General features: G+C 48.1%; 15 protein-coding genes and 1 non-coding gene across 40 annotated transcripts; 5 read left to right on the top strand and 11 right to left on the bottom strand.

Annotated features, from left to right (window-relative positions):
* Positions 1–66,458: 66,458 nt before the first annotated feature.
* Positions 66,459–68,077, bottom strand: csf3b (colony stimulating factor 3 (granulocyte) b). Its single transcript, XM_078952018.1, has 5 exons — positions 67,924–68,077; positions 67,653–67,810; positions 67,448–67,558; positions 67,171–67,302; positions 66,459–67,104 (listed from the first exon to the last, which is right to left on the bottom strand). Exons 1-5 carry the CDS (start codon positions 67,937–67,939, stop codon positions 66,922–66,924), a joined length of 600 nt encoding a protein of 199 aa, XP_078808144.1. The 5' UTR covers positions 67,940–68,077; the 3' UTR covers positions 66,459–66,921.
* A 2,037-nt stretch (positions 68,078–70,114) lies between these two features.
* On the bottom strand, positions 70,115–77,158 carry psmd3 (proteasome 26S subunit, non-ATPase 3). The gene is made up of 12 exons (XM_023957159.2): positions 76,811–77,158; positions 73,066–73,256; positions 72,852–72,992; positions 72,433–72,569; positions 72,161–72,351; positions 71,990–72,093; positions 71,806–71,920; positions 71,175–71,294; positions 70,989–71,092; positions 70,757–70,912; positions 70,597–70,647; positions 70,115–70,339 (listed from the first exon to the last, which is right to left on the bottom strand). Exons 1-12 carry the CDS (start codon positions 76,971–76,973, stop codon positions 70,262–70,264), a joined length of 1,551 nt encoding a protein of 516 aa, XP_023812927.1. The 5' UTR covers positions 76,974–77,158; the 3' UTR covers positions 70,115–70,261.
* Positions 77,159–77,969: 811 nt separating this feature from the next.
* On the bottom strand, positions 77,970–81,210 carry LOC101166034 (leucine-rich repeat-containing protein 3-like). Its single transcript, XM_020701111.3, has 6 exons — positions 81,072–81,210; positions 80,338–80,600; positions 79,335–79,460; positions 79,096–79,260; positions 78,947–79,025; positions 77,970–78,838 (listed from the first exon to the last, which is right to left on the bottom strand). The coding sequence occupies exons 2-6, from the start codon at positions 80,533–80,535 to the stop codon at positions 78,600–78,602; spliced, it is 807 nt and encodes a 268-aa protein (XP_020556770.1). The 5' UTR covers positions 80,536–80,600; positions 81,072–81,210; the 3' UTR covers positions 77,970–78,599.
* A 3,198-nt stretch (positions 81,211–84,408) lies between these two features.
* wnk4b (WNK lysine deficient protein kinase 4b) lies at positions 84,409–119,633 on the top strand. Of its 9 annotated transcripts, none has more exons than XM_078952014.1 (24): positions 84,409–84,561; positions 84,810–85,194; positions 94,746–94,918; positions 95,108–95,328; positions 95,409–95,566; positions 95,638–95,726; positions 102,296–102,515; positions 102,587–102,817; positions 102,898–103,645; positions 103,815–103,954; positions 104,149–104,222; positions 105,921–106,056; positions 106,617–106,733; positions 106,813–106,959; positions 108,893–108,947; positions 110,983–111,093; positions 111,502–112,016; positions 113,275–113,323; positions 113,393–113,511; positions 114,069–114,117; positions 114,206–114,602; positions 116,318–116,523; positions 116,589–116,683; positions 119,204–119,633. In XM_078952014.1, exons 2-24 carry the CDS (start codon positions 84,856–84,858, stop codon positions 119,204–119,206), a joined length of 4,392 nt encoding a protein of 1,463 aa, XP_078808140.1. In that variant the 5' UTR covers positions 84,409–84,561; positions 84,810–84,855; the 3' UTR covers positions 119,207–119,633. The 9 variants fall into 9 exon arrangements, with proteins under 9 accessions (XP_078808140.1, XP_078808139.1, XP_078808138.1 ...); XM_078952013.1 differs by having other exon boundaries at positions 102,898–103,681; XM_078952012.1 differs by lacking the exon at positions 119,204–119,633 and adding an exon at positions 116,830–117,004 and having other exon boundaries at positions 103,818–103,954; positions 116,589–116,773.
* Positions 119,634–122,234: 2,601 nt separating this feature from the next.
* kpnb1 (karyopherin (importin) beta 1) lies at positions 122,235–132,549 on the bottom strand. The gene is made up of 22 exons (XM_004085443.5): positions 132,101–132,549; positions 131,364–131,422; positions 130,633–130,815; positions 130,364–130,564; positions 129,344–129,496; positions 129,216–129,275; positions 129,056–129,145; positions 128,874–128,984; positions 128,694–128,795; positions 128,401–128,625; positions 128,148–128,339; positions 126,409–126,539; positions 126,169–126,316; positions 126,016–126,087; positions 125,227–125,371; positions 125,080–125,162; positions 124,899–125,006; positions 124,682–124,825; positions 124,498–124,603; positions 124,124–124,238; positions 123,245–123,406; positions 122,235–123,172 (listed from the first exon to the last, which is right to left on the bottom strand). Coding segments are annotated over exons 1-22 (2,631 nt in total). The 5' UTR covers positions 132,141–132,549; the 3' UTR covers positions 122,235–123,171.
* LOC111947847 (small nucleolar RNA SNORA79) lies at positions 124,318–124,455 on the bottom strand. Its single transcript, XR_002873797.1, has one exon. It is a non-coding gene; the product is annotated as a small nucleolar RNA SNORA79 (small nucleolar RNA).
* Positions 132,550–135,421: 2,872 nt separating the features above from the next.
* On the bottom strand, positions 135,422–151,329 carry fbxl19 (F-box and leucine rich repeat protein 19). The gene is made up of 11 exons (XM_023957168.2): positions 150,693–151,329; positions 145,152–145,349; positions 143,411–143,554; positions 142,681–142,767; positions 141,091–141,270; positions 140,912–140,944; positions 139,577–140,772; positions 138,016–138,179; positions 137,709–137,870; positions 137,421–137,642; positions 135,422–137,352 (listed from the first exon to the last, which is right to left on the bottom strand). Exons 2-11 carry the CDS (start codon positions 145,332–145,334, stop codon positions 137,183–137,185), a joined length of 2,541 nt encoding a protein of 846 aa, XP_023812936.1. The 5' UTR covers positions 145,335–145,349; positions 150,693–151,329; the 3' UTR covers positions 135,422–137,182.
* A 359-nt stretch (positions 151,330–151,688) lies between these two features.
* On the top strand, positions 151,689–155,910 carry ube2m (ubiquitin conjugating enzyme E2 M). The gene is made up of 6 exons (XM_023957171.2): positions 151,689–152,117; positions 153,065–153,159; positions 153,925–153,963; positions 154,032–154,135; positions 154,223–154,286; positions 154,963–155,910. Exons 1-6 carry the CDS (start codon positions 152,003–152,005, stop codon positions 155,101–155,103), a joined length of 558 nt encoding a protein of 185 aa, XP_023812939.1. The 5' UTR covers positions 151,689–152,002; the 3' UTR covers positions 155,104–155,910.
* A 496-nt stretch (positions 155,911–156,406) lies between these two features.
* On the bottom strand, positions 156,407–165,853 carry btr30 (bloodthirsty-related gene family, member 30). Its single transcript, XM_023957170.2, has 13 exons — positions 165,665–165,853; positions 159,778–159,899; positions 159,237–159,704; positions 159,067–159,171; positions 158,901–158,996; positions 158,593–158,826; positions 158,335–158,524; positions 158,180–158,269; positions 158,013–158,039; positions 157,909–157,935; positions 157,614–157,789; positions 157,382–157,537; positions 156,407–156,763 (listed from the first exon to the last, which is right to left on the bottom strand). Exons 2-13 carry the CDS (start codon positions 159,883–159,885, stop codon positions 156,554–156,556), a joined length of 1,887 nt encoding a protein of 628 aa, XP_023812938.1. The 5' UTR covers positions 159,886–159,899; positions 165,665–165,853; the 3' UTR covers positions 156,407–156,553.
* Positions 165,854–168,166: 2,313 nt separating this feature from the next.
* Positions 168,167–185,855, bottom strand: utp18 (UTP18 small subunit processome component). Of its 2 annotated transcripts, none has more exons than XM_023957176.2 (13): positions 185,413–185,855; positions 185,112–185,278; positions 184,944–185,039; positions 184,790–184,851; positions 184,637–184,728; positions 184,441–184,566; positions 184,192–184,366; positions 184,020–184,120; positions 182,935–183,025; positions 182,710–182,833; positions 168,632–168,806; positions 168,413–168,555; positions 168,167–168,339 (listed from the first exon to the last, which is right to left on the bottom strand). In XM_023957176.2, exons 1-13 carry the CDS (start codon positions 185,800–185,802, stop codon positions 168,315–168,317), a joined length of 1,767 nt encoding a protein of 588 aa, XP_023812944.1. In that variant the 5' UTR covers positions 185,803–185,855; the 3' UTR covers positions 168,167–168,314. The 2 variants fall into 2 exon arrangements, with proteins under 2 accessions (XP_023812944.1, XP_023812945.1); XM_023957177.2 differs by having other exon boundaries at positions 185,112–185,245; positions 185,413–185,807.
* A 1,154-nt stretch (positions 185,856–187,009) lies between these two features.
* LOC101174893 (uncharacterized) lies at positions 187,010–194,360 on the bottom strand. 4 transcript variants are annotated; one of them, XM_023957179.2, is made up of 8 exons: positions 194,192–194,360; positions 192,974–193,047; positions 192,602–192,854; positions 191,583–191,690; positions 188,045–188,653; positions 187,755–187,976; positions 187,586–187,687; positions 187,010–187,491 (listed from the first exon to the last, which is right to left on the bottom strand). In XM_023957179.2, exons 2-8 carry the CDS (start codon positions 193,022–193,024, stop codon positions 187,451–187,453), a joined length of 1,386 nt encoding a protein of 461 aa, XP_023812947.1. In that variant the 5' UTR covers positions 193,025–193,047; positions 194,192–194,360; the 3' UTR covers positions 187,010–187,450. The 4 variants fall into 4 exon arrangements, with proteins under 4 accessions (XP_023812947.1, XP_078808133.1, XP_023812946.1 ...); XM_078952007.1 differs by having other exon boundaries at positions 192,737–192,854; XM_023957178.2 differs by having other exon boundaries at positions 194,079–194,228.
* A 949-nt stretch (positions 194,361–195,309) lies between these two features.
* On the bottom strand, positions 195,310–197,531 carry si:dkey-225f5.4 (uncharacterized). 5 transcript variants are annotated; one of them, XM_078952008.1, is made up of 10 exons: positions 197,380–197,530; positions 197,103–197,244; positions 196,857–196,980; positions 196,634–196,791; positions 196,417–196,559; positions 196,167–196,344; positions 195,963–196,102; positions 195,728–195,890; positions 195,566–195,664; positions 195,310–195,534 (listed from the first exon to the last, which is right to left on the bottom strand). In XM_078952008.1, exons 1-9 carry the CDS (start codon positions 197,391–197,393, stop codon positions 195,599–195,601), a joined length of 1,128 nt encoding a protein of 375 aa, XP_078808134.1. In that variant the 5' UTR covers positions 197,394–197,530; the 3' UTR covers positions 195,310–195,534; positions 195,566–195,598. The 5 variants fall into 5 exon arrangements, with proteins under 5 accessions (XP_078808134.1, XP_011471348.1, XP_011471346.1 ...); XM_011473046.4 differs by having other exon boundaries at positions 195,310–195,664; positions 195,728–195,814; positions 197,380–197,531; XM_011473044.4 differs by having other exon boundaries at positions 195,310–195,664.
* Positions 197,532–198,825: 1,294 nt separating this feature from the next.
* med15 (mediator complex subunit 15) lies at positions 198,826–217,471 on the top strand. 5 transcript variants are annotated; one of them, XM_023957173.2, is made up of 18 exons: positions 198,826–198,991; positions 208,479–208,572; positions 208,672–208,723; positions 209,005–209,028; positions 209,149–209,313; positions 209,461–209,825; positions 209,979–210,131; positions 210,209–210,286; positions 210,367–210,471; positions 210,584–210,696; positions 210,769–210,899; positions 210,986–211,108; positions 211,181–211,244; positions 211,309–211,375; positions 211,548–211,705; positions 211,777–211,943; positions 214,161–214,259; positions 214,329–217,471. In XM_023957173.2, exons 1-18 carry the CDS (start codon positions 198,924–198,926, stop codon positions 214,463–214,465), a joined length of 2,163 nt encoding a protein of 720 aa, XP_023812941.1. In that variant the 5' UTR covers positions 198,826–198,923; the 3' UTR covers positions 214,466–217,471. The 5 variants fall into 5 exon arrangements, with proteins under 5 accessions (XP_023812941.1, XP_023812943.1, XP_023812942.1 ...); XM_023957175.2 differs by having other exon boundaries at positions 210,388–210,471; positions 214,329–216,339; XM_023957174.2 differs by having other exon boundaries at positions 210,206–210,286; positions 210,388–210,471; positions 214,329–216,339.
* A 254-nt stretch (positions 217,472–217,725) lies between these two features.
* LOC101157112 (uncharacterized) lies at positions 217,726–240,712 on the top strand. The gene is made up of 9 exons (XM_023957183.2): positions 217,726–217,904; positions 238,488–238,581; positions 238,681–238,732; positions 239,014–239,037; positions 239,158–239,322; positions 239,470–239,687; positions 239,744–239,918; positions 240,114–240,177; positions 240,242–240,712. Exons 1-9 carry the CDS (start codon positions 217,837–217,839, stop codon positions 240,489–240,491), a joined length of 1,110 nt encoding a protein of 369 aa, XP_023812951.2. The 5' UTR covers positions 217,726–217,836; the 3' UTR covers positions 240,492–240,712.
* Positions 240,610–248,413, bottom strand: thoc6 (THO complex 6). The gene is made up of 13 exons (XM_023957182.2): positions 248,255–248,413; positions 247,382–247,473; positions 247,240–247,304; positions 247,033–247,136; positions 246,925–246,962; positions 244,525–244,573; positions 244,374–244,445; positions 244,210–244,312; positions 244,088–244,137; positions 243,935–243,997; positions 241,033–241,143; positions 240,838–240,966; positions 240,610–240,737 (listed from the first exon to the last, which is right to left on the bottom strand). The coding sequence occupies exons 1-13, from the start codon at positions 248,390–248,392 to the stop codon at positions 240,657–240,659; spliced, it is 1,095 nt and encodes a 364-aa protein (XP_023812950.1). The 5' UTR covers positions 248,393–248,413; the 3' UTR covers positions 240,610–240,656.
* A 9,241-nt stretch (positions 248,414–257,654) lies between these two features.
* Positions 257,655–272,374, top strand: si:dkey-89b17.4 (zinc finger protein 646). 5 transcript variants are annotated; one of them, XM_023957191.2, is made up of 5 exons: positions 257,655–257,902; positions 264,053–266,808; positions 268,180–269,289; positions 269,375–269,494; positions 270,071–272,374. In XM_023957191.2, the coding sequence occupies exons 2-4, from the start codon at positions 264,260–264,262 to the stop codon at positions 269,451–269,453; spliced, it is 3,738 nt and encodes a 1,245-aa protein (XP_023812959.1). In that variant the 5' UTR covers positions 257,655–257,902; positions 264,053–264,259; the 3' UTR covers positions 269,454–269,494; positions 270,071–272,374. The 5 variants fall into 5 exon arrangements, with proteins under 5 accessions (XP_023812959.1, XP_078808105.1, XP_078808106.1 ...); XM_078951979.1 differs by having other exon boundaries at positions 269,375–269,471; positions 270,070–270,209; XM_078951980.1 differs by lacking the exon at positions 270,071–272,374 and adding an exon at positions 269,578–269,717.
* The last annotated feature ends 9,976 nt before the right edge of the window (positions 272,375–282,350 follow it).

Raw genomic sequence — 282,350 nt, 5'->3', positions numbered from 1 at the left:
TGGTTTAGTTTTCCAGTAATGTCAGTCAAGAATGCAAGTTCAGATTCACAATGTTCATATTCACCATATTCAACAGACATCTCCTCCAATAGCACCTTAAAAATCCTGTGCTGTTTTGCTTTGCAGCTGAGGTTGTTTACGATTTTCAGAATAAGAGTCATTATATGTCCAGAGCCAATCACTTCTGCACATAAGGCCTGCTGGTGAATGACGCAGCAGTAATGCAGACATTTTGGAAAGTCTGGGTCAGCTTTACAGTGAGTGATGAAACCTGTTTGTCTATTGATCATAGCAGGAGTCCCATCTGCAGTCACTGCTACCAGCTTTTCTAATTGTACCTTTTTCTGCACAAAAACTCCTTCACCGTGTTATACATTTCAACTCCTCTTGTAGTTGTCTGTTAGGGCAGATGTGTCAGGAGTTCTTCTCTTGTGGAAACCAAAAGCTATGCTGTACTGTTGCCGTCCACAGACTCATTACACTGGACGTTAACCACCTGCACTTTGCAAGATCCCGGTCCAGCTAATTGGCCAAGTTATCAGACATAGCTGACACTCATCTAGACATTGTAGTGGAAATTGAATGAGTTCTATTGTTCTCATCCTTAGGGACAGTGATAGCAATTATCATCATTACTTGAATTTTTTTCATGCTATATGCAAAAGTCTTTGTCCCTTAAGGCAACAGATTACAGCCCCCCCCCCCCCCCCCCCCCAGGCTGCTGTCGTATTAACAATAGCTTGGAGCTCCAGAATGGACAAGAAAAAACGACGAGAATGGCTCGAGCAGGGCGTTGCTCACGGGGCGGTCGCTCGTGCCATGCGGTCGCACGTGCTCGGGCCCGCTAAATGCTACTTGTAGCTTTAATTATTATTATTATTTTTCTTCCGACGGAACAGTCGCCTTTTTGAGGCCTTTAACATACCCCAAAACTCACCAAATTTCGCGCACACATCAGGAGTCGCGAAAAATTTTATATTTTATGGGAGACTGACATGGGTGCACAAAAATGGCTCGATAGCGCCACCTACAAAATTTGTTTTGGCGAGCCCCGCCACATGCTTTGACATACAAGCTTGATTTTTTCAAGGAATGTCCATCAGATGGAAACCTACAAAAAAGTCTCTTGGGACCAAGCTGTCAGTTGCACAGGAAGTCTGCTATATTGATGTCAATATGTCATTTTTGCTGCATTTTGGACATTTGCAGGTCTCGTTCTAGAACGAACTCCTCCTAGAGATTTATGAATAATGACTTCAAACTTTGGTTTTGTAAACTAGACCCATGTCCGATGTTAAATTGCGAAGCTTTTAAGTTTTTACGGTTGTTTGTGACCGTGGCGGCGCGTCAAAATTCGAGGTCATTTTGAAAACACGCCATGAAAAGAAAAATGGCCATTATTCAGCCATGCATAATCCAATTTGATCCAAAATTTATGTGCATGATTGCAGTCTGACTCTGAACACATCTGCAGCGGAAAAATCCGGAACAGGTGTAGCGCCACCTGCTGGCAAGAGGAAATGACATGTTTGACTTGGAGCATCACTGCTCCAAGTAGGATGAGCCGACACACCTCAAAATGATATCCACCTGTTAAAAAGCCATTGAAGTTTACTCTGACAAAAAGCCATAACTTTCAATGCGGGGGTGTGGTCGTGACAGAGCGGCGAAGTTGGGCGTCTCGCCATGCACACAAAAGTTGCTCTCACGTGCACATTCCTTGTACGATCTCACTTAAATTCGATGGAGATGATGATGCTTCCATTCTGAAACCATGGATATGACAATCGTGGACAAGCTCCATAGCGCCACCTAGATATAAACAAATACATTTTTTGTCACATTTTGACCTATCTTTTCTCTGTGCTTTGTCAGACGTTCATAAAATTACAACAGCAGATACTCACAAGGGTCTTCTCTCATTGTTTAAAGTTTCATGGGCGTACACCTGACGGTGCTTGCGCAAGCCACCGCCAAACAGGAAGTGGTTGATTGCGTTGCAGTCAGATAATTAAAAATTCATAAAAAATCAACCGTTTGTATCACGAGGCTGAGATTTCAGAATGAGATGTCTCTTACATATCTCCACCTTAGATATACAGCTCTCGCATGGGTGCACAAAAATGACTCAATAGCGCCACCTACAATGTTTGTTTTCGCGAGCCCCGCCATGTTCTTTAACATACAAGCTTGATATTTACAGGACATGTTCATCAGATGGAAACCTACAAAAAAGTCTCTTGGGACCAAGCTGTCAGTTGCACAGGAAGTCTGCTATATTGATGTCAATATGTCATTTTTGCTGTGTTTTGGTCATTTGCAGGCCTCGTTCTAGAACGAACTCCTCCTAGAGATTTGTGAACAATGACTCCAAACTTTGGTTTTGTAAACTAGACACATGTTTGATGTTAAATTGCGAAGCTTTTAAGTTTTTATGGTTGTTTGTGACCGTGGCGGCACGTCAAAATTCGAAGGCGTTTCGAAATCACGCCATGAAAAGAAAAATGGCCATTACTCAGCCATGCATAATCCAATTTGATCCCAAATTGGTATGCATGATTGTAGTCTGACTCTGAACACATCTGGAGTGGAAGAATACGGAAAAGGTGTAGCGCCACCTGCTGACAACAGGAAATGACATGTTTTACTTGGAGCATCACTGCTCCAAGTAGGATGGGCCGACACACCTCAAAATGACGTCCACCTGTTGAAAAACCATTGAAGTTTACTCTGATAAAAAACATATCTTTCAACGCAGGGGTGTGGTCTTGACAGAGCGGCAAAGTTGGGCGTCTCGCCATGCACACAAATGTTGCTCTCATGTGCCCATTCCTTGTCCAATCTCACTGAATTTCAATGGATATGATGAAGCTTCCATTCTGAACCCATGGATATGACAACTTTGGACGAGCTCTATAGCGCCACCTAGTTATTGTATGGGGCACATTCTGCCCTGTATTTTCTCTTTGCTTTGTCCGATGTGCATGAAATTAAAACTGGAGATACTCAGAAGGGTCCTCTCTCATAATCTGAAGTTTCATGGGTGTACACCTGACGGTGCCTGCGTAACAGGAAGTGGTCGATTATGTGCACCCAAATAATAGAAATTTATTATAAATCAGCCGTTTGTCTCAGGAAGCTGAGATATCAGAATTAGATGCCTTTAATAACCTCCAGCTTTGATATGTAACACAATAGGGTCTATGAGAAACTTCATACCTCTTTTTTTCCTATACAATTTTGGACTGAACAAAGATTTTTAGCATAAATTCTGTTTAGGTTATCAGCACCAAGAATTCAACTTTCATAGGCATTTATGTGCTACTGCTTCCTAAAAAAATTCAGAATGATTGAAGTTACAGGTGAACTTTTAGAGAACATTTCATCCAAAAAGGTCCGAAAACGTCTTTTTAGGCAAAACTGCAAACACCTATTTTTTTGCATAACTTATCTTTCAAATATCAGCACAAAAAAAATAAAAACGGTAGGGATCTGTGTTTGCTGCCTTCCATATTTTTTTCAGACTTAAAAGTGTAACAGATGATTTATAAAAAATCCTTATCATCCAAAAACCCGTGTTAAATCTGTCTAGACTCCAAACAAACATTTTTTTATGGTAACTTATGTTTCAACAATCGACACCAATTTTCACAGACCTAAAGCTGAACATGTCCCATAGCTCCCTGAATATTTTCATAGATATAAAATGAACTGCTCATTCTAACATCTGGCATTCTAACATCTAACATCTTACATGTCAAAGCCTCTCTCAGCCTGGCTCTGCTGAAGGAGTCGTGTTACAACCCCGCCCCCTCCTGCTGGGACCCCTGCTATGTAAATTAGCAAGCAGTGAACAGAGAGATGAGGAGTAAGAATGGTCATTACTCAGGCATGCATAATCCAAAGACAGCCAGTTAAACACTGAAAGACATATTTTTTCGGTATGTCTTTCATACATCTTTAGTATTAAAAACTCTCCAAGATGAATGTGCCTGACTCCACCTGCAGGTGGATCACAGACTTCCTGACGGACAGACAGCAGTATGTGAGGCTGGGGAAGCTCGTCTCAGATACTCGGACCACAAGCACCGGATCCCCCCAGGGCTGTGTCCTTTCACCCCTGTTACTCTCCCTGTACACAAACAGCTGCACAGCTGGTCACCTGTCTGTCAAACTCCTGAAGTTTGCTGACGACACCACACTCATCGGCCTCATCTCTGACGGAGATGAGTCGGCCTACAGGAGTGAAATAGCCAGGCTGGTGTCATAGTGCAGCGCTAACAACCTGGAGCTTAATGCTCTGAAGACAGTGGAGATGACAGTGGACTTCAGGAAGGCCCCAGCCCCCCTCCCCCCTGTCATCCTCTGTGACTCCCCGGTGACCTCTGTGGAGTCCTTCTGCTTCCTGGGAACCATCATCAGCCAGGACCTCAAGTGGGAGCAGAACATCAGCTCCATCACTAAGAAGGTCCAGCAGAGGATGTACTTCCTGAGGCAGCTGAAGAAGTTTCACCTCCCTGAAAAGATGCTGGTAGACTTTTACACCGCCATCATCGAATCCACCCTCACGTCCTCCATCACAGTCTGGTTCGCTGCGGCCACGGCCAGAGACAAGGCCAAGCTGCAACGCGTCATCCACTCAGCAGAGAAGGTGATCGGCTGCCACCTCCCGTCTCTCCAGGAGCTGCACATCTCCAGGACCTGGAGGCGGGACCTCGCGCCACAAGAACAGCTTCTTCCCCACTGCAGCCAGCCTGCTGAACAGAACCCCAACTCCCCCAGGTGACCCCCCCTCCCCCCCCGCCCACCAAAGGACTGTCGGTGCCACTTACAGGCCCCACCATCCCAGCCCATCTGTGCTCCCACTTTAATTCACCTTACTCTACTGTATATAGTGTGTTGTTGTTGTTAACTTAATTTTTAACTTATTCTTAATTGCACTATACACCAAGTCAAATTCCTCGTTTTGTAAAGTGCGCTCTACTGAACCTGGCAATAAAACTTTTTCTGATTTCTGATTCTATTAATCATTGTTTTTTATTCATTCAAAATGCAATTAAATCAATATTTTATCTTTTTTCTTTTCCTTTTTCTTTTTTTTATCTCTTATATCCTTTTTTATAATCAATGTTTGAACTTCTTTTCCTTTCTATTGTCATGGTTTCAGTTTGTTGTCTTGTTTTTCGCTTTAGTTCTTGTTCTGCCTTGTTTGGTTCTGTTTCCTGTTTTATTTTGAAAGGTTTCCTGTCTTGTCATGTTTCTTGAGTTTTACTTCCTTTGGTCCCCATCTGCCCTAATCGTGTTCACCTGTGTCTTGTCTGCCCTGTCTGTATATAAGTCTTGTCTCTGCCTTCCTCCTGTGCTGGTCCATTAACTTCTGCTCATGTTGATCACGTCTTCTTGTCTGGCGTCCATGTCCCTTGCCATGCCACAGTAAGTTTTTGTTTTTAGTTTTGTCATCCTGCTCTGCAGCGCTTTTTGTTAGTTAAATAAACCCACTTGCCCTGAACCCGTTTGCCTCCCGTCTCTGCGCCTGGGTCCTACCTGCTCTCGAGCCTCCCCCCCACACGACATCTATACATCCAATGAAATTAAACTACAAATCAACAAACACAACTGATAACAAATGTCTCTAAAAAATGATGTGTATATTTGCAGAACCTTAAAAACACCAAACAAATAACAAATGCTTCCCAATTAAAGCACAAAAAATGGAACACAAAATGTAAAACCCAAGTTAGAAATTGCAATTTGAAAAAGATACTTTTTTCAGCAGCTTTTCAAAATCAATCACCAATTCTACTCTTCTGTGGATGAAACAAAGAACTCCAGAACAATGAAGCCATTTCTCTAAGTCTCTCTCACCTTCAGTTTTAAACAAGGTCTGTGAAAATCCACCATACATTGGTCACATGAACTCAGAGACCTGCTAAAAGTGCACAATTGTAAAAGCTCTTTTATATAGACAACTGTTTGTTTGCTTAGAGCTCTAAATATAAAAAAAAATGCTTTTCTATCACCTAGACACAGATGGAGAACCATATCAACTGGATTAATAACAGGGTGGCATGTTTAGACAACATGAAGCTGTCCATCACATTTTTGACCTAAACATGTAAACACATCCTTGGCTCTGCGGTTATGAAATGGTATTTGGGAATCTCTTTATACCAGGAGCCAGCCTGGCCATTGGAACATCGCCACAGTGCCCATCCAGACTGGGACAGCAACGGAGTCCACTTCAGAGCCGTGAGCTGCTGTGTTTAACTCCAGCTGTCCCAGCAAGGTAGACAACTGCAGCAACATCCACTGACCAAGCTGACAAGCCCTGGCAGAAAAGATCCCCACAAGAAAAACACTGGCTCAGGCAGGCTGGTCAAAAAAAAATAGTTTTGCCATTGTCTTGCAGCTCGCAGATCAAGTGGTTTAGTTTTCCAGTAATGTCAGTCAAGAATGCAAGTTCAGATTCACAATGTTCATATTCACCATATTCAACAGACATCTCCTCCAATAGCACCTTAAAAATCCTGTGCTGTTTAGCTTTGCAGCTGAGGTTGTTTACGATTTTCAGAATAAGAGTCATTATATGTCCAGAGCCAATCACTTCTGCACATAAGGCCTGCTGGTGAATGACGCAGCAGTAATGCAGACATTTTGGAAAGTCTGGGTCAGCTTTACAGTGAGTGATGAAACCTGTTTGTCTATTGATCATAGCAGGAGTCCCATCTGCAGTCACTGCTACCAGCTTTTCTAATTGTACCTTTTTCTGCACAAAAACTCCTTCACCGTGTTATACATTTCAACTCCTCTTGTAATTGTCTGTTAGGGCAGATGTGTCAGGAGTTCTTCTCTTGTGGAAACCAAAAGCTATGCTGTACTGTTGCCGTCCACAGACTCATCACACTGGACGTTAACCACCTGCACTTTGCAAGATCCCGGTCCAGCTGATTGGCCAAGTTATCAGACATAGCTGACACTCATCTAGACATTGTAGTGGAAATTGAATGAGTTCTATTGTTCTCATCCTTAGGGACAGTGATAGCAATTATCATCATTGCTTGAATTTTTTTCATGCTATATGCAAAAGTCTTTGTCCCTTAAGGCAACAGATTACAGCCCCCCCCCCCCCCCCCCCCCCCCCCCCCCAGGCTGCTGTCGTATTAACAATAGCTTGGAGCTCCAGAATGGACAAGAAAAAACGACGAGAATGGCTCGAGCAGGGCGTTGCTCACGGGGCGGTCGCTCGTGCCATGCGGTCGCACGTGCTCGGGCCCGCTAAATGCTACTTGTAGCTTTAATTATTATTATTATTATTCTTCCGACTTTTCCGTCGCCTTTTTGAGGCCTTTAACATACCCCAAAACTCACCAAATTTTGTATACACATCAGGAGTCGCGAAAAATTTCATATTTTATAGGAGAACGGCATAGGTAAACAAAAATGGCTCGATAGCGCCACCTGCAAAATTTGTTTTCGCGAGCACCTCCATATGCTTTATAGTACAAACCTGATTTTAACAGGGCATGTTCATCGGATAGAAACCTACAAAAAAGTCTCTTGGGACCAAGCTGTCAGTCGCACAGGAAGTCTGATATTTTGATGACAATATGTCATTTTTGCTGTATTTTGGTCATTTGCAGGCCTCGCTCTAGAACGAACTCCTCCTAGAGATTTGAGAGTAATGACTCCAAACTTTGGTTTTGTAAACTAGACACATGTCCGATGTTAAATTGCAAAGCTTTTAAGTTTTTATGGATGTTTGTGACCATGGCGGCGCGTCAAAATTGGAGGTCGTTTCGAAAACACGCCATGAAAAGAAAAATGGCCATTACTCAGCCATGCATAATCCAATCTGATCCAAAATTGATGTGCATGATTGTAGTCTGACTCTGAACACATCTGCAGTGAAAAAATCTGGAAAAAGTGTAGCGCCACCTGCTGGCAAGAGGAAATGACATGTTTTACTTGGAGCATCACTGCTCCGAGTAGGATGAGCCGACACACCTGAAAATGACGTCCACCTGTTGAAAAGCCATTGAAGTTTACTCTGACAAAAAACCATAACTTTCAATGCGGGGGTGTGGTCGTGACAGAGCGGCAAAGTTGGGCATCTCGCTATGCACACAAAAGTTGCTCTCACGTGCACATTCCTTGTCCAATCTCACTGAAATTCAATGGATATGATGAAGCTTCTATTCTGAACCCATGGATATGACAATCTTGGACGAGCTCTATAGCGCCACCTAGTTATTGCATTGGGCACATTCTGCCCTGTATTTTCTCTTTGCTTTGTCCGATGTGCATGAAATTAAAACTGGAGATACTCAGAAGGGTCCTCTCTCATCATGTAAAGTTTCATGGGTGTACACCTGACGGTGCCTGCGTAACAGGAAGTGGTCGATTATGTGCACCCAAATAATAGAAATTTATTATAAATCAGCCGTTTGTCTCAGGAAGCTGAGATTTCAGAATTAGATGCCTTTAATAACCTCCAGCTTTGATATGTAACACTATAGGGTCTACGAGAAACTTCATCACTTGATTTTTTTAATGAAATTTTGGACTGAACAAAGATTTTTAGCATAAATTCTGTTTAGGTTATCAGCACCAAGAATTCAACTTTCATAGGCATTTATGTGCTACTGCTTCCTAAAAAAATTCAGAATGATTGAAGTTACAGGTGACATCTTAGAGAGCATTACATCCAAAAAGGTCCGAAAACGTCTTTTTAGGCAAAACTACAAACACCTATTTTTTTTCATAACTTAATCATCATATATCAACACCATTTATTTTTTTAAATGTAGGGATCTGTGTTTGCTGCCTTCCATATTTTTTTCAGAAGTCCAGGTGAAACAGATGATTTAAAAAAAATCCTGATTCATCCCAAAACCTGTGCTTTTTCCGTCTGGACTCCAAACAAGTGTGTTTTAAAATTACTTATGCTTCAAATATCCACACCAAGTTTCACACGCATACAGCTGAACATGTCTAAATGCTTCTTGAATATTCTTTACAGATATAAAATGAACTGGTCAACTGTAGGATGTCATTTCCTCTTACATGCTTAAGTCTTTTCCTCATGCTGCAGCCTGCTCCTCAATCATCCCTGTTGCTGGAGTCAAATTTCACCCCCCCCCCCCCACACACACACACCAGCTGCCAGTTCATATGCTAACTAACCCAGAAGTGAGGTGACAATAGTTTAGACACAAGAGGGAGGGCAGACTGCTTTTTCATTTGTTTTGTATGTCTTTCATAGATTTTTATGAATAATCATTGCTTTTCTAGTCATGTAAAATGCAATTAACCTAATATTTTATCTTTTTTTTTTACAAACAAAACATATGAATGTGCTCCAAAACAAAACCCAACTCTCAGTACAGTTCTACAGATGTAACATAAGACTTAGACAGTAAATGTCTCTTTTATCCTTTTTTAATCAATGCTGCAACTTCTTTTCCTTAATATAAATCCAATGAAATTAAACTACAAAACCAAAAAACACAACGTATAGCAAATTTCTCTAAATAAATTATGTGTATATACAATATGTAGCACTTTTAAACAAAATAATAACAAATCATTCCAATACAAGCACAGAAAAATGGAACACAAAATTTAAAACCCAAATTTGAAATGGCAATTTTAAAAAGATAATTTTTTCAGCCTGCTAAAAGTGCACAATTGTAAAAGCTCTTTTATATAGACAACTGTTTGGTTGCTTAGAGCTCTAAATATACAAACAATGCCTTTATGGACGTGGCACGGATGGCACGGATGTTCAGCAGGGTAAACCCCAGGAAAGCGGCGGGACCTGATGGAGTTCCCGGAAAGGTTCTGCGGGCCTGCGCCGATCAACTCTCCCAGGTCTTCACAAAAATCTTCAACCTGTCGCTAGCTCAGGCTTTCATCCCTGCTTGCCTGAAGTCATCCACTATCATCCCGATACCCAAAAAGTCCTCATCCACAGCCTTCCTCACGGACTTCCGCCCAGTTGCACTCACTGCTGTCATCACAAAGTGTCTGGAGCGGCTGCTCCTGGGACACATCAAAGACTCCCTCCCTCCAATCTTCGTCCCCCACCAGTTTGCTTACAAAGCAAACAGATCAACGGATGATGCCATTTCCATCACCCTCCACACTGCGCTGAGCCACCTGGAACACAGAGACACCTACGCCAGGATGCTCTTTGTGGACTATAGCTCAGCCTTTAACACAATCATTCCTGACATTCTGGTCAACAAACTGTCTGAACTAGGACTCCACCCACTCACCTGCTCGTGGATCAAGGACTTCCTGACAAACAGACCACAGACAGTCAAACTTGACCCCCACCTCTCCTCCACCCGGACGCTGAACACAGGCTCCACACAGGGATGTGTGCTGAGTCCTCTGCTGTATACACTGTACACAGCAGACTGCAGACCAGCCCACACCAGCAACACCGTGGTGAAGTTTGCAGACTACACTACTGTGGTGGGGCTGATCTCTGGGGACGACGAGACGGCCTACAGAGACGAAGTCCTGAAACTCTCAAGGTGGTGTCAGGCTAATAACCTCATCCTGAACACCACCAAGACCAAGGAGATCATCCTGGACTTCAGAAAAAACAGAACAGATCCACCCCCACTCTACATCGATGGAAACTGTGTGGAGAGGGTCCACAGCTTCACCCTCCTGGGCACCACCATCTCTGCTGACCTCACATGGTCTAACAACACCATGACTGTCATCAGGAAGGCCCAGCAACGCCTGCACTTCCTGAGAAAACTTAGGAGGAACGACGTCAGCCAGGAGCTGCTGGTAACGTTCTACCGCTCAACCATTGAGAGCATTCTGTCCTATGGCATCACAGTGTGGTTTTCCCACTGCACTGAAGCAGAACGGCAGAGTCTCCAGAGAGTGGTAAAGACAGCGCAGAGGATCATCGGCTGCCCCCTCCCCTCACTGAAGGACATTTACCAGTCTCGCTGCCTCAGCAGAGTGACTAGCATCACCACTAACTCCACCCATTCTGCTTTCCCTCTGTTTGAACTGCTGCCCTCTGGAAGGAGGTACAGGTCCATCAGAACCAGGACAAACAGACTAAGAAACAGCTTTTTTCCACAGGCAATTATCATACGGAATGCACATACGTCCACCAACCACACCTCACTCTAATTTTACTACAATGCGTGCAATATCCTGACTGTCTAACCGGGTCACTGTGCAATAACTTGATATTTATTAAGCTGTGCTCACAGCAACTCATGTAATTCCATTCTATTTTATTCACAAATATTTAATATTTAACAGTTTCTGTCCATATTGTTCATTTTTTGTTAAGAGTTGTAAATACAGTATTTCTTTTTCTATTCTATTTTTATTTTTATTTTATGTAACTCCTTCACTCCAAGGCTGCTGCAATTTCATTGTATCCCCATGTACAATGACAATAAACGATTCTGATTCTGATTATATCACTTAGACACAGATGGAGAACCATATCAACTGGATTGGTAACAGCAACAACCACCGACCAAGCCGGCAAGCCCTGGCAGAAAAGATCCCCACAAGAAACACTGCAGGCTGTTCCATAAAAAATATAGTTTTACCATTGCCTTGCAGATCACAGTTGAAGTGGTTTAGTTTTCCTAAAAAAATTCAGAATGATTGAAGTTACAGGTGAACTTTTAGACAACATTTGATCCAAAAAGGTCCGAAAACGTCTTTTTAGGCAAAACTGCAAACACCTATTTTTTTGCATAACTTATCTTTCAAATATCAGCACAAAAAAATTAAAAACGGTAGGGATCTGTGTTTGCTGCCTTCCATATTTTTTTCAGACTTAAAAGTGTAACAGATGATTTATAAAAAATCCTTTTTCATCCAAAAACCTGTGTTAAATCTGTCTAGACTTAGTATTAAAAACTCTCCAAGATGAATGTGCCTGACTCCACCTGCAGGTGGATCACAGACTTCCTGACGGACAGACAGCAGTATGTGAGGCTGGGGAAGCTCGTCTCAGATACTCGGACCACAAGCACCGGATCCCCCCAGGGCTGTGTCCTTTCACCCCTGTTACTCTCCCTGTACACAAACAGCTGCACAGCTGGTCACCTGTCTGTCAAACTCCTGAAGTTTGCTGACGACACCACACTCATCGGCCTCATCTCTGACGGAGATGAGTTGGCCTACAGGAGTGAAATAGCCAGGCTGGTGTCATAGTGCAGCGCTAACAACCTGGAGCTTAATGCTCTGAAGACAGTGGAGATGACAGTGGACTTCAGGAAGGCCCCAGCCCCCCTCCCCCCTGTCATCCTCTGTGACTCCCCGGTGACCTCTGTGGAGTCCTTCTGCTTCCTGGGAACCATCATCAGCCAGGACCTCAAGTGGGAGCAGAACATCAGCTCCATCACTAAGAAGGTCCAGCAGAGGATGTACTTCCTGAGGCAGCTGAAGAAGTTTCACCTCCCTGAAAAGATGCTGGTAGACTTTTACACCGCCATCATCGAATCCACCCTCACGTCCTCCATCACAGTCTGGTTCGCTGCGGCCACGGCCAGAGACAAGGCCAAGCTGCAACGCGTCATCCACTCAGCAGAGAAGGTGATCGGCTGCCACCTCCCGTCTCTCCAGGAGCTGCACATCTCCAGGACCTGGAGGCGGGCAGCCAGGATTGTAGCCAACCCCTCTCATCCAGGACATAATCTCTTTCGGCCCCTCCCTTCTGGCAAGAGGCTCCGGTCCATCAGGACCAGGACCTCGCGCCACAAGAACAGCTTCTTCCCCACTGCAGTCAGCCTGCTGAACAGTACCCCAACTCCCCCAGGTGACCCCCCCTCCCCCCCCCCCGCCCACCAAAGGACTGTCGGTGCCACTTACAGGCCCCACCATCCCAGCCCATCTGTGCTCCCACTTTAATTCACCTTACTCTACTGTATATAGTGTGTTGTTGTTGTTAACTTAATTTTTAACTTATTCTTAATTGCACTATACACCAAGTCAAATTCCTCGTTTTGTAAAGTGCGCTCTACTGAACCTGGCAATAAAACTTTTTCTGATTTCTGATTCTATTAATCATTGTTTTTTATTCATTCAAAATGCAATTAAATCAATATTTTATCTTTTTTCTTTTCCTTTTTCTTTTTTTTTATCTCTTATATCCTTTTTTATAATCAATGTTTGAACTTCTTTTCCTTTCTATTGTCATGGTTTCAGTTTGTTGTCTTTTTTTCCGCTTTAGTTCTTGTTCTGTCTTGTTTGGTTCTGTTTCCTGTTTTATTTTGAAAGGTTTCCTGTCTTGTCATGTTTTTGAGTTTTACTTCCTTTGGTCCCCATCTGCCCTAATCGTGTTCACCTGTGTCTTGTCTGCCCTGTCTGTATATAAGTCTTGTCTCTGCCTTCCTCCTGTGCTGGTCCATTAACTTCTGCTCATGTTGATCACGTCTTCTTGTCTGGCGTCCATGTCCCTTGCCATGCCACAGTAAGTTTTTGTTTTTAGTTTTGTCATCCTGCTCTGCAGCGCTTTTTGTTAGTTAAATAAACCCACTTGCCCTGAACCCGTTTGCCTCCCGTCTCTGCGCCTGGGTCCTACCTGCTCTCGAGCCTCCCCCCCACACGACATCTATACATCCAATGAAATTAAACTACAAATCAACAAACACAACTGATAACAAATGTCTCTAAAAAATGATGTGTATATTTGCAGAACCTTAAAAACACCAAACAAATAACAAATGCTTCCCAAATAAAGCACAAAAAATGGAAAACAAAATGTAAAACCCAAGTTAGAAATTGCAATTTGAAAAGATACTTTTTTCAGCAGCTTTTCAAAATCAATCACCAATTCTACTCTTCTGTGGATGAAACAAAGAACTCCAGAACAATGAAGCCATTTCTCTAAGTCTCTCTCACCTTCAGTTTTAAACAAGGTCTGTGAAAATCCACCATACATTGGTCACATGAACTCAGAGACCTGCTAAAAGTGCACAATTGTAAAAGCTCTTTTATATAGACAACTGTTTGTTTGCTTAGAGCTGTAAATATAAAAAAAAATGCTTTTCTATCACCTAGACACAGATGGAGAACCATATCAACTGGATTAATAACAGGGTGGCCTGTTTAGGTTTAAACTTACATCAATAGACAACATGAAGCTGTTCATCACATTTTTGACCTAAACATGTAAACACATCCTTGGCTCTGCGGTTAGGAAATGGTATTTGGGAATCTCTTTATACCAGGAGCCAGCCTGGCCATTGGAACATCGCCACAGTGCCCATCCAGACTGGGACAGCAACGGGGTCCACTTCAGAGCCGTGAGCTGCTGTGTTTAACTCCAGCTGTCCCAGCAAGGGAGACAACTGCAGCAACATCCACTGACCAAGCTGACAAGCCCTGGCAGAAAAGATCCCCACAAGAAAAACACTGGCTCAGGCAGGCTGGTCAAAAAAAAATAGTTTTGCCATTGTCTTGCAGCTCGCAGATCAAGTGGTTTAGTTTTCCAGTAATGTCAGTCAAGAATGCAAGTTCAGATTCACAATGTTCATATTCACCATATTCAACAGACATCTCCTCCAATAGCACCTTAAAAATCCTGTGCTGTTTTGCTTTGCAGCTGAGGTTGTTTACGATTTTCAGAATAAGAGTCATTATATGTCCAGAGCCAATCACTTCTGCACATAAGGCCTGCTGGTGAATGACGCAGCAGTAATGCAGACATTTTGGAAAGTCTGGGTCAGCTTTACAGTGAGTGATGAAACCTGTTTGTCTATTGATCATAGCAGGAGTCCCATCTGCAGTCACTGCTACCAGCTTTTCTAATTGTACCTTTTTCTGCACAAAAACTCCTTCACCGTGTTATACATTTCAACTCCTCTTGTAGTTGTCTGTTAGGGCAGATGTGTCAGGAGTTCTTCTCTTGTGGAAACCAAAAGCTATGCTGTACTGTTGCCGTCCACAGACTCATTACACTGGACGTTAACCACCTGCACTTTGCAAGATCCCGGTCCAGCTAATTGGCCAAGTTATCAGACATAGCTGACACTCATCTAGACATTGTAGTGGAAATTGAATGAGTTCTATTGTTCTCATCCTTAGGGACAGTGATAGCAATTATCATCATTGCTTGAATTTTTTTCATGCTATATGCAAAAGTCTTTGTCCCTTAAGGCAACAGATTATAGCCCCCCCCCCCCCCCCCCCCCCCAGGCTGCTGTCGTATTAACAATAGCTTGGAGCTCCAGAATGGACAAGAAAAAACGACGAGAATGGCTCGAGCAGGGCGTTGCTCAAGGGGCGGTCGCTCGTGCCAAGCGGTCGCACGTGCTCGGGCCCGCTAAATGCTACTTGTAGCTTTAATTATTATTATTATTATTATTCTACCGGAAGAGTCGCCTTTTTGAGGCCTTTAACATACCCCAAAACTCACCAAATTTGGCACACACATCAGGAGTCGCGAAAAATTTCGTATTTTATAGGAGATTGGCATGGGCGCACAAAAACGGCTCGATAGCGCCACCTACAGTGACTTTTGTCCCGACGCCCCGCATACGCTTTAACGTACAAGCTTGATTTTTACAGGGCATGTTCTTCAGATGGAGACTTACAAAAAAGTCTGAAAGGACCCACCTGTCACTCGCACAGGAAGTCTGATATATTGAGGTCAATATGTCATTTTTGCTTCATTTTGGACATTTGCAGGCCTCGCCCTAGAACGAACTCCTCCTAGAGATTTTGGAGTAATGACTTCAAACTTTGGTTGTGTAAACTAGACACATGTCCGATGTTAAATTGCGAAGCTTTTAAGTTTTTATGGATGTTTGTGACCATGGCGGCGCGTCAAAATTGGAGGTCGTTTCGAAAACACGCCATGAAAAGAAAAATGGCCATTACTCAGCCATGCAAAATCCAATCTGATCCAAAATTGATATGCATGATTGTAGTCTGACTCTGAACACATCTGCAGTGAAAAAATCTGGAAAAAGTGTAGCGCCACCTGCTGGCAAGAGGAAATGACATGTTTTACTTGGAGCATCACTACTCCGAGTAGGATGAGCCGACACACCTGAAAATGACGTCCACCTGTTGAAAAGCCATTGAAGTTTACTCTGACAAAAAACCATAACTTTGAATGCGGGGGTGTGGTTGTGACAGAGCGGCAAAGTTGGGCATCTCGCTATGCACACAAAAGTTGCTCTCACGTGCACATTCCTTGTCCAATCTCACTGAAATTCAATGGATATGATGAAGCTTCTATTCTGAACCCATGGATATGACAATCTTGGACGAGCTCTATAGCGCCACCTAGTTATTGCATGGGGCACATTCTGCCCTGTATTTTCTCTTTGCTTTGTCCGATGTGCATGAAATTAAAACTGGAGATACTCAGAAGGGTCTTCTCTCATCATGTAAAGTTTCATGGGTGTACACCTGACGGTGCCTGCGTAACAGGAAGTGGTCGATTATGTGCACCCAAATAATAGAAATTTATTATAAATCAGCCGTTTGTCTCAGGAAGCTGAGATTTCAGAATTAGATGCCTTTAATAACCTCCAGCTTTGATATGTAACACTATAGGGTCTACGAGAAACTTCATCACTTGATTTTTTTAATGAAATTTTGGACTGAACAAAGATTTTTAGCATAAATTATGTTTAGGTTATCAGCACCAAGAATTCAACTTTCATAGGCATTTATGTGCTACTGCTTCCTAAAAAAATTCAGAATTATTGAAGTTACAGGTGAACTTTTATTCAACATTTCATCCAAAAAGGTCCGAAAACGTCTTTTTAGGCAAAACTGCAAACACCTATTTTTTTGCATAACTTATCTTTCAAATATCAGCACAAAAAAATTAAAAACGGTAGGGATCTGTGTTTGCTGCCTTCCATATTTTTTTCAGACTTAAAAGTGTAACAGATGATTTATAAAAAATCCTTTTTCATCCAAAAACCTGTGTTAAATCTGTCTAGACTCCAAACAAACATTTTTTTATGGTAACTTATGTTTCAACAATCGACACCAATTTTCACAGACCTATAGCTAAACATGTCCCATAGCTACCTGAATATTTTCATAGATAGAAAATGAACTGGTCATTCTAACATCTGGCATTCTAACATCTAACATCTTACATGTCAAAGCCTCTCTCAGCCTGGCTCTGCTGAAGGAGTCGTGTTACAACCTCGCCCCCTCCTGCTGGGACCCCTGCTATGTAAATTAGCAAGCAGTGAACAGAGAGATGAGAAGTAAGAATGGCCATTACTCAGGCATGCATAATCCAAAGACAGCCAGTTAAACACTGAAAGACATATTTTTTCGGTATGTCTTTCATACATCTTTAGTATTAAAAACTCTCCAAGATGAATGTGCCTGACTCCACCTGCAGGTGGATCACAGACTTCCTGACGGACAGACAGCAGTATGTGAGGCTGGGGAAGCTCGTCTCAGATACTCGGACCACAAGCACCGGATCCCCCCAGGGCTGTGTCCTTTCACCCCTGTTACTCTCCCTGTACACAAACAGCTGCACAGCTGGTCACCTGTCTGTCAAACTCCTGAAGTTTGCTGACGACACCACACTCATCGGCCTCATCTCTGACGGAGATGAGTCGGCCTACAGGAGTTAAATAGCCAGGCTGGTGTCATAGTGCAGCGCTAACAACCTGGAGCTTAATGCTCTGAAGACAGTGGAGATGACAGTGGACTTCAGGAAGGCCCCAGCCCCCCTCCCCCCTGTCATCCTCTGTGACTCCCCGGTGACCTCTGTGGAGTCCTTCTGCTTCCTGGGAACCATCATCAGCCAGGACCTCAGGTGGGAGCAGAACATCAGCTCCATCACTAAGAAGGTCCAGCAGAGGATGTACTTCCTGAGGCAGCTGAAGAAGTTTCACCTCCCTGAAAAGATGCTGGTAGACTTTTACACCGCCATCATCGAATCCACCCTCACGTCCTCCATCACAGTCTGGTTCGCTGCGGCCACGGCCAGAGACAAGGCCAAGCTGCAACGCGTCTTCCACTCAGCAGAGAAGGTGATCGGCTGCCACCTCCCGTCTCTCCAGGAGCTGCACATCTCCAGGACCTGGAGGCGGGCAGCCAGGATTGTAGCCAACCCCTCTCATCCAGGACATAATCTCTTTCGGCCCCTCCCTTCTGGCAAGAGGCTCCGGTCCATCAGGACCAGGACCTCGCGCCACAAGAACAGCTTCTTCCCCACTGCAGCCAGCCTGCTGAACAGAACCCCAACTCCCCCAGGTGACCCCCCCTCCACCCCCCGCCCACCAAAGGACTGTCGGTGCCACTTACAGGCCCCACCATCCCAGCCCATCTGTGCTCCCACTTTAATTCACCTTACTCTACTGTATATAGTGTGTTGTTGTTGTTAACTTAATTTTTAACTTATTCTTAATTGCACTATACACCAAGTCAAATTCCTCGTTTTGTAAAGTGCGCTCTACTGAACCTGGCAATAAAACTTTTTCTGATTCCTGATTCTGATTCTGATTCTATTAATCATTGTTTTTTATTCATTCAAAATGCAATTAAATCAATATTTTATCTTTTTTCTTTTCCTTTTTCTTTTTTTTTTATCTCTTATATCCTTTTTTATAATCAATGTTTGAACTTCTTTTCCTTTCTATTGTCATGGTTTCAGTTTGTTGTCTTTTTTTTCGCTTTAGTTCTTGTTCTGTCTTGTTTGGTTCTGTTTCCTGTTTTATTTTGAAAGGTTTCCTGTCTTGTCATGTTTCTTGAGTTTTACTTCCTTTGGTCCCCATCTGCCCTAATCGTGTTCACCTGTGTCTTGTCTGCCCTGTCTGTATATAAGTCTTGTCTCTGCCTTCCTCCTGTGCTGGTCCATTAACTTCTGCTCATGTTGATCACGTCTTCTTGTCTGGCGTCCATGTCCCTTGCCATGCCACAGTAAGTTTTTGTTTTTAGTTTTGTCATCCTGCTCTGCAGCGCTTTTTGTTAGTTAAATAAACCCACTTGCCCTGAACCCGTTTGCCTCCCGTCTCTGCGCCTGGGTCCTACCTGCTCTCGAGCCTCCCCCCCACACGACATCTATACATCCAATGAAATTAAACTACAAATCAACAAACACAACTGATAACAAATGTCTCTAAAAAATGATGTGTATATTTGCAGAACCTTAAAAACACCAAACAAATAACAAATGCTTCCCAATTAAAGCACAAAAAATGGAACACAAAATGTAAAACCCAAGTTAGAAATTGCAATTTGAAAAAGATACTTTTTTCAGCAGCTTTTCAAAATCAATCACCAATTCTACTCTTCTGTGGATGAAACAAAGAACTCCAGAACAATGAAGCCATTTCTCTAAGTCTCTCTCACCTTCAGTTTTAAACAAGGTCTGTGAAAATCCACCATACATTGGTCACATGAACTCAGAGACCTGCTAAAAGTGCACAATTGTAAAAGCTCTTTTATATAGACAACTGTTTGTTTGCTTAGAGCTCTAAATATAAAAAAAATGCTTTTCTATCACCTAGACACAGATGGAGAACCATATCAACTGGATTAATAACAGGGTGGCATGTTTAGACAACATGAAGCTGTCCATCACATTTTTGACCTAAACATGTAAACACATCCTTGGCTCTGCGGTTAGGAAATGGTATTTGGGAATCTCTTTATACCAGGAGCCAGCCTGGCCATTGGAACATCGCCACAGTGCCCATCCAGACTGGGACAGCAACGGGGTCCACTTCAGAGCCGTGAGCTGCTGTGTTTAACTCCAGCTGTCCCAGCAAGGTAGACAACTGCAGCAACATCCACTGACCAAGCTGACAAGCCCTGGCAGAAAAGATCCCCACAAGAAAAACACTGGCTCAGGCAGGCTGGTCAAAAAAAAATAGTTTTGCCATTGTCTTGCAGCTCGCAGATCAAGTGGTTTAGTTTTCCAGTAATGTCAGTCAAGAATGCAAGTTCAGATTCACAATGTTCATATTCACCATATTCAACAGACATCTCCTCCAATAGCACCTTAAAAATCCTGTGCTGTTTTGCTTTGCAGCTGAGGTTGTTTACGATTTTCAGAATAAGAGTCATTATATGTCCAGAGCCAATCACTTCTGCACATAAGGCCTGCTGGTGAATGACGCAGCAGTAATGCAGACATTTTGGAAAGTCTGGGTCAGCTTTACAGTGAGTGATGAAACCTGTTTGTCTATTGATCATAGCAGGAGTCCCATCTGCAGTCACTGCTACCAGCTTTTCTAATTGTACCTTTTTCTGCACAAAAACTCCTTCACCGTGTTATACATTTCAACTCCTCTTGTAGTTGTCTGTTAGGGCAGATGTGTCAGGAGTTCTTCTCTTGTGGAAACCAAAAGCTATGCTGTACTGTTGCCGTCCACAGACTCATCACACTGGACGTTAACCACCTGCACTTTGCAAGATCCCGGTCCAGCTAATTGGCCAAGTTATCAGACATAGCTGACACTCATCTAGACATTGTAGTGGAAATTGAATGAGTTCTATTGTTCTCATCCTTAGGGACAGTGATAGCAATTATCATCATTGCTTGAATTTTTTTCATGCTATATGCAAAAGTCTTTGTCCCTTAAGGCAACAGATTACAGCCCCCCCCCCCCCCCCCCCCCCCCCAGGCTGCTGTCGTATTAACAATAGCTTGGAGCTCCAGAATGGACAAGAAAAAACGACGAGAATGGCTCGAGCAGGGCGTTGCTCACGGGGCGGTCGCTCGTGCCAGGCGGTCGCACGTGCTCGGGCCCGCTAAATGCTACTTGTAGCTTTAATTATTATTATTATTATTCTTCCGACTTTTCCGTCGCCTTTTTGAGGCCTTTAACATACCCCAAAACTCACCAAATTTTGTATACACATCAGGAGTCGCGAAAAATTTCATATTTTATAGGAGAACGGCATAGGTAAACAAAAATGGCTCGATAGCGCCACCTGCAAAATTTGTTTTCGCGAGCACCTCCATATGCTTTATAGTACAAACCTGATTTTAACAGGGCATGTTCATCGGATAGAAACCTACAAAAAAGTCTCTTGGGACCAAGCTGTCAGTCGCACAGGAAGTCTGATATTTTGATGACAATATGTCATTTTTGCTGTATTTTGGTCATTTGCAGGCCTCGCTCTAGAACGAACTCCTCCTAGAGATTTGAGAGTAATGACTCCAAACTTTGGTTTTGTAAACTAGACACATGTCCGATGTTAAATTGCAAAGCTTTTAAGTTTTTATGGATGTTTGTGACCATGGCGGCGCGTCAAAATTGGAGGTCGTTTCGAAAACACGCCATGAAAAGAAAAATGGCCATTACTCAAACATGCATAATCCAATCTGATCCAAAATTGATGTGCATGATTGTAGTCTGACTCTGAACACATCTGCAGTGAAAAAATCTGGAAAAAGTGTAGCGCCACCTGCTGGCAAGAGGAAATGACATGTTTTACTTGGAGCATCACTACTCCGAGTAGGATGAGCCGACACACCTGAAAATGACGTCCACCTGTTGAAAAGCCATTGAAGTTTACTCTGACAAAAAACCATAACTTTCAATGCGGGGGTGTGGTCGTGACAGAGCGGCAAAGTTGGGCATCTCGCTATGCACACAAAAGTTGCTCTCACGTGCACATTCCTTGTCCAATCTCACTGAAATTCAATGGATATGATGAAGCTTCTATTCTGAACCCATGGATATGACAATCTTGGACGAGCTCTATAGCGCCACCTAGTTATTGCATTGGGCACATTCTGCCCTGTGTTTTCTCTTTGCTTTGTCCGATGTGCATGAAATTAAAACTGGAGATACTCAGAAGGGTCCTCTCTCATCATGTAAAGTTTCATGGGTGTACACCTGACGGTGCCTGCGTAACAGGAAGTGGTCGATTATGTGCACCCAAATAATAGAAATTTATTATAAATCAGCCGTTTGTCTCAGGAAGCTGAGATTTCAGAATTAGATGCCTTTAATAACCTCCAGCTTTGATATGTAACACTATAGGGTCTACGAGAAACTTCATCACTTGATTTTTTTAATGAAATTTTGGACTGAACAAAGATTTTTAGCATAAATTCTGTTTAGGTTATCAGCACCAAGAATTCAACTTTCATAGGCATTTATGTGCTACTGCTTCCTAAAAAAATTCAGAATGATTGAAGTTACAGGTGACATCTTAGAGAGCATTACATCCAAAAAGGTCCGAAAACGTCTTTTTAGGCAAAACTACAAACACCTATTTTTTTTCATAACTTAATCATCATATATCAACACCATTTATTTTTTTAAATGTAGGGATCTGTGTTTGCTGCCTTCCATATTTTTTTCAGAAGTCCAGGTGAAACAGATGATTTTAAAAAAATCCTGATTCATCCCAAAACCTGTGCTTTTTCCGTCTGGACTCCAAACAAGTGTGTTTTAAAATTACTTATGCTTCAAATATCCACACCAAGTTTCACACGCATATAGCTGAACATGTCTAAATGCTTCTTGAATATTCTTTACAGATATAAAATGAACTGGTCAACTGTAGGATGTCATTTCCTCTTACATGCTTAAGTCTTTTCCTCATGCTGCAGCCTGCTCCTCAATCATCCCTGTTGCTGGAGTCAAATTTCACCCCCCCCCCCCCACACACACACACAAACACCAGCTGCCTCTTCATATGCTAACTAACCCAGAAGTGAGGTGACAATAGTTTAGACACAAGAGGGAGGGCAGACTGCTTTTTCATTTGTTTTGTATGTCTTTCATAGATTTTTATGAATAATCATTGCTTTTCTAGTCATGTAAAATGCAATTAACCTAATATTTTATCTTTTTTTTTACAAACAAAACATATGAATGTGCTCCAAAACAAAACCCAACTCTCAGTACAGTTCTACAGATGTAACATAAGACTTAGACAGTAAATGTCTCTTTTATCCTTTTTTAATCAATGCTGCAACTTCTTTTCCTTAATATAAATCCAATGAAATTAAACTACAAAACCAAAAAACACAACGTATAGCAAATTTCTCTAAATAAATTATGTGTATATACAATATGTAGCACTTTTAAACAAAATAATAACAAATCCTTCCAATACAAGCACAGAAAAATGGAACACAAAATTTAAAACCCAAATTTGAAATGGCAATTTTAAAAAGATAATTTTTTCAGCCTGCTAAAAGTGCACAATTGTAAAAGCTCTTTTATATAGACAACTGTTTGGTTGCTTAGAGCTCTAAATATAAAAACAATGCCTTTATGGACGTGGCACGGATGGCACGGATGTTCAGCAGGGTAAACCCCAGGAAAGCGGCGGGACCTGATGGAGTTCCCGGAAAGGTTCTGCGGGCCTGCGCCGATCAACTCTCCCAGGTCTTCACAAAAATCTTCAACCTGTCGCTAGCTCAGGCTTTCATCCCTGCTTGCCTGAAGTCATCCACTATCATCCCGATACCCAAAAAGTCCTCATCCACAGCCTTCCTCACGGACTTCCGCCCAGTTGCACTCACTGCTGTCATCACAAAGTGTCTGGAGCGGCTGCTCCTGGGACACATCAAAGACTCCCTCCCTCCAATCTTCGTCCCCCACCAGTTTGCTTACAAAGCAAACAGATCAACGGATGATGCCATTTCCATCACCCTCCACACTGCGCTGAGCCACCTGGAACACAGAGACACCTACGCCAGGATGCTCTTTGTGGACTATAGCTCAGCCTTTAACACAATCATTCCTGACATTCTGGTCAACAAACTGTCTGAACTAGGACTCCACCCACTCACCTGCTCGTGGATCAAGGACTTCCTGACAAACAGACCACAGACAGTCAAACTTGACCCCCACCTCTCCTCCACCCGGACGCTGAGCACAGGCTCCACACAGGGATGTGTGCTGAGTCCTCTGCTGTACACACTGTACACAGCAGACTGCAGACCAGCCCACACCAGCAACACCGTGGTGAAGTTTGCAGACGACACTACTGTGGTGGGGCTGATCTCTGGGGACGACGAGACGGCCTACAGAGACGAAGTCCTGAAACTCTCAAGGTGGTGTCAGGCTAATAACCTCATCCTGAACACCACCAAGACCAAGGAGATCATCCTGGACTTCAGAAAAAACAGAACAGATCCACCCCCACTCTACATCGATGGAAACTGTGTGGAGAGGGTCCACAGCTTCACCCTCCTGGGCACCACCATCTCTGCTGACCTCACATGGTCTAACAACACCATGACTGTCATCAGGAAGGCCCAGCAAAGCCTGCACTTCCTGAGAAAACTTAGGAGGAACGACGTCAGCCAGGAGCTGCTGGTAACGTTCTACCGCTCAACCATTGAGAGCATTCTGTCCTATGGCATCACAGTGTGGTTTTCCCACTGCACTGAAGCAGAACGGCAGAGTCTCCAGAGAGTGGTAAAGACAGCGCAGAGGATCATCGGCTGCCCCCTCCCCTCACTGAAGGACATTTACCAGTCTCGCTGCCTCAGCAGAGTGACTAGCATCACCACTAACTCCACCCATTCTGCTTTCCCTCTGTTTGAACTGCTGCCCTCTGGAAGGAGGTACAGGTCCATCAGAACCAGGACAAACAGACTAAGAAACAGCTTTTTTCCACAGGCAATTATCATACGGAATGCACATACGTCCACCAACCACACCTCACTCTAATTTTACTACAATGCGTGCAATATCCTGACTGTCTAACCGGGTCACTGTGCAATAACTTGATATTTATTAAGCTGTGCTCACAGCAACTCATGTAATTCCATTCTATTTTATTCACAAATATTTAATATTTAACAGTTTCTGTCCATATTGTTCATTTTTTGTTAAGAGTTGTAAATACAGTATTTCTTTTTCTATTCTATTTTTATTTTTATTTTATGTAACTCCTTCACTCCAAGGCTGCTGCAATTTCATTGTATCCCCATGTACAATGACAATAAACGATTCTGATTCTGATTATATCACTTAGACACAGATGGAGAACCATATCAACTGGATTGGTAACAGCAACAACCACCGACCAAGCCGGCAAGCCCTGGCAGAAAAGATCCCCACAAGAAACCCTGCAGGCTGTTCCATAAAAAATATAGTTTTACCATTGCCTTGCAGATCACAGTTGAAGTGGTTTAGTTTTCCTAAAAAAATTCAGAATGATTGAAGTTACAGGTGAACTTTTAGACAACATTTGATCCAAAAAGGTCCGAAAACGTCTTTTTAGGCAAAACTGCATAACTTATCTTTCAAATATCAGCACAAAAAAATTAAAAACGGTAGGGATCTGTGTTTGCTGCCTTCCATATTTTTTTCAGACTTAAAAGTGTAACAGATGATTTATAAAAAATCCTTTTTCATCCAAAAACCTGTGTTAAATCTGTCTAGACTTAGTATTAAAAACTCTCCAAGATGAATGTGCCTGACTCCACCTGCAGGTGGATCACAGACTTCCTGACGGACAGACAGCAGTATGTGAGGCTGGGGAAGCTCGTCTCAGATACCCGGACCACAAGCACCGGATCCCCCCAGGGCTGTGTCCTTTCACCCCTGTTACTCTCCCTGTACACAAACAGCTGCACAGCTGGTCACCTGTCTGTCAAACTCCTGAAGTTTGCTGACGACACCACACTCATCGGCCTCATCTCTGACGGAGATGAGTCGGCCTACAGGAGTGAAATAGCCAGGCTGGTGTCATAGTGCAGCGCTAACAACCTGGAGCTTAATGCTCTGAAGACAGTGGAGATGACAGTGGACTTCAGGAAGGCCCCAGCCCCCCTCCCCCCTGTCATCCTCTGTGACTCCCCGGTGACCTCTGTGGAGTCTTTCTGCTTCCTGGGAACCATCATCAGCCAGGACCTCAAGTGGGAGCAGAACATCAGCTCCATCACTAAGAAGGTCCAGCAGAGGATGTACTTCCTGAGGCAGCTGAAGAAGTTTCACCTCCCTGAAAAGATGCTGGTAGACTTTTACACCGCCATCATTGAATCCACCCTCACGTCCTCCATCACAGTGTGGTTCGCTGCGGCCACGGCCAGAGACAAGGCCAAGCTGCAACGCGTCATCCACTCAGCAGAGAAGGTGATCGGCTGCCACCTCCCGTCTCTCCAGGAGCTGCACATCTCCAGGACCTGGAGGCGGGCAGCCAGGATTGTAGCCAACCCCTCTCATCCAGGACATAATCTCTTTCGGCCCCTCCCTTCTGGCAAGAGGCTCCGGTCCATCAGGACCAGGACCTCGCGCCACAAGAACAGCTTCTTCCCCACTGCAGTCAGCCTGCTGAACAGTACCCCAACTCCCCCAGGTGACCCCCCCGCCCACCAAAGGACTGTCGGTGCCACTTACAGGCCCCACCATCCCAGCCCATCTGTGCTCCCACTTTAATTCACCTTACTCTACTGTATATAGTGTGTTGTTGTTGTTAACTTAATTTTTAACTTATTCTTAATTGCACTATACACCAAGTCAAATTCCTCGTTTTGTAAAGTGCGCTCTACTGAACCTGGCAATAAAACTTTTTCTGATTTCTGATTCTATTAATCATTGTTTTTTATTCATTCAAAATGCAATTAAATCAATATTTTATCTTTTTTCTTTTCCTTTTTCTTTTTTTTTTATCTCTTATATCCTTTTTTATAATCAATGTTTGAACTTCTTTTCCTTTCTATTGTCATGGTTTCAGTTTGTTGTCTTTTTTTTCGCTTTAGTTCTTGTTCTGTCTTGTTTGGTTCTGTTTCCTGTTTTATTTTGAAAGGTTTCCTGTCTTGTCATGTTTTTGAGTTTTACTTCCTTTGGTCCCCATCTGCCCTAATCGTGTTCACCTGTGTCTTGTCTGCCCTGTCTGTATATAAGTCTTGTCTCTGCCTTCCTCCTGTGCTGGTCCATTAACTTCTGCTCATGTTGATCACGTCTTCTTGTCTGGCGTCCATGTCCCTTGCCATGCCACAGTAAGTTTTTTTTTTTAGTTTTGTCATCCTGCTCTGCAGCGCTTTTTGTTAGTTAAATAAACCCACTTGCCCTGAACCCGTTTGCCTCCCGTCTCTGCGCCTGGGTCCTACCTGCTCTCGAGCCTCCCCCCCACACGACATCTATACATCCAATGAAATTAAACTACAAATCAACAAACACAACTGATAACAAATGTCTCTAAAAAATGATGTGTATATTTGCAGAACCTTAAAAACACCAAACAAATAACAAATGCTTCCCAATTAAAGCACAAAAAATGGAACACAAAATGTAAAACCCAAGTTAGAAATTGCAATTTGAAAAAGATACTTTTTTCAGCAGCTTTTCAAAATCAATCACCAATTCTACTCTTCTGTGGATGAAACAAAGAACTCCAGAACAATGAAGCCATTTCTCTAAGTCTCTCTCACCTTCAGTTTTAAACAAGGTCTGTGAAAATCCACCATACATTGGTCACATGAACTCAGAGACCTGCTAAAAGTGCACAATTGTAAAAGCTCTTTTATATAGACAACTGTTTGTTTGCTTAGAGCTGTAAATATAAAAAAAAATGCTTTTCTATCACCTAGACACAGATGGAGAACCATATCAACTGGATTAATAACAGGGTGGCATGTTTAGACAACATGAAGCTGTCCATCACATTTTTGACCTAAACATGTAAACACATCCTTGGCTCTGCGGTTAGGAAATGGTATTTGGGAATCTCTTTATACCAGGAGCCAGCCTGGCCATTGGAACATCGCCACAGTGCCCATCCAGACTGGGACAGCAACGGGGTCCACTTCAGAGCCGTGAGCTGCTGTGTTTAACTCCAGCTGTCCCAGCAAGGGAGACAACTGCAGCAACATCCACTGACCAAGCTGACAAGCCCTGGCAGAAAAGATCCCCACAAGAAAAACACTGGCTAAGGCAGGCTGGTCAAAAAAAAAATAGTTTTGCCATTGTCTTGCAGCTCGCAGATCAAGTGGTTTAGTTTTCCAGTAATGTCAGTCAAGAATACAAGTTCAGATTCACAATGTTCATATTCACCATATTCAACAGACATCTCCTCCAATAGCACCTTAAAAATCCTGTGCTGTTTTGCTTTGCAGCTGAGGTTGTTTACGATTTTCAGAATAAGAGTCATTATATGTCCAGAGCCAATCACTTCTGCACATAAAGCCTGCTGGTGAATGACGCAGCAGTAATGCAGACATTTTGGAAAGTCTGGGTCAGCTTTACAGTAAGTGATGAAACCTGTTTGTCTATTGATCATAGCAGGAGTCCCATCTGCAGTCACTGCTACCAGCTTTTCTAATTGTACCTTTTTCTGCACAAAAACTCCTTCACCGTGTTATACATTTCAACTCCTCTTGTAGTTGTCTGTTAGGGCAGATGTGTCAGGAGTTCTTCTCTTGTGGAAACCAAAAGCTATGCTGTACTGTTGCCGTCCACAGACTCATTACACTGGACGTTAACCACCTGCACTTTGCAAGATCCCGGTCCAGCTAATTGGCCAAGTTATCATACATAGCTGACACTCATCTAGACATTGTAGTGGAAATTGAATGAGTTCTATTGTTCTCATCCTTAGGGACAGTGATAGCAATTATCATCATTGCTTGAATTTTTTTCATGCTATATGCAAAAGTCTTTGTCCCTTAAGGCAACAGATTACAGCCCCCCCCCCCCCCCCCCCCCCCCCCAGGCTGCTGTCGTATTAACAATAGCTTGGAGCTCCAGAATGGACAAGAAAAAACGACGAGAATGGCTCGAGCAGGGCGTTGCTCACGGGGCGGTCGCTCGTGCCATGCGGTCGCACGTGCTCGGGCCCGCTAAATGCTACTTGTAGCTTTAATTATTATTATTATTCTTTTTCTTCCGACGGAAGAGTCGCCTTTTTGAGGCCTTTAACATACCCCAAAACTCACCAAATTTGGCACACACATCAGGAGTCGCGAAAAATTTCGTATTTTACAGGAGATTGGCATGGGCGCACAAAAACGGCTCGACAGCGCCACCTACAGTGACATTTGTCCCGAGCCCCCGCATATGCTTTGACATACAAGCTTGATTTTAACAGGGCATGTTCATCAGATAGAAACCTACAAAAAAGTCTCTTGGGACCAAGCTGTCAGTCGCACAGGAAGTCTGATATTTTGATGACAATATGTCATTTTTGCTGTATTTTGGTCATTTGCAGGCCTCGCTCTAGAACGAACTCCTCCTAGAGATTTGAGAGTAATGACTCCAAACTTTGGTTTTGTAAACTAGACACATGTCCGATGTTAAATTGCAAAGCTTTTAAGTTTTTATGGATGTTTGTGACCATGGCGGCGCGTCAAAATTGGAGGTCGTTTCGAAAACACGCCATGAAAAGAAAAATGGCCATTACTCAGCCATGCATAATCCAATCTGATCCAAAATTGATATGCATGATTGTAGTCTGACTCTGAACACATCTGCAGTGAAAAAATCTGGAAAAAGTGTAGCGCCACCTGCTGGCAAGAGGAAATGACATGTTTTACTTGGAGCATCACTACTCCGAGTAGGATGAGCCGACACACCTTAAAATGACGTCCACCTGTTGAAAAGCCATTGAAGTTTACTCTGACAAAAAACCATAACTTTCAATGCGGGGGTGTGGTCGTGACAGAGCGGCAAAGTTGGGCATCTCGCTATGCACACAAAAGTTGCTCTCACGTGCACATTCCTTGTCCAATCTCACTGAAATTCAATGGATATGATGAAGCTTCTATTCTGAACCCATGGATATGACAATCTTGGACGAGCTCTATAGCGCCACCTAGTTATTGCATTGGGCACATTCTGCCCTGTATTTTCTCTTTGCTTTGTCCGATGTGCATGAAATTAAAACTGGAGATACTCAGAAGGGTCCTCTCTCATCATGTAAAGTTTCATGGGTGTACACCTGACGGTGCCTGCGTAACAGGAAGTGGTCGATTATGTGCACCCAAATAATAGAAATTTATTATAAATCAGCCGTTTGTCTCAGGAAGCTGAGATTTCAGAATTAGATGCCTTTAATAACCTCCAGCTTTGATATGTAACACTATAGGGTCTACGAGAAACTTCATCACTTGATTTTTTTAATGAAATTTTGGACTGAACAAAGATTTTTAGCATAAATTCTGTTGAGGTTATCAGCACCAAGAATTCAACTTTCATAGGCATTTATGTGCTACTGCTTCCTAAAAAAATTCCGAATTATTGAAGTTACAGGTGAACTTTTAGACATCATTTCATCCAAAAAGGTCCGAAAACGTCTTTTTAGGCAAAACTGCAAACACCTATTTTTTTGCATAACTTATCTTTCAAATATCAGCACAAAAAAATTAAAAACGGTAGGGATCTGTGTTTGCTGCCTTCCATATTTTTTTCAGACTTAAAAGTGTAACAGATGATTTATAAAAAATCCTTTTTCATCCAAAAACCTGTGTTAAATCTGTCTAGACTCCAAACAAACATTTTTTTATGGTAACTTATGTTTCAACAATCGACACCAATTTTCACAGACCTATAGCTAAACATGTCCCATAGCTACCTGAATATTTTCATAGATATAAAATGAACTGGTCATTCTAACATCTGGCATTCTAACATCTAACATCTTACATGTCAAAGCCTCTCTCAGCCTGGCTCTGCTGAAGGAGTCGTGTTACAACCCCGCCCCCTCCTGCTGGGACCCCTGCTATGTAAATTAGCAAGCAGTGAACAGAGAGATGAGGAGTAAGAATGGCCATTATTCAGGCATGCATAATCCAAAGACAGCCAGTTAAACACTGAAAGACATATTTTTTCGGTATGTCTTTCATACATCTTTAGTATTAAAAACTCTCCAAGATGAATGTGCCTGACTCCACCTGCAGGTGGATCACAGACTTCCTGACGGACAGACAGCAGTATGTGAGGCTGGGGAAGCTCGTCTCAGATACTCGGACCACAAGCACCGGATCCCCCCAGGGCTGTGTCCTTTCACCCCTGTTACTCTCCCTGTACACAAACAGCTGCACAGCTGGTCACCTGTCTGTCAAACTCCTGAAGTTTGCTGACGACACCACACTCATCGGCCTCATCTCTGACGGAGATGAGTCGGCCTACAGGAGTGAAATAGCCAGGCTGGTGTCATAGTGCAGCGCTAACAACCTGGAGCTTAATGCTCTGAAGACAGTGGAGATGACAGTGGACTTGAGGAAGGCCCCAGCCCCCCTCCCCCCTGTCATCCTCTGTGACTCCCCGGTGACCTCTGTGGAGTCCTTCTGCTTCCTGGGAACCATCATCAGCCAGGACCTCAAGTGGGAGCAGAACATCAGCTCCATCACTAAGAAGGTCCAGCAGAGGATGTACTTCCTGAGGCAGCTGAAGAAGTTTCACCTCCCTGAAAAGATGCTGGTAGACTTTTACACCGCCATCATCGAATCCACCCTCACGTCCTCCATCACAGTCTGGTTCGCTGCGGCCACGGCCAGAGACAAGGCCAAGCTGCAACGCGTCATCCACTCAGCAGAGAAGGTGATCGGCTGCCACCTCCCGTCTCTCCAGGAGCTGCACATCTCCAGGACCTGGAGGCGGGCAGCCAGGATTGTAGCCAACCCCTCTCATCCAGGACATAATCTCTTTCGGCCCCTCCCTTCTGGCAAGAGGCTCCGGTCCATCAGGACCAGGACCTCGCGCCACAAGAACAGCTTCTTCCCCACTGCAGCCAGCCTGCTGAACAGAACCCCAACTCCCCCAGGTGACCCCCCCTCCCCCCCCCGCCCACCAAAGGACTGTCGGTGCCACTTACAGGCCCCACCATCCCAGCCCATCTGTGCTCCCACTTTAATTCACCTTACTCTACTGTATATAGTGTGTTGTTGTTGTTAACTTAATTTTTAACTTATTCTTAATTGCACTATACACCAAGTCAAATTCCTCGTTTTGTAAAGTGCGCTCTACTGAACCTGGCAATAAAACTTTTTCTGATTCCTGATTCTGATTCTGATTCTATTAATCATTGTTTTTTATTCATTCAAAATGCAATTAAATCAATATTTTATCTTTTTTCTTTTCCTTTTTCTTTTTTTTTTTATCTCTTATATCCTTTTTTATAATCAATGTTTGAACTTCTTTTCCTTTCTATTGTCATGGTTTCAGTTTGTTGTCTTTTTTTTCGCTTTAGTTCTTGTTCTGTCTTGTTTGGTTCTATTTCCTGTTTTATTTTGAAAGGTTTCCTGTCTTGTCATGTTTCTTGAGTTTTACTTCCTTTGGTCCCCATCTGCCCTAATCCTGTTCACCTGTGTCTTGTCTGCCCTGTCTGTATATAAGTCTTGTCTCTGCCTTCCTCCTGTGCTGGTCCATTAACTTCTGCTCATGTTGATCACGTCTTCTTGTCTGGCGTCCATGTCCCTTGCCATGCCACAGTAAGTTTTTGTTTTTAGTTTTGTCATCCTGCTCTGCAGCGCTTTTTGTTAGTTAAATAAACCCACTTGCCCTGAACCCGTTTGCCTCCCGTCTCTGCGCCTGGGTCCTACCTGCTCTCGAGCCTCCCCCCCACACGACATCTATACATCCAATGAAATTAAACTACAAATCAACAAACACAACTGATAACAAATGTCTCTAAAAAATGATGTGTATATTTGCAGAACCTTAAAAACACCAAACAAATAACAAATGCTTCCCAATTAAAGCACAAAAAATGGAACACAAAATGTAAAACCCAAGTTAAAAATTGCAATTTGAAAAAGATACTTTTTTCAGCAGCTTTTCAAAATCAATCACCAATTCTACTCTTCTGTGGATGAAACAAAGAACTCCAGAACAATGAAGCCATTTCTCTAAGTCTCTCTCACCTTCAGTTTTAAACAAGGTCTGTGAAAATCCACCATACATTGGTCACATGAACTCAGAGACCTGCTAAAAGTGCACAATTGTAAAAGCTCTTTTATATAGACAACTGTTTGTTTGCTTAGAGCTCTTAATATAAAAAAAAAATGCTTTTCTATCACCTAGACACAGATGGAGAACCATATCAACTGGATTAATAACAGGGTGGCATGTTTAGACAACATGAAGCTGTCCATCACATTTTTGACCTAAACATGTAAACACATCCTTGGCTCTGCGGTTAGGAAATGGTATTTGGGAATCTCTTTATACCAGGAGCCAGCCTGGCCATTGGAACATCGCCACAGTGCCCATCCAGACTGGGACAGCAACGGGGTCCACTTCAGAGCCGTGAGCTGCTGTGTTTAACTCCAGCTGTCCCAGCAAGGGAGACAACTGCAGCAACATCCACTGACCAAGCTGACAAGCCCTGGCAGAAAAGATCCCCACAAGAAAAACACTGGCTCAGGCAGGCTGGTCAAAAAAAAATAGTTTTGCCATTGTCTTGCAGCTCGCAGATCAAGTGGTTTAGTTTTCCAGTAATGTCAGTCAAGAATGCAAGTTCAGATTCACAATGTTCATATTCAGCATATTCAACAGACATCTCCTCCAATAGCACCTTAAAAATCCTGTGCTGTTTTGCTTTGCAGCTGAGGTTGTTTACAATTTTCAGAATAAGAGTCATTATATGTCCAGAGCCAATCACTTCTGCACATAAGGCCTGCTGGTGAATGACGCAGCAGTAATGCAGACATTTTGGAAAGTCTGGGTCAGCTTTACAGTGAGTGATGAAACCTGTTTGTCTATTGATCATAGCAGGAGTCCCATCTGCAGTCACTGCTACCAGCTTTTCTAATTGTACCTTTTTCTGCACAAAAACTCCTTCACCGTGTTATACATTTCAACTCCTCTTGTAGTTGTCTGTTAGGGCAGATGTGTCAGGAGTTCTTTTCTTGTGGAAACCAAAAGCTATGCTGTACTGTTGCCGTCCACAGACTCATCACACTGGACGTTAACCACCTGCACTTTGCAAGATCCCGGTCCAGCTAATTGGCCAAGTTATCAGACATAGCTGACACTCATCTAGACATTGTAGTGGAAATTGAATGAGTTCTATTGTTCTCATCCTTAGGGACAGTGATAGCAATTATCATCATTGCTTGAATTTTTTTCATGCTATATGCAAAAGTCTTTGTCCCTTAAGGCAGCAGATTACAGCCCCCCCCCCCCCCCCCCCCCAGGCTGCTGTCGTATTAACAATAGCTTGGAGCTCCAGAATGGACAAGAAAAAACGACGAGAATGGCTCGAGCAGGGCGTTGCTCACGGGGCGGTCGCTCGTGCCATGCGGTCGCACGTGCTCGGGCCCGCTAAATGCTACTTGTAGCTTTAATTATTATTATTATTATTCTTTTTCTTCCGACGGAAGAGTCGCCTTTTTGAGGCCTTTAACATACCCCAAAACTCACCAAATTTGGCACACACATCAGGAGTCGCGAAAAATTTCGTATTTTACAGGAGATTGGCATGGGCGCACAAAAACGGCTCGACAGCGCCACCTACAGTGACATTTGTCCCGAGCCCCCGCATATGCTTTAACATACAAGCTTGATTTTTTCAGGACATGTTCATCAGATGGAAACCTACAAAAAAGTCTCTTGGTACCAAGCTGTCAGTCGCACAGGAAGTCTGCTATATTGGTGTCAATATGTCATTTTTGCTCTATTTTGGGCATTTGTAGGCCTCCTTCTAGAACGAACTCCTCCTAGAGATTTATGAATAATGACTCCAAACTTTGGTTTTGTAAACTAGACCCATGTCTGATGTTAAATTGCGAAGCTTTTAAGTTTTTACGGATGTTTGTGACCGTGGCGGCGCGTCGAACTTGGAGGTCATTTCGAAAACACGCCATGAAACGGAAAAAGGCCATTACTCAGCCATGTATAATCCAATCTGATCCAAAATTCATATGCATGATTTTAGTCTGACTCTGAACACATCTGCAGTGAAAGAATCTGGAAAAAGTGTAGCGCCACCTGCTGGCAAGAGGAAATGACATGTTTGACTTGGAGCATCACTGCTCCAAGTAGGATGAGCCGACAAACCTCAAAATGATGTCCACCTGTTGAAAAGCCATTGAAGTTTACTCTGATAAAAAGCCATAACTTTCAATGCGGGGGTGTGGTCGTGACAGAGCGGCGAAGTTGGGCGCCTCGCCGTGCACACAAAAGTTGCTCTCACGTGCACATTCCTTGTCCAATCTCACTGAAATTCGATGGAGGTGATGAAGCTTCCATTCTGAACCAATGGATATGACAATCTTGGACGAGCTCTATAGCGCCACCTAGATATTGACAAATACATTTTATGTCACATTCTGACCTGTCTTTTCTCTGTGCTTTGTCCGATGTTCATAAAATTACAACAGGAGATACTCACAAGGGTTTTCTCTCATTGTGTAAAGTTTCATGGGTGTACACCTGACGGTGCCTGCGCAAGCCACCGCCAAACAGGAAGTGGTTGATTGCGTTGCAGTCAGACAATTAAAAATTCATAAAAAATCAGCCGTTTGTATCACGAGGCTGAGATTTCAGAATGAGAGGCCTCTTACATATCTCCAACTTAGATACACAGCACTTGCATGGGTGAACAAAAAACGGCTCAATAGCGCCACCTACCATGTTTGTTTTTGAGAGCCCCGCCATGTTCTTTAACATACAAGCTTGATATTTACAGGACATGTTCATCAGATGGAAACCTACAAAAAAGTCTCTTGGGACCAAGCTGTCAGTCGCACAGGAAGTCTGCTATATTGATGTCAATATGTCAGTTTTGCTCTATTTTGGTCCTTTGCAGGCCTCGTTCTAGAACGAACTCCTCCTAGAGATTTTTGAACAATGACTCCAAACTTTGGTTTTTTAAACTAAACACATGTCCGATCTTAAATAGCGAAGCTTTTAAGTTTTTACGGTTGTTTGTGACCGTGGCGGCGCGTCAAAATTTGAGGTCGTTTCGAAATCACGCCATGAAAAGAAAAATGGCCATTACTCAGCCATAAATAATCTAATCTGATCCAAATTTGTTGTGCATGATTGTAGTCTGACTTTGAACACATCTGCAGTGGAAAAATCCGAAACAGGTGTAGCGCCACCTTTTGGCAACAGGAAATGACATGTTTTACTTGGAGCATCACTGCTCCAAGTAGGATGAGCAAACACACCTCAAAATGACGTCCACCTGTTGAAAAACCATTGAAGTTTACTCTGATGAAAAACAAATCTTTCAACGCGGGGGTGTGGTCGTGACAGAGCGGCGAAGTTGGGTCTCTCGCTTTGCACAAATGTTGCTCTCACGTTCACATTCCTTGTCTGATCTCACTGAAATTAAATAGATTTGATGAAACTTCCATTCTGAACCCATGGATATGACAATTTTGGACGAGCTATATATGTTCATAAATGATCATGAAGCATGATCATATAATCAAGCTTCATAGGAAATCAGCCGTTTGTCTCAGGAAGCTGAGATTTCAGAATTAGATGCGTCTTACAAAGCTCCACGTTTGAAAAGCAGCACTATACGTACGAGAAACATTTAACCACCTTAATCACCCTATTGTGCTGAAAGCAAATTTTTGGACATTTTGACTCAAGCAAATATTTTTATCATAACTTCTGTTTAGTTTATCAGCACCAAAATAAAAAATATTTACATTTATAAAATGAACTGGTCAACTCTAGGATTTTATTTATTCAATCTTACATCCTCAAGCTTTTCATCAGTCTCCCCTGCTGCAGGAGTGGAGTTAGCCCCCCCCCCCAACCCCCCCCCCCCCCCCCGGCTGTGTGCTCACATGTAAATTAGCCAGGAGTGGCAGACAGAAAGTAGAACAGTTAGAAAGCCTAGTTCAACACTAAAATACAGCAATTTCCTTTGTTTTGTTTGTCTTTTATACATCCTTAGCACTAATCATTGCTTTTTTATTCATCCAAAATACAATTAACTTTATATTTTATCTTTTTTTTTTTTTTTACAAACAAAATATGTGAATGTGCTCCAAAACAAAACCCAGTCTCAGTACACTCCTACAGATGTAACATCAGACAGTAAATGTCTCTTTTATGCTTTTTTAATCAATGCTGCAACTACATTTCCTTTCTATACATCCAAAGAAATTAAACTACAATGACAACAAACACAACATATAGCAAATGTCTCTAAGAAGATTGTGTATATACATTATGTACCACCTTTAAACACCAAATAAATAACAAATCTTTCTAATACAATCACAAAAAATGGAACACAAAATGTAAAACCCAAATTAGAAATTGCAATTTTAAAAAGATACATTTTTCAGCAGCTTTTCAAAATCAATCACATATTTTACTCTTCTGTGGATGAAACAAAGAAGTCCAGAGCAATGTAGCCACTTCTCCAAAGTCTCTGTCACCTTCAGTTTTACACAAAGTCTGTGAAAATCCACCATACATTGGTCACATGTATTCAGAGACCTGCTAAAAGTCCACAATTGTAAAAGCTCTTATATAGACAACTGTTTGTTTGCTTGGAGCTCTAAATATAAAAAAATGCTTTTCTATCACCTAGACACAGATGGAGAACCATATCAACTGGATTAGTAACAGGGAAACATGTTTAGGTTTAAACTTACATCAATAGACAACATGAAGCTGTTCATCACATTTTTGACCTAAACATGTAAACACATCCTTGGCTCTGCGGTTAGGAAATGGTACTTGGGAATCTCTTCATACCAGGAGCCAGCCTGAACATTGGAACATCACCACAGTGCCCATCCAGACTGGGACAGCAACGGGGTCCACTTCACAGCCGTGAGGCTGCTGTGTTTAACTCCAGCTGTCCCAGCAAGGGAGACAACTGCAGCAACATCCACTGACCAAGCTGGCAAGCCCTGGCAGAAAAGATCCCCACAAGAAAAACACTGGCTCAGGCAGGCTGGTCAATAAAAAAATATAGTTTTACCAATGTCTTGCAGCTCGCAGATCAAGTGGTTTAGTTTTCCAGTAATGTCAGTCAAGAATACAAGTTCAGATTCACCATATTCAGCAGATATCTCCACCAATAGCACCTTAAAAATCCTGTTCTGTTTTGCTTTGCAGCTGAGGTTTTTTATGATTTTCACAATAGGAGTCATTATATGTCCAGAGCCAATCACTTCTGCACATAAGGCCTACTGGTGAAAGAAGCAGCAGTAATGCAGACATTTTGGAAAGTCTTGGTCAGCTTTACAGTGAGTGATGAAACCTGTTTGTCGGTCAATCATAGCAGGAGCCCCGTCTGAAGGTATGGCTACCAGCTTTTCTAATGGTACCTTTTTCTGCACAAAAACTCCTTCACCGTGTTATATATTTCAACTCCTCTTGTAGTTGTCTGTTAGGGCAGATGTGTCAGGAGTTCTTCTCTTGTGGAAACCAAAAGCTATGCTGTACTGTTGCCGTCCACAGACTCATCACACTGGACGTTAACCACCTGCACTTTGCAAGATCCCGGTCCAGCTAATTGGCCAAGTTATCAGACATAGCTGACACTCATCTAGACATTGTAGTGGAAATTGAATGAGTTCTATTGTTCTCATCCTTAGGGACAGTGATAGCAATTATCATCATTGCTTGAATTTTTTTCATGCTATATGCAAAAGTCTTTGTCCCTTAAGGCAACAGATTACAGCCCCCCCCCCCCCCCCCCCCCCCAGGCTGCTGTCGTATTAACAATAGCTTGGAGCTCCAGAATGGACAAGAAAAAACGACGAGAATGGCTCGAGCAGGGCGTTGCTCACGGGGCGGTCGCTCGTGCCATGCGGTCGCACGTGCTCGGGCCCGCTAAATGCTACTTGTAGCTTTAATTATTATTATTATTATTATTCTACCGGAAGAGTCGCCTTTTTGAGGCCTTTAACATACCCCAAAACTCACCAAATTTGGCACACACATCAGGAGTCGCGAAAAATTTCGTATTTTATAGGAGTTTGGCATGGGCGCAGAAAAACGGCTTGATAGCGCCACCTACAGTGACTTTTGTCCCGACGCCCCGCATACGCTTTAACGTACAAGCTTGATTTTTACAGGGCATGTTCTTCAGATGGAGACCTACAAAAAAGTCTGAAAGGACCCACCTGTCACTCGCACAGGAAGTCTGATATATTGAGGTCAATATGTCATTTTTGCTTCATTTTGGACATTTGCAGGCCTCCTTCTAGAACGAACTCCTCCTAGAGATTTGTGAATAATGACTCCAAACTTTGGTTTTGTAAACTAAACACATGTCCGATGTTAAATTGCGAAGCTTTTACGTTTTTACGGTTGTTTGTGACCGTGGCGGCGCGTCGAAAATGGAGGTCATTTTGAAAACACACCATGAAAAGAAAAATGGCCATTACTCAGCCATGCAAAATCCAATATGATCCAAAGTTGATATGCATGATTGTAGTCTGACTCTGAACACATCTGCAGTGGAAGAATCTGGAATAGGTGTAGCGCCACCTGCTGGTAAAAGGAAATGACATGTTTTACTTGGAGCATCACTGCTCCAAGTAGGATGAGCCGACACACCTCAAAATGATGTCCACCTGTTGAAAAGCCATTGATGTTTACTCTGATAAAAAGCCATAACTTTCAATGCGGGGGTGTGGTCGTGACAGAGCGGCGAAGTTGGGCGTCTCGCCATGCACACAAAAGTTGCTCTCACGTGCACATTCCTTGTCCAATCTCACTGAAATTCAATAGAGGTGATGAGGCTTCCATTCTGAACCAATGGATATGACAATCTTGGACGAGCTCCATAGCGCCACCTAGATATTGACAAATACATTTTATGTCACATTCTGACCTATCTTTTCTCTGTGCTTTGTCCGACATTCATAAAATTACAACAGGAGATACTCATAAGGGTCTTCTCTCATCGTCTAAAGTTTCATGGGTGTACACCTGACGGTGCCTGCGCAAGCCACCACCAAACAGGAAGTGGTTGATTGCGTTGCAGTCAGATAATTAAAAATTCATAAAAAATCAGCCGTTTGTATCACGAGGCTGAGATTTCAGAATGAGAGGCCTCTTACATATCTCCAACTTAGATACACAGCACTTGCATGGGTGAACAAAAAACGGCTCAATAGCGCCACCTACCATGTTTGTTTTTGAGAGCCCCGCCATGTTCTTTAACATACAAGCTTGATATTTACAGGACATGTTCATCAGATGGAAACCTACAAAAAAGTCTCTTGGTACCAAGCTGTCAGTCGCACAGGAAGTCTGCTATATTGATGTCAATATGTCAGTTTTGCTCTATTTTGGTCCTTTGCAGGCCTCGTTCTAGAACGAACTCCTCCTAGAGATTTTTGAACAATGACTCCAAACTTTGGTTTTGTAAACTAAACACATGTCCGATCTTAAATTGCGAAGCTTTTAAGTTTTTACGGTTGTTTGTGACCGTGGCGGCGCGTCAAAATTTGAGGTCGTTTCGAAATCACGCCATGAAAAGAAAAATGGCCATTACTCAGCCATAAATAATCTAATCTGATCCAAATTTGTTGTGCATGATTGTAGTCTGACTTTGAACACATCTGCAGTGGAAAAATCCGAAACAGGTGTAGCGCCACCTGTTGGCAACAGGAAATGACATGTTTTACTTGGAGCATCACTGCTCCAAGTAGGATGAGCAAACACACCTCAAAATGACGTCCACCTGTTGAAAAACCATTGAAGTTTACTCTGATGAAAAACAAATCTTTCAACGCGGGGGTGTGGTCGTGACAGAGCGGCGAAGTTGGGTATCTCGCCATGCACAAATGTTGCTCTCACGTTCACATTCCTTGTCTGATCTCACTGAAATTAAATAGATTTGATGAAACTTCCATTCTGAACCCATGGATATGACAATTTTGGACGAGCTATATATGTTCATAAATGATCATGTAGCATGATCATATAATCAAGCTTCATAGGAAATCAGCCGTTTGTCTCAGGAAGCTGAGATTTCAGAATTAGATGCGTCTTACAAAGCTCCACGTTTGAAAAGCAGCACTATACGTACGAGAAACATTTAACCACCTTAATCACCCTATTGTGCTGAAAGCAAATTTTTGGACATTTTGACTCAAGCAAATATTTTTATCATAACATCTGTTTAGTTTATCAGCACCAAAATAAAAAATATTTACATTTATAAAATGAACTGGTCAACTCTAGGATTTTATTTATTCAATCTTACATCCTCAAGCTTTTCATCAGTCTCCCCTGCTGCAGGAGTGGAGTTAGCCCCCCCCCCCCCCCCCCCCCCCCCCCGGCTGTGTGCTCACATGTAAATTAGCCAGGAGTGGCAGACAGAAAGTAGAACAGTTAGAAAGCCTAGTTCAACACTAAAATACAGCAATTTCCTTCGTTTTGTTTGTCTTTTATACATCCTTAGCACTAATCATTGCTTTTTTATTCATCCAAAATACAATTAACTTTATATTTTATCTTTTTTTTTTTTTTACAAACAAAATATATGAATGTGCTCCAAAACAAAACCCAGTCTCAGTACACTCCTACAGATGTAACATCAGACAGTAAATGTCTCTTTTATGCTTTTTTAATCAATGCTGCAACTTCTTTTCATTTCCTTTCAATACATCCAAAGAAATTAAACTACGACAACAAACACAACATATAGCAAATGTCTCTAAGAAGATTGTGTATATACATTATGTACCACCTTTAAACACCAAATAAATAACAAATCTTTCTAATACAATCACAAAAAATGGAACACAAAATGTAAAACCCAAATTAGAAATTGCAATTTTAAAAAGATACATTTTTCAGCAGCTTTTCAAAATCAATCACATATTTTACTCTTCTGTGGATGAAACAAAGAAGTCCAGAGCAATGTAGCCACTTCTCCAAAGTCTCTGTCACCTTCAGTTTTACACAAAGTCTGTGAAAATCCAACATACATTGGTCACATGTATTCAGAGACCTGCTAAAAGTCCACAATTGTAAAAGCTCTTTTATATAGACAACTGTTTGTTTGCTTGGAGCTCTAAATATAAAAAAAATGCTTTTCTATCACCTAGACACAGATGGAGAACCATATCAACTGGATTAGTAACAGGGAAACATGTTTAGGTTTAAACTTACATCAATAGACAACATGAAGCTGTCCATCACATTTTTGACCTAAACATGTAAACACATCCTTGGCTCTGCGGTTAGGAAATGGTATTTGGGAATCTCTTTATACCAGGAGCCAGCCTGGCCATTGGAACATCGCCACAGTGCCCATCCAGACTGGGACAGCAACGGGGTCCACTTCACAGCCGTGAGGCTGCTGTGTTTAACTCCAGCTGTCCCAGCAAGGGAGACAACTGCAGCAACATCCACTGACCAAGCTGACAAGCCCTGGCAGAAAAGATCCCCACAAGAAAAACACTGGCTCAGGCAGGCTGGTCAATAAAAAAATGTAGTTTTACCAATGTCTTGCAGCTCGCAGATCAAGTGGTTTAGTTTTCCAGTAATGTCAGTCAAGAATACAAGTTCAGATTCACCATATTCAGCAGATATCTCCTCCAATAGCACCTTAAAAATCCTGTTCTGTTTTTCTTTGCAGCTGAGGTTTTTTATGATTTTCACAATAGGAGTCATTATATGTCCAGAGCCAATCACTTCTGCACATAAGGCCTACTGGTGAAAGAAGCAGCAGTAATGCAGACATTTTGGAAAGTCTTGGTCAGCTTTACAGTGAGTGATGAAACCTGTTTGTCGGTCAATCATAGCAGGAGCCCCGTCTGCAGGTATGGCTACCAGCTTTTCTAATGGTACCTTTTTCTGCACAAAAACTCCTTCACCGTGTTATACATTTCAACTCCTCTTGTAGTTGTCTGTTAGGGCAGATGTGTCAGGAGTTCTTCTCTTGTGGAAACCAAAAGCTATGCTGAACTGTTGCCGTCCACAGACTCATCACACTGGACGTTAAACCACCTGCACTTTGTAAGATCCCGGTCCAGCTAATTGGCCAAGTTATCAGACATAGCTGACACTCATCTAGACATTGTAGTGAAAATTGAATGAGTTCTATTGTTCTCATCCTTAGGGACAGTGATAGCAATTATCATCATTGCTTGTTTCTTAATCTGATAAAAACCTTCTTCTACTTGATGAGAAAATGAGCAGGTCTAAACGAGGCTTAGATTTAAGAATTTTTTTCATGCTATATGCAATAGTCTTTGTCCTTTAAGGCAACAGATTATAGTCCCCCCCCCCCCCCCCCCCACAGGCTGCTGTCATATTAACATTAGCTTGGAGATCCAGAATGGACAAGAAAAAACGACGAGAATGGCTCGAGCAGGGCGTTGCTCACGGGGCGGTCGCTCGTGCCAGGCGGTGGCACGTGCTCGGGCCCGCTAAATGCTACTTGTAGCTTTAATTATTATTATTATTATTATTCTACCGGAAGAGTCGCCTTTTTGAGGCCTTTAACATACCCCAAAACTCACCAAATTTGGCACACACATCAGGAGTCGCGAAAAATTTCGTATTTTATAGGAGATTGGCATGGGCGCAGAAAAACGGCTCGATAGCGCCACCTACAGTGACTTTTGTCCCGACGCCCCGCATACGCTTTAACGTACAAGCTTGATTTTTACAGGGCATGTTCTTCAGATGGAGACCTACAAAAAAGTCTGAAAGGACCCACCTGTCACTCGCACAGGAAGTCTGATATATTGAGGTCAATATGTCATTTTTGCTCCATTTTGGACATTTGCAGGCCTCGCTCTAGAACGAACTCCTCCTAGAGATTTGTGAATAATGACTCCAAACTTTGGTTTTGTAAACTAAACACATGTCCGATGTTAAATTGCGAAGCTTTTAAGTTTTTACGGATGTTTGTGACCGTGGCGGCGCGTCGAAAATGGAGGTCATTTTGAAAACACGCCATGAAAAGAAAAATGGCCATTACTCAGCCATGCAAAATCCAATCTGATCCAAAATTGATATGCATGATTGTAGTCTGACTCTGAACACATCAGAAGTGGAAAAATCCAGAACAGGTGTAGCGCCACCTGCTGGTAAAAGGAAATGACATGTTTTACTTGGAGCATCACTGCTCCAAGTAGGATGAGCCGACACACCTCAAAATGATGTCCACCTGTTGAAAAGCCATTGATGTTTACTCTGATAAAAAGCCATAACTTTCAATGCGGGGGTGTGGTCGTGACAGAGCGGCGAAGTTGGGCGTCTCGCCATGCACACAAAAGTTGCTCTCACGTGCACATTCCTTGTCCAATCTCACTGAAATTCAATAGAGGTGATGAGGCTTCCATTCTGAACCAATGGATATGACAATCTTGGACGAGCTCCATAGCGCCACCTAGATATTGACAAATACATTTTATGTCACATTCTGACCTATCTTTTCTCTGTGCTTTGTCCGACATTCATAAAATTACAACAGGAGATACTCATAAGGGTCTTCTCTCATCGTCTAAAGTTTCATGGTTGTACACCTGACGGTGCCTGCGCAAGCCAGTGCCAAACAGGAAGTGGTTGATTGCGTTGCAGTCAGATAATTAAAAATTCATAAAAAATCAGCCGTTTGTATCACGAGGCTGAGATTTCAGAATGAGAGGCCTCTTACATATCTCCAACTTAGATACACAGCACTTGCATGGGTGAACAAAAAACGGCTCAATAGCGCCACCTACCATGTTTGTTTTTGAGAGCCCCGCCATGTTCTTTAACATACAAGCTTGATTTTTACAGGACATGTTCATCAGATAGAAACCTACAAAAAAGTCTCTTGGGACCAAGCTGTCAGTCGCACAGGAAGTCTGCTATATTGGTGTCAATATGTCAGTTTTGCTCTATTTTGGTCCTTTGCAGGCCTCGTTCTAGAACGAACTCCTCCTAGAGATTTTTGAACAATGACTCCAAACTTTGGTTTTGTAAAGTAAACACATGTCCGATCTTAAATTGCGAAGCTTTTAAGTTTTTACGGTTGTTTGTGACCGTGGCGGCGCATCAAAATTTGAGGTCGTTTCGAAATCACGCCACGAAAAGAAAAATGGCCATTACTCAGCCATAAATAATCTAATCTGATCCAAATTTGTTGTGCATGATTGTAGTCTGACTTTGAACACATCTGCAGTGGAAAAATCCGAAACAGGTGTAGCGCCACCTGTTGGCAACAGGAAATGACATGTTTTACTTGGAGCATCACTGCTCCAAGTAGGATGAGCCGACACACCTCAAAATGACGTCCACCTGTTGAAAAACCATTGAAGTTTACTCTGATGAAAAACAAATCTTTCAACGCGGGGGTGTGGTCGTGACAGAGCGGCGAAGTTGGGTATCTCGCCATGCACAAATGTTGCTCTCACGTTCACATTCCTTGTCTGATCTCACTGAAATTAAATAGATTTGATGAAACTTCCATTCTGAACCCATGGATATGACAATTTTGGACGAGCTATATATGTTCATAAATGATCATGAAGCATGATCATATAATCAAGCTTCATAGGAAATCAGCCGTTTGTCTCAGGAAGCTGAGATTTCAGAATTAGATGCGTCCTACAAAGCTCCATGTTTGAAAAGCAGCACTATACGTACGAGAAACATTTAACCACCTTAATCACCCTATTGTGCTGAAAGCAAATTTTTGGACATTTTGACTCAAGCAAATATTTTTATCATAACTTCTGTTTAGTTTATCAGCACCAAAATAAAAAATATTTACATTTATAAAATGAACTGGTCAACTCTAGGATTTTATTTATTCAATCTTACATCCTCAAGCTTTTCATCAGTCTCCCCTGCTGCAGGAGTGGAGTTAGCCCCCCCCCCCAACCCCCGGCTGTGTGCTCACATGTAAATTAGCCAGGAGTGGCAGACAGAAAGTAGAACAGTTAGAAAGCCTAGTTCAACACTAAATTACAGCAATTTCCTTTGTTTTGTTTGTCTTTTATACATCCTTAGCACTAATCATTGCTTTTTTATTCATCCAAAATACAATTAACTTTATATTTTATCTTTTTTTTTTTTACAAACAAAATATATGAATGTGCTCCAAAACAAAACCCAGCCTCAGTACACTCCTACAGATGTAACATCAGACAGTAAATGTCTCTTTTATGCTTTTTTAATCAATGCTGCAACTTCTTTTCATTTCCTTTCAATACATCCAATAAAATTAAACTACAACGACAACAAACACAACATATAGCAAATGTCTCTAAGAAGATTGTGTATATACAATATGTACCACCTTTAAACACCAAATAAATAACAAATCTTTCTAATACAATCACAAAAAATGGAACACAAAATGTAAAACCCAAATTAGAAATTGCAATTTTAAAAAGATACATTTTTCAGCAGCTTTTCAAAATCAATCACATATTTTACTCTTCTGTGGATGAAACAAAGAAGTCCAGAGCAATGTAGCCACTTCTCCAAAGTCTCTGTCACCTTCAGTTTTAAACAAAGTCTGTGAAAATCCACCATACATTGGTCACATGTATTCAGAGACCTGCTAAAAGTCCACAATTGTAAAAGCTCTTATATAGACAACTGTTTGTTTGCTTGGAGCTCTAAATATAAAAAAATGCTTTTCTATCACCTAGACACAGATGGAGAACCATATCAACTGGATTAGTAACAGGGAAACATGTTTAGGTTTAAACTTACATCAATAGACAACATGAAGCTGTTCATCACATTTTTGACCTAAACATGTAAACACATCCTTGGCTCTGCGGTTAGGAAATGGTACTTGGGAATCTCTTCATACCAGGAGCCAGCCTGAACATTGGAACATCACCACAGTGCCCATCCAGACTGGGACAGCAACGGGGTCCACTTCACAGCCGTGAGGCTGCTGTGTTTAACTCCAGCTGTCCCAGCAAGGGAGACAACTGCAGCAACATCCACTGACCAAGCTGGCAAGCCCTGGCAGAAAAGATCCCCACAAGAAAAACACTGGCTCAGGCAGGCTGGTCAATAAAAAAATATAGTTTTGCCAATGTCTTGCAGCTCGCAGATCAAGTGGTTTAGTTTTCCAGTAATGTCAGTCAAGAATACAAGTTCAGATTCACCATATTCATATTCACCATATTCAGCAGATATCTCCACCAATAGCACCTTAAAAATCCTGTTCTGTTTTGCTTTGCAGCTGAGGTTTTTTATGATTTTCACAATAGGAGTCATTATATGTCCAGAGCCAATCACTTCTGCACATAAGGCCTACTGGTGAAAGAAGCAGCAGTAATGCAGACATTTTGGAAAGTCTTGGTCAGCTTTACAGTGAGTGATGAAACCTGTTTGTCGGTCAATCATAGCAGGAGCCCCGTCTGCAGGTATGGCTACCAGCTTTTCTAATGGTACCTTTTTCTGCACAAAAACTCCTTCACCGTGTTATACATTTCAACTCCTCTTGTTGTTGTCTGTTAGGGCAGATGTGTCAGGAATTCTTCTCTTGTGGAAACCAAAGGCTATGCTGTACTGTTGCCGTCCACAGACTCATCACACTGGACGTTAAACCACCTGCACTTTGTAAGATCCCGGTCCAGCTAATTCGCCAAGTTATCAGACATAGCTGACACTCATCTAGACATTGTAGTGAAAATTGAATGAGTTCTATTGTTCTCATCCTTAGGGACAGTGATAGCAATTATCATCATTGCTTGTTTCTTAATCTGATAAAAACCTTCTTCTACTTGATGAGAAAATGAGCAGGTCTAAACGAGGCTTAGATTTAAGAATTTTTTTTTAATGCTATATGCATAAGTCTTTGTCCCTTAAGGCAACAGATTATAGTCCCCCCCCCCCCCCCCCCCCCCACAGGCTGCTGTCATATTAACATTAGCTTGGAGCTCCAGAATGGACAAGAAAAAACGACGAGAATGGCTCGAGCAGGGCGTTGCTCACGGGGCGGTCGCTCGTGCCAGGCGGTGGCACGTGCTCGGGCCCGCTAAATGCTACTTGTAGCTTTAATTATTATTATTATTCTACCGGAAGAGTCGCCTTTTTGAGGCCTTTAACATACCCCAAAACTCACCAAATTTGGCACACACATCAGGAGTCGCGAAAAATTTCGTATTTTATAGGAGATTGGCATGGGCGCAGAAAAACGGCTCGATAGCGCCACCTACAGTGACTTTGTCCCGACGCCCCGCATACGCTTTAACGTACAAGCTTGATTTTTACAGGGCATGTTCTTCAGATGGAGACCTACAAAAAAGTCTGAAAGGACCCACCTGTCACTCGCACAGGAAGTCTGATATATTGAGGTCAATATGTCATTTTTGCTTCATTTTGGACATTTGCAGGCCTCACTCTAGAGCGAACTCCTCCTAGAAATTTGTGAATAATGACTCCAAACTTTGGTTTTGTAAACTAAACACATGTCCGATGTTAAATTGCGAAGCTTTTAAGTTTTTACGGATGTTTGTGACCGTGGCGGCGCGTCGAAAATGGAGGTCATTTTGAAAACACGCCATGAAAAGAAAAATGGCCATTACTCAGCCATGCAAAATCCAATATGATCCAAAGTTGATATGCATAATTGTAGTCTGACCCTAAACACATCTGCAGTGGAAGAATCTGGAATAGGTGTAGCGCCACCTGCTGGTAAAAGGAAATGACATGTTTTACTTGGAGCATCACTGCTCCAAGTAGGATGAGCCGACACACCTCAAAATGATGTCCACCTGTTGAAAAGCCATTGATGTTTACTCTGATAAAAAGCCATAACTTTCAATGCGGGGGTGTGGTCGTGACAGAGCGGCGAAGTTGGGCGTCTCGCCATGCACACAAAAGTTGCTCTCACGTGCACATTCCTTGTCCAATCTCACTGAAATTCAATGGATATGATGAAGCTTCTATTCTGAACCCATGGATATGACAATCTTGGACGAGCTCTATAGCGCCACCTAGTTATTGCATTGGGCACATTCTGCCCTGTATTTTCTCTTTGCTTTGTCCGATGTGCATGAAATTAAAACTGGAGATACTCAGAAGGGTCCTCTCTCATCATGTAAAGTTTCATGGGTGTACACCTGACGGTGCCTGCGTAACAGGAAGTGGTCGATTATGTGCACCCAAATAATAGAAATTTATTATAAATCAGCCGTTTGTCTCAGGAAGCTGAGATTTCAGAATTAGATGCCTTTAATAACCTCCAGCTTTGATATGTAACACTATAGGGTCTACGAGAAACTTCATCACTTGATTTTTTTAATGAAATTTTGGACTGAACAAAGATTTTTAGCATAAATTCTGTTTAGGTTATCAGCACCAAGAATTCAACTTTCATAGGCATTTATGTGCTACTGCTTCCTAAAAAAATTCAGAATGATTGAAGTTACAGGTGACATCTTAGAGAGCATTACATCCAAAAAGGTCCGAAAACGTCTTTTTAGGCAAAACTACAAACACCTATTTTTTTTCATAACTTAATCATCATATATCAACACCATTTATTTTTTTAAATGTAGGGATCTGTGTTTGCTGCCTTCCATATTTTTTTCAGAAGTCCAGGTGAAACAGATGATTTTTAAAAAATCCTGATTCATCCCAAAACCTGTGCTTTTTCCGTCTGGACTCCAAACAAGTGTGTTTTAAAATTACTTATGCTTCAAATATCCACACCAAGTTTCACACGCATATAGCTGAACATGTTTAAATGCTTCTTGAATATTCTTTACAGATATAAAATGAACTGGTCAACTGTAGGATGTCATTTCCTCTTACATGGTTCAGTCTTTTCCTCATGCTGGAGCCTGCTCCTCAATCATCCCTGTTGCTGGAGTCAAATTTCACCCCCCCCCCCCCCCCCCCCCACACACACACACACCAGCTGCCTGTTTATATGCTAACTAACCCAGAAGTGAGGTGACAATAGTTTAGACACAAGAGGGAGGGCAGACTGCTTTTTCATTTGTTTTGTATGTCTTTCATAGATTTTTATGAATAATCATTGCTTTTCTAGTCATGTAAAATGCAATTAACTTAATATTTTATCTTTTTTTTTTTACAAACAAAACATATGAATGTGCTCCAAAACAAAACCCAACTCTCAGTACAGTTCTACAGATGTAACATAAGACTTAGACAGTAAATGTCTCTTTTATCCTTTTTTAATCAATGCTGCAACTTCTTTTCCTTAATATAAATCCAATGAAATTAAACTACAAAACCAAAAAACACAACCTATAGCAAATTTCTCTAAATAAATTATGTGTATATACAATATGTAGCACTTTTAAACAAAATAATAACAAATCCTTCCAATACAAGCACAGAAAAATGGAACACAAAATTTAAAACCCAAATTTGAAATGGCAATTTTAAAAAGATAATTTTTTCAGCCTGCTAAAAGTGCACAATTGTAAAAGCTCTTTTATATAGACAACTGTTTGGTTGCTTAGAGCTCTAAATATAAAAACAATGCCTTTATGGACGTGGCACGGATGGCACGGATGTTCAGCAGGGTAAACCCCAGGAAAGCGGCGGGACCTGATGGAGTTCCCGGAAAGGTTCTGCGGGCCTGCGCCGATCAACTCTCCCAGGTCTTCACAAAAATCTTCAACCTGTCGCTAGCTCAGGCTTTCATCCCTGCTTGCCTGAAGTCATCCACTATCATCCCGATACCCAAAAAGTCCTCATCCACAGCCTTCCTCACGGACTTCCGCCCAGTTGCACTCACTGCTGTCATCACAAAGTGTCTGGAGCGGCTGCTCCTGGGACACATCAAAGACTCCCTCCCTCCAATCTTCGTCCCCCACCAGTTTGCTTACAAAGCAAACAGATCAACGGATGATGCCATTTCCATCACCCTCCACACTGCGCTGAGCCACCTGGAACACAGAGACACCTACGCCAGGATGCTCTTTGTGGACTATAGCTCAGCCTTTAACACAATCATTCCTGACATTCTGGTCAACAAACTGTCTGAACTAGGACTCCACCCACTCACCTGCTCGTGGATCAAGGACTTCCTGACAAACAGACCACAGACAGTCAAACTTGACCCCCACCTCTCCTCCACCCGGACGCTGAGCACAGGCTCCACACAGGGATGTGTGCTGAGTCCTCTGCTGTACACACTGTACACAGCAGACTGCAGACCAGCCCACACCAGCAACACCGTGGTGAAGTTTGCAGACGACACTACTGTGGTGGGGCTGATCTCTGGGGACGACGAGACGGCCTACAGAGACGAAGTCCTGAAACTCTCAAGGTGGTGTCAGGCTAATAACCTCATCCTGAACACCACCAAGACCAAGGAGATCATCCTGGACTTCAGAAAAAACAGAACAGATCCACCCCCACTCTACATCGATGGAAACTGTGTGGAGAGGGTCCACAGCTTCACCCTCCTGGGCACCACCATCTCTGCTGACCTCACATGGTCTAACAACACCATGACTGTCATCAGGAAGGCCCAGCAACGCCTGCACTTCCTGAGAAAACTTAAGAGGAACGACGTCAGCCAGGAGCTGCTGGTAACGTTCTACCGCTCAACCATTGAGAGCATTCTGTCCTATGGCATCACAGTGTGGTTTTCCCACTGCACTGAAGCAGAACGGCAGAGTCTCCAGAGAGTGGTAAAGACAGCGCAGAGGATCATCGGCTGCCCCCTCCCCTCACTGAAGGACATTTACCAGTCTCGCTGCCTCAGCAGAGTGACTAGCATCACCACTAACTCCACCCATTCTGCTTTCCATCTGTTTGAACTGCTGCCCTCTGGAAGGAGGTACAGGTCCATCAGAACCAGGACAAACAGACTAAGAAACAGCTTTTTTCCACAGGCAATTATCATACGGAATGCACATACGTCCACCAACCACACCTCACTCTAATTTTACTCCACCTGCAGGTGGATCACAGACTTCCTGACGGACAGACAGCAGTATGTGAGGCTGGGGAAGCTCGTCTCAGATACTCGGACCACAAGCACCGGATCCCCCCAGGGCTGTGTCCTTTCACCCCTGTTACTCTCCCTGTACACAAACAGCTGCACAGCTGGTCACCTGTCTGTCAAACTCCTGAAGTTTGCTGACGACACCACACTCATCGGCCTCATCTCTGACGGAGATGAGTCGGCCTACAGGAGTGAAATAGCCAGGCTGGTGTCATAGTGCAGCGCTAACAACCTGGAGCTTAATGCTCTGAAGACAGTGGAGATGACAGTGGACTTCAGGAAGGCCCCAGCCCCCCTCCCCCCTGTCATCCTCTGTGACTCCCCGGTGACCTCTGTGGAGTCCTTCTGCTTCCTGGGAACCATCATCAGCCAGGACCTCAAGTGGGAGCAGAACATCAGCTCCATCACTAAGAAGGTCCAGCAGAGGATGTACTTCCTGAGGCAGCTGAAGAAGTTTCACCTCCCTGAAAAGATGCTGGTAGACTTTTACACCGCCATCATCGAATCCACCCTCACGTTCTCCATCACAGTCTGGTTCGCTGCGGCCACGGCCAGAGACAAGGCCAAGCTGCAACGCGTCATCCACTCAGCAGAGAAGGTGATCGGCTGCCACCTCCCGTCTCTCCAGGAGCTGCACATCTCCAGGACCTGGAGGTGGGCAGCCAGGATTGTAGCCAACCCCTCTCATCCAGGACATAATCTCTTTCGGCCCCTCCCTTCTGGCAAGAGGCTCCGGTCCATCAGGACCAGGACCTCGCGCCACAAGAACATCTTCTTCCCCACTGCAGTCAGCCTGCTGTACAGTACCCCAACTCCCCCAGGTGACCCCCCCTCCCCCCCCCGCCCACCAAAGGACTGTCGGTGCCACTTACAGGCCCCACCATCCCAGCCCATCTGTGCTCCCACTTTAATTCACCTTACTCTACTGTATATAGTGTGTTGTTGTTGTTAACTTAATTTTTAACTTATTCTTAATTGCACTATACACCAAGTCAAATTCCTCGTTTTGTAAAGTGCGCTCTACTGAACCTGGCAATAAAACTTTTTCTGATTTCTGATTCTGATTCTATTAATCATTGTTTTTTATTCATTCAAAATGCAATTAAATCAATATTTTATCTTTTTTCTTTTCCTTTTTCTTTTTTTTTTATCTCTTATATCCTTTTTTATAATCAATGTTTGAACTTCTTTTCCTTTCTATTGTCATGGTTTCAGTTTGTTGTCTTTTTTTTCGCTTTAGTTCTTGTTCTGTCTTGTTTGGTTCTGTTTCCTGTTTTATTTTGAAAGGTTTCCTGTCTTGTCATGTTTCTTGAGTTTTACTTCCTTTGGTCCCCATCTGCCCTAATCGTGTTCACCTGTGTCTTGTCTGCCCTGTCTGTATATAAGTCTTGTCTCTGCCTTCCTCCTGTGCTGGTCCATTAACTTCTGCTCATGTTGATCACGTCTTCTTGTCTGGCGTCCATGTCCCTTGCCATGCCACAGTAAGTTTTTGTTTTTAGTTTTGTCATCCTGCTCTGCAGCGCTTTTTGTTAGTTAAATAAACCCACTTGCCCTGAACCCGTTTGCCTCCCGTCTCTGCGCCTGGGTCCTACCTGCTCTCGAGCCTCCCCCCCACACGACATCTATACATCCAATGAAATTAAACTACAAATCAACAAACACAACTGATAACAAATGTCTCTAAAAAATGATGTGTATATTTGCAGAACCTTAAAAACACCAAACAAATAACAAATGCTTCCCAATTAAAGCACAAAAAATGGAACACAAAATGTAAAACCCAAGTTAGAAATTGCAATTTGAAAAAGATACTTTTTTCAGCAGCTTTTCAAAATCAATCACCAATTCTACTCTTCTGTGGATGAAACAAAGTACTCCAGAACAATGAAGCCATTTCTCTAAGTCTCTCTCACCTTCAGTTTTAAACAAGGTCTGTGAAAATCCACCATACATTGGTCACATGAACTCAGAGACCTGCTAAAAGTGCACAATTGTAAAAGCTCTTTTATATAGACAACTGTTTGTTTGCTTAGAGCTCTAAATATAAAAAAAAATGCTTTTCTATCACCTAGACACAGATGGAGAACCATATCAACTGGATTAATAACAGGGTGGCATGTTTAGACAACATGAAGCTGTCCATCACATTTTTGACCTAAACATGTAAACACATCCTTGGCTCTGCGGTTAGGAAATGGTATTTGGGAATCTCTTTATACCAGGAGCCAGCCTGGCCATTGGAACATCGCCACAGTGCCCATCCAGACTGGGACAGCAACGGGGTCCACTTCAGAGCCGTGAGCTGCTGTGTTTAACTCCAGCTGTCCCAGCAAGGGAGACAACTGCAGCAACATCCACTGACCAAGCTGACAAGCCCTGGCAGAAAAGATCCCCACAAGAAAAACACTGGCTCAGGCAGGCTGGTCAAAAAAAAATAGTTTTGCCATTGTCTTGCAGCTCGCAGATCAAGTGGTTTAGTTTTCCAGTAATGTCAGTCAAGAATGCAAGTTCAGATTCACAATGTTCATATTCACCATATTCAACAGACATCTCCTCCAATAGCACCTTAAAAATCCTGTGCTGTTTTGCTTTGCAGCTGAGGTTGTTTACGATTTTCAGAATAAGAGTCATTATATGTCCAGAGCCAATCACTTCTGCACATAAGGCCTGCTGGTGAATGACGCAGCAGTAATGCAGACATTTTGGAAAGTCTGGGTCAGCTTTACAGTGAGTGATGAAACCTGTTTGTCTATTGATCATAGCAGGAGTCCCATCTGCAGTCACTGCTACCAGCTTTTCTAATTGTACCTTTTTCTGCACAAAAACTCCTTCACCGTGTTATACATTTCAACTCCTCTTGTAGTTGTCTGTTAGGGCAGATGTGTCAGGAGTTCTTCTCTTGTGGAAACCAAAAGCTATGCTGTACTGTTGCCGTCCACAGACTCATCACACTGGACGTTAACCACCTGCACTTTGCAAGATCCCGGTCCAGCTAATTGGCCAAGTTATCAGACATAGCTGACACTCATCTAGACATTGTAGTGGAAATTGAATGAGTTCTATTGTTCTCATCCTTAGGGACAGTGATAGCAATTATCATCATTGCTTGAATTTTTTTCATGCTATATGCAAAAGTCTTTGTCCCTTAAGGCAACAGATTACAGCACCCCCCCAGGCTGCTGTCGTATTAACATTAGCTTGGAGCTCCAGAATGGACAAGAAAAAACGACGAGAATGGCTCGAGCAGGGCGTTGCTCACGGGGGGGTCGCTCGTGCCATGCGGTCGCACGTGCTCGGGCCCGCTAAATGCTACTTGTAGCTTTAATTATTATTATTATTATTATTCCGACTTTTCCGTCGCCTTTTTGAGGCCTTTAACATACCCCAAAACTCACCAAATTTTGTATACACATCAGGAGTCGCGAAAAATTTCATATTTTATAGGAGAACGGCATAGGTTAAACAAAAATGGCTCGATAGCGCCACCTGCAAAATTTGTTTTCGCGAGCACCTCCATATGCTTTATAGTACAAACCTGATTTTAAGAGGGCATGTTCATCGGATAGAAACCTACAAAAAAGTCTCTTGGGACCAAGCTGTCAGTCGCACAGGAAGTCTGATATTTTGATGACAATATGTCATTTTTGCTGTATTTTGGTCATTTGCAGGCCTCGCTCTAGAACAAACTCCTCCTAGAGATTTGAGAGTAATGACTCCAAACTTTGGTTTTGTAAACTAGACACATGTCCGATGTTAAATTGCAAAGCTTTTAAGTTTTTATGGATGTTTGTGACCATGGCGGCGCGTCAAAATTGGAGGTCGTTTCGAAAACACGCCATGAAAAGAAAAATGGCCATTACTCAGCCATGCATAATCCAATCTGATCCAAAATTGATGTGCATGATTGTAGTCTGACTCTGAACACATCTGCAGTGAAAAAATCTGGAAAAAGTGTAGCGCCACCTGCTGGCAAGAGGAAATTACATGTTTTACTTGGAGCATCACTACTCCGAGTAGGATGAGCCGACACACCTGAAAATGACGTCCACCTGTTGAAAAGCCATTGAAGTTTACTCTGACAAAAAACCATAACTTTCAATGCGGGGGTGTGGTCGTGACAGAGCGGCAAAGTTGGGCATCTCGCTATGCACACAAAGGTTGCTCTCACGTGCACATTCCTTGTCCAATCTCACTGAAATTCAATGGATATGATGAAGCTTCTATTCTGAACCCATGGATATGACAATCTTGGACGAGCTCTATAGCGCCACCTAGTTATTGCATTGGGCACATTCTGCCCTGTATTTTCTCTTTGCTTTGTCCGATGTGCATGAAATTAAAACTGGAGATACTCAGAAGGGTCCTCTCTCATCATGTAAAGTTTCATGGGTGTACACCTGACGGTGCCTGCGTAACAGGAAGTGGTCGATTATGTGCACCCAAATAATAGAAATTTATTATAAATCAGCCGTTTGTCTCAGGAAGCTGAGATTTCAGAATTAGATGCCTTTAATAACCTCCAGCTTTGATATGTAACACTATAGGGTCTACGAGAAACTTCATCACTTGATTTTTTTAATGAAATTTTGGACTGAACAAAGATTTTTAGCATAAATTCTGTTTAGGTTATCAGCACCAAGAATTCAACTTTCATAGGCATTTATGTGCTACTGCTTCCTAAAAAAATTCAGAATGATTGAAGTTACAGGTGACATCTTAGAGAGCATTACATCCAAAAAGGTCCGAAAACGTCTTTTTAGGCAAAACTACAAACACCTATTTTTTTTCATAACTTAATCATCATATATCAACACCATTTATTTTTTTAAATGTAGGGATCTGTGTTTGCTGCCTTCCATATTTTTTTCAGAAGTCCAGGTGAAACAGATGATTTTTAAAAAATCCTGATTCATCCCAAAACCTGTGCTTTTTCCGTCTGGACTCCAAACAAGTGTGTTTTAAAATTACTTATGCTTCAAATATCCACACCAAGTTTCACACGCATATAGCTGAACATGTTTAAATGCTTCTTGAATATTCTTTACAGATATAAAATGAACTGGTCAACTGTAGGATGTCATTTCCTCTTACATGGTTCAGTCTTTTCCTCATGCTGGAGCCTGCTCCTCAATCATCCCTGTTGCTGGAGTCAAATTTCACCCCCCCCCCCCCCCCCCCCCCCCACACACACACACACCAGCTGCCTGTTTATATGCTAACTAACCCAGAAGTGAGGTGACAATAGTTTAGACACAAGAGGGAGGGCAGACTGCTTTTTCATTTGTTTTGTATGTCTTTCATAGATTTTTATGAATAATCATTGCTTTTCTAGTCATGTAAAATGCAATTAACTTAATATTTTATCTTTTTTTTTTTACAAACAAAACATATGAATGTGCTCCAAAACAAAACCCAACTCTCAGTACAGTTCTACAGATGTAACATAAGACTTAGACAGTAAATGTCTCTTTTATCCTTTTTTAATCAATGCTGCAACTTCTTTTCCTTAATATAAATCCAATGAAATTAAACTACAAAACCAAAAAACACAACCTATAGCAAATTTCTCTAAATAAATTATGTGTATATACAATATGTAGCACTTTTAAACAAAATAATAACAAATCCTTCCAATACAAGCACAGAAAAATGGAACACAAAATTTAAAACCCAAATTTGAAATGGCAATTTTAAAAAGATAATTTTTTCAGCCTGCTAAAAGTGCACATTTGTAAAAGCTCTTTTATATAGACAACTGTTTGGTTGCTTAGAGCTCTAAATATAAAAACAATGCCTTTATGGACGTGGCACGGATGGCACGGATGTTCAGCAGGGTAAACCCCAGGAAAGCGGCGGGACCTGATGGAGTTCCCGGAAAGGTTCTGCGGGCCTGCGCCGATCAACTCTCCCAGGTCTTCACAAAAATCTTCAACCTGTCGCTAGCTCAGGCTTTCATCCCTGCTTGCCTGAAGTCATCCACTATCATCCCGATACCCAAAAAGTCCTCATCCGCAGCCTTCCTCACGGACTTCCGCCCAGTTGCACTCACTGCTGTCATCACAAAGTGTCTGGAGCGGCTGCTCCTGGGACACATCAAAGACTCCCTCCCTCCAATCTTCGTCCCCCACCAGTTTGCTTACAAAGCAAACAGATCAACGGATGATGCCATTTCCATCACCCTCCACACTGCGCTGAGCCACCTGGAACACAGAGACACCTACGCCAGGATGCTCTTTGTGGACTATAGCTCAGCCTTTAACACAATCATTCCTGACATTCTGGTCAACAAACTGTCTGAACTAGGACTCCACCCACTCACCTGCTCGTGGATCAAGGACTTCCTGACAAACAGACCACAGACAGTCAAACTTGACCCCCACCTCTCCTCCACCCGGACGCTGAGCACAGGCTCCACACAGGGATGTGTGCTGAGTCCTCTGCTGTATACACTGTACACAGCAGACTGCAGACCAGCCCACACCAGCAACACCGTGGTGAAGTTTGCAGACGACACTACTGTGGTGGGGCTGATCTCTGGGGACGACGAGACGGCCTACAGAGACGAAGTCCTGAAACTCTCAAGGTGGTGTCAGGCTAATAACCTCATCCTGAACACCACCAAGACCAAGGAGATCATCCTGGACTTCAGAAAAAACAGAACAGATCCACCCCCACTCTACATCGATGGAAACTGTGTGGAGAGGGTCCACAGCTTCACCCTCCTGGGCACCACCATCTCTGCTGACCTCACATGGTCTAACAACACCATGACTGTCATCAGGAAGGCCCAGCAACGCCTGCACTTCCTGAGAAAACTTAGGAGGAACGACGTCAGCCAGGAGCTGCTGGTAACGTTCTACCGCTCAACCATTGAGAGCATTCTGTCCTATGGCATCACAGTGTGGTTTTCCCACTGCACTGAAGCAGAACGGCAGAGTCTCCAGAGAATGGTAAAGACAGCGCAGAGGATCATCGGCTGCCCCCTCCCCTCACTGAAGGACATTTACCAGTCTCGCTGCCTCAGCAGAGTGACTAGCATCACCACTAACTCCACCCATTCTGCTTTCCCTCTGTTTGAACTGCTGCCCTCTGGAAGGAGGTACAGGTCCATCAGAACCAGGACAAACAGACTAAGAAACAGCTTTTTTCCACAGGCAATTATCATACGGAATGCACATACGTCCACCAACCACACCTCACTCTAATTTTACTACAATGCGTGCAATATCCTGACTGTCTAACCGGGTCACTGTGCAATAACTTGATATTTATTAAGCTGTGCTCACAGCAACTCATGTAATTCCATTCTATTTTATTCACAAATATTTAATATTTAACAGTTTCTGTCCATATTGTTCATTTTTTGTTAAGAGTTGTAAATACAGTATTTCTTTTTCTATTCTATTTTTATTTTTATTTTATGTAACTCCTTCACTCCAAGGCTGCTGCAATTTCATTGTATCCCCATGTACAATGACAATAAACGATTCTGATTCTGATTATATCACTTAGACACAGATGGAGAACCATATCAACTGGATTGGTAACAGCAACAACCACCGACCAAGCCGGCAAGCCCTGGCAGAAAAGATCCCCACAAGAAACCCTGCAGGCTGTTCCATAAAAAATATAGTTTTACCATTGCCTTGCAGATCACGTTTGAAGTGGTTTAGTTTTCCTAAAAAAATTCAGAATGATTGAAGTTACAGGTGAACTTTTAGACAACATTTGATCCAAAAAGGTCCGAAAACGTCTTTTTAGGCAAAACTGCAAACACCTATTTTTTTGCATAACTTATCTTTCAAATATCAGCACAAAAAAATTAAAAACGGTAGGGATCTGTGTTTGCTGCCTTCCATATTTTTTTCAGACTTAAAAGTGTAACAGATGATTTATAAAAAATCCTTTTTCATCCAAAAACCTGTGTTAAATCTGTCTAGACTTAGTATTAAAAACTCTCCAAGATGAATGTGCCTGACTCCACCTGCAGGTGGATCACAGACTTCCTGACGGACAGACAGCAGTATGTGAGGCTGGGGAAGCTCGTCTCAGATACTCGGACCACAAGCACCGGATCCCCCCAGGGCTGTGTCCTTTCACCCCTGTTACTCTCCCTGTACACAAAGAGCTGCACAGCTGGTCACCTGTCTGTCAAACTCCTGAAGTTTGCTGACGACACCACACTCATCGGCCTCATCTCTGACGGAGATGAGTCGGCCTACAGGAGTGAAATAGCCAGGCTGGTGTCATAGTGCAGCGCTAACAACCTGGAGCTTAATGCTCTGAAGACAGTGGAGATGACAGTGGACTTCAGGAAGGCCCCAGCCCCCCTCCCCCCTGTCATCCTCTGTGACTCCCCGGTGACCTCTGTGGAGTCCTTCTGCTTCCTGGGAACCATCATCAGCCAGGACCTCAAGTGGGAGCAGAACATCAGCTCCATCACTAAGAAGGTCCAGCAGAGGATGTACTTCCTGAGGCAGCTGAAGAAGTTTCACCTCCCTGAAAAGATGCTGGTAGACTTTTACACCGCCATCATCGAATCCACCCTCACGTCCTCCATCACAGTCTGGTTCGCTGCGGCCACGGCCAGAGACAAGGCCAAGCTGCAACGCGTCATCCACTCAGCAGAGAAGGTGATCGGCTGCCACCTCCCGTCTCTCCAGGAGCTGCACATCTCCAGGACCTGGAGGCGGGCAGCCAGGATTGTAGCCAACCCCTCTCATCCAGGACATAATCTCTTTCGGCCCCTCCCTTCTGGCAAGAGGCTCCGGTCCATCAGGACCAGGACCTCGCGCCACAAGAACAGCTTCTTCCCCACTGCTGCCAGCCTGCTGAACAGAACCCCAACTCCCCCAGGTGACCCCCCCTCCCCCCCCCCCGCCCACCAAAGGACTGTCGGTGCCACTTACAGGCCCCACCATCCCCGCCCATCTGTGCTCCCACTTTAATTCACCTTACTCTACTGTATATAGTGTGTTGTTGTTGTTAACTTAATTTTTAACTTATTCTTAATTGCACTATACACCAAGTCAAATTCCTCGTTTTGTAAAGTGCGCTCTACTGAACCTGGCAATAAAACTTTTTCTGATTCTGATTCTGATTCTATTAATCATTGTTTTTTATTCATTCAAAATGCAATTAAATCAATATTTTATCTTTTTTCTTTTCCTTTTTCTTTTTTTTTTATCTCTTATATCCTTTTTTATAATCAATGTTTGAACTTCTTTTCCTTTCTATTGTCATGGTTTCAGTTTGTTGTCTTGTTTTTCGCTTTAGTTCTTGTTCTGCCTTGTTTGGTTCTGTTTCCTGTTTTATTTTGAAAGGTTTCCTGTCTTGTCATGTTTCTTGAGTTTTACTTCCTTTGGTCCCCATCTGCCCTAATCGTGTTCACCTGTGTCTTGTCTGCCCTGTCTGTATATAAGTCTTGTCTCTGCCTTCCTCCTGTGCTGGTCCATTAACTTCTGCTCATGTTGATCACGTCTTCTTGTCTGGCGTCCATGTCCCTTGCCATGCCACAGTAAGTTTTTGTTTTTAGTTTTGTCATCCTGCTCTGCAGCGCTTTTTGTTAGTTAAATAAACCCACTTGCCCTGAACCCGTTTGCCTCCCGTCTCTGCGCCTGGGTCCTACCTGCTCTCGAGCCTCCCCCCCACACGACATCTATACATCCAATGAAATTAAACTACAAATCAACAAACACAACTGATAACAAATGTCTCTAAAAAATGATGTGTATATTTGCAGAACCTTAAAAACACCAAACAAATAACAAATGCTTCCGAATTAAAGCACAAAAAATGGAACACAAAATGTAAAACCCAAGTTAGAAATTGCAATTTGAAAAAGATACTTTTTTCAGCAGCTTTTCAAAATCAATCACCAATTCTACTCTTCTGTGGATGAAACAAAGTACTCCAGAACAATGAAGCCATTTCTCTAAGTCTCTCTCACCTTCAGTTTTAAACAAGGTCTGTGAAAATCCACCATACATTGGTCACATGAACTCAGAGACCTGCTAAAAGTGCACAATTGTAAAAGCTCTTTTATATAGACAACTGTTTGTTTGCTTAGAGCTCTAAATATAAAAAAAATGCTTTTCTATCACCTAGACACAGATGGAGAACCATATCAACTGGATTAATTTTGGATCATTTTGGAAAGTCTGGGTCAGCTTTACAGTGAGTGATGAAACCTGTTTGTCTATTGATCATAGCAGGAGTCGCATCTGCAGTCACTGCTACCAGCTTTTCTAATTGTACCTTTTTCTGCACAAAAACTCCTTCACCGTGTTATACATTTCAACTCCTCTTGTAGTTGTCTGTTAGGGCAGATGTGTCAGGAGTTCTTCTCTTGTGGAAACCAAAAGCTATGCTGTACTGTTGCCGTCCACAGACTCATCACACTGGACGTTAACCACCTGCACTTTGCAAGATCCCGGTCCAGCTAATTCGCCAAGTTATCAGACATAGCTGACACTCATCTAGACATTGTAGTGGAAATTGAATGAGTTCTATTGTTCTCATCCTTAGGGACAGTGATAGCAATTATCATCATTGCTTGTTTCTTAATCTGATAAAAACCTTCTTCTACTTGATGAGAAAATGAGCAGGTCTAAACGAGGCTTAGATTTAAGAATTTTTTTTTAATGCTATATGCAAAAGTCTTTGTCCCTTAAGGCAACAGATTATAGTCCCCCCCCCCCCCCCCCCCACAGGCTGCTGTCATATTAACATTAGCTTGGAGCTCCAGAATGGACAAGAAAAAACGACGAGAATGGCTCGAGCAGGGCGTTGCTCACGGGGCGGTCGCTCGTGCCAGGCGGTGGCACGTGCTCGGGCCCGCTAAATGCTACTTGTAGCTTTAATTTGTTTTATATTTACATCATGACAGCAATATGTCAAAACACTGCTATTTATTTTTCTTTAAATAACTTCTTTCTTCATGTATTTTACTTTTCAGGTTGGAAAAATGTATAAAGTAAAGTTTTTTGTTAAAAAAACATTGTTGCATAATGAAGAAATAAAACACTTTGTTTTTAATTTGTAATTTGTTTATTTTTCGTCCTCAAAAAGTATCGATAAGATTATCGTTAAAATACCGGATCGATTAGCAGCATCAATAAGAGTAGAAGTACCGTTAAAACCTTAACGATACCCATCCCTAGAGATCATTGAGGGACTGTACATCAAGATAGACTTTAGAGTTTCTCCATTTTTAATTTTTGGATGCTGGTGTTCCACAGGATTTTTGTCAAGGAGATAGTTCGCCCATGCTCAGAAAAACACTGATGTTGACATGTTTAATACTCATAGATGACACATCAAAAACATGTTAGAGACATGATGACAAAAAAATTAAATACTTGTAAATATGTTGTTTTTACAATCACAATCCCGTTTATTGTCATATGCACCATTTACATAGACTTAAGAAATTAATAAATTATTAATACAATTTAATAAAAATACAAATGATTTTCAGAGACCATAAAAATAAATAAAAGAACCCTAGAAATGGAGGAAGACAGACGATGGAGACGGGTAACAGGAAAGTGTCGAATCAAGGAGGGGAGGGCCAAGGGGTAAATATGGGGTGTAGGGGTAAATACAGGGTCCAGGGGTAAATACAGGGTGTAGGGGTAAAAACAGGATGTAAAGGTAAATACAGGGTGTAGGGGTAAATACAGGGTCTAGGAGTAAAAACAGGATGTAGGGGTGAATACAGGGTCCAGGGGTAAATACAGGGTGTAGGGGTAAAAACAGGATGTAGGGGTAAATACAGGATGTAGGGGTAAATACAAGGTCCGGGGGTAAATACAGGGTGTAGGGGTAAAAACAGGATGCAGGGGTAAATACAGGATGTAGGGGTAAATACAGGGTCCAGGGGTAAATACAGGGTGTAGGGGTAAAAACAGGATGTAGGGGTAAATACAGGATGTAGGGGTAAATACAGGGTCCAAGGGTAAATACAGGGTGTAGGGGTAAATACAGGGTCTAGGGGTAAATACAGGGTCTAGGAGTAAATACAGGATGTAGGGGTGATTAACGGTCTAGGGGTAAATACAGGGTGTAGGGGTAAATACAGGGTCTAGGGGTAAATACAGGATGTAGGGGTGATTAACGGTCTAGGGGTAAATACAGGGTGTAGGTAAATACAGGGTCTAGGGGTAAATACAGGGTCTAGGAGTAAATACAGGATGTAGGGGTAAAAACAGGATGTAGGGGTAAATACAGGATGTAGGGGTAAATACAGGGTCCAGGGGTAAATACAGGGTGTAGGGGTAAAAACAGGATGTAGGGGTTAATACAGGATGTAGGGGTAAATACAGGATGTAGGGGTAAATACAGGGTCCAGGGGTAAATACAGGGTGTAGGGGTAAAAACAGGATGTAGGGGTAAATACAGGATGTAGGGGTAAATACAGGGTCCAAGGGTAAATACAGGGTGTAGGGGTAAATACAGGGTCTAGGGGTAAATACAGGGTCTAGGAGTAAATACAGGATGTAGGGGTGATTAACGGTCTAGGGGTAAATACAGGGTGTAGGGGTAAATACAGGGTCTAGGGGTAAATACAGGATGTAGGGGTGATTAACGGTCTAGGGGTAAATACAGGGTGTAGGGGTAAATACAGGGTCTAGGGGTAAATACAGGGTCTACGGGTAAATACAGGGTCTAGGAGTAAATACAGGATGTAGGGGTGATTAACGGTCTAGGGGTAAATACAGGGTCTAGGGGTAAATACAGGATCTAGGGGTAAATACAGGGTCTACGGGTAAATACAGGGTCTAGGGGTAAATACAGGATGTAGGGGTGATTAACGGTCTAGGGGTAAATACAGGGTCTAGGGGTAAATACAGGATCTAGGGGTGATTACACGGCGTAGGGGTAAATACAGGGTTAAAGGGTAAATACAGGATCTAGGGGTAAATACAGGGTTTAAGGGCAAATACAGGGTGTAGGGGTAAATACAGTATGTAGGGGTAAATGCAGGATGTAGGGGTGAATACAGGATGTAGGGGTAAAAACAGGCTGTAGGGGTAAATACAGGGTTTAAGGGTAAATTTAGGATCTAGGGGTAAATACAGGGTCTAGGGGTAAATACAGGGTGTAGGGGTGATTACACGGCGTAGGGGTAAATACAGGGTTTAACGGTAAATTTAGGATCTAAGGGCAAATACAGGGTCTAAGGGCAAATACAGGGTGTATGGGTAAATACAGTATGTAGGGGTAAATACAGGGTCTAGGGGAAAATACAGGGTCTATGGTTAAATCGATGGTCTAGGGGTAAATAGAGGATGTAGGTGTAAATAGAGGATGTAGGTGTAAATAGAGGATGTAGGTGTAAATAGAGGATGTAAGTGTAAATAGAGGATGTAGGGGTAAATACAGGATGTAGGGGTAAATACAGGCTGTAGGGGTAAATACAGGGTTTAAGGGTAAATGCAGGCTGTAGGGGTAAATACAGGGTTTAAGGGTAAATACAGGATGTAGGGGTAAATACAGGCTGTAGGGGTAAATACAGGGTTTAAGGGTAAATACAGGGTGTATGGGTAAATACAGTATGTAGGGGTAAATACAGGGTGTAGGGGAAAATACAGGGTCTATGGTTAAATCGATGGTCTAGGGGTAAATACAGGATGTAGGTGTAAATAGAGGATGTAGGTGTAAATAGAGGATGTAAGTGTAAATAGAGGATGTAGGGGTAAATACAGGATGTAGGTGTAAATACAGGCTGTAGGGGTAAATACAGGGTTTAAGGGTAAATGCAGGCTGTAGGGGTAAATACAGGGTTTAAGGGTAAATACAGGATGTAGGGGTGAATACAGGCTGTAGGGGTAAATACAGGATGTAGGGGTAAATACAAGGTCCGGGGGTAAATACAGGGTGTAGGGGTAAAAACAGGATGCAGGGGTAAATACAGGATGTAGGGGTAAATACAGGGTCCAGGGGTAAATACAGGGTGTAGGGGTAAAAACAGGATGTAGGGGTAAAAACAGGATGTAGGGGTAAATACAGGGTCCAAGGGTAAATACAGGGTGTAGGGGTAAATACAGGGTCTAGGGGTAAATACAGGGTCTAGGAGTAAATACAGGATGTAGGGGTGATTAACGGTCTAGGGGTAAATACAGGGTGTAGGGGTAAATACAGGGTCTAGGGGTAAATACAGGATGTAGGGGTGATTAACGGTCTAGGGGTAAATACAGGGTGTAGGGGTAAATACAGGGTTTAAGGGTAAATACAGGCTGTAGGGGTAAATACAGGGTTTAAGGGTAAATACAGGCTGTAGGGGTAAATACAGGGTTTAAGGGTAAATGCAGGATGTAGGGGTAAATAGAAATCAGCTCCGCTGAACTGTCGACAGGACCGACACTCAACCTGATGTTTGTTTCTGACATCATCTCACATAGAAAGTCAATAAATAATCAATAAATATAATCAATAAATATTAAATAAAGTTGATAAATATTTCTTGAAAAAGCAAATAAAGTTTCAAAGTAAAAGTCTTCGAAGATCAGATGGAGAAACGGATGAAGCTACTCAGATGAAACATTTGAGGAGAAAACTAGAAGAACTTATAGGCCACGCCTCCTGGACGATGAAGAATCTTCCCTGAAATCAGGAAAATGACTATTTCATTTCCTTCACCGGTTTCACAATAAAAGCTTACAGCCTGGGGAACACTTTCTTCTGAAAGGACAGAAGGCAGAGAGGTTTGCGTTTTCAGTGAAAGTGGTTGAAGCAGGAACCCTAGAACCTCTAGAACCATGAGGATGAAGCAACAGAACCTGTTGACGGGCCACAGCCCCCCTCCTCTAGAGCACAGACCGGAGGACTAGAACTGGAGTGGGAGGTGGTGCTGGCAGTACCTGAGCAGGTCCAGACCTGCAGATCCTCCAGCCTCACACTGAACTGTCTGTTTTTCGGGAAAGTTCTGGCGTGTTTCTCCTGCAGCCACATTCCTGCTGCTTGGCTCCAGCTGATCCTCCACTGATAGAGCGTGACCCAACACGGACCGGACCAGATCTGATCCAAGTCTTAGGCAGAGATAAGATCCTGCAGCTCATCGGATCCGTTGCAGAAAAATCCAGCCCCTGCACTGCATCTTAGTACCCAGTGGGGGGGCTGCACGTCGCACGCCAATCACAGCTGGAAGGGGTGGGGCTTCCATCAGAATGGAGCTCACAGCCTGTAGGTGGCGAGAGCTCTGAAGCTGCGGGTCAGGTCGTGGCAAAAGGAGCGCAGCTGCGTGAGCACGGTGTGCGCTGCCACTTGAACCGTGTAGCTGTCGGTGAGCCGGGCGTCCAAATCGGAACCGCGGTTCTGTTCCAGAGCGCTGCCTTCCATCAGAGCCGCCTCCTTGAGCTGAAACAGAGACAGCTGTAACTCCATCCGAATGCAGGAGGAGGAGCCTGCAGCTGTGGGCGGTACCTTCATGATGTGGGCCAGCAGATCCCTCACGTCTGCTTTCAGCTCCTCCAAACCGGCCAGCCTGCCCGACAGAACCGCCAGCAGGTTCTGGTGCAGCTGGACCCCTGCTAGCATGCGGCTCACACAGGTGTCCTGCAGGGGCAGAAACACAGACCTGTTTGCACCCTGCCCCAAGGCCACGCCCTGCCCCAAGGCCACGCCCTGCCCCAAGGCCACGCCCTGCCCCAAGGCCACGCCCTGTCCCAAGGCCACGCCCTGCCCCGACACGCAGACCTACCAGGGTGAAGCTGTCAGAAAACGGTTTGAGGACTGGGGGGCCGGGGATCTGCAGAGACATGGACATCAGGTGCAGGTTCAAGTTCTGGATCGGGGAGTCCAGACTGAAACCCTGAAGAGCAGAGAAAGAGGGGAAGAGCAGACTGTTGAACCCCTGGGGGGGGGGGGGGGGGTAAAGGAGGCGTAGCCAATGAGAGCAGACAGACCTGTGCGCTGATGGCGGCGCTGTAGGCGGGGGGGAGCTCCTCCAGGATCTTCTCCACCAGAGTCTTCGCCCCCTCAACAGCTTCCCTGAAGGAGGGAGGGCTGCTGGGGGCTGATGTGACCACCGCTGCTAACAGGTAGCAGTGCAGCAGGACCAGAGCTGGGGGGTCAGAGACGGCATCATCAGGTCAGAGCTGGGTCACAGCCCCCATCCCGGGTCAAAACCTCTTCTTCCCGGGTCACAGCCCCCTCCCTGCTCTGTGGGACACCTACCTGTAGTGGAGTTCATCTCAGTCACGGCGGCTGTGCGTGTGCGTGTCCGCGCGGCTCCGCAGCTTTTCTGTCGGCTTCCATCTGGGTCGGACTGTCGCTTTTATTCGCGCCCCCTCCCCACGCGCGTGGCCGCGGGGTTTCCCTCTCAGACCGAGTCACGATAAAACCCGGAGTTACGAAGCCTCCAAACGGCCGCGTGCGTCACGGCGCCGCGCAGACACTGAACCACAGCTCGAGGGGCCGGCCAGGTAAAGCACGTGACCGCTCACCTGCGTTTGCGCTGTTCAACCCAAACCAGGTGACGTCACAATCGAAGCCTCGGGTTTGTTGTGGATGAAAAGTTATTTCCTCCGTTTCCGGTGTGATCCCGCGGCTGAGTGGGCAGAACCGTTTCCATGTCGGAAGTTCTGAGCAGATGAAGAGGAACTGAGGTCCTCTCGTTTGGACTTCGTGGTTCTGGTGAGGCAGCGGAGCGGGCCGGCTCAGAGGAGGACTGTCCTCTGATCGGACAGGGGGGGTCACGGTGAAGAAGCGTGGGAAACGTTCTAACCTTCTTCATCATCATCCTCAGTCGTGGACAGCTGAGATGAATCTCCGATCCTGTTCTGTACCTGTGGTTCTGGACCTGCGTTTCTGAACCTGGCGTGGTCTGCACAGTCAGAAGGATGAAGAGCAGCCGCCTCCTCCGCCTCACTGGTTCGGCTGATCCTTTTTCCAGACTTTCTTCATCTCCGGGATTAAAGTCTTCATCACAGCTAGAACTTTCCCGAATTTCTCATAGCGGGGTGGGGGTGGGGGTGAGTGAGTAATGAGCAGCGCGTGTCGACATGTTGGTTTCCACGCGGGGCTGCTCACGCGCACAGGAAGCCAGGCGACTGCGTCCCCGCGCGCAAAGGGTCAGCTGTCCAAGCCTGAAACCTGCCCCTGAACGCAGCGAGGGGGGGAGGGGGGGGGCGAAGGAGAAAAAAAAAGGTTGAATCCGAATCCAGGCGAAGCTGGAAAAGATTTCTTCAAATTTACGGATGTGAGCCTCTCAAAAGTTTGTGCACCTGGTGAAAAGTTTGTGCATTTGCCGAAAAGTTTGTGCACCTGTCCAAACGTTTGTGCATTTGCCGAAAAGTTTGTGCACCTGTCCAAAAGTTTGTGCATTTGCCGAAAAGTTTGTGCACCTGCCCAAAAGTTTGTGCATTTGCCGAAAAGTTTGTGCACCTGCCCAAAAGTTTGTGCATTTGCCGAAAAGTTTGTGCACCTGTCCAAAAGTTTGTGCACCTGTCCAAAAGTTTGTGCACCTGCTCAAATGTTTGTTCTCCTGCCCAAAAGTTTGTGCATTTGCCGAAAAGTTTGTGCACCTGTCCAAAAGTTTGTGCACCTGTCCAAAAGTTTGTGCACCTGCTCAAAAGTTTGTGCATTTGCCGAAAAGTTTGTGCACCTGCTCAGAAGTTTGTATCTGCTCAAAGTTTGTGCATCAGCTTAGAAGAACCTTAACTGACCGTTCTGTGTCTGAGTTTAAACACACAGTTCAGCCAGTACTTAGTGATATTCTGAGAAAATACTCTGAGTCCAGCTCCCATAGTATCAGTCCTAATATAAATGACCAGTTCGTTAATGATGCCTTACAAGCCCTCAGGAGTACACTCCATATTGTTGCCCCCTTGAAACCTAAGTTCGTCAGACAAAACCGAGTAGCACCGTGGTTTAACGCTGAAACACGTTCTCTTAAACAAGACACCCGTAAGTTGGAAAGAGAATGGCGCCGCTCCGGTTCAGAGCAGTCTCTGGATATCTGGAAACATAGCCTATTAAATTATAAAAAAGCTCTGCGTAGAGCTAGAAGCCAGTACTATTCAACCTTAATATCAGAGAATGGAAACAATCCAAGATTTCTTTTTAGCACTATTGCTAGATTAACTCGCAGTCAGAGCTCAGTAGAACCACATGTTCCTGTTTCTCTCAGCTCTGATGATTTTCTTACATTTTTCGATATTAAAATCTCAAATATTAGACATAAGTTAAATCAAGTTATTCCTACTATCAGCCCAGAACAGGCTGAAGTGGTAGAAATGGAGGCATCCATAGAAACCTCTGTAACATTAGACTGCTTCACTGCTGTGGATCAAGTAGAAATAATTAATTGAAGAATTGACTCACAAACGTTTGCTTTTTACATGCAAGACCAACAAACACACTGCAGTTTGAGAAACAAAGAGTATTTATTGACAGAGCAATAAAAAACAGCAGGGGGCGCTGTGACCACACAGGGGAAAAGAAGAGGGGATTGTGGGTAACATAGGATTTAGAAACACCTGCTTCCTGTCTGCACAGGAAGTCAGGATCAGCTTCATGGGAAGCTGTCGTCATCATCCTCAGCCATTTCTTTAGCGAACTCCAGATCCTGCTGCTCACGTTCCCGACGTTCCTGAACGCACCACACGCACAAAAACAGAGAAACCAAAACAGGTTTGTGCTTTCTTTTCTTCTTCTGTGTTTAAATGGTGGAGCGAAAGGGCAAATACACAACTGTGTGTATTTCTGTTGTGTGTCTGATTTTGTTCGGGTTGTACCAGAATGCATTTGGTATGTCAGAGTCAGCTGTGCATGACAATAAACCTCTACCCTGTAGCATGTGCGTGTGCATCCATGCGTGCACATACATGTGCATGAACATGTGCATACCTCTGCTGACTCCAGGTCCTTGTTGTAGGCTTTGGGAGGAAACCGCATGGCCTGCAGGAGAACATCAGCATTTCAGACTTCAACCTGGTTCCGGCTGCACTGAGCAGCTGCACGGCTGCAGCTCTTCCATGCAGCCGTGCAGCTGGATCCGGCTGCTTACCTTCACAGACATGTTGTGGATGTCCAGGCAGAAGGAGATCCTTTGGTGAAAGGCCAGCTGCGGTTCTCTGGTGCCGTAGATGTCCATGGTCTCCTTGGATTGCACGAAGCCCTTCTCGTGGTTGATGCTGGCCTCTATCACGCCGTCACGGATGGCCTGTGAGGCACACGGGTCACCATGAGTCCAGGTGGGAGCGGCCGCAGCACTGCAGGTGTTCACCAGAACCCCTTACCTTTGCAACGATGAACTCGGCGTCCTCCGGACTGTCCAGCTGCAGCTTCTGGGCGATGTCGGCCAGGAAGATGCGGGAGTACGACAGGCTGATCATGCGCACGCCTGAGCACAAACGAACGCACAAGTGTGAGCAGCGGGGGGCGGGTCAACAGGTCACAAGCCGGGCTGCGTGTGATTGGATCACCTGTCTTGATGACGTTGTGTCGCAGGCGGATGATGAGCGTGTAGGTCCCGTCGGCCTGAAACTTCTCCCCAAACTGATCCAACACCTGGTTGAACTTGGCCAGGTTTCCCGTCCTGACAGCTAAAAACGTGTGTGCACACACATACACACACACACACAGGTGAGGTCAAGCTCCTCCCATCAGACAATCACAGAGTAAAGGCGAATCCTCCGTTTGTCCTGAACCTCAGCTCCGTTCAAGTTGAATAAACAGCTTTAGTAGAGACCACAGGTGAAAACATCTGGAAGCAGTTCCAGCGTTAGAACGTTGATGGAGAACAAGAGCAAAGCAGAGGGGAACGTTCTGACCACTGAAGGTGGAGACGTTCTCCGGCCTGATCTTGTTGCTAGGCAGATCCACACTGCTCTTAACTAAAGTTCATCGCTACACAAATCCTTTCCCAGATTCTACAAGCTTCAAATGACGCAAGCAGTTTGACGGACACATACGCCAGAGTTGGCTCCGCCCACATAATCTCTTACTAAGGAAAGTCGTTGAGTATGACATATTCACACCTGAAACACTGTTGGATCCACCCACCTGCCAATCAAAGCCCCCCCCCCCCCCCCCCCCCTCCTAACGTGCACATACCTTGCGTGAGCAGGAAGTAGGGCATGAGTGAGCGCTTGAGTGACGGCTGTCTGAACTGCAGCCGGTCAGGAATCTCTCCCAGGAGCAGCTCCACCACGATCAGCAGCTTATGGACCTGGGGGAGCGCAGACGGCGGTTAGGGAGCACACGTCCTGGCCCCGCCCCCCTGGAGGTGTCTGCATACCGTCTGCTTGAAGCCTACGGCGGTGTGCTGGGGCGCCTTCCTCAGGGCGTTGGTCAGCGTGCGGCGAGCCTCAGAGTACTCCAGCTGGATGGCTTTGATCCGTCCTGGACAGTCACATGACACAGGTGAGATCCTGCAATGGGAGCTGTGAGTGGGGGGGGGGGGTCTTACCTGTGTAGTATAGGTAACGGGCCCACTCGTTGTTGTTGGCGAGCTCCGGGAAGACGGACTTGGACACCAGCTTCTCCGCCTGGTCGTAGAGGCTGAAGTGGAGGTAGTTCCTCAGCAGCAGGTTCAGCAGCACCGCCTGACCGTCGGCGTCATGCCGCAGTGTGGCGGTGCGCAGCCGGCTGTGCAGGAAGCTGACAGAGATGAGAGGGGGTTCCCGTGACTGACAGTCTACTCAATGACCACAAGGTCACCTGGAGTCCCCGCCCACATACCTGCGTATGGCGTGCAGCTGCTGCAGGAGCTCGTAGACTCTGGCGTGATGGTAGTAGCATTTAGCAGCTATCAGGTCCAAAGCTCGGCTCTTTTTTGAGCTGATCTTCTGCATGAGGTCATCTGATGCCCTCTGAGCCTGGAGCCCACAATCACAGCAACAATCACAAGATCATCATCAAGGCAGCACTCAGGCGTGGATAAGCCCCGCCTCCAAGCCCTAGTCGTCCCAGACTAACCTTTCCTGCAGTGAAACAAGCGTCTTCCTAAAGACTCTACAACTTTTTTGTGTGCAGCAGTTTGGCCGAGCACACAGACCCCCCCCCCAATTCCAAAAGGAGCAGCAAACTGAACCCTGACCCTAAACCAGGAGCGAGCAGAGACCAGTGCAGTCTGGTTGCATCACAGGCGGGGTTCGAACCTCTGCGTATCTCTTGTTAGTCGTCAGGTGCACCACCAGCAGCAGCTGCAGGTACGCCTCCACCTCAGGCAGCAGAGGAGACGCCGCCGCCTTCCCGGTCCTGGGACGGAACTGGATGTCTCCGTCTGCCAGCTCCATGGGCTGGGACACAGATACAGCGGGGTCAGGGGGGCGGGGTCAGACAGCACAGCCGACCCCACCTGCACGACCTCACCTCCTCCAAGAAGCCCAGCAGGAATTCTCTGGTGGAGGCGCTGCTGGTGAAGAAGCCGCACACGGTCTTGTGAAGCACGTTGGCGTTGAGGCGGCGGCTGGTGGACGGCAGCGCCCTCAGAGCGCGCAGCACGAAGCGAGGCTCCTTCCCGGATACCGCCTTCTCTATCTGCTTCACGTGCTCCTTGATGTCTGCAGACAGGAGCACATGGGTGTTACAGGGACCTGGTCCGATCCCAAAGCGCCTCGGTCAGGCACCAGACGGTTCCGTCACAGCCTCAGCCTCTGGGTCAGAACTTGCAGACGAACAGAGAAGGTTCAGAGAAAGAAAAGTCTGGATTCTCTGGCAGAAACATCAAAAGGGGCGTGTCTTAAATCTGGAGGAAGATGTTTCGAAAATGTTTCAATTGTGGTTGTCAGTGAAGAGAAACAATGCAACGATAGGCTAAGGCAAACCGTTCTGCACTGAATTCAGAAGGCAGTAGGGTAGTGGCTAGCACTATTGTTTACAGTGACAGGGTTCAAATCCCAGCCGGGTTCTTTCTGTGAGAAGTTTGCATGTTCTCCTGGTTCATGTCGGTTTCCTCCAACAGGCCACAAACCGGATTCAGAAGTTCTTCAATCGATATGAGGCCGACCCGAGGCGGGAATGTGAGTGTGTGCTCCTTAACAGTAGCAGGGATAGGCCCCAGCAACCCCATAGCCCTAGAAGGGATTCAGAAGAGGGATGGATGGTCACCGCCATCATCCTGAGCGTAAGAGAGTCTACGATTAACAATCAGCGGCGGTTTTTGATATGGGCAAAGTGGGCAGTGGCCCAGGGCGACGCCCTGTAGGGGGCGGCATTTGCCGCGCCCACGGCGCTATACATTGGGTAAAGCTTAATCAATGCAAGGCTTCAGCTTTTATTTTGACACATTTAACCCTGAACATCGCACCCATGTCTTCATCCTCTCCCCCCTCCACACTTATGGTGCAAAAAAATAAAAATAAAGGATGAAATAACTCAGTGAAACAACGTTAAACAGCCACATGAAAATGAATCAGGCAGAAGAAAAACCCGGGCTCAACCCAATTTCGACCAGAGCAGGCAATGGGGATTATTTCCCACAATTCCCAGCTCTGACACAGCAGACCCGACGTGCACGTGACCACCACCCTCTGCTGCAAGACACTTGCACCCCCACCTCTTTGCGGTAGTCTTGGGAACATACCAAGTCAAAAAATTCGAGAGGGGGGCGCAACTCACCGGTGGCTGGGTGAATCACACTAACAGGTGATTGGGAATCTTTTTCAGTCCAACAATCATTTTTAGGCCGCAGCTGCGCCTCCCGTCATAGAGACGGAGCCGCGCATGTCAGAAGGAGGGGAGGGGAGGGCGCAGACAGAGGAGCACAGCCTACATTACGCAACACCTGGATCATCGCGTGCTGTTGGATCACTCAGCAGTTCATGTTAATAATGTCATTTCAGTCAGACAACTCTTGCAGTAAGAAATCTTTATTTCACATACTTCATTTCCACATTCTTTAGTTGGCATTCACATCTTTTTAATTTGGCATAAGGCTCCGTTCAATTCCATGAGATAATTTCCATAAAACGTTCGGGTAACAAAAACCCCCCTTAACGGAGCCCACAGGTGGAAGCCGGGGAGGAGGGAGGGGCGACGAATGAGCGCAGAAGGTAAGAAAGAGAATGAACAACTGTGCACCTGGGCTTAAATAGGACGCTGAGCAGGTGAGTTAATTGACTGAACCGCCCTAGGGGAGTAACCTGTAAAACACTGCAGAGTGTGCCTGCCTGAAATTGCGAAGGTCGCTTATTATCTACCAAATATTGTAGATATTTTTATTAAGTGTCTTTTCCGTCGTTTAGTTGTCAGTATTTGACATAGAGACAGCAGGTAATGCAGGAAAACAGCTGCACTTTATGAGATCATTAATAAACTATACATCATTTTTCATGGATTGAGGTTTTTTGGAGGATTTCTACTGTTGGTGTTGCACAAAATTAGGGAAATGCCAAATATTTTGGAATAATCCCACTGATGAGTTCTATGGTTTAGTTTTTAATGTCTTATAAGACCTAAAAATGATATTCACAATAGGTTTTTTAGATCCAATCTCTCTGATATGTTTCACAAAGATACTCAGGACGTCAAATACGAAGAAATTATTGCTAAAAATGATGCAGGAGTCCAGCTCTAACAAATGATAAAAGAGCAAAGAAACAGGAAAGACATGATTTGTAATTGCTTATTGTTATTTCCAGGCTTTGTTTGTTTTGTTTCTGCAGAATGTTCATATTTGTATAATTTGGACAGAATGTTTTTATGGAGAGCAAAATATTATATGTTATTTAAGGTTCCCGTTTGTTTTTATTCATATCTATGTTCAAAAAACATAAAAGATAGGGAACACAAAAGGATGCTGTCAAATCTTGTATGTGTGCCCTGGGGGGGGGGGGGGGGGGGGGGGGGGGGGGGCTGGTGGAGTTACTCGCCCAGAGAGCAAGTTAGTGTAGAACCGCCACCGTCAACAATACTCCTTTTTCATTTCATTTTATTCAAACCTGCACGCTGTAAAGGCCGCTTCACGTTAAACTAGAGAAGTAACTTCTCTAGTTTAACGAAAGAGGAAGAGTGAAACAGAAAGAGAAAGAGTGAATCGACTTCTGTTCCTACAATCCGACCAGACCGATCCACATTAAACCGGATCACTAACAAACGGATCCACGTTGAACCGGATCACTAACAAACCAATCCACGTTACACCGGATCACTAACAAACCTCTCCATGTTAAACCGGATCACTAACAAACCTCTCCACATTAAACCGGATCACTAACAAACGGATCCACGTTGAACCGGATCACTAACAAACCAATCCACGTTACACCGGATCACTAACAAACCGATCCACGTTAAACCGGATCACTAACAAACCTCTCCACGTTAAACCGGATCACTAACAAACCACTCCACGTTAAACCGGATCACTAACAAACCTCTCCACGTTAAACCGGATCACTAACAAACCAATCCACGTTACACCGGATCACTAACAAACCTCTCCACGTTAAACCGGATCACTAACAAACGGATCCACATTAAACCGGATCACTAACAAACGGATCCACGTTGAACCGGATCACTAACAAACCGATCCACGTTAAACCGGATCGCTAACAAACGATCCACGTTAAACCGGATCACTAACAAACCAATCCACGTTAAACCGGATCACTAACAAACCGATCCACGTTAAACCGGATCGCTAACAAACGATCCACGTTAAACCGGATCACTAACAAACGGATCCACGTTGAACCGGATCACTAACAAACCGATCCACGTTAAACCGGATCACTAACAAACCAATCCACGTTAAACGGGATCACTAACAAACCGAGCCACGTTAAACCGGATCACTAACAAACCGATCCACGTTAACGGGATCACTAACAAACCACTCCACGTTAAACCGGATCACTAACAAACCAACATTACATTCACGTGTGGTTCTATGAGTCCGTGTGCGATGTTATTTCGGGTCGTTTGGTTCCGTAGTTCTACCAAAAGCTTCATCTTCCGCACATATTTCCTCTCATAAAAACATCAGCTAGCAATAGCATCATTAAGCTAAAGCTAAGCCCCGCGGATGTGGCCTTGTTGGCCGCGTCAGGCGGAGGTTGAGGCCGCCGCAACCTCCTGCCGGTCCTAGCGGAGGCTCCGGTCCCGGTCTTACCCTCCAGGGTCAGGTTGTCCAGCTCCCGGGGCTGCTTCGCCTCCTCCTCCGGCATCTCCACGTCCTGCGGCGCCGCGTCCTTGGGGCCCTTCGCCTCCCGGGACTTGTCGGCTTTGTCCCGGCTTCCCGCCTTGTCACGCCGCTTTGCCGACGTTTCTTTCATGGTCTTTGAGAACAAACTGTCACGTTCTGGACGGGTCTATAAACCAAACCGGACTTCCACTGGATCACAATGACTGGACAATATCCTGCGACGCGGTGGATTCTGGGATACTGTTTTCTTCCTTTTGTGGTTTAATGGCGGCGGTTATTTGACCCCGGTGGTGCGTTTGCGCCCCCTGCTGTTTTGAAAGACCCAGAAGAAAAAAACACTTCTCTACGGAGACCCTGAAGTTCAAACTACACCAACGAATCAGTCAGCCAAAAATATCTAAAAGATCTAAATTAGAAAAACAAAAAAAGTTTTTAAAAAAGTACATTTTAGAAATCAAAGCAAAATTCCAGAAACCAAAACACAATTACAAACAAATGAAACAAAATAAAAATACAACGTTTTGGAAAACAACATCAATTTACAGAAATCAAAAGGAAATGCTGATCATGAAATCGGAAAAAGTAGGTTGCACAATGATATCCTGTATCGCTTTATGCCAAATCACTTTCAGCTGAAATAACAAACAAACGCATCCTCCAATCAGTGGTAGTACCTACCTTTTCCCATCTCTTGTTGTGTTTCATTTTTTTAACATTTTATTTGGATTTCTGGAAATTACAGTTGTTTTCCAAAATGTTCTATTTTTATTTTTTTGTAATCTTGTGAATTGTTTTTTTTTTTTTTTTGGATTTTGGTTTGTTGGTGGGATTTGTACTTTAGGGCCAGTGTAGTTTTACACTTCCATGTTTGGGTTCTCCAGTCTGCTGGAGTTTTATCTTCAACTTTTTAAAAATAGTTTCTGCTCCTGAGCAGTAAAATGAACAGGAGGGATTTTTCTCTGTTAATCCGGAGGTGGCAGTTTTAGATTACTTTAATAATAATACCCACAACATGTGACATAATGTAATAATGACTGTGAACAATGTAGTGGGTTTTTGGCAAAGGAAAGTCTGCAGTGTAACAATCACAAAGCGTCCATACCTGTTAGAAGACACACAGAATGGATTATTTCATGTAATCATTTCATTCTCTTTGAATTTAAGAGGGTAAAAACCAAAAACTGGAGCATCTCAGAGAAAAAGAGCTAAACAGACACACAACATATTAAAACCATTTCAACAGCGCTCACGATGACAGCACACAAGTGTTCACACGCTCATGAACCACATTCACATCTAAACTCTGTATCCCAGTGAGAACAAAGCTCCCTAAAGCAAAGCCTTTATTCTGAAAGGACATGCAGGTCAATAAAAACGAGAATGCAAAAAGCAAACAGAAAGTGACTCTGGGCATGAAGTTAATATGCAACATTTCTTCAACAAATGTCTCATGTCTTTCATCTCTTTGCTTTAGGGCATGAGTTCCTTATTTTTAGTTTCAAACTAAACATCCTGGTGTTTCATTGAGGTTGAATTTGCACTGGAGGTCTCAAGTCCTAAAAAACCCTCAAAAGTGTGAGAAACTTCCAATTATTTCTGAGTTATCCATCAACAGCTCTGCAATCGACTTCAGTGATGATGAAACCTTCCATACCCTTTTGGACCTGGAAGCGGTTCTGACACAAGACTTCAGGCAGCCTCTTCCTCCTCTCAAAACTGAGATGAGATGAGAAAGATGTCCAAGTGTTTGAGCATGTCAAAGGTTCTTCAAGAATTCTATGGGGGAAAAGGGTTCCCGGTTCTCCAGGAACTTAATGTACTCAAAGTGTTGGTTGGCAAACACCTCATTCTGACGAATGTAGTAGATCAAGTAGGAGATGAGCATGAAGAACCACAGGAACATAGTGACCAGGGTCAGCACATCAGTCGTTCTCCTCACAGACTGGCACAGATCCCAGTCCTCTACCAGTAAGACCAGTGGGAGACCAACCGTTCCTGCAAGACACACACAAACAGGGTTAACCCCACCCCAGAGTGAAGGAACCGAAAGCTGAAGCCCTGGTGTCTTCAGCAGAGGATCATCTTCACAGTGAAAGAACCCACCAGCGTTCGGGATGTCCGACGTCTGACACACCACTCTTTCTACAGAAGACGCTTCAAGATCCATCAGAGAAACAGACATCTGCATCCAGACAGGAGACCCTCAGTATGGGATAGGTTCTCAGTCCTTTACCTGCACAGGTGGGGCTCACCTGCATGCTGCAGTCACAGTGCCATGGGTTGTGAGTAAAGTTGACCTGAACCTGCAGCCCACCAAACACCTCTGGATCAAGCGTGGAGAGGCGGTTAGACGACAGATCTAGGAGGCGGAGAGAGTTAGCCAACCCATAGAAGCAGCCGGGCTCCAGGGTGGAAAGCTGAAAAAGGAAACAGGAAGTCAGAGACGGTGGTATGTTTCCTTGTCCTACCTGGTACTGAGATTTCAAAGCACCTGGTTATTTGACAGATCAAGCTCATGGAGCTGGAGGAGAGTGGAGAAAGAGTTTGGAGGCAGAGAGCTGAGCAGGTTTTTGTTCAGAAACAGACAGACCGTTTGGTTGGAAAGACCGAGCGGCACCTGCAGACACAAGAACATATGAGAACATGTTGTTTTTCTCAGAGGGATCCTACCCATTAGATCAAATCTTCTCTGTAAACGGGGTCACTGCAGTGGCTGGAATAATGTACAGGAACATGTGTGCAGAATATGAACTGGAAACCCCAAGGTCAAAATGGGAAACACCTCTGAAGGTGGTAGAGAATGAGAGGGCAAAGATCCTGTGGGACTTCCAGATCCAGACTGATAGGATGGTAATGGAGAACCAACCAGACATTGTAGTGGTGGATAAAGAACAGAGGAAAGCCGTTGTGGTGGATGTGGCAGTGCCAAGCGATGGGAACATCAGGAAGAAGGAACATGAGAAACTGGAGAAATACCAGGGACTCAGAGAAGAACTGGAGAAAGCCTGGAAAGTGAAGGTGACAGTGGTGCCTGTGGTAATTGGAACACTGGGGTCAGTAACCCCCAAACTGGAGGAGGGGCTACAACAGATACCTGGAAAGACCTCAGACCTCTCAGTCTATCTGTCTGTCTGTCTCTCTGTCTTTATATACACACACACACACATATATATATATATATATATATATATATATATATATATATATATATATATATATATATATATATATATATATATATATATATATATATGTTTAAATTTGTTTAAAAAAATCTTGTTGGTTTTCAAATTTGGAAAATGTTTTATTGGAAGCACTTTGAGCTACTTTTGTCTGAAAAGGGCTCTACGAATAAAGTTTGATTTGATCAGCAGCACATTCTGATGTTAGGACTCGACTCTGTTTGGACAGAGAAACTCTTTGACTGAGCTAGAAAATCAGACTTTCTGCTTCAGAAGTTCCAGTAAACAAAATGTGACCAGGAGTCTCCTGACCTTCATCAGCCGGAGTCCAGAGCAGTGAACTGTCAGACCTCCAGCCCTGGTCTCAACCTGGAGACAGTCCTTAGCTGTGGGCGAGCTGTTCCCCGGGCTCCACGCCGTCATGTCAAGGAGGGAGGAGGCCATCACCTGGGTAGGCGAAGGACAGACGAGGAGGAGGAGGAGCACAACGGATGGCTCCTGAGCAAACATTTTTCCACTTCCAGTCACACGGCTGTTTCCAAACCAGCTCCACAAGTGGGACCAGAACCAGGTTCCTAATATGGTACAGTCAGGTTCAGATGTATGGATTTAATGTGTAAGATTTACTCAAGATTATAATCTCAAAGTTTATCATCATCTATGAAAACCAAGAAAATGGAGGAGTGGAAACAAAAGGAGGAGATTATGGAAGGCAGAGAGGAAGAGGATGGTTAGACCAAAGGATGAACATGAGGAGGATCAGAACGAGAGGATGGATTAATAAAGACAAGAAGAAGATCAGGATAATCCTCCTTTAAAGATTAAAAACTGCAGATTTATGGGTCAATGAAGGAAAAACTGTACTCGTCAGTGAAAGAACTGAATGTTCATCCAAAAACAGATTACAGGTTTCTCTTCATTGCTTTTATTATTTTCACACATCTGGTTCTGTCAATCAAAGTCTCTCATCCTTATCTAGAATAAATCCCAACAGAAAACACAAGTAAATATTCACAGACAATAAACAAAGAGTTGTTTACACTCACAGGAACAACGAACAAACAAAGATCAAAGAGAGTCTGGACTCATCTGAAGATGCTGAAAGTGGACGATGAAGAGGTCAAGACTGGAGATGCTCCGTTTGTCAAAGATAGAAACACAGGAAGGGAAAGAAGTGATGTCGTTCCAACATAAAAACGTGCAGATTTGGCTCAACTCTGATTAAACTGCCGATGAAAAAGCTTGAGATTAAGATGACATCAGTCTATTGACCCGGGTGAAACACTGACCCCCGGTGGACAGAGCATGAACAACAACTGGAACAACTGAATTATCGGGAATGGTTTGGTCATGTGACCAAGTAAAGAAGTTATCATTAGGAAGATGAATTCGATGCTGTTTTTATGTTCTTCATCCTGGTTCTTTATGTGTTTTTTTAATTTATGTTCTCCATGAGGCAAAAAAACCAAGAGTGAGAAAGAGAGAAAAAAGGATGAGGCAGACAGAGAAAGAGTGAAACAGAAAGAGGAAGAGTGAAACAGAAAGAGGAAGAGTGAGACAGAAAGAGGAGGAGTGAAACAAAAAGAGGAAGAGTGAGACAGAAAGAGGAAGGGTGAAACAGACAGAGAAAGAGTGAGACAGAAAGAGGAAGAATGAGACATAAATAGGAAGAGTGAAACAGAAAGAGGAAGAGTGAAACAGAAAGAGGAAGAGTGAGACAGAAAGAGGAGGAGTGAAAGAAAAAGAGGAAGAGTGAGACAGAAAGAGGGAGAGTGAAACAGAAAGAGGAAGGGTGAAACAGAAAGAGGAAGAATGAGACATAAATAGGAAGAGTGAAACAGAAAGAGGAAGAATGAGACAGACAGAGAAAGAGTGAGGCAGAAAGAGGAAGAGTGAAACAGAAAGAGAAAGAGTGAAACAGACAGAGGAAGGGTGAGACATGAATAGTAAGAGTGAGACAGAAAGAAGAAGACTGAGGCAGACAGAGAAAGAGTGAAAGAGAAAGAGTGAGACAGAAAGAGGAAGAGTGAGACAGAGAGATAAATAGTGAGACAGAAAGAGGAAGAGTGAGACAGAAAGAGGAAGAATGAGACATAAATAGTAAGAGTGAGACAGAAAGAGGAAGAGTGAGACAGAAAGAGGGAGAGTGAAATAGAAATACGAAGAGGAAGACAGAAAGAAGAAAAGTGAGGCAGACAGAAAAAGAGTGAAACAGAAAGAGGAAGAACGAGACATAAATAGGAAGAGTGAGACAGAAAGAGGAAGAGTGAAACATAAAGAGAAAGAGTGAAACAGACAGAGGAAGGGTGAGACATAAATAGTAAGAGTGAGACAGAAAGAAGAAGAGTGAGACAGACAGAGAAAGAGTGAAACAGAAAGAGAAAGAGTGAAACAGGAAGAGGAAGGGTGAGACATTAATAGTAAGAGTGAGACAGAAAGAGGAAGAGTGAGACAGAAAGAGGAAGAGTGAGACAGAGAAATAAATAGTGAGACAGAAAGAGGAAGAGTGAGACAGACAGAGAAAGAGCGAGACAGAAAGAGGGCGAATGAGACAGAAAGAGGAAGAGATAAGCAGGCAGAGAAAGAGTGAAACAGACAGAGATAGAGTGAGACAGAAAGAGGAAGAATGAGACATAAATAGGAAGAGTGAAACAGAAAGAGGAAGAGTGAGACAGACAGAGAAAGAGTGAAACAGAAAGAGGAAGAGTGAAACAGAAAGAGGAAGAGTGAGACAGAAAGAGGAGGAGTGAAAGAAAAAGAGGAAGAGTGAGACAGAAAGAGGAAGAGTGAAACAGAAAGAGGAAGGGTGAAACAGAAAGAGGAAGAATGAGACATAAATAGGAAGAGTGAAACAGAAAGAGGAAGAATGAGACAGAAAGAGGAAGAGTGAGACAGAGAAATAAATAGTGAGACAGAAAGAGGAAGAGTGAGACAGACAGAGATAGAGCGAGACAGAAAGAGGGCGAATGAGACAGAAAGAGGAAGAGATAAGCAGGCAGAGAAAGAGTGAAACAGACAGAGAAAGAGTGAGACAGAAAGAGGAAGAATGAGACGTAAATAGGAAGAGTGAGACAGAAAGAGGAAGAGTGAAATAGAAATACGAAGAGGAAGACAGAAAGAAGAAAAGTGAGGCAGACAAAAAAAGAGTGAAACAGAAAGAGGAAGAGTGAGACAGAAAGAGGAAGAGTGAGACAGACAGAGAAAAAGTGAGACAGAAAGAGGAATAATGAGACATAAATAGGAAGAGTGAGGCAGACAGAGAAAGAGTGAAAGAGAACGAGAAAGAGTGAGACAGAAAGAGGAAGAGAGAGAAATAGTGAGACAGAAAGAGGAAGAATAAGACATAAATAGGAAGTGTGAGACAAAAAGTGGAAGAGTGAAACAGACAGAGAAAGAGAGAAACAGGAAGAGGAAGGGTGAGACATAAATAGTTAGAGTGAGACAGAAAGAGGAAGAGTGAGACAGAAAGAGGAAGAATGAGACAGAAAGAGGAAGAGTGAGACAGAAAGAGGAAAAATGAGACAGAAAGAGGAAGAATGAAACAGAAAGAGGAAGAGTGAGACAAAAAGAGGAAGAGTGAGACAGAAAGAGGAAGAGTGAGACAGAAAGAGGAAGAGTGAGACAGACAGAGAAAGAGTGAGGCAGACAGATCAAGATGGATAGAGAGAGTAGTTTCTGAAAAAATTGTTGTGGGGTGAAGTATAGAGGAGAAAACCAAAGACTACATTGGTCATTAAGAGTGAACGCATCAAAAAAGTGGGGTTTGGGTTCAGATCACTTTATATTTTTTCTGCTTGGACGTTTTGAAAGTTTCTGCTGGAGTTAAACTGTCATAAAAATCCGTCAGAAGGTCACAAGAGAGGACTTTGTGGATAGAGTTGTGACTTTAGTGGAACGGCTTTTTAGTGGCTAACAGGTCCTCGTTAGCTTGATTTCTAAAGCTTTTTTTATAATAATCTACTGCCAGCTGTGAGTTCTTCCCAGCTCTGTGCTTGAAGAAGATAAGCCTTCATATATGAGGATTGTGTAACCTTGTTTTGTGTCTCTCGTGTGTAAATGTGTTGTTCTCTGTCCGTCCTGCAGCAGGACAGTAGCCTGAAGATACAAACACATAAACACATTTTCCAGAACAATCTTCAGTCAGCATTCCTTCAGCTGTGCCTGTGAGACAGCGAGCAGGGCTGCAGAACCAGCTGCTGTTTGTTTATGTTTGTGTCTTCAGATAATCTGGAAGAAACAGAGCGCTGCAGCCATGACGTCAAGTGGGAGGAGAAAGTAGCCCTATCAGGCAGGTGACAGGTGTTCGGTGGGCGGGGCTTACAGCACCACCAGCCTGTTCCACGCTGATAGAGCTTGAGCCGCGAGGTTCCAGCTGACGTGAGCGGAGCTGCTGTCAGAGTTCTGAGGAGGGTCTACAGGTGGAGGTTCTGTCAGAGTTCTGAGGAGGGTCTGCAGGTGGAGGTTCTGTCAGAGTTCTGAGGAGGGTCTGCAGGTGGAGGTTCTGTCAGAGTTCTGAGGACCTTGCAGCTGGCGGCGGTAAGTACAGTGTGCTCGGTGGATCGATCCGTTCTCGATGATGACAGCTGCATCGGTGCTTTGGAAACAGCAGCCTTCCAAAATAAAAGTCTGAACATTTTCAAACATCTAAAACAAACTGCTGAAGCTTCAGGACGTTCTTTTTGAGTTATGTTCTGAAACTAACTATGATGCTGAAATAGACTCCACCCACTACGGTTGTTTCTCTGCTGACCTTTGACCTCCAAACATCCGGGTATTTTTGCCAGGAGCTCCCCGTCGTCACTGAGGTACTGGTGCTGTTGGGTCACAGAGATGCTGCACTCCGCTGAAGATGAAGAAGAGGAGAACTCTGCTCTTCATCTCAAGGACTCCGACCAATCAGAGGCTTCCGATCCACACACAGGTCATGATGTCAGCTCAGACTCTGCCGATGAAATGGGCATCAATCTCTCAGAATTAAACAGTGAGATATTACCATGGCAACGCACCCAGGAGGAGGAGCACGACGAAGAGGAAATGAACGCTGTGGCGTCGTCGCCTGATGGGCGGTTCCTGAAGTTCAACATCGAGATCGGGAGGGGCTCCTTCAAAACCGTTTACAAAGGGCTGGACACGGAGACCACAGTGGAGGTGGCCTGGTGCGAGCTCCAGGTGAGACGCACAACAGACACACAACAGACTCACAAAAGACTAACAACAGACCCACAACAGACTCAAAACGGACTCACAATAGACACACAACAGACTCACAAAAGACTAACAACAGACTCACAACAGACTCACAACATACACACAATAGACTCACAACAGACTCACAACGGACACACAACAGACTCACAACGGACTCACAACATACACACAAAAGACTCACAATAGATACACAACGGACTCACAACAGACACACAATAGACACACAACAGACTCACAGCAGACACACAACAGACACACAACAGTCTCACAACAGACTCAAAACTGACTCACAATAGACACACAACAAACTCACAACGGACACACAACATACACACAATAGACTCACAACAGACTCACAACGGACACACAACAGACTCACAACAGATTCACAACATACACACAAAAGACTCACAATAGATACACAACGGACTCACAACAGACACACAATAGACACACAACAGACTCACAGCAGACACACAACAGACACACAACAGTCTCACAATAGACTCAAAACGGACTCACAATAGACACACAACAAACTCACAACGGACACACAACATACACACAATAAACTCACAACAGACACACAACAGACACACAAAAGACTCACAATAGACACACAACGGACTCACAAAAGACACACAATAGACATACAACAGACTCACAACAGCCACACAACAGTTACACAACAGACACACAATAGACTCACAACAGACTCAAAACGGACTCACAATAGACACACAACAAACTCACAACGGACACACAACATACACGCAATAGACTCACAACAGACTCACAACAGACACACAACATACACACAACAGACACGCAACAGACTCAAAACGGACACACAACAGACTCAAAACAGACTCACAACGGACACACAACATACACAAAAAAGACTCACAACGTACACACAACAGACACACAAAAGACTCACAATAGACAGACAACGGACTCACAACAGACACACAATAGACACACAACAGACTCACAACAGGCACACAACAGACACACAACAGACACACAATAGACTCACAACAGACTCAAAACGGACTCACAATAGACACACAACAAACTCACAACGGACACAAGACATACACACAGTAGACTCACAACAGACTCACAATAGACACACAACAGACACACAAGAGACTCAAAACAGACTCAAAACAGACACACAACAGACCCAAAACAGACTCACAACAGACTCAAAACAGACTCACAATAGACACACAACAAACTCACAACGGACACAAAACATACACACCAAAGACTCACAACAGACTCACAACAGACACACAACAGACTCAAAACGGACTCACAACAGACACACAACAGACTCAAAACAGACTCACAACAGACACACAATAGACACACAACGGACTCACAACAGACACACAATAGACACACAACAGACTCACAACAGACACGCAACAGACTAACAAAAGACTAACAACAGACACACAACAGACTCACAACAGACTCAAAACGGACTCACAATAGACACAAAGTAGACTCACAACAAACTCACAACAGACACACAACAGACACACAATAGACTCACAACAGACTTAAAACGGACTTACAATAGACTCACAACAAACTCACAACGGACACACAACATACACACAATAAACTCACAACGTACACACAACAGACACACAAAAGACTCACAATAGACACACAACGGACTCACAACAGACACACAATAGACACACAACAGACTCACAACAGGCACACAACAGACACACAACAGACACACAATAGACTCACAACAGACTCAAAACGGACTCACAATAGACACACAACAAACTCACAACGGACACACAACATACACACAGTAGACTCACAACAGACTCACAACAGACACACAACAGACACACAACAGACTCAAAACGGACTCAAAACAGACACACAAAAGACTAACAACAGACTCACAACAGACTCAAAACAGACTCACAATAGACACACAACAAACTCACAACGGACACACAACATACACACAAAAGACTCACAACAGACTTACAACAGACACACAACAGACTCAAAACGGACTCACAACAGACACACAACAGACACACAACAGACTCAAAACAGACTCACAACAGACACACAATAGACACACAACAGACACACAACGGAAACACAACATACACACAATAGACTCACAACGTACACACAACAGACACACAAAAGACTCACAATAGACACACAACGGACACACAACATACACACAGTAGACTCACAACAGACTCACAACAGACACACAACAGACACACAACAGACTCAAAACGGACTCAAAACAGACACACAAAAGACTAACAACAGACTCACAACAGACTCAAAACAGACTCACAATAGACACACAACAAACTCACAACGGACACACAACAGACACACAACAGACTCAAAACAGACTCACAACAGACACACAATAGACACACAACGGACTCACAACAGACACACAATAGATACACAACAGACTCACAACAGACACGCAACAGACTCACAAAAGACTAACAACAGACTCACAACAGACTCAAAACGGACTCACAATAGACACAAAGTAGACTCACAACAGACTCACAACAGACACACAACAGACACACAATAGACTCACAACAGACTCAAAACGGACTTACAATAGACACACAACAAACTCACAACGGACACACAACATACACACAGTAGACTCACAACAGACTCACAACAGACACACAAAAGACTCACAACGGACACACAACGGACTCACAACAGACACACAAAAGACTAACGACAGACTCACAACAGACTCAAAACGGACTCACAATAGACACACAACAAACTCACAACGGACACACAACATACACACCAAAGACTCACAACAGACTCACAACAGACACACAACAGACTCAAAACGGACTCACAACAGACACACAACAGACACACAACAGACTCAAAACAGACACACAATAGACACACAACAGACTCACAACAGACACACAACAGACACCCAACAGACTCACAAAAGACTAACAACAGACTCACAACAGACTCAAAACGGACTCACAATACACACACAACAAACTCACAACGGACACACAACATACAAACAAAAGACTCACAACAGACTCACAACAGACACACAACAGACTCAAAACGGACACACAACATACACACCAAAGACTCACAACAGACACACAACAGACACCCAACAGACTCACAAAAGACTAACAACAGACTCACAACAGACTCAAAGCGGACTTACAATAGACACACAACAAACTCACAACGGAAACACAACATACACACAATAGACTCACAACGTACACACAACAGACACACAAAAGACTCACAATAGACACACAACGGACACACAACATACACACAGTAGACTCACAACAGACTCACAACAGACACACAACAGACTCAAAACGGACTCAAAACAGACACACAAAAGACTAACAACGGACACACAACATACACACAGTAGACTCACAACAGACTCACAACAGACACACAACAGACACACAACAGACTCAAAACGGACTCAAAACAGACACACAAAAGACTAACAACAGACTCACAACAGACTCAAAACAGACTCACAATAGACACACAACAAACTCACAACGGACACACAACAGACACACAACAGACTCAAAACAGACTCACAACAGACACACAATAGACACACAACGGACTCACAACAGACACACAATAGATACACAACAGACTCACAACAGACACGCAACAGACTCACAAAAGACTAACAACAGACTCACAACAGACTCAAAACGGACTCACAATAGACACAAAGTAGACTCACAACAGACTCACAACAGACACACAACAGACACACAATAGACTCACAACAGACTCAAAACGGACTTACAATAGACACACAACAAACTCACAACGGACACACAACATACACACAGTAGACTCACAACAGACTCACAACAGACACACAAAAGACTCACAACGGACACACAACGGACTCACAACAGACACACAAAAGACTAACGACAGACTCACAACAGACTCAAAACGGACTCACAATAGACACACAACAAACTCACAACGGACACACAACATACACACCAAAGACTCACAACAGACTCACAACAGACACACAACAGACTCAAAACGGACTCACAACAGACACACAACAGACACACAACAGACTCAAAACAGACACACAATAGACACACAACAGACTCACAACAGACACACAACAGACACCCAACAGACTCACAAAAGACTAACAACAGACTCACAACAGACTCAAAACGGACTCACAATACACACACAACAAACTCACAACGGACACACAACATACAAACAAAAGACTCACAACAGACTCACAACAGACACACAACAGACTCAAAACGGACACACAACATACACACCAAAGACTCACAACAGACACACAACAGACACCCAACAGACTCACAAAAGACTAACAACAGACTCACAACAGACTCAAAGCGGACTTACAATAGACACACAACAAACTCACAACGGAAACACAACATACACACAATAGACTCACAACGTACACACAACAGACACACAAAAGACTCACAATAGACACACAACGGACACACAACATACACACAGTAGACTCACAACAGACTCACAACAGACACACAACAGACTCAAAACGGACTCAAAACAGACACACAAAAGACTAACAACAGACTCACAACAGACTCAAAACAGACTCACAATAGACACACAACAAACTCACAACAGACACACAACAGACACACAAAAGACTCAAAACAGACTCACAACAGACACACAATAGACACACAACGGACTCACAACAGACACACAATAGATACACAACAGACTCACAACAGACACACAACAGATACGCAACAGACTCACAAAAGACTAACAACAGACTCACAACAGACTCAAAACGGACTCACAATAGACACAAAGTAGACTCACAACAGACTCACAACAGACACACAACAGACACACAATAGACTCACAACAGACTCAAAACGGACTTACAATAGACACACAACAAACTCACAACGGACACACAACATACACACAGTAGACTCACAACAGACTCACAACAGACACACAATAGACTCACAACAGACTCAAAACGGACTTACAATAGACACACAACAAACTCACAACGGACACACAACATACACACAGTAGACTCACAACAGACTCACAACAGACACACAAAAGACTCACAACGGACACACAACGGACTCACAACAGACACACAAAAGACTAACGACAGACTCACAACAGACTCAAAACGGACTCACAATAGACACACAACAAACTCACAACGGACACACAACATACACACCAAAGACTCACAACAGACTCACAACAGACACACAACAGACTCAAAACGGACTCACAACAGACACACAACAGACTCAAAACAGACACACAATAGACACACAACAGACTCACAACAGACACACAACAGACACCCAACAGACTCACAAAAGACTAACAACAGACTCACAACAGACTCAAAACGGACTCACAATACACACACAACAAACTCACAACGGACACACAACATACAAACAAAAGACTCACAACAGACTCACAACAGACACACAACAGACTCAAAACGGACTCACAACAGACACACAACAGACTCACAACAGACACACAATAGACACACAACAGACTCACAACAGACACACAACAGACACGCAACAGACTCACAAAAGACTAACAACAGACTCACAACAGACACACAACAGACACACAACAGACTCAAAACGGACTCACAACAGACAAACAAAGGACTAACAACAGACTCAAAACGGACTCACAATAGACACACAACAAACTCACAACGGACAAACAACATACACACAAAAGACTCACAACAGACTTACAAAAGACACACAACAGACAAACAACAGACACACAACAGACTCAAAATGGACTCACAACAGACACACAATAGACACACAACGGACTCACAATAGACACACAAGGGCCTCACAACAGACACACAATAGACTCACAACAGACACACAATAGACTCACAACAGACTCAAAACGGACTTACAATAGACACACAACAAACTCACAACGGACACACAACATACACACAGTAGACTCACAACAGACTCACAACAGACACACAATAGACTCACAACAGACTCAAAACGGACTTACAATAGACACACAACAAACTCACAACGGACACACAACATACACACAGTAGACTCACAACAGACTCACAACAGACACACAAAAGACTCACAACGGACACACAACGGACTCACAACAGACACACAAAAGACTAACGACAGACTCACAACAGACTCAAAACGGACTCACAATAGACACACAACAAACTCACAACGGACACACAACATACACACCAAAGACTCACAACAGACTCACAACAGACACACAACAGACTCAAAACGGACTCACAACAGACACACAACAGACTCAAAACAGACACACAATAGACACACAACAGACTCACAACAGACACACAACAGACACCCAACAGACTCACAAAAGACTAACAACAGACTCACAACAGACTCAAAACGGACTCACAATACACACACAACAAACTCACAACGGACACACAACATACAAACAAAAGACTCACAACAGACTCACAACAGACACACAACAGACTCAAAACGGACTCACAACAGACACACAACAGACTCACAACAGACACACAATAGACACACAACAGACTCACAACAGACACACAACAGACACGCAACAGACTCACAAAAGACTAACAACAGACTCACAACAGACACACAACAGACACACAACAGACTCAAAACGGACTCACAACAGACAAACAAAGGACTAACAACAGACTCAAAACGGACTCACAATAGACACACAACAAACTCACAACGGACAAACAACATACACACAAAAGACTCACAACAGACTTACAAAAGACACACAACAGACAAACAACAGACACACAACAGACTCAAAATGGACTCACAACAGACACACAATAGACACACAACGGACTCACAATAGACACACAAGGGCCTCACAACAGACACACAATAGACACACAACAGACACAGAAAAGACTCAAAACTGTTCACAGAGTAAAACAGAAGGAGTCAGGCAGGATAAATCAGCAGGACTTAAAAGAGACTTTAAAGAATTCAAAAGGATCTGAGGCTTGCTGATGTTCTCAGACACAACATTCGACATAAACATGGAACTTTTCACAGCAGCCTGATCCTCAGTCAAGGAGTTTTGAAACATCTCTAATGAAACATGAAGCCCGTCTTTTTTCCATTCACGCTCCGTGCGACAGCAAGAGCGTCTGAGCGCACGAGTGCTTTTGTTTATCCAAGGCTCCGGGGCCGGTTTACAGCGTTTAACCTTAAATGGAGCAATAACGTCTAAAATGCCAACAAACAGAGTTAAAATTGCACGCCAAAACACTGTCGTGCGTGTTGACGGTGTCCTCTCCAGTACAGACTGTGCTAACATGACTCAGCACTTTGCTGGAGCACTGAAACACACATGATATCTGTGTGCACGCACATGGCTGCTGCTGATAACACACATGCACGTGTGCGTTCTGGTTTGTCACATCGCAGAGTTTGATCAATAAATGATGTAAGATTGACACAAATTATAATTTTGTCGCCTGGAAACGCACTTTAATTCAAGTCAATTCAGTTTTATTTGTATAGCCCAAACTCACAACAACAGTCGTCTCGACGGGCTTCGTATCAGTAATTGAAAAAGTAAAACAAAAAATCAAAAGGATCATGAAAACATAGAATTCAGTAGGAGAATATTAAAATGAACTAACAAACTGACTAAACTAAACTGGCATCCCTGCCCTTAGACCCCCCTTCGCGGTAAGGAAAAACTCCTGAAAAAACCGGATTCCGGAAAAAACGAAGAAACCTCGGGGGTGTCCACATGAAGGAGGGATCCTCCCCCAGGACGGACAGGCGATTTACCAGAACTCTTAGAGAAGAATTAACTTATCTAAATCTACAACTACATATATAAAGTCCAGCAGACGAGCTTCATACAGATGGAGTTGGGGGGGCAGTCAGGGGTGCGAGTCGAGCCGGAGACAGGAACCACAGCCAGGTGTAGGAGCAGGAGCAGAGACGAGGTACTCGGTCAGGAACTGGAGCACGGATGAAACAACTGAAAGAGGAAAGAGGGACAATACATGAATCACTGCACCAAACAGAGGCATGGAGAACTAAATGATGAATAATGATCAAGAATAGAGGAGAGGAAGGGTAGAAGTAGATGAGAATAGAGGACAGAACCCCAGAGCACCATAGTTACCCCAGCTTCAACTTTTAGCAGCCTTTTAAAAGAAATAGTTATTATTAAGTTTAATTTAAACAAACAAACATTAAGTTAAATAATCTCTGAATACTAACTAGTCTGACAATAATCCTGTCCACAGAGGAATGTTTTCAGTCTAACTTTGAATGTAGAAACTGAGTCGGCCTCTCTTACATGAGCTGGGAGTTTATTCCATCAAACAGGGGCTTGGTGGCTTTAAACAAAGGTCTGAATGTTACAGATGTCCTTGAACTGTTCATGTTTGACCTTGAGGTTTAGAGAATTCCTCCAGGGTTTTGCTTTCTTTTTCAATTCAATCATTTCTTGTGTGTTCAGGGGGGTGTCCATGTGCGAGTGCATGTACATTTGTGCATGTGTGTGTCTGTGTGCACATTTGTGTGTGTTTGTGCATGTGCGTAGGTATGTTTGTGCGTGTGTATTTGTGCATGTGTTTGTGTGTATGTGTGTGATTGTACGTGTGTGTGTGTGTGTGTGTGTGTGATTGTACGTGAGTGTGTGTGTGTGTGTGTGATTGTACGTGAGTGCGTGGGTTTGTGCATGTGTGTTTGCTTGTGTTTTCGCATGTTTGTGCATGTGTGCATGTTTCTGTATGTGTGTGATTGTGCATATGTGTGTTTGTGCATGTGTGTATTTGTGCATGTATGTATTTGTGCATGTGAGTGTTTACGTGTGCGTTTGTGTATGTTTGTGTGTGTCTGTGTGCATTTGTGCATGTGTGCATGTTTCTGTATGTGTGTGTTTGTGCATGTGTGTGTGTTTGTGCATGTGTTTGTGTGTGTGTTTGTGTGTGTGTTTGTGTATGTGTTTGTGTGTGTCTGTGCATTTGTGTGTGTGTGCATGTTTGTGTATGTTTGTGTGTGTCTGTGCATGTGTGCATTTGTGTCTGTGTGCATGTGTGCATTTGTGTGTGTGTGTGCATGTTTGTGTGTGTTTATGCATGTGTGTATTTGTGCAGATGGCTCAGAATCATGAAGCTCAATGACCGTTTGTGGTTTTTCGTTGGGTCAGGTTCTGACTTGAGGAGCAGATCTGGCTCCTCACCTTGAAATGGGAGCCAAAGGCCGGACGCCGTCACGCCTGCAGGAAGCGGCGGGCCGTTAACCGTGTTGTGGGCTCATTAGCTCATGGGGGCTCAGCGTCCTTCAGCTTTTCTCAGAAACTGTCTTGTTGCTCAACAGACCCACCGGCTGAGCAGGGCCGAGCGTCAGCGTTTCAGCGAGGAGGTGGAGATGCTCAAAGCGCTTCAGCACCCCAACATCGTCCGTTTCTTCGATTCCTGGAAGTCCGCGCTGAAGGGCCACAAATGCACCATCCTGGTGACGGAGCTCATGACGTCTGGAACGCTGAAGATGTAGGTCCAGAACCGCTGGTGTCTGGTTCTATTCCCACAGGTTGTGTTTACGTCAGTCCCTGGACTGAGGGTGACCGTGGCTCGGTTGAGTCACATCAGCCGACAACGTGAAGGAAGCACGGCTTCGCTCAAACGCCACGCCCAACCCCCCGCCACCTGAAGCTCTACAAGCTCTGCTGTCTGCTCCAGGTACCTGCGCAGGTTCCGTCAGATGAAGCTGAAGCTGCTGCAGCGCTGGAGCTTCCAGGTCCTGCGGGGGCTTCACTTCCTGCACTCACGTTCCCCCCCCATCATACACCGTGACCTCAAATGTGACAACATCTTCATCACGGGTCCCTCCGCCTCCGTCAAAATCGGAGACCTGGGCCTGGCAACGCTGAAGAAGGCCTCGTTTGCTAAGAGCGTGATCGGTGAGAGCCGAGGAGGCGTCCGAGTAACCCAAAGACAGACGGGGGAGGGGTCCTCATGAGGGTGTGTCTGTGGAGTTTAGGAACGCCGGAGTTCATGGCTCCAGAGATGTACGAGGAGAAGTACGACGAGGCTGTGGACGTGTACGCCTTCGGCATGTGCATGCTGGAGATGGCTACGTCCGAGTATCCGTACCACGAGTGTCACAGCGCTGCCCAGATCTACCGCAAGGTCACCAATGTAAGGCCACGCCCACTAGAGGTCCCACAGCTGCCCCCCCGGTGTCTCATCGCGGCTTGTCTGACTCTCAGGGAATCAAACCGGACAGTTTCTTCAAAGTGGAAGTTCCAGAACTGAAAGAAATCATTGAAGGCTGCATTCGGACCAGGAGCAGTGAAAGGTACCACGAGTACTGGCCCCTGCACCTCCGCCGCTGCCCCTAACCTTTCTTCTGCTTTCTGCTTTCCTCATGCATTTCCTGCTTCTGCTTTTGCCCTTTCCTCCTACACTTCCAGCTTCTGCTTTTGCTCTTTCCTCCTGCACTTCCTGCTTTTGTTTTTGCCCTTTCCTCCTGCACTTCCTGCTTTTGATTTTGCCTTTTCCTCCTGCACTTTCTGCATTTGCTTTTGCCCTTTCTTCCTGCACTTCCTGCTTCTGCTTTTGCCCTTTCCTCCTGCACTTCCTGCTTCTGCTTTCACCCTTTCCTCCTGCACTTCCTGCTTTTTCTTTCGCCCTTTCCTCCTGCACTTCCTGCTTTTGTTTTTGCCCTTTCCTCCTGCACTTCCTGCTTTTGTTTTTGCCCTTTCCTCCTGCACTTCCTGCTTTTGCTTTTGCCCTTTCCTCCTGCACTTCCTGCTTCTGCTTTCGCCCTTTCCTCCTGCACTTCCTGCTTCTACTTTAACCCTTTCCTCCAGCAATTCCTGCTTTTGCCCTTTCCTCCTGCACTTCCTGCTTTTGCTTTCGCCCTTTTCTCCTGCACTTCCTGCTTTTGCCGTTTCCTCCTGCACTTCCTGCTTTTGCTTTTGCCCTTTCCTCCTGCACTTCCTCCTGTTGCTTTAGCCCTTTCCCTCTGCACTTCCTCCTGTTGCTTTTTCCCTTTCCTCCTGCACTTCCCGCTTTTGTTTTTGCCCTTTCCTCCTGCACTTCCTGCTTTTGTTTTTGCCCTTTCCTCCTGCACTTCCTGCTTTTGTTTTTGCCGTTTCCTCCTGCACTTTCTGCATTTGCTTTTGCCCTTTCTTCCTGCACTTCCTGCTTCTGCCCTTTCCTCTTGCACTTCCTGCTTCTGCTTTCACCCTTTCATCCTGCACTTCCTGCTTTTTCTTTCACCCTTTCGTCCTGCACTTCCTGCTTCTGCTTTCTCCCTTTCCTCCTGCACTTCCTGCTTCTACTTTAACCCTTTCCTCCAGCAATTCCTGCTTTTGCCCTTTCCTCCTGCACTTCCTGCTTTTGCTTTCGCCCTTTTCTCCTGCACTTCCTGCTTTTGCCGTTTCCTCCTGCACTTCCTGCTTTTGTTTTCGCCCTTTTCTCCTGCACTTCCTGCTTTTGCCGTTTCCTCCTGCACTTCCTGCTTTTGCTTTCGCCCTTTTCTCCTGCACTTCCTGCTTTCACCCTTTCCTCCTGCACTTCCTGCTTTTTCTTTCGCCCTTTCCTCCTGCACTTCCTGCTTCTGCTTTCGCCCTTTCCTCCTGCACTTCCTGCTTCTACTTTAACCCTTTCCTCCAGCAATTCCTGCTTTTGCCCTTTCCTCCTGCACTTCCTGCTTTTGCTTTCGCCCTTTCGTCCTGCACTTCCTGCTTTTGCCGTTTCCTCCTGCACTTCCTGCTTTTGCTTTTGCCCTTTCCTCCTGCACTTCCTCCTGTTGCTTTAGCCCTTTCCCTCTGCACTTCCTCCTGTTGCTTTTTCCCTTTCCTCCTGCACTTCCTGCTTTTGTTTTTGCCGTTTCCTCCTGCACTTTCTGCATTTGCTTTTGCCCTTTCTTCCTGCACTTCCTGCTTCTGCCCTTTCCTCTTGCACTTCCTGCTTCTGCTTTCACCCTTTCATCCTGCACTTCCTGCTTTTTCTTTCACCCTTTCGTCCTGCACTTCCTCTTGTTGCTTTTGCCCTTTCCTCCTGCACTTCCTGCTTTTGTTTTCGCTCTTTCCTCCTGCACTTCCTGCTTTTGCTTTCACTCTTTCCTCCTGCATTTCCTGCTTTTGCTTTCACCCTTTCCTCCTGCACTTCTTACTTCTGCTTTCACCCTTTCCTCCAGCTATTCCTGCTTTTGCCCTTTTCTTTTGCACTTCCTGCTTTTGCTTTCGCCCTTTCCTCCTGCACTTCCTGCTTTAGTTTTTGCCCTTTCCTCCTGCACTTCCTGCTTTTGCTTTCACCCTTTACTCCTGCATTTCCTGCTTTTGCTTTCTCCCTTTCCTCCTGCACTTCCTGCTTTTGCTTTCGCCCTTTCCTCCTGCACTTCCTGCTTTTGCTTTCGCCCTTTCCTCTTGCACTTCCTGCTTTGCCCTTTCCTCCTGCACTTCCTGCTTTTGCCCTTTCCTCCTGCATTTCCTGCTTTTGCTTTCGCCCTTTCCTCCAGCAATTCCTGCTTTTGCCCTTTCCTCCTGCACTTCCTCCTGTTGCTTTTGCCCTTTCCTCCTGCACTTCCTGCTTTTGCTTTTGCCCTTTCCTCCTGCACTTCCTGCTTTTGCTTTCGCCCTTTCCCCCTGCACTTCCTGCTGTTGCTTTTGCCCTTTCCTCCTGCACTTCCTGCTTTTGCTTTCGCCCTTTCCTCCTGCACTTCCAGCTTTTGCCCTTTCCTCCTGCACTTTTTGCTTTTGCCCTTTCCTCCTGCATTTCCTGCTTTTGCTTTCGCCCTTTCCTCCTGCACTTCCTGCTTCTGCTTTAACCCTTTCCTCCAGCAATTCCTGCTTTTGCCCTTTCCTCCTGCACTTCCTGTATGTGTGTGATTGTACTTGTGTGTGTGGGTTTGTGCATGTGTGTGTGTATGTGTGTGATTTTACGTGAGTGGTGGGTTTGTGCATGTGTGTTTGCTTGTGTTTTCGCATGTTTGTGCATGTGTGCATGTTTCTGTATGTGTGTGTTTCATCCTGCACTTCCTGCATTTGCTTTTGCCCTTTCCTCCTGCACTTCCTGCTTTTGTTTTTGCCCTTTCCTCCTGCACTTCCTGCTGTTGTTTTTGCCCTTTCCTCCTGCACTTCCTGCTTTTGTTTTTGCCGTTTCCTCCTGCACTTTCTGCATTTGCTTTCGCCCTTTCCTCCTGCACTTCCTGCTTTTGCTTTCACCCTTTCCTCCTGCACTTCCTGCTTTTGTTTTCTCTCTTTCCTCCTGCACTTCCTGCATTTGCTTTTGCCCTTTCCTCCTGCACTTCCTCCTGTTACTTTTGCCCTTTCCTCCTGCACTTCCTGCTTTTGCTTTCGCTCTCTCCTCCTGCACTTCCTGCTTTTGCTTTCGCTCTCTCCTCCTGCACTTCCTGCTTTTGCTTTCGCTCTTTCCTCCTGCATTTCCTGCTTTTGCTTTCGCCCTTTCCTCCTGCACTTCCTGCTTTTGCTTTCGCCCTTTCCTCCTGCACTTCCTGCTTTTGCCCTTTCCTCCTGCACTTCCTGCTTTTGCTTTCGCTCTTTCCTCCAGCATTTCCTGCTTTTGCTTTCGCCCTTTCCTCCTGCACCTCCTGCTTTTGCTTTTGCCCTTTCCTCCTGCACTTCCTGCTTTTGCCCTTTCCTCCTGCACTTCCTGCTTTTGCCCTTTCATCCTGCACTTCCTGCTTCTGCTTTCACCCTTTCCTCCAGCAATTCCTGCTTTTGCCCTTTCCTCCTGCACGTACTGCTTCTGCTTTCGCCCTTTCCTCCTGCACTTCCCGCTTTTGCTTTTGCCCTTTCCTCCTGCACTTCCTGCTTTTGCTTTTGCCCTTTCCTCCTGCACTTCCTCCTGTTGCTTTTGCCCTTTCCTCCTGCACTTCCTGCTTTTGCTTTTGCCCTTTCCTCCTGCACTTCCTCCTGTTGCTTTTGCCCTTTCCTCCTGCACTTCCTGCTTTTGCTTTCGCTCTTTCCTCCTGCACTTCCTGCTTTTGCTTTCGCTCTTTCCTCCTGCATTTCCTGCTTTTGCTTTCGCCCTTTCCTCCTGCACTTCCTGCTTTTGCTTTCGCCCTTTCCTCCTGCACTTCCTGCTTTTGCCCTTTCCTCCTGCACTTCCTGCTTTTGCCCTTTCCTCCTGCACTTCCTGCTTTTGCTTTCGCTCTTTCCTCCAGCATTTCCTGCTTTTGCTTTCGCCCTTTCCTCCTGCACCTCCTGCTTTTGCTTTTGCCCTTTCCTCCTGCACTTCCTGCTTTTGCCCTTTCCTCCTGCACTTCCTGCTTTTGCCCTTTCTTCCTGCACTTCCTGCTTTTGCCCTTTCATCCTGCACTTCCTGCTTCTGCTTTCACCCTTTCCTCCAGCAATTCCTGCTTTTGCCCTTTCCTCCTGCACGTACTGCTTCTGCTTTCGCCCTTTCCTCCTGCACTTCCTGTTTTTGGTTTTTGCCCTTTCCTCCTGCACTTCCTGCTTTTGCTTTTGCCCTTTCCTCCTGCACTTCCTGCTTTTGCTTTTGCCCTTTCCTCCTGCACTTCCTCCTGTTGCTTTTGCCCTTTCCCTCTGCACTTCCTCCTGTTGCTTTTTCCCTTTCCTCCTGCACTTCCTGCTTTTGCTTTCGCCCTTTTCTCCTGCACTTCCTGCTTTTGCTTTTGCCCTTTCCTCCTGCACTTCTTGCTTTTGCCCTTTCCTCCTGCACTTCTTCTTGTTGCTTTTGCCCTTTCCTCCTGCACTTCCTCTTGTTGTTTTTGCCCTTTCCTCCTGCACTTCCTCCTGTTGCTTTTGCCCTTTCCTCCTGCACTTCCTGCTTTTGCTTTCACTCTTTCCTCCTTCACTATCAGCTTTTGCTTTCGCCCTTTCCTCCTGCACTTCCTGCTTTTGCTTTCGCCCTTTCCTCCTGCACTTCCTGCTGTTGCTTTTGCCCTTTCCTCCTGCACTTCCTACTTCTGCTTTCACCCTTTCCTCCAGCAATTCCTGCTTTTGCCCTTTCCTTTTGCACTTCCTACTTCTCCTTTCACCCTTTCCTCCAGCAATTCCTGCTTTTGCCCTTTCCTTTTGCACTTCCTGCTTTTGCTTTCGCCCTTTCCTCCTGCACTTCCTGCTTTTGTTTTTGCCCTTTCCTCCTGCACTTCCTGCTTTTGCTTTTGCCCTTTCCTCCTGCACTTCCTGCTTTTGCCCTTTCCTCCTGCACTTACTCCTGTGGCTTTTGCCCTTTCCTCCTGCACTTCCTGCTTTTGCTTTCGCTCTTTCCTCCAGCACTTCCTGCTTTTGCTTTCGCTTTTTCCTCCTGCATTTCCTGCTTTTGCTTTCGCCCTTTCCTCCTGCACTTTCTGCTTTTGCTTTCGCCCTTTCCTCCTGCACTTCCTGCTTTTGCCCTTTCCTCCTGCACTTCCTGCTTTTGCTTTTGCCCTTTCCTCCTGCACTTCCTGCTTTTGCCCTTTCCTCCTGCACTTCCTGCTTTTGCCCTTTCCTCCTGCACTTCCTCCTTTTGTTTCCGCCCTTTCGTCCTGCACTTCCTCCTTTTGCTTTTGCCCTTTCCTCCTGCACATACTGCTTCTGCTTTCGCCCTTTCCTCCTGCACTTCCTGCTTTTGGTTTTTGCCCTTTCCTCCTGCACTTCCTGCTTTTGCTTTTGCCCTTTCCTCCTGCACTTCCTGCTTTTGCTTTTGCCCTTTCCTCCTGCACTTCCTCCTGTTGCTTTTGCCCTTTCCCTCTGCACTTCCTCCTGTTGCTTTTTCCCTTTCCTCCTGCACTTCCTGCTTTTGCTTTCGCCCTTTTCTCCTGCACTTCCTGCTTTTGCTTTTGCCCTTTCCTCCTGCACTTCTTGCTTTTGCCCTTTCCTCCTGCACTTCTTCTTGTTGCTTTTGCCCTTTCCTCCTGCACTTCTTCTTGTTGCTTTTGCCCTTTCCTCCTGCACTTCCTCTTGTTGTTTTTGCCCTTTCCTCCTGCACTTCCTCCTGTTGCTTTTGCCCTTTCCTCCTGCACTTCCTGCTTTTGCTTTCACTTTTTCCTCCTTCACTATCAGCTTTTGCTTTCGCCCTTTCCTCCTGCACTTCCTGCTTTTGCTTTCGCCCTTTCCTCCTGCACTTCCTGCTGTTGCTTTTGCCCTTTCATCCTGCACTTCCTACTTCTGCTTTCACCCTTTCCTCCAGCAATTCCTGCTTTTGCCCTTTCCTTTTGCACTTCCTACTTCTCCTTTCACCCTTTCCTCCAGCAATTCCTGCTTTTGCCCTTTCCTTTTGCACTTCCTGCTTTTGCTTTCGCCCTTTCCTCCTGCACTTCCTGCTTTTGTTTTTGCCCTTTCCTCCTGCACTTCCTGCTTTTGCTTTTTTTCCTTTCCTCCTGCACTTCCTGCTTTTGCCCTTTCCTCCTGCACTTCCTCCTGTGGCTTTTGCCCTTTCCTCCTGCACTTCCTGCTTTTGCTTTCGCTCTTTCCTCCAGCACTTCCTGCTTTTGCTTTCGCTCTTTCCTCCTGCATTTCCTGCTTTTGCTTTCGCCCTTTCCTCCTGCACTTTCTGCTTTTGCTTTCGCCCTTTCCTCCTGCACTTCCTGCTTTTGCCCTTTCCTCCTGCACTTCCTGCTTTTGCTTTTGCCCTTTCCTCCTGCACTTCCTGCTTTTGCCCTTTCCTCCTGCACTTCCTGCTTTTGCCCTTTCCTCCTGCACTTCCTGCTTTTGCTTTTGCCCTTTCCTCCTGCACTTCCTGCTTTTGCCCTTTCCTCCTGCACTTCCTGCTTTTGCCCTTTCCTCCTGCACTTCCTCCTTTTGTTTCCGCCCTTTCGTCCTGCACTTCCTCCTTTTGCTTCCGCCCTTTCCTCCTGCACTTCCCCCTATGGCCCTTGCCCTTCCTCCTGCTCCTCTCAGACTAGCTCCTCTTGCATCCCCTGACCGCCGTGAATCTTTGTCCGCCCTGCAGGTTTACAGTCCAGGACCTCTTGGAGCACAGCTTCTTTCAGGAGAACACCGGCGTCCATGTGGAGCTGGCAGAGGAAGACGACGGCTCCAAGGCGGCGCTGAAGCTGTGGCTCCGGATGGACGACAAGGAGAAGCTCCGGGGGAAGTATAAAGACAACGACGCCATCGAGTTCCTGTACGAACTCTACAAGGATGTGCCAGAGGAGGTCGCCCAGGAGATGGTGCCTGCATATCACCTTGACAACGCCAAGATGACATCACCTGATCTGACCTGCCCCTTCTCATCTCCCAGGTCATTTTGGGATTTGTGTTCAAAGCAGACTACAAGGTGATTGCCAAAGCCATTCGGCATCGAGTGACAGCCATAAAGTATCAGCGGGAAAAACGGCGCCTCCTGCTGGAGGAAGGAGTGAACAGTCAGAAGCAAACTGACATCGAGGAAGAGCTTCATCTTCATCAACGAGCTGAGCTGTCCAATCAGACGCTCCCAGTTTCAACAGGAGCCAGAGGAGCGGCCAGTCAGGTGAGGCTGCTAAGAAAAAAGGATTTCAGTCGAGAAAGTTCACCTTCCTCCCCTCACCTCCACTGTTTTATTTGCTTCAGGGGGACTCTGCTGCATCCACACAAGCTCCGCCCCTGACTGCAACAGCACAAGCTCCGCCCCTGACTGCATCAGCACAAGCTCCGCCTCTGACTGCAACAGCACAAGCTCCGCCCCTGACTGCATCAGCACAAGCTCCGCCCCTGACTGCAACAGCACAAGCTCCGCCCCTGACTGCATCAGCACAAGCTCCGCCCCTGACTGCATCAGCACAAGCTCCGCCCCTGACTGCATCAGCACAAGCTCCGCCCCTGACTGCATCCACACACGCTCCTTCTCTAACTGCATCGGCACAAGCTCCGCCCCTGACTGCATCAGCACAAGCTCCGCCCCTGACTGCATCCACACACGCTCCGCCCCTGACTGCATCAGCACAAGCTCCGCCCCTGATTGCATCCACACACTCTCCTTCCCTAACTGCATCGGCACAAGCTCCACCCCTGACTGCATCCACACACGCTCCTTCCCTAACTGCATCGGCACAAGCTCCGCCCCTGACTGCATCGGCACAAACTCCGCCCCTGACTGCATCGGCACAAGCTCCGCCCCTGACTGCATCAGCACAAGCTCCGCCCCTGACTGCATCCACACACGCTCCGCCCCTGACTTTATCAGCACAAGCTCCGCCCCTGACTGCATCAGCACAAGCTCCGCCCCTGACTGCATCCACACAAGCTCCGCCCAGCAGCCGGGGGGATTCCGGGATCAACACTGTCTCCAGCAGAGCTGATGGCGACACCGAGGAGGACGGTGCGATCCGACTAGTCTCCCACCCCCCCACTGCCTGTGCGCACCCCCCCCCACCCTCCTCATCATAACCTGCATTTTTAAAGTTTTTGCATCATTCTTTATACATTTAAGTATAGTTGATACATATGTATTTCATTAATTTTCCTTTTTTCAATTTTTATACCTGCAGCAGACCATGTGATTGAAACCACGCCTCTTCTTGTTCCTAACCCCACTCCTCCATCAGTACCTCCACAGACGGAGGTTCCTTCTGTTTTGACCCGCACAGCTTCCAAAGCTCCGCCCTTTCCCATACTACGCTTTCCTAAAGTGAGTAAGGGGGGGTCCCTGTGTGAATATGGTCCAGCCCTGAGGTTACCTGAGGTTAAGCTGGTCAAAGCTGGCAAAGGCCAGCCTTCTGTTTGTCTCTTGGAAGCATGTTGAAGCTTTCGGAGGAGGTCGTGCTCTGTTACGCCCCCCAAAGGTAATCAGCAGGTTCTTCAGTAAGTCTGTCTTTTCTGCAGAGCATTGCTGTGTCCCAGGCTGCAGTAAAGCCCCCCCCTGAGCCCTCCTATGATTTCTCTTCACCTGTCGACAGGTAACACTCATGCAAAGAACGCCAGAAGACACTCAGATGTTTGATCACATGAGCTGGAATGAAAACTCCCCTTTGACCATTTATTGTGTTCTCTGCATTTGACCCCCCACCCCCATGAGGGTGCAGTGAGCAGCAGTTAATCCACACCACTGGCTGTATGTGAAAACTAGACCAAGTGGCCCCGCCCCACTGGCGTTCAAAACAGGAAGTACCTGCTGCTCCAAGAAGCCAAAATCCCAAACGCTTCACTGAGCTGCTTTCAGTAGAAGGGGTGTGGACTTCAAACAAAGGTTGCCATAGAAACATTACCCTTGGTTAACTACCGTCTACAAACTGCATGTAAAAAGAAAAACAACTTTATAAAAAAATCTTAAAACAAAGGACAAGAAAAACTGAACAAAATATAAATCATAGAGGAATAAACTGAAATCACAGTGAAAAAGTGTCATTTAATAATCTAATGAATGAAAATAAAAACAACGTGAAGAGAATTTGGGAAATATAATAATAATAACAATAATACATTTGATTTGTATAGCGCTTTAAAAGGCACACAAAGACGCTTTACAACACGTCAGTAAAATAAAGTCAATAAAAATGAATTGATATTAAAAAACATCATTAAAAATGGGTAAAAAAGCGAACATACCCAGATGACTTTACAGAAAGCTCAAAGCTAGAACATCACTAAACGGCCTCAAGAACTATTCTGTAAACGGGGTCCAGAGATGGCAGCAGAAATTCCAGAATGTAAAACCAGCAAAGACAATAATCCACCATGGAAAGGATCCCAAACTCAATCCTTCTCTGATGGGAAAAACATGTGCTGATATCAATGTGAATACATTCCAGAGTAAAAACTCTAAATATGGTGAGGATATAGATATGACAGTGATGAAAAAGGTCATTAATAGTCTCTCTAAGCCTCTAACTTATCATTACTAACTGGGAGATTCCCAAACCAAATGAAAATAGTAAAAGTGATTCCTATCTGTAAGAGTGGAGACAAACACCAATTTACAAACTATAGACCTGTTTCTCTCCTCCCACAATTCTCAACAATATTCAATGATAATTTAGCTACATTTATTGATAAACATAACATTATAAATGAAAACCAATCTGGTTTTAGAGAAAATAGATCCACCTCATTGGCTATCATTGATGCTGTGGAGGAAATCACAAACGCTCTGGACAAAAAGAAATATGCAGCTGGAATTTTCCTTCAGCTGATCGACGGACTTCCTGTCGCAGTGTCCGCCACACATTCAGCGCCGCCTTAATGAGCAGTGAAGCATTTTCTGGTTCTGGTGGAGTTCCTGCAGAAGATCCCAAGGATGGATGAAGACGTTCTGGTCCCAGCAGATGAGCTGTTGGAGCCGCTGGAGGAGAAGCAGCTACGGGTTCTGAACGCTGGCAGACTGGACTCCAGAACCAAGTGGACAACCGAGAGCATACTGCTAAATCAGTGGCCTGGTTTTCAGTAAACTGAAGACCGACCTGCGGTCATGTGTGCCGGCAGGGACCTCTGATACCGGAGAGAAGCTCGGTGGAGGTGTTTTCCCCACTGAAGGGACTCCTCTGGATGGAAACCACACGGAGACCTGCCGCCCCACCGGCAGCCAGCCTGCTATGCAGAGTCTCTTCTGCACCATCGTCAGTCAGTTACAGTAACGCTAAACTTTTTTGTTTCTGCAGCTGCTCTTCTGACTTCACCTCGGGCTTGAGTGATGGCAATGACGGCCAATCAGAGAGGAGCAGGATGGAGGCAACGATGAGGGAAGCAACCAAACAGTTTAGAAGGAGAGCCAGAGCTCGTCTCCGAATCATAGGGGTGAGTCACAGACCTGAGCGGAGGGCCGTAGGTTGACCGGTTCTGCATGGATGTACCTCATGGTCCCCTCTTTCAGAAAAGCACGTCAGATGGCGGCCAAACACTCAATTGTTCCAAGAACATTTCAACGCTTATTTGCCCCAGTCTGTATATGCACAAAATGCAGGCTTTGAACTTGAGGGGTGCCTACAGGATACTGTTATATGTACATTATTCATATATTAGATATGTGCTAAAATCTTGCATTTTAAGGTGCTTTTCCGAAAGAAGGGGAGCCTAAAGTACATCCATGCCAAATTTGGTGCTTGTACCAACCAATGCAGGATTATTTCAGGATTATTATTATTTTCTCCACCATGGAGATCTCTAAAAAGCAGCTTCCTGTTCCTGTTCTTGAGACTTTTGGTGAGCCCTAAGGAAGCCGATGAAGCCCTGCTAAACTACTGGTTGAGGTTCAAGCTAAAGAGTAATACAGAGGGCTTAAGTTTAAGGTCACCAAACAGCTGGTGTCGGTTCCAATTGGGGTCAAAGGTCAGGAAAAAGTCTCATTGTGTCTTCAGGTGTCTGACAAGGTGGACCGAGTGGTGGAGTGTCAGCTGCAGACTCACAACAACAAGATGGTCACGTTTAAGTTTGACCTGGATGGAGACAATCCCGAGGACATCGCATCTGTGATGGTGAGGGCCAGCAGCCAATCAGAGCGCACAACTGCTGAGGTTGGAGACTCATGTCTGGTTTCCTGAATGCTCCGGTCAGATTCACAGAGATTTTATCTTACCGTCTGAGCGAGAAGGATTTATCCTCCGCATGTATGACATCATCCAGAGGGCGGAGTCTATGATACACCAGCATCATCCTGCAGTCTTGTACCAGCCTTCTCAGCTGATGACCTCTGCTCCCCAGGTAACCCCAAACCACCCGTCTTTTTTCTGGGGGGAGACCCTCGTTCTACAGAGGACCAAATTCAAATTCAAATGGATTTTATTTCTATCGCACCTTTCATGTCAAGAAAACAGCTCAAGGTGCAAAAAGTCAATAAATAAGCCCCTCATAATAAAATACACAAACCCAAGTTAAAGAGAAATGACTTAAGAAGAAAACACCTTAAGAAGAGAGAACCAAGAAGGCGCCGTCTGCTCTGTCCTGCTGTTGACGGGGGGTCGGCATAGACACAAACCCCCCAGCAAAGGGGGACAGACCCTCATAAACCCTCGTAATGTAAAAGTGATCAATAGAAAAGTTAAAATATAAAAACAACTAAAATATAAAAAACTTAAAATAAGTTGATGCATAAAAAGTCTAAAACACCGGAAATATAAAAAGAATGAGTTAAGATGTTAAGAAAAAAAAATAAAGAAATATAAATAAATAATAAAGAAAATAAAAAAACACACATTAAACAAATAATAAATAATAATTGATACTGTATTTATCCCTCAATGGGGAAATTCTTCTCCGCATTTTAACCCATCCCCTGGCGGAGCGGTGAGCTGCAGCCTAACTGCGCTCGGGAGGCGGTACCGTTAAGGGTCTTGCCTAAGGGCCCTCACTGGGTGATGTTCATTGATCGCCATTGATATGATAATTGACCCACTACCATTGTTTATCCCCCTCCGGGAATCGAACCCTGGATTCCTGCCTCTCACCTTACCAAGCTAACCAGCCGCAAATAAAAATGTAGTAAAATATCATAAAATATAACAGTAAGAATTTTAGATCCCCCATAGCAGATCTAATTAAAAGCTGAATTAAATAGGTGTGTCTTTACTTTCTTTTTAAAAACCTCCACAGTAGATGAGGCCCTCACATCCTCAGGCTGTTCCACAGACGAGGTCCGTAGTTTCTAAACGAGGCCTCGCCGTGGTTTTTTGTCCTGACCCTAGGGACCTTCAGCAGGCCGAGCCTGAGGACCTAAGGGATCTGGGAGGTTCATACGTTAAAAGCAAGTTGGATATAAAAGGACTAAGACCATGGACAGTCTTAAAAACTATTAAAAGAATCTTAAAATCAACCCTGAAGCGGACGGGGAGCCAGTGCAGAGACTTAAGGATTGGTGTAATGTGCTCCCTCTTCCTGGTTCTCGTCAAAAGGCGTGCAGCAGAGTTCTGGACTAGCTGAACGCGATTGATAGTGGTTTTCTTTACACCAGAAAAGAGGGCATTACAATAATCTATTCTTGATGTAATAAAAGCATGGATTAAGATTTCAGCACTGGCTCCAGAGAGAAAGGGTCTCACTCGGGCGATATTCCTTGGATGGTCAAATGCAGATTTAGTTAGTTGATTCACATGTTGGTCAAAGCTAAGATCTGCATCTAAAATCACACCGAGGTTCCTTACTGTGTCACGTGTAGCCATAGAATTGGTTGACAGATAAGATTGGACCCTATCTCTCTCAGCCTCAGAACCTGATTGAGCTGCAAAAAGTTCTCTCTAATATCTAAAATACAATTTAAAAGGCTTTTCACGGGTCCAATTTCATCAGGAGACACAGCTACATACAGCTGAGTGTCATCAGCATAGCTGATGACAGAGTCCTCTTGTTTGGTCCAAACCAGACTTCAGGGGAGCTTTCACACCTGTAGAATCAACAGGACCATCAGAAGAACCAGCTCTGGAACGGACAAAACTAGAAACAATCGTGTCGAAGTCATGGCTTTTAAAAAACACTAGAGGTCACCTTCAGTCCAAAGATGAGCTGGTCTGTGATGAGAAGAGTTCAAACCTGGACTGTGTGGTTGCAGTTTGGGCTTCAAACCTTTAATAGAGCAGAATTTGGTGCTTTTTTTGTCTTCCATGGTCTCCAGTCAAACTGCCTCTGCTTTCAACCTTTTCAGCCAAAGTCAGCAGTGACTAACCTGTCCAGGACTTTGTCTTCCTCCTCCTTACCTGGTGAGCAAAAAGCTGTGTGTGCATGTGTGTTCGTGTGTACGCATGTGTAGGTGTGTGTACCTGGGTGTACATGTATGTACGTGTTTGTACATGTGTGTAAGCGTGTACATGAGTGTACACACATGTACATGTGATTACGCGTGTACATGTGTAAGCGTGTGTATGAGTGTGTACATGTGTATGCGATGTACGTGTGTGTACATGTATGTACATGTGTATACGCGTGTGTACGTGTGCGCATGTGGAGGTGTACACGTGTCTACATGTGTGAACCCGTGTACATCTGTGTACCCATGTGTACATGTATGTACGTGTGTGTACACGTGACGTGTCTACGTGTGTACATGTGTGTAGGTGTGTACATGTGTGTAGGTGTGTACATATGTGTAGGTGTGTACACGTGTGTACATGTGTGTACGCGTGTATATGTGTACACATGTGTACACGTATGTATGTGTGTGTACGTGTATGTACATGTGTAAGCATGTACATGTGTCTAAGTGTGTGTACACGTGTCTACATGAGTGTGCACACGTGTACATGTGATTACGCGTGTAGATGTGTGTGTATGACTGTGTACATGTGTATGCGATGTGTGTGTGTGTACATGTATGTACATGTGTATACGCGTGTGTACGTGTGCACATGTGGAGGTGTGTACGCCTGTCTACATGTGTGTACATGAGTGTACACGTGTGTACATGTGTGTACCAGTGTACATGTGTGTACATGTGTGTACATGTTTGTACGTGTGTGTATGTGTGTACATGTGTGTACATGTGTGTACATGTGTGTACATGTGTGTACGTCTGTGTACGTGTGTGTACATGTGTGTACATGTGTGTACGTGTGTGTACATGTGTGTATGTCTGTGTACGTCTGTGTACGCGTGTTTGATGCCTCCTTAGGGCTTTTTCAGAGGGAACCCCAAACCTTCTTTTGAATCACAGATTGGTTTCTGCTGTGAATCCAGTTCGTTTTCAGGTTCCTGGGCAGGTTCTGCTGTGAAAGGGAGGTCAGGTTATGTCACTGTGTATGAGTTTGGGTTTAGTTGATCGTCTCTGTCCGAATATCTCAACAAGAAAAACTTTAAAATCATGAGAATTTGGTGTTCTGTCTGGAGAGTTCCTGCTTTGGGTAGAGGAATATTTTGGGGTCTCATTCACGAGAGACGGAAGATCAGAGCGAGAGACCTTCAGATGTATTTGTGTGGCCTCCGCCTCTCTGTTGGTCCATCATGGTGGAGGAGGAGCTGAGTCAGAGCAAAGCTCTCAGTTTGCCGGTCAATGTCTCTTCCAGTACTCACCTCTGGTCCTCTGGGTCTTGAATCCAAGCGGCTGAAACCAGTTTCCTCCGCAGGGCGTCTGGGCGCTCTCTCAGAGATAGAGGAGGAGCTCGGTCACCTGACGGGAGCTTGGAGTAGAGCTGCTGCTCCTCCACATTGAGAGGAGCCATCAGAGGTGGCTGGGATTTCTGGTCGGGACACCTCCCTGGGGAGGTGTTCCAGGCATGTTCCTCCAGGTGAAACCCCTGGGAAAGACCCAGGACGCTCTGGAGAGACTACGTCTCTTGGCTGACCTGGGAACACATCAGGAACCGGCAAGAGTGACTCGGCAGAGGAATTTCTGGGCATCTTTGTTGACACCGCCCCGTGACCCCACCCCAGGATAGGCAGAAGAAAATGGATGAACCAACAGTCGACAGTTTGTGGTTCTGCTCATCTTCAGGATTGGCCTGGTGTTTCAGGTCTAGGCTTAGGCTGTGGCTCATGAAATATGTGTGCAACAGCATCGCTGTGGCTGTGGTTTCATTTGAAAAGCTTCAGTGATGTCGTCTTAGTGGAACAACAGAAGCATTCTAGGGACCTGGAGGATGAAAATGGATGAAAACAAGAGAAGAACAGTAGCTTTGCCTGTGTTTGCTCAGAGGAATGGCTGACAGGAAGTTGGGGTGTTTTTTCAAACCATTGGCAATTTCCCACTGATCCCCTCTCCCAGCATGCATCTCTTCATCTGCTGTTTCTTCTTCTTCTCAGACATAGATGAAAGTGACACCACCCCCTCAAAGGCAATTGACTTCAGCATTGACCCTGATGCTGTTCCCCCCGTGAGGCCGTTGAGGTCACAGTCCTTCCAGACGTCATCAGGTACATCAGGGAGTTTTCTGCCTGATCACGGTTGAGTCCGGCGTGTACGGGTCCAAATCAACCATACTGGGAGTCTGTGTTTAAGGTCGTTATGGACCGGCACGGTTCAGTTTGGCTCAGAAAAGTTCAGCTGGAACAGATATTTGGTTCCTGATGTCATTGGCTAAAACAGTGGGTGTGATCTGCCAATCAAGTCACGCCCCTCTCACAGCATTGGGTAACAGAAACAGGAAGGAATGTGAACTGTATCCAGCAGAACTGGACCTCAACGTTTTGGGACAACTGAAAGCATGGACTGAACCAAAGTCCACTAGACCAAACCAAGCTGAACCAAACTGAACCAAACTGGTCTAAACCACGCTGATTGTAATCTAAAGTAAATTGCTTTCCTCTTCTCTTTTCCCCCAGCCTCTTCCTATGAGCCCCCCCTTTACCCTTACCATTACCCCCATCCTGAATCTACCACTCCCCCCCTCTCTCAGAATCTGCTTCCTTCTCATCTTTACTCCACCTATACAGCCTCTTTCTCCACGCCCAGCTCCGCCCCCCAGATTCCACGAGTCCACAGCAACCCCTCCCTCTTTACCTCCACACCATCATCTTTAGCCCCTCCCTCTCCTAGGTGGCCACCCCCTGACCAGCCTCTCTTCTCTTTGGCCAATGTACTGTCTGTGGCCATGAGTGTGGCCCACAGCCTCATGCCCCCACCCGGACATCCGAGTCAAGGCTTTCAACACCAGGCTCCTCCCCCGCCTTTCCCCCAGTCCACGTTCTCACCCCCCATGTCTCCATCTCTAAAACGGAACCTTCAGACTTTGACAAACACCTCCACCGCTGAACCCCACCAACCCCCCCAGGCCTATCACACAGGCTTGGAGCCAGAAGTCCAAAAGACAGTGATGGACGGCGGAGCTGCAGATCAGGTAAGAAACAGGAGCCACACAACAAACATGTTTTCATCACATTCTGCTTTCTGAACTGTGGGGCAAACAGATTCTGCCGGCTGCCCCACATGAAAGATCTCACCTGCTAAGGAACCAATGATCTGGAGAACGGTGAGGAAACCGATCAGAACCAAACAGAAGGACTGGTCAATGGAACCAGAGCGCACAACATCGTCATGGATTCAGATCCTGCAGAGCTCCAAAGGTCCTCCTACTTAGACCAGAACATGTCCAGACCCGTCTAATGTTCTCCAGAGAACATCAGGATGATCCAGATAAGGACTGGGAGAAGGTCATGTGGTCAGATGAAACCAAAATGGACCTCTTTGGTAAAAACGCCACTCGCCGTGTTTGGAGGGAGAAGAATGCTAAAGAACTCTACACCCCCTGTGAAGCATGGGGGGGGGGAAACATCATGGTTTGAGGCTGCTATTCTGCAAAGGATCAGGACGACCGATCCGTATGGAAAGATTTTGGAGAAAAACTTTCCATTAGTCAGATCATTGAGGATGAATCATGGCTGGACCTTCCAGACTGTGGTCCTGAACACATCGCCATGGCAACCAAGGAGGGACTATATAACAAGTATTCCATGGTTCTGGAGTGTTTCTAGCCAGTCTCTGGACCTCAGTCCAATTGTGGCAGTGGGCCATTGTAGCTCCTATGATGAACTTGGTACAGGAAGTGTGGATGGTCTTCAGGTGGCAAGAACACTTTACAGGGTTCTCTGGAAAGCCAGCAGCAAGTTAGAAACAGGCGGGTTGACCGGCGTTTGACCACACTGACGGACGAGCTAACTGTGAAAGAGAACGGCAGAGAAATGTGCAAGGGCACATGGGATGGCAAGCAGGAGGGTCAAGTGAACGGGCCGATACACCAAATTCTAATCCGGCATCCAAGTCCAGATCCAGAGATCCTGTAGAATCCGAAGCGGAAGAGGAAGAGGCCGAAGCTGACCTTGGTGGACAGAAAGAGTCAGAGAGGCCCTGACGAAGACGGGGAGAATCTCACCCTTAAATCAAGTTCAGAAGTACGACATGGGCAGGGCCAGACGCTCCTCTGCCAGAGCGTCTGGCCCTGCCCGACGGTCAGAGCCGGAGATGCAGAGCCATCAGACGTGGAGTCTGCGTTTATCGCTTCTATTTAGGAAATGGATTTGAAGACCTCAGCCCTTTGTTTTTTCTTTCAACTTTGACATTCATTCATTTGATTCTTTATTCTGGTTTGTTCATTCCAGTGTCCCGGTCCTGCCCGACCACGGCTCGGCTCGGCTCCCTCCTCCCAGGGTGAGTCTCTGCTGACATCCCAGTTGTATTCACCTGTTGGAATCTGACCGCTGCCTCACCTCTTCCCAGGTTCAGAGACCTCCGTTCTTCCCCGTCAGGCCAGCCTCTCAAATCCCAGAGGAGAGTTTTCAGATTCCTCCACCTCGTCCTCAGCCTCCCCTCCTCCCCCATCGGGTTTCTACCCCAAAGTAAGACTTTCTCTGCAACAGAAACCTGCTTTTCTCAGCCTGAAAACTGTTGGTTTATGTGAAAACCCAGTCTTCATCAAAAAGGACCGCGAGGTTTCCACAGTTGGACTGGAGACCGAATTAATAATTATTAACTCATGAATCTCTGAATCACTCGGGTCTGAAGCGCCTCTATGACACGTGTTCTCCGGATTTCACTTCTCCCCCGGGAGCTTCAGTCTTAGCAGCTCTGCTTTATCTAAGTACCAGAAGTAAAAGTCTTGAAGTCTTTAAATGAATGTTCTGCTGCTTGATGATGTGAAAGCCTGTTTGGACCCATCACAGAGCCCTGTGGAACACCGGGAGAATGGCTCATCACAGAAATATACCTGCAGTTCCTGTAGCACCAAAGTCATGTTCCAGTCTCTGTAAGTAAAGGTTCTGACCGTGGTCCAATCCAGCCCTGAGGTCCAGAAGAGCCAGAACCGGTCCGGTGTCTGCAGCCACTAGAAGATGGTTGTTGCCTTCAGCAGAGCAGCTTCCAGCTAGCTAAATGTAAATGTTGTTCCTTCCTGCAGGTGTCCCCCCCAGTGTCCCCATCACGCTCCATCTCTCCTACGTTGAAAGGTAAGCCCCTCCCTCCTGGGTTATAGGGCACCGACCCCACCCTCACTCATCTAATCCTGAAATATAAGACATTGTCTTTTCCCTCCAGCGGGGAAAACAGCCTTCACTGTGGGCCGCTTCCAGGTGACCCCATCAACACCCGTTTCTGCTGTCAGTCATCATCAGCCACGCCCCTTTAGTGATGCTTCACCCATCGCTCACTCCCCCCCTCCTACTCAGAAGAACCAATCAGAGAGCAGCTCAAGAAGCAGTTCAGAAGAAGACAGCCAATCAGAAATCAGCAACCACACAGTCATCAATACAACATATGGTTACCGTGACAACCCCACCAGTCAAGACGAGAAGTGCATGAGCAGTCTTAAACTGGGAATGACTATGTGGGAGGGGCCAGCCAACAGCCAATCACGTAGCCGTTCTGCTACTTACAGCTCTGACGAATCAGAGGGTGAGGAGATGTGGGAGGAGCTACTGGAGCTTCGTAAAAGGTGACTGGTTGATCTTATTGGCATATTGTTTTACGGTAACCATGGAAACGTAAAGGCAAACACAGTCTGTTCAAATAAAAGAGTTGTTTCACAACAACTTCTCATCACTTAACAGAAACCACAAACCTGAATTAGCTCCTCCCCCTTTGTTTTTTTTAACTTGTCCTGTCCAACAGCTGGGCAGACAGATGAGAGCTGAGGGCCTCTTGTGTTGGACAGATTTTACTTTAACAAGAGGGGTTATGAATCTTCAGACAAACCAAAGGTATGTCTGAATAAACCCCTTTTGTAATTGAGGCCAAACTTTATTAATTTCAATCATGTTTGAAAATCTTTGGTGTTGGACCGGACGGAAAAGGAAAGAGGGGAAGAAGAGAGAGGGACGTTAGAGAGAGGGGGGGTAGGGGGTGATAATAGGAGGGGAAGGGGGATAAGACCATGAAGCGGCTTAGACCAACAAGTTTACTGGTTGTTTATCATTACGGTAAGGTTCAAATGTAGTACAAAAAGGGCGGGGCCTGTCCACACACACACTCAAATGTTATCAACACACCTGCTAGCTGCAGAAATGTCCACCTGTCGACATGAACACAAAACAGATAGTGTTCACACACGCATACTTATGCCTTTAAACCAACTAGTGTGAAATCTTTCATTCATTCAATCATGCAAACTGTTAGTGCAAAGGTGAGCTAACACCTGTGCTCAGGTGAGTGTTCATGTTCTTCTAAAATGGATGGTGGAATGTGAAAAGAAGGAGGGAGAGTGCCCAGCCATCCCCACCCCAAGACCCCCACCGCAGCAGCAGCGGCAGCCGGAATCCCCCCAACGCCACACGACAGCAGATGGAGAACAACCGCCCCCCGGGAGACCACATCCGCCACCCAGGCCAGGGCCAGCAGGACCGCCACGGGGCCCCCAGAGCCAGAGAGCAGGGAGGCAGGGGGGGGAAAGAGAGTGCAAGCTCCAGCTCAACCAGGAGAGCAGCCCCCCGCAGCGCCAGGAGGGCCCAACGCAGGGCCCCACCCGAGAAGAGTGCCCACAGCCCCAGACGAGCACCCCATCACCACCCAGGAGTTCTGGGCATCCCCCCGCCCCAACCCCAGGTACGAGTCAGGACCCCCCAAGGGAGACCCGCCCCGTGCTCCAGGCAGCCACCCACCCGGCCCACAGTTGGTCCAGAAAGGAGCAAGGCAGGGGCCAGCCGTCCCCACCCTGGAGGGGGGCACCCCCAGGAAAAGGGGGGCCCACGAGGGGTGTTGTAAACATGGCCCGACCAGGCTCAGCCACAGTTGGAAATTTGGCGAGGCCCAGCACTCAGGAGCAAGGACCAGGACCCACCCCACAGGGACATGGACACCCCCAGGCTCAGGTGTGATGTGATCCCCGGCTCCTGGTCTTGCCAGAGAGCTCAGGGATCCCCCTCCCTGCGTGTAGAGAGGACGGCCAGGCCCAGAAAACCGGCACCCGGGGGACACGGCCGCCGTTGCCAAGGGCCCAGTACCCCCTAGCAGGGATGGGGTAGGGGACAGATGGTCCAAGGTCCCACCTTCCTTGCGAAATGCATGTGTGTGTGTTTGTGAGGGCGTGTGTGTTTATGTTGGAATGTATATTTTGAGGAGGGAGGGGTGTGTACTAAAGGGGTGCAGTTACAGTTGGCGGGTAGGTTACTGAGAGGACATCTCCTGATTCAGTTCCTCCCCTTTTACCTGCAGACACTTGGTGGAGGTCCAGAATCTACAGATGAGTCAAAAACAAGAAATGGAGGAGTTGTACAGACGGAAGGGTAAAGCCCTACCACCTGGGATCGTCCCTCCAGCCGCCATGCTGAACCACCGCCAACGCCGCCTCTCCAAGACAGGAAACTATCCTCTGGCACGCCGAAGCAGCCTCCAGAGACTAGATCTGCCGCCCCCTGCAGGTCAGACGGTCTCTACAAATTAACACGTGTGATGTGACACTTTCTGATACGTGTGCGTGTTCCAGGGATCATGAGGAAGGGCTCGGTCAGCGGTAGCAGTAGTGGATCTCAAGACCGGATCCTGAAAGGAGTGACGTTTGCTCCTGGTCACAGCTGCATGGTGAGCAACAGAGGACCAGAACCAGCTCCATACCCGGATCTCTGTAGAAGTCAGGACCAGAATCACAGTCAGGACCAGAATCACAGTCAGGTCCAAGACTAGAATCAGTCAGGACCAGAATCATTCAGGACCAGAATCACAGTCAGGACCAGGACTACGACCAAATTCACAGTCAGGACGAGGTTCAGGTCCAGGTCCAGGACCAGGGGCCTCATTTATAAAACTTTGCGTAGGATTTGCGTCAGAAGTGGCGTACGGATGAAACATAGGACGTGCGTACGCACAGAAATATTCGGATTTATTAAACCGTGCGCACGCACATCCTACGCATCTTTCCCTTAATAAAACACAACCGATTCTAAATGCAGCGCAGCTTTTGCGGCTTCATGACACGCCCATAGTTGCCCATAAATAGTCCGTGAAACGCCCACAAATGAATATTCATTGATTGCGAAACCATGGCAAACACAGAGAGGAAGTGAAAAAAACGTAACTTCACTCAATGTGAAGTAGAAGTTATCGTTGGCGAGGTGGAAAAGAGGAGAAAGTGTTGTTTGGAGGGCACAGTGTGGGCATTACTAATGCCAAAAAGGCACGTGAGCGGCAAATGCCGTAAATGCTGTAGCCTCACAACCTCGGACCGTGGCCGAAATAAAAAAGAAATGGTCGGACATCAAAGTCGAGGCAAAAAAACGTCGCCAGAGTGTCTCTGCCACCGGGGGGGGGCACCGGAGCTGACCCCTCTTGATGACAGACTGGCGGCAAGAATTGGGGAATCCCTGTTAAGTGGAGTGGTGACTGAGGCGGAGGGGGACGCCAACGCGCCAGATGCACCGGGTGACACGCGTGGTTCCTCCGATTGCTCCTCTGTAACGCCGGGCCCAAAAGCCCGCAGAGGTCCAACAGGACGGCTCGAGGAAGTCGGAACCGGCTCATAATAATACATTTTATTTAAAAGGCGCCTTTCAAAACACCCAAGGTCACTGTACAAAGTTAGAGGTAAAACACAATAAAATCACAACATGTTAAAAACAATAAATAAATTGGATTCATTAGTAAAATCAGCTGACAGAAGATGAGAAATTGTGTTCCGGAAATGCGAGCTTAAACAGATGAGTTTTGAGTCTGGATTTAAAGATCAGAAAGGAGTCAGTGTTACGGAGGTCTGGGGGGAGAGAGTTCCAGAGTTGGGGAGCAGAGCGACTGAAGGCACGGCTCCCCATGGTGACCATACGGGCCGGAGGGACAGAGAGCTGAAGGGAGGAAGAAGACCGAAGAGAGCGAGAGGGAGTGTTAACATGGAGGAGATTAGAGAGATAGGAGGGAGCCAGGCTATGGAGGGCTTTGAAAGTGGAGAGAAGGAGCTTGAACTGAATCCTAAAGGCTACTGGAAGCCAGTGCAGCTGCTGGAGAACGGGAGTGATGTGATGGAAGGAGGGGGTTCTGGTGATGATGCGGGCAGCTGAATTCTGGACCAACTGAAGCTTATTTAGAGTTTTGTTGGGAAGACCAAAGAGAAGAGCATTACAATAGTCGAGACATAAGCCACTCGTCCTCGTTTGACAGCAAGTCTTCTTGCTGTCTAAAGATGCGTTCACTCCGAATTCTTCCATTTGCCACATCTTCTAAGAGCGCAAGATCAGCCATTGTGCGTCATTACGCATTGTGATGGGGCATTTTATTTCCATCGATTTAATTACATCTGACAAGCTACAGATGTCGGTAATAATCCACGTGGAAATGGGAAATTGATCAGCAAATGTAATTTCTTGTTGCTGTATGTCACATTCAGACATGCATACATAAGCCAGACATTGTAAGGCGTATGTATGAATACCATAATTCCATAGCTTACGAAGAAATGTTTTACTATGAAAACAACTTTCCCCAGTGGACAATTAGTACGTCTGTCTATCTAATTGCACCTATATCTGCTCCTCCAGACGGACACACTGAGGAGAACATCAGTTTTGTACATTATTTTGTTCTGTTAACTATATTATTTATGAGGATGAATTGCACAACATGCCAATATTGCAGAACATATTTCACTTTTCTTTCTGCAAATAAGTGTTCATTTGAATTTCTGTTGTAATTTTCGTTTGATTCTTTTTGTTTGTTTCACTGCTGATCGATCAAACGGGTGTTGGTGTAGCTGTTAATTGTCAGACTTGCTTTGTGAAGTCTTCATGTTATTTCTGAGAGGCAGGATTGTCATTTTCACTTTCACGTGTTTCTTCCATCTGCCGACGGCGTCGCCGTTTCTCATTTCACCCGTTTTTGTGCGTACGCCTGGGTCAGAGCGTGAAGGACCGCACATTTTCCCCTCAAGTTTGCTTTTTATAAATCTCAACTATTGCGTAGAGAGTGGCGTACGCCTTCTTTTGTGCGTACGCAACCTTTAGAAATGAGGCCCCTGATCTGCTTTCATATTCACATTTTTTTGTTGCAGTCTGCTTTGGCTATGTGGTAAAACTGCTGACTACAGATAACGTGTGACCTCTGACCCCTGTGTTGCAGTGACAGAGGAGGTGCTTAGAAGGTAAAGATGGTCCCATCAGATGAAGATGAGGAGTTCAGACATTGACCTGAGATCGCCGTCAGTTGGAATCAACTTGAAGCGGCAGAACAACCGGACTGTGGTCAAATCTGCTCCTCCTCCTGCGTCAGCGGTGCAACCTCCTGGCTGCAGGTAGAGGCGTGGTCCGTTGGGGTGAGATGCCTCAGACTCGGAGGCGTTTGTGGATTTCCACATCTGCGTGGGAACAAAGCCCAGAAACGTTCAGGTCCTCCTAAATAACCCTGAGGCAGCGGCTGAAGGAGGAGCATCACTGTAAAGTTCAGGCGGGACTTTGGATTTTTGGTATTATTGTTTTCCAAGGTTCTTGTGTGACGTTCTGTCGTTCTTCTGCAGTGATTTCTGTTAAAAATAAAGATCTTTGTGTTTTAATCTGAAGTCTTAGTGTTTGTTAAACGTTGGATTTCCTCACTATGTGGAAGCAGAGGAAACCTGGAGACAGCAGGGGTCACCATGGCAACCAGCTTTCTCCATGACCTTTTAGAGCAGGGGTCACCAATGCAGCGCCTGCATGGTCGCCCGTGAGGACCACCTAAAGCATCCCACACAGCCCTTCTACAAATCTCACAGATCACAGTGGAATCCAATTTAATTTATTCCAACTCTTTTGTATTGAATTTTTGAAAACAGAGGGTCACACATCACCACGAATCACCATGGATCACTGCTGATCCTACAGATCACCACGGGCCAGTTGTTCAAAAAGTTTAATCTGGATCAAAATGATCCGGATTTGGAAATCACATTTCCTCCTATGCAGGATCAGGTAATCCGTCTTACTATTATGCCGGTTTTTCAAAGCAACATTGGACTGGATCACTCTGATCCAGATTACCTGTCCTCTAAATGGGAGAACATATCACAACACGGGCTACCAGCTATGTGAAGAGCAGGTAGAAGAGCCAACATGGGGTCACTGTAAGAGATTGTTATTCTGAGAAAAAACACAAAAATAACAAACATCCACTTCCATTTATAATTTCTTTTATGATCCCTCATCTGAGTCACAAAAAATAAAAAAACAAATACATTGTTGATATTTTGAAGACGTCTTAAATAAAATGGCTAAATGTCCAATAGTTAACAAAATAAAGAATGTTCAGGGAGTTTCTTAATCTGAGGAGGAGAGAGCAGCATTTCCAGGCTCTGCTTTTAGGAGGCGGATCTGCAGTTCTGCTTTGGTTGTTTTTACTTTACTGAATAGCTTAACTGGTAGCCTATGTCTACTGTATCTACTTTATCACTGTTACAACGGTTACACAAGTCAAGTGCAAAATATGAATAAAAGTATAAACACTAAATGAAACAAATGTATTATTTGACCAATTTCCCTCCTGGAATCCACCTTTAAATCCGACCCCCTGTTGGGATCAGGATAATCCCGTTTTGTTGGATCAAAGTTATCCAAATCCTACTGACAAGTTTAGAACAACACAAACTGAAGGTTTGATCCAGATTAGAACTAGGATTGGATTCTGTGATCTAATCTGATTTCAGATTCCTTCTTTCCCTTTTGGACAACCCATTTTCAAGAATTGATCCAATCCGATCACTAAAATCCGATCAGCTTACCTTTGAACAACTGCCCCCACGGATCAGTAAGGATCCTAGAGATCACCATGTATCACTGCTGATCCCACATATCACCACTGATCAGTACGGATCCTACAGATCACCACGGATCACTGCTGATCCTACAGATCACCACGGATCACTACTGGTCCTACAGATCACCATGGATTACTACTGATCCCACAGATCACCGCGGATCAGTACGGATCCTACAGATCACCAAGGATCCTACAGATCACCATGGATCACTACTGATCCTACAGATCACCACGGATCAGTACGGATCCTACAGATCACTGCTGATCCTACAGATCACCACAGATCACTGCTGATTCTACAGATCACCAAGGATCAGTGCTGATCCTACAGATCACCACGGATCAGTACGGATCCTACAGATCGCCATGGATCCTACAGATCACCATGGATCACTGCTGATCCTACAGATCAGCGCGGATCAGTACGGATCCTACATATCAACAAGGATCCCACAGATCACTACGGATCCCACAGATCACCATGGATCACTGCTGATCCTACAGATCACCACATATCAGTACGGATCCTACGGATCACCACGGATCACTGCTTATCCTACAGATCACCACGGATCCCACGGATAATTGCTGATCCTACAGATCACCACGGATCAGTACGGATCCTACAGATCACCACGGATCACTGCTGATCCTACAGATCACCACGGATCACTGCTGATCCTACAGATCACCACGGATCACTACAGATCACCATGGATCACTGCTGATCCTACAGATCAGCGGGGATCAGTACGGATCCTACATATCACCAAGGATCCCACAGATCACTACGGATCCCACAGATCACCATGGATCACTGCTGATCCTACAGATCACCACAGATCACTGCTGATCCTACAGATCACCACGGATCACTGCTGATCCTACAGATCACCACGGATCACTGCTGATCCTACAGATCACCACGGATCACTACAGATCCTACAGATCACCATGGATCAGTGCGCCAAAGGGCGGCTCTGTAGGTCCCCAGACCGCTGCCGCAGAGTCCAGGCCACAGGTCACGTTACAGTTCATGACCAGCTGTCGGTTCACTTTCAACCCCCCCCCGCCCGGGGGGGGCAGTCCCGTTGTATGAGAGTGATATGGAGGGGTCAGAGGTCAGAGGAAACAGGAGGTCAGGATTACACTTAACAGACACTTCAGAAGGTGGAGCCTCACCGGCCCGGCTGGCCTCCGTCAGGATCTCCTGGATCCTCACTCGGTTCTGGTGGCCCAGCAGAGTCTGTGGTTCCCAAACGGAACCACACTTCAGATGTGCTTTAATGAACAGCCTCAGACTCCAGGAAGTCGCCGACCTTCAGGTCCACCAGCGTCTTCATCACGACGACAGAAGCAGAACTTCAGAACAATATAGACTTTATTAGTTCACTAAAGTTGAAAAGAAGACTGGCTTCAAGTGATTCACAATGCAACAATCCAGCATGTGGTTCACGTACACAGGAAGTGCATTCTCCCTACAGCTGCAGCATCTTTTCAAAATAAAAGCCCACACAAGTGCAGCTTGAACACTGATGGTAAAACCACAGGATCCAGACAGCTCTACCCAGACCGCAACGGCCCCCCAACAGTAGACTAAAAAAAGTCCTTAGGGCGTCCGGAGTCCAGCTTCCAAAGTCCAGTGGGGGGGGCGTGGACCGCAGGAAGCCAGAATCACAGCACTGCTCGGGAATGTTTGATAACATTTTATTTTTAACAGCAATGGAAAAATAGAACCTTTACAAACGTCTTCAATTCTCTGAAATCGTGTCAACGCGCACAAACGCTGAGGGACTGCTCCCACGAGCAGCAGGGGCGGGGCTGAAGCTCCAGTCCGGCCGCCACCGCCGCCGCGTTCCTTTGGCACTTGCTCCTCTGCGTTCACCTGTACGGGTTAGTGCTGCTGTTGGCGGGGGCGGGGTCTGAGCACACGACCGCGCTCAGAAGAAGAAAAAGAAGAGCGACAAAAACCCAGAAGTCCAGAGTGGTCCAGCCCCCCACCCCCCCCACCCTGCTGCTGGGAGCAGTGGGCCGGTGACATCATCATGATGTCATATGGGGTCCAGCTAGAAAACGAGCAGAGGGGCGGGTTTGTTGCAGGGGCGGGGATAGAGTCCAGTCGGCAGGCTGTCCGAGGGGGAGGGGGAGGGGTGGTGGGGGTGTGGCCTGCTGGAACTGGAGGTGGTGATGTCATCATCGCGCTCACACAGACACTCATCTCACTGCAGCCGGCGGCGCTCCAACACGCTCGTCCGGCGCCGTTCATCCTTAAGCTTCTCTGATGTCACGAATGCCCCCCATCTGCAACCACACAGACACACGTGAACTCGCCGCTGCAGCGCAGCAGGGCGGGGTCAGAGGTCGGACGCTCACCAGGCCTGGCTCTTCAGCTTGCGCAGCTCCTTGGTGGCCCAGGTGGCCAGCATCTTGGTCTTGTTGGTTTTGGAGCGCCGGCCCTCCGTCAGCAGGTCGTTGATGAGCGGGCGCACCTCCACCAGCTTCATCACGTCTTTTCCAAACGCCGTGCACAGGTCGCTGCGACAGACAAGTGACCATGCTGAGGCTTTTACTGTGAGAGTCAACATGCTACAGCCATACCGACCAATAGAATGACAGAGTCACCGCTGTTTATTTCTCTCTAGAGGTCTGTGGGATTTTGCAGCTACTTCCTGTTTGGAACGCCAGGGGGAGGAGTCACTCAGTCCAGTTCTCGGAAACCGTCCATGGTCAGACCCAGTGCCACCCACCAGGTCTTTGGTCCCAACAAATGTAGCAAGGCCCCCGCACAAACAGGAAGTAGGGTCTGTTCAAACCCCACTTGTTCGTGCAGGTAGATTTTCTACACACGACAACGGCGGGAAATGCAGCATCGCATTCAAGTGAATGCAGCAGCATCTGCAGCAGCATCTGCAGCAGCATCTGCAGCAGCTGCTGCAGCAGCATCTGCAGCAGCTGCATCTGCAGCAGCTGCAGCTGCTGCTGATGCTGCTGCATTCAAGTGAATGCAGCAGCATCTGCAGCAGCTGCATCTGCAGCAGCTGCAGAAGCTGCAGCAGCTGCATCTGCAGCAGCAGCATCTTCTGGTCGTTTCTGTCATTCCAGTATTTCCTGCGGCTGCTTATAACAGCCTCTTTACTGATTTATAGACGGTACATTGAAGGATTTAAGAAAATGTTTCAGAACAATTCAACTCCAATTTAGCCTGGAGCCAGGTTGTTAGACGCCTCATTTCCTTCTAGCCCCGCCCCTCACCCGATCAGGCCGGCAGCATTGGCCACCACTCCGTCAGAGTGATCCTCATCCTCGGCGATGTGGTGGATGAAGGACAGGATGAACTCCACCCGGGGCTGCACCAGCATGACGTCCGCTGCAGAACAAGAGGGCGGAGCATCTGCTTACATCTGTTGTTTACGTCTGGCTTGGATTGTTTACATCTTTGTTTACATGTTTGTGGGGTCCCACAAAACCAGAGAGCCGTGTTGGCGGGCTCCACCTGCAGCTTTCTGGGTGAAAAGACCCACAGTTCTCTGCGACGGCGTAAAATCCTCCTGCTTGACTTCAGACAGGAAGAGGAACCGCCGTCGCTGCTGTCATGTGACCAAAGGGGTGTGCGAGCGCGCTCTTACGGTGCACGTTCTCCTGGTCGCCCTTCAGGCCCTGGATGATGCCGGTGTAGGCCTCCAGGCAGCCCTCCCTCAGCTCGTTCAGGTAGTCCACCATGTCGTAGTCCGTCTGAAACACAAGTCATCGTCATCTCACCTGTGCATGTCAGCAGGTGTGCTGCAGGTCACACACGTGCACGCTCCTGACCTTGTCCACCTGCGCCTGCGAGGCCTGCTGCAGGGTGTCCAACACGATGTCCAGATACTTCTTGAACTCTCCACCGATTGCCAGAGCGATGTCTCCAAACGCCGAGAGGATCTGAGGCTTCACGGATCGGTGCACGTTCTCGTTCTGCACACACACACCCCCAATGAGGGCGGGAACCCACTTCCTGTCTGGGAAGAGCGGTGGCGTCTCAGCTCACCCCGAGGTTCTCCAACAGCAGCTGCATGATCTCGTCACAGTAAAGCAGGATGTTGGAGGTCAGAGCTCTGCACAGGTCGCACACCAGCCCCACAGCCGCCAGGCACACCTGCAACGAGGTCACATGACGCTCAGGCCGTCCTCACCCTTCACCCCCAAGAGCGTCCGAGAGGCGGGCTCACCTGGTATTCAGCGTAGTTCTTCAGTCCGATGGCGAGGAAGGGCTTGAAAGCCTCCATGTACTTCTGAAAGTCACTGCCCAGAACTAAAGAAACACAGGAGTTATCGGAGCGCCACGCACATGCACAGGCGTGTGCACGTGAACATACCTTCAACCAGAGTAGAAACGGCCATCAGAGCATCCTCCTGCACGCCGCCAGAGCCAGCCGTGCTCTGGAACATTCTCAGCAGGGACGCCATGACCACGTCGGAAATCTGCAACGCGTCTTGGTGCTGCACCTTCCTCAGCACGTTCTGCAAACAGCGCCACAGAGACCGCCACAGTGAGACAGGAAGCCCCCAGAGGCCGCCACAGAGAGACAGGAAGCCCCCGGAGACCGCCACAGAGAGACAGGAAGCGCCCAGAGGCCGCCACAGTGAGACAGGAAGCGCCCAGAGGCCGCCACAGAGAGACAGGAAGTGCCCAGAGGCCGCCACAGAGAGACAGGAAGTGCCCAGAGGCCGCCACAGTGAGACAGGAAGCGCCCAGAGGCCGCCACAGTGAGACAGGAAGTGCCCAGAGTCCGCCACAGTGAGACAGGAAGTGCCCAAAGGCCGCCACAGTGAGACAGGAAGCGCCCAGAGTCCGCCACAGAGAGACAGGAAGCCCCCGGAGACCGCCACAGAGAGACAGGAAGTGCCCAGAGGCCGCCACAGTGAGACAGGAAGCGCCCAGAGGCCGCCACAGTGAGACAGGAAGTGCCCAGAGGCCGCCACAGTGAGACAGGAAGTGCCCAGAGTCCGCCACAGAGAGACAGGAAGTGCCCAGAGTCCGCCTCAGTGAGACAGGAAGTGCCCAAAGGCCGCCACAGTGAGACAGGAAGCGCCCAGAGACCGCCACAGTGAGACAGGAAGTGCCCAGAGACCGCCACAGTGAGACAGGAAGTGCTGAGTCTTACCTGCAGCGTGGCACAGAGCAGGGACTGCAGATCGTTGAACTGGATTCTGTCCGAGGTGCTCTGGATGTGGGACTAAACACAGGAAGTTGCATCACAACAGACTACAGTGGACTTCCTGAGTCTGTTCATTTCTTCTCCAGGTTCCAGTTTTACCTCCATCTGCAAGACCTGCTGCAGGCGCTCCATGATGACCAGCGTGGTCTTCTGTACGGCGGGGTAGCAGTCTTGAGCGCTGTTCTTCACGATCTCCATCAGAGCCTCGTAGGCCGCCGAGCGCAGGTTGTTCTGATGACCATCAGGCCTGACACAACAAACACACAACTGTGTCACACCAACCAGACGGGACGGAGCGCCGCTGAGACCGCTGCTCCTGCACGGCCAGGAAGGCGGTACCTGTCGGTGGTCTCCAGCAGCTTCTGCACGATGATCTCAAAGGACGAGGACAGGCAGTAGGTGCTGGGCTCCTCCTGGTCCTCTGCCGCGTCCGTGGCTTCGTACGCCGCCTCCGCCAGAGACGAGAAGGCCTGAGGGGGTGGAAAGCCATCAGCGTCTCACAGCGGCGCCGCCCGTTAAGCCGCATACACACCAGGCAAGTGTGGCGCTAGAGCTGTGATGGTGTGGGATTTTTGATCACCGCTGTGATGAACCAGCAGGGGGCGCTGGAGGATTTGGGATTCTTTATTAACGAATAACAGTCACAACTAACTACTAACTATCTAAGGAACTAACCATATAGGTGTTGTACAATGACTGTGTGTGTGTGTGTGTTGGAGGAAGGAGCACACGTGTGTTGGGGGTGTGTGTGGATTCTTCTGCTCTCTAGCTGCAGGTGAGGCTTCACCTGTGCTCTCTGGTTCAGACATCTTCTCAGAATATTCTATATATTCCAGTAATAAACAGACTGCAGACACTTTGTCACCTTTCCGGTAGCCATGAAGAACGTGGGGCAGGAGGCTCCGCCTCTGTTTATACAGACACGTAACGTTACGCTGCAAGGAGAACAGTAATACCCCCCCCCGCTGATGCGGTTATCGTCACAGCCCTACGGATGTCTATGCGCAAATGAGCGTTTCAGGCGTCGCCATGTAAGTTTTACCCTCCGCTTGAGGGCAACATGTGCGGCAATGAAACACGAACTGGACGTCAAACCAGTGGAGCTTTGACCAGTCAGGAGCTCTGGTGTTGTAGTGGCGTACGGCCGGCGTCTGTTTGAATTCACTGGGGAGCCAACCGTCATCGATGACCGCGGTCCAGAATTGTACCAAGTATTTAATAAATGGGAATAGAGCTGAGACAGAAACGGCCTGGAACAAGATTCACCAGATTTACCACATTCCACGTCGAACCTCCTTCATCTGGAGGTGCTCTGAGATCAGGAAGCCACTGTTCAGTTCGTTCTTGAACGCATCACTAGGGGTGTGGCGATCCCCGCATCACCGCACGTTTTTATGTATTTTGAGTTCTGCATTTGGTGCGTGGTTAGAACTATTACTGTTCTCCTTCACTCCGTAACACCAAACATGAACTGTTAGATTTCCATGAATATCACTACATGTTTTGTTTGGGAACTACTTTGTGCAGCGTAACGTTACGTGTCTGTATAAACAGAGGCGGAGCGTCCTGCCCCGCGTTCTTCATGGCTACCGGAAAGGTGACAAAGTGTCTGCAGTCTGTTTATTACTGGAATATATAGAATATTCTGAGAAGATGTCTGTACCAGAGAGCACAGGTGAAACCTCACCTGCAGCTAGAGAGCAGAAGAATCCACACACACCCCCAACACACGTGTGCTCCTTCCTCCAACACACACACACACACAGTCATTGTACAACACCTATATGGTTAGTTCCTTAAGATAGTTAGTAGTTAGTTGTGACTGTTATTTGTTAATAAAGAAAACTGCATCGTAATTGTTTTCATTTGCAACGCAGCTGCTGGGTGATTTTGTATTGAGGGGGGGGGGGGGGGGGGGGGTACTGCGGTTAACCGCGGCACGGCGCCCCTGCTGGTTCATCACGGCGGTGATCAAAAATCCCACACCGTCACAGCTCCAGACATCCGTGGAAGCGGCGCCTGAACCCGTGTGTCCGACCGCAGCAGCTTCAGAGACTAAACCCGCTCATGCAGCTCACCCAGCACACGTTGGAAGCAACCCTTGGCTCCGCCCCCAGCCCCTCGATCAGGCATTGCAGGAGGGGGGCCAGGTAAACTTCGTTGATGGCGGCCTCAGGCAGCAGCTCGCAGATCCTCCCCACCGTCCAGGCCGTGGTGTCCCTCACCACCACGCTGGGGTCCTTCATCAGCTCGATCAGCGTGGGCATGGCCTGAGGCGGAGCACACAGTCAGAGGGCGTGAAGGCGCTGCCCCGCCCCCGCCCCCACGTACCTGGATGACCAGGGGCTTCAGCTGGTTCAGGTCGGGTCCCTCCAGGATGGAGCCGAAGGCCATGACGGAGGCGTCGCGGTACCGCCAGTCGGGGTGTTTGATGTGCTCCTTGATGAAGGGCAGAACGTGAGGAACCACGTCGTCCTCGCAGCACGTGGCGAGCAGCATCAGGCACACGCCCGCCGCTTTGCAGGGGTTCCAGTCGTCGTCGTCGTCGTTCTCGTCCTGCACACACACAGACTCAGAGCTGCACGTGCACGCCCGGGCGGCTGCGGGCGGGGCGGCCGGCTCACCTGCTTGGTCAGGGTTTGGGTCAGGATGGGGACCAGGTACTGCAGCGCTCCTTTGGCATAGAACTTGCTGGTGTGCTCGGGGGGGCGGCCCTGCTCAGAGGCCTGTGATTGGATGAGAAGAGACGGCATGAGTCGGCGGATCGCAGCGCCGCCGGACGGGCGGGGGGGCCGCGGACGCACCTCCGAGGCTTCGATGGCCAGGTCCATCTCCTCGTCGCAGACATTGGACCAGAACTCGATGCCCTGCAGAGCCACCTCATCGATGTCGCTCTTCATCGCCTCGATGGTGATCTGCGGAGGAGACGACGCATGAGGAGGGGCCGGCTGACGGCGAGCCGCCGGACACGCCCCTCCATCCTCACCGCAAACAGCGCCGGGCCCATGTACGTCTCCATGTACTGGTAGTACAGCGACATGATCTTCACCAGGTTCTGCAGCGCCGCCACGCGCACCTGAACGCAGCACAGAGGCGTCAGCCTGGAGCTGGGGCGCGCTCAGGAGCGTGCACGTGTGCATACTCACTCTGGTGTCGGGACACTGCGTGGCCTCGCACACCACCTGCATGATGAAGTGTCTCTCCGTCTGAAACAGAGGGCAGGGCTCAGCGATCTGCTAACTCCGCCCCCAGCCCCGCCTCCAGCCCCGCCTACCTCCTTGTCAAAGTTGGCCTTGGTGAACTCCAGCGAGTTGAGAAGCGCGTTGGTGGCGGCCAGCTTCACGTTGTTGCTGGGCTCCTCCTTCCTCATGCCCTGGATGATGGCGGTCAGGATCTGGTTTCCGTTCTCCTGCAGCTGCTCCGGGTCCTGAGCACACGGGAAGCCGTTAGAACCTGCCGGGTTCTGACCCGCTTCCAGTCAAATGGAGGAACACAGAAGGTGAGCCAGAACATCCCAAGAACCCCAGAAAGTCCAGTGAGTTGGAACCTTTCCTGAGGTTTCAAACCAGAAAAACTCGATTCACCATTTTAAATCGGCCGCAGCGGCGCCGGTTCTGGACGCAGCGGCGCCGGTTCTGGACGCAGCGATTCTCCGACTTGGTTCTACCGGCTTAACCCTACGAAGCTGAAGAACCTCAGCAGTTTGATTGATCCTCTTTATTGATCTGAGCGTTTAGTCCACGTGATCAATACCTGAGACATCCATTAATCTCTGCTTGAAGCTGAATTTCAGACCTCAGAGGTCAAAGTTCAAATGACCAACAGACACATTTGAATAAAAACTGAAAACAAACTTCCACTTTGTGGCTAAATGTCACTTTTCACGCTGAAACATTCTGCTCTGTTTATTGACGTCTCATGGAGGCGGAGCTTAAATTCAAGTTTCTTCTTCCTTCCTGAAAAATATCTACCCTAAAGAAAAAACTGCAGCGAGATCCTGGAGGTTCTGACAAACGTACGGATCGGGCCGCCTGCTGAGACTCTGAAGGACGGGTTCTGATCCCACAAGAACCAAAGGTTCCTGACGTGATCGGTCCGAACCCGAACCGGGACGCAGACGGCAACGACCGAAGCGTCTGCTGCTTTGAGGAACCGGGAACGTAGAGAAACCAGAGGATGGAGGACAAACCGCCGTCTGATATCGATGAGGCCATGCAGCAGTGGGAGGGGCCCAGAACCCTCCAGAACCTGGAGAGGGCCCGGCAGGTCCCACGTGACGGGACGCGTCACTCACAATGTCCTGGCAGATGTAGCCGATGGCCTCCAGCGTGGACTCCTTCATGTGCTCGGTGCTGGACGGGTCCGTCACGTTGGCCACCAGCTGAGGGATCAGCTCGGGCCACTGGTTGACCGGGATCTCAGCGCAGGCGATGCCGGCGACGCACTGCGAGGCGGAGCTGGGCCGGTACGTCTCTGTGCCCAGAGTTTGGAGGACCTGCAGGAGAAACACGGACCCGGTAAGCTCCGCCCCCCGCTCAGACAGCCGCCTTCAGCAGCACTTACGTAGTTCTTGATCTCGCGGCGAGCATTGGCGTCGATGGCGAGCCATCTCTGCTGGTACTGCGTCTTCACGTCAGGATCTTTGGAGGTCAGGGAGTTCTTCACCTGCAGGCCCGCGGCCACCCGGGCCACCTGCGTGTTCCCCGGGTTTGCCAACACCTTGGAGAGCTCCACCAGGAAGGTGGGCTGGGGGGGGGAGAGAGAGAGAGAGAGAGAACGAGAACATCAGCGGGGGGCCTTCAGGCTCGGACCGCCGTGGAACGAAAACCTGAAGGCCCGCCCCCAAACCCAAAGGAGGTCCTGAGACCGAAGCCACTTCAGGGTTCTAGTCCAGACTCTGCCTGCAGCCAAAATCTCTCCCATCATGCTTTGCAGCATCATTACATACAGTCTGAGCATCACAGTAACGGCACAGGCGGGACTTCCTGGTTCCAAAAAGGTCACATGATGCCGCGTCATGCTAGCAGGTAAACCCACATCTGTTAGCATGACCGGAGGACGGAGAGCAGAAGTGCTTATGGCTTCACTCCCGTGACTGCAAAGCATTGTGGGATTGATCCTAGTCTGACCATCAAGAAGGGGGTTCCGGACCTCCTCTGGATTACTGGACTTTAGGGGAAACACAGGTCTTTGGGGGAGACGTCAGAGCTCACTGAGTGAGTGCGCGTGCGCCAGCTGATCACGGATGCTCCGTTCGCCCGGCCGCCCCGCACCGCCCCGCAGACCGAACTTACCAGGTTCTCCACCGCCGCCTGCTCCAGAAACTTCTGCGCCGCCTCCAGCTCATTCCGATCTGCGGAGAGAGGGCAGAGGTCAGCCAACGCCGGCCGGCCTGCAGCCGCACCGACGCCCGGGCCGGGTCGGCCCGGACATTTCCGCCATCACCTAATCAGTGGCCCACGTGGGCCGCGGACCTGAAAACAGAGCACGATGCGTTCACGGACTGCGTCTGAACCACGGGTAAAGCGCGCTAGATTAGCATGCTAGCATTGCTAAAGGCGCTCGTTAGGAGTCCGTTTGGTTCTCCAGACAGCCGCCGAACCCAGCCGAACCGGCCTTCAACAGCCAAGTGCTGGCAGCCTAACGCGCCCGCTGAACGCTCCCGCGAGGACGCTGAGGCTCGAGAAGGAAGCGGCTGCTAGCATTAAGCTAACGGCTAAAGCAGCCGCCGCGCCGGCATGGCATGGATGGGCAGGGTCGCTCCGGTAACCGGTCCTGCGGCTTCAGCCTGCGCTCCTGCTCGCCACCGCAAACCGGAAACTTCCCCGCCGCTGAGGGCCACAAATTTACCGGACTTTACCTGCTGGTGGCGGGGTTCCAACTGCACCGGCAACGCACGAATGACGAGTCCCGACTCAGGCCGGAGCCTTAGCACCGTTAGCCCTGCCAGCTAGCATCTGCCCGGTGTCCTTCCTGCAGACCCGGACCGCCAACCGGAGCCCAAACAGCGGACGGGCGAGTGGGCGCTTACCCGGAGAGACCGTTTTTTCCAGGATGGTAATGAGCTCCATGCCGCCGCCGCCGCTCTCGTCTCTCACACGTTCTGTAGCCGCGCACCGCCGCAGCGGATTATATTTCTTCCACGGTGCTCAGTCGGTGCCGTCGGGGCGAACTCGGTTCGCTGCGGAAAAGGCGGGAGCTCTCCGGTGTTCGCTCGGTGCTTCTGACTCGGATGATGCGGGGAAATGTTTACGATCGAGGCAAACAGCAGCGCGTCGAAGCTCCGCAGCCGCCCATCCGCATCCTGAATCGTCGGGAGGGAAAGGACCGCGCGTTTCACCCACGCGGAAGGATATCACGCACTGACGTAAAGACACGACGTGCTGCCTTCAGGGGGCGTGGGAGCTTTCAGGAGGCGATTTCTGGATGAAGTAGCGGAGAAAGGCTGTTTTTCTGACACTGCAGCACAACAGCTGCGTCGTTACTGCACGATGGATTTGTGCTTTTATTGAACATTTTACTGTTGGTAAAGATCTTCTGCTGAGTACAGGAAGAGGTCAGAGGTCAGAAACATGAAGTCTACAGCCAAACCTTCTGCAGGACAATGAAACACAAAGAATCCTCTGAACACATTCTTCTAGAGGTTTGGTTGACAAACATGACCGTCACTGTGAAATGTCAAAGTCCCGCTCCAATCCTCTTCTGATCTAAAGTCTTTTCACGATGATGTTACTGTTTTTAGCCAAAATCCAAACATCTGGGTCGTTTTCTTGGACTTAGTTTCTGCAGAGTGCCAGGAGTTCATCAGAAATTCACCTCTGGGTTGTGGGTGGGACTATTGGTGCAGAGTAAGCCTGCCCTCATTTCCCATCATCCTTTTGTTTATACTCTCCCCCTCTAGCGTACAGCCCCTCACACCCCCAAGCTAGCATTAGCGGTGCAGCAACATCAGATCCATCCATCCGTCCAGTTCAGATCCAGATTCCGGCTCAGACCAGGAAAACTGAGACCTTCATGGATCTGTTGGTCTGCAGAAGGGGGCGGAGCCTGGAGGCTTCTATGTCACCGCTCAAAGCTTGATCAAAGGACGTTTTGTCATCCGCTCCTGATTCACAAGGATCTGAATAAAGAAAGGGTCAGGAAGGCCGATCCAAAGTCCAGCATCAGAAAAACACCACAAACATCATTTTCACGGGTCTTTGACTGCTTCATCTTCAAACTCAGGGAAGAATATTCTGGATGGCGCTGAAGCACCATCTCCACTCCACGAGAAGGTGCTGCTGACCCCCCAGTCCTGAAGGAGCAGCGGCGTGGGATTCGCCTTGTTGCTGCAGCCGCGTCATCTCAGGCAGCTGGAGGACGGCAGCAAACAGGAAGAGCTTCCCCGTGGCGTTTTTGCAGGAAATGCGATTCGTCTGGTGATGGTTGCTCTTCATCACACAGCTGTCTGAAACCTTTTCCTCTATTTTCAGAGCTTAGTGTTTTTTGATTCTCCTCAGTTCCCTCCAGAAAGATCTCAACCGATCCACTTCAGGATCCTGTCAGGAGGATCTTCCAGCCAGGCAGTGACAGCATCACTCAGACCCTCTGCAGCTTTGATCGGTCCTCAGCAGAGGCAGCAGAACCTGGGACAACATTCCAGAGTTACTGAACGTTTGAGTGACAGCAGCTAAACCCGGAGGTCTAAGAGCCCCAGACGGTTTGTGGAACCTAAGAAGAGATTTGATGTAGAACCTAAACGCATAGAACTGGATTCCAACTGGGATCCAGTGAAGAACCTGCAGGGATGTTGGATCTGCTGCTGGTTCAAAGACCTGCAGCAGACGGAGCCGCTCTAGTCAGCTTCGGCAGACCATAATAATCCAGAGGAGATGAAACCACGTTTCAGGCTCCCGTTGGTCCTCCACGGCGCCCAAACGCCTGCCGAGGTCATGGTTTCTGACTGACGCCGTCTTCATCTTCGGCAACAGCATCTTCATCGTTGCCTAATAATAATATTTGTATAGCACCTATTAAGATAAAAATCACAAAGTGCGTCACAATAAAACACAGTCAATTTAAAAAATGAAAGAAAATGCTATTTTAAAAAGAGGTTTTTAGCTGCTTCTTACAGAAAACACTGAGTCTGCAGATCTGAGGCTGAGAGGAAGGGAGTTCCAGAGGATGGAGCCACTGCTCCAAAGACTGTCACCTTTAGTCTGTAACCACCAGCAGACCCTGGTCACATGACCTCAGGGACCTGCTGGGAGTGGACGGCTGCAAAAGGTCTTTCTGTAGACCGGTGTTTGGTTATTAAGAGCTGTGGATGTTAAAACCAGGATTTTAAATGCAGTCGGTAGCGGATGGGGAGCCAGTGCAGCTGCATTAACAACAGAGAGACGCGTGAAAACGTAGATGAATTAGTCAAAAGCCTGGCAGCAGCGTTCTGGACATCCTGGAGCCGTTCTAGAGGTTTTTGCTCAATCATGTGAAGATGGAGTTGCAATAATCAGGACGAGACGATACAAAAGTGTGGATGAGAATCTCCATCTCAGAACACAATTGGACTCAGTTCAGCAATGTTTTTTAAATGATAAAAACAAGAACGTACAAGTGACCCGACATGAGAGTCAAGGGATAAAACCGGGTCTAGAGTGACCCCGAGGTTCCTGACAGACGGCTTGATAGAGGAAGCAAGTGGACCGAACCACTGGACTATCTGGAGGAGGCAGCTGTGAGGAGGACAGACTAGGACCTCAGTTTTAGCTTCATTTAGTCAGATATAAAATGAACAATAAAGGTCCCAAAACTGAGCCTTGTGGGACACCAGAGGTGAGGGATGCAGAAGAGGACTTAAACTTGGAAAATACAACAGAGAAAGATCTACCCGTCAGATAAGAGGAGGACCAGTTTAGAGCGGAACCAGATACCCCGACCCAGTTTTTCAGCCTGTCCAGGAGGACATAGTGGTCGACATGTTGAAGGCTGCTGTCAGGTCCAGCAGTAGCACAGAGCATTTTCCTGCATCACTCTGCAATGACAACCTCATTGATTTCTGAAGGCTAACTTCTGCTGAAAATCAAACCTGGTGAACAGGAAGCTCACGCAGAAGGTCATCTTGCTCCGCCCACTTCTGATCAACATTTACATTCAAGTTCTTCTGGGACGCTTGAAAGTCTGGCTCTGAGTTTCCGTTCTTGTTCCTGACGGAGTTCTCATTGAACTTGTGCTAAACATCCTGGTACTTTCTGATCCACCTGGCCAATGTCCTCACAGGTGTGTAGAAGTGTGTCTGTGTACAGAGAAATGGAATTGAATCCTAAAATCCTCTCAGAATTCCAGTAGTAGAAGGAGGACTTGAATGCAGCAGACGTGTAGAAAAACAGCCTCTTTATTGTTCATGATACAGTAGTCACTCATACTTAGCTGCCTAAAAGGTGGTCGTTTGTCATTTCAACTTTTGCTCCAACATTTCCATCAACAGCCTGGAAGAGCCGAGAAAAAACAAAGAACCAGGATGCTCCCGTCAGAACAAGATTTGGCAAACATGGAGGAGGAGGAGAAGGAGGAGGCAGAGGAGGAGGAAGAGGAGGAAGAGGAGGGGGAGGTTGGAGGAGTAAGATGAGGAGGAGGAGGAGAAGGAGGAGGCAGAAGAGGAGGAAGAGCAAGAGGAGGAAGAGGAGGGGGAGGTTGGAGGAGCAAGTGGAGGAGTAAGAGGAGGAGGAGGCAGAAGATGAGGAGGAAGAGGAGGAGGAGGGGGAGGAGGAGGAGGAGAAGGAGGAGGCAGAGGAGGAGGAGGAGCAAGAGGAGGAGGAGAAGGAAGAGGAGGAAGAAGAGGGGGAGGGGGAGGAGCAAGAGGAGGAGGAGGAGGGGGAGGTTGGAGGAGCAAGTGGAGGAGTAAGAGGAGGAGGAGGAGGCAGAGGATGAGGAGGAAGAGGAGGAGGAGGGGGAGGTTGGAGGAGCAAGTGGAGGAGTAAGAGGAGGAGGAGGAGGCAGAGGAGGAAGAGGAGGAGGAGGGGGAGGAGGAGGAGGAGAAGGAGGAGGCAGAGGAGGAGGAGGAGGAGAAGGAAGAGGAGGAAGAGGAGGGGGAGGAGGAGGAGGAGAAGGAAGAGGAGGAAGAGGAGGGGGAGGAGGAGGAGCAAGATGAGGAGGAGCAAGATGAGGAGGAGCAAGAGGAGGAAGAGGAAGAGGCGGGTCCAGTGCATCTTTGAATCCCTGCAGGACTTGACAGAGATCAGAAATGTCTGCCTGCTGCTCTGCAGGACAATAAAACAAACATTTCAACAAAAACAACAACAAACAAACAAATAGTGGCTGCTGTGCTGCATTCATGACACAGCGAGGATTTGCAGGCATTTCTGCAGTACAAGAAGTGCATGAATGCCCCCCCCCAAACCCTTAACAGCGTGACCTGACCCCCCCTACCCAAGGTTTGGGGGTCAGGAGAATGTAAACAAAAACAAAGATCCAGCAGCAGGTCAAAAGGTCAAAGCATGAGAGGCTCAAGGTAAGAAAAGATCATCAGTAAAACCAAAAACTGGAATGGGGGGGGCTCCACAGCCTGATGACATCACAGCGGACACGTTGGCGTCCAGGTGTGAAATCTGAGCCATCATGGGAAATGGCTCCGCCCCCTGCCTGCCGTCCCCCCCACAAGGATGGGCAGCATCACCCACCCCGGGAGTGTTGAGGCAGGAGTGGGCGGAGCCTCGTCTGTTAGCCGTGGGAGGGGGGGGGCAACAATAAATAAATAATCAAAAACAATCCTGAGAAAATGCGATCTGAACGTTGGATGACGACGATCGTCCATCGGACCGGCAGAACCAGCAGAACCAGATCGGGTGTCCCCCCCGCTGCAGCCCCTCCCCCACGAGTCCAGTTAGCTGTGAGTGGGAGGAGTTTCCTGTGAAGCTCCGTTTAAATAAACTAAACACATCTGTGACGCATCGTCGGTGCAGCTTCAGACCACAACAGCTAAATGATGATTGGCCAGCAGCAGGAAGAAGGGGCGGAGCCATGAAACTGCAGTATTTACACACGCCCTCCTGTCTGGAGGACAGGTATGTACACCTGCTCATGCAGCTGTAGTGTAAAAGGGGCGTGGCTTTGGCCCAAGTGTCAGGTAAACAGGGTTTTAGGTGTTTTTGAGGAGGGTCCCGTCCACAGGAGAGCTGATGTGGGGGGGGAAGGAGAGGAGCTGTGCGGCGTCGGCGGGGAGCAGCTGGCAGCAGCGCAGGTCCGCCGTACGCAGGGAGGGGCAGCGCCGCAGCAGCAGAACGCTCTGCTCCGTCAACTTGGAACAACCTGCAGCACACGGACATGGCAGTCAGCCGGGGAGGGGGGCGGGGGCGGGGGCACAGGTGAGCGCTTACCTCCCAGGCTGATGTGGGTCAGGCTGTCCCTGAGGGGGGACAGGGGGGAGGTGAGGGCCAGCACCGTCTGGTCAGTGATGTTGGCGCAGTGGCTCAGGTCCAGCTGCCTCAGCTGGGGGGTGTAGCGCACCAGGAGGCGGGACGAGGAGTCGCTCAGGTCCAATCCGGAGAGCCGCAGCTCCGACAGGTTCTGGAACCGCCCCGCCCTTCCCTCACCATGAGCTGAGCCAATCACAGAGCACAACGTCAGCAGCGGCCCCACCGACCGGCGGGTGGGCGGAGTCTCACCTGTCCTGGTGTCAGCAGGGGGCAGCAGCAGCTCCCGCAGGTGAGAGTCCTTCAGGTCCTCCACCCTGCTGAGGTCCAGGAGCTTCAGACAGGGACAGAGCGCCTGACACAGGGCGGACACGGCGGGCCAGGCGCAGCCCGACACGTTCAGCTCCTGGAGACCTGTGGGGAGCCGCAGAGGCCTCTTTAACCGTCAAGCTCGCTGTGTTGGCGGGAACCCCTCAGATGGTCGTCAGCGAAACCCCCCCGGGTGAGGAAAGTGACGGACACTCTGACGGAGCCGGTTCTGACCCGGTAAAGACCTCACCTTGTAACCGGTTAATGAGCCACATCAGCTGCTTCTTGGAGATGTTGGTATGACCCAGGTTCAGGGACACGGGCTGCCGGCGGATGATCCCACTCAGCATGGGGGGGGTGATGGAGCGCTGGCGGCTCAGGTCGATCTGGGTCCACAGCCTTTTGTCGCAGCACCTGGGGGGAGGGGGAGGCAGTGTAAAGCCCACCGACGTCACCGCGCCACCACAGCAGGAAGCTCCGCCCTCTGCTCTGATCCAGAAGATTGGAAGCTCTGACCGTTGGTAGGTGTGGTGTAGATCACAACCGTCCACAAGACAACCGCTGATACACGACGTTACACCACGTGGTGTAACGTTACCTGACCTTACACAACATTACACGACCTTACATGATGTTGCACGGCGTTAAACGACGTTACACAACGTTGTGTGTAATGTTACATGGCGTTACACGACGTTAGAAAACTTTGTGTAACGTGACACGACTTTACACGGCGTTAGACGACGTTACACTACGTTAGACAACTTTGTGTAACGTGACACGACTTTACACGGCGTTAAACGACGTTGCACAACGTTGCACAACGTTGTTTAAGGTTACACAACGTTGTGTGTAATGTTACATGGCGTTACACGACGTTAGAAAACTTTGTGTAACGTGACACGACTTTACACGGCGTTAGACGACGTTACACGACGTTAGAAAACTTTCTGTAACGTTACACGACGTTAGACAACTTTGTGTAACGTTACACGACGTTAGACAACTTTGTGTAACGTTACACGACCTTACACGACGTTACACGACCTTACACGACGTTAGAAAACTTTGTGTAACGTGACACGACTTTACACGGCGTTAGACGACGTTACACGACCTTACACGACGTTACACGACCTTACACGACGTTAGACAACTTTGTGTAACGTTACACGACCTTAGACGACGTTACACGACCTTATGCAACGTTGCGCGACTTTACACGACGTTAGACAACTTTGTGTAACGTTACACGACCTTAAACGACGTTACACGACCTTACACGACGTTAGACAACTTTGTGTAACGTTACACGACCTTAGACGACGTTACACGACCTTATGCAACGTTGCGCGACTTTACACGACGTTAGACAACTCTGTGTAACGTTACACGACCTTAAACGACGTTACACGACCTTACACGACGTTAGACAACTTTGTGTAACGTTACACGACCTTAGACGACGTTACACGACCTTATGCAACGTTGCGCGACTTTACACGACGTTAGACAACTTTGTGTAACGTTACACGACGTTACGCGACTTTACAGGACCTTACACGACGTTACAGGGCGTATGCCTCCATGTCCTGCGTCTCAGCTATACAAATGTCAGACATTGGAAACAGGCCGGTTCCTACAGAACTACTGGACCATCCTGCTCACATGGTCACCAAGCATGTGAGGACGTGCACGTGAATGTAGGGCGTGCATGTGTGCACACACATATAGTATGAGGACTTGTGTGGACGTCCCTGTGTGCGTGCACGTGTAAGGATGTGAGTGTGTGTGTATCCAGGCGCACTAACCAGCGGCTCCAGGTGCGGCACACTCTCATGCACACGCACAGCTCCGTTTGGCTCAGGTAGGTGAAGACTCGCAGCCACACGTCCCGCGTGATGACGTGGGCGGAGCCACAGTCCAGGGGGAGGCAGCTGGGCTCGGGGCAGGCCGGGGGGGGGCGCACCAGGTGCCTTTCCATCTGGATTGGCCGTGGTGGCGAGGGCACGGCGGGCGGACTGCGCTTCATCATCTGTGAGCGTGGCGCCAGGCGTGACGGCTGCGAGCAGGGCGACGCCGCCATCGCCGACATGATGAGGCCGCTGCCCAAAGCCCCCGCCCCATTCGAGGAGGGGATGGAGGCGCTGTTCTTAGAAACCAAGTTTCTGTTGTTGCTCCGGATTTTGATGCTGCGGCTCCCCTTAGCTCCGCCTCCTCCTGCATGTCTGTGATTGGTCAGAGCTCCGCTGGCATTTTCTTTTTCCCCACCCTCCTTCCCCCCTCCCCCTCGAGTCCGTGCGTTTCGGGCTTCCTGTCCGTTGCTCCGCGGCTTCGCCATGAAGCCGTCATGCTTGGAGGATAGAGGCTGCTGATTGGAGGAGAGTGGTGAAGGAGGGGGGAAGGAGGAGGAGTTTTTTCTCACCCTCTCAGAGGTGGGCGGGTCTTCCTCCTCTTCCTCCATCATCCCTGATTTCCGCCCACGTGAAGGCACCTCACCGCCCCCTCTCCTCCGGGCTTTGTCCCCGCCCCCATCTGCTGGCTCCTCCTCCCTTTCGTCATCCTCCCCTCTTCCCGCCTCACCTTCAGACTCCTCACTGGCGCTGAAGCCCAGTTCTGCCAGGCGCCGGTCGCGCTCGGCGCGGCCCCGGTCTCTCTCTGCTCGCCCCGCGTTACTGCCGCTAAAGACGGTGGAGGGCGGGATCGGAGAGGCGGATGACGGCGAAGAACCGCCCCCCTGCTCTCCCCTCAGGGAAATGTCTGAGTCGGACTCCGAGTCGGACTCGGAGCTGGAGGAGGAGGAGGAGGAGGATTCGGGACGGCGCTCCAGCAGACACATCCTCTTGAAGCGCTCCAGCTTTTCGCGGTGATAGGAGCGCTGGTCGGCGCTGGATGTCCCCGCCCCCCCTGTCTGAGAGGAGGAGCTAGAAGACCCCGGGACTCCTCCAGAAGATCCCGCAGGAGACAAGAGGAGCCCGTTGGACTCCCCAGGCTCGTGTTTGGGCTTCTGCAGAGAAACAGCAAGACTGTCAGAGAGGAGGACTGTGTTCTTCAGGACCTGCAGCTAGAACCCAGCTAGAACCCCACTGCAGGCTGAGAACCTGTTCTGATCTTTTTTTTTTTGTGGGGGGGGGGGGGGGGGGTACCTTTTTCAGACGTTTTTCGTGTCCACCTTTCATCTGCAGAGAACAGACAGAACCGTGAGAACCTCACTGTTAAACACGGGTCACTGCATCATTTGGGGGGGGGGGGGGGGGGTCTGCATTAAGAAATGGGTGGAACGTGTCTGTGGGGGGAGGGATGGGGAGGAACAGGTTCAGGTGACCTTCTTCTTAGGACCGCTGTCCGGCTGCTGCTCCTTCTTCCTCTTGTGGCCCCCTTCAGCCCTCCCCCCCTCTTCTGGTGAGAGGGGGGTTTTCTTTTTGGGGGGAGGGTCATCGGTGAGTTTCCATCGACCCACCTCGCCGTTATCCATCCTGCGCTTCCCCGACCCGTCGGCCTGGTCCTGGAAGGAGGGGAGAGTTAGAGTCTGTAGACACACACACACACCCACACACACAACACAACACAACCACACACACACACAACAACACACACACACACAACACACACACACAACACAACACCACACACACACAACACGACACCACACACACACACAACAACACACACAACACAACACCACACACACACACACACAACCACACACACAACACAACACAACCACACACAACACAACACCACACACACACACAACACACACACACAACACAACACCACACACACACAACACAACACCACACACACACACAACAACACACACAACACAACACCACACACAACACCACACACACACACACGCAACCACACACACAACACAACACAACCACACACAACACCACACACACACACAACAACACACACACACAACACAACACCACACACACACACAACAACACACACAACACAACACCACACACACACAACACAACACAACCACACACAACACAACACACACACACAACACAACACCACACACACACACGCAACCACACAACTATGCACACACACAACACCACACACACACACACAACTACGCACACACACACACAACTACGCACACACACAACCACACACACAACCACAACACCACACACACACACACACAACTATGCACACACACAACCACACACACACAAACACAACCAAACACACCACCACAACAACACACACACGACCACACACACACACAACACCACACACACAACACCACACACACACACACAACCACAACACACACAACCACACACACACACAACACCACACACTTAAAACTACGCACACACACACACACAACTACGCACACACACACACACACAACTACGCACACACACTACACCACACACACAACCACACACAAACACACAACACCACACACCCAACACCACACACACACACAACCACACACAAACACAAACACACACACAAACACAACCGCAACCACATACACAATCACACACACCACACACAACTACGCACACACACAACCACAACCACACACAAACACACACAACACCACACACACACAACACCACACACACACAACCAAAACAACACACACCACACACACACACACAACACCACACACACACACACACAACACCACACACACACACACACAACCACACACACACACCACCACACGTGAATCCCGTTTTTTGGAGTGTGGGACTTTGTTGGGGAAACACACACATGAACACGAACACGGAAGCTCCAGTCGGGATTTGAACCAGAACCGTCTTACCATGAGTGCTAACCACTCCACCATGCTGTCAGAACCCTTCTGGGTGAAGACGGTATGAAAGGACATGTTCTGACTCACGTGGACAGAGGAACCATGTGGTTCTGCCCTCACCTTGCTGGTTTTGCCCTCCTTGTGGCATTTGGGACACTCCCAGCAGTTGGGAATCTCATCGTTGATGATGCCTTCAGCTTTGCCCATCTGAGGAGAACACAGAGCATCTGAGACCAGGACGTGCAGCCCCCACCAGATCACAGAACATTTACTCCCCCCCCAGATGGCGCGGGTTTGGAGCGGGAGACCACCACCCAGACCCTCTCAGAGTGGACGTGTTCACGCCAACGCCATTTGGCCGTAGATCTGTCTCTGCCGTCTCTCATTGGCCACACGGTGAACGTGTTCATAAACCACACGCAGCGGCCACAAGTCGCCGTCTCTGACATCATGACATCATTCAGAGACGTCGGCGGTGAGCAGCGATTGGTCGGAGTCATCGTTTCTATGGCACCAATCAGCTGGTTAGAAGACCACACCCCTAACACTTGAAAGTGGGCTACACATTATCTGTCAATCAAATGTTTAAATGTTGGAGCCAGCAGGCTCCGCCTACTTTTACTGATGTATCTGATTGGTCAGAACTTGAATAATTTAAATAACTACAGAAAAAAAGAGGATTATAATAAAGATGTTAGCAAAGGTATCAGATCCAGAACGGTTCTCCTGACTAATAGAAAACCAGCTTCTCTATAGAAATCTGTGGGATTTTACTTCCTGTTTGAAACACCAGGGGGGCGGGGCCACTCAGTCAGTGGTGTGAACGCTGCAGCACAGCCCTCTGACTGACCTTCAGGCAGCTGGGATGGATGATCTCGTTGCAGATGGTGCACTCCATCAGGCACAGGCTGAACTTCTCCTCCTCCGAGTCCACCGTGTCCTCTTTTCCCGCCTCTCCACACGCAGAGCACACGGCCGTGTGCGGCAGCACGGGCTGTAAACACAGGTGAGCGCACAGGTGAGCTTCACAGCAGCTTCTCTTCTTTCAGGTCAGAGAAGAAGAAAAGAGGTCAGAGGTCAGGCTGAGCATGTTTGGAGGCTAAGAGGCTTTAGAGCAGAAACATGGATGAAGCCGTTTCCTGCCCATCCATCCTCCCAGCATCAGGACCACGTGGTCTTTCTCTGGGATGAAGGATGGGGGTTTGGAAAGGACAGGCGTCCCTCTGTAGTGACAGCCCATAATAATCTGTGTCAGAATCATCTCACTCTTCCAGCCTCGTCTGCTGCTTCCCCCAACCCCATGTGAAATACCACACCCGATGGGGGAGAAAAGTCAGCTTCGTCACACTGTTACCATGGAAACCCAACACTACAGACCGGTTCTTTGAAATGGACCAAAGCCCCAGATCAACACGGAGCATCTTTGAGGATTTAGGGAAGATCTCAGAAGGCAACAACATCTCCCCATGACACCGGACCGTGTCTGTCCTGGTTCTTCTCTACCTCAGTGCTGATTGGACCTCATTGTCCAGAACATTCTATTACAGAGACTGGAACATGTCTTCAGTGCTACCGGAACTTCAGTCACATTTATCTGATGGGTCACAGTTCAAGGAGGGGGAAATGTGTTCCCCCTCCTCACGGTGTTCCACAGGGCTCTGTGGTTGGTCCCGTCCTGTTTAGTCTGAACGGGCTTCACTGGGTTACACCAACAGGCAGCAGAACATTCGTGTCCGTTATTATGCTGATGATACTCAGCTATACATGTTAGACCAGCAGAGCGTTTATCAGAGCTGAAACATGTCTGGTAGATCTACAGACTCCCAGAATTTCCAATGTTCTTTTCTAACACTCAGATGAAACAGAGCTCGATGTTCTTGGACCCGAGCTCTATTTTACACTTAGCTGGATCAGCTTAGAACCACACCGGACAACGTCACCTTGGGTATCCAGTTCTACTGGTCCAGCTGATCCTTAACTAGAGTGTACATGTTCAAAAGGTTTTTTTATCTCTGGAAATATTCTGATAAATCAGGAACATCCGGTCCTGGAATGACAGTTCATAAATAGCATAAATAATAACGGTTCAGATAGTACGACTCAAATGGACTGAACTGGACATTTGATGGCTCCGGCACTCTTTGTGCGCGTCCTGACATGACCTGGGTTTTACTTCCTGTTGGTTTCGTGTCCTGTTCTCTGATAATCGAGTCCTGAACCGTGCTGTGGTCTGTTTTCAGGGTTAGGGTTGTCTACAGCGACTGTCTACAGGAAAAGAGAGCGCTTGGCGGTTTGACTGTGCCAACATACTAGCAAAGCATTGTGGGACTTGTAGTATTAGCGGTACCGTATATACCGCGGCCCAGCTCTCATGCACTTTTGGAACAATCTCACGGGCCGATTATAATTACCCAGCAGGCCTGACTTTGACCCATGTGTTCTGGATTATCGGGGCAAACGTGTCCCGACAAAGAAAAAAGCTGTACGGCCATTTTACCCGCGGTTTCAGTGGAATTCTCCCCTGTTGCCCGGGTCAGGACCATCACAGACCACCACAGACCACCACAGACCACCACAGACTGCAGACTCACCGCCGTGCACTGTCTCAGGAGGCAGGACTGCTTCATCCGGCCCGGTCCTCCGAACTTCTTCATGTCCTTGCAGAAGTGACACTCCCCACACTCGGTCCTCATGCAGGCCTGGCAGCGCCGGCACCGCGTCCGCCTGCGCCTCGCGCCGCTAGCAGCTCCGCTCAGCGCCTTACTGCCCGACATCTCTGGAGAAGTCAACTGCAGCAGAGAAGATGAACCACAAGCTTCAGGGAAGAGACACCCGGCTGAGCGGCATCAGGCCAGGAGCTTCTCCTCGTCATCAGTCACTCCCGTTAATGCAAAAATGTCCATTTGGTCCAGAACCCAGGAGAACCGCACAGTTCTACTTCAGCGTTTATACAGATAAACCGTCAAGCATTCAAATGTCGTTTTTAAGAAATAAGAACAGACTTTTGCTTTTCTATATTTAAGAGCTTCTTTTATTTTGACAGCATCACAAACAAGTTCCTTTCCAAATAAAATCCAACCTGTGTCAAATGTGCTGCAGATCTACTGAATTCCAACCAAAGGTGGAGTTTTTCTACTTTACTACTGCATGGAAACAACACTAGAGTAGAATCCAGACACTGAGATCTCTACATGTAAATGCAGATCTATGTTTCAAGATGGTTGTCTCTGAAACGCTGAGGTTCAGGTCCAAAGACGAGCTTGAAGCTGAATAATAAACATCTGACAGCAGATTCAAGCTTTGACCAACATTTGGCTCCTTTGTTGTCAATGAAGGACTCCAAAGAAATGAACCAAACTAGAACCTCACAGAACCTTTCCTCAGAGCCAGAGATCCACTTTCAGGAAAGGAGCCGCAAAGTTCTGACGTTTGGGGAAACGTCGTCTTTATGACAGAGTCTGACACGTTCTCACACGTTCTACTCTGACGTTCTCACACGTTCTATTCTGACGTTCTCACACGTTCTACTCTGACGTTCTCACACATTCTTCAACATTCTACTCTGATGTTCTCACACGTTCTACTCTGACGTTCTCACACGTTCTCACACGTTCTTCAACATTCTATTCTGACGTTCTCACACGTTCTCACACGTTCTTCAACATTCTACTCTGACGTTCTTCAACATTCTACTCTGACATTCTTCAACATTCTACTCTGACGTTCTTCAACATTCTACTCTGATGTTCTCACACGTTCTACTCTGACGTTCTCACACGTTCTTCAACATTCTATTCTGACATTCTCCCACGTTCTCACACGTTCTTCAACATTCTACTCTGACGTTCTTCAACTTTCTACTCTGACATTCTTCAACTTTCTACTCTGACATTCTTCAACATTCTACTCTGATGTTCTCACACGTTCTACTCTGACGTTCTCACACGTTCTCACACGTTCTTCAACATTCTACTCTGACGTTCTCACACGTTGTCACACGTTCTTCAACATTCTACTCTGACGTTCTCACACATTCTTCAACATTCTACTCTGATGTTCTCACACATTCTACTCTGACGTTCTCACACGTTCTCACACGTTCTTCAACATTCTACTCTGACGTTCTCACACGTTGTCACACGTTCTTCAACATTCTACTCTGACGTTTTCACACATTCTTCAACATTCTACTCTGATGTTCTCACACGTTCTCACACGTTCTTCAACATTCTATTCTGACGTTCTCACACGTTCTTCAACATTCTACTCTGACGTTCTTCAACATTCTACTCTGACGTTCTTCAACGTTCTACTCTGACGTTCTCACTCATTCTTCAACGTTTTACTCTGACATTCTTCAACGTTCTTATCTGACGTTCTCACACATTCTTCAACATTCTTATCTGACGTTCTCACACATTCTTCAACATTCTACTCTGACGTTCTTCAACGTTCTACTCTGATGTTCTCACACGTTCTACTCTGACGTTCTCACACGTTCTCACACGTTCTTCAACATTCTACTCTGACGTTCTCACACATTCTTCAACATTCTACTCTGATGTTCTCACACGTTCTACTCTGACGTTCTCACACGTTATCACACGTTCTTCAACATTCTACTCTGACGTTCTCACACGTTGTCACACGTTCTTCAACATTCTACTCTGACGTTCTCACACATTCTTCAACATTCTACTCTGATGTTCTCACACGTTCTCACACGTTCTTCAACATTCTATTCTGACGTTCTCACACGTTCTTCAACATTCTACTCTGACGTTCTTCAACATTCTACTCTGACGTTCTTCAACGTTCTACTCTGACGTTCTCACTCGTTCTTCAACGTTTTACTCTGACATTCTTCAACGTTCTTATCTGACGTTCTCACACATTCTTCAACATTCTTATCTGACGTTCTCACACATTCTTCAACATTCTACTCTGATGTTCTCACACGTTCTACTCTGACGTTCTCACACGTTCTTCAACATTCTACTCTGACGTTCTCACACGTTCTCACACGTTCTTCAACATTCTACTCTGACGTTCTCACACATTCTTCAACATTCTACTCTGATGTTATCACACGTTCTACTCTGACGTTCTCACACGTTCTTCAACATTCTACTCTGACGTTCTCACACATTCTTCAACATTCTACTCTGATGTTCTCACACGTTCTACTCTGACGTTCTCACACGTTCTTCAACATTCTATTCTGACGTTCTCACACGTTCTTCAACATTCTACTCTGACGTTCTTCAACATTCTACTCTGACGTTCTTCAACATTCTACTCTGACGTTCTTCAACATTCTACTCTGATGTTCTCACACGTTCTACTCTGACGTTCTCACACGTTCTTCAACATTCTATTCTGACATTCTCACACGTTCTTCAACATTCTACTCTGACGTTCTTCAACTTTCTACTCTGACATTCTTCAACTTTCTACTCTGACATTCTTCAACATTCTACTCTGATGTTCTCACACGTTCTACTCTGACGTTCTCACACGTTCTCACACGTTCTTCAACATTCTACTCTGACGTTCTCACACGTTGTCACACGTTCTTCAACATTCTACTCTGACGTTCTCACACATTCTTCAACATTCTACTCTGATGTTCTCACACATTCTACTCTGACGTTCTCACACGTTCTCACACGTTCTTCAACATTCTACTCTGACGTTCTCACACGTTGTCACACGTTCTTCAACATTCTACTCTGACGTTCTCACACATTCTTCAACATTCTACTCTGATGTTCTCACACGTTCTCACACGTTCTTCAACATTCTATTCTGACGTTCTCACACGTTCTTCAACATTCTACTCTGACGTTCTTCAACATTCTACTCTGACGTTCTTCAACGTTCTACTCTGACGTTCTCACTCGTTCTTCAACGTTTTACTCTGACATTCTTCAACGTTCTTATCTGACGTTCTCACACATTCTTCAACATTCTTATCTGACGTTCTCACACATTCTTCAACATTCTACTCTGACGTTCTTCAACGTTCTACTCTGATGTTCTCACACGTTCTACTCTGACGTTCTCACACGTTCTTCAACATTCTACTCTGACGTTCTCACACGTTCTTCAACATTCTACTCTGACGTTCTCACACGTTGTCACACGTTCTTCAACATTCTACTCTGACGTTCTCACACATTCTTCAACATTCTACTCTGATGTTCTCACACGTTCTCACACGTTCTTCAACATTCTATTCTGACGTTCTCACACGTTCTTCAACATTCTACTCTGACGTTCTTCAACATTCTACTCTGACGTTCTTCAACGTTCTACTCTGACGTTCTCACTCGTTCTTCAACGTTTTACTCTGACATTCTTCAACGTTCTTATCTGACGTTCTCACACATTCTTCAACATTCTTATCTGACGTTCTCACACATTCTTCAACATTCTACTCTGACGTTCTTCAACATTCTACTCTGACGTTCTCACACATTCTTCAACATTCTACTCTGATGTTCTCACACGTTCTACTCTGACGTTCTCACACGTTCTCACACGTTCTTCAACATTCTACTCTGACGTTCTCACACGTTGTCACACGTTCTTCAACATTCTACTCTGACGTTCTCACACATTCTTCAACATTCTACTCTGATGTTCTCACACGTTCTCAGACGTTCTTCAACATTCTATTCTGACGTTCTCACACGTTCTTCAACGTTTTACTCTGACATTCTTCAACGTTCTTATCTGACGTTCTCACACATTCTTCAACATTCTTATCTGACGTTCTCACACATTCTTCAACATTCTACTCTGATGTTCTCACACGTTCTACTCTGACGTTCTCACACGTTCTCACACGTTCTTCAACATTCTACTCTGACGTTCTCACACATTCTTCAACATTCTACTCTGATGTTCTCACACGTTCTACTCTGAAGTTCTCACACGTTCTCACACGTTCTTCAACATTCTACTCTGACGTTCTCACACGTTGTCACACGTTCTTCAACATTCTACTCTGACGTTCTCACACATTCTTCAACATTCTACTCTGATGTTCTCACACGTTCTCACACGTTCTTCAACATTCTATTCTGACGTTCTCACACGTTCTTCAACGTTTTACTCTGACATTCTTCAACGTTCTTATCTGACGTTCTCACACATTCTTCAACATTCTTATCTGACGTTCTCACACATTCTTCAACATTCTACTCTGATGTTCTCACACGTTCTACTCTGACGTTCTCACACGTTCTCACACGTTCTTCAACATTCTACTCTGACGTTCTCACACATTCTACTCTGACGTTCTCACACGTTCTCACACGTTCTTCAACATTCTACTCTGACGTTCTTCAACATTCTACTCTGACGTTCTTCAACATTCTACTCTGACGTTCTTCAACATTCTACTCTGACGTTCTTCAACGTTCTACTCTGACGTTCTCACTCGTTCCTGACTCACATCCAGTCATCTGGGTTCTTGACTCTGTCTGAATCCTGAAGGGGGACTTCTGGTTCCAGGAAACAAATAGAATTCATCCTCATCATCCTCATCCTCCTCATCTGTAAACGTCTACAGAGTTTAACCTACAGCTGATCTGAAGCCGCTCCTGGAGCTCAGGTGGACCGCTCCGGGGGCTGCAGGTGGACCGTACCACCCAGTCCTCCTGCAGAACCTGAAGAATCAGCAGGTCTGGACCTGAGCTTCTGCCCTGGTCTCAGCTGCAGGCCCAGAAGATTCTGCTGTGGTCTGTGGGTCAGGGACTGCTCACCTGGGGGCGGGGCTTGGTATCATACAGGTGAGCATAAGTGCGCAGATGCAGCGGCTAAAGGCCAACAGTAAGCAGGTCGGTGCGTGAGAGCGCGGACCCCTGCAGCCGTTCTACGCCACTAGTTCTGGTAATCTGCCCATCACGCACCTGTGATGACCCTCCGCCCCCACCCCTCACTTCACCTGATCACGAGGGAAAGGCATGCTAATGCGCTAGCAGGTTAGCAGGCTGTCTGCCCCCCCGCGGCTGCTCCCCCTGGTACCGGGTGCAGAAGCCCCGGAGGGACCGGGACAGATGGACCCCCCCTCCCTCTCCCTCAAACACACACGCACGCACGCACGCACGCGAACGGTCTCTCACCTGTTCGTTGGGGCGCGCATGCTCGTCTGTGGCTCATCAGAATGGACGGTAGCCTCGTTAGCTCCGGTTAGCCCCGTTAGCTCCGCCGCTTCCTTATCACACCCCCCCGCACACCTCTCTGCCGCGGCGGCCCCGGAGCCCTCACGCGCGACCCATCCTCCCCGCCTCAGAGACGCACGCGGGACCCAAACATCGATCTGAAACTGATCGATATCGATCAGGTGATCAGGCCTCGGATGGATGCGCGTGCACTCCGCCTCTCTCTCTGCAGCGTGGATCTATCTCTCTCTACCCGCAGCTTACGCCTTCTTCTCCGCGTGTCCTTCCCCGCAATCACGCAGGCGCCGCTCCTTTCGCTCCCGCACAAACCCCCGCAGCCAGGAGCCGCTGGCGTGAGCGCTGTGCGCGGCTATTGTTCTCGCGCCTAGTGTTGGCGTGAGAAGCGTGATCCGGAGCCCGCGCGCCGCCCTGACACGTTTAACCTCCGCACTGATTACATCACGCAGGTGACCGCACACGCCGCCTCAGAGTGGGAGGGAGACGCAACAGCAAAATAAATAAATAAATGAAGTAAATAAAAATGGGGAGCGACAGCATGTACGCCCCACCTCTGTTGGTGACGTCACAACAGGGAAGTGGGTGGAAAAGGGCATTATGGGAAATATCAATTCACTGTTGCACGAATTTAACAGCAATAAAACTGTCCATTTACTATTTCCGAGCACGCACCCCCTAAACGCACGCGCACAGAGAAATGAGTACTTCAGGATCCCAGAAAAAAGGAAACATACAATTAAAAAAAAGTAATTTTTGAAACAGAAAAATGTTACCCAGAGAATAAAATGACTATTATTAAAGTAATAAACGCAAAATGTCAAAAGTACAATTAATACCAAAGTATGCAAAGTTTTTGTTGTTACTGTTTTTGTTATTTTTATTTATATTTGTAAAAATTCCATCGTTTTAAATTAAAGCTCGATCCAAATCTGAACAGAAACATTTCAATGTTTTTCAACTTTATTACACTTTTCTCTGTTTACATTTTTTCCAGTGAACTTCTTCACAGCAGGGGGGGGGGGGGGGGGTCCGTATGACACCCACCCCCACCCCACCCCCCACCCCCGCTAACAGGCTAGGCTAGCAGGCTAGCAGCTGCCGCGTTCAGAGACCCGTTCAGACGCGCCGGCTTCGTCCACGTTCCGGTGCTGTTAGGACCGATCCGAACCTCCGAACAGTCCCAGACGACCTGGAGGGACCGCGCAACCCGAAGGCTCGCTAGCTTGCCCCCCCCCCCTGATCAAAAGGTGAAGATGATTAAGCTGTTTTCTCTAAAGCAGCAGAAGAAAGACGAGGAATCTGCTGGAGGAAACAGAGCCGGAGCCGGGGGGAAGAAAGCCAGCGCGGCCCAGCTCCGAATACAGAAAGGTGGGCTCCTCCTCTGCACCGGCCCGGGACCGCCGCCGGTCCTCCGGGAGGGCCTGCTGCTGTCTGCGCGCTTTCAGGCAGCTCCGGTCCCCGGACGGAGGGAAGTCCGGGCCGGCAGCGGCGACAGTTCCGGCTAACGGCTAGCATGCTAACCTAGCTGCTAGCTGTTAGCCACGGCTAACCTCGAAAACAAAGTGATGAGCAGCTGTGGGGGGGTTAACCCTTGTGCTATCTCAGATGACCCCCCCCCCTCCTTCCATTGAGGTGTTCTCCCTACCATGACAAAGGTGGATAAAGGTGGAAAGATTTCATGTAATCCATGGACACCAGTGAAGATCACAAATCATTGAAGAAAAAAGGTTCAGAGCTCTGTCTAGTGGGTCTAGATGACCCACTGTCTAGTGGGTCTAGATGACCCCACTCCCAATGTTAAAGTGCCTAGGATAGCACAAGGGGTACACGCCTTCCACCGGGGACAGGGGGGCAAATCTGGAGTGAAGTTGGCCAGAACCAAACAGGAGGAGTGGGGGGGGGGGGGGGGGGGGGGACTCGGGTGATTTAATTGTCCAATCTGAAATGTCTAAGCAGAGCCTAAATGCAAACATAGTATGATGTCCAGAGCTAGAAGCTATTTCAGGTAGGGTGGGGCTGGCTCCAGGTGCGCCCTCCAGGTGCGCAGGTGCATCCTCCAGGTGCGCAGGTGCACCCTCCAGGTGCGCAGGTGCACCCTCCAGGTGCGCAGGTGCACCCTCCAGGTGCGCAGGTGCACCCTCCAGGTGCGCCCTCCAGGTGCACCCTCCAGGTGCGCCCTCCAGGTGCACCCTCCAGGTGCACCCTCCAGGTGCGCCCTCCAGGTGCACCCTCCAGGTGCGCCCTCCAGGTGCACCCTCCAGGTGCTGTCCTGTGATGAAGAGAAGGATCCTGAACGGCAGGTGTTTGTGTTCCAGACATCAACGAGCTGAACCTGCCAAAGACGTGCGAGATCAGCTTCCCCGACGATGACGACCTACTCAACTTCAGGCTCATCATCTCGCCGGATGAGGTGCGTGTTTGATTCCTAGCAGTGCAGACGTTCACGTTTACACTCGGCTGTGTGTGTGTGGGGGGGGGGGGGGGGGGGGTCATGTGACCACAGATGGACATCATGTAGCCGAGGTTCCTCGTGTTCCTGCTGGATTCTGGAGCATTTCAAAGAGCAGCAGTTAACCTGGATTTTCAGAATAAAAGCCAGGTATCCTGTTGAACTCCCGGAGGGAATTTCAAACCAAGTGGAAGCAAAAAGAAGGAATTCTTCATGATTGTTCATCATCATGTTCCTCATGAATCCACTCCGTGATTCTTCTCCCCTGAGATGATTGGTCAAAGTCCTGCTGCTGCTTGTGTTCACGTCAGGGACCTCATGTAAAACTTTATTTAAACTGCAGACAGATGACAGACAGAGAGCTAAACCCAGAGTGCGGGCTGTCAGGCGGAACACTCATGTGGCACTGCGGTGCTGGTCGGATCCAGTCGCAGGCAAAACCAGTTTTTGGTAGACGGGTCTCCAGGGGGGCTGGGCGTGTCATGGGTTTGAGCCTTGCCTGTCATACCAGAGTACTCTGATTACTCTGGGGGTGGAGGCTCTGAGCCCATACCATTAGTCCTCCGCCACCATGCTTCATAGATTCCATATTTTGTAGTGCTGCCCTGTAAGTGGCTGCTTCAGCTGTGGCCCCCCCACAGCCATGTCACAACATTGGGGTTTTGAGGCAGAGTGGGGGGCATGGAGGGGGCAGCATCCTGCAGCTAACCTGTGTTTCTGTCTCAGGGTTTCTACAAAGGAGGGAAGTTCGTCTTCAGCTTTAAGGTCAGCAAACGCGTCATTTGGCCCCGCCCCTTCTCTGCTCGCAGACATCATAAGAGTTTGTGTTTCAGGTAGGACAGGGTTACCCCCACGACCCCCCCAAAGTGAAGTGTGAGACGATGGTGTACCACCCCAACATTGACCTGGAAGGAAACGTCTGTCTAAACATCCTCAGGTCAGTTCTTCAGAACCGGAGATCCGAACAGCGAGGGGGGGGGGGGGGGGGGTTCTGGAGGTTCATGTGTGCTCTTCTGCTCCACAGAGAGGACTGGAAGCCGGTTCTGACGATAAACTCCATCATCTACGGTCTGCAGTATCTCTTTCTAGTAAGACACGTCACATGATCTGGGGGAGGGGGGGGGGTCTGCTGGTCAGCCAATCATACTGCAGGAGGGTCACCCACTGGGCCCCTCCCAACTGGGAAACTCCTGTCAGTGGGCGGGGCGTATTTGGATAAGGGGACGCCTTAGCTGCCCCCCCATTCCGTAGCTAAATCTAGGAGCAATCTGGAAGAGCGGTTCTGCTAGGGAACAGTGGACCCAGTGGGATCAGCCCAACGTAGAGAACCTGGAACCGGTGGAGGCGGGTCTTCTGCCTGCTTTGATTCAGACTCCAGCTGGAACTGGACCAGAAGGTTCTCCACCGTAGAACGGTTAAAGAACCTTCAGGTCCAGAAGCTGGAACTGGACCTGAAGGTTCTTTAACCGTTCTACGGTGGAGAACCTTCAGAAGACTCATCCTGATGGAACAAAGCTCAGAACTCTTTGTGACTCCGGATGTTTCTGGTTTCGGAACCATGAGAGAAGAAGGTTCTAGACTGTATTTGGGTTCAGTCTTCGTCTGAAGCGACTCCCTGGGTTCTCTCAGTTGGACTGGACACCAAACGGAACCGTGCAGCGGCGGTTCTTTTGGTGTCTGGGCCCCTGTGAATCCCTGAGGTGGTCCGAACCCGCGGTTCTGCTGGTGTCACTGACACGACTGACGCTCGACTCCACCCCCCAGGAGCCAAACCCGGAGGACCCCCTGAACAAGGAGGCGGCGGAGGTCCTGCAGACGAACCGGCGGCTCTTTGAGCAGAATGTCCATCGCTCCCTGAGGGGGGGCTATGTGGGCGCCACCTACTTTGAGAGATGTCTGAAATAGCTGGGCGTCCCACCATCTCACCCTCCCCCCACCCGTTTGCTCTTCAGCCCTGCTGGGGGGCCGCAGCAGGAAACAGGAAGTCACACGCAGAAGAAAGAAGCTCCGCCCCCTCCTCTCACATTCTTTTATGTCCAGCTGTTTTTATGGAAGGTGGGGGGGTCAGCCCAACGCTGATGAGGATGAAGATTTGCCGGATTTCTTTTTGTTTTTTTAGGCTGACATTCAGACACGCCCCTTCCCGTTCCCACATTTTCTGTGGTCCATAGGCCAGCAGCAAACTCCAGACCCCCCCCCCCCCCATCCCACCTGGACAGGTTGAGGGGAGAAAGACCCGCCTTAACATTAGGTAGTGGGTCGGGGGGGGGGGGTTGGACAGGAGGGGGTGGAGCAACCTCAGGAAACATTCAGGATCAGGAGACTCAAAGGAGGAGGGGCTTATAGAGTTGAGGTCTTCATATGGGGAGTGGCTAAGTTTGAATGAACACGCCTTAAAATGCTTCTATGATGACATCAGCGGATCTTGATCTTTGTGGGAGGAGCTTATGATGCGGCATCTGGAGACGGCGAGCAACAACCCAGACCTGTTTGGAGTTTGCTGCTAAAACATGGAGCGCCGATGGGTGGGGCTATTGTTTGGTTCGGAACTTTTGCATTTAAATAGAAGGCGCATTTTATTTTCATTTGGGGGTTTTAAGGGGTGGAGTCAAAAAGGGGAGGAGTTAAACATTAGGATTCTTGTGAATATGAAACCCCAGCTGTTCACATCGACTGCAATATGATTTATGTTAAATAAAATATGAACTTGAAGACCTCCGTGTTTACCTGTGACACGTGCACGCACACATGCACGCACACATGCACGCACACATGCACGCCCATGAGGACCCTAAGGACGTTCTCAGATAAAGGAGCAGAACAACACGCCTGATTTCTGTGTTCAGGTGTCCAATGAAGGTTAGAACTGGAACTTTTCTTCCGTCTGAATCCACGTGACCTGCAGCACAACGCTTTTCTTTTAAGCCCCTCCCCCTGTAAGAATCATTTGTTCCTAGACTCCAGAACATTCAGCCCTTCATCAGCCAGGACAGAAACTCTGGTTCTCCTGCAGGATCGGCGGTTTCCAAACACACTCATGGTTTCAACAGCATCTCCTGAAGGAGCAGAACCAGAACACGTGTACCACTTTAAAGACCCTCCATGCCCGGTCCGGGCTCACAAATCTGCTCTTCCTCGCTGCTCCGACCGTCATTCATCATCAGAACTGTGGAGTTTGACGCCCCGATGGAAATAATGAAAGCAAAAGTTTCTTGCAAGTCCAGTTTTAATGTGAAGGTGTGTTCCAGAGCAGCAGGTAGTCATCAGCACAAAACAATACACTTTCTCTGATGTCAGAGCTCCTCCCCTTTCTGCGCGTGTCCTAGTTACGGCGTCGTGGTCCAGACGCGGTCCGTCAGGCCAGGTGGTGCTGTGTGGTCATAAGGATCAGAGGAACCTCTTTGTCTCCCGTTCCAAGCAGCGGGAACATCCTCTCTGTGAGCTCCGCGTTTCCATGGAAACTGTAGATTTCTGAGCCAGACTTCACGTTGTAGAAGGTCACCTGGGCCTCCTCCACGTCCAGGAACACGCCCACCTGCCGCAGCTTGGGGTGGTGACTTTTCACCTGCAAAGGTAAATGTCACATTAAAGAGGTCTTCATATGTTTTTAAGGGAAGCCATGGCTGATGACATCCATGATAGAAGCATGTTCTCCTTTACATGTGACCCACACGAAAGTCACGTGTGACCCACACACACACACACAAGAGTCACGTGTGACCCACACACACACACACGGGTCACGCGTGACCCACACACACACACACAAGAGTCACGTGTGACCCACACACACACACACAAGAGTCACGTGTGACCCACACACACACACGGGTCACGCGTGACCCACACACACACACACACGGGTCACGCGTGACCCACACACCCGAGTCACGTGTGACCCACACACACACACGGGTCACGCGTGACCCAGAGGTCTTTCAGTCAGGAACGTCTTCATTTAGGTCCTCAGTGGGTGTCTCACGTGTGGATCGGTTGTGTGTCCGTGAACCACGTCTGACCTGAACATCAAAGCTTGTGATCTTCAGGTCAGACGTGTGTTTTTATCTGATTCACGTTCAGATGTTAAAGCTGACACGTGAATTTGGTTCTGGATAAACTTTTCTCTCACGAGCTTCTCAGAAGCCGCAGAAAGATGGAGGAGCAGTTGGGGGTCTGAGCATACTTTGGTCAGGGGGGGCGCCGTGAGCGCGCGGAGCTGGTTTCCGCTCCACCAGAGGGCGTAGTACCCATTGGAGGGGCTCATGTCGAACAAGCCTTTCCTCTGAGCCGACTCGCTGATCACACCCAGCTTCCAGTCCTTGTTCTCGCCCACAAACACCTGCAAGACAAAGATCAGGGTCGAACTTCTCGTCACGGTCCTGGACCCGGTCTCCATCCGTGGACGCGGGTCTGACCTCCCAGTAGTGGCGGCCAGAGCTGAAGCCCTCCTTGGCGATGACGCAGGACCACACGTCGAACCTGTGGGGGCTGTTCCTGAAGAACTGCAGCTTCTCGCCGCGCTTCACCTGCTTCCTGTCCTCGGACAGGATGAGGAACGGGTACGCCGTCACCGGGTTCAGCGTCACGTCCTCTGCAGGTCAGAGCACGATGGCAGATCAGAACTGTGAGGAAAACTGGAACCTCTCCTCTAAGCTCAGAAGCGGCTTTAAGAACAAACAGTTCTGCAGAACCAGTCTGGGTCACTCTTACCCATGTAAACACGGGCCTTCTTGTGTCCTGAAAGAGAAAACCAGATTTCAGCTCTAGAACCCGAGAACACGAGGAGAACCGGCTTTTCTAGAGCGGGTCTGTACCTGAAACCTGTTTGAGCCTCTTCACATCTGAGGAGACAGGAGACAGAAAGTGACCAGCTGCACCTCCACAAACAGCTGAGAAACTTCTGACTGGGAGTTCCTGTTGGCCTAGCAGCCCAGCTGAGGGGAATAATGCCCCACAGAAGCAGCTCTAGATGCCTCCTCACCTTTCAGTGACCACTGGCTCTTCCTCAGACTGGCTGTGCTTCCTCTCAGACTCATCATGCTGTCGGCCGCCATCAGGTCACCTGCTGGAACTGGACAGGTAGGGGGGGTGTCACAGATGAGCGTGCACGTGTAACCCCGCCTCCCTTCAACTCACAGGAGTCTCTGAAGCTTCTGTGACCACCGGGAAGACCATCGCCCATCTGGATCTCATCCAGTTTCTCCTTCACCTCCATCAGGCCGCTCTTCACCTCCTCCAGTGGGAAATGGAGGGAAAACACCTCGTCCTCCTCGTCCTCCCCCACTTGCTGCTCCTCCCCCAGAGGAGCTGTGGCTTCTTCAAAACTCTGCAAGGAGAAGGAGATGTTTCCAGCGGCTCAGGAGAGCCCGGCCTCCTCCGTCTGCTGCTCCTCACCTGCAGGAACCGGATGTGGTCCTGACTGCTGGCCTGGACCTCCAGCTCCGCCCTCTTTTCGTTCAGCTGGCGAAGTTCCACCTCCAGGCGGTTGACCAGACTCTCCCCCTTGGAGACCAGAGGGTCCAGCTGACTCTCCATCCTGCCCACCACCTGAGTCCGGACCCGGTCCAGTGCCGCGGACAGCTGGTCCAGCAGGTTCTCCACGTCGCCGCGCTCTCGGCCGGCATAGTTCTGAGGAACGTGCCGGATCGGACATGAGGACATGTGACCTGGACCACAAACCTGCACTCGGCAGCGCCTCGGACCTGGAGCCCCTCCAGCTTCCTCCTCAGGTCCCCCAGGCGGCTCTCCTTCTCCCGGATGCGGTTGAGGATCTCCTGCTCCGTCCGAGCCATCTGTTTCTGGAGACAGCAGAGGGGTGAGCGCCTGCCCTGCCGGTCCTGACTCAGGAGCGCCCCCTTTCCTCTCTACCTGTTTGTTGAGCCGTTCCGTCTGGACCGAGACGGTTTTGTGGGTCCGATGTTCCTCCAGAACGCAGATGGCGCAGATGCAGCGATGACATGTCCTGCAGTACACCTGGACACACGAACTCATCAGCAGGAAGCCCCAAACACCACTAAACGTCCTGCACTCCCATCTACCTCCAGCAGGCGGCGGTGCATGGAGCAGGTGCGGCCCCTCAGGGCCTCCTGGGGGTCCATCAGGGGGTGCTTGGAGTAAAAGGGCGTAGTGAGGTGAGGCTGCACGTGCTCGTTGCAGTAGGAGGCGGTGCACGTGAGGCAGGATCTGACGGCCGGACGCTTCACGCCTGTGCACACGTCACACCACACCACGTCGCCGCCCACACTCGCCACCTTCTGGCTTTCTGGTGGTGGCGACAAAAACGGGTTGGTGCTCCTGCCGTCCTCCGCCATCGTCATGACAACAGGCGAACTGTTCCTGGGGGGCGGTGGCGGGAGCCCGGCGGCGCTGTAATGCGCCACTTTGTATTTATCCGCGATGAGCGCGAAGACTTTGTTGATGCTGAGCAGCGGACGCTCATCGAACTGACGCTTGCACAGCGGACACGTGCACACCTGGCTGGACGCCCAGTAACCGCCGATGCAGGCCTGCAACACACGCAGCGTCTCAGGTCAACAGCGCCCCCGCAGGCCAGCGGGGGGCACTGCAGGCCCAGCTTACCTGGCAGAAGTTGTGCCCACAGGGAGTGGAAACCGGGTCGGTGAACAGGTCCAGGCAGATGGAGCAGGTCAGCTCCTGCTCTGAGAACAGTTCTGGAGCCTCCGCCATGGTTCCTCGTCAGGCTGAAACCCCAGAACCAAACCCAGAAAATGAGGAACAAACGGACGAGCTTCTGAAATGTCAAAAAACTGAAACTTCTGCAGCATCTTGACAAGACGACATGTCCAACGCTGCTGCTGGGAAGGAGGGCGGGAACTCTGGTTTGGACAGAACAGGAGAACCTTGGTCTTCTGGAGAACAAGGTTCTCTGAGACAGGAAGAGGAGAACCACAGAGAGGAGGAGAACCACAGATAGGAGGAGAACCAAAGAGAGGAGGAGAACCAAAGAGAGGAGGAGAACCAAAGATAGGAGGAGAACCAAAGAGAGGAGGAGAACCAATGAGAGGAGGAGAACCAAAGATAGGAGGAGAACCAAAGATAGGAGGAGAACCAAAGATAGGAGGAGAACCAATGAGAGGAGGAGAACCAAAGAGAGGAGGAGAACCAAAGATAGGAGGAGAACCAATGAGAGGAGGAGAACCAATGAGAGGAGGAGAACCAAAGATAGGAGGAGAACCAAAGAGAGGAGGAGAACCAATGAGAGGAGGAGAACCAAAGATAGGAGGAGAACCAAAGAGAGGAGGAGAACCAAAGATAGGAGGAGAACCAATGAGAGGAGGAGAACCAAAGAGAGGAGGAGAACCAAAGAGAGGAGGAGAACCAAAGAGAGGAGGAGAACCAAAGAGAGGAGGAGAACCAAAGATAGGAGGAGAACCACACAGAGGAGGAGAACCAATGAGAGGAGGAGAACCAAAGAGAGGAGGAGAACCAAAGAGAGGAGGAGAACCAAAGAGAGGAGGAGAACCAAAGAGAGGAGGAGAACCAAAGATAGGAGGAGAACCAAAGATAGGAGGAGAACCAAAGAGAGGAGAACCACACAGAGGAGGAGAACCAAAGATAGGAGGAGAACCAAAGAGAGGAGGAGAACCAAAGAGAGGAGGAGAACCAATGAGAGGAGGAGAACCACACAGAGGAGGAGAACCAAAGAGAGGAGGAGAACCAAAGAGAGGAGGAGAACCAATGAGAGGAGGAGAACCAATGAGAGGAGGAGAACCAAAGATAGGAGGAGAACCAAAGATAGGAGGAGAACCAATGAGAGGAGGACCACAGAGAGGAGGAGAACCAAAGAGAGGAGAACCACACAGAGGAGGAGAACCAAAGAGAGGAGGAAAACCAAAGAGAGGAGGAGAACCAAAGAGAGGAGGAGAACCAATGAGAGGAGGAGAACCAATGAGAGGAGGAGAACCAAAGAGAGGAGAACAACACAGAGGAGGAGAACCAAAGAGAGGAGGAGAACCACACAGAGGAGGAGAACCAAAGAGAGGAGGAGAACCAATGAGAGGAGGAGAACCAATGAGAGGAGGAGAACCAAAGAGAGGAGGAGAGCCAAAGAGAGGAGGAGAACCAAAGATAGGAGGAGAACCAATGAGAGGAGGAGAACCAATGAGAGGAGGAGAACCAAAGATAGGAGGAGAACCAATGAGAGGAGGAGAACCACACAGAGGAGGAGAACCAATGAGAGGAGGAGAACCACACAGAGGAGGAGAACCAAAGATAGGAGGAGAACCAAAGAGAGGAGGAGAACCAAAGAGAGGAGGAGAACCAAAGAGAGGAGGAGAACCAAAGATAGGAGGAGAACCAATGAGAGGAGGAGAACCAATGAGAGGAGGAGAACCAAAGATAGGAGGAGAACCAAAGAGAGGAGGAGAACCAATGAGAGGAGGAGAACCAAAGATAGGAGGAGAACCAAAGAGAGGAGGAGAACCAATGAGAGGAGGAGAACCAAAGATAGGAGGAGAACCAATGAGAGGAGGAGAACCAAAGAGAGGAGGAGAGCCAAAGAGAGGAGGAGAACCAAAGATAGGAGGAGAACCAATGAGAGGAGGAGAACCAATGAGAGGAGGAGAACCAAAGATAGGAGGAGAACCAATGAGAGGAGGACCACACAGAGGAGGAGAACCAAAGAGAGGAGAACCACACAGAGGAGGAGAACCAAAGAGAGGAGGAGAACCAAAGAGAGGAGGAGAACCAATGAGAGGAGGAGAACCAATGAGAGGAGGAGAACCAAAGAGAGGAGAACCACACAGAGGAGGAGAACCAAAGAGAGGAGGAGAACCAAAGAGAGGAGGAGAACCAAAGAGAGGAGGAGAACCAATGAGAGGAGAACCAAAGATAGGAGGAGAACCAAAGATAGGAGGAGAACCAAAGAGAGGAGAACCACACAGAGGAGGAGAACCACACAGAGGAGGAGAACCAAAGATAGGAGGAGAACCAAAGATAAGAGGAGAACCACACAGAGGAGGAGAACCACACAGAGGAGGAGAACCAAAGAGAGGAGAACCACACAGAGGAGGAGAACCACACAGAGGAGGAGAACCAAAGAGAGGAGAACCACACAGAGGAGGAGAACCAAAGAGAGGAGGAGAACCAAAGAGAGGAGGAGAACCAAAGATAGGAGGAGAACCAAAGATAGGAGGAGAACCACACAGAGGAGGAGAACCAAAGATAGGAGGAGAACCAAAGATAGGAGGAGAACCAAAGATAGGAGGAGAACCAAAGATAGGAGGAGAACCAAAGATAGGAGGAGAACCAATGAGAGGAGGAGAACCACACAGAGGAGGAGAACCAAAGAGAGGAGGAGAACCACAGAGAGGAGAACCACACAGAGGAGGAGAACCAAAGAGAGGAGGAGAACCAAAGAGAGGAGGAGAACCAAAGAGAGGAGGAGAACCAAAGATAGGAGGAGAACCAATGAGAGGAGGAGAACCACACAGAGGAGGAGAACCAAAGAGAGGAGGAGAACCAAAGAGAGGAGGAGAACCAAAGAGAGGAGGAGAACCAAAGATAGGAGGAGAACCACACAGAGGAGGAGAACCAAAGATAGGAGGAGAACCAAAGATAGGAGGAGAACCAAAGATAGGAGGAGAACCAAAGATAGGAGGAGAACCAAAGATAAGAGGAGAACCACACAGAGGAGGAGAACCACACAGAGGAGGAGAACCAAAGAGAGGAGAACCACACAGAGGAGGAGAACCACACAGAGGAGGAGAACCAAAGAGAGGAGAACCACACAGAGGAGGAGAACCAAAGAGAGGAGGAGAACCAAAGAGAGGAGGAGAACCAAAGATAGGAGGAGAACCAAAGATAGGAGGAGAACCACACAGAGGAGGAGAACCAAAGATAGGAGGAGAACCAAAGATAGGAGGAGAACCAAAGATAGGAGGAGAACCAAAGATAGGAGGAGAACCAATGAGAGGAGGAGAACCACACAGAGGAGGAGAACCAAAGAGAGGAGGAGAACCACAGAGAGGAGAACCACACAGAGGAGGAGAACCAAAGAGAGGAGGAGAACCAAAGAGAGGAGGAGAACCAAAGAGAGGAGGAGAACCAAAGATAGGAGGAGAACCAATGAGAGGAGGAGAACCACACAGAGGAGGAGAACCAAAGAGAGGAGGAGAACCAAAGAGAGGAGGAGAACCAAAGAGAGGAGGAGAACCAAAGATAGGAGGAGAACCACACAGAGGAGGAGAACCAAAGATAGGAGGAGAACCAAAGATAGGAGGAGAACCAAAGATAGGAGGAGAACCAAAGATAGGAGGAGAACCAAAGATAGGAGGAGAACCAATGAGAGGAGGAGAACCACACAGAGGAGGAGAACCAAAGAGAGGAGGAGAACCACAGAGAGGAGAACCACACAGAGGAGGAGAACCAAAGAGAGGAGGAGAACCAAAGAGAGGAGGAGAACCAAAGAGAGGAGGAGAACCAAAGATAGGAGGAGAACCAAAGATAGGAGGAGAACCACACAGAGGAGGAGAACCAAAGATAGGAGGAGAACCAAAGATAGGAGGAGAACCAAAGATAGGAGGAGAACCAAAGATAGGAGGAGAACCAAAGATAGGAGGAGAACCAATGAGAGGAGGAGAACCACACAGAGGAGGAGAACCAAAGAGAGGAGGAGAACCACAGAGAGGAGAACCACACAGAGGAGGAGAACCAAAGAGAGGAGGAGAACCAAAGAGAGGAGGAGAACCAAAGAGAGGAGGAGAACCAAAGAGAGGAGGAGAACCAAAGATAGGAGGAGAACCAAAGAGAGGAGGAGAACCAAAGAGAGGAGGAGAACCAAAGAGAGGAGGAGAACCAAAGATAGGAGGAGAACCAAAGATAGGAGGAGAACCAAAGAGAGGAGGAGAACCACACAGAGGAGGAGAACCGAAGGGTTCTTCTTCATGATGCTTTTCTTTGCATTCAGACAAAACGCCCACTCATGAGGTGGGTGGGGGGCTTTCTAGTCCACTCCTAGTCCAGGAGTTGGAGGGACCTTAAAGGGAGAACACCGTCTGTCTCCATCCTCCTCTCCTAACTCCTTTTGACCTCCACGACCCTCGTCATGTTGTCCTTCAGCAGAACTGGCCTCAAACGCCTTGCGTTGAGTTTGGGGCAGTTGGAGATGAGCTTCAGGGTCGTTCCTGCTCCTGACTGACGGTCGTCCATCGGAGAGCAAACACCGAGATCAGAGACTGAAACCTCAGAGGTTCCTGAAGAACAAGACCCAGCAGGACCTTAGGTCAGCCAGAAGGACCCGAGGTCCACCGGAAGGACCCGAGGACCGACAGGTCGGACGGCTCCTGTCTGAAGGGTCTCATTATCCGGTGGGTTCCTCTTCCGAGGACGAGGAAAAGATTCTCCAGACACTAAAAGGACCCATTTCTGGAATTCCAAGACCAGCCCCGACCACATTCCTCCAGTCTAACCTGAAGTCTACCACATTGACAGTTAAGTGTGAGTCAGCAGGAGGCGGGGCCTCTGCACCTGCTGTAAACAGGTAAGGGGGTGGGGCCAGCAGGCCCATCCGTCAGGTGGAACTTGTGCGTGCAGCAGTGAAGCGGCGCGACTGGAAACGCTGGACCTTTATGCTGCTTCATGGTCTTATCCCCCTTCCCCTCCTATTATCACCCCCCTACCCCCCATCTCTCTAACGTCCCTCTCTCTTCTTCCCCTCTTTCCTTTTCCGTCCGGTCCAACACCAAAGATTTTCAGACATGTTTGAAATTAATAAAGTTTGGCCTCAATTACAAAAGGGGTTTATTCAGACATACCTTTGGTTTGTCTGAAGATTAAAACCCCTCTTGTTAAAGTAAAATATGTCCAACACAAGAGGCCCTCAGCTCTCATCTGTCTGCCCAGCTGTTGGACAGGACAAGTTAAAAAAAAATAAAAAAAAAAAGGAAACGCTGGACCTCCAGGAGCCCAAGATGTTCCAGATTCCAGTTCCAGGCCAGGAACCAAAGGAGAACTCATGCCAGACCCGGCAGAACCTTTCCACCGGTGGTCAGAGAAGCTCCCCGCCTCCGACCCCCGTCAGGTGACCCAGCTAGAACCATCCTGACATCAGCTGCGGTTCTGGACCCGGTGGGCCCCAGTGACGGCAGGAGGCGAGCTGCTGGTCCGAGAACGCTGAGGTCCAGATCATCGTGAGGCTCAGGCTCTGAGGGCGGGGCCCAGCTGTGATTGGCAGCTCTGACCTTCGTGACTGACACCTCAAAAGAACAACCCCCCCAACAGCACCTGAACTGCAGAGGGAACAGGAAGTGACATCACAGCGTCCATGACAAAGACGCCACTGAAACGTGGTCAGAGCCACAGTTTCCTCAGAAACTGGCGTTTTATCAAAGCCAATTTTCGTAAACAGCGGCGCGCGCGCTCCCGGTGTCTCAGGTGGGCTCAGTCAGAGCGGATCGCCTGGAATCCACGCCGCAGAGCCTAGGAGCAGGTCTGGGTCTTCGCTCACCTGAGGACAGGTGCGCGTCCGTCCGCGGGTCCTGGTGGTCCTGGTCGGTGTGAAGCGGCAGCGCAGCAGCGACCGAGCTCTCCTCCGCCTGCACCTGTTTCTGCCTCCAACCAGAATCTCAGGTTTGAGCAGTCCTCTCGGGGCGGGGCCTCAGGTGCAGGAAGCGGTCAGGTGAGTTTAGGGGCGGAGCCAGCAGGCTGGAAAAATGCAAGCGAGTTTTCATCTGCAGAAGATCTGAGCAGGAAGAAGGAGCTGCTGAGGACACGCCCCCTCACACCTGCTCACGAAGGGGGAGGAGCTCTGCTTCCTTCCATCCGTCCAGGTGACGTCATCTTTCTGTCAAACGGTTCATCCGTTTGAGGGCGAAAAGAACGGTCCAAAGCCTGGGAACCGCGTGGGGAGGCTGGAGCCTATCCCCGCCGAAGGTGGGCTCTTCTTCCTCCACGATCACAAACATAGTCCACGCCCCCGCACGCACGCACGCACGCGGACAACAGCTGGATTTAGTCCCATTGAGATGAAGAATTTCTTTTTCAGGGGAGTCCTGCAGGAGGAAACAATAAATGTAAACATTGAAAACATAAAGGAAAGAAAAATGTGTAAAACAGGTCAGGTTAAAGGGATTTCTCCTCCATTCTCAGCCTGGATTGAAACCTATTCAGAGGAATAAGTTCTTTATCTTCCAGCTTTTTTGTAGAGCGTTCCGGGGGGGGGGCGAACCCCTTTTTCCCGGGTCAGTACAGGCAAATGGAACGGCGAGCAACAGACGGTCATTGAAACAGTCCGTGTGATTCTACAGTCCTCAGCCTGATGAGCTGCAGATGCAGGAAGGTGAAAGCAGAGATCTGGAAATGAAATGAACCTCCAGCTGGACAGAGAAGAGCGTCCCCCTCCAGAGCTCACAGGGACGAGTCCAGGCCTTCCAGTCCGTCACAAACCTCAAAGCAGAATCCTCAGAATCCTGTAGCCTTCATAGATAAAGGTCTCCACGATGTCAAATGGATAAAAAGCTGCGGTGACGAGTCTCTGGTTTGGCTGCAGTGAGAGAGCATCATCAAGATTCCCAGATATTTGTCCACAGGAACCGTTTCATTTCCCTCCAGCTGTGGCGTTTCTCTAGCCTTTGAAAACAACATTCCTTTGGTTTTGTCTGCATCAACCAGTCATTTCAGCTGAAGAAATGCATGCTGGACCGCAGAGATTTAACAGCAGTGGGTGGGGATGGGTCATAGCAATAAAGAATAAAAATGCCTCTTTGCCTCATGACAAAGAGGGAGGGGTCCTAATCCAGAACCCTGGGGCACAACCCCTCATGTCATGTTACTCAGTCATTTGTGATGCAGGAGACCACATGATCTGAAGACCTTTGTTTTAACACCACATGGTCCACAGTGTCCAAAGACAGACCAATGAGAGCGCAGCACAAAGACAACGTCGTAGACGACGTCCTGTTCTCTTCCCTGAAGCCGACTGCAGTGCTGACAGAAGAAAAACTCCATCACGGCAAGAAAGTCCAGAGTTTTGGCCGGTAGTTGGTCAAACTGCTGGGTCGCCTCCTAAGTGAGGACTCACAAAGGCCGACTGCCAGATGGACGGAATTTCTTGGTTTTCAATCGGCAGATTAAAAAAGTTTAGTGAGAGGCGGAGCAATGAGAGCGGCAGCCATTTTTAAAAAGAAAGCTTCTATTAGATCTGACTCGGGATGATTTCTGGGACTGAGAGTTCTGAGGTTTGGGAACTTGATTCACTGTAAAAGTACAGATGCAAACACTGAAGAGTTTTCTCTGGGGGGCTCTGAGCCGGATGATAGATTTACTCCTCGGTCCGTCATGAACTGGACTGAGCGTGATCACCTTCCAACGTGTCTGTGGATGGTTGAGGGGCTCCGCCGTGGCAGATGCTGGTCTGATGGAGCTCCATCCGTGACGAGGTGTCTAAAGGTCACAGCAGAGTCCGTTCTTCTGGCTTTGGCCCAAAAACCACATTCTGGAGGGGATTATCTCGCCCCTCACTCCAAATTTCTGTATGTTCTATTCAGTTTCCTTAAAGAATGAGCGAGCCACCTGGATACGGGCAGCAGGCCAACGCGCTCGCCGTTAAGGCTCAGATGACGACAGGCGTGTTCGTTTCCTTTCTTCTCACTTCTAAAGACGATGCTTTGCGTTTGGGGGTTTGTGTGTCTGCACGCTGCAACAACACAACGATCCGTCACTCGCTACAGAAAACCCCCAAGGATGGAGACGAGTGGAGCGTTCGTCAGAACCAGATCAGACTTTCCAGGATGTTTAGGATTTGGCCTCACTGGCTGAGATTCACAGGATTTAAGGTCGTCCGGTTGTACGACCAATCGCAGTTCAGATCTCCCACCATTAAAAGGGGAGACGGCTGACCGCTACAGCACAGGTCCTTCATTTGACAAGCGCTTAAACGACCAGCTGATTCCATTAACAGGAAGTTTGTTTTCGTAAACTAGCCCCTCCCCCGTATCCATGTGGACAGAAGTCATTTTGGATCAAAACTTTATTAAACAGCTGAAACGACAACAGAAGCAGATCAAATGGTTCCTGTGACGTCCTGACAGGTCAGCTGACTCCCAGGCTGAAGCCCCTCCTCCTGGACACAATAGAGGCTCCGCCCCCACCACTGGTCCTTAGAAGTCACTGTAATGCAGCAGCCTGAACAGAAACATCAGAACATCAGACGATGATGTCACAGCACCACAACTAACTAACGCACAGGGTGCCTGACCTGAAAAGGGGGGCGTGGCCTTTGTTGTTAGCCAATGAGAAGAAGCCACTGTGAGGGGAGAAGTGCAGGCAGGCGGCTCGGTGGAGCAGCTTCCTGTTGGCCACAGGAAAGTTGGAGAACACCGACAGGCTGCGCAGGTGCACCTGCAGGCGGGGGGCGGGGCATCAGCAACCATCACCATCATCATCATCATCATCGTTCAGTTACCGGCCTTCTTACCAGCCGCACGGCCTCGTCCTCCGCCTGCGAGGCAATCGCCAAGATCTCAGAGGTGGGGTTAAAGGCGAGGGCGGTGGCGGCGGTCAGCAGATTCATAACCGCCTTCAGAGGTTTGGGATTGGCTGAACTAAGACACGCCTCCTGGGAGTAGATGTTGACCACTCCAGACTGAGACCTGAAACAGACGGACACCTGTCAGTCAATCAGAGAGCCAGGAGGTGAACTACTGAGCTCCAGTGAACAGACAACGGTTCCACAGAGAAACCTGAAGCTGGTTAACCCTTGTGCTTAGATGACCCCCCCCCCCCCCCTTCCATTGAGGTGTTCCCCCTACCATGACAAAGGTGGATAAAGGTGGAAAGATTTCATGTAATCCATGGACACCAGTGAAGATCACAAATCATTGAAGAAAAAAGGTTCAGAGCACTGTCTAGTGGGTCTAGATGACCCACCTGTCTAGTGGGTCTAGATGACCCCACTGTTTAGTGGGTCTAGATGACCCACCTGTCTAGTGGGTCTAGATGACCCCACTGTTTAGTGGGTCTAGATGACCCCACTGTCTAGTGGGTCTAGATGACCCACATGTCTAGTGGGTCTAGATGACCCAACTCCCAATGTTAAAGACCCTAGGATAGAAAAAGGGTTACGGTGATGCTGGATCCAAACAGGAAGTCACAACAAGACTGAACAACCTTAGTGATCTGTTTTCAGTAACCATTCAAATCAAACTTTATTTATAAAATCAAACTTTATTTATAAAATCAAACTTTATTTATAAAATAGCGCTTCTCATGCACTTTGTGCAGCTCAAGGCGCTTTAACACTAAAAACAGTAAACACACAACATTACAATAAAAACCCCAACCCACCCTTCACCCTTCCCACTTCCCTCCATTAAACCACATGACCCATGGCTCCCACGTACAATGAATTATGACTATGTAACTGTAAAATAAATAAATAAATAAATAAATAAACAAACAAACAAACAAACAAACAAACAAACAAGTATGGCTTGGCTCTGCTGCGAGGAAACAGTATCTGGGAATCCTTTCATACCAGGAGCCAGCCCGGCCACCGGAACATCGCCACAGTGCCCACCCAGACCGGGACAACACCGGGGTCCCCCTCACAGCCATAAAGCTGTAAAATTAGACCCCAGCCGCCCCAGCAAGGGCAACAACTGCAGCAACAACCGCTGACCAAGCCGGCAGCCCTGGAGGAAAAGATCCCCTCAAGAAACACTGGGGCTAAAATCATAAGATGCTAAAATTAAAAACATAAAAAAGAAAGAAAAACATAAAATTGAAAATAAATACATAAAATAGCCTATACTAAAACTAATAGAATAAATTAGCAGTTAAAATCAACTAAAAGCTAAATTAAAAAGGTGGGTCTTGAGCCTCTTCTTACAAACCTCTACAGTCTCTGCGGCCCTGAGGTTCTCCGGCAGGCCGTTCCACAGGTGAGGACCGTCATGGCAGAACGAAGCCTCACCATAAGTTTATGTCCTCACCTTGGGAACAACTAAGAGACCAGCACCGGAGGACCTCAGGGTCCGCGAGGGCTCAGATTTGAAAAGAATATCATTTAAATAAGAAGGCCCAAGACCATAAAAACATTTATAAACCATTAAAAGAATTTTAAAATCAATCCTGAAACGCACATTGATTTCTACCTCTGTTCCTTTGGAGTTTCGTCCATCAAGGAATTTACTTTTTAACCCCCCCATGAAGAGCACCCAACGCATCAGTTAAACTTTCTAACACATTTATGCAGATGACACCAGTAGGGTTTAGATACTCTTAAAACGTTGTAAATGATGAACTTGACAAGATATCCACTTGGTTTAAAGCTAACAGATTGTCACTCAGTGTTAAAAACACACTTTATATTGTTTGCTCTAACATCAAATGCCATGGATTTCTCTTTTAAAATACTAATTGATAATATTCCAATCAAGAATGTGAGCTGTGTTGGTTTCCTTGGTGTACTGGTGGATGAATAATCCTTATCCTGGAAACCTCATGTTAGTTTTATTAGTACAGAAATTGCCAAAGTTGTGGGTCTCCTGGGTAAAAGCTGTCATTTGATGAATCCAAAGGTTGCAATGATGTTGTCCTATTCAATGATATATCCACTGTGGTCACTGTAACATTGCCTGGGCTAAACTTAAACCTCTTCTGCGTCTCCAAAACGAGCTCTGAGAATAATATTCCATGCAGGACATGGACATTCATCTGAACCTTGTTTGGTCAGGCCAGCGTCCAACTGTCTGTCAAACTGCTCACGTTGTCTTCAACTCTATTGGAAAACATTTCACCAAAACGTTCAACTTTACTATGAACTTCATGAATACCCGGCGTGGGGGGGGCTGTCTGATCGGAGCACCTTTCTGGGGGGGGGGCTGTCTGATTGGAGCACCTTTCTGGGGGGGGGGGCTGTCTGATCGGAGCACCTTTCTGGGGGGGGGGCTGTCTGATTGGAGCACCTTTCTGGGGGGGGGGGCTGTCTGATCGGAGCACCTTTCTGGGGGGGGGGGCTGTCTGATTGGAGCACCTTTCGGGGGGGGGGGGGCGGTCTGATCGGAGCACCTTTCTGGGGGGGGGCTGTCCGATCGGAGCACCTTTCTGGGGGGGGGGGCTGTCTGATCGGAGCACCTTTCTGGGGGGGGGGGGGCTGTCTGATCGGAGCACCTTTCTGGGGGGGGGGGGGGCTGTCTGATCGGAGCACCTTTCTGGGGGGGGGGCTGTCCGATTGGAGCACCTTTCGGGGGGGGGGGTGCTGTCTGATTGGAGCACCTTTCTGGGGGGGGGGCTGTCCGATTGGAGCACCTTTCGGGGGGGGGGTGCTGTCTGATTGGAGCACCTTTCTGGGGGGGGGGGGCTGTCTGATCGGAGCACCTTTCTGGGGGGGGGGCTGTCTGATTGGAGCACCTTTCTGGGGGGGGCTGTCTGATTGGAGCACCTTTCTGGGGGGGGCTGTCTGATTGGAGCACCTTTCTGGGGGGGGGGGCTGTCTGATCGGAGCACCTTTCTGGGGGGGGGGGCTGTCTGATCGGAGCACCTTTCTGGGGGGGGGGGCTGTCTGATTGGAGCACCTTTCGGGGGGGGGGGGGGCTGTCTGATTGGAGCACCTTTCTGGGGGGGGGGGCTGTCTGATCGGAGCACCTTTCTGGGGGGGGGGGCTGTCTGATTGGAGCACCTTTCTGGGGGGGGGGGCTGTCTGATTGGAGCACCTTTCTGGGGGGGGGGCTGTCTGATTGGAGCACCTTTCTGGGGGGGGGGCTGTCTGATTGGAGCACCTTTCTGGGGGGGGGGGCTGTCTGATCGGAGCACCTTTCTGGGGGGGGGGCTGTCTGATTGGAGCACCTTTCTGGGGGGGGGGGCTGTCTGATCGGAGCACCTTTCTGGGGGGGGGGCTGTCTGATTGGAGCACCTTTCTGGGGGGGGGGGCTGTCTGATCGGAGCACCTTTCTGGGGGGGGGGGCTGTCTGATTGGAGCACCTTTCGGGGGGGGGGGGGCGGTCTGATCGGAGCACCTTTCTGGGGGGGGGCTGTCCGATCGGAGCACCTTTCTGGGGGGGGGGGCTGTCTGATCGGAGCACCTTTCTGGGGGGGGGGGGGCTGTCTGATCGGAGCACCTTTCTGGGGGGGGGGGGGGGCTGTCTGATCGGAGCACCTTTCTGGGGGGGGGGCTGTCCGATTGGAGCACCTTTCGGGGGGGGGGGTGCTGTCTGATTGGAGCACCTTTCTGGGGGGGGGGCTGTCCGATTGGAGCACCTTTCGGGGGGGGGGTGCTGTCTGATTGGAGCACCTTTCTGGGGGGGGGGGGCTGTCTGATCGGAGCACCTTTCTGGGGGGGGGGCTGTCTGATTGGAGCACCTTTCTGGGGGGGGCTGTCTGATTGGAGCACCTTTCTGGGGGGGGCTGTCTGATTGGAGCACCTTTCTGGGGGGGGGGGCTGTCTGATCGGAGCACCTTTCTGGGGGGGGGGGCTGTCTGATCGGAGCACCTTTCTGGGGGGGGGGGCTGTCTGATTGGAGCACCTTTCGGGGGGGGGGGGGGCTGTCTGATTGGAGCACCTTTCTGGGGGGGGGGGCTGTCTGATCGGAGCACCTTTCTGGGGGGGGGGGCTGTCTGATTGGAGCACCTTTCTGGGGGGGGGGGCTGTCTGATCGGAGCACCTTTCTGGGGGGGGGGCTGTCTGATTGGAGCACCTTTCGGGGGGGGGGGGGTGCTGTCTGATTGGAGCACCTTTCTGGGGGGGGGGGCTGTCTGATCGGAGCACCTTTCTGGGGGGGGGGGCTGTCTGATCGGAGCACCTTTCTGGGGGGGGGGGCTGTCTGATCGGAGCACCTTTCTGGGGGGGGGGCTGTCTGATTGGAGCACCTTTCTGGGGGGGGGGGCTGTCTGATCGGAGCACCTTTCTGGGGGGGGGCTGTCTGATTGGAGCACCTTTCTGGGGGGGGGGGCTGTCTGATCGGAGCACCTTTCTGGGGGGGGGGGCTGTCTGATTGGAGCACCTTTCGGGGGGGGGGGGGGCTGTCTGATTGGAGCACCTTTCTGGGGGGGGGGGCTGTCTGATCGGAGCACCTTTCTGGGGGGGGGGGCTGTCTGATTGGAGCACCTTTCTGGGGGGGGGGGGGCTGTCTGATCGGAGCACCTTTCTGGGGGGGGGGGCTGTCTGATTGGAGCACCTTTCTGGGGGGGGGGGGGGCTGTCTGATCGGAGCACCTTTCTGGGGGGGGGGCTGTCCGATTGGAGCACCTTTCGGGGGGGGGGTGCTGTCTGATTGGAGCACCTTTCTGGGGGGGGGGGCTGTCTGATCGGAGCACCTTTCTGGGGGGGGGGCTGTCTGATTGGAGCACCTTTCTGGGGGGGGCTGTCTGATTGGAGCACCTTTCTGGGGGGGGCTGTCTGATTGGAGCACCTTTCTGGGGGGGGGCTGTCCGATCGGAGCACCTTTCTGGGGGGGGGGGGCTGTCTGATTGGAGCACCTTTCTGGGGGGGGCTGTCTGATTGGAGCACCTTTCTGGGGGGGGGGGGCTGTCTGATCGGAGCACCTTTCTGGGGGGGGGGCTGTCTGATTGGAGCACCTTTCTTGGGGGGGGGGGGGCTGTCTGATCGGAGCACCTTTCTGGGGGGGGGGCTGTCCGATTGGAGCACCTTTCGGGGGGGGGGGGGGGGTGCTGTCTGATTGGAGCACCTTTCTGGGGGGGGGGCTGTCTGATCGGAGCACCTTTCTGGGGGGGGGGCTGTCTGATTGGAGCACCTTTCTGGGGGGGGGGGCTGTCTGATCGGAGCACCTTTCTGGGGGGGGGGCTGTCTGATTGGAGCACCTTTCGGGGGGGGGGGGCTGTCTGATCGGAGCACCTTTCTGGGGGGGGGGGGGGGCTGTCTGATCGGAGCACCTTTCTGGGGGGGGGGCTGTCCGATTGGAGCACCTTTCGGGGGGGGGGGGGGGCTGTCTGATTGGAGCACCTTTCTGGGGGGGGGGGGGCTGTCTGATCGGAGCACCTTTCTGGGGGGGGGGGCTGTCTGATTGGAGCACCTTTCTGGGGGGGGGGGCTGTCCGATCGGAGCACCTTTCTGGGGGGGGGGGCTGTCTGATCGGAGCACCTTTCTGGGGGGGGGGCTGTCTGATCGGAGCACCTTTCTGGGGGGGGGGCTGTCCGATCGGAGCACCTTTCTGGGGGGGGGGGGCTGTCTGATCGGAGCACCTTTCTGGGGGGGGGGGGCTGTCTGATCGGAGCACCTTTCTGGGGGGGGGGCTGTCTGATTGGAGCACCTTTCTGGGGGGGGGGGGGGGCTGTCTGATTGGAGCACCTTTCTGGGGGGGGGGGGGCTGTCTGATTGGAGCACCTTTCTGGGGGGGGGGGCTGTCTGATCGGAGCACCTTTCTGGGGGGGGGGGCTGTCTGATTGGAGCACCTTTCGGGGGGGGGGGGCTGTCTGATCGGAGCACCTTTCTGGGGGGGGGGCTGTCTGATCGGAGCACCTTTCGGGGGGGGGGGCTGTCTGATCGGAGCACCTTTCTGGGGGGGGGGCTGTCTGATTGGAGCACCTTTCTGGGGGGGGGGGCTGTCTGATCGGAGCACCTTTCTGGGGGGGGGGGCTGTCTGATCGGAGCACCTTTCTGGGGGGGGGGCTGTCCGATTGGAGCACCTTTCTGGGGGGGGGGGGCTGTCTGATTGGAGCACCTTTCTGGGGGGGGGGGGGCTGTCTGATCGGAGCACCTTTCTGGGGGGGGGCTGTCTGATCGGAGCACCTTTCTGGGGGGGGGGGCTGTCTGATCGGAGCACCTTTCTGGGGGGGGGGGGGCTGTCTGATTGGAGCACCTTTCGGGGGGGGGGGGGGCTGTCTGATCGGAGCACCTTTCGGGGGGGGGGGGGCTGTCTGATCGGAGCACCTTTCGGGGGGGGGGGCTGTCTGATCGGAGCACCTTTCTGGGGGGGGGGCTGTCCGATCGGAGCACCTTTCTGGGGGGGGGCTGTCTGATTGGAGCACCTTTCTGGGGGGGGGGGGGCTGTCTGGTCGGAGCACCTTTCTGGGGGGGGGGGGGGCTGTCTGATTGGAGCACCTTTCTGGGGGGGGGGCTGTCTGATTGGAGCACCTTTCTGGGGGGGGGGGGGGGGGGGCTCTCTGATTGCGTGACTCCGTCCCACTTTAGTGTCTCATGCAGAGGATGTAACTTTTGGAACAGTCGTCCTTCCTCTGTCAAAGGACTCCGTTAAAAGAAAAGCTCCAAAATGTTTCTTCTTAATGCTACGTTTCCACATGGCATGTCTGTCTGGGTATGATAAGCATGTAAGTGCATGAATTGAATATGTATTGGTTTTACTTTACGGTACTGTTTTTTAGCTCATAGACATATTGTGGGGGTTGCCACATTTTAATTCAATTCAATGTTATTTATATAACCCAAAATCACAACAACAGTAGACTCTGTAGAACAGAGTCTCCCTGTAAAACCGAGTCTCCCTGTAGAACCGAGTCTCCCTGTAGAACCGAGTCTCCCTGTAGAACCGAGTCTCCCGGTAGAACCGAGTATCTCTGTAGAACAGAGTCTCCCTGTAGAACCGAGTCTCCCTGTAGAACCGAGTCTCCCTGTAGAACTGAGTCTCCCGGTAGAACCGAGTCTCCCGGTAGAACCGAGTCTCCCTGTAGAATCGAGTATCTCTGTAGAACAGAGTGTCCCTGTAGAACCGAGTCTCCCGGTAGAACCGAGTCTCCCAGTAGAACCGAGTCTCCCTGTAGAACCGAGTCTCCCTGTAGAACCGAGTCTCCCTGTAGAATCGAGTATCTCTGTAGAACCGAGTCTCCCGGTAGAACCAAGTATCTCTGTAGAACAGAGTCTCCCTGTAGAACCGAGTCTCCCTGTAGAACCGAGTCTCCCTGTAGAACCGAGTCTCCCGGTAGAACCGAGTCTCCCTGTAGAACCGAGTCTCCCGGTAGAACCGAGTATCTCTGTAGAACAGAGTCTCCCTGTAGAACCGAGTCTCCCTGTAGAACCGAGTCTCCCTGTAGAACCGAGTCTCCCGGTAGAACCGAGTCTCCCGGTAGAACCGAGTCTCCCTGTAGAATCGAGTATCTCTGTAGAACAGAGTGTCCCTGTAGAACCGAGTCTCCCGGTAGAACCGAGTCTCCCGGTAGAACCGAGTATCTCTGTAGAACTGAGTCTCCCAGTAGAACCGAGTCTCCCTGTAGAACCGAGTCTCCCTGTAGAACCGAGTCTCCCTGTAGAACCGAGTCTCCCTGTAGAACCGAGTATCTCTGTAGAACAGAGTCTCCCTGTAGAACAGAGTCTCCCTGTAGAACCGAGTCTCCCTGTAGAACCGAGTCTCCCTGTAGAACCGAGTCTCCCGGTAGAACCGAGTCTCCCGGTAGAACCGAGTATCTCTGTAGAACAGAGTCTCCCTGTAGAACCGAGTCTCCCTGTAGAACCGAGTCTCCCTGTAGAACCGAGTCTCCCTGTAGAACCGAGTCTCCCGGTAGAACCGAGTCTCCCTGTAGAACCGAGTCTCCCTGTAGAATCGAGTGTCTCTGTAGAACAGAGTGTCCCTGTAGAACCGAGTCTCCCGGTAGAACCGAGTCTCCCGGTAGAACCGAGTCTCCCGGTAGAACCGAGTATCTCTGTAGAACTGAGTCTCCCGGTAGAACCGAGTCTCCCTGTAGAACAGAGTCCGCCGGTAGAACCGAGTCTCCCTGTAGAACCGAGTATCTCTGTAGAACTGAGTCTCCCTGTAGAACCGAGTCTCCCTGTAGAACCGAGTCTCCCTGTAGAACCGAGTCTCCCTGTAGAATCGAGTATCTCTGTAGAACCGAGTCTCCCGGTAGAACCGAGTCTCCCGGTAGAACCGAGTCTCCCGGTAGAACCGAGTATCTCTGTAGAACCGAGTCTCCCGGTAGAACCGAGTCTCCCGGTAGAACCGAGTCTCCCTGTAGAATCGAGTATCTCTGTAGAACCGAGTCTCCCTGTAGAACCGAGTCTCCCTGTAGAACAGAGTCCGCCGGTAGAACCGAGTCTCCCTGTAGAACCGAGTCTCCCTGTAGAACCGAGTCTCCCTGTAAAACCGAGTCTCCCGGTAGAACCGAGTCTCCCGGTAGAACCGAGTCTCCCGGTAGAACCGAGTCTCCCTGTAGAACCGAGTCTCCCTGTAGAACTGAGTCTCCCGGTAGAACCGAGTCTCCCTGTAGAACAGAGTCCGCCGGTAGAACCGAGTCTCCCTGTAGAACCGAGTATCTCTGTAGAACTGAGTCTCCCTGTAGAACAGAGTCTCCCGGTAGAACCGAGTCTCCCTGTAGAACCGAGTCTCCCTGTAGAACCGAGTCTCCCTGTAGAACTGAGTCTCCCGGTAGAACCGAGTCTCCCTGTAGAACAGAGTCCGCCGGTAGAACCGAGTTTCCCTGTAGAACCGAGTATCTCTGTAGAACTGAGTCTCCCTGTAGAACAGAGTCTCCCGGTAGAACCGAGTCTCCCTGTAGAACTGAGTCTCCCGGTAGAACCGAGTCTCCCTGTAGAACAGAGTCCGCCGGTAGAACCGAGTCTCCCTGTAGAACCGAGTATCTCTGTAGAACTGAGTCTCCCTGTAGAACAGAGTCTCCCGGTAGAACCGAGTCTCCCTGTAGAACCGAGTCTCCCTGTAGAACCGAGTCTCCCTGTAGAACTGAGTCTCCCGGTAGAACCGAGTCTCCCTGTAGAACAGAGTCCGCCGGTAGAACCGAGTCTCCCTGTAGAACCGAGTATCTCTGTAGAACTGAGTCTCCCGGTAGAACCGAGTCTCCCTGTAGAACCGAGTCTCCCTGTAGAACCGAGTCTCCCTGTAGAACTGAGTCTCCCGGTAGAACCGAGTCTCCCTGTAGAACAGAGTCCGCCGGTAGAACCGAGTCTCCCGGTAGAACCGAGTCTCCAAGCAGAGGAGCGGCTTTGTTTAGTAAATGGCCTGTACTTGTAAAGCGCTTTACAGTCCCACCTTCACACGCTGATGGCGGCTCCGCTGGTTCAGTGTCTCGCCACGTGTGGCAGGCCACGTTCGGGGGGGCCTGCGACTAATGATGACATCACGCTACTTGATTGGCTGTACGCTGGTCTGATGACGTGTCAAATAGTGATTTGAGACCCGGGCGCAGAGCAGCAGTGTAAAACGCTCCTCTGAGCCTCCCTTAGGGTTAGTGCCGGTGCAAAACCCATGCAGGGAAAGTCAAGCAGGTCCTAGCTTTAGCTTATGTGCTGAAAGACAAATGAAAGGAGCGCATCATAGAAACCTTAAAGTGACAGACAGCAGTTCTCACAAGCAGAATTATGATGTAATTAAATGCGGTTTATTAAACATTAGATCCATTTCCTCCAAGTCCCTCTTAGTCAACGAGTTCATTACTGATAAAAACCTTAGTCTGTTAGCCTTAACAGAAACTTGGCTCCATCAGGATGACTATGTTAGATTGAATGAAGCAACCCCCCCCCACTTATGCTAACTATCAGAAATCCAGGATTTCAGGGAAAGGAGGTGGTTTGGCAGTAATATCACAGTCTAGCTTACTTCTCAGCCCTAAAGTTAAAAATGCTTATAATTCATTTGAAAGCATCATTTTGTCTATAAATCACCCAAACAGGAAAACTCCAAAACCTGTTTTACTCATAATTATTTATCGCCCCCCCGGCCCATATTCAGAATTTTTAACTGAGTTTTCCGACTTCCTATCGACTATTGTCTTACATTCTGATCAAACTATAATATTAGGGGATTTTAATATTCATGTTGATGACCCCAGTGACTGCCTAGGAAAGGCTTTTGCAGCTTTATTAGATGATGTTGGTTTCACCCAAAGTGTGAATGAACCCACTCACTGTCATAAGCACACCCTGGACCTTGTTCTAACCCATGGGATAGAGATCAGCCAGCTGAGTGTCCTTCCTCTTAACCCCATCATTTCTGATCACTTTCTGATTACCTTCCAGTTTACACTGGAACATCCTTCTGCCCCAGTGAATAAGAAACAGCTTAGAAGAACCTTAACTGACCGTTCTGTGTCTGAGTTTAAACACACAGTTCAGCCAGTACTTAGTGATATTCTGAGAAAATACTCTGAGTCCAGCTCCCATAGTATCAGTCCTAGTATAAATGACCACTTTGTTAATGATGCCTTACAAGCCCTCAGGAGTACACTCGATGTTGTTGCCCCCCTTGAAACCTAAGTTCGTCAGACAAAACCGAGTAGCACCGTGGTTTAACGCTGAAACTCGTTCTCTTAAACGAGAAACCCGTAAGTTGGAAAGGGAATGGCGCCCCTCCGGTTCAGAGCAGTCTCTGAATACCTGGAAACATAGCCTATTAAATTATAAAAAAGCTCTGCGTAGAGCTAGAAGCCAGTACTATTCAACCTTAATATCAGAGAATGGAAATAATCCAAGATTTATTTTTAGCACTATTGCTAAATTAACTCGCAGTCAGAGCTCAGTAGAACCACATGTTCCCGTTTCTCTCAGCTCTGATGATTTTCTTACATTTTTCGATATTAAAATCTCAAATATTAGACATAAGTTAAATCAAGTTATTCCTACTATCAGTCCAGAACAGGCTGAAGCGGTAGAAATGGAGGCATCCATAGAAACCTCTGTAACATTAGACTGCTTCACTGCTGTGGATGAAGCGGAAATAACATCAATTATTACGTCGTCCAAATCCTCAACGTGTCTGTTAGACCCAATTCCCACTAGACTTTTTAAAGAAACTTTTCCCATAATTAATGATTCCATATTAACAATGATAAATGCCTCTCTGGAAACGGGTTACGTGCCACAGTCTTTTAAATATGCAGTTGTTAAACCTCTTCTGAAAAAGCCCAGTTTGGATCCTAGCATCTTGGCCAACTATAGACCGATATCAAACCTGCCCTTTATTTCTAAAATCCTAGAAAGAGTTGTAGTTAAGCAGCTTTACTGCCACCTACAGGACAACAGCCACTTTGAAGACTTTCAGTCGGGGTTTAGACCCCACCACAGTACGGAAACTGCACTAGTTAGAGTCTCTAATGACTTGTTATTGGCCTCAGAAAAGGGTCTACTTTCTATTCTGGTCCTGTTGGACCTCAGTGCTGCCTTTGACACTATCGACCACGGTATTTACTCCATAGACTAGAGCAGGACATAGGGATCAGAGGATCTGCTCTCCAGTGGTTTAAATCCTATCTGTCCGATAGGTATCAGTTCGTTAATGTAAATGGCCATTCCTCTCAGTGCACTCGAGTCAACTATGGAGTCCCACAGGGCTCAGTCTTGGGACCCATCCTGTTTACGCTTTATATGCTACCCCTAGGAAACATAATCAGGAAACACAGCATTAATTTTCATTGTTATGCCGACGATACGCAGTTGTATTTATCCGTGAAGCCTGACCAGAATGACCAGATAGAGAAACTGAACGCCTGCATCAGAGACATCAAGACCTGGATGACAATTAATGACCTCCTCTTGAACCCAGAAAAAACTGAGGTCATTATACTTGGTCCTAAAAACCTCAGAGATACTCTGTCTGCTCAGATAGTCTCCCTGGATGGCATAAGTATAGCCCCCAATTCCACAGTTAGAAACCTTGGGGTTTTATTTCACCAGGATTTATCTTTTAAGGCTCACATATCTCAGGCATGTAGAACTGCCTTTTTTCACCTGCGGAATATTGCTAAGATCAGAAATCTACTTTCTAAGAGTGATGCTGAAAAACTCATCCATGCATTTGTTACGTCGAGGCTGGATTACTGTAACTCCTTGTTAGCAGCGTGTCCTAAGAGTTCCTTAAGAAGTCTCCAGCTTGTTCAGAACGCAGCAGCTAGATTGTTAGCAGGAACTAGCAGAAGAGATCACATCACTCCTGTGTTAGTTTCACTTCACTGGATCCCAGTTGATTCCAGAATCAAGTTCAAGATCCTCCTGTTAACCTATAAGGCCTTACATGGAATGGCCCCGTCCTATCTTAAGGACCTCATAGTCCCTTACCATCCAATCAGAACACTTCACTCACTAAATGCAGGACTGCTTGTGGTTCCTAGAATTGGTAAAAGTACGGTTGGAGGTAGAGCGTTTAGCCACCAAGCCCCTGTTTTATGGAATAAACTCCCAGCTCATGGAAGAGAGGCCGACTCAGTTTCTACATTCAAAGCTAGACTGAAAACATTCCTCTTTGGACAGGCTTATTGTCAGACTAGTTAGTATTCAGAGATTATTTAACTTAATGTTAATGTGTTTAAATTAAACTTAATAACAATAACTATTTGTTTTTAGGCTGCTAGAAGTTGAAGCTGGGGTAACTATGGTGCTCTGGGGTTCTGTCCTCTTTTCTCATCTACTTCTACCCTTCCTCTTCTCTATTCTTGATCATTATTCATCATTTAGTTCTCCATGCCTCTGTTTGGTGCAGCGATTCATGTATTGTCCCTCTTTTCCTCTCCCCTCCTGGGGAGTGGGAGTGCTTCCAGACTCCTATTGGTTCATCCGTGCTCCAGTTCCTGACCGAGTACCTCGTCTCTGCTCCTGCTCCTACACCTGGCTGTGGATCCTGTCTCCGGCTCGACTCGCGCCTTTGACTGTCCCCACAACCACGGCTGGATGAAACTCGTCTGCTGGACTTTTATATATGTAGTTGTAGATTTAGATAAGTTAATTCTTCTCTAAGAGTCCTGGGGGAGGATCCCTCCTTCATGTGGGCACCCCTGAGGTTTCTTCGTTTTTTCCGGAATCCGGTTTTTTTGGGAGTTTTTCCTCACAGAGAAGGGGGGTCTAAGGGCAGGGATGCCAGTATAGCTTAGTCAGTTTGTTAGTTCATTTTAGTATTTTCCTATTGAACTCTTTGTATTCGTGATCCCTTTGAGTTCATGTTTTACTTCGAAGCCCATCGAGACGACTGTTGTTGTGATTTTGGGCTATACAAATAAAATTGAATTGAATTGAATTGAATTGAATTGAATTGAATTGAATTGAATTGATTGGTCTGGATAAATCATGGAAGAAGAAGTTGGAGTTCCGACATGGAGCGAGGTGATCTTCAAACGGGCTTTACTTATAATCAGGATTTGTGTGATCAATGATTTTCCAGACTGGGTTCTATGGAAAGCTGTCATGATTGAATTATTTACAAATCATTGAATCTGTGAAAATTTATTTAAATCTACTCTTGTTTTCAGATTTTTAAACTACATTTTAAAATGAAACGTTGGTTCTGTTCAGACCGGTTCGTGACATCAAACCGGTCTGCGGTCTGAAAAACGTTGGAGGTCACTGCTCTACGACTCGCAATCTTTAAGGCAACTCTACGGAACCACATCTGCCTGATCCACACGCAAACCATAGTTAACACGCGTGTGGTGGGGCCGAGTGCACGTGTGTCCCTCATGTAGAGACGGCAGAAGAAGAGGAGGAGTTCATCAGAGGAAGAACAAAGACACTTTGGTTCCAGCATTTAGTCGCCATGTGGCAGGAAGCCCCATGTAAATAATCTATACGTAACACGCTAAACATTACAGCCAAAACAGGAAGTTTAGCGACTGGCGAGGTCTTAATTTGGACGGCGTGTGCCCGACTCACCCGCAGGCCAGGTAGCGGCCGTCCGCAGAGGCGGCGATGGATGTCCCCTTCACGCATCCGTCATCAGCGAACCTGTTGATGCACCTGCTGCTGCGCACGTCCCACACGTACACCTCCCCGTCCTCTGCACACGCCAGCGGGAACTCTCAATGCCTTATCAGGTAGAATTATACCACGGCAGACACATGACCAGCAGCCGATGATGTCAAGTCCTGTCCTACTCACCTGAGTTTGTAAAGAATTTGCTGCCGTCACGAGAAAAGGCCACGCCGCTGACGTTCCCGTTGATCTTCATGCTGTGGACCACCTCCATGGTCTGAACCCAACAGGTGGAAACAAACAAACATGTCATTTCCTGTAAAAATAACTGCAGCTTCCTGCTTGATTAACATAAATGCACCAGGTGTACTTTTTTAACCATTTGTGTCCAGCAGCCTTGGAGGACAGGAGCCTTTTCAAGTTAGACCCAGAGTGGAGAAATATCAACTGAGCAGCAGGAAAACAGCGAGAAGACAGCAGAAAGACAGCGGGGAAACAGAAGGAAGACAGCGGGGAAACAGCAGGAAGACAGCGGGGAAACAGCAGGAAGACAGCGGGGAAACAGCAGGAAGACAGCGGGGAAACAACAGAAAGACAGCGGGGAAACAGCGGGAAAACAGCAGGAAAACAGCAAAAGGATAGCGGGGAAACAGCAGAAAGACAGCAAGAAAACAGCGGGAAAACAGCAAGAAGACAGCAGAAAGACAGCGGGAAAACAGCAGGAAGACAGCGGGAAAACAGCAGAAAGACAGTTGGAAAACAGCGGGGAAGCAGCTGGAAAACAGCGAAAAGACAGCGGTGAAACAGCAGGAGGAGGCAGGAAGACAGCGGGAAAACAGCAGGAAGACAGCAAAAAGACAGCGAGAAAACAGCAGGAGGAGGCAGGAAGACAGCGGGAAAACAGCAGGAAGACAGCAAAAAGACAGCGTGAAAACAGCAGGAGGAGGCAGGAAGACAGCGGGAAAACAGCAGGAAGATAACAAAAAGACAGCGGAAAAACAGCAGGAAGACAGCAGAAAGACAGCGGGAAAACAGCAGAGAGACAGCGGGAAACAGCAGAAAGACACCAGGAAAACAGCAGGAAGACAGGAGAAAGACGGCGGGAAAACAGCAGGAAGACAGGAGAAAGACGGCGGGAAAACAGCAGGAAGACAGCAAAAAGACAGCGGGGAAACAGGAGGAAGACAGTTGTAAAACAGCTGGGAAGCAGCTGGAAAACAGCAGGAAAACAGCGAGAGGACAGCAGGAAGAAGCAGCAGCAGCGGTGTCACCTTGAGCGTCAGCAGGTGCAGGTATCCACTGGTTCCGGTTAAAAGCAGAGCGCCCCCATCGGGACACACTGAGAACTCCTTCACTCTGGTTTCCTTTAGACCTGAACACAAAGACCTTGATGTCGTGGTGTGACGAGGCTGCCGAGCGGGGCTTGTAGGGGGCGGGGCTAACCTCGGACACTGTGCACTGGCGATACGCGGCCCTCCATCATGTCGTACAAGTAGAACATCCGGTTCCTCACGCTGGTGGCGATCACCGACTCTCCGTCCTGGCTGAAAGCGGCTCTGTGCACGGGAAAGCGTTCCAGGTGGATGCTCTGAATCTTCGGGTTGGTCTTTCCGTCCACCTGGGAGGGGGAGGAGCCACCTCAATCACATGACCACCTCCAGCTGGCCTGCGCCGCCACCACCCCCCCCTTACCTGAAAGAGGGAGATGGACTGGTCGAGACCGGCCGTCATGACCACCTGGGCGGTGGGGTGGAACTGCACGGTGGTCAGTCTGTCCTCTGAGGGGCGGGCGCTGTTGGCGTGGAGACACTTCTTCATCTGGGAGACAACAGGCCAGAGTCAGACCCTCAACTCTGCAGCTCCGACGCAGTGGGGGAGGGGCACTGACCTTTAGAATGCCGCTGGGGAGACTCTCCGAAGACCCGACGAAGTTCCCAGTCTTCCTCAGGAGGTCATCATCTTCCTCCTCCTCCTCGGGAGCTGCAGAGAGCAGAGTGAGTTGGAGGAAGAGCAGGAGCTTAAGATCTCACCTTTGGCTCACCCGTCCTCCTCCGGTGGCTGGACTCCGCCCACGACGGTGTTCCCCCCATTGACTTCTGGAACCTGGGACACAGGCACACAGGTCAGAGGTTATGGACCCCCCCCATCAATCAGCAGAAACGTTTGTTCTAAAAGGGGGAAGGGGGGGCACCCACTCCTCCCTCATCCGCTGCTGCAGCCTCTCCGTGGTCATGGTGGACTCCGCCCCCCCTCTGACCAGGTTTCTGCGGTAACGGTGGGTCATGTCCACCCTGCAAACAAACACAGGAGTCTCACGGCGTGATAACGGACCCGGAAAACACACCTGATAGTAAACAACTCACTCGCCCACGCGCTCGTCATCCTCATCCACCCAAGCAGGTGCCCTGGGACGCCGTGGCTCCTCCCCCTCGCTCTCAGACTCCCCTTCATGTTCCGCCTCAAGGCAGCAGCCTCCGGGCGGCCGCTCCTCCTCCTCCTGGACATCCAGACCAACGTCAGCCGTCCCGCGCTCACATGAACATAACAGCCGCTAAATTAACGGTAAAATCAGAACTACGCGGACCAGAACCGGCTTCTTCTCGGACCCTAGTTTGTCTTGGAGAACCTCCGGTTCTTCTCGAAAGGGTCACGTGGTAAACTCACCTGTTCGAGCCTGTTGAGCAGCTCGTGCTCCGTCCCGAACACCTGCGCCTCGAGCCGCTGAACCGCCAAATCCTCTGCACCCAGAACCGCCAGCCTCCTGGCGTTCTTCCGCCGGTTCCGCTCCTCTTCTACGGGGTCGGGTTTCTGCGACCGGAATCTTTTCTTGGCCGCTTTTCCTTCCTCCGTTACCGGCAGCGGGATGACGTCCTCCATCTCGGTGCTGAGGAAAACCGGGACTCTGCCTCGGTCAGACGCGCCGCGGTTCGGTGAAAGAGGATTCACGTGGAGGAAATGTTTTTCCTGCTGAGTGACGTATTTCCGGGACCGATGGACCGCCGCAGAAAGGACAGCGCCCCCCTCGAGCAGAGGAGGAACTGCAGCTGAAAACATCTGGAACTAAAGAGCTACACGGATGAGGACTTGGAACCTCAAGGAGGACCAGGAGGACCCGGAACCCCAGAGCCAGACCAGGAGAACCCGGAACCTCAAGGAGGACCCGGAACCTCAGAGCCAGACAAGGAGAACCCGGCTCCTCAAGGAGGACCAGGAAGACCCGGAACCTCAAGGAGGACCAGGAGGACCCGTACCCCAGAGCCAGACCAGGAGGACCCGGAACCTCAGAGCCAGACCAGGAGAACCCGGAACCTCAAGGAGGACCAGGAGGACCCGGAACCCCAGAGCCAGACCAGGAGAACCCGGAACCTCAAGGAGGGCCAGGAGAACCCGTACCCCAGAGCCAGACCAGGAGGACCCGGAACCTCAGAGCCAGACCAGGAGAACCCGGAACCCCAGAGCCAGACCAGGAGAACCCGGAACCTCAGAGCCAGACCAGGAGGACCCGGAACCTCAAGGAGGACCAGGAGAACCCGTACCCCAGAGCCAGACCAGGAGGACCCGGAACCTCAGAGCCAGACCAGGAGAACCCGGAACCCCAGAGCCAGACCAGGAGAACCCGGAACCTCAGAGCCAGACCAGGAGGACCCGGAACCTCAAGGAGGACCAGGAGGACCCGGAACCTCAGAGCCAGACCAGAAGGACTCGGAACCTCAGAGCCAGACCAGGAGGACCCGGAACCTCAAGGAGGACCAGGAGGACCCGGAACCTCAAGGAGGACCAGGAGGACCCGGAACCTCAGAGCCAGACCAGAAGGACCCGGAACCTCAGAGCCAGACCAGGAGGACCCGGAACCCCAAGGAGGACCAGGAGGACCCGGAACCTCAAAGAGGACCAGGAGGACCCGGAACCTCAGAGCCAGACCAGAAGGTCCAGGAACCTCAGAGCCAGACCAGGAGGACCCGGAACCTCAAGGAGGACCAGGAGGACCCGGAACCTCAAGGAGGACCAGGAGGACCCGGAACCTCAGAGCCAGACCAGAAGGTCCAGGAACCTCAGAGCCAGACCAGGAGGACCCGGAACCCCAAGGAGGACCAGGAGGACCCGGAACCTCAAGGAGGACCAGGAGGACCCGGAACCTCAAGGAGGACCCGGAACCTCAGAGCCAGACCCGGAGGACCCGGAACCTCAAGAGGGACCACAGAAGATCACATCTTCCATCCTGGTACCAACCAGAACCCCTCCCCCCAGATCCAGACACAGATTCTGAAGCTGCGGTTTATTTGTCACACGTGCCGTAAACATGCTTACAGCCCTCTATTGGAACCAATAGGGGGAGTTGGATTGCAGGGTTAGAAGGGAAACAAAAAAAGGTGTGTGTGTGTGGGGGGGGGGGGGTCCGCATGTTCCACATGAAGTTCTGCCCGCTGCAGTCCATTTGGCACTTTAAGACCAGTCCTGCCCATAAACTGGACTCCGGTCCTGGTTCTGCTGGATCAAAGGATCATGTTCTCCACAGAAGGAGGTTCCAGATGACCTTCTGACATCAAACAAAGGAGCAAATCACATGACCTCACAGGAAGTTCATCTGATCAAAGTGCAAAGAAGCAGTTCAGCTCTGACCCCCCAGACAGAACCGATGGGGGGTGGGGGGCTCTTCTGGCAAGGTGGAGGTGTGCGTCAGTGATGGAGGTCAGCTCCTGCTTCACCTCCCCACAGGAGGCAAAGGCGGAGCTCCTCTCATGACTGTGGGGGAGAATGAGAGGCTCAGCAGAATCTGTCATCGTCTCCAATCAATCATCAATAAAGATTGAACATCAGTCATCAACGGGGTAGTTACCTCTGTTTGCCCTGCTGGGGTAGATCTTGGAGAAGTGTCTGTACTCATCCGGGGGGGGGAAGTCGTCTAAAGGGTGGAAGGAGTACCGGGCCTCAAAGTCATCTGGAGGTAAAGGTGAGGGGTTAGAATCAGCCTCATGGCAGGGAGGGGGGGCTGTACCTGAACTCACCTGCAAAGGAACGAGTTATGGAGGGCGAGGGGGGGGGTCCATTACGATGAGGAGGAGGAGGAGGAGGAGCAGGAATGCGAGAGGGTGGAGGAGGGGGTTTGCCCCTGAAGGGGGGGTCAGAAGAAAGGGAGGGGCTGCCATGGGTCCTGTAGGGTGGTGGAGGAGGGGCTTCCTTAGCTCCCACCCTCAATGAGGGCGAACACAGAGCCAGGTGGGGGGGGGCTGAGGAAAGGTGAAAAACGGCGTTAAAAAATGTAACGTTGATTTAATGTCAACACAGAAAGACTCACCTGTTCCTCTACCTGACCCCTCCCTGTTTGTGGGAGGCGGCTTGCTGGTGCCCAGCTGGGACGGTGTGGGGGATGAAGGTGGAGGAGGGGCAGGGCCTCTTGTAGGGGTGTGGCTACCTGGCGAGGGGGCCGTCCTCTTGCTGCTGAGAGAGTTGTGGCGCTGCGGCAGCTCGGGGGCGACCTCGCCACTGACGGCCGGACCGTTAGTGATGCGGTAAGGGGGGGGTGGGGGAGCCAGTGAGGAGCTAGAGGAGGGGGCAGGGTTTCCCCCTGAGGTAGGGGGGCGTTTGCTGCTGTTTGGAGATGGGGGAGGTTTGGAGGGGAGAGGTGGGGTTGGTGGGAGGGGCTTCTCTCTGTTATAAGAGGATGTGGGAGGTGAAGAGGTGTTGCCACGGTGACAATGGGAAGGAGGAGGGGGTGGCTTCATGCTGGGAGAGGGGGCAGCAGCAGTGGGGGAGGGCAAAAGGCTGGGGAGGGAAGGTGGGTGAGGGCGACACTCAGTCGGGGACGAGGCCTGTGGGAGGGGCCTGTCTGTGCCGTCACAGCGATGGCTCGGAGGGCGGGGGGCAGCGCCCCGTGTGGAGGAGGAGGGGCGTCCCGAGGAGCCGTCTGCAACACATGACAACGCACACATGACCAAACACACACATGACCACACACACACACACAGGACGACAACGACACACAGGACGACACACACACAGGACGACACACACACATGATAACACACACACATGACCACACACACACATGATAACACACACATGACCACACACACATGACAACACACACACACACACAGGACGTCAACGACACACAGGACGACACACACACAGGACGACACACACACATGACAACACACACACAAAGGACGACAACCACACATAACACATACACAGGACGACAACCACCCACATGAAAACACACACGACGACACACACATATGACAACACACACACACATGACGAAACACACACATGACCCAACACACACATATGACAACACACACACATGACCACACACACACATGACAACACACACACAGGAGGACACACACACAGGACGACACAAACACATGACAACACACACACATGACCACACACACACACAAGACGACAACCACACACAGGACGACACACACACATGACCACACACATGACAACACACACACATGACCACACACACACATGATAACACACACATGACAACACACACACACACAGGACGACAACCACACACACACATGATAACACACACATGACCACACACACATGACAACACACACATGACAACACACACACACACAGGACGACAACGACACACACACAGGACGACACACACACAGGACCACACACACACAGGACCACACACACACAGGACCACACACACGACAACACACACACACAGGACGACAACCACACATAACACACACACAGGACGACAACCACACAGATGAAAACACACACGACGACACACATATATGACAACACACACACACATGACGACAACCACACCCATGACCACACACACACACACACACACAGGACGACAACGACACACAGGACGACACACACACAGGACGACACACACACAGGACCACACACACACATGATAACACACACATGACCACACACATGTGACCACACACACACATGATAACACACATATGACCACACACACATGACAACACACACATGACAACACACACACACACACAGGACGACAACGACACACATGAAAACACACACGACGACACACATATATGACAACACACACACACATGACGACAACCACACACATGACCACACACACACACACAAAGGACGACAACCACACATAACACACACACAGGACGACAACCACCCACATGAAAACACACACGACGACACACACATATGACAACACACACACACATGACGAAACACACACATGACCCAACACACACATATGACAACACACACACATGACCACACACACACATGACAACACACACACAGGACGACAACCACACAGGAGGACACACACACAGGACGACACAAACACATGACAACACACAAACATGACCACACACACACACAAGACGACAACCACACACAGGACGACACACACACATGACCACACACATGACCACACACACACATGACAACACACACACATGACCACACACACACATGATAACACACACATGACAACACACACACACACAGGACGACAACCACACACACACATGACAACACACACACACACAGGACGACAACCACACACACACATGATAACACACACATGACCACACACACATGACAACACACACACACACAGGACGACAACGACACACACACAGGACGACACACACACATGACCACACACACACATGATAACACACACATGACAACACACACACACACAGGACGACAACCACACACACACATGACAACACACACACACACAGGACGACAACCACACACACACATGATAACACACACATGACCACACACACATGACAACACACACACACACAGGACGACAACGACACACACACAGGACGACACACACACAGGACCACACACACACAGGACCACACACACGACAACACACACACACAGGACGACAACCACACATAACACACACACAGGACGACAACCACACAGATGAAAACACACACGACGACACACATATATGACAACACACACACAAATGACGACAACCACACCCATGACCACACACACACACACACACACAGGACGACAACGACACACAGGACGACACACACACAGGACGACACACACACAGGACCACACACACACATGATAACACACACATGACCACACACACGTGACCACACACACACATGATAACACACATATGACCACACACACATGACAACACACACATGACAACACACACACAGGACGACAACGACACACATGAAAACACACACGACGACACACATATATGACAACACACACACACATGACGACAACCACACACATGACCACACACACACACACACACAGGACGACAACGATACACAGGACGACACACACACAGGACCACACACACACATGACAACACACACACAAAGGACGACAACCACACATAACACACACACAGGACGACAACCACCCACATGAAAACACACACGACGACACACACATATGACAACACACACACACATGACGAAACACACACATGACCCAACACACACACATATGACAACACACACACATGACCACACACACACATGACAACACACACACAGGACGACAACCACACAGGACGACACACACAGAGGACGACACAAACACATGACCACACACACACACAAGACGACAACCACACACAGGATGACACACACACATAACACACACACAGGACGACGACACACACACATAACACACACACAGGACGACAACCACACACATGACAACACACACACACATGACCACACGCACACAGGACGACAACCACACACACAACCAGATTAAATCGAAAACGGGAGGAGGAGAAAACACCAGGAAGACGTCTCAACGCTGCTCACCTCTGATTGGCTGCTGCTTGGGAACTTGAACCTTTGGCTGAGCTGAACCTGGCGGGCTCTCAGATGTACTCCTATTGGCTCCTGCAGATGCTCCACTTGCTCTGGACTCTGAGGACCACAGGTTATGAGGAGATGTGACATCACAGGGGACGGAGCCAGACACCCGCCCTCCACCCTGATGATGTCATCACAGTGACATAAATCAAGGGATGACACTCCACAGGACCATGAGGCGTTCAGGTGCTGCCTTAGGTGTCAGAGCTTGACGGAAGCTGTTTGACATTTGTGGTTCTCCGTGTTCCTGCTTCTTCTTATCTTCATGATGTGAGTTTTACTGTCAGCCCTTCAGCGGGTGGAGGTTCTAAAGCTCCGCCTCCACATCTGCACTCCATCACAGAAGTGTTCAGTCAGAACTGTTCTAGTTCTGAGTTCTCTTCCTCCGGTCCCATCAGTGCTGTTGCGTTTGACTCTTTGAACCTTTACTGATGTCATCACCATAGCAACAAAGCGTGTGGTCAGAGCTGGCCTGACCCCCCCAGCATCAGCTGTTTAAATGTGACCAAAACCTGTTGACTGTATGTGAGAACTGGACTGGGTAGCCCCGCCCCCTGGCATTCCTAACAGGAAGTCAAATCCCATAGAAATAAACAGCTGTCATTCTATTGGTCAGAAGAACTGATACGTTTTTTCACATCTTTCCTGTTATTGAAGTTCTACACTGACCAATCAGACGCCTCAATTAAGTCATGTGGTGTCTACTGGCCCCCACCTCAATGTTTTGAAGAGGTGTGGCCTTCAATTAACAAGGTCACTCCTGATTGGCGCCATCAGTTGCCATAGAAACGTGACTCAGACCCACTCGGATCAATCACTGCCGCCTGGCTCCAACATGGCGACGTCCGTATCCCAGAAAAATGGCGCCTGAATGTGTTTTATGGGTGACGCCACGTTTGCTCCGCCCAGTTATCTGAGACAGTCGATGCTGGCACCCCAACAATCAGACATAATGATGCTCTTACTCTGGGGGGGCGGGGCTGCACTCCTGTCTCCAGCGGTCCTCCTCAGCTCCTGGGACGGCCCCCCCTGCTGGCTCTGATGCAGGTACTGGTATAAGCGGATGTATGGGTGCTCTGTGGGGGGTGTCGCACTCTTACTGTCCAGCAGGGGGGCGCTGCGGTCGTTCTGCACCTCCACCTTCCTCAGCTGGGTGCCTCTGCAGATGTCAGACAGCAGGACTCCACGGCCCCCCGCCTCCTCGCCGCCGGCACTGAGCTGGAGGGGGGGACAGTCAGACGTTATCCTAACAAACTGTGCTGACCCCCCCCCCCCCGACCACCACCACCAGAGAAGGCCCACAAAACGGCAGTGCTAAGGGGGGTGGGGGTCCTCACCTGGCTGAGGGTGTGGGGGGGCGGAGGTCCCGGAGGTGGAGGGATGGGCATCCTGCTGACGATGCACCTTAGTCCTGCAGCACAAAAGGGGCGGGGCTAAAGTCCAATCAGACACCTGGAACAGGTTCCTATTGCCAGAACCGAACCAGAACTCATAGCAGACCCTCCAGGGTTCTGGGGAGCTTGGTGGCAGGAGTCACCCGGAGGTTCTGAACGGCTTTCAACCTGGGTCCCTGAACGCAGCATAACTCTTGTAGATAAAGCAGGGGTACCTGAACGCAGCATAACCAACTGAAAAGAAGCAGAGGGTCCTTGAACGCAGCATAAACCGCTTAAAAGAAGCAGAGGGTCCTTGAATGCAGCATAACCCGCTAGCAGGGGTCCCTGAACGCAGCATAGCCCGCTAGCAGGGGTCCTTGAACGCAGCATATCCCGCTGAGAAACAGCAGGGGTTCCTGAGCGCAGCATAAACCACTAAGACAACGCAAGGGTCCCTGAACACAACATAACCCGCTGAGACGAAGCACCGGTCCCTGAATGCAGCAAAATCTGCTAAAACGTAGCAGGGGTCCCTAAACTCACCATAACCCACAGAGAAAAAAGCAGAGGTCCCTAAACGTAACATAACCCGCTAAGGCGAGTTAGGGGTCCCTAAACGCAGCAAAAACCAAGGATAAAAAAGCAGGGGTCCCTGAACGCAGCTTAACCCACGGTAAAAAAGCAAGGGTCCCTGAACGTAAGAGAACCCGCTGAAATGAAGCAGGGCTCCCTGAACGCAACATAACCCGCTAAAACGCAGCAGCGGTCCCTAACGGAGCATAAGCTGCTGAGAGGAAGCAGTGGTCACTGAACGCAGCATAACGGTTTTGTGTCATCCTTCCTCTATCATAACAACCAGCGGAAACTTTATTAACACTGCGCCATCGAGTGATGAAAATAAAGATTTTCTTGTATTCTGCACGCAGAAAAGCAATGACGTCATCTGCTCCAGCAAATAGCATCGTTAGCTTAAAGCTAGCCCGGAGTTGATCTGCGTTTCTCGAAAAACACCAACTGATCCTGGAGGTACTGAGCCCAGATGCGCGTGGACGAAACACCGGTATACCTGTGCACGCGCACACCCGACCGACGCTGAGCCGACTAACTCCCGTTGTCCGAAGACCCAGGTGCGTCGTAGCGACCCTCATGAAGGGCGCGCGGACAGGTGTCTCCTAGTACCTCAAAGCGCGTGCGTTCCTGCGCAGCTTAGCTCATCCCTGCAGAGCTCTGCACGTGCTCCTCCGTTTCTCCTGCACAGAACTCTGCGGAGGACCGGAGCTCCCCGTTTACTGTGAGCCTGTGCACCGACCAAGAACACGTGACGTCAGCGGGCACGGGCGTCTACGGAGCCGAGCGGAGCCGAGTAGAGCCGAATTGATTCGGATAAGGATGCGAGTAAAATAAAGACATTTTCTGATTGTTTTTTATTCAAATTAAAGACACTTAGATTTGTCTGGAGCAAACCTCCGGTCACGTTAACAATTGTCGGGAGGGGGGGGCACGTTGGTCTGGATCAGACTCATTTCTCAGATTTCAGAAGACAGAGGCCTCTGTTTGCTGTCATCCCTCCCTCCGTCCGTCTGGGACCAGGACAGCAGTTTTAGCAGACTTCCCTCCCCAGCCTCGTCCTCTGGGCGGTTTAGGTCTCCAGTCTTCCCTGAAGTCTCCGCCCAGTGGGGACCGCATGTCTCCAGGGTGGCGGTCCGAGAGGCAGATGCTAAGCTCCAGGTCTGGCTGTGTGGCCCCCCACTCCCACAGGAGGTGGACCCTCAGCGGCGTGATCCCATGTCAACACTTTGGGCCGGACACGACCCTGGGAGGGGCTTTTCATAACGGAGCTCTGAACCACTCCACCCATGGGAGACCTCACCAGTGTGTCAGGCCCTAACCGCTCAGCTTCTGGGTCACTGAGACCCCTCCACCCCGGTAAGGTAGGGGTTCCTGGTGAGAGTTTGTTGTTGTCATGGTTTCATGTCAGCAAACACACAGCTAGCTCAGTTATCTGGCCAGGACCACAGCCCCCACACTCATGACAGAATGGGTTGATGAGAAGAATCCAACTGGGTTTAGGTAACCATAGCAACGCACCCTCAAGCTCTCTGGAGCAGGTTTCCTCAAAGACTGCTGTAGAAAGGAAGAGCAGTGGTTCATTTAGCAGGTTTTCTTCAGGGGAGGGGGGAAATCCGAATACAGAACCTGAACCAGCTGACTTTAGTGTAAACTGCAGCTGTCCGTCAAATGTCTGAATTTATTACATTAATTCGAGGTGTTTAAAGGTGTGTTTAAAAAAACAAACATTACACTTTCAGAAAACTTTATTGACACTCCTGGTTTACAATCAGAAGGTCATGGGGAGGGGTGGCGTCCTGGATGATGGGAGTCAGACGGTGTGGCGTCCTGGAGGGCGGGGCGTCCTGGAGGATCGGGGTCAGAGGGCGGGGCATCCTGGAGGATGGGAGTCAGAGGGTGTGGCGTCCTGGAGGGCGGGGCGTCCTGGAGGATGGGGGTCAGACGGTGTGGCGCCCTGGAGGATGGGAGTCAGACGGTGTGGCGTCCTGGAGGGCGGGGCGTCCTGGAGGATGGGGGTCAGAGGGCGGGGCTGCTGCAGAGGAAGACCAGCCACTCCGTCAGACTGGGGTCTTCTCTGTGAGGCTGAAACACAGACAGGTTAGCGGCTGAAGCTGAACAGCCACCTGTCGCAAAGACCGCCCTCACCTTCAGGCCGCTGGCGTCTATCAGCTGCCCATCCCGCTGCACCGACAGCAGCTGAGCTCGCCCCCCTCTGGGGTATCCCTCACCCACCTGGAGGTGACATACCAGTGAAGCAGACTTCAGGTAGAGCAGCAGCCGCTGAGCTGGGCGCCAGTCGATGGCAAAGCTGGAAAAGACACGTGTGGTTGGGAGCTTGGGTTAAAGGTCAAAGGTCACGTGCTCAGGTGTGCCACCTCACCTGGACCTCAGGCTCTGGATCTCAGACAGAAGCTCCACCTGCCCTACATAACTCTGCAGGACATCCAGCAGGGCGGCGCTCAGCTCCGCCCGTCTGCCCGTCACACAGCCCCCCACCAGGCCAGCCAGGCTCTCGTCCACCTGCAGACACTTCCTGTTACTGCAGCCAATCAAAGCGCCAGAGAGCCGGAGTGGAGACCCTCACCTGCAGGGTGAAGCACTCGGCAGAGCTCCAGGTGACCGTTAACCTCACAGGCTCAAGCTCGTGGGATGATAGCGCGGAGGGGGGGCGTGGCCTGAGCTCCACACACAGCTCAGACTGGCTGAAGGACAGCAGGTTGACCTGTGTGACCTCATGAGCTGCAGCAACAAGCAGCTGCAGTCTGACAGGAGCAGGAAGTGGCCAATCAGAGCAATTCCAAAGAAGGAGGGGTCAAGTGACCGTGGGGGCTCACCTGTCTCTCAGCTGCTCCCAGTCGAGCAGCCGACGCAGTATCACCTCTGACTCGGCTCTTAGCCGGGTCACATGATGGTCACAGGAGCGCAAAGCATTCTGGGCCGCCAGCAGAGATGCCTGCAGCTGGTCCTGATGCTGCTTCTGGGGGGGGCAAAGGTTGCCTTTGTTAATATAGCCCTTCAGTGGCTGAGCTGGGTGGGTGCAGGTGCGCTCACCTGGCTGTGCAGCCTCTGCAGCAGCTGGGAGACGGCGCCTCTTCGGTCGAGGATCTGCTGAAGCCGGTCCTGCAGGGACCACAGCAGATCCTCGGTCTCCTGCACCGCCGACGTGCACCCGGCCTTCAGCGCCTTCCACCTGCCCTTGGCCCCGCCCTCTGACAACACAGGTACAGGTGTGTGTGTGTCTCACCTGCCGGACCTCACTCGAACCTCCCATTACCTGACTGAGGGGGGCACGGCTCTGTCATCAGTTGCTGGGCAGATTCCAAACTTTCCAGTGATGACATCATGGAGTCCAGGACGAACAGCTGCCGCCACAGAACCTTCTGGACCCGCCGGCTGTCCTGAGCACAACCGGAAGTCAGACGAGGCTGTCAGCTTTAACGTCCGTCTTCCCGTTTATTTTCATTCAACTCTTGTCTGATCTTCTCGGTTCTTCTACTGTTCATGTCATGTAAACACACACAACCGTAAAGCCGCCGTGTACTTCACGGTGAAACACATCAACGGGGAGCGGACAGACCGACAGGGACAGCAGCATCCTCTCCGCGGCCTGGTCCGGGTCTCCGGGCGGCTCCAGCAGGGCGGGGTCACAGCGCCGCAGAACGCTGCAACAAACACAGCGTTAGCTTCCGCAGGGCGCGCGCCGAAAACACGTCATGTCCTCGGAGGACCGAACACCGCGGCGTTTACCGGAGACCAACCCAATAAACTCAAGTCAATGAGCGGAATCAGCCACTTACGATCGAGCCGCCATCTTTGTTTTTTCAAATCTGCGCGCTTCTTCTTCTTCGTCTCCTTTTACTGCAGTTTCATGGCGGCTGGCTAACAACAGACTGCTGCAAATACCGCCACCCCCTGGTGTGGAGTGCAGGTGCAGCGCCTCATCTGGACAACAGAGGACACGCTTCCTGCACAGTTTGTGCTTGTCTCTTAAAGTGTGAGGTGTGAGAAGACATGAGGATGCTTGACATCAGCCAACTTTTCATTTCTTTGGCAGCAAATGTCCGACACAATAAAAGAAAGTCCAACCAGTAAACTCTGAATGGAAAAGGCAGCATCTGGCGTCTCACACTGATCTAGTGGAACTATAACAAAAATGTTTTGACTGACACCTAAATCATCTTTTTACATTTTAACTGACTTAACTTAATAATACTATGACATCCCCATCTTTTAATAACAAACTTGCTTAACTTCAAATGGACAGTATGCGTTTCTCTACTCATTAAGCTTCAGTAGAGTGTGAGTGATCCTCCCAGATCTAGTGATGATTTGACTGCAGATTCCCGCTGGGCGTCCCTGTGGGTCTGGGTTTGAGTCGTTCCCTTGTCCTCTGTAGGTTTGCCCTTCAGTGTCAACAAGCCATGTCCTGGGCTCTCTTATGGGATTAGGCCTGTTATGTGATATGGGAGCCATCAGGCCTGGCTCCCATATCCTAGTGTGCTCCTCACAGACACTTGTTCATTGTCCTGAAGGTCACTTCTCTCCTTCTCAGCATGCGTGTCATAAAACACTTGCTGCTTCGTTCGCTTTGCTCTGTTCATCGTCAGCGTGTGGATGGCGTGACAGAAGAGCTCCTTTACTGATTGGCAGTAAGGATTTTGGTGTTCTGCCATATAGCAGCTCGTGTGGTGATGGCATATTGTCGTCTAGTGGTGTTGTCCTACGCATCCACACTGCTGTGTTAGGGCGTTTGTTGTCCTCCTTTGCTTTCACAGTCCACAGCTCTTTCAGCTACACTGTTGGCTTGAAGGTGATGGGTGAGCTGAACTTTAAGCAGATGTTTAATTCTTCACCTCTTTTGGAACTCTCCACTTACATACTGTGTGCCACAGTCTGCAATTATTGTTGAGGGCCATGCTCACCCAGAACACCTTTGGGATATGTGCACACCCTTCTGGGTGATATGTCAGTTAGTAGTGTCCACAATGATCAGGTATGGTGGTCCAACCCAAATATGCAAACACGGTAGAAAAAACATCACGTCTTTTTCAGTGTTCACATCCTTTTATGTGTATGTTTTATGTATAGTATTCGAATAGGAAGTGTCTGGTATTAAAATACGTATGAGGTAATAAACAGATTGTCTCGGTTGAGTTTTTGTGAAGTGAAGCCTTGTGTTGCAGCATTTCTGTCCTCTCGGCCGCTCACGCAGCACTTCCACCTTAAACCAGCAGGGGGCAGGGGTGCGCCTTTGCTTCACCTGTGTCTATCGGCAGAAGAAGAGCCACGGTTTGTTTCTGTCCTTAAGTCTTAAGTCTGCATCCTAGAACCGAATCCCGGTATGGAAGTCCCCGGTTCAGACAGCGACTGGAGGAGCACGCAGTTTCGGCAGAAAGTCGTCGCTCAGATGTGAGAACCGCCGCTTGGGTTTATGGGTGTTGATCATTTTCAGTTTCCGGTCTGGCAGCCGCGCGAGCTAAAGCTAAAGCTAAAGCTAGCTGTCCGCTTAGCCTCATCACGAGCCCGGAGTGTTCCAACACCGAGCAGTTTGTCCTGCAGTGTAGCTACTTTAACGGTTTACGGATCATTTTCTGATTGAAAAACTAAACATCGATTTCCCAGATATACAATGATGACTTTCAGTATTATTGATCCTGATCCAATGGGAAGTGACTTACGAGAAAAAGAGATTGAAATGTGAAAACATCTGGATTAAGTGAACACAAAGCTTTAACGTAAACGGCCAGTGACGCCATCTCCCACGGCAGGATCACGTGATCCTGGCTGGAGGAACTTTTCTTTTTTTAATTGAAAAAGACAATTGAGGTTTACAGTTTGTGACAATTGTGTACAATTATGCAAAGTATAGAAACATCGAAAAAAGTACTGGACATGTACAAAGAACAAATGCAAGATAAAATAAAGTAATATTTTTACCAATAATACAGAAAAAGAATTAAAAACAAGACATTAAAATAATAAACAAAATAAAAAAAGGGGGGGGGGGGTTACATAAACATTGTAATGATTCTTAGCTTAGGCGGTTTTCAAAAAGCTGACAGTTACAGACGATACTCTGAAGTTCCATAGCAGGTTTGTTTTCCATGAAGTTTACAGATGAAAAAAGAGCAGAGTTCTTTATGAATGTAGAAAAATATGGTTTGATTTTAAGGAAACGACATTTATGTATATAGAATTTACCCAAAATAATTACAACATTCTGAATAAGTTCTGTGTTCTTGTTTTCTAAAATAAACCCAAAAATAATGTCCTTAATAGAAAAGTCTGCTAAAAGTGGAATCTTGGGGAAAAGCCAATAATGTAAATTATTCCAAAAGACATCAGAATAAAAACATTCAAAGAAAAGATGCTCAGTTGTTTCAATGTCATCGTGACAAAAAGAACAACAGTTTTCAGGATTTCAAACCGTTTTCTTAATTATTCCTTGGAAGGGTAAATACCTGAAAAGGTTTGAAAGTGGACTTTGCTTTAGGAGGGATGGGGGGTTTGAAATATTTAGTTCCTATTTGTTTCTTTTCTGAAATATTAAAATATTGGGTTATATAATTTGGATTTGAGATGTAGGGAAAGGACGTTTCATTCAAACATGGGGGGTTTGGACGTTGCTATGTTGTGTCCATTAATCAGAATCTTGGGGACAGTAGGACGTCTGTAGATGACATCATGAAACAACATTCTGAGGAATGGACTTAATAATGTTTTCAACATCTTTTCTATTTGTTAGTGAACCATATTTAGCTGTGAAATCATCAACAGACATGAGAGAAGCATCGTCATTAAGAAGATTCATTAAAGACCAAATTCCATTTCAAACCATGTTGGAACAAAGATAGATTTGTTTCTAACAGTGACGTATCTGCAGTTCCATAGAGGAGTGTTGTCTGGACTGGAATTGTGTTTAGAAATGAGTTTCATTACAGGAGAACTTGGATGGGAAGTTTCTTAATGTCAAAATCACATCTGAGTTAAAATGTGATCCCTTCTAGGCGGGAAAATATTTTATTAGGAACAATGAACCAAATACTATTTAGATTCCTAATAAATGATTTTATCCCGTTTAAGGCTGTTAGAGTCTATGGCTTGAAGACCTCCATCCTGGTATTTCTTAGTCAGAGTACCTTGTTATGTGTTTTCCTTTTCCATATGAAGTTAACATTGATTTGATTAATAGTTTTAATGGCTTTTTTAGGGACACCCATAGAATAGGTGGGATATATGAATCTGGATATACTTTCAATTTTGGTGGAGAATTCTACCAAAAACAGAAAGAATCTCTGTGGCCAGTTATTCAGCAGAGACAAACGTTTCTCTAGTTTGTCCCAAACATTCAGTTTTTCCAAGTCTGTTTGGTTTTTAGTTCTATGCATTCTGAGGTATTTAACTGTGGATTTAATCAGAATATTATAAACATGTTCAATGGGTCAGATCTCACATTTGTTTAGGTTCAGTTTGAGGCCTGAAGCTTTTGAAAAGATGTCAATAGTTTGAAGAATTATGGGATGTCATGTAGATTATTCAGGAAGACTGTTGTATGGTCGGCTAGTTGGTTTATTGAAAATTCAACATTCTAACTGACAGCTTACCAAAGTCAGTGTGTTTGATGAGCAAAGACAGCATTTCTGCTGCTGCAGTGAATAGAAGAGGTGAGATGGGACGACCTTGTTTTCTACCATTAATGTTAAATCTGTCAGACGTCCCCTCAGGTAAACAAACACAACTACTGGTTTCATAGTGAAAGGTTTTAACTGCATTAATACATTCATCATTCATTCATCTTCTTTACCATTTATTCCCTTTCGGGGTCACCGGAGCCTATCCCGGCCACTTGTGGGCGAAGGCAGGAGACGCCCTGGACAGGTCGCCAGTCTGTCTCAGGGTAGAATGTCCACAAACACACATCCATTCACTCTCACACTCACACCTAGGGACAATTTAGAGTTGCCAATCAACCTATGAAGCATGTTTTTGGACGGTGGGAGGAAGCCGGAGATCCACGCATGCACGGGGAGAACATGCTAACTCCACACAGAAAGGCCCCCCGTTGATGTTGTGTTTTTCACGTCCCCCAGCCGGGACTTGAACCGGGGGCCTTCTTGCTGTGAGGCAAGAGTGCTAACCACTGCTCCACCGTGCAGCCCCCTACATCAATACATTTGTTACCAAAACTAAAGAATTACAGACTTTGAAACATGAAATATGCTCAATCATATCAAAGGCCTTGTAAAAATCTAAGACTAGAATCAAACTGTCTGTATTTATGAGACGTTCATAGTCAATCAGATCCAGAACAAGGCCTAAGTTATTATGAAGTGAGCGACCTTTAATAAAACCAGACTGCGTTTCAGAGATTATGTCTGACTTGAGTCTGTTTGCAAATATATGCGTTAGAAGTTTATAGTCAGTATTCAAAAGAGTTATAAATGATCTAGACATGTTGGGTCTTTATCCAGCTTAGGAATAAGGGTGATTCCACGATGTTTCATTGTATGTTGGAGACCCATTTTGAATAATTTCTTTAAACATTTCAAAAATTAAATCTTTGATTTGCTCCCAGAAGAATTTCTAAAAGTTACTGGTCAGTCCGTCACATCCTGGAGCTTTATCCTTGGACAGACAGCTTACAGCTTCTCTGATTCCTGCAAAGTTATTTCTGAATCACAAGAGTTTCTAAAATTCTCATCAATCTTAGGAATCAAACCTTTTAATAGTCTGGAAAAATGTTTCAGTGTGGGACTCAGAATAGGATGACGAGTACAGTTTATTATAAAATGATCTTATTTCTTTAGAGATCTTTGAGGATCAGAGCATCATTGATTATTAATATGAAGTTTCTTTATAGAATTCTTCTCTAGACTGCAGAAATCACATGTTCTCTTTTCACCAAGCTCCACCCACTTTTCTCAGGATCTGATGAAGGCTGCTTTTGGTTTTTTAATAGAAATATCGTCAAGAGAACACTAAAAGACTTCAGTGTTGTTTATCATTGAAAACAGGCTTGGAACAAATCTGGTTTAACTCATAATTTCAGTTTCTTTTTGCTTATAATGTTTTGATATTAATTTGCTGTGTTTAATGGCAGTTTGACGTACTTTGAATTGAAAGATTTCTCATTTATCAGTGTAACATTTTAGGGTTGAATCAGTTTTTATTGTTTCTAATAACTCAATAACAGCATTACAGAAAGTTTCATTAGTGAGAAGTGAGGAATTAGATTTCCAGAGGATTTTTGGATTTGAGACCTGACTTTAACAGAAGATTTGTTTGTACCGTGACAGAATAGGATTTTGTCTCCCCATTGATTAGACCAAAACTGTTGGTCTGCTTTAACAGAAGGAGTTTCCTGCAGTAGAATGCAGCTGGCTTTACATTTTTACAGAATAGAAACATAGATTTTCTTTTGACATCGTCTCGTAAACCCCTAACATTTAAAGAAACAAAGTTAAAATTAGACATGAAACACAATAAATAACACAAAAATGAACAAAAAGTTACTTTAGCTAGTTACTGAAGGTGAAAGTGAGCGGTTGGAATTCAGATCCCAAACAACATTGTAATGCAGAACTAGACCTCAAACTTTTAGAAAAAATACTTTAGAACTTATAAGTTAACAACAGAGTTTCATTTTCCTCTGTGAACTTAAGGTGTGGAAAAAATGGAGCAAATGAGGTTTATGCTTCAAACAACAAAGCATTTAGGTAATTAACTCCAAATGTATGAAGAGGAATAAAAAAAACCAGCTAGTCTGGAAACAGACGGACGCCGTTGGCGTTCCCGATGTGGCCCCGGTAGCAGACGTTCTGTCCCGCCGCTCTCCTTTCTCCATTTTGGGCCAGACAGCAGCTCCTGGTTCTCGGTCAGATTTGCAGAAATCCTGCTTGAAGAAGATTCCCATCTCTTTACAAACCTTTGCATCTTTAGAAACCTTCCAGAAGATGTGGCGGTAGTGCCTCATGGAGAACTGGATGATGATTTGCCGGTGCCTCCCGGTTTCTCTCCTCCCCAGCAGATGTACTGTATCCACAACCATTTCCAACACCGATGTGTGCTGTGGCGCGATCTTTGCCAGGATCCCCAGGACTTCTTTGCGGGTGTTTTCCTCGCTTTTTTCTTTCAAACCTTGTAACTTCAGGTTCCAGCGCCGTTTATATCGCTCCATCTCTACCACCCTCTCTTTAAGTCATCATTTTCTTTCCTCAGCACAGAAACTTCTTTTCCCAAATTGTGCACTTTGGATTTCAGTCCTTTATATCAGCAGCGTTTACCTCAGTGATCTTCATGAGATTAGCCAGAATCACAGAGTTTTCCCGAAGTCTTCCGTCAAAGTCGTCAAACCTCGCCGTTTTCGATGGCGGCAGTTAGAGCTGACAACTCGGCATCACTTTTGTTGGAGACGACCACCTTGTTAGGTGGAATGGAGAGCTTAGTGGGTGTAACCGGGGTTTTCCTTTTAGTAGACAGCGAGGATACTTCCATGGCGTATTCGTGGTCATGTGTTGTCATCTCTGGGTTTTTGGATGCGGGAGTCGGCTTCTCCGATACAGGCTTTTCCCGTGGCATTCTAGGAGCTCTTAATATTGCTGTTGTTGTTTTTCCCACTTCGTTCTTGTCTCTTTACAGTGGTAAGACTTGAGAGTAATAAAAAAATAAAGCAAAACTAGTTCAGCAGTTTGAAAACGAGGTCAAAAGGGATATTTTGGGACCGGATCGTCGCAGCTCACAAAAAGTTGACCGCACGGACCGCCATCTTAGCTCCCTGCTGGCTGGGGGAACACCTGGCGCTACTCGATCTGAAACGGCCACCCGATCAGTCTACGCATGCGCGACTATTACAAATGTACTTTTGACAACGAGCGGCTTTTCAAGGAGAGGTATCAACAGAGGAAAGACCTGGACCGCATTTAGCAGCAGAAACCTGCAGAATGCAGACTCTGCTCCAAGTCCTTCCACATCAGCAGAGAGGATTTTGTTTGTGAGTCAATCCCGACGACAATATCGGACACAAAGCACCAAAGTCTGACGGTGACCTGCTGGACGCTGACGTTGGGGGTGTGGTCAACGTCACTATAAGTTTTTCAGATTTGTTGTAGGTCCTAAAGCGAGGAGATAAGGACGCCTCTAAAACTGGCATTACTCAAACACGCTGGTTCACTCTGAGAGAGAGGAATGATATTAGAGGTTTCTGTGATTTATTCTAATACTGTTATGAGTACTTATGATGATTTATGCTGATCATCAGTGTTTGTGACCATTTACGATTCTCCACCGTTTCTTCAGGCCGCGTTCTTTCATTTGTCGGCGCTGTAATCCAGTCGGGGAAGTTCTCTGTTGAGGAAAACATCAACTCTTGATGGCGGACTTCCTCGCTGTTTCAAACGCTCAGACTGTCCTAAAGAAGGCGGAGCTCTCAGGAAATGCTACCAACGCTATTTTCAATCTTGAAACAACAAATGTATAAGCCAGGCAGTAAATATAATTAAAGCTGCGATCGGCATTTTATGGCCTGCAGGTGCTACCCCCCCTCCCAACCCCTACGCTCCACAGCCGCCCGGGTCTAGACCACCCACCTTTGACCCGACCCCATTTGCTGAGCAGCCACTACACACATCTAACCCCTCCTTCTCTTTCTGTAAGGCTAACTGAGCTGCATGTTGTTAAAAGTGCTAGCATTGCTATCAGCATTATCCACTGACTCAGAAAAACACATTGCTTATGATTATCATATTGGTAAGAGGTACATGTGATAAATTGATGGAAAATCCACCTTTTTTCAAAATGGCGACTATTCTGTTGATTTTATCTCCATAGCAACCATTTTATGTTTTGATCACCTGGGCATAACGAACAGATCAACGTAGGTTTCAGACGAATCGCAAATAGTAAACTTCTGGATTTCCTTTACAACTGAGGTTTCTTGCTAACCACGCCCACATTGCTTATATGTTCGTATCCAATGTAATATCAATTTGTTCAGTGCCAGCCATGGATGCATGCCTTAAATTTTCACAATATTCCGTTGAAAAATGTGCAAGTAACAAGAGTATTGTCACTTTTATTAGCTTGCCACGCTCACGCCATTCAAAATCTACAAATTCTTTTTACAACATTTTTTCTACAATAGCATTGATGCCCGGGAAGTTAAGAGACAATCAATGAAAATTCCTAGGATGAGTTTTCATTTGTATCCGGTAGTAAAGGTGCTTTTTTTTATTTAGAAAATTCAAGATGGCGGCCTTCTCCCGAGGTCAAACGTCAACAAAACTCCACCGGTGATTGTAGACTTAAGATGGCGGTATGTGTGTGAAATGTTGTGGAAATTGCTCAAAAAGAAGTTCATTTTCCCATATTGTCGGAAATCGCTAAATCTCAGATTTTGGCACAAAATGGCCACCAAACCTTAGGTCGTGTGGCCATCCCATAATTATTTTTCAAACTTCCTTTGGATATCTCCAACAAGGATATATTCATTTCGTCAGTCAATTCTATCCATCCATCCATCCATCTTTCTCCGCTTATCCGGGATAGGGTTGCGGGAGCAGCAGTCTAAGCAGAGATGCCCAAACTTCCGGCCACCCCCTCCAGCTCCTCTGGGGGACCCTGAGGCATTCTCAGGCCAGCCAAGAGAGATAGTCTACAACATGTCCAGGGTCTTCCCCAGAGCCTCCACCCAGTGGGACATGCCCGGAAACACCTCTCCAGGGAGGTGTCCAGGAGGCCTCCGGACTAGATGCCCGAGCCACCTCAACTGGCTCCTTTCGATGTGGAGGAGAAGCGTTTCTACTCGATTCTACCGGGGCAGGGACACTCCACCCACCGAGAGATGGCAAACTACCCTTCTCCGATCAAGAACCATGGCTTCAGATTTAGCGCTGCTGAACCTCATCCCAGCCACTTCACACTCCGCCGCAAACTGCCCCGAAACATGCTGGACGTCCTGGCTCGATGAAGCCAACAGGACAAGAAAGACAGAAAGACTATCATTTGTCATGCTCTGTTGTAAACCGTGCAATAGGGGGAGCATGGCATCATGGCATTTCAAAGGCGCTGCTGGCTTCGTACGAAGTGCGTGCCACGTAAAAAATAGCTTCCTTAATGAGCTCGTATTTATCGGGCGATAACTGCAGAGCTGATAGCAAGAAGAGACACGTGGGACGGCTTCAATAAACACTCCGGTTGTCAGTAGTGGTCTTCTGCCGGGGACTAGAAGAAAAAGAACTAGGCAGAAAGCGACTTCCTGATGACAGAGAGTTTGCGCTCAGTGTTTTTAAACACGCATGTGCATTGACGTATGTATCAGAGGATGTCCGATTGGCCAATCTACATCTCAATCAAGTCCTGTACTTCTCAGTGAGGATTTTGATTGGCTGGTGGATTTTTAAGAAGTACTTTTTATTTTATTTTTTTATCCTTTTTGGCCCGCGATCTACACTCATGTCCTTGAAGATCGACTGGTCGATCGCGATCGACGTAATGAGCACCCCTGACTACACGTTTTCGCAAAATATACTTTACTGAAAAAGGTGAAAAATATATTAACCGTTAGATATTTTAGTAACTGAGCGGACAAGTGAAAAATAAAGTCTTGTGGTCCGTACTGCTCAAGCGAGCTGGACCGGGCCAGCGGAAAAATGGCTACGTCGAGCCCTGGGTACAGTTTCCGATAGCCAAGCGATGCTGCAGAGACATGTCAGCCAAGACACTCCCACAGCATCCAGAGACTTGGGGTACTCTGGGCGGACCTCGTCCGCTCCCGGAGCCTTGCCACTGAGGAGTTCATTGACTACCTCAGTGACTTCAGCTTGGGTGATAGACAGCCCCCACCCCAAAGTCCTCATTCTCTGCTTCCTTAAAAGAAGGCGTGTCAGTGGGATTGAGGAGATCCTCGAAGTATTCCTTCCTCCGCCATACAATTTCCCCAGTCGAAGTCAACAGCTCCCCACCTGCACTAAAAACGATGCCTGTAGAGAACTGCTTTCCCCTCCTGAGGTGCCGGATGGTTTGCCAGAATCTCTTCGAGGCCAACCGATAGTCTTTCTCCATGACCTCACCGAACTCCTTCCAGCACAGAGTTTTTGCCTTTGCAACAGTCCGGGCCACAGCTCGCTAAGACTGCCGGTACTTGGCGCCTGCCTCTGGAGTCCAACAAGCCAGCCAGGCCTGGTAGGAGTTTTTCTTCAGTTTGACGGCATCGCTTACTTCTGGTGTCCACCACCGGTTTCGGGGGTTACCGCCGCGACAGGCACCAGAGACTTTGCGACCACATCTCCCGGCAGCAGCAGAGACAATGGCAGTGGAAAACATGGTCCACTTGGACTCAATGTCCCTAACCTCCCTCTGTTCCTGTTTGAATTTCTCTCGGATATAGGAGTTAAAGACTAACCTGATGGAGGGCTCAGCAAGACGTTCCCAGCAGACCCTCACCGTGCGTTTGGGTCTCCCACGTCTTTCCGGCCTCCTTCCCCGCCAGCGATTCCAACTCACCACCAGGTAGTGGTCGGTGGACAGCTCTGCTGCTCTCTTTACCCGAGTGTCCAAGACAGAAGGCCGAAGGTCACCTGAAACAACTACAAAGTCGATCATTGATCTCCGGCCTAGGGCGTCCTGCTGCCACGTGTATTGATGGACACCCTTGTGCTCGAACGTGGTGTTCGTTATGGACAAACTATGACGAGCACAGAAGTCAAATAACAAAACACCAGTCAGGTAAAGATCAGGGAGGATTTTCCTACCAATCACGCCCTTCTAGGTGCCCCTGTTATGGGGGTGGGCCTTGAAGTCCCCCAGGTGGACAATGACCAAATAGGGTACTCCAAACTGCTGTTCCGCTCGTAAGCAAAAACTACAGTCAGTGATTGTGTGACCGTGTGTTTGTGTGCAGTGACGAGGCCATGAGGAAGGCGGGACCCGGCACCACGACCCACAAGTCTGGCACGGACATGGAGAACCAAGTCTACAACAAGGCCAAGACCAGAGTGAGTCTTCCTGGTTGGTGGGACCGAGCTCCGCCTGCATGTTCTCCTCCTGTTACTGAACAGGTCACGCTCAGAACTGACCCGACCACTGTTTTCCAGGACGAGTATCTTTCACTGGTGGCGCGGCTCATCATCCACTTCAGAGACATCCGTAAGTGTTGCTCTGTGAAACGGGAGTTTGTGTCCAGCTGTGCTCCAGAACGCAGGACGCAGCTGGAGGAAAGAGGCTCTCAGCGGTTCTCCGGAGCGCTAAGCTGCGAGCCGATTTAGCTGAAGGTTCAGAGACATTCCAGAGCGAGGAGACGGCGCCGTCTGCTAGCATGAGGAGGTCTGGAGTGATGAGGCTCATGACGGCGCTGTGGTGGTTCTGGATGCTTTGTGAGACGTGACGTCATGCCTTCAACCCTCAGCCTGTCCTCTGTCTTTCCACAGATAAGAAGTCCCTGGGGGGTCCAGGTAAGCGGTCCTGCGGTCCTGTTCTGGATGGGTTCTGCTCTCTGCTGCAGTCACCGCCGCCATGATCTGACGCTGCATGTTGGATGGGCTTAATGTTGTTTGTCGTCTACCTTCTGCTAGATCCCATGAATGCCCTGACTAACCTGACAGGGGTTGGAGTGGGGCCTGGCGCCATCGGAATGGGGCCTCGCCCTGCCGGGGCTCAAGTGGGGGGCATGGGGCCCATGGGGCAGATGCAGATAGGCCAGCATGTCATGGGAGGGGTGCCTGGAAACCCACAAGGCAGTGAGTGTTTCCTCTGCGTGATGTTTGCTCTCCACAGCGCCCCCTAGCTGCCATGTGTCTGCTTCAGCATGCTGTGCCTGAGCGTTCAGCCCGTCCGTGGCTGCCTCTGAGCTGCCGGCGCCACATCCTCCGCTTCTGTGTCCGCAGTGTCAACGCCGGCCCAAATGCCCATGCAGACGATGGTGCAGCAGCAGTTCCAGCAGTTCCAGCATCAGCAGCAGAACCAGCAGCTGCAGCAGCACCAGAACCAGCAGCTGCAGCAGCACCAGAACCTGCAACAGCAGCTGCAGCAGCACCAGAACCAGCAGCTGCAGCTGCAGCAGGCCCAAAACCAGCAGCTGCAGGTACAGCAGCAGAACCAGCAGCTGCAGCAGGCCCAGAACCAGCAGCTGCAGCTACAGCAGCAGCACCAGAACCAGCAGCTGCAGCAGGCCCAAAACCAGCAGCTGCAGCTACAGCAGCAGCACCAGAACCAGCAGCTGCAGCACCAGAACCAGCAGCAGCAAAACCAGGTAGAATCCTAACACAAATTGGTCAGGACCGATTCTGAAGACAGATGTTGAGCATGTTCTGTTGAGCAGCGCCAGATTCCTTTGCACCTCCCACTGTCTGCTCCCCGCCCTCGGTGTTTCTACGGTAACGGCAGTCTGTCCTGGTGTCCGCAGATGCACCAGGTGAGGATGTTCCCGCAGCTGCACCACCCTCAGGCCCAGCCTCAGTCCATGCATCCCATGGTGCATCAGGTCCAGGTCCAGCCGGCGCCGGGTCAGATGCCCCCCCACTCCCAGCAGCAGCAGCAGCAGCTCAAAGCCTTCCAGGTACCAGCGGTGTCCGGCGGGTCCGGACCAGTTCAGTTTTTCGTCCTGACAGTCCTTCTCCTTGTGTGGGAAAGCAGGCCCGTGCCACCATGCAGCACTCGGCGCAGATCGTGGCCCCGCCCCAGCTGTCCACGCCCGGCGCTGCACCTGGACAGGTGAGTCCCCGCTCTTCAGCTCCAGAACCAGCACTTTATGTCTCGGCGCTGGACCTGCAGCTTCTGCTCTCCGTCTGAAGCTGGGTCGTCCCCCGATGCAGAGTCTTAGCCGGCCGACCCGACCCGTTCTCAACCCCCCCAACGCCTCTGCGGCCCCCACCCCTTCCAACGTGGTTGGAGGACAGGTAGGTACTCTCCAACGCCTGTACGTTTGCAGCAGAACCGAACCAACAGAACCACACCAACAGAACCACAGAACCACACTATGATTAACAGCCCTCTACAATTGTATCACAGGTGCAGCACGCCATGATATCATCGCCCTCACCTGTGCAGGTGCCAACGCCACAGATGCCCCCGCCCCCTCAGCCCTCACCCCAGCCCCCCACCTCACAGCCCAGTTCAGTCAGGTAGGACAGTTGCTGCCCCCCCCCTCGCACACGCTGCGTGTCCTGGTTCCGACTCTGTTCTGGTTCCGTTAGCTCCGGCCCGACTCCCTCCCCAGGAGGATTCCAGCCCAGCCCCTCCCCTCAGCCCTCCCCCAGCACAGCCACCTCCAGCAGGCCCCCTCAGATCTACAGCGTTCCCTCTCCAGGACCGCTCAACACTCCAGGTATGCCGGCAATCCGTACCAGAACCGCTCAATGGCCGCGGTCGGGCAGGTAAACTGACTCCCAACTTCCCCCCCCCCACCCCCAGGTAACCCCGGCTCCGTGATGAGTCCATCTCTGGAGGACCAGCAGTACATGGAGAAGCTGAAGCAGCTGTCCAAGTACATCGAGCCGCTTCGCCGCATGATCAACAAGATTGACAAGAATGAAGGTGAGGCGGAGACACAACCCAGAGCTGGTTCCGGTCCGGACGGACAAAGCTCAGTTCTGATTCTGCTCTCAGACAGGAAGAAGGACCTGAGCAAGATGAAGAGTCTGCTGAACATCCTGACCGACCCGAACATCAGGTAGCACCTGCAGCGCCCCTCCCCCTCCTCCACTCTGTAGCCTCACCTGCCCTCTGACCCCCAGGTGTCCTCTGAAGACGCTGCAGAAATGTGAGATCGCCCTGGAGAAGCTGAAGAATGACATGGCTGTGGTAAACGCACACACTAACACACACATACAAAAAACACACAACCCCAACCACACATACACACGGACCCCTTCACTGAGATGGGTCTTCCATCAGACCCAGACCTCCTCTCTCTCTCTCTCCTGTGACCTTTGCACCTCCAACCCTCCAGGAAATCTCTCTCTCTCTCTTTCAGCCCACCCCCCCTCCCCCACCCATGGCCACTAAGCAGCAGTACCTGTGTCAGCCTCTGCTGGACGCCATCATCACCAACATTCGCTCGCCGGTCTTCAACCACTCCCTGTACCGGACCTTTGCCCCCGCCATGAGCGCCATCCACGGGCCCCCCATCACGTAGGTTTTTTATTGCGGACGCCGGGCGCTGCTCTCTCGCCGAGCTCTGTCTAACTGTGTCTCTGCCGCAGCGGCCCCAACGTTTCTGGGAGGAAGAGGAAGCTGGAGGAGGATGAGCGGCAGACCGTCCCCAACATCCTGCAGGGGGAGGTGGCCCGCCTGGACGTCCGCTTCCTGGTCAACCTGGACCCCTCGTTCTGCAGCAACAATGGCAGCGTTCACCTCGTCTGCAAGCTGGGTGAGCGGCTAGCACGAGCGGCTAGCATTAGTGGTTAGCTTAAGCAGCTAGCATTAGTGGTTAGCATAAGCAGCTAGCATTAGTGGTTAGCATAAGCGGCTATCATTAGTGGTTAGCATGAGTGGCAGCATTAGGGGTTAGCATGACTGGTTAGCATGAGCGGCTAGTATGAGCGGTTAGCATTAGGGGTTAGCATGAGCAGCTAGCATTAGCGACTAGCATGAGTGGCTAGCATGAGCAGTTAGCATGAGCAGCTAGCAATAGCGGCTAGCATTAGTGGTTAGCATGAGCGGCTAGCATGAGCGGTTAGCATGAGCGGCTACCATGAGTGGCTAGCATGAGTGGTTGGCATGAGTGACAGCATTAGGGGTTAGCATTAGAGTTTAGCAGGAGCGGCTAGCAGGAGCGGCTAGCATGAGTGCTTAGCATGAGTTGCTAGCATAAGCGGCTAGCATTAGTGGTTAGCATGAGCGGCTAGTATAAGTGGTTAGCATGAGTGGCAGCATTAGGGGTTAGCATGAGTGGTTAGCATGAGTTGCTAGCATAAGCGGCTAGCATTAGTGGTTAGCATGAGCGGCTAGCATAAGTGGTTAGCATGAGTGGCAGCATTAGTGGTTAGCATGAGTGGTTAGCATGAGTGGCTAGCATTAGAGTTTAGCATAAGTGGTTAGCATGAGTGGCAGCATTAGGGGTTAGCATGAGTGGTTAGCATGAGTGGTTAGCATGAGCAGCTAGCATGAGTGGCTAGCATAGGTGGTTAGCATGAGTGGCAGCATTAGGGGTTAGCATGAGTGGTTAGCATGAGCAGCTAGCACGAGCAGCTAGCATGAGTGGCAGCATTAGGGGTTAGCATGAGTGGCGGCATTAGGGGTTAGCATGAGTGGTTAGCATGAGCAGCTCGCATGAGTGGCTAGCATAAGTGGTTAGCATGAGTAGCAGCATTAGTCGTTAGCATGAGCGGCTAGCATGACTGGTTAGCATGAGCGGCTAGTATGAGCAGTTAGCATGTGCGGCTAGCATTAGTGGTTAGCATTATTGGCTAGCATGAGCGGCTGACATTAGTGGTTAGCATAAGCGGCTATCATTAGTGGTTAGCATGAGCGGCTAGCATAAGTGGTTAGCATGAGCGGCTAGCATTAGGGGTTAGCGTGAGCAGCTAGCATGAGCAGCTAACAAGAGTGGCTAGCATAAGTGGTTAGCATTAGAGTTTAGCATGAGCAGCTAGCATGAGCAGCTAGCAATAGCTGCCTAGCATGAAGGGCCAGCATGAAATGGATGACATAATCTGAAGGATTTCTCCCTCCGTCCCGTTGTCAGATACAGTCCATGGTTCCTTTAGGGCAGTGTTACGTCCCGGCTAAGTGGGTGCAACATAAAAGACACAACCAAGGGCTTACAGTACAAAGCAACCAGGTTTATTCCCACTAATGTGGAAACACTAACAACAAAATAGGCCGCTGTGACAAGCATGAGTCATCCTGCTGGTGTGGCTGCCAGCCATGGGGGGAGGAAAGGGAGGAGCCAAAAAGGGCCTTTAACCCTCCTCAATCAGGGGCTTCTGGGGCGGGCGGGGAAATCTGGAGCTGGAATAAAGAAACTGAAAAAACAAGAAATGGGCGGGGTCACATGACTGATGTGGGGGGGGGGTCTTCAGGAGTCTCATGTTCACCATGGTCTTCAAGTGTAGCTTCTGAATGGTTTCTGTCTTTGACGTCAGTCTTTATGTTGATTTATGTCAACTTTAACGCCTTTGAACAGATATGCTAATGCTAATGCTAGCTCCATCAGAATAGGGTTCATTGGATTTGACCTTTGGCTCCTCCCTGAGCATGTCAGAGCAGAACCGGGCGTCTGGCGTTCCGTTCTTGACCTTTTTCTCCAGTTTCAAACAGAAACCGTAAATCCGGAATCGTTGCAGTTCAGCTTCATTCTGAAACCGACCCACTCGCTCCAGCATCAGAGTTCCACACGTCTGATTCTGGCGGCGTTTTAAGGGTTAAACCATCCAGAAAAACCCGGTTCTGGTGTCAGAAGGAAATCCATCCCTCTGCTGAAATGTCTGAAGTAACTGTAGTAGTTCATGGGGCCATGTCCTACTTTTACTACAGTACTCTGCTCTGGTCAGATGCTTTGACGTTCTGATCCGGGACCCTGGAGGAACCTGGACTGGAACCTGAATGAAGGTTGTGACTCCTCCTCCTGTTGGTTCCTCCTCAGATGATAAGAACTTTCCCAGCGTTCCTCCTCTGCAGCTCAGCATTCCCGCGGATTATCCGGACCAGAGCCCGCTCTGGAGCGACGACGGCGAGCAGTACGGTGAGTGTGAGGGCGGCGGCGGCGGGGCGGGAAGCCTAGGCTGGTAGTGATGCGTTTGTGCGTCCTCAGGTGCCAACAGCTTCCTGCAGAGCGTGCACCGCAACATGACGTCCAAACTGCTGCAGCTGCCCGACAAACACTCTGTGACGGAGCTGCTCAACACCTGGGCCCAGAGCGTCCGGCAGGCGTGCCTGTCTGCCGCCTGAAGCCCCGCCCACCTGGGGTGGTCCGCTCATGCCACTGCCTCAATGCATTCTGGGTGACTGAGACTCAACAGACTTCTTTCTTTTTGGTGGGGCGCTCCTGTTTGTGTTTATGAAAAGTCTTCCTCACATCACCTTCATCGCTTCCTAAAGATTCCCACTGGGGGGGTTGGAGGCCGACGGGCCCCCTGGTGGGCTAGCCCCCCCTCCCCATGAGGCTGGATCAGACAGACACAGGCTGGGATCAAAGTTTATTGATGTACAGAGTGTTCCTGAAGGCATCAGAAGCTGAGGGAGAAGGCTCTGTAGGACGGGTTTGTGAAGACGTCGATGCAGCTGCTACTCCCCCCCACTGTCAGCACCTGCAACACACACACCTGCGTCAGAGCCCCGCCCCCAGGTGGGCACTGCTGCCTTCAGGGCCCCGCCCCCAGGTGGGCACTGCTGCCTTCAGGGCCTCACCCTGTGCTCCGTGCTGCCCGTGTTGATCTGCAGCGTGTTCAGGCTCTGCGGCGTGCACGGGATCTGCGCTTTCACTGCCCCCCCCAGCAGACAGTGAGACACAAACTGCCCCTCCCCCACCGCCAGGATCTGCACACACCAGAGCGTTAGTGTCGGCGCGAGGGGCGTGTCACCTGCAGCGAGGCGGCTAGTTCAGCTTTGTACAATGGCGTGATGTGTTCAGGCGCCGCTCTTGGTGGGTGTTTCTGGTCGTCCACAGCTCAGTGTTTTTTGCCGGGAACTTCCAGTGTGTCTCCGTGTTTCCTCTTTAGTTTCTGCCGCATGTCGTCCTTCATCAGCCAAGAGTCTGGCGTTAGTCTCAAAGCCTCCTTGTTTCCGTCATCTGGGCGTACGTCTTGTGGGCGTACGTCTTGTGGGCGTACGTCTAGTGGGCGTACGTCTAGTGGGCGTACGTCTAGTGGGCGTACGTCTTGTGGGCGTACGTCTAGTGGGCGTACGTCTAGTGGGCGTACGTTTAGTGGGCGTACGTCTAGTGGGCGTACGTCTAGTGGGCGTACGTCTAGTGGGCGTACGTCTAGTGGGCGTACGTCTAGTGGGCGTACGTCTAGTGGGCGTACGTCTAGTGGGCGTACGTCTAGTGGGCGTACGTCTAGTGGGCGTTCGTCTAGTGGGCGTACGTCTAGTGGGCGTACGTCTAGTGGGCGTACGTCTAGTGGGCGTACGTCTAGTGGGCGTACGTCTAGTGGGCGTACGTCTAGTGGGCGTACGTCTAGTGGGCGTACGTCTAGTGGGCGTTCGTCTAGTGGGCGTACGTCTTGTGGGCGTACGTCTTGTGGGCGTACGTCTAGTGGGCGTACGTCTAGTGGGCGTACGTCTAGTGGGCGTACGTCTAGTGGGCGTACGTCTAGTGGGCGTACGTCTAGTGGGCGTACGTCTAGTGGGCGTACGTCTAGTGGGCGTACGTCTAGTGGGCGTGGCGTTGCTCGGTGGCCGGCTGTAGGCCTGGACTTTCTCCGGTTGACGTTTGTCCTCCTCACTGGCAGAAACAGCAGCAGTCCTTGACTAAAGCAAAGTGGTTCCTAAAACTGAGTTCACGTGTTTGTTTGACGAGCTTGAGGGTCCGGTCCGTCCACACTGGGAGGGGGGAATCTTTCCTTGGATTCGTGGTCAGGATTTGGGTTTTGGCTCTTCTGTCCCGCAGCAGGTGTGTGGTTTGTGTGCAGTAAGACAGGGTGTTGAGCTGTGATACGTCCAGCTCCGGTCCAAAGACGTCTCTGACGGCGGTTTAGGCAGACGCGGCCTGTGGAGATTAATACCCCCCCCTCTGGCACCAGGCAATGTGGGGGGCTGATATTAGCCCACGTGTCTTTTCTTTAAGGCAAACGTCCGATACAATAAAAACGGTAAACTCTGAACAGCTTCTGGTGTCTCCCACTGATCTAGTGCAGCAGAAACGGGTTTTGACTGACATCTGGCATCCATCTACACTTGAATTGACTAACCGTGTTCACACATGACCCGTCCTAAAGCTTTTTTAGCGTGTCTAGATCTGCGCCGCTCTTTGTGGCTCCAGGTCGGTCCCATGGGCGATCTGATTGGCCGCCTGACTGTGACGTCGTTTTCTGAAACAGCTTTCCCTGTATAGCCAGGAGGGAGGTGTGGACGTGCTGTGATGTCCTGAGGTCCCTAAAGGCATCACCCCCTCTGCAGAGCGGAGGACAAAGCTGGAAACATTTGATCAAACACAAATGTCTGCATCTGATGGGAGAAGCAGAACACCCAATGACGGCCCTGATGATAGTTTGTGCCCCCCCATCACAGATTCCACAGATGCTCCATGAATGCAACAGCTTCCCTACTTCCTTTGGACAGAATCCGAGTCTTGGTTCTGGTCGGGTCCAGAACACCTCTCCTCCTTCATTCACTCCATTTCCTCACAGGTGAAGACGAACCTCACCGAGCTGTGTGCACGTACGTGCACGTGCTCTCAGTCGAGCTGTTTGTGTGCCTGAACAGGTGAGGAGGAAATGGAGAAAAACCTGGAGAACATTTCAGAATAAAAGCAGGACTTTGACCATTTTGCTACCAGATGTAAAGTTTCTGCAGAGCCGGTCCTCAGACCATCATGAGGTCCACAGGATCCACTTTAAGGGACGATAGACTGACTAAAAAGTCATTTGAGATGTTAGAAGATTCAAGAAACAAAGTAGATTGATTGGAATGAATGGTTATAACATTCTACAATCTGATTGGCTGCTGACAGGGGAAAGCATCTCATTGGTTGATCGGTTCACAGGTGATTTTTGCAATCAGAAGGTGACGGATCTGAGGGCAGGAACCGTTTGGACAAGTTTCCCAAGTTTTCTGCTGGAAGACGCGCTGGAGCTGCAAAAGCAGAAACCGACTGCAGAGCAGCTTTTCTGACGGACGCAGACATTTTGTCTACAGAAACGTCTTTTTCAGTGTTCACATCCTTTTATGTGTATGTTTTATGTATAGTATTCGAATAGGAAGTGTCTGGTATTAAAATACGTATGAGGTAATAAACAGATTGTCTCGGTTGAGTTTTTGTGAAGTGATATGGAAGCGATTGTGTACCATAAATAAAAAGAAAAACCCGAAATGCTTTTTCATTTGAATTTTGAGTCATTTGATGCAGCTACATTTAAAAAATGAAAAAGCATTTCTGGTTTTGACTTTGCTTTTTATTTATGCTACACAATTGCTACCATACAGTGAAGCCTTGTGTTGCAGCATTTCTGTCCTCTCGGCCGCTCACGCAGCACTTCCACCGTAAACCAGCAGGGGGCAGCGGTGCGCCTTTGCTTCACCTGTGTCTATCGGCAGAAGAAGAGCCACGGTTTGTTTCTGTCCTTAAGTCTTAAGTCTGCATCCTAGAACCGAATCCCGGTATGGAAGTCCCCGGTTCAGACAGCGACTGGAGGAGCACGCAGTTTCGGCAGAAAGTCGTCGCTCAGATGTGAGAACCGCCGCTTGGGTTTATGGGTGTTGATCATTTTCAGTTTCCGGTCTGGCAGCCGCGCGAGCTAAAGCTAAAGCTAAAGCTAGCTGTCCGCTTAGCCTCATCACGAGCCCGGAGTGTTCCAACACCGAGCAGTTTGTCCTGCAGTGTAGCTACTTTAACGGTTTACGGATCATTTTCTGATTGAAAAACTAAACATCGATTTCCCAGATATACAATGATGACTTTCAGTATTATTGATCCTGATCCAATGGGAAGTGACTTACGAGAAAAAGAGATTGAAATGTGAAAACATCTGGATTAAGTGAACAGGTGTGATGCTTATCCCAATATTGTACTGGAACACATGACTTAGAAAACTCTACCTGAACATTAACACGCCTTTCATTGTAATAAAATTGACAAATTCCGTTTATTTAATGATCACAATGTTAAGAACTGCAACTGTGTCTCATCTAGAAGCTGCTTTTATCCAAACTCAGTGCTTTTCTTTTGGTAACTTAAAATATAGAAAGGGAACAGTACCTTAACCAATAATGTTGTAAAGTATGACTGAGGAAATAAAGTTCTGTTTATTTCCAACATTGATGTCGATTCTGCAGAACTTTTAAAGGGTTCAGGAGTCTGGATGGTGCTTCAAAAATAAAGGAGAAGAACACCAATTCTATCCAGAAACAAAGGGTGATGATGAGGATGACAGGAGGAAGAGCTTTAATGGGGCTCAGATGCTTTGTTTCCATCACAGTCTCCACTTTCTCACACGTGGACGTAAACACGGACTTCAGCGCTCATCGCCACGACGACGGCCTTTCTCCATCATTAGTGGTCATGAGTGTTCTGACGTGAGCATTTTGGAAGATGGATAAAACACATCAGGCGTCTTCGTTTATTCGTGTCAGGAGGGTTAAAACCAGTTTGACTATTTTTATCATTAAAAAACACTTTAATGACAAAATGGAACAACAAACTCATTATTGCTACACAAAAAGACACAAATCACAAATCTGGATGACAAAATAGACTCAATAATGAAAGATCAGGAAAAGCATGAGACCCGTATTGAGTTTGGTTTGAATCCATAGTCAGACCGGACCGTGGAACTGGAGAATGTGGTTAGAAGCTAAAGTGGGAGGTTGCTAAGCTAACGGACAAGGTGGATGATTTAGAGGGGCGACGGCGCCGCTGCACCGCACAGATTGTCGGGTGAAAGAAGGATTTGAAAACCGACTGAACTTATTCCCACAATGCTGAAAGAAAGGCTGCATCTAGACCGAGCTCACCGCAGCCTGGGGTACCTAGATACTCCCCCATCGGAGCCTGGGGTACCTGGAAACTCCCCCATCGGAGCCTGGGGTACCTAGATACTCCCCCATCAGAAGCCTGGGGTACCTAGATACTCCCCCATTGGAGCCTGGGGTACCTGGAAACTCCCCCATTGGAGCCTGGGGTACCTAGATACTCCCCCATCGGAGCCTGGGGTACCTAGATACTCCCCCATTGGAGCCTGGGGTACCTGGAAACTCCCCCATTGGAGCCTGGGGTACCTGGAAACTAACCCATCAGAGCCTGGGGTACCTAGATACTCCCCCATCTGAGCCTGGGGTACCTGGAAACTCCCCCATCGGAGCCTGGGGTACCTGGAAACTCCCCCATCGGAGCCTGGGGTACCTAGATACTCCCCCATCGGAGCCTGGGGTACCTAGATACTCCCCCATCGGAGCCTGGGGTACCTAGATACTCCCCCATCAGAGCCTGGGGTACCTGGAAACTCCCCCATCGGAGCCTGGGGTACCTGGAAACTCCCCCATTGGAGCCTGGGGTACCTGGAAACTCCCCCATTGGAGCCTGGGGTACCTGGAAACTCCCCCATCAGAGCCTGGGGTACCTGGAAACTCCCCCATCAGAGCCTGGGGTACCTGGAAACTCCCCCATCGGAGCCTGGGGTACCTGGATACTCCCCCATCGGAGCCTGGGGTACCTGGAAACTCCCCCATCAGAGCCTGGGGTACCTGGAAACTCCCCCATCGGAGCCTGGGGTACCTGGAAACTCCCCCATCGGAGCCTGGGGTACCTAGATACTCCCCCATCAGAGCCTGGGGTACCTGGAAACTCCCCCATTGGAGCCTGGGGTACCTGGAAACTCCCCCATCTGAGCCTGGGGTACCTAGATACTCCCCCATCGGAGCCTGGGGTACCTGGAAACTCCCCCATCGGAGCCTGGGGTACCTGGAAACTCCCCCATTGGAGCCTGGGGTACCTGGAAACTCCCCCATCGGAGCCTGGGGTACCTGGAAACTCCCCCATCGGAGCCTGGGGTACCTGGAAACTCCCCCATCTGAGCCTGGGGTACCTAGATACTCCCCCATCGGATCCTGGGGTACCTAGATACTCCCCCATCGGAGCCTGGGGTACCTGGAAACTCCCCCATTGGAGCCTGGGGTACCTGGAAACTCCCCCATCGGAGCCTGGGGTACCTGGAAACTCCCCCATCTGAGCCTGGGGTACCTAGATACTCCCCCATCGGATCCTGGGGTACCTCGAAACTCCCCCATTGGAGCCTGGGGTACCTGGAAACTCCCCCAGGGCGATGGTGGTGAAGTTCCACTACTTTCAGGAGCAGCAGGACGTTTTCCGGAGAGCTGCTGCTTCTGCAGGATATGAGGATCAGGATCTTTCCTGGTTTGACCACCAAAGAAACGATCCGCATTCTCAGAGACCACAAGTCTGGTGCTGGGGGGCACCAGCGTCAAGTTTGGGGGTATATTCCAGCCACCCTGCACCATCGCCAACAGGACAAGACGAGCGCTTCCCGGATCCGTCTGCAGCAATCGACCACATGCAGACAGAGTGACCACCTCCTACTGGGTGGAGAGGGACGTTCCACCACAGCAGAGGCGACTCATGCAGAGGATGAGCCTGCATCAGGAGACATCACCAGACTATTTTAGATGGGGGGTCTTTGTTTCATGTTTCCTTATGTTCTTCTCATTGTTTATTCTGCTTTGCAGTGTTTCAGGAAGAAGCCAGCCGTTCTTCTGTTTGCTGGTTCTGATGATAACTTGGAGGGTTCTCACTGCAGTTCCCAGGATCCTCATCCTAAAAGCAGGATTTAGTTGGAGAACATTTTCTTTCTTTTCCTTTTTTATTTTTTTGGAGTCCAAATACATGTCATACAATTTTCGCCCAGCTGTGGGGTTTTCTGACAGTGTCTAGCTACTACCTAGTACTACTTAGTACTACCTAGTACTAGCTTGGAGAGATGTGATCTCAGGGGGGTTTGTAGATCAGCATGGGGGGTTGAGGCTATTTTCATTTTGGGGTTTTGATTATGGAAACACGTTATTGTTTAAATGACAGACTCACAAAATCAGACGTGCCTCCGTTTTACAAGTTGGAACGTCAAATGAATAAATAATCCAATGGAACGGACCAAAGTCTTCAAAGTCATTCACACCTGATGTTATGTATTTGCAGGAAACGCACCTCCGGTCGAATGAACAGGTTAAACTGAAGAAACCATGGATTGGACAGATATTCAACAGAACCAACGGTGCTGCTATTTTAGTCAGGAAGGGAATCCCATTTGGACAAACGTCAAGAACGTCTGAAGTTAGAGGGAGGTATATCATCAGCCTTTATGGCAAACGGGTTACCTTAGCAAACGTGGATGGACCAAACTTTTACCAACACTTTTTAGGGAATTAACCAGACCTGACCGATTCCCAACTGGTTTTAGGGGCGACTTCAATTGTGTCCTTAACCCACAGATAAACAAATCAAACCAAAATGTCCAAAGCGGGTAAAGGCTTATATGCAGAAAGTCCAACACCTGACACAGAATATGACCATTTGTCTACACAACAAACAGAACGCCTATTCTTTATTTCTATTTTTTTTTAACTTGTCCTGTCCAACAGCTGGGCAGACAGATGAGAGCTGAGGGCCTCTTGTGTTGGACATATTTTACTTTAACAAGAGGGGTTATTCATCTTCAGACAAACCAAAGGTATGTCTGAATAAACCCCTTTTGGAATTGAGGCCAAACTTTATTCATTTTAATCGTATTTGAAAATCTTTGGTGTTGGACCGGACGGAAAAGGAAAGGAGGGAAGAAGAGAGAGGGATGTCAGAGGGGGGGGGGGGGGGGGGGGTAGGAGGGTGATAATAGGAGGGGGGGTAAGACCATTAAGCAGCATAAAGCAACAAGTTTACTGGGTGTTTATCATTATGGTGAAGTTCAGAAGTTGTACAAATCTCAAAGGGCGGGGCCTGTTCACACACACTCAATGTTATCAACACACCTGCTAGCTGCAAAAATGTCCACATGTCAACATGTACACAAAACAGATAGTGTTCACACGCATACCTATGCCTTCAAACCAACTAGTGTGAAATCTTTCATTCATTCAATCATGCAAACTGTTAGTGCAAAGCTGAGCTAACACCTGTGCTCAGGTGAGTGTTTATGTTCTTCTAAAAAGGATGATGGAATGTGGGAAGAAGGAGGGGGAGCAACCAGCCACCCCCACACCCAGACCCCCGCCGCAGCAGCCGCGGCAGCCAGAAGCCCCCCAACGCCACATGGCAGCAGGTAGAGAACAACCGCCCCCCGGCAGAGCCAGAGAGGAGGGAGCCATGGGGGGACAGAGAGTGCTGCCCCAGCCCAACCAGGAGAGCAGCCCCCCCGCAGCGCCAGGAGGGCTGAACGCCGGGGCCCACCCGAGAGGGGCGCCCACAGCCCCAGACGAGCACCTCTTCACCACCCAGGAGTTCTGGGCAAGGACCAGAACCCACCCCACAGGGACACAGACACCCCCGGCTCAGGTGTAATGCGATCCCCGGCTTGTGACCTTGCCAAAAAAGGCTCAGGGATCCCTCTCCCCGCGTGGAGAGAGCACCGCCAGGCCCAGGAAACCGGCACCCGGGGGACACGGCTGTCGTTGCCAAGGGCCCCGTGCCCCCTACCAGGGATGGGGTAGGGGAGAGATGGTCCAAGGTCCCACCTTCCTTGCAAAATGAGTGTGTATGTTTGTGAGGGTGTGTGTGTGCATGTGTGTGTGTTTTATCTTGGAATGTATATATTGAGGGGGGAGGGGTGTGTGTACTAAGGGGGTGCAGTTAGAATTGGCGGGTAGGGCACTGAGGGGACATCTCCTGATTAATCACAGTGATGTTTCAACACCCTCCCTACCAAGGGGCCCTAAATGTCTAAAGTACAGTTAAAATTAGCGGGTAGGGCGCTAAGAGGACATCTGCTGCTTGCTGGCAGTGATGTCCAAGCACCCCCCCTACCAAGGACCCTACATGTCTAAGGTGCAAATAAAACCGAGAGAGGGGGGGCCCATTCCATACGGCAACCATGGGAAGGGGGCCACTGCCAAGTAGCCCCCCCCCCCCCCCCCCAAGGTGCATCGCAGGCTAAACCCCCCACCCCCTCACCCTAATATGAGATTATGTGAGGAAGGGGGTAAGTTGGGGACGGCTGGTGGACTGTCCCCCGGTGGTCAAACAGACGCCCCCCAGCCCCCCCCCCCCCCCCCCCCAGCATAGGGCCGAGGTACCCCAGCCCCGGGATCCCATCCACCGAGGCGCCGACGCCCCAGGCCCAGCACCACCCATCCCAAACAGAGAGAGAGGAGCCAGAAAGCGCCCCCCCCCCTTCCGAAGCAAGTCCAGGCCCCCACCCAAGCACACAAGCACACAAGCACACAAAGTGACGGTGAAGCCGTCATTGAAACCATAAGCCAGACTGATAAATCGGCACATACCTGCTGCCAGAGAGCCTGGACAGGCGTGCAGAACCATAGTGCATGCATGTAGCTGTCGGGTAGATTACTGTCACAGTGCTGACAAATGTCTGAATTACTGAGACCCATCTTGAACATCCTCTGTCCAGTGTAGTAAATTCTGTGAAGAGTTTTGAAATGGATTAGCTGCAGATTTGGACTTTTTGTCAGTTTAAAGGTGTATAGACAAAGTTCTGACCAGAAGCTTTCATCTGTGCTGATGCTCAAATCTGCATCCCATTTTGTTGTTGGAAGGGCAATATTCTAAATATATTCTAAATTGCATAATAGTTTGTATATTTTGGAGAGTTAGTAGTGTTACGCCCCCTGCTGGCCAAGCTGGGAAGTGTAACATTTTTTTGTTTATGAGGATGTCCGGGTTGTTCCAGATGGGTGTCATTTTGCACGGTTGAATCGACGAGTTAGATATTTTGAGAAATTCCCACCAGGCTGTTAAAGTGGTGTTTATATTAATACTTTGGAAACAATCCTGTTTTTTAACTGTTTGGCTAATAAACGTTAGGTCTGACAGGTTGATCTTTCCACATAACGCCTGTTCCAAGTCTAACCATGAGTTGGTTTCTGGATTATTTTTTAACCATTTTAAGATGTATTATAATCTATTGGCAAGAAAGTAATTGTGGAAGTTAGGTAATTCTAATCCTCCACAGCTTTTTGCAGATATTAAAGATTTTAGACTAATTCTTGCAGGTTTATTGTTCCATAAAAAGCTTGATATGGATGAGTCTAATGTTTTGAACCATTTTAATGGCGGTTGTGTGGGAATCATTGAGAAGAGATAATTAACTTTGGGTAAGATTTTCATTTTAACCGTGGCTACCTTGCCCATAAGGGACAGAGGCAGGTTGGTCCAGCGTGTTAGATCGTCCTGTATGTTTTTCAGTAATGGGGTGTAGTTTAGCTGCACTAGTTCTGATAGTTTGGGGGAAAAATTGATACCTAGATATTTGATATTTCCTGATTTGACTGGTATCGCAAGTCTTTGCTTTTCAGTGGTAATAAAACAGATTTATTCCAATTAATGGAGTAGTCTGATATGGAGGAGAATTCATTAATGATTGTTGCTGTTTCATTTACACAACATGAGTTATTTAAAAACAGTAATATGTCATCTGCATAGAGACTAATTTTATGATGGCTGTGTTTGGTTTTAATTCCTTTAATTTTTTCATTCTGTCTTATTGCTGCAGCTAGAGGCTCAATAAATATAGCAAAAAGAGAAGGAGAGAGTGGGCAACCCTGTCTGGTTCCTCTTCCAAGAAAAAACCTGTTGGAAGTCTGATTATTAGTTCTGACTGATGCATTGGGGTTATGATATAATATTTTGATCCAATTGATGAATGATTCTCCAAAACCAAACCTATGGTGGGCAGCAATGAACGCCTATTCTTTAAGTCAATGCAGACATTTTATGAACACAGGGACAAAGGTGGAAGCTCCTCGCACATCAAACCAAAAAACCCATGATTGCCGATACCATTCCTGAAAGTTGTAAAACCTTGGGCGAGAGAACACATGATTTAGAGACAATAAACAATCAGTTTAAAATATTCTATTCTATTACCTACACCTCAGAGCCAGGTGATAAAAGCAGTCGTACCACATTTTTTGAAAGACAGGGTTAGAGAGAAATTACCACTAACCATTAGACAGGCTACAATATGCTTGCTTATTATTTTATATACACAAGAAACGACATACATCTGAAATAATAGTCTCCATAGAGAAGGCAGTATCTATTTATGGTCCAAGAAAAGTTCAAATTTGGCCCCTTATTTAAAAAACTGATTAAAATAATAAATCTCTCTCCTATCGCAGCAGTGCGCACAAGTAATCTAATATCCAATTTATTTTAACTGGGAAGAGGTAGCAGACAAGGTCGTAGTCTGTTTTCTTATCTTTTTGACTAGGCGATTGAACCATTGGCCATAGCTCTCAGAGGGGACAGTCAGATTGCTGGAATTTCCAGAGGGAGGATTATACATTAAGTATTACTCTATGCAGATGATCTACTGTTGTATACAGCGGTGGACAAAACAGTTGGTACCCCTCAGTTAAAGAAAGAAAGTCCACAATGTTCACTGAAATGACTTGAAACGTTTAAAAGTAACAAATTAAAATTTATTGAAAATTAAATAATCAAAATCAACCATTACTTTTGAGTTGTTGATTAACAGAATTATTAAAAAAAAAAAAAAATGAAATAGGGCTGGACAGAAATGATGGGACCTCCATAAAAGACTGAGAACTAATTGCCCAGCGGGTCATGATGACCTCAGGTATGTCCTTTGATTGACATCACAGCTGTTTTCAAACCCATAATCAGTCTGTCTGCCTATTTAAAGGGAGACAAATAGTCACGTTGCTTAACATGGACAACAGAAAGCCAAGGAGAGAATTGTCCCAGGACATTATAAACTAAATTATAGGGTGTGATGCTGTAGTATCGTGAGAGCCGGCGAGAGGAGTGTGGTGAGTTAACTTGGCGGCGCGTAAGTTGTGAACAAACATTTTGGTTTATCTCATTATACCGCCAGATTTAAATAATCCAGAAAGCTAACAAAATCTGAAAAAAGTTTGTCAAGCATTGGTCAGCCTGGAGGACTTGGAGGATCTGGAGAATTACATCGACGAGTGTTTCAATACCTGCGTAATGAGGAAATCCAACACTGCCACTCCTTACACCAAACGCAACCGAAGATTCTCAGCAACATGAGTGATATCCTGGATTCAATCGATAAAAAGCTCTCCAGCCTTGATTGCCGTTTAAATTTGCTGGAGATCCTCCATAAGGAATTCCAAGGTCTGCGAGAGTCTCTGGAATTCAGCCAGCAGCAGGTGCAGGAGCTCGCAGTGGAAAACCAGGCTCTCAGAGAGACCGTGAAGATCCTGGGCCACGACACCGCCCGTCTCTCCGAGGAAAACCGTTCCATCAAAGAAACCCTCCTGGATCTTCAGGCGAGGAGCATGAGGGACAATTTAGTGATCTCGGGCATTCCAGAAGAGGCAGGAGAAGACCCGGAAACCGCCGTGAAGTCCTTCATTGAGGCCCACCTGAAGCTCCCCAAGGAAGAAGTCCAGAAGATCTCCTTCCACAGGGTTCACCCCCTCGGAGGAAAGAGCCAGCGTCCGCGTCCAATTGTGGCTAAATTTGAACACTATAAACAAAAGGTGCTGGTAAAAAGCCGAGGCCGGGAGCTGAAAGGAACGCACTACAGCGTGAATGACCAGTTCCCGGTCGAGATCCTCCGCCGTCGGAAAATCCTCTTCCCGCTGAGGAGGAAGCACCTCTCTGCTGGAACCCGGGCCGTGGTTACCGTGGATAAACTTTTTGTGAACGGCAAGCTGTTCCGGGACCCAGAGGTAACACCCTGGCTGTGCTGAAGGCCTTCAGAGGCGCACTGACATCTGCGCTGCCCAGAAGAAACCAGCAAACTTATTTAATTGAATAGGAAATAATCGGATCATCAATAATCCACACCTCTCAGGAAAACTGTTTTTTTCTTCCCCTCTCACATTCATGTTTCTGTTGTTGTTTCGTTGTTTTTGTTGTTTGTTCTTTCTCTTTTCCTCTCTCTTTTCTCTTGCCCCCCCCCCCCTTCCCATTTCCTCATATGTGAATCAGGTAAAGTCAACGCAACCACGGTGAGTATTTATTTATGCACGGAACGGGCGCGCGCGCATACTAGCGTGCATAAGAGCATGCACACGCGATCCCGCACACACACGTTGATAAATTGCAAACATCTCATTTAGGCTCACACAGGACGCACGTAACATGCAGCTCACAGCCAGGAAACGTTCAGCCACAACCCACAGCGCTCCTCGGTGCAGCAGACACGCACAGCGGGCACGCGCACACGGACTGGCACACACACTATTTAGCCTTGCACTCTCCCAGTTAGAGCAGTTATGAACAGTCTTAACATCGTCAGCTGGAATGTGCATGGACTTGGTTCTGGGCCAAAGAGATTGAAAGTTTTATCTCACCTGATTGATCTTAAAGCAAATATAGCTTTATTGCAGGAGACCCATTTATGTAAATCATCTCACCAACTCCTGTGCTGCTCACGATTTCCAGTCATGTACTCTTATAGTTATAACTCCAAGCAAAGAGGAGTTGCTGTTTTGATTAATAAAAACATTACATTTACTTATAAAGATACAGTTACTGACCCAGAAGGTAGATTTGTAATTATTAATATATCCATTCAGAATAAGGACTATTGCATAGCCAGTATCTATGGTCCTAATGTTGACGACTCTTCCTTCTTTCACAGATTCTTCACCTCACTCTCAGTTCACTCTGACTCCACAATCATTATAGGAGGAGACGTCAACCTGGTTTTGGACCCTGAACTTGACAGACTCAGCACAGCAGCAAATCAGCGTACATGGCGATCTGCAAGTATTCTAAAGCAGTACATGAATGATCTGGGTCTCTGCGACGCGTGGCGCTCATGTCACCCAAGCACTAAAGGGTTCACCTTTTTTTCTCCAGTTCACTATTCACACTCCCGTTTAGACTATTTATTAATCAGTAACTCTCTTTTAAAAGAAATTAAAAGTTCCAACATTCATCCAATTATTTTCAGTGATCATGCACCAGTCTCTGTAAATATTTCTAGGGAAATATCGACACCCTCAGGTACAACCTGGAGGTTTAATACGTCTCTGTTAAAAGACCAGGAATTTCTTGAATTCTTTAAAAAAGAGTGGGCAACCTTCTTAGAATTCAACAATACTCCAGACATCCCACCGTGCGTTCTTTGGGAAGCAGCAAAGGCAGTCATGAGAGGGAAAATCATTTCTTATTCAACGCACAAAAAACGCAAAGAGAAAGCAGATTTATTAGAATTAGAAAATAAAATCAAAACCCTGGAGACTGCTTATGCTGCTTCTGCACAGGAACACATTCTGAGAGATCTGAAAAATTTAAAGCTGCAGTTAAATGACATCATTAATAAACAAACACAATTTCAAATACAAAGGCTACGACTTGAAAGATTTGAAAACTCTAATAAATCTGGCAAATTTCTGGCTAATCAGCTTAAAATTAATAGAGAAAAATCATCAATCACCTCTATTAAGGACCAAACAGGAAATGTCACCCATGACCCGGTCAAAATTAATAACGCATTTGAAAAATTTTATAAAAACTTGTACACACCACAGATCAATCCGTCAGAGCAAAGTATTGACTCATTTCTTAATAATGTAAACCTACCCAGGCTAAATGAGGATCAAATCACAAACTTAGATTCTCCGCTCTCGCCGTCTGAACTTCATGAAGCTCTGTTACTTATGCCCAATGGTAAAGCACCAGGGCCTGATGGCTTTCCTGCTGAGTTTTATAAAGAATTCTGGGAACAACTGGCACCAACATTTTATAAAACTGTCACATCTATTAATGAGAGCCAATCAATGCCACCTAACATGAACTCCGCCAACATTATCCTTCTTCTAAAACCAGACAAAGATCCCACTAGTCCTTCAAGCTATCGCCCCATTCCTCTAATCAATGCAGATGTAAAAATTATCTGCAAAGCACTAGCACAGAGAATAGAAAAAATCACTCCTCACATAATTCACTTCGACCAAACTGGATTCATCAAAGGCAGACACTCGGATGATAATGTCCATAGACTAGTTAATATAATAGACTTTGCCACCATTGAAAAGCAAGAAATGACTATACTATCGCTGGATGCTGAAAAAGCCTTTGACAGAGTTAATTGGAAGTTCCTTATTGCTGCCCTCCATAAGTTTGGTTTTGGAAAAGCATTCATCAATTGGATCAAAATATTATATCACAACCCCAATGCATCAGTTAGAACTAATAAACAGACTTCCAACAGGTTTTTTCTTGGAAGAGGAACCAGACAGGGCTGCCCACTCTCTCCTTCTCTTTTTGCTATATTCATTGAGCCTTTAGCTGCAGCAATAAGACAGAATGAGAGCATTATAGGAATAAAAACCAAACACAGCCATCATAAAATTAGTCTCTATGCAGATGACATATTACTGTTTTTAAGGAATTTACATTGTGTAAATGAAACGGCAACAATCATTAATGAATTCTCCTCCATATCAGACTATTCCATTAATTGGAATAAGTCTGTTTTATTACCACTCAACAGGAATATGGAACAAAGACTCACAATTCCAGTTAAAACAGGAAATATCAAATATCTGGGTATTTATTTTTCCCCCAAACTATCAGAACTGGTGCAGCTAAACTACACCCCATTACTGAAAAGTATACAGGACGATCTAACACGCTGGACCAACCTGCCTCTGTCCCTTATGGGCAAGGTAGCAATGGTAAAAATGAAAATCTTACCCAAAGTTAATTATCTCTTCTCAATGATTCCCACACAACCGCCATTAAAATGGTTCAAAACATTAGACCCATCCATATCTAGCTTTTTATGGAACAATAAACCTGCAAGAATTAGTCTAAAAACTTTAAAATCTGCAAAAAGCTGTGGAGGATTAGAATTACCTAACTTCCACAAATACTTTCTTGCAAATAGATTACAATACATCTTAAAATGGTTAAAAAATAATCCAGAAACTAACTCATGGTTAGACTTGGAACAGGCGTTATGTGGAAAGATCAACCTGTCAGATCTTCCATTTATTAGCCAAACAGTTAAAAAACAGGATTGTTTCAAAAGTATTAATATAAATGTCACTTTAACAGCCTGGTGGGAATTTCTTAAAATATCAAAATCATCAATTCAACCGTGCAAAATGACACCCATCTGGAACAACCCAGACATCCTTATTGACAAAAAATGATACACTTCCAAAAATGAGACACTTCTGGCATCAGGACACCCTAGGCAGGAGGTCAATGATCGACTTTGTAGTTGTTTCAGGCGACCTTCGGCCCTGTGTCTTGGACACTCGGGTGAAGAGAGGGGTGGAGCTGTCCACCGATCACTACCTGGTGGTGAGTTGGATTCACTGGCGGGGAAGGAGGACGGAAAGACTTGGAAGACCCAAACGTACTGTGAGGGTCTGCTGGGAACGTCTGGCTGAGCCCTCCGTCAGGGAAGTCTTTAACTCCCACATCCGGGAGAACTTCAAACAGGTACCGAGGGAGGTTGGGGACATTGAGTCTGAGTGGACCATGTTTTCCACCTCCATTGTCTCTGCTGCTGCTCGGAGCTGTGGTCGCAAGGTCGCTGGTGCCTGTCGCGGCGGTAACCCCCGAACCTGGTGATGGACACCGGAAGTAAGGGATGCCCTCAAGCTGAAGATGGAGTCCTACCAGGCCTGGCCTGCCTGCGGGACCCCAGAGGCAGCTGACAGATACCGGCAGTCTAAGCGAGCTGCGGCCCGGATTCAGGAACAACAGTGCGGTTTCCGTCATGGTCGTGGAACAGTGGACCAGCTCTACACCCTATCTAGGGTGCTGGAGGGATTGTGGGAGTTCGCTCATCCAGTCCATATGTGTTTTGCACCTGCAAAACCCATGCAGGGAAAGTCAAGCAGGTCCGAGCTTTAGCTTATGTGCTGTAAGACAAATGAAAGGAGCGCGTCTTAGAAACCTTAAAGTGACAGACAGCAGTTCTCACAAGCAGAATTATGATGTCATTAAATGTTGTTTATTAAACATTAGATCCATTTCCTCCAAGTCCCTCTTAGTCAATGAGTTAATCATTGATAACAACCTCAGTCTTCTAGCCTTAACAGAAACTTGGCTCCATCAGGATGACTATGTTAGATTGAATGAAGAAACCCCCCCCCACTTATGCTAACTATCAGAAATCCAGGATTTCAGGGAAAGGAGGTGGTTTGGCAGTAATATCACAGTCTAGCTTACTTCTCAGCCCTAAAGTTAAAAATGCTTATAATTCATTTGAAAGCATCATTTTGTCTATAAATCACCCAAACAGGAAAACTCCAAAACCTGTTTTACTCATAATTATTTATCGCCCCCCCGGCCCATATTCAGAATTTTTAACTGAGTTTTCCGACTTCCTATCGACTATTGTCTTACATTCTGATCAAACTATAATATTAGGGGATTTTAATATTCATGTTGATGACCCCAGTGACTGCCTAGGAAAGGCTTTTGCAGCTTTATTAGATGATGTTGGTTTCACCCAAAGTGTGAATGAACCCACTCACTGTCATAAGCACACCCTGGACCTTGTTCTAACCCATGGGATAGAGATCAGCCAGCTGAGTGTCCTTCCTCTTAACCCCATCATTTCTGATCACTTTCTGATTACCTTCCAGTTTACACTGGAACATCCTTCTGTCCCAGTGAATAAGAAACAGCTTAGAAGAACCTTAACTGACCGTTCTGTGTCTGAGTTTAAACACACAGTTCAGCCAGTACTTAGTGATATTCTGAGAAAATACTCTGAGACCAGCTCCCATAGTATCAGTCCTAGTATAAATGACCAGTTCGTTAATGTTGCCTTACAAGCCCTCAGGAGTACACTCCATGTTGTTGCCCCCATGAAACCTAAGTTCGTCAGACAAAACCGAGTAGCACCGTGGTTTAACGCTGAAACTCGTTCTCTTAAACAAGAAACCCGTAAGTTGGAAAGGGAATGGCGCCGCTCCGGTTCAGAGCAGTCTCTGGATATCTGGAAACATAGCCTATTAAATTATAAAAAAGCTCTGCGTAGAGCTAGAAGCCAGTACTATTCAACCTTAATATCAGAGAATGGAAACAATCCAAGATTTCTTTTTAGCACTATTGCTAAATTAACTCGCAGTCAGAGCTCAGTAGAACCACATGTTCCTGTTTCTCTCAGCTCTGATGATTTTCTTACATTTTTCGATAGTAAAATCTCAAATATTAGACATAAGTTAAATCAAGTTATTCCTATTATCAGCCCAGAACAGGCTGAAGTGGTAGAAATGGAGGCATCCATAGAAACCTCTGTAACATTAGACTGCTTCACTGCTGTGGATGAAGCGGAAATAACATCAATTATTACGTCGTCCAAATCCTCAACGTGTCTGTTAGACCCAATTCCCACTAGACTTTTTAAAGAACCTTTTCCCTAATTAATGATCCCATATTAACAATGATAAATACCTCTCTGGAAACGGGTTACGTGCCACAGTCTTTTAAATATGCAGTTGTTAAACCTCTTCTGAAAAAGCCCAGTTTGGATCCTAGCATCTTGGCCAACTATAGACCGATATCAAACCTGCCCTTTATTTCTAAAATCCTAGAAAGAGTTGTAGTTAAGCAGCTTTACTGCCACCTACAGGACAACAGCCACTTTGAAGACTTTCAGTCGGGGTTTAGACCTCACCACAGTACGGAAACTGCACTAGTTAGAGTCTCTAATGACTTGTTATTGGCCTCAGAAAAGGGACTACTTTCTATTCTGGTCCTGTTGGACCTCAGTGCAGCCTTTGACACTATCGACCACAGTATTTTACTCCATAGATTAGAGCAGGACATAGGTATCAGAGGATCTACTCTCCAGTGGTTTAAATCCTATCTGTCCGATAGGTATCAGTTCGTTAATGTAAATGGCCATTCCTCTCAGTGCACTCGAGTCAACTATGGAGTCCCACAGGGCTCAGTCTTGGGACCCATCCTGTTTACGCTTTATATGCTACCCCTAGGAAACATAATCAGGAAACACAGCATTAATTTTCATTGTTATGCCGACGATACGCAGTTTTATTTATCCATGAAGCCTGACCAGAATGACCAGATAGAGAAACTGAACGCCTGCATCAGAGACATCAAGACCTGGATGACAATTAATGACCTCCTCTTGAACCCAGAAAAAACTGAGGTCATTATACTTGGTCCTAAAAACCTCAGAGATACTCTGTCTGCTCAGATAGTCTCCCTGGATGGTGTAAGTATAGCCCCCAATTCCACAGTTAGAAACCTTGGGGTTTTACTTGACCAGGATTTATCTTTTAAGGCTCACATATCTCAGGCGTGTAGAACTGCCTTTTTTCACCTGTGGAATATTGCTAAGATCAGAAATCTACTTTCTAAGAGTGATGCTGAAAAACTCATCCATGCATTTGTTACGTCGAGGCTGGATTACTGTAACTCCTTGTTAGCAGCGTGTCCTAAGAGTTCCTTAAGAAGTCTCCAGCTTGTTCAGAACGCAGCAGCTAGATTGTTAGCAGGAACTAGCAGAAGAGATCACATCACTCCTGTGTTAGTTTCACTTCACTGGATCCCAGTTGATTCTAGAATCAAGTTCAAGATCCTCCTGTTAACCTATAAGGCCTTACATGGAATGGCCCCGTCCTATCTTAAGGACCTCATAGTCCCTTACCAACCAATCAGAACACTTCACTCACTAAATGCAGGACTGCTTGTGGTTCCTAGAATTAGTAAAAGTACGGTTGGAGGTAGAGCGTTTAGCCACCAAGCCCCTGTTTTATGGAATAAACTCCCAGCTCATGTAAGAGAGGCCGACTCAGTTTCTACATTCAAAGCTAGACTGAAAACATTCCTCTGTGGACAGGATTATTGTCAGACTAGTTAGTATTCAGAGATTATTTAACTTAATGTTAATGTGTTGAAATTAAACTTAATAACAATAACTATTTGTTTTAAAGGCTGCTAGAAGTTGAAGCTGGGGTAACTATGGTGCACTGGGGTTCTGTCCTCTTTCCTTTTTTTTACTTCTACTCTTCCTCTCCTCTATTCTTGATCATCATTCATCATTTAGTTCTCCATGCCTCTGTTTGCTGCAGTGATTCATGTATTGTCCCTCTTTCTTCTTTCAGTTGGTTCATCCGTGCTCCTGTGCCTGACCGAGTACCTCGTCTCTGCTCCTGCTCCTACACCTGGCTGTGGTTCCTGTCTCCGGCTCGACTCGCACCCCTGACTGCCCCCCCAACTCCATCTGTTTGAAGCTCGTCTGCTGGACTTTTATATATGTAGTTGTAGATTTAGATAAGTTAATTCTTCTCTAAGAGTTCTGGTAAATCACCTGTCCGTCCTGGGGGAGGATCCCTCCTTCATGTGGACATCCCTGAGGTTTCTTCGTTTTTTCCGGAATCCGTTTTTTTGTTTTTGTTTTTCCTAACAGAGAAGGGGGGTCTAAGGGCAGGGATGCCAGTATAGCTTAGTCAGTTTGTTAGTTCATTTTAGTATTTTTCTATTGAACTCTTTGTATTCGTGATCCTTTTGATTTCACGTTTTACTTCGAAGCCCATCGAGATGACTGTTGTTGTGATTTTGGGCTATACAAATAAAATTGAATTGAATTTAATTAAATTTAGAATTAGATCCTTTTGGCAAGAAAAGAATTTCTGATATTTACAAACTTTTGCTGGATATGAAACCTATAAAAACTAAAACCAGATGGGAAAAAGATATTGGAGTCAATCTGTTGGAAGAAGAGTGGGGATCCTGTCTGACTCGCATACACAGTTCATCGCTCTGCATTGGCCACAGTCTAATTCAATCATTTTACAACAGAGAGGCCAGCAAAGATTTGTCCAGGTGCCGATCCTGCCTGCAGACATGTACCAGCTACCGAGGGCCACATGATTTGGTCCAGACCCAACTTTCCTAATTACTGAGGAAATATCTTTCAGGTCCTCTCCTGTATCTATGGAAAAGATCTGACATCCGACTTCCAGATTGGTATTTTTGGAATCACGACACCTCAACATAAAGCAAACAAATCCCAGGAAAATGCCATTGCATTTGCCACTCTACTCGCACGTAGACTGATTTTATTCCACTGGCAATCCGACAAAGCTCCTTGGGCGTCCCAACGGTTAAAAGAGTTCCTTTCTGCCTTTGGAGTAGCTCAGATACAGAGTCAACCCCCTTATTGACTCTGTGAAGACATTTACCTCGGATGTATGATGACTTGGATGTGAGGAGTTCAGACTGTTATGAATCATCCTTTCTTTTTCGTGTTCCTTAATCTGTCTTAAGAGCTTCGGTGGGAGGCTACTTTTTCTTTTTGTTAGTTGTTTATGTATAATTACATATTTTTGGTCTATACCTATAAATATCAGTTTAATGATACTGTAACTGAATACTGTGGATGAAAAAGCTGACAAATAAAGTTTGAAAAAAAGAAAACCACTTTGCTTTAACCCTTGTGCTACCTTAGATGACCCCCCCTTCCATTGAGGTGTTCTCCTACCATGACAAAGGAGGATAAAGGTGGAAAGATTTCATGTAATCCATGGACACCAGTGAAGATCACAAATCATTGAAGAAAAAAGGCTCATAGCACTGTCTAGTGGGTCTAGATGACCCAAATCCCAATGCTAAAGTGCCTAGGATAGCACAAGGGTTAAGATGCTAATAATGCTAACTACGCTAGTTATGCTAATGTGGCTAAAGGTGCTAGCATTTACTCAGAAAAACACATAGCTTAAGATTATCATATTGGTAACAGGTTCATGTGATAGTTCGATAGAAAATCCACTTTTTTTCAAAATAGCGGCTTTTCTGTTGATTTTATCTCCATAGCAACCATTTTATGTTTTGGTCGCCTGGGGTTAATGAACAGATCAACGTCAGGTTCACATGAATCGGAAAACGTAAACGTAATTAACAACAGAGGTTTTTTTGCTAACCACACCCACATTGCTTATCTATTGGTATCCAATGTATCAATTTGTTCAGTACCAGCCATGGATCCATGCCTTAAATCTTTACAGTATTCCATTAAAAATGTTGCGAGTAATAAGAGTACGCCACTTTTGCTAGCTAGCCACATGCACGCCGTTGAAAATCTACAACTTCTAATCGCAACATTCTTTCCACAGCAGCTTGTCACTGATGCAGGAGAAGTTACCAGACATCGATAAAAAGATGTGTGCAGATTTTGGAGACTTTTTGTTCATGTGGTCAAATTTTCGCTGAGACGCAGAAGTCTTTCCCACTGCAAGACAATGTGGTCCTGGTCACAGATCGGGTAACCGTCACGGCTTCAAAACCTCCAGACTCTATCTTCTCAGAGGGGCTCAGATACTGTGGTCATGACCAGAAGAACCAGGTGGCATGAGCGTCCTCTGCAGGGGGTCTGGACGGACCCTTCCTCAGGGGAGGGGCCCAGTAGAGGGAGCTCAGACATCTGGTGTGGATGCCTCCTGGGCGTCACCGAGAGAAGGCGAGTCCCACCTGTTGGAGACCCCATGGAAGACCCAGGACTTGCTGAAGAGGCCACTTCTCTCTGCTGGCCTGCAAACACCTGTGTACCCCAGAGGAGGTGGATGGAGAGAAGGGATAGTGCAGGGGTCGGGAACCTATGGCTCTTTTGATGGTCACATGTGGCTCGCAGACATATCTTTAATTTTACTTTTTTTTTTTCATTAGACCAGTCCTTGTCTGGCGCGATGCGATGCCAGAGGCGCGCAGTAGTGGCGGTGCTTGGAGAACCAAATCTCTGCCAGCGCTATCAGTTACTATTATCTATTATTTCACAGAGTTTGTACCAGCTGGAAACCTGTGAATTGCCGTGCCTAAAACTGCGCGCTCCCGTCTCTGAGAAAGAGCGCGCAGTTTTGGGGACGGCAATTCACTTCGCGGAAGTGATTGGACTGAACCGACGGCGTGCGTTAAAAAGTAGTAACCGCACACTTCGAAGGCCATTAACCCGCTTATACCATGGTCACTTACAAAAGCAATACATATTAACCAGGTTTTAGTCCTTAATTCTTGTTTTTTTTTCGATTTGGATCACTTTTCTCATAAACAGCGTACTATATGTTACGTGATGCGGCGCGATGTAACATATAATCCGCGTCGCGCAGCACCACCGCTGCAGTCAAGATTCAGCGATATATATATGCTGATCGTCCCGATGGGTTGAATAAAGCATCAATTCAGAGGGAAAGTTAATCGCTAACCGCTTGTTTTTGCCCAGATGATGAAGCAAAAGGTTGTTTTACAGAAGCCGGCGCAGTGATACAAATCATTTAAGCTAGTCGACCGGAACTTCTTTTTTCACCGTGCGGTTATCAGGTTTTAACGCATACCCAGCAGCCAATCAGAATCGAGTATTCAACCGGACCATGGTATAATTAGTTTTAAACATATTGTTGCGGTCTGAGTTGGACTGGGTGGGTGTTGGGCCGCGTTAAAAGTTCTGGAGTTCATTAAACGCATCCTGATTGGCTCTCAGTTCTGTCGCTCAGCCTGTTGTTAGATAATCTGGACCAATGGGGTTCAGCTGTGGGCCGAATAAGGGAAATGTGAGGGCTGATGCGGCAGTGAGAGAATATAAAGTTGGGAGAAGCGCTCTCGTCTCGGCGGGAGAGATTCAGGAGTTGCTGAATTAATTGTACGGCGTTCGTTGCGGTCTGCAGTAACCAGAATAAAGAACCTTAAAAAAGGTTAAGTCTCCGTGCCTCAGTGTGGGAAAGGGACACTACATTATTGTATGGCTCTTTGGAAATTACATTTAAAAATATGTGACGTTTATGGCTCTCTTGGCCAAAAAGGTTCCCGACCCCTGGGATAGTGCTTAGACTGCTGCCCCCTGATGGACAGAAGGAGAACTGACATTTCTGACAGTCCTCTCACCTGTTGAGGAAGCTCCCTGTGCCTCCTGCAAACATCCTGCTGTTGAAGGAAGCTGTGGACACTGCTGAACTGCACCTCCTCCACTGCTCCTCCAGCCTCTCTTTAGGTCACGTTCAGACGCACAGCTTCAGACATGAGGCTCCTGAAGGGAAAACCTTCTGACCAGCTTAAGAGTTCTTCTTTGAAGTGCAATTCTCTAGATGAGCTGAGGGTGGCAGCAGTGAGCAGTGAAGGTCGGAGTGACCGTGTGTTTGTGTGCAGTGACGAGGCCATGAGGAAGGCGGGACCCGGCACCACGACCCACAAGTCTGGCACGGACATGGAGAACCAAGTCTACAACAAGGCCAAGACCAGAGTGAGTCTTCCTGGTTGGTGGGACCGAGCTCCGCCTGCATGTTCTCCTCCTGTTACTGAACAGGTCACGCTCAGAACTGACCCGACCACTGTTTTCCAGGACGAGTATCTTTCACTGGTGGCGCGGCTCATCATCCACTTCAGAGACATCCGTAAGTGTTGCTCTGTGAAACGGGAGTTTGTGTCCAGCTGTGCTCCAGAACGCAGGACGCAGCTGGAGGAAAGAGGCTCTCAGCGGTTCTCCGGAGCGCTAAGCTGCGAGCCGATTTAGCTGAAGGTTCAGAGACATTCCAGAGCGAGGAGACGGCGCCGTCTGCTAGCATGAGGAGGTCTGGAGTGATGAGGCTCATGACGGCGCTGTGGTGGTTCTGGATGCTTTGTGAGACGTGACGTCATGCCTTCAACCCTCAGCCTGTCCTCTGTCTTTCCACAGATAAGAAGTCCCTGGGGGGTCCAGGTAAGCGGTCCTGCGGTCCTGTTCTGGATGGGTTCTGCTCTCTGCTGCAGTCACCGCCGCCATGATCTGACGCTGCATGTTGGATGGGCTTAATGTTGTTTGTCGTCTACCTTCTGCTAGATCCCATGAATGCCCTGACTAACCTGACAGGGGTTGGAGTGGGGCCTGGCGCCATCGGAATGGGGCCTCGCCCTGCCGGGGCTCAAGTGGGGGGCATGGGGCCCATGGGGCAGATGCAGATAGGCCAGCATGTCATGGGAGGGGTGCCTGGAAACCCACAAGGCAGTGAGTGTTTCCTCTGCGTGATGTTTGCTCTCCACAGCGCCCCCTAGCTGCCATGTGTCTGCTTCAGCATGCTGTGCCTGAGCGTTCAGCCCGTCCGTGACTGCCTCTGAGCTGCCGGCGCCACATCCTCCGCTTCTGTGTCCGCAGTGTCAACGCCGGCCCAAATGCCCATGCAGACGATGGTGCAGCAGCAGTTCCAGCAGCAGCAGCAGAACCAGCAGCTGCAGCAGCACCAGAACCAGCAGCTGCAGCAGCACCAGAACCTGCAACAGCAGCTGCAGCAGCAGCAGAACCAGCAGCTGCAGCAGCACCAGAACCTGCAACAGCAGCAGCACCAGAACCGCTCAATGGCCGCGGTCGGGCAGGTAAACTGACTCCCCCCCCAGGTAACCCCGGCTCTGTGATGAGTCCATCTCTGGAGGACCAGCAGTACATGAAGCAGCTGTCCAAGTACATCGAGCCGCTTCGCCGCATGATCAACAAGATCGACAAGAATGAACCAGCATCAGAGTTCCACACGTCTGATTCTGGCGGCGTTTTAAGGGTTAAACCATCCAGAAAAACCCGGTTCTGGAAATCCATCCCTCTGCTGAAATGTCTGAAGTAACTGTAGTAGTTCATGGGGCCATGTCCTACTTTTACTACAGTACTCTGCTCTGGTCAGATGCTTTGACGTTCTGATCCGGGACCCTGGAGGAACCTGGACTGGAACCTGAATGAAGGTTGTGACTCCTCCTCCTGTTGGTTCCTCCTCAGATGATAAGAACTTTCCCAGCGTTCCTCCTCTGCAGCTCAGCATTCCCGCGGATTATCCAGACCAGAGCCCGCTCTGGAGCGACGACGGCGAGCAGTACGGTGAGTGTGAGGGCGGCGGCGGCGGGAAGCCTAGGCTGGTAGTGATGCGTTTGTGCGTCCTCAGGTGCCAACAGCTTCCTGCAGAGCGTGCACCGCAACATGACGTCCAAACTGCTGCAGCTGCCCGACAAACACTCTGTGACGGAGCTGCTCAACACCTGGGCCCAGAGCGTCCGGCAGGCGTGCCTGTCTGCCGCCTGAAGCCCCGCCCACCTGGGGTGGTCCGCTCATGCCACTGCCTCAATGCATTCTGGGTGACTGAGACTCAACAGACTTCTTTCTTTTTGGTGGGGCGCTCCTGTTTGTGTTTATGAAAAGTCTTCTTCACATCACCTTCATCGCTTCCTAAAGATTCCCACTGGGGGGGTTGGAGGCCGACGGGCCCCCTGGTGGGCTAGCCCCCCCTCCCCATGAGGCTGGATCAGACAGACACAGGCTGGGATCAAAGTTTATTGATGTACAGAGTGTTCCTGAAGGCATCAGAAGCTGAGGGAGAAGGCTCTGTAGGACGGGTTTGTGAAGACGTCGATGCAGCTGCTACTCCCCCCCACTGTCAGCACCTGCAACACACACACCTGCGTCAGAGCCCCGCCCCCAGGTGGGCACTGCTGCCTTCAGGGCCCCGCCCCCAGGTGGGCACTGCTGCCTTCAGGGCCTCACCCTGTGCTCCGTGCTGCCCGTGTTGATCTGCAGCGTGTTCAGGCTCTGCGGCGTGCACGGGATCTGCGCTTTCACTGCCCCCCCCAGCAGACAGTGAGACACAAACTGCCCCTCCCCCACCGCCAGGATCTGCACACACCAGAGCGTTAGTGTCGGCGCGAGGGGCGTGTCACCTGCAGCGAGGCGGAGGCTCACCGTGTCCTGGTGGAAGGCGGCGTGGCGCTGGCAGCCGCTCAGCGGGAAGACGGAGGTGGGTGACAGCGAGCGGAGGTGCCAAAGGGACAGAGCTGGGCCCCCCCCGCACACCTGCAGGAGGACAGACAGCTCAGCTGCGCAGATGCAGACGCATGCACACAAGCTCACTCAGACTTTGAATGACTCAGCAGTTTCTGCCTCTGAACAGATTCTGCAGATTTTTTCTCCAAGGTTTCTGTGAAGTCTGTGGTTCTGAAACCCGGTTCTGTGATGGTTCTGAAGCCGGTGTGACTCAACATCATCTGTTGTTTTCTCTGGATCTGCTTTGTAAAATGTTTCACCAGGTGTGGGACGCTCCCATTGGCTGTATATAGAGATTGACTCCTCCCCCTGGCATTCAGAATAGGAAGTACCTGTGGGCTCCAACAATCAGGAAATCAGGGTTTGATTCCCAGGATTCGTGATGGGCTGAATGCAGCGAGGGTCTATATGTTAACGATTCGATTCTGATCATCATCTGTGGTTCCTGATCCGATTCCTGCTCCATTTTGGTTCATATTGAACGACTGGATCCAGATCCTCTGTCCTAAAGTGGATCCAGATCCTCTGTCCTAAAGTGGATCCAGATCCTCTGACCTAAAGTGGATCCAGATCCTCTGTCCTAAAGTGGATCCAGATCCTCTGTCCTAAAGTGGATCCAGATCCTCTGTCCTAAAGTGGATCCAGATCCTCTGACCTGAAGTGGGTCCAGATCCTCTGACCTAAAGTGGATCCAGATCCTCTGTCCTAAAGTGGATCCAGATCCTCTGACCTAAAGTGGATCCAGATCCTCTGTCCTAAAGTGGATCCAGATCCTCTGACCTAAAGTGGATCCAGATCATCTGTCCTAAAGTGGATCCAGATCCTCTGTCCTAAAGTGGATCCAGATCCTCTGCCTTAAAGTGGATCCAGATCCTCTGCCTTAAAGTGGATCCAGATCCTCTGCCTTAAAGTGGATCCAGATCCTCTGCCTTAAAGTGGATCCAGATCCAGATCCTCTGTCCTGAAGTGGATCCAGATCCTCTGTCCTAAAGTGGATCCAGATCCTCTGTCCTAAAGTGGATCCAGATCCTCTGACCTGAAGTGGATCCAGATCCTCTGACCTAAAGTGGATCCAGATCCTCTGTCCTAAAGTGGATCCAGATCCTCTGTCCTAAAGTGGATCCAGATCCTCTGTCCTAAAGTGGATCCAGATCCTCTGTCCTAAAGTGGATCCAGATCCTCTGACCTGAAGTGGATCCAGATCCTCTGACCTAAAGTGGATCCAGATCCTCTGTCCTAAAGTGGATCCAGATCCTCTGACCTAAAGTGGATCCAGATCCTCTGACCTAAAGTGGATCCAGATCCTCTGTCCTAAAGTGGATCCAGATCCTCTGTCCTAAAGTGGATCCAGATCCTCTGTCCTAAAGTGGATCCAGATCCTCTGACCTAAAGTGGATCCAGATCCTCTGACCTAAAGTGGATCCAGATCCTCTGTCCTAAAGTGGATCCAGATCCTCTGACCTAACGTGGATCCAGATCCTCTGACCTAAAGTGGATCCAGATCCTCTGACCTAAAGTGGATCCAGATCCTCTGACCTAAAGTGGATCCAGATCCTCTGTCCTAAAGTGGATCCAGATCCTCTTCATCTAAACTTCCAGACAGAAATTCCTGCTCCTGAACAGTTTTCCAGATTCTTGGATTTCTTCCAGATCATCAAGTTAATGAAATCTGTGTCCAAACCAACAAGTAAACTAGAATGAATGTCAAATCCATTCACATGTTAGTTTCCTAAAGTTCACCACTGTTGTTTTTCCACATCCAAAGAATCCAAAGGGAACATTCTTAGAACATTCTAGACACTGGATGGTCACATGACTTTATTCACAGTCTGTCCACACATTGGACTGGAATGATGGACTATTCTGTGTTGATGACATCACACGTGTGTCGTCTGCTGTGATTGGTCGGTTTTATCTTCTAGTAACATAAACCTGCAGTACCTCAATCGATGGTATCGTCCGATATCGATTATTGATTTATCCGTTTTTAAATGATTTTTTAACGGTCAACTTGCTTCACACTACTGCCTACCAAGGTAGCGGTCTCCCTGTGCCGGTCCCCAGCCCAGGTAGAACACGGGGTTGTGACCTGAAGGACTCTGCCTGACCACCTGTGCTGATCTGACTGCTGATTGGCTGTGGCGACCAAGCTGGCAGGTGAACAACAGAACAACCTCAGAACCTCTGACTGAGGAAGACTCCTGACAGAGGAAGACTCCTGACTGAGGAAGACTCCTGACAGAGGAAGACTCCTGACAGAGGAAGACTCCTGACAGAGGAAGACTCCTGACAGAGGAAGACTCCTGACAGAGGAAGACTCCTCGGTGAGGAAGACTCCTGACTGAGGAAGACTCCTCGGTGAGGAAGACTCCTGACTGAGGAAGACTCCTGACTGAGGAAGACTCCTGACTGAGGAAGACTCCTCGGTGAGGAAGACTCCTGACTGAGGAAGACTCCTGACAGAGGAAGACTCCTGACAGAGGAAGACTCCTGACAGAGGAAGACTCCTGACTGAGGAAGACTCCTGACTGAGGAAGACTCCTGACTGAGGAAGACTCCTGACAGAGGAAGACTCCTGACAGAGGAAGACTCCTGACAGAGGAAGACTCCTGACAGAGGAAGACTCCTCGGTGAGGAAGACTCCTGACTGAGGAAGACTCCTGACTGAGGAAGACTCCTCGGTGAGGAAGACTCCTGACTGAGGAAGACTCCTGACTGAGGAAGACTCCTGACTGAGGAAGACTCCTGACAGAGGGAGACTCCTCGGTGAGGAAGGGCTGGGAAACGTTCCCAGTGACCCGAACGCCTCCAATCTTCTTACCATCCAGTCAGAGTCGGTGGTCAGGCAGCTGATCCATTTTCCGTGCTGGGGCCGTGCGCACACCTGAAAGACGTGCACGAGGATCAGAACCCGTCCGTCAGCCTGATGGATCCGAGCCCCCCCCCCTCCCCCCGCCAACCCCCCAGACCTCACCTCGTACTTGTGGACCTCCAGGCAGTGAACGCACCGCCCGGTCCTGCTGTCTGCAGAGCGTCATCATCATCATCATCATCGTCACTAAAGGATGAAGCTCAAAGACGGCAGCTGTCACTCACCCCACATCCTCACCACTCCGTCCTCTCCACCCGACAGAAGCTCCGCCTCCCGCTCTCTCATGCACAAGCAGTGCACGTAATCCGTGTGTCCGTGAAGGACCGCCTACAGAAACACAGGTGAGGAAGATGGAGCTCTGCCACGAACACACAGCACTCGAACGCACCTTAAAGACGCCATGTTCCAGGTCCAAGACGTGAATGTTGTTGTCTCCGCCCCCCAGCGCCAGACTGTTGTCCTGATGACACACACGCGGAATGCTTGGTGTGAGTGTGTACATCAGCATGTGCACGTGCGTGTAGTGGCGTGCGTCTCACCCGTGGGTTGAACGCCATGGCGTTGATCTCTGGGATCTCCAGACTGGAGCTGCAGGAACAACACGGGTGGTTGTGCAGGTGTGCGTCTGTTTGTGTGCGTCTGTGTGTGTGCGTCTGTGTGTGTGCGTCTGTGTGTGTGCGTCTGTGTGTACGCGTCTGTGTGTACGCGTCTGTGTGTGCGTGTGTGTGTGCGTCTGTGTGTGTGTGCGTCTGTGTGTGTGTGCGTCTGTGTGTGCGTCTGTGTGTGCGTCTCTTTGTGTGCGTCTGTGTGTGTGCGTCTGTGTGTGTGCGTCTGTGTGTGTGCGTCTGTGTGTGTGCGTCTGTGTGTGTGCGTCTGTGTGTGCGTCTGTGTGTGTGCGTCTGTGTGTGTGCGTCTGTGTGTGTGCGTCTGTGTGTGTGCGTCTGTGTGTGCGTCTGTGTGTGTGCGTCTGTGTGTGTGCGTCTGTGTGTGTGCGTCTGTGTGTGTGCGTCTGTGTGTGCGTCTGTGTGTGCGTCTGTGTGTGCGTCTGTGTGTGTGCGTCTGTGTGTGTGCGTCTGTGTGTGCGCGTCTGTGCGCGTCTGTGTGTGCGTGTGTGTGTGCGTCTGTGTGTGCGTCTGTGTGTGTGCGTCTCTTTGTGCGCGTCTGTGTGTGCGCGTCTGTGGGTGCGCGTCTGTGTGTGCGCGTCTGTGTGTGCGTCTGTGTGTGTGCCTCTGTGTGTGTGTGTCTGTGTTTGCGTCGGTGTGTGCGTCTGTGTATGTGCGTCTGGGTGTGCGTCTGGGTGTGCGTCTGTGTGTGTGCGTCTGTGTGTGTGCGTCTGTGTGTGCGTCTGTGTGTGCGTCTATGTGTGCGTCTATGTGTGCGTCTGTGTGTGTGCGTCTGTGTGTGTGCGTCTGCGTGTGTGCGTCTGTGTGTGCGTCTGTGTATGTGCGTCTGTGTATGTGCGTCTGTGTATGTGCGTCTGTGTGTGCGTCTGTGTGTGCGTCTGTGTGTGTGCGTCTGTGTGTGTGCGTCTGTGTGTGTGCGTCTGTGTGTGCGCGTCTGTGTGTGCGCGTCTGTGTGTGCGCGTCTGTGTGTGCGTCTGTGTGTGTGCGTCTGGGTGTGCGTCTGGGTGTGCGTCTGTGTGTGTGCGTCTGTGTGTGTGCGTCTGTGTGTGGGTCTGTGTGTGCGTCTATGTGTGCGTCTATGTGTGCGTCTGTGTGTGCGCGTCTGTGTGTGCGCGTCTGTGTGTGCGCGTCTGTGTGTGCGCGTCTGTGTGTGCGCGTCTGTGTGTGCGCGTCTGTATGTGCGTCTGTGTATGTGCGTCTGTGTGTGCGTCTGGGTGTGCGTCTGGGTGTGCGTCTCTGTGTGTGCATCTGTGTGTGTGCGTCTGTGTGTGCGCGTCTGTGTGTGCGTCTATGTGTGCGTCTGTGTGTGTGCGTCTGTGTGTGTGCGTCTGTGTGTGTGCGTCTGTGTGTGTGCGTCTGTGTGTGTGTGCGTCTGTGTGTGTGTGCGTCTGTGTGTGCGTCTGTGTGTGCGTCTGTGTGCGCGTCTGTGTGTGTGCGTCTGTGTGTGTGCGTCTGTGTGTCTGTGTGTGCGTCTGTGTGTGCGTCTGTGTGTGTGCGTCTCTGTGTGCGTCTCTGTGTGCGTCTCTGTGTGCGTCTCTGTGTGCGTCTCTGTGTGTGCGTCTCTGTGTGTGCGTCTCTGTGTGTGCGTCTCTGTGTGTGCGTCTGTGTGTGCGTCTGTGTGGGTGCGTCTCTGTGTGGGTGCGTCTGTGTGGGTGCGTCTCTGTGTGCGTCTGTGTGTGTGCGTCTGTGTGGGTGCGTCTGTGTGTGCGTCTGTGTGTGTGCGTCTGTGTGGGTGCGTCTGTGTGGGTGCGTCTGTGTGGGTGCGTCTCTGTGTGCGTCTCTGTGTGCGTCTCTGTGTGCGTCTCTGTGTGCGTCTCTGTGTGCGTCTGTGTGTGCGTCTGTGTGTGTGCGTCTGTGTGTGCGTCTGTGTGTGCGTCTCTTTGTGTGCGTCTCTTTGTGTGCGTCTGTGTGGGTGCGTCTGTGTGTGTGCGTCTGTGTGTGCGTCTGTGTGTGCGTCTGTGTGTGCGTCTCTGTGTGCGTCTCTGTGTGCGTCTCTGTGTGCGTCTCTGTGTGCGTCTCTGTGTGCGTCTGTGTGTGCGTCTGTGTGTGCGTCTGTGTGTGCGTCTGTGTGTGCGTCTCTTTGTGTGCGTCTGTGTGTGTGCGTCTGTGTGTGCGTCTCTTTGTGTGCGTCTGTGTGTGTGCGTCTGTGTGTGTGCGTCTGTGTGTGCGTCTCTTTGTGTGCGTCTGTGTGTGTGTGTCTATGTGTGTGTGCGTCTCTGTGTGTGTCTGTGTGTGTCTGTGTGTGCGTCTCTTCGTGTGCGTCTGTGTGTGCGTCTCTTTGTGTGTCTGTGTGTGTCTGTGTGTGCGTGTTCTCACCTGTAAGTGGGTCTCTTGCTCCACAGGGGCTTTACGCTCTGAGGACAAAGGGCAGGAGGTCACCTGGAGGTCCAGGAGGACTGGGGTTCTGGTTCCGAGGAGCCTCACCTTCTTGCTGAGCTCGGTCCAGCTCCAGGCGCTGACCTCGCCGTTTCCAGCACTCAGCAGGACGCCGTCCGCCGACAGAAGGCTGAAGACTGGACCCTCGTGAGCTGCAGGACGAGACCCAACGTTCAACTAGAACCTTCTGCCGGACCCGGACCACGATCACCGGAAGAACCTTCTCCTGGACCCGGTCCAGCCGGACGGACTCACCTGTGAATGTCAGGACCGGTTTGAGGCTGGCGGCACCGGCATCTGGGCTGAGAGCTGCTGACAAACTGGAGACGGAGACACAGCTGAGAGCGCCGCCGTGCGCGCCCGCCCGCCCGTGCACGGCGGCGCTCGTTTCGCTCACCTGAACAGGCCGATCTCCCCGTAGTTGTTCCCGGCCGCCAGGAAGCGTCCGCAGGGAGAGAAGCTCTGAGAGAAGACGGACATGTGGAGCAGCTGGGGGCGGAACCAGAGTCCGGTTAGAACATCCAGAACAGCAGCTACTCATCCAGAACTTTGGTTCTTTTCTCAGTCACATTGAATCGGAACCAGACCGTGGTCTGGTGAAGTGCGGTCCGGCCAGCCGTCACTGAGTTTTAGCGTAAAATGTTTACATCCTGGTTTCTGGTCCACAAAGACGGTAAAGCGCTAATATCAGCCGAGTTATTTGATGTACAAATGTATTCATTAGATTGCATGTCTGGTCATTCAGCTCGTTCTAAGGTGACTGTCGGTGGATTATTGTTGGTTATGATGTTCATGACCATCACAGCCATATGGAGCTTTATAAACATGTTATACTATGGACGAGGAAGCCTGAGTGGGACTCGAACCTGAATTTCTCTCCAGTTAATTAGCGCTTTACCGGGACGCGTGTACCGTGAAGCATGATGTAACACCCCCCCCCCCTCCCCCCCAGGGGATGTGTCATAAATAAAGCCTCCATTAATATCAGTTTGCTGCGTTTGGCTGAAGTCGCTGCGGTTTTTCTACCAAATGTTTTTACTGATGTTCTGTTCAGAATGAAGGTTCTGGATCAGGTATTGGACTTTGTGGTTCTGTGGCTCCGTATTCCTTTACGGTTTATTCGCCAGCGGAAACGGAACCTGAGCGGGGTTCGGATGATGAAGCCGTCTGTCTGAGTCTCCTCCTCCGTGGACGGACTTCAGGCTCGGTTCGATAAAAGTGACACCGGGATTCTGTGCGCGCGAACCGAGTCCGTGTTCGGGTAACTCACCTCGACCGGTCCCATCCTGCCGCCGACCTGGAACCCCCAGAACCGAACAACACTGAACTTCCAGACAATAAACCTAGCGGCGCACAAGGCGCGAAAACCTCTGGCTCGAGAATATGACGTCACAGGAACGCACGGCATGCTGGGAGTTGTAGTGGTGTGACAAAGATTTCTGACCTGATGGCTCAGCAGGAACAGTTGAGCTTTTTCTAATCAGCTGCTGTGTGCGTGTGTGTGTGTGTGAGTGTGTGTGTGGGTGGGTGTGTGCGTGAGTGTGGGTGTGCGTGAGTGTGTGTGCGTGAGTGTGTGTACTTAGAAGGATTTTATTGATTCAACAGCTGAACCTGCAACCTCTGACAGATCCATTTGATCCAGTTTCTTACCGACAAAACCGAGTCAGAGCCGCAAAATCTCAGTACTCCACAAACGGTTCTGCTGCAGCAGAAGATCAGAACCTGAGCTTTAAACTGTTTCAAATATTGGGATTGAAAGCATTGGTTAGGAAGTTCACACGGACTCCACAAAGTATGTCTGCTTTCTTTTATTTTTTTCTTCAACACCAACAAAGGCTACAAATACAAAAAAGCCTTTTTACCCGTCTCAAACCCTGACCCACTTCTCTGCACACATTAAGCGTCTCATAGAAAAGACATAAATGCTGCTGTGGAGAAGGTCCACAGGTTCCTGGGGGGGCACCTCACTAACCACCTGTCCTCCTCCACCAACTCCACATCAAAAAGCACAACACCACAAACACACAACAACACCACAGAAACACAACATCAACACTGCAAACACACAACACCAATACCACAAACCCACAACAACATCAACACAACAAACACACAACAACACCACAGAAACACAACATCAACACCACAAACACACAACAACATCAACACAACAAACACACAACAACATCAACACAACAAACACACAACAACACCACAGAAACACAACATCAACACCACAAATACACAACAACATCAACACAACAAACACACAACAACATCAACACTGCAAACACACAACACCAATACCACAAACCCACAACAACATCAACACAACAAACACACAACAAAACCACAGAAACACAACATCAACACCACAAACACACAACAACATCAACACTGCAAACACACAACACCAATACCACAAACCCACAACAACATCAACACAACAAACACACAACACCACAGAAACACAACATCAACACCACAAACCCACAACAACATCAACACAACAAACACACAACACCACAGAAACACAACATCAACACCACAAACACACAACAACATCAACACAACAAACACACAACAACATCAACACTGCAAACACACAACATCAACACCACAAACCAACACAAACAACATGAACACAACAACACACAACAACACAACATCAACACCACAAACACACAACAACATCAACACAACACACAACAACATCAACACCACAAAGAACAACATCAACACTGCAAACACAAGACACCACAAACAAACAACATCAACACCACAAACCCACAACAACATCAACACAACAAACACACAACAACACCACAGAAACACAACATCAACTTCACAAACACACAACACCAACACCACAAAAACACAACATCAACACCACACACAACAACATCAACACCACAAACACACAACACCAATACCACAAACACACAAAAACATCAACACAACAAACACAAAACAACATAAACACCACAGACAAACAACAACATCAACACTGCAAACACACAACACCAATACCACAAACACACAACAACATCAACACAACAAACACACAACACCACAAACAAACAACAACATCAACACCACAAACACACAACAACATCAACACTGCAAACACACAACACCAATACCACAAACACACAAAAACATCAACACAACAAACACTCAACAACATCAACACTGCAAACACACAACACCAATACCACAAACACACAACAACATCAACACAACAAACACACAACACCACAAACAAACAACAACATCAACACCACAAACACACAACAACATCAACACCACAAACACACAACACCAATACCACAAACACACAACAACATCAACACCACAAACACACAACAACATCAACACTGCAAACACACAACACCAATACCACAAACACAAAAAAACATCAACACAACAAACACACACACAACAACATCAACACCACAAACAAACAACAACATCAACACCACAAACACACAACAACATAAACACCACAAACAAACAACAACATCAACACCACAAACACACAACACCACAAACAAACAACAACATCAATACCACAAACACACAACAACATCAACACTGCAAACACACAACACCAATACCACAAACACACAACAACATCAACACAACAAACACAACACCACAAACAAACAACAACATCAACACCACAAACACACAACAACATCAACACCACAAACAAACAACAACATCAACACCACAAACACACAACAACATCAACACCACAAACACACATCAACACCACAAACAAACAACAACATCAACACTGCAAACACACAACACAAATACCACAAACACACAACAACATCAACACAACAAACACACAACACCACAAACAAACAACAACATCAACACCACAAACACACAACAACATCAACACCACAAACAAACAACAACATCAACACCACAAACACACAACAACATCAACACCACAAACACACAACAACATCAACACAACAAACACACAACAACATCAACACTGCAAACACACAACACCAATACCACAAACCCACAACAACATCAACACAACAAACACACAACAAAACCACAGAAACACAACATCAACACCACAAACACACAACAACATCAACACTGCAAACACACAACACCAATACCACAAACCCACAACAACATCAACACAACAAACACACAACAACACCACAGAAACACAACATCAACACCACAAACCCACAACAACATCAACACAACAAACACACAACACCACAGAAACACAACATCAACACCACAAACACACAACAACATCAACACAACAAACACACAACAACATCAACACTGCAAACACACAACATCAACACCACAAACCAACACAAACAACATGAACACAACAACACACAACAACACAACATCAACACCACAAACACACAACAACATCAACACAACACACAACAACATCAACACCACAAAGAACAACATCAACACTGCAAACACAAGACACCACAAACAAACAACATCAACACCACAAACCCACAACAACATCAACACAACAAACACACAACAACACCACAGAAACACAACATCAACTTCACAAACACACAACACCAACACCACAAAAACACAACATCAACACCACACACAACAACATCAACACCACAAACACACAACACCAATACCACAAACACACAAAAACATCAACACAACAAACACAAAACAACATAAACACCACAGACAAACAACAACATCAACACTGCAAACACACAACACCAATACCACAAACACACAACAACATCAACACAACAAACACACAACACCACAAACAAACAACAACATCAACACCACAAACACACAACAACATCAACACTGCAAACACACACAACACCAATACCACAAACACACAAAAACATCAACACAACAAACACTCAACAACATCAACACTGCAAACACACAACACCAATACCACAAACACACAACAACATCAACACAACAAACACACAACACCACAAACAAACAACAACATCAACACCACAAACACACAACAACATCAACACCACAAACACACAACACCAATACCACAAACACACAACAACATCAACACCACAAACACACAACAACATCAACACTGCAAACACACAACACCAATACCACAAACAAACAACAACATCAACACCACAAACACACAACAACATAAACACCACAAACAAACAACAACATCAACACCACAAACACACAACACCACAAACAAACAACAACATCAATACCACAAACACACAACAACATCAACACTGCAAACACACAACACCAATACCACAAACACACAACAACAACACAACAAACACAACACCACAAACAAACAACAACATCAACACCACAAACACACAACAACATCAACACCACAAACAAACAACAACATCAACACCACAAACACACAACACCACAAACAAACAACAACATCAACACTGCAAACACACAACACAAATACCACAAACACACAACAACATCAACACCACAAACACACAACAACATCAACACCACAAACACACATCAACACCACAAACAAACAACAACATCAACACTGCAAACACACAACACAAATACCACAAACACACAACAACATCAACACAACAAACACACAACACCACAAACAAACAACAACATCAACACCACAAACACACAACAACATCAACACCACTGTTACGCCCCCTTTGTGTCTAGGGGTGCTAGGGGGGGCATAACATAAAAAGTAAAGGTTTGGCTACTGAAGTTGACTGTAACAAAAAACACCAAACGAATGTCTCCATAAAATAACCCAATTTATTTACAAATCAACAATCCAACAATAACTAAAAGTGAAGCTAAAAGGCTTCAGGGTGAACCCAGGCCAAAACAACAAACAAAACCCCAACTAACTGCAACATGTAATCTTACCTGCAACAAAAGAAAAGGGAAATCAAAGACAGAACGCTAACCTCCCTAACCTAACAAAACCAGGAGAAAACATGTACTAAACAAAATGGCGGTTCACCCCTACAGCTTCACTTAAACAAAATCATAAACCAAAGGACTAAACAGAGTGGGCACAGACAAAACTACAAACTACAAAGAACTACAAAGTGCAACACAAACTAAAACAAGTGGAGAAGACATAAACAAAATGGAGAAGAGAACAAAACAAAATGGAGAAGAGGGCCAAGCTGCAGTGGAGGCTTTTGCTGCAAGGCACCCTTCTCACCGACTGGATGTCCAAATGGTGCTTTTAAAGGCTGCCTCCACCAGCTTGTCCAAATGGAGGCCACACCCTTGACAGCACACCTGAAAATAATCACAGACATACAAACAAAGATCCACAAAAAACACAGAAGTCCCACTCTGATACAAAAATAACACACAAAACACAGAACAAACAAACAAAACAAAATCAAATACAGCCCCAGCTGTAACAACCACAAACAAACAACAACATCAACACCACAAACACAAAACACCACAAACAAACAACAACATCAATACCACAAACACACAACAACATCAACACCACAAACACACATCAACACCACAAACAAACAACAACATCAACACTGCAAACACACAACACCAATACCACAAACACACAACAACATCAACACAACAAACACACAACACCACAAACAAACAACAACATCAACACCACAAACACACAACAACATCAACACCACAAACAAACAACAACATCAACACCACAAACACACAACAACATCAACACCACAAACAAACAACAACATCAACACCACAAACACACAAAAACATCAACACTGCAAACACACATCAACACCAAAAACACACTACTTGGAGCACGTTTTGGGGGAAGCCCGGTCTCATGCGGAGAGACGGCGTCCATCCCACCCAGGACGGTGCCGCTCTTCTTTCTAGAAACATTTCTGCTAGCCTTAGTCTGTTAACCTGACAATCCAGAGACGAGACCCGGGCGCAGAGCAGCAGTGTAAAACGCTCCTCTGAGCCTCCCTTAGGGTTAGTGCCGGTGCAAAACCCATGCAGGGAAAGTCAAGCAGGTCCTAGCTTTAGCTTATGTGCTGAAAGACAAATGAAAGGAGCGCGTCATAGAAACCTTACAGTGACAGACAGCAGTTCTCACAAGCAGAATTATGATGTCATTAAATGCGGTTTATTAAACATTAGATCCATTTCCTCCAAGTCCCTCTTAGTCAACGAGTTAATCATTGATAACAACCTTAGTCTTCTAGCCTTAACAGAAACTTGGCTCCATCAGGATGACTATGTTAGATTGAATGAAGCAACCCCCCCCCCCCCACTTATGCTAACTATCAGAAATCCAGGATTTCAGGGAAAGGAGGTGGTTTGGCAGTAATATCACAGTCTAGCTTACTTCTCAGCCCTAAAGTTAAAAATGCTTATAATTCATTTGAAAACATCATTTTGTCTATAAATCACCCAAACAGGAAAACTCAAAAACCTGTTTTACTCATAATTATTTATCACCCCCCCGGCCCATATTCAGAATTTTTAACTGAGTTTTCCGACTTCCTATCGACTATTGTCTTGGATTCTGATCAAACTATAATATTAGGGGATTTTAATATTCATGTTGATGACCCCAGTGACTGTCTAGGAAAGGCTTTTGCAGCTTTATTAGATGATGTTGGTTTCACCCAAAGTGTGAATGAACCCACTCACTGTCATAAGCACACCCTGGACCTTGTTCTAACCCATGGGATAGAGATCAGCCAGCTGAGTGTCCTTCCTCTTAACCCCATCATTTCTGATCACTTTATGATTACCTTCCAGTTTACACTGGAACATCCTTCTGCCCCAGTGAATAAGAAACAGCTTAGAAGAACCTTAACTGACCGTTCTGTGTCTGAGTTTAAACACACAGTTCAGCCAGTACTTAGTGATATTCTGAGAAAATACTCTGAGTCCAGCTCCCATAGTATCAGTCCTAGTATAAATGACCACTTTGTTAATGATGCCTTACAAGCCCTCAGGAGTACACTCGATGTTGTTGCCCCCCTTGAAACCTAAGTTCGTCAGACAAAACCGAGTAGCACCGTGGTTTAACGCTGAAACTCGTTCTCTTAAACGAGAAACCCGTAAGTTGGAAAGGGAATGGCGCCCCTCCGGTTCAGAGCAGTCTCTGGATATCTGGAAACATAGCCTATTAAATTATAAAAAAGCTCTGCGTAGAGCTAGAAGCCAGTACTATTCAACCTTAATATCAGAGAATGGAAATAATCCAAGATTTATTTTTAGCACTATTGCTAAATTAACTCGCAGTCAGAGCTCAGTAGAACCACATGTTCCTGTTTCTCTCAGCTCTGATGATTTTCTTACATTTTTCGATAGTAAAATCTCAAATATTAGACATAAGTTAAATCAAGTTATTCCTACTATCAGTCCAGAACAGGCTGAAGCGGTAGAAATGGAGGCATCCATAGAAACCTCTGTAACATTAGACTGCTTCACTGCTGTGGATGAAGCGGAAATAACATCAATTATTACGTCCTCCAAATCCTCAACGTGTCTGTTAGACCCAATTCCCACTAGACTTTTTAAAGAACCTTTTCCCTAATTAATGATCCCATATTAACAATGATAAATACCTCTCTGGAAACGGGTTACGTGCCACAGTCTTTTAAATATGCAGTTGTTAAACCTCTTCTGAAAAAGCCCAGTTTGGATCCTAGCATCTTGGCCAACTATAGACCAATATCAAACCTGCCCTTTATTTCTAAAATCCTAGAAAGAGTTGTAGTTAAGCAGCTTTACTGCCACCTACAGGACAACAGCCACTTTGAAGACTTTCAGTCGGGGTTTAGACCTCACCACAGTACGGAAACTGCACTAGTTAGAGTCTCTAATGACTTGTTATTGGCCTCAGAAAAGGGACTACTTTCTATTCTGGTCCTGTTGGACCTCAGTGCAGCCTTTGACACTATCGACCACAGTATTTTACTCCATAGATTAGAGCAGGACATAGGGATCAGAGGATCTGCTCTCCAGTGGTTTAAATCCTATCTGTCTGATAGGTATCAGTTCGTTAATGTAAATGGCCATTCCTCTCAGTGCACTCGAGTTAACTATGGAGTCCCACAGGGCTCAGTCTTGGGACCCATCCTGTTTACGCTTTATATGCTACCCCTAGGAAACATAATCAGGAAACACAGCATTAATTTTCATTGTTATGCCGACGATACGCAGTTGTATTTATCCATGAAGCCTGACCAGAATGACCAGATAGAGAAACTGAACGCCTGCATCAGTGACATCAAGACCTGGATGACAATTAATGACCTCCTCTTGAACCCAGAAAAAACTGAGGTCATTATACTTGGTCCTAAAAACCTCAGAGATGCTCTGTCTGCTCAGATAGTCTCCCTGGATGGCATAAGTATAGCCCCCAATTCCACAGTTAGAAACCTTGGGGTTTTACTTGACCAGGATTTATCATTTAAGGCTCACATATCTCAGGCGTGTAGAACTGCCTTTTTTCACCTGTGGAATATTGCTAAGATCAGAAATATACTTTCTAAGAGTGATGCTGAACAACTCATCCATGCATTTGTTCCGTCGAGGCTGGATTACTGTAACTCCTTGTTAGCAGCGTGTCCTAAGAGTTCCTTAAGAAGTCTCCAGCTTGTTCAGAACGCAGCAGCTAGATTGTTAGCAGGAACTAGCAGAAGAGATCACATCACTCCTGTGTTGGTTTCACTTCACTGGATCCCAGTTGATTCCAGAATCAAGTTCAAGATCCTCCTGTTAACCTATAAGGCCTTACATGGAATGGCCCCGTCCTATCTTAAGGACCTCATAGTCCCTTACCATCCAATCAGAACACTTCACTCACTAAATGCAGGACTGCTTGTGGTTCCTAGAATTAGTCAAAGTACGGTTGGAGGTAGAGCGTTTAGCCACCAAGCCCCTGTCTTATGGAATAAACTCCCAGCTCATGGAAGAGAGGCCGACTCAGTTTCTACATTCAAAGCTAGACTGAAAACATTCCTCTGTGGACAGGCTTATTGTCAGACTAGTTAGTATTCAGAGATTATTTAACTTAATGTTAATGTGTTTAAATTAAACTGAATAACAATTAGTTGTTAGTAGGCTGCTAAATGTTAATGTAAAAAGGTGCTCCTACACCTGGCTGTGGTTCCTGTCTCAGGCTCGACTCGCGCCTTTGACTGTCCCCCCAACTCCATCCGGATGAAGCTCGTCTGCTGGACTTTAAATGTGTAGTTGTAGAGTTAGATAAGTTAATTCTTCTAGTTCTGGTAAATCGCCTGTCCGTCCTGGGGGAGGATCCCTCCTTCATGTGGGCACCCCTGAGGTTTCTTCTTTTTTTCTGGAATCCGTTTTTTTAAGGAGTTTTTCCTGATGGAAGGGGGGTCTAAGGGCAGGGATGCCGAGTTTGTTAGTTCATTTTAATATTCTTTTATTGAATTCCATGTATTCATCATCTTTTTGATTTTATATTTACTTTTATAATTACCGATACGAAGCCCATGGAACTGACTGTTGTTGTGAGTTTGGGCTATACAAATAAAATGGAATAGAATTTTTGTGTTTGTGTTGTTGATTTTTGTGTGTTTGTCCAGTTTATGTGTGTTTTTTGTGTTTCAAGGCTTCTTCAGACCCTCCTCTGGTTCGGTTCGATGCTGAACCGGCAGGCGGGTTCGGCTTGGCCGTTCCGGTGCCGCTGCTGCGGTTGACTGTGTTCTGGCGCTGATGACGCGCGTGCGGCCGCGCGCCGCTCCGTTAGCAGCGGCAGGAAGTGCTGCTGGAGCGACGGCGGGGGGACGAGCGGCAGAGGTCGGTGGATGCACGGGGGGAACACCATGTCTGGACCGTAACTGTGCACATCACGCGTGCCCACACCGTGCGTTGTCGTCCACGCGGGCACAGAGGCCGGCCGGGGGTAAGAGTGGTGCAGAAAACGGGCGCTGAAGCGGGTTTTCATGGAGGGGGGCCGCGGTGTGTTCGCGAGATCTTTGTGTAGCTTCGGGCTAGCAGCTAAGCTAACCTCCGCCACCAGAACGGCCCCCCGCCCCCCGCCAAGAAAAGGCATGGAACCCGCGGTGCCGTGCGCGCGTGCGTCTGCTTCTGTTTGTTTTCAACCATTGTCTTCGCGGGAGGGGTGGGGGGTGCTAACCGACTAGCTCGCCGCTAACACACGACCGTTAGCTTGTTGGAGCATCAGCCTGAGCCCCCCCCCCCGTTAAAAGGCGTGAATCGGTCGCAAAACATCACCCCTCCCGTCAGGCTGCTCCGGTTCCGGGGTGTTTGGGGTTCTTTAGGGGGAGGGGGGCCGTGTTTGGGGGAAACGGGAGCCACCGCGGCTACCTCCGGGAAAATGGCTCGCTGGGCTGCAGAGCCATTTTCCGCTGCTGGGGGATCTTTAGGGGGGGCTGATGGTGCAGGTGGCGTCCCGCTCCTACGGGGGTGGGTTAAGCGCACCCACCTCCCTTCCGCGTTAGAGGGGCTCCGCGCCCCGATTTTGTCCCGGTGGAGGCGGGAGGATACGGGCCAAGGTCAGGGGCCCCCGCGGTGCTGCCCCCCCCCCCCCCCCCACACACACACACAGAGTGGCGATATGAACTTTCGGTAGCGACCCGTTTAAGTGAGGACGAGCAGTTCACAGCAGAAGGAGGAGAACATCCTCTTCTTCCATGTGGGGGTGGGGGGTAGGAGTCCTGTTTCTGGTCTGGTTAGGCCAAAAACTGGATCTATAAAGATGATGATCGGGTCGAGGACTTCTAGGAGGACTTGGTTCTGGTTCTGTGCTTAGGAAGGGCTCCTGTGTGCTTTTTCTCCATGGTCCTTCTGTCAGACCCGGCTCCTCCAAGTCAGAGGTCCTGTTGGACCTCAGTGGTTCAGGTTTGGTGTCTGCAGACCCTCGTGTTCATCAGAACCAGCAGCGTCTGACCTCTTCCTGTCGTTGGCAGATTCCAGACACGAGTAACAGTGAGTGTGCATGTTAGCGCGTGTAGGAGTGAGCGTGCGTGTGTGTGTGTGAGCGTGCATGTGTGTGTGTGAGCATGCGTGTGTGTGCGTGAGCGTGCATGTGTGTGTGAGCGTGCATGTGTGTGAGCGTGCATGTGTATGGGGCCTGTATGTCCCCGGACTGTAAAGCGGCCCCTGATCCTGCAGAGCTGAGCAGCTTCTCTGCTGGAGGGACTTGAACAGAAAGGTTCTGAAGAACACTGGGAGGAGAAGACGGGTTTCAGACACAGAAGAACCTTCTGGAGGAAAAACCAGAACCCGTGCAAAGCCCTGTGATTGTGTTTTTAGGTTGACGGATCTGAACAGAACCAGAGGAGAAGTTATGATGCTTTGAATCTGAGTGAGGTTCTGATCCAAATGGTTCTGTTTACATTTGGACCCATGGAACCTGTAAATGCAGTAGTTGGTGCGTCAGACTCACCTTTACCTGCCAGCCGCCCCCCTCTTCTGAGCCAGGCTGTCTGTAACTCCGCCCCCTCTGGCCATGCAGACAGACGACTTGGTGACCAATCAGGAGTAGCTTCCTGCTGCAGCTTGGTTTTCCTCATCTTCATCACCTTCATCAGAGCTGCTCACCCAAACTTCTGATCTGTCTGCCCTCAGTTCCACGCCGTTTTACGCTGGCGTGCAGCTCTGATGTCTGTTTGGAGCTCAGGAGTGTTGGTCAGAATCTCCAGAACCGGATTGACGCTGAGGTGACGGGCCGAGACCCTTCTATGAGAACCAAAGCAGAAGGAGGCGGAACAATCCATTCCAGTAGAGAAGGAAGCACAGGCCTCTGCCCCCACCTCCTGACACCTGTGGATGTGCGGTGTGACCGCTCTGGGTGACTAGGAGGGGTCGGGTTTATCGCAGCATGTCCGGTGTGTCCCATCCTCTTCAGGTCCGCAAGAACAATATAAGGGAACCCTAACAGGGTTCTTTGAATTACCGTAAATCTACAACCGTTTGCAAAATGAAGGTATTTCCATCTAGCGGGTCGGGGTCTCCGCTGAGGCAATCAGTGGTTGCCTCGGCCGGTTGGCCTCCTCGGTCCCGTCGAGGCCTGACCAGAGCTCTTCTAGGGCCGGCGTCTGGGGGTGGGGGCCTGGGCTTGCTCCGGGGGGGGGGGGGGGGGGGGACGCTTTCTGGCTCCTCTCTCTCTGTGTGGGGTGGGTGGTGCCGGGCCTGGGGTGTCGGCGCCTCCGGGGGTGGGCCCCTGGGCTGGGTGGCCCTGGCCCCCTTGCTGGGGGTGGGCTGGGGGACGGCTGTTTGACCACCGGGGGAGAGTCTACCAGCTGTCCCCAACTTACCCCCTTCCTTATATAACCTCATATTAGGGTGAGGGGGTGGGGGGTCTAGCCTGCGATGCGCCTTGGGGGGGGGCTACTTGGGAGTGGCCCCCCTCCTATGGTTGCCGTATGGAGTGGGCCCCCCCTCTTTCGGTTTTATTTGCACCTTAGACATGTAGGGTCCTTGGTAGGGGGGGTGCTTGGACATCACTGCAAGCAAGCAGCAGATGTCCTCCTGGCACCCTACCCGCCAATTTTAACCGCACCTTAGACATTTAGGGCCCCTTGGTGTGGAGGGTGAGGGGACATCACTGTGAGTAATCAGGAGATGTCCCCTTAGTGCCCTACTCGCCAATTTTAACTGCACCCCCCTTAGTACACACACCCCTCCCCCTTCAATATATACATTCAAACATAAACACACACACATGCACACAAACACCCTCTCAAACACCCATACACGCACACACATTTTACAAGGAAGGTGGGACCTGGGTCCATCTGTCCCCTACCCCTTCCCTGGTGGGGGGTGCGGGCCCCTTGGCGATGGCAGCCGTGTCCCTTGGGTGCCGGCTCCCTGGGCCCGGCGGTGCTCTCTCCGCGCGGTGGGGGGGTTCATATTACACCTGAGCCGGGGGTGTTCGTGTCCCTGGGGGGTGGGTCCTGGTCCTTGCCCCTGGGCGCTGGGCCCCGCCAAACTTCCAACATGGCCGAGCCTGGTCGGGCCATATTTATAACATCCCTTGTGGGCCGCCCTTTTTTCCCCGGGGTTCCCCCCTCCTGGGCGGGGGCGGCGGGCCCCTGCCTTGCTCCTCCCTGGACCAACCGTGGGCCGGGTGGGTGGCTGCCTGGAGTGCGGAGCGGGTCTCCCTTGGGGGGTCCTGGCTCGTACCTGGGGTTGGGGCGGGGGGATGCCCGGAACTCTTGGGTGGTGGTGGGGTGCTCGTCTGGGGCTGTGGGCGTCCTTCTCCGGTGGGGCCCTGCGTTGGGTTCTCCTGGCGCGGCGGGGGGGCTGCTCTCCTGGTTGGGCTGGGGCGGCGCCCTCTTTCCCTCCGTGCCTCCCTGCTCTCTGGCTCTGGGGGCCTTGCGGCGGCCCTGCTGGCCCCGGCCTGGGTGGCGGTCTTGGTCGCCCGGGGGGCGGTTGTTCCCTGCCTGCTCCCGTGTGGCGTTGGGGGAATTCCGGCTGCCGCTGCTGCTGCGGCGGGGGTCTGGGTGTGGGGGTGGCTGGGCGCTCCTCCTCCTTCTTTTCACATTCCACCATCCATTTTAGAAGAACATAAACACTCACCTGAGCACAGGTGTTAGCTCACCTTTGCACTAATAGTTTGCATGATTGAATGAATGAAAGATTTCACACTAGTTGGTTTAAAGGCATAGGTATGCGTTCGTGAACACTATCTGTTTTGTGTGCATGTTGACATGTGGACATTTTTGCGGCTAGCATGTGTGTTGATAATATTTGAGTGTGTGTGAACAGGCCCCGCCCTTTTTGTACTGCATTTGAACCGTACCGTAACGATAAACAACCAGTAAACCTGTCTGCTCTATGCTGCTTCATGGTCTTACCCCCCTTCCCCTCCTATTATCACCCTCCTACAACCCCCTCTCTCTAACGTCCCTCTCTCTTCTTCCCCTCTTTCCTTTTCCGTCCGGTCCAACACCAAAAATTTTCAAACATGATTGAAATTAATAAAGTTTGGCCTCAATTCCAAAAGGGGTTTATTCAGACATACCTTTGGTTTGTCTGAAGATGAATAACCCCTCTTGTTAAAATAAAATTTGTCCAACACAAGAGGCCCTCAGCTCTCATCTGTCTGCCCAGCTGTTGGACAGGACAAGTTAAAAAAAAAAATTAAGGTATTTCCATGGATTGTCGGGATGCAGCGGATCACAGGACTCACTGTCTTACGGTCCGGACAGGGACACAGTTTTAGAGTGACGGTTTGGATCAGTGAAAAGGGAAGAACAACAGGATAAAAGAACAGGATAAAAGTTGAGTTATCTTCTGAAAAGCTTCAAAATACACATATATATATATATATTAAAACATATATAAAGTACTTCAGAATTTTTAAAAACACACACACACATATATATATATATATATATATATATATATATATATATATATATATATATATATATATATATCACATCCAAATATTCATGCGTTGAGGTTTATTTACATTAGTGACGTCTTTGAACTCAAGATATTCCTATAGATAAAAATAGTCAAGATACCTAAAGAAACAAAGTGCATCATGGGGCATCTGAAGTAAGAGAAACAGGATGTTTCACTGTGTCCCACTGCTGCCACAACCCCCCCAGTTCAATTTTATCAATATAGCCCAATATTACAACAATAGTCACTTATGCCATCCAGGGAGACTATCTGAGCAGACAGAGTATCTCTGAGGTTTTTAGGACTTAGTATAATGACCTCAGTTTTTTCTGGGTTCAAGAGGAGGTCATTAATTGTCATCCAGGTCTTGATGTCACTGATGCAGGCGTTCAGTTTCTCTATCTGGTCATTCTGGTCAGGCTTCATGGATAAATACAACTGCGTATCGTCGGCATAACAATGAAAATTAATGCTGTGTTTCCTGATTATGTTTCCTAGGGGTAGCATATAAAGCGTAAACAGGATGGGTCCTAAGACTGAGCCCTGTGGGACTCCATAGTTAACTAGAGTGCACTGAGAGGAATGGCCATTTACATTAACGAACTGATGCCTATCGGACAGAGAGGATTTAAACCACTGGAGAGTAGATCCTCTGATCCCTATGTCCTGCTCTAATCTATGGAGTAAAATACCGTGGTCGATAGTGTCAAAGGCTGCACTGAGGTCTAACAGGACCAGAATAGAAAGTAGACCCTTTTCTGAGGCCAATAACAAGTCATTAGAGACTCTAACTAGTGCAGTTTCTGTACTGTGGTGGGGTCTAAACCCCGACTGAAAGTCTTCAAAGTGGCTGTTGTCCTGTAGGTGGCAGTAAAGCTGCTTAACTACAACTCTCCATTGAGGGAACAGACCGAACAGCAGCAGCTAACCCTAACCCTAACCCTGGATAGCAAGTCTTCAAACTGGGTTACAGAGAGACTGCAGAGTCTCTGAAAGCGCATTCATTCAGATGCTACTGCTGCTCCTCTCTGAATGATGTCATGGAGATGTGCACTGCTCATCCGTGCTTTAGTGCAGCTCTTCAGAGTCAACAAACCTGATGTCATCATGCATGTCCTCCATGATGAGGTCGAGAACAGCTTTTGATGGTAGCTCCTCCCACACACGGCGGGGCTATCAGGTTGACACTCTTGTAAACAACGTGTAGCTGTGACTTTGACGCCTGTGAATCAGTTGGAATCAGGGACACTTGTTTTAAACTTGCACATACTAAGAGCGGGGGGGCAATGTGCAGTACACATGTGTGCTGAACCGTGGCCAGTGATCTGTTCGGATCAGTCGTGATCCATTGCACCCCTAACGGATTGTAAAGTGGAGAAAAACATCTATGTGCCAACTAACCATGTTATTTGCGTAAACGGTGGAAGGGTTATGTTTGTTGTATGTTTGTTTGTGTTTCTGGCAATATTCCGGTAATAAAGGGTGAAGAGATTTTTGAAAACGACTATTATCTTTGGTTCCAGAAAATGTTGCCAGTCCCCTTTAACTTATCTTTACAAAGGTTCGGTGATGTTCTATGCATCAAGGTGGTCACATGACTGCCTTTCTACTGTCAGGCGTGTTTTCCTCAGTGTTCCTCTTCTAATGTCTTGTTTTGTTTTTGTCCCTGCAGTGTCACCTCAGGTTCCGGCGTGAACCCCCCACCCCATACCTTTTCAGGCCCGCCACCTTCGAAGGCGGGCCCTGATTGGCTGGAACTGATGGGAGAAAATGGCGAGCACCCTGAGCTGAAAGCTGCCCTTGTTTTCCGCCTCCCCCTGGGCGTTCATTTCTGCGTTGTGAACGTGACCCCGCCCCCTTTGTGTTGCTGTGGAGTACTATGGCAATGCATGATATGAGTCGTGCCAAGGGTTTCCCCTGTAAAGAATGTGATATGGTCTGTCCGAGCACACCAAGCCTTCTCGAGCATATGAAAGCACATTATCAGCTGGAAGACAGCCCCCGTTTTGAGTGTGAACAGTGTGGTCGCATTTACAAGCACGCCGCCAGCTTAGCCAATCACAAGAAGTCTCATGAAGTGGGTTCATTTCAGTGCCCAGTTTGTACACGCACTCTGCCCAACGCTGTGGCACTGAAGAATCACTTACGGATACATACCTTGTCCCCTAGCAGCGCACACGCTGAGGAGGAGACTGAGGAGGTTACAGAGGAAGCAGGCCACGACGACAGGGACTACGGTCTCGCCCAGGACCTGTCGGGTGGGTTTGGGCGCTCTGGTTTGAACAATAGTGGTATGGGACATAGTGTCCTGTCAGGCCACGAAGCTGAGGACAAGAAAAGCTCCCCTGAATCAGACGACGCCTGGGACAGGCCTTTCAAGTGCGACCAGTGCGACAGAACCTACCGGCACCACGGGAGTTTGGTGAACCACAAGAAGTGCCACCAACAAGGGAACTTTAAGTGCTCCGTGTGTTTCAAACAGTTAACCAACCTGGCTGCCCTGAACAGCCACGAGAGAACTCACTCTAAGTTCAAAACGCCGGGGGCTACAATGGTGAGCAGTAGCAGCAGTAGCAGCAGCCTCCACGACTCGGACCGTGGGGCCGGCCCACAGTCGTCTCAAAGCGACGACACGGCTTCCAGCTTCTGCCACCTGTGCCAGATCTCGCTGCCCAGCAAAGCCGACTTCCAGGAGCACATCCTGCTGCACAACACGGCTTCCCCCTCCCTTAGCCAGCGCAGCTTCCCCGGTATCATGGCTCACAACCTGAGCACAGTTCGATCCCCAGCGTACACCCCTGCGCTGGGGGACCCCCTACCACTGCCTCCACTTCCCACTGAAAAAAGAGGCCCCTATGACCCCATAATGGGACCCCCAGTCAACAACCCCATCTTCACTTGTGCGTATTGTGGCGCTGGACACCCGGACTTAGAGTCTTTGAAAGTTCATTACCTGACTCATGACCCCCACCCGCCTTCCCACAGTCAGGAAAGCTCCATGTTAAATTCTGACACCCTGAGCTCGGGCTCTCAGGGTTCAGTGGCCTCTCCTTCAGGTGGACGTGTGCCACAAGCCAATTCTCCAGACGATGAAGAGCGCCGCTTCAAGTGTGGCGAATGTGGCAAGAGCTACCGGCATGCTGGAAGTCTGGTCAATCACAAACGCTGCCATCAGACTGGCCACTACCAGTGCACCATCTGCTGCAAGCAATACCCCCACCTGGCAGCGCTGCACAGTCACCTGCGCAGCCATAAGGGGCGTCCTTCCAACCATCCAATCAGTAGTGACAGCGGCGACTGGCTGTCTCCAGAGCCACTTACGCTGGAGTCCCAGCAGAGCTACGTCCAGGAGGGCAGCGGTGCCACCACACCAATTTCACTGCCAGGGAACCTCGGCGATGCTGGCCACTTTGTGCCAGACGGCGGCCACAGTAGCGGTCTGGACTCTTTGGAGTTCCATGACCGCTTTGATGGCAGCTCGCTCTCCCAGAGCAGCTCTGCTCATCGGCAGGCCGACAGACACATGTGTGCCGACTGTGGAGAGATATACGGAGATGTTTCTGGCATCAAGTCGCACATGTGTCCTCGCCGTGGTCAGCAGGCTCCCCCACAGCAGCAGCAGCAGGGCAACATGTCCAATGGCTTCATGGGAAATATGAGCTACCACGGCTCTGGAGGAACCTCACTGCCTTCTGGGAGCTCCAGCAGCATGAAGGAAGGCAGCCAGAGAGTGTTCTCCCAGAGTTCCAGCAAGGCCATGGGTGTCAGCACCAAGGAGGACGACGATGACGGTGAAGTGTACCAGTGCTCGGTTTGTGGCAACCACTATGCCAGCCTCAGAGCCCTAAGGAGCCACCTGCGCAGTCATGCCAACAACCCAACTGGACCAGGACCGTCCAGTCTGGAGCAGGGCTGGAGGATGATCTGCTCCACCTGTGGCCAGAGCTTCTCTCGGAAACAAGACCTCCTGAATCATCAGTTGATCCATGGCCCCCAGAGGCCTGACGGCCAGCAGGGTATTGCCAGTAGCTCTACCAACGGGGACAACAAAATAGACAGCCGTAACCACATCTGTGTGGACTGTGGTCTGTTCTTTGCTGATCGCCATCACCTGGTTACCCACCTGTGCCCGGGAAAGAACCAGACAATGAACAAGGCGAGTCTAAACGGGGCCAAAGGCATGTCTGCAGAGGGTGTTGGGGGAGCAAACCGTGACGTGGTGGCGGACGGGCACAGGCCCATGGTCGACCAGAGTGACAAACCCCACAAGTGTGACCAGTGTGGACGAGGATACAGACACCCCTGCTCACTGCTCAACCACAAGAAGTCCCACAAGACGGGCGTCTTCCGCTGCCTGGTCTGCCAGAAACGCTACTACAACCTGCTGGCTCTGAAGAACCACCAGAGGACCCACTTTGACCTGAAGAGGTATGAGCACACACTCGTCCACCTTCACAGAGATGGCAGTGTTAAGGTGTGCCTCTCGTCACCGTTTTTCCCTCCTTAGTGCGTGATCCTGTGCTTAGGATTCAATTCCCTGGTTATGCTTCATTCACCAGTGTCCCTGCATTGAAAGTACAGACAGAGCTAATGTTTAGGCTGTTCTACAGCACTCCATCCGCCTTAAACTGGACCTGATCACAAAGTCACGCCTTCATCCTGTGATGTTGGTCCACCCATTTAGAAAGATCCCACCTCTTCTACAACGGCTTGAGACAAGATACCGCGGCGCTGCTGCCGTCCATTTCATGCAGGCGGCGTGTCACAGTGGAACCCCACGCTGCGCAAACAAAGACTTGCAGCCTTTTTTTTTTTAAATTATTCAGATGTGATTATGTCATAAATTATTGGTAAATTAGATGTTGTTATGATTTCTGACTGACAGATGCTGATGCTTCCTGGGGGCGGGGCTAATGTTAGTCAGCATGTGGGATCAAACATCAGATCCACAAAGTCCTTTCCCAGGTTCGTTTGATTGGAGTGTAAATGAGAACTCGGGCGTCTACAGAAAAATAAACAGCAGTTCCTCAGTCATTCAATTGTGACTCTGATAACTTTTTTAACATCTTCTTGATAGTCCTCTTATTTTATATTTTTGCTGTAGTTCCAGTTATTCAAATTATAAACGGACCAATCAGATGTCTCAGTAAAAGTGGGCGGAGCCTGCTGGCCTTATGTCCGACCTTCAAAACGTTTGATCTAATAACACCTCTTTCAGTGGAATGGTTGTGGCCTTTTAACAAGCTCACTCTTGATTGGCCAGAGTGGTTGCCATAGAAACATTGACCCAGATCGACTTGAACCAATTGCTGCTTACTAACAACGTCTGGCTCCAACGTGGCGGTGTCCGCATTGCGAGAAAATGGCAACTAAATTCATTGGTGGGAGCCGGAATAAAGCATTTTCTATGGATAATGTCACTCACAAACAGAAAATGGTTGAACCTGATACAATGTGGTGACTGCAGTCTCAGCATCTGAACCCCCCAAACTTAAGTCATACAGCTTTTTAAAACTAAACTTTTTGAAAGAATCTCATTTTTATTGTTTCTCTTAAGATATTAAATTTGGTAACAGTAAATATTTACTAAAGGATTAAACAGGTGAAAATTGTGGAACCAAAATGCAAATTAAATGTAAAAGCAACAAAAAAAACACAACGAAAACAAGTCTTCAGATTTCTTTCTGTTCAACATGGATTCCAGAAGGTGGAACCTTTTCTGTTCATTGAAGTTTTATTAGGAATAGCGGTTCAGAAAAAACCTTCATTTATTGGCGTTTGTGTGCATTCCTGCTACAGGCACAAGTGTGAGGAGTGTGGAAAAGCCTTCAAGATCCAGAAGCAGCTCATCAACCACCTCCGCCTCCACGAGGAGCACCGGGCCAAAGGGCTTGTCCGGACCGGCCCCAACGGGTCCCGCTTCCAGCAGCCGGGCCCGTCTCAGATGCAGGCCATGAGAGGAGAGCCTTCTAAGGGTCAGGTGATGGGGGTCAAGTATCCAAACCAGGGCTTCAAGAAGCCATACTCATCAGCGGGCACCTCCAGGCCGCAAAAGTTCGATCCTGCCGAAAGTGGGCGTCGGCCTTTTGCCTGTGAGGAGTGTGGGAAGACCTACCGCCACGCCGGCAGCCTGGCCAACCACAAAAACCTTCACAAAATTGGCGAGTACCACTGCAACGTCTGCAACTCCACGTATCCCAACAGGCTGGCCATGAAGAACCACTTGCGCCTCCACTTCGCTCAGAAGAAGCACAACTGCCAGGAGTGCGGCAAAGGTTTCCGCACGCAGCGGCAGCTGGCCACCCACACTACAGCGGGCCTGTGCAAGGGCCCGCAGGGCCCCGGGGCCCAGATGGATTTTGAGTGTGACGGCTGCTGCGAAGGCTTTGCCACCGCCGACGAGCTGTCGGCTCACGACTGCCCCGCCCAACACCTACCCTCCTCGTCCTCCACCAACAGTTCTTCCACTGTCAACGTGGATCGGAGCTCGGTGGACCTGGACTCGGACGAGAGGCCGTACGCCTGCGACCTGTGCAGCTGCACCTATAAGCACGCCAGCTCCCTGCTCAACCACAAGCACACCCACAAGACCGGCAACTTCCGCTGCAACTTCTGTGACAAGCCCTACACCAACTACATGGCACTGCGCAACCACATGCGCATCCACACACAGCGCAAGAAACACATCTGTCACACCTGCGGGAAGGCCTTTCGCCTGGCGCGGTTTCTGCGCAACCACCAAAAGGTGCATGAAGAAGGTGCCACCCCCTTCGGCTGCCCCTCCTGTGGGAAGAGCTTCCAGGGGAGGTCTGGCCTGGCTCGGCACCGGTGCGGGGACAACCAGGTAGGCATGGAGGTCAGGAGGAAACCCGCCACGCCCGTGGGAGAGGGAGAAGATTGTCGGTACACGTGAGTTCCCGTCATGTTTGTGATTCTTCGAAGTTGAAAAAGCGAGTAGTGGAGATGAATTTAGGTGTCTACATGTCTATTACAGGTATATGATCTCCAATCCGGCTTCCTTGGGACCATACGCGTGCCGGAATTCGGATTTTTCTGAAGTTTGGACAGATTGAATTAGTGGACAGACCAGATAAGTCAACCCCGTTTGCTTTCGGTTAGCATCCCTCACTCTGTAGCTTGTAGGCCTCCTTCTCTCCTGTCATGTGCCGATGTTGTGTCATGTGTGCTCTCCTCTAGACCCTCACGCTGTCTGTCCTCATGTTGATGTTGCTCCTCTTCAGTGTGTGTGCGCCTCCTCCGAGGCGCGGTCCTGTTGTCAGGGAGGCTCAGGGAGTGTTTGGGGCTAGCTGCACTGCACGTCCACAGGTCAGAACGCCAGGATGGAAGGAGGCGGGGCCATCAATCCAGCTTCCAGTTGGCATTAGGCTGTGAGGGAAGCTCCGGCACAAACAGTGGCGTTGGGTTTGTGCAGTGCAGGAAGCGGCAGATATCTCCCAGACCCCCCAGCTGTGCTTTCATGCCCCCACCCATGCAAACCCCCCACCCCCCAGTGACCTGTGTAGAAGCGTGAAGTGGAACACCGCTTTGAAGAAAGCTGTGAGCCGGATTTCAGATCATATACCTGTATGTTAGCGTCGGTAGATCCGCAGAGCGACTCGTCTCTAAGCAGCTGTCCTTCAGCCACGCCCCTACATTATTGACCCCGCCTTCTCTGTTTGACTCTGCACAGATGTGACCAGTGCGGCCGGTCCTACCGCCATGCCAGCTCCCTCCTCAACCACAAGAACACCCACACCGTCGGCGTCTACCACTGCGCCGTGTGCCTGAAGACTTACTCCAACTTGCTCGCCCTCAAGAATCACCGCCGCATCCACTCCGAAACACGCCGCCACTGCTGCCACGACTGCGGGAAGGCCTTCCGGGTGTCCTCGCAGCTCTACAACCACCGGCGCGTCCACCAGAAGCAGCGTGAGCTGACCTGCCGGTGCTGCCAGCGGGCCTTCCCCACGCAGGCCAGCTTCAGACTCCACATGGAGATCACACACGGCCAGCCGCCGCAGCCCAGGACCCAGCAGCCCCGCCCCGGGGGCTCCCAGGATCTGGGCTGGGGGTCGGGCCTTGACCTCACTCTCATGCAAGAGCAAGGACTGGTCCCTAGAGCCCCAGACAAAGGCCGTCACCAGGGGGGCGAGGGTCAAGTTGAGAAGCCCTACGTGTGCGACCAGTGTGGGCGGTCCTACCGGCACGCCAGCTCGCTGCTCAACCACAAGAACAGCCACAAGACGGGGACTTACTTCTGCTCCTCCTGCCAGAAGGAGTTCCCCAACCTCATGTCCCTGAAGAACCACCGCCGGATCCACACAGAGCCCAAGCGGTACCAGTGCCCCGACTGCGGGAAGTCGTTCCGCGTGTCCACACAGCTCATCTGCCACCGCCGCATCCACACCAAGGAGAAGCCCTTCAGCTGCCAGCACTGCGACAAGCGCTTCTCCTCCAAGTCCAACCTGCGGCACCACATGAAGGTGCACTGGAGCGGCCCCACGCCACCTCCCGCTGTGGCCCCGCCCAACTACCTGGGCATGCCCGGGGGGCCTTTTATATAGGCGTGTGTGCAGGGAGGGGTCACATGACTCGTAAGGTGCCAAATTGTAGCCTGACCCAAACATATCTCCTTACACAAAAAGGAACCAGCGCCAAGGACTGAGCAGAACCTGGACAGGTCCTCATGGACCCGTATGGGGGGGCCATCCATCCCCGTGGCTTTTGTGAGACTCATGTGGGCGTGGATTCAATTTTTGTTGTTTTCTGAACTGGGTTTCCTCAGACACATATAGTGTGGGCGGACCCGGGCTTTTGGACCTTAAAGTAGTTTGTGAACTCTGAGCTGGAGCTGCTCAGTGTGTATGTGTGTGTGCATGTGTGTGTGTGGGCGCGTGTGTGTGTGTGTGTGTGTGTAGCACAGAGCTTCAGGATCACACTTGTGGATTTGTGTCAAGGATCCAGGCTCTGAACCAGCCCGGTTCAGTTTCTGTAAGCTGGAGGGCGCAGGATTCAGTTCTTGGGGATGAACTCAGTGGTCTCAGTTTGGATGGAGTCTGGTGGTGAAGGTGGTTCCACCTGTGCAGGTGTAGGAGGGTTGGGACGCAGACAGGAAGTCGGTCCCGTGGCACTGCAGCTACCACACAGAGTCCCTGAGGTGGAGAGGATTCTATGAGAATCCACTCAGAGGGTCCTGCTTCAGTTCGGACGTGTTCGACACGCTGCGACCTCCTGACCTCAAGACTGAGTGGCAAACAGGAACAGCTCTGACCAGCTGGGCGGAGTCTTCTGTCAGTTTCAAGCTTGTGTTTCGTTGGATTCCCCGACCCGACAGAACCACATCATTTCCTGCATTTGACTGGACCGGCTGGTTCTGTTTACCTCCAACATGAACACAGCGCCACCTGTTGTCCAACGTTGACTCCACAGCCGCTGATGAGGGTTTAGAACCGAGTCCTCGCGTGTGACCAGGAGGAGCCAGACTTGAGCAGGACCGGAACAGCCTCCCGACACCCCCTCTTCTTCCATATTTATCTCCTGTCAGCGTTGGAGGCCCCCATCTGGGCGCCCCCCCTGTATTTATTGGTGTTCCTTTGCTCTTATTTAAGCCTCCGTGTGTCCGTCAGCGTGTTCAGGAGCGCTGCTGCTAGAAATGATAACCGTGAAAGCCGTGCAGTGACGTCCAGTGCCGTAGGAGTCCGTGTGAACTAGAACACAAACATATTAACTGTGCATTCGCCGTCTTCTTCCTCCTCCTCCTCCTCCTCCTCGGTTCCTTTGGACACCTCCTGCCTGCATTTCTGTAGTTTAGAGAAGAAGGTTTGGAGCAAATGTACCCTCATTTTTAAAGCTCTAACGTTCTGATTCATGCATATATATGTAATGCTTACTATACACTTTTATAAACTATGTTTTGATAATTCATTTCTTAACAGAAACTTGTCCATAAACTATAACCCTTACTGCTGAGTACTGGAATAAATAGCTGAGAAAACCTTTGACTGGAGCATCTTTCCTGGGATGTGCAGGTGGTGGGTGGAGCCTTGGAAACTAACCACGCCCCCTCACAAACTTGGAACAGACTGATGACCAAGTGTTGCAGTTCCTCAGAAGGCCAAAGGGGGCAGCTCTCAAAGGTTGCAGGTTCTCTGTGACCATGTTGGAGGGAATTTCGAGGTTAATATTCAGTGAGGGGGGGTTCTGAACATTGAGGTGGGAGGAGTCAGCATAGACAGTCAATATGGCCGACCCACTGCAGGAATTAGTCTATTTCAAGCAATCAAAACTAACTTAAAGAGAATAAAAGAGAAATTCATCTCTGGATGATGGATCACTATTTGATTTTCAAAAAAAGTAGAAGCTGAATATCTATTAGGGATGTAACAATTAACCCATGAATCTATTTCATGATCTGGAATCATCAAGAATCTGGAAAACTGTTCAGTAGCAGGAATTTCTGTCTGGAAGTTTGGATGAATGCTGAGAATGCTTAGCACTTGTTGGCCTGTCTGGATTGGGTTCAGGTGACTGTGGAGGCCAGGTCATCTGGTGCAGCCCCCCCATCACTCTCCTTCTTGGTCAAACAGCCCTTCCACAGCCTGGAGGTATGTTTGGGGTCATTGTCCTGTTGAAAAAAGAAATGATGGTCCAATTAAACCCAAACTGGATGGAATAGCATGCAGCTGCAAGATGCTGTGGTAGCCATGCTGGTTCAGTATGCCTTCAATTTGGAATAAATCCCCAACAGTGTCACCAGCAAAGCACCCCCACACAAGTTTTCCCAAGTTTTGGGACTGACTGACCTTCATTTCTTAAAGTAATGATGGCCACTCCTTTTTCTGTACTTAGCTGCTTTTTCTGGCCATAATCCAAATTCTTTTTTTTTTTTAATATTTTTGACAGGGAATATCAACTTTTACATCATTGTTACATTGTTTCCAAGTTACACATCATTTTACATCAAATATATTTTCAGTCAGTAAATCAGAATTCGTGTTTTTGATCATTTTGTACTCTTCCCCTCTTTTTTATATGAACAGAAAAAAAAACAAAAAAAAAACAGAGCAGCTGTCAATCACACTCTTATCCAAAAAGGATGAATCAATAAAATAAATCCACATTATCTGTTATCTTGTAATAGAGAAGTATTTATTTGTTTTATTTTTTTTTGTTAGAATTAAAGTAGGTCAGGTCTAAGAGGTCCAATATATTTGACCCATTTTGCCCACCATCTCAAACCTTTATCTGTTTGCATCTTTATTGCAAAAGTCAGTCTTTCCATAACATAAATATCATGTATTGTTTTATACCAATCATCTACTGTTGGAGCATCAGGTTGTAACCACTTTCTTGTCAAGGCCTTCTTCCCTCCCACCTCAATATTCTCATTAAATATTGGTCTGCTGCAGACTGCATGTGTTGTGTTACTGTTCCCAGGTATAGAGCTGAGGCATTAAAGGGAAAGGTTTCTTGAAATGTCGTCTCCAAACATTTATGGATTTCTTGCCAAAAAGATATGAGTACAGGACAATCCCAGAATATATGGTAGTGGTTGGCTTCAGATGAGCCACATAACCTCCAACAGCTTGTACAAACACCTTGATGCCTCTTTTGTGTGGGGGTGATGAAGAATCTGATGATGCTTTTCCATCCAAATTCCCTCCAACTATGTGAATGAGTGGTTCTCCATTGGGATTTACAGATATTTTCCCATTCTTCCTCAGTGATGTGCAATCTTCCTTCTCGTTCCCATTTACTCTTAACATATTGAGTGTTTGTGTGTCGGGAGTCCTGTAGACCCTTGTACAGTTTGGATATTATTCTTCGTCTGCCCCCAGAAGTATAGGCTGTTATAAACACTTTCAGTATGTCATTGTCTAATTTTCCTGATCCCTCAGCCAAGATCCCATTCAGTCTATGTCGTATCTGTAAGTACCTAAAAAAATCCCTGTTCTCCAAACTGTATTCTTTTTTACACATTTCCAAACTTTTTACTGCCCCCTTTTTTATTAGGTTGCAGTATGCTGTGACTCCTGTTGTTCTCCATATTTTAAATCTTGAGTCTGTCCTGTTAGATATAAAATCTGTGTCGTATGCTCCCCATCGCAGCACCTTTTCTGCTCCCTCCAAACTACAGTTTTTAGCTATTTTCCGCCATATTTTTAGTGATATTTTTAGCCATGGGTTTTCGTCAGAGTTATTTGTCAGTTTACTGTCTGCTATCTTGGTTTGGATGGGAGGTTCTGTGTGTTCTCCCTCTTCTATTTCCTTCCACCTTGCCCTAAATTGCGGATCGCAGAGACCTACAAGTGGTCTTATTTGAGCCGCATAATAATAATCCCTGAGGGTTGGTAGTGCCATACCCCCTTTGTCCTTAGACAGTTGCATTACTTTGTATCGTATTCTGGGTCTCTTACCCTTCCAAATATAACGGGAAATCCTCTTGTCCCATTCAATGAATTGCTGATCTTTTATTTCAATTGGTAGCATCTGGAAAAGACACATTAGGCGAGGCAGGATAACCATTTTAATTGTGTCTATCCTTGAAGATAAGTTAAGGAATGGTAGATGAGTCCATCTGGAAATGTCTGATTTTATTTTTAAGTTTAAAGGGGCATAATTAGCATCAAATAATTTAGTAATATCTTGGGTGAGGTTAATTCCTAGGTACTTCATTGTATTTATAGTACATATCAGGTCATATTTATTCAAAAGTTGTTTTGGTGGATTAAAATTGAGAGTTAAGAACTGGGTTTTTTGGACATTTAATCTGTAGCCTGATAATTGTCCAAATTCTTTTAGGGATGACATTAATATTGGTAAAGACTTCAGGGGTTGTGTTAAATAGATTAATACATCATCTCCAAATAATGATAATTTGTGTTCTTGTCCTCCTATTTTCACTCCTGTTATCTCTTTGGCTTGTCGAATTAATTGACCGAGGGGTTCAATAAATAAAGCAAATAAAAGTGGTGAGCATGGGCAGCCCTGTCTGCAGGAACGCTCCAGTGTGAAGGGTTTCATAAGACTACCATTAATTTTAATTCTTGCTGTGGGGTTATTATATACAGCTTGAAGAGCCTGAATAATAGTTGTATGTAAGCCATATTTTTCTAGTACTTTAAACAGGAAGGTCCATCTAACTGTATCGAATGCCTTCTCTGCATCCAACCCCATAAGCATTGCTTGTGTCTTATTTTGTTGTATATTCCAAATAATATGTAGTTTCCTTCTCAAACTATCATGGGTCTGTCTTTGATGAATAAATCCTGTCTGGTCAAGGTGAATAAGTGAAGGTAAGATCTTCTCAGTTCTTCTGGCTAATATTGACATAAATATTTTATAGTCTACGTTTAACACTGATATTGGCCTGTATTGTTTGCAATCTAATTTATCTTTTCCTTCTTTTGGTATCACTGAAATTATAGCGTCCCTCCATGAGGAGGGGATTGTTCCCTTTTGTAATATCCAGTTACATATTTTGCAAAGTTTAGGAGTTAGTTGAGCCCTAAAACATTTGTACCACTCGGCTGGGAAGCCATCTAGACCTGGAGTCTTCTGTGGTTTAAGCCTGGATATTGCAGCCTTCACCTCGTTTTCCGTTATTTCTGCCACCAAGGTTTTATTTTGTTCCTGTGTGACCTTAGGTAAATCTAGGGATTCAAGAAAAGTTCCTATTTCATTTATGTTATCTAGTTTTGGTTGTGCGTATAAATTTTTGTAATGTTCTTCAAAACAATTTTGGATATCTTCTGGTTTATATTGTATTTCCTCTGTTCGGGAGTGTCTTATTTTAGTGATTGTGTTATCTTTTTGTTTTTTTCTCAATTTGTATGCTAATAGTTTCATTGCTTTACTTCCTGCTTCGTAATATCCCTGTTTTAGAAAAACCAATTTCTTTTTAACTTCTTCTGAGTATATCTCATCTATCTCATTTTGTAGTTTTTTTATCTTTGTTCCGTTATCATGTTTCGCTCCAATTTTATGTTGTTTTTGCAAATCTTTAAGTTGACATGTTAATTGATTAAGCTTGTCTTGTTTACGCTTCTTTAACGATGAGGAGAGCGAAATTATTTTTCCTCTTAGTACCGCTTTATACGCATCCCACACTGTAGTTGGGGAAACTTCCCCATTATCATTATCTTCAAAATACATTTCTATCTCTTTACCCAATTCTTCTTTTATTTTTGCATTATTTAGTACACTTAGGTTTAATTTCCATGTTGTAGATTTGGGCTTGTCATTGATATTTATTAGCATTTTTACTGGTCCGTGGTCAGATATATCCATTGTTCCTTTGTCGCATGACTGGATTCGGTGTCGATCTTTTCCAAACATAAAGAAATAGTCTATTCTGGAGTAAGTTGATTGTGGTGCTGAGTAATAAGTGTAGTCCTGGTTAGTTGAGTTCAGTTCCCTCCAAACATCTATTATACCAATTTCTTTGATGACTGAGTTTATTTTGTTAACTAAAGGTTTTTTGTGGCATAAACTAGAACCAGATGAGTCCATCTTTGTTAATCTTATGTTCATATCTCCTCCACTTATAAGTATCCCGCGAGATTCTGTGGTCATAATATTGAATACTTTTTTATAAAATTGCCAATCACTTCCTGGGGGAGCATATATACTAAATAATGTTACCAAAGACCCTTCAATCCTTCCTATGATCATTACATATCGACCCTCTTTATCTTTGGTCTCTGAAATGTGTTCATATTGAACCTGATTTGATATTAGAATAGCTGATCCTCTTCTGTGTCCTGACTTATAAGATGTGTAAAAAATGTGTTTAAAGCCCCCTCTCCTCAGTTTTTCATGTTCAGCCTCTGTTAGGTGGGTTTCCTGTAGGAAAACCACTTGTCCCCGTTCCCTTTTAAGCTTTGAAAATATTTTACTTCTCTTAATAGGATTCAGCATACCATTTACATTATAGGAAATTATTCTTATAGTTTTTTTTTCTTTTAACTTGTCCTGTCCAACAGCTAGGCAAACAGATGAGAGCTGAGGGCCTCTTGTGTTGGACATATTTTATTCTAACAAGAGGGGTTATTCATCTTCAGACAAACCAAAGGTATGTCTGAATAAACCCCTTTTGTAATTGAGGCCAAACTTTATTAATTTCAATCATGTTTGAAAATCTTTGGTGTTGGACCGGACGGAAAAGGAAAGAGGGGAAGAAGAGAGAGGGACGCTAGAGAGAGGGGGGGTGTAGGAGGGTGATAATAGGAGGGGAAGGGGGGTAAGACCATGAAGCAGCATAGAGCAGGCAGGTTTACTGGTTGTTTATCGTTACGGTACGGTTCAAATGTAGTACAGCAGCAGCGGCGGGGGTATGGGTGTGGGGGGGTGGGTATAGTTTTATCCACCATCATTTTTGTGATGTGTCTGGATTTTAGTGGATGAAGGAAAGACAGCTTTCAGGCTGCTCTGAACTGCAGCCAACAAATGATAAACAAGATAACTAGTTAGAACAATGCTCTTATTCAAGTAACACAAATTTTCCTCAGAACTTCCAAAGGTGGGGTTCCTCTGAGAACCCTGTTGTTGTTGTAATGCAGCCATCCCGAGGGAAAATCTCTCTTTTAAGAAAGGGCCCTCTGACAAAGTCTTTGATGGTGAGTGTACAGCTCAAAGTTCAGCCCTCCGACTAATCGTTACCTTCATTTCGGCTTTTTATAATAATGAAAATAAACAAAATAAAAATCATTACTCAGAAGTGAACCAAAGAGTTTCTGTCTCACTTTTAGTAAATAGAATTCGAGAAAGGATGCATTTGCCCAGAGAGAAAAATTAAATAAAAATAAAAACAAGAATCAGCATGTATTTACCCATCATGGTCAAATCTGCAGCATGTGTGTACTCATCTGGGCTGCTGTTGTCACTGTTTTTTAGTTTTTATTCATGTCTTCCTGCGGCGGGCCCCGTCTGAACTTTTCAAGCTTGTCCTTGTATGATGATCCTCCTTGTCGCCGTCTCTGTCCTCGTCCTCCGCTGACAGTCCAGGTCAGCCTCCTGATCTGCTCCAACAGCGTCTCTGCTGGTTTCAGCACGGTCACCGGTAATCCTTTTTCTGCCATCTCTCTCGTCGCTTCTTCAGCAGAGTTGTATACACGAGTTCCGTCCGGGTAGAAAACTCGAAGTTTGGCGGGGAAGGGGGTCTGGAATCGGATCCCTTTTTCTTTCAGAACCTTCTTTGCTTCTGCATATTCTTTTCTTTTGTTAAGCACGCTCGGTGCATAGTCGTTATCAAAATTTACTTGTCCGCCCTTCCAGATGAATCCTTTCTTCTGCCACGCCGTTCGTAGAATCTCCTCTTTTATTCTATAACTTTGGAACGTTACTACAATGGATCCTGGCGGCCCCCCTTCTCGTGGTGCTGGACCCAGGGCTCAGTGTGCTCGTTCGATCTGGAGGTTTCTGTCCTCCACTAATGACAGATTTTGTTTAAGCAGCTCTTCGACAAAGTGTATCATTGATGGGGATTTATTTTCGGAGCCCTCCGCCACAGAGTAGATCCTGATGTTGTTTCGTCTGGCCCTTCCTTCCTGGTCCGATTGTTGAGTTTCTGGCTGTGACTGAAGTTTCACCAGCTCCTCCATGACTTCTTCCATTGATTGCAGCCTCTCCTCAGCGCTCACAATCCGCTCTTCCGCCTCGTCCAGCCTTATCTTTGCCTTGCTAATCTCTTCCTTAATTTCTCTCAATTGTTGTTTGTTGTCCTGGCGGAAACTTTTTATTTCTGTCAGTATTGTTGTTAGGTTGATTTCTTCATCTGGCTCGTCTTTGTTAGCATTAGCCGGTGATGCGCTGCTAACACCAGCACGTGGGCACTCTGGGCTGTTGCTTCCAGGAAAATCGGCAGTTTGCGTGGTTTTCTTTGGCTTAAGTTTAGCCTGCTTGTCTCGGGTCCACATCTTGCCCTTTTCCATCTCTTGGAATCACTTTGGATATCGTTTGTCGAGTTTGAAAGGTAATTTGATTCCAAATGTCGGAGGAGAGAAGACTCTAAGCTGCCATCTTTGCGGCTGCGCACTGGAAGCCCCAATCCAAATTCTAACAGTGTATTCAGTAGGACTATCAGCTGATTCAATGAGGTTCATTGTGTCTATGAATTATACTACGTACTTAAATTATTTTTCTTTCAGACACTGGTTTGTTTTATAAAACGTACCGACATGTTTCGGTGGAACACCTTCCGCCTTCGTCAGGGTCGTCATCAGGTGGTTGCGTGTGACGTCTTTAAGAACAGATGATTTCGGTTTTATTTGCACCTTAGACATTTAGGGCCCCTTGGTGGGGAGGGTGAGGGGACGTCACTGTGAGTAATCAGGAGATGTCCCCTTAGTGCCCTACCCGCCAATTTTAACTGCACCCCCCTTAGTACACACACCCCTCCCCCCTCAATATATACATCCCAACATAAACACACACACATGCACACACACACCCTCTCAAACACACATACACGCACACACATTTTGCAAGGAAGGTGGGACCTGGGTCCATCTGTCCCCTGCCTCTTCCCTGGTGGGGGGTACGGGCCCCTTTGCAACGGCGGCCGTGTCCCCGGGGTGCCGGCTTCCTGGGCCCGGCGGTGCTCTCTCCGCACGGTGGGGGGGTTCACATTACATCTGAGCCGGGGGTGTCTGGTCCCTGGGGGGTGGGTTCTGGTCCTTGCTCCTGAGTGCTGGGCCCCGCCAAATTTCCAACTGTGGCCGAGCCTGGTCGGGCCATATTTATAACACCCCTTGTGGGCCCTCTTTTTTCCCCGGGGTTCCCCCCTCCTGGGCGGGGGCGGCGGGCCCCTACCTCGCTCCTCCCTGGACCAACCGTGGGCCGGGCGGATGGCTGCCTGGAGTGCGGAGCGGGTCTCCCTTGGGGGGTCCTGGCTCGTATCTGGGGTTGGGGCGGGGGGATGCCCGGAACTCCTGGGTGGTGGTGGGGTGCTCGTTTGGGGCTGTGGGCGTCCTTCTCCGGTGGGGCCCTGCGTTGGGTTCTCCCGGCGCGGCGGGGGGGCTGCTCTCCTGGTTGGGCTGGGGCGGCGCTCTCTTTCCCTCCGTGCCTCCCTGGCTTTTGGCTTTGGGGGCCTTGCGGCGGCCCTGCTGGCCCTGGCCTGGGTGGCGGGCTTGGTCGTCCGGGCGGCGGTTGTTCCCTGCCGGTTCCCGTGTGGCGTTGGGGGGATTCCGGCTGCCGCTGCTGCTGCGGTTGGGGTCTTGGGGTGGGGATGGCTGGGCACTCTCCCTCCTTCTTTTCACGTTCCACCATCCATTTTAGAAGAACATAAACACTCACCTGAGCACAGGTGTTAACTCACCTTTGCACTAACAGTTTGCATGATTGAATGACTGAAATATTTCACACTAGTTGGTTTTAAGGCATAAGTATGCGTGTGTGAACACTATCTGTTTTGTGTACATGTCGACAGGTGGACATTTTTGCAGCTAGCAGGTGTGTTTAATACATTGCAGTGTGTGTGGACAGGCTCCGCCCCTTTTTTTGTTTTGTTTTTTTGTTTTTTACTACATTTAAACCTTACCATAATGATTAACAACCAGTAAACTTGTTGCTTTATGCTGCTTCATGGTCTTATCCCCCTTCCCCTCCTATTATCACCCTCCTACACCCCCCCTCTCTCTAGCGTCCCTCTCTCTTCTTCCCCTCTTTCCTTTTCCGTCCGGTCCAACACCAAAGATTTTCAAACATGATTGAAATTAATAAAGTTTGGCCTCAATTCCAAAAGGGGTTTATTCAGACATACCTTTGGTTTGTCTGAAGATTAATAACCCCTCTTGTTAAAATAAAATATGTCCAACACAAGAGGCCCTCAGCTCTCATCTGTCTGCCCAGCTGTTGGACAGGACAAGTTAAAAAAAAAAAAAAAAAAAAAAAAAAGAACAGATGATTGTGACTGAGGCGGAGTCACCTGTCAAACTTTGACAAGTGACTCCGTACTGAAGACAACAGACACCACAGATGGATCATGGAGGCGGTGGATATAAGAAAGCGAGCCCACACCTCCATGAACAGGGATGAGGGGGCATTCCTGCTCTCCCACACCTGGAGCAACATCCTCCAGCAAAAAACGGGCATCAAGGGGCGGAGTCACTTGTCAAAGTTTGACAGGTGACTCCGCCTCAGTCACAATCATCTGTTCTTAAAGACGTCACACACCACCACCTGATGACGACCCTGACGAAGGCAGAAGGTGCTCCACCGAAACATGTCGGTACGTTTTATAAAAAACAAACCAGTGTCTGAAAGAAAAATAATTTAAGTACTCAGGACCATCAGCTGTGTATCCACCTGACTTCTGCACAACACAACTGATGGTCCCAACCCCATTTCTAAGGCAAGAAATCCCACTTATTAAACCTGACAGGGCACATCTGTGAAGTTAAACACATCTCAGCTGACTACATCTAGACGCTCATCCAGAGAATGCCAAGAGTGTGAAAGCAGTAATCAAAAGGTGGTTACTATGAGGAAACAAAGAATATGACATATTTGCAGTTGTTTCACACTTTTTTGTTATGCATATAATTCCCTATGTGTTCATTCATAGTTTTGATGCCTTCAGTGTGAATCTATAATTTTCATATTCATGAAAATAAAGAAAACTCTTTGAATGAGAAGGTGTGTCCAGACTTTTGGTCTGAACTGTATTTACACATACATTTATAGCAGAGCCTCCTGACTGATGGCAGAGGCCTCGTTGTTCTGCTTCTCCTCTGGGTTGGTCCTGGGGGTGGTGGGGGTACTTCCCCATTCTGGTTCCTGATGTTTAAAAACTCCATGAAGGTTCTTGTGTGTCTGGGTGACGTCCTGAAGTCAAGTAGTGGAACCTGGACTAGAAACCTCCTTCAAGGAAGAAGAGTTAAGGTTCCATGACTCAACTCGAAGAGGATAAAAGGAGGAAGGTTTGACTTCCAGAGCTAAGCTGATGAATCAGACCCCCCCTCATCAGTCCT

The sequence above is a fragment of the Oryzias latipes genome, chromosome 8, assembly GCF_053564925.1.
Source record: "Oryzias latipes strain Hd-rR chromosome 8, Olatipes_Hd-rR_3.1".
NCBI classification, from domain to species: domain Eukaryota; kingdom Metazoa; phylum Chordata; class Actinopteri; order Beloniformes; family Adrianichthyidae; genus Oryzias; species Oryzias latipes.
Note: the sequence above shows the minus strand (reverse complement) of the source record. Positions and strands in the feature narration are given on the sequence as shown.

What these genes read in the sequence shown, in the direction of transcription:
- thoc6 (XM_023957182.2), bottom strand. Translation starts at nt 248,392, where the DNA reads ATGCCGTGCGTTCCTGTGACGTCATATTCTCGAGCCAGAGGTTTTCGC. An exon ending in GGGGAGATCGGCCTGTTCAG is followed by an intron (nt 247,305 to 247,381) that starts GTGAGCGAAACG and finishes CTCCGTCTCCAG; the next exon opens with TTTGTCAGCAGCTCTCAGCC. An exon ending in CCATGGCGTTCAACCCACGG is followed by an intron (nt 244,446 to 244,524) that starts GTGAGACGCACG and finishes GTGTGTCATCAG; the next exon opens with GACAACAGTCTGGCGCTGGG.
- kpnb1 (XM_004085443.5), bottom strand. Translation starts at nt 132,140, where the DNA reads ATGGAGCTCATTACCATCCTGGAAAAAACGGTCTCTCCGG. An exon ending in TGGGCCCGGCGCTGTTTGCG is followed by an intron (nt 128,985 to 129,055) that starts GTGAGGATGGAG and finishes TCTCCTCCGCAG; the next exon opens with ATCACCATCGAGGCGATGAA. An exon ending in TTGCTTCCAACGTGTGCTGG is followed by an intron (nt 126,540 to 128,147) that starts GTGAGCTGCATG and finishes CCACCCCCTCAG; the next exon opens with GCCTTCTCGTCTCTGGCGGA.
- wnk4b (XM_023957162.2), top strand. Translation starts at nt 84,856, where the DNA reads ATGCTGCACTCCGCTGAAGATGAAGAAGAGGAGAACTCTGCTCTTCAT. An exon ending in TCTACCGCAAGGTCACCAAT is followed by an intron (nt 95,567 to 95,637) that starts GTAAGGCCACGC and finishes TCTGACTCTCAG; the next exon opens with GGAATCAAACCGGACAGTTT. An exon ending in GTCTTCCTCCTCCTTACCTG is followed by an intron (nt 108,948 to 110,982) that starts GTGAGCAAAAAG and finishes TCTTCTTCTCAG; the next exon opens with ACATAGATGAAAGTGACACC.
- utp18 (XM_023957176.2), bottom strand. Translation starts at nt 185,802, where the DNA reads ATGTTTTCAGCTGCAGTTCCTCCTCTGCTCGAGGGGGGCGCTGTCCTT. An exon ending in GCCAGTGCACAGTGTCCGAG is followed by an intron (nt 184,121 to 184,191) that starts GTTAGCCCCGCC and finishes CTTTGTGTTCAG; the next exon opens with GTCTAAAGGAAACCAGAGTG. An exon ending in GGCCACGCCCCCCTTTTCAG is followed by an intron (nt 168,340 to 168,412) that starts GTCAGGCACCCT and finishes GTTTCTGTTCAG; the next exon opens with GCTGCTGCATTACAGTGACT.
- LOC101174893 (XM_023957178.2), bottom strand. Translation starts at nt 194,160, where the DNA reads ATGAGGGTCGCTACGACGCACCTGGGTCTTCGGACAACGGGAGTTAGT. An exon ending in TGCAGCCCCGCCCCCCCAGA is followed by an intron (nt 191,691 to 192,601) that starts GTAAGAGCATCA and finishes TGTGGTCCTCAG; the next exon opens with AGTCCAGAGCAAGTGGAGCA. An exon ending in CCCCAGCAGGGCAAACAGAG is followed by an intron (nt 187,492 to 187,585) that starts GTAACTACCCCG and finishes TCTCCCCCACAG; the next exon opens with TCATGAGAGGAGCTCCGCCT.
- si:dkey-225f5.4 (XM_011473044.4), bottom strand. An exon ending in CCGAGTGCTTCACCCTGCAG is followed by an intron (nt 196,103 to 196,166) that starts GTGAGGGTCTCC and finishes AAGTGTCTGCAG; the next exon opens with GTGGACGAGAGCCTGGCTGG. An exon ending in ATCCAGAGCCTGAGGTCCAG is followed by an intron (nt 195,891 to 195,962) that starts GTGAGGTGGCAC and finishes TGTCTTTTCCAG; the next exon opens with CTTTGCCATCGACTGGCGCC.
- btr30 (XM_023957170.2), bottom strand. Translation starts at nt 159,885, where the DNA reads ATGGCGGAGGCTCCAGAACTGTTCTCAGAGCAGGAGCTGACCTGCTCC. An exon ending in TGCACCGCCGCCTGCTGGAG is followed by an intron (nt 159,172 to 159,236) that starts GTAGATGGGAGT and finishes TCGTGTGTCCAG; the next exon opens with GTGTACTGCAGGACATGTCA. An exon ending in CGGAACGGCTCAACAAACAG is followed by an intron (nt 158,997 to 159,066) that starts GTAGAGAGGAAA and finishes TGCTGTCTCCAG; the next exon opens with AAACAGATGGCTCGGACGGA.
- med15 (XM_023957172.2), top strand. Translation starts at nt 198,924, where the DNA reads ATGGAAGTCCCCGGTTCAGACAGCGACTGGAGGAGCACGCAGTTTCGG. An exon ending in GAAGTCCCTGGGGGGTCCAG is followed by an intron (nt 209,029 to 209,148) that starts GTAAGCGGTCCT and finishes ACCTTCTGCTAG; the next exon opens with ATCCCATGAATGCCCTGACT. An exon ending in AGCAGCTCAAAGCCTTCCAG is followed by an intron (nt 210,132 to 210,205) that starts GTACCAGCGGTG and finishes TGTGTGGGAAAG; the next exon opens with CAGGCCCGTGCCACCATGCA.
- fbxl19 (XM_023957168.2), bottom strand. Translation starts at nt 145,334, where the DNA reads ATGTCGGGCAGTAAGGCGCTGAGCGGAGCTGCTAGCGGCGCGAGGCGC. An exon ending in TGCCGCACCTGGAGCCGCTG is followed by an intron (nt 138,180 to 139,576) that starts GTTAGTGCGCCT and finishes CCCTCCCCCCAG; the next exon opens with GTGCTGCGACAAAAGGCTGT. An exon ending in GACCCACATCAGCCTGGGAG is followed by an intron (nt 137,353 to 137,420) that starts GTAAGCGCTCAC and finishes CGTGTGCTGCAG; the next exon opens with GTTGTTCCAAGTTGACGGAG.
- csf3b (XM_078952018.1), bottom strand. An exon ending in GCGCCGCCATCAGCGCACAG is followed by an intron (nt 67,559 to 67,652) that starts GTCTGTCTGCTC and finishes TCTGCTCTTCAG; the next exon opens with GGTTTCAGTCTGGACTCCCC. An exon ending in TTTCTGACAGCTTCACCCTG is followed by an intron (nt 67,303 to 67,447) that starts GTAGGTCTGCGT and finishes CTGCCCCTGCAG; the next exon opens with GACACCTGTGTGAGCCGCAT.
- ube2m (XM_023957171.2), top strand. Translation starts at nt 152,003, where the DNA reads ATGATTAAGCTGTTTTCTCTAAAGCAGCAGAAGAAAGACGAGGAATCT. An exon ending in CCAGCTCCGAATACAGAAAG is followed by an intron (nt 152,118 to 153,064) that starts GTGGGCTCCTCC and finishes TTTGTGTTCCAG; the next exon opens with ACATCAACGAGCTGAACCTG. An exon ending in GTCTGCAGTATCTCTTTCTA is followed by an intron (nt 154,287 to 154,962) that starts GTAAGACACGTC and finishes TCCACCCCCCAG; the next exon opens with GAGCCAAACCCGGAGGACCC.
- LOC101157112 (XM_023957183.2), top strand. Translation starts at nt 217,837, where the DNA reads ATGGAAGTCCCCGGTTCAGACAGCGACTGGAGGAGCACGCAGTTTCGG. An exon ending in CAGAAAGTCGTCGCTCAGAT is followed by an intron (nt 217,905 to 238,487) that starts GTGAGAACCGCC and finishes GTTTGTGTGCAG; the next exon opens with TGACGAGGCCATGAGGAAGG. An exon ending in GAAGTCCCTGGGGGGTCCAG is followed by an intron (nt 239,038 to 239,157) that starts GTAAGCGGTCCT and finishes ACCTTCTGCTAG; the next exon opens with ATCCCATGAATGCCCTGACT.
- psmd3 (XM_023957159.2), bottom strand. Translation starts at nt 76,973, where the DNA reads ATGAAAGAAACGTCGGCAAAGCGGCGTGACAAGGCGGGAAGCCGGGAC. An exon ending in GGACAACCTGACCCTGGAGG is followed by an intron (nt 73,257 to 76,810) that starts GTAAGACCGGGA and finishes TCCTGTCTGCAG; the next exon opens with ACATCAAGGAGCACGTGAAG. An exon ending in AGGACCTGGAGTCAGCAGAG is followed by an intron (nt 70,340 to 70,596) that starts GTATGCACATGT and finishes TGGTGCGTTCAG; the next exon opens with GAACGTCGGGAACGTGAGCA.
- si:dkey-89b17.4 (XM_023957186.2), top strand. Translation starts at nt 264,260, where the DNA reads ATGGCAATGCATGATATGAGTCGTGCCAAGGGTTTCCCCTGTAAAGAA. An exon ending in ACCCACTTTGACCTGAAGAG is followed by an intron (nt 266,809 to 268,179) that starts GTATGAGCACAC and finishes TTCCTGCTACAG; the next exon opens with GCACAAGTGTGAGGAGTGTG. An exon ending in GGAGAAGATTGTCGGTACAC is followed by an intron (nt 269,290 to 270,070) that starts GTGAGTTCCCGT and finishes GACTCTGCACAG; the next exon opens with ATGTGACCAGTGCGGCCGGT.
- LOC101166034 (XM_020701111.3), bottom strand. Translation starts at nt 80,535, where the DNA reads ATGTTTGCTCAGGAGCCATCCGTTGTGCTCCTCCTCCTCCTCGTCTGT. An exon ending in ACTGTGACTGCAGCATGCAG is followed by an intron (nt 79,026 to 79,095) that starts GTGAGCCCCACC and finishes GTCTGGATGCAG; the next exon opens with ATGTCTGTTTCTCTGATGGA. An exon ending in GTCGGACATCCCGAACGCTG is followed by an intron (nt 78,839 to 78,946) that starts GTGGGTTCTTTC and finishes TGTGTCTTGCAG; the next exon opens with GAACGGTTGGTCTCCCACTG.